Genomic DNA, 252,003 nt, shown 5'->3' on the forward strand with positions numbered 1-252,003 from the left:
AGAACAACTTTAAATCTTTTTATGCATATATATAGACCAATTTACTTTTCATTAAAAAAAACTCTTTGGGGTATAGGACTAGTAGTGATAATGTTGGATAAAAGGATATATATAAATATATAGTTTGATTGACCTTTGGACACAGTTCCAATTTATTTTCTAGAATGCTTGGATCAGATCACAACTCCACCAACATGTCTTAATGGCCCAATTTTCCCACATACCCTCCAACATTTGTCATTTTTTCTGCCATATTAGCCAATCTGATTGATGTGGGGTAGTTCCTTAGAATTAGTTTAATTTTTATTTCCTCTATTCAAAAGTTATTTTTAGTACTTTTCATATACCCATAATTACTTATGACTTCTTTGTCTTAAAACTTCCTGTTCACATCCTTTGACCATTTATCAACTGAAGATTGGCTTCTTCTTAAGAATTTGATTCAGTTCACCATATATTTGAGAAATTAAAAATTTGTCAGAGAATCTTAAAAAAAATTCTCAGAGTTAATAATTACTAACTAAATAGTTCCTCCATCCTGTCCCTAACTGTCTCCTTTCACCCTGTCCTCCTCAAAAGTGTTTTGCTTCTGACCACCAACTACTTCCATCAACCCTCCTCTCTTATTTCTTTCCCTCCTTTCCCTATAAAGTAACATAGATTTCTAAACACAACTGAATTTGTATATTATTCCCCTCTTTAAACCAATTCCCTTCAATTGTAAAAACTTTGATTTCTGTGTAATTTAGCTCCATTTTTCCTCTCCCTGTTCCCTCCTCCAGAGCATCCCTCTTTCTCACCCCTTAATTTTATATTTTAGATATCATTCTATTATAGTCAACTCACATTCATGCCCTCTTTGTATACTCCTTCCTACTGCCCTAATCATGAGTAAGTTCTTTAAAAGTTACAAGTAACATTTTTCCATGAAGGAATGTAAAAATTTTTTTCCTTATTGAATCCCTTATGCCTTAACTTTGATATTTACCTTTTGATGTTTCTCTTGAGTCTTATCTTCAAAAGTCAAATTTTCTATTCAACTCTGAACTTTTCATCAGGAATGCTTGAAAATCCTATTTTTCATTAAATATCATTTTTCCCCTGATGGAATATACTTAGTTTTGCTGAATAAATAATTTTGATTGTAATCTTAGCTCCTTTGGCCTCCAGAATAGCCCATTGATCCTTTAATGCAGAAGCTACTAAATCTTATGTTATAACAAGATTAACCAGACTGTGGCTCCATGATTTTTGAATTGTTCCTTTCTGGATGCTTACAATATTTGAAATGTAACAATAATTTTCATTTGGGGATGTCTTTCAGGAGATAAACAGTGGATTTCTTTGATTTCTATTTTATCCTCTTGTTCTAAGATATCAGGGCAGTTTTCCTTGATAATTCATTGAAATATGATGTCTAGGTTACTTTTTCATCCTGGCTTTAAGGTAATCTAATAACTCTTAAATTATCTCTCCTGGATCTATGTCAGTTGTTTTTTTCCAATTTTCCTTTTTTCTTTCATTCTTTTAACTTTATTGTTTATTAATGTCTCATAGTCATTGGGTTCTACTTGTTCAGTTCTAACTTTTAAGGAAGTGTTTTCTTCAATGAACTTTTGCACCTCCTTTTCCATTTAGGCATTTCAAATTTTTGAGTTCTTCTCTTCAGTGGATTTTTGTGACTCTTTTAGCATTTGGCCTGTAAAGTGTTATTTTCTTTTTAGTTTTTTAAAAGTCTCCTTTACCAAGCTGTTGACCTTGTTTTCATGATTTTCTTGCATCATTCTCTCATTTCTATTCTCAATTTTTCCTCTACCTCTCTTATTTGATTTTTTAAAAATCCTTTTAGAGTTCTTTTAATTCTCTTGGGGAATTAAACCAATTCACATTTTTTGAGTCTTTTAATGTAGCAGGTTTGACTTTGTTGTCCTCTGAGTTTATTATTTTCGATCTTCCCTGTCACCATAGTAATATTCTATAATCAGGTTCATATTGTTGCTGTTGATAGCTCCAGACTATTTCTTGGTTTTGAAATCTTATATTAAAGTTTAAAGTTGGGCTCTGTTCCCTGGGTGGGAGAGGTCCTGTCCCAAGTTTAAGTTTTTTCAAAGCTGCTATTTTCAGAACTTGTTCTGGGGCTTTGTAAATATTCAGTTCTTCCATGGTGGTATAAGCTAAGGAGAAGAGGTCACTATTGTTCTCTCTTGTACTCTGGTCTGTGAGTGACCACCAACACTCTTTTTCTGTCCTGGAACTGTGACCAGGGCCCCTATTCTCTTTTAGTCTGGAGTGCTATTGTTCTTCTTTACTCTGAAACTGCAACCCAGAAAGTCAATGATGCTGTGTCAATCATTCCCAAAACCTGCTGCTGATTTGCAGGGCACAACCTATACTGAACTTCACTCTATTCTTACCCCAATGAGAAAGAGATGTCTTGTCAACCTTTTAAGTTGTCTTTGGGCTAGAAAATTGTTTCACCTCATCCTTTTGTTGGTTCTGCCATTTTTAGAATTTATTTTGAGCTTATTTTAAAGTTGCTTGGAGGACACTTTGTAAGAACTCAGGTGAGGTGAGTCCCTGGTTTTATTACACAATCTTCTCTCTCTCTTTTGCCTTCCAGCTTTCCTTTCTTTCTTTTTCCTTCTTTCCTTTTTTTTAGGTTTCACTTTTTCAAGGTACCTGCTGGTGATCACAGCTCTAGACTTGTAGATCAGGGCTGTCCAAAATTAGACCCATGAGCTGCATGTGGCCAGTACTTTGATTTTAGGTGACCCCTTGTGGGTTTACTAAATGCTCTAGTAAATGAATCAAGGCTACCATAGAGCTCTCACTAAAAAGGCAAATCAAAATATTTTGTCTATTGTTTAAGGGTAAGGTTGGACAGCCCTGTTCTAGATTGTGATCATTTGAAAGTCTTTTCTAAATGACAACCAAAGCATATTTCTCAGATTTATTGATGGGAACTAATTCATGACCAAATAAAGGATGATGATGATCACCAAAGTTAAAATGAATTAATTTTAATTACATAAAATTTTGAAAGCTTTGCTTAAACATGCAATGCAACTAAAATTATAAGAGAAGAGGTTAAATGGGGAATAAATATTTATAGAAAATTTTTTTGATAAGGATCTCATTTCCAAGCTATATAAGAATCTAATTTTTAAAAATGTTGCATTTGATGAATGGTTGAAAGATATAAATAAGAATTTTCTAGGGAAGAAGTATTAACTATAAATAGTTATATGAAAAACGCTCCTAACCACTAATAATCAGTTAAATGAAAATTAAAGAAACTTTAAGGGTCAGACTTAGTAGCCCATCAGACTAGAAAAAATGATTTAAAAAAAGGAAAAAGATAAATGCTGGAAAGGTCATGGGAAAATAGGAACTTGAATTTGGGAATAATAAAAAGTCCCTATCTTTTATCACAGAGATATCACTACTAGGTCTATACCCCAAAGAGATAAAAGAAAGAGAGAAAGTCCTATATGTATTTAGAGCAGGTTTTTTTTGTTAGAATAAGACAATAAAAATTTATTTCAAGAAATATCTGGCCAATTTTTTCAATATTAACTCTTAATTTTCTGCAAAAAGACCCCCATGAAATAATCACAGATTGTGTATCAATGCCAATTTCTGAGGATGAAATTGGGTCATTTTGCAATGAATTAATTACAACCTTCCACATAAATTCAATATATACTCAGATATTTGGTAATTTCAAGGCAATGATAGGAAATGATAGGGATGCTGACAAACATATAGTTAAACATAGAGAAAAAGATGAGAGACCAAAGACTTATTGATTACACAGAAACTTCATTTCTTTTTATCATAAACACTTTCTTCCATAAAAATATTAGGCATAATGAGCAATAAGTAACATTGTGAACTGAGTGTTCCTTTTTATGGATCATTAGTGGGAGCACATCCAAAACTGCTTTACCGGCTTCCAGTTTACCAAGGGAAGTTTTGAGGCATGTTTCTGATCATATGTGATTCAACTCTGAAAGAATTGTACTTTGAGCTGGTAAAGAGTCCTCTATTGATTGCTAACAGACTTTCCACTCAGGATCAATCCCAGAAGATTCCTTTCTCTTTGATGGATGAACATCTTCTAGCATCTGAAATTCACACTGTAACCTTACCCACCATCCTGGAATGATCTTTCCAAATTATGCTCATGATAGAGGAAATGTTTGTTCTGTGTGATAAACAGAGTTAAATTGCATAGTATGAAAGGGGGTGTTATGTCAATGAGAATATGAAAAACAGGTGTTAAGGGCATCAAAAACTAAATAGAAGAGTTATGGGTATGCACAATTTATAATTTGGGGGACAAAAAATGGCTGGAGCAATTAAAAATTCCATTAAAACTGTTTTACCCCAGCTCCTCTAGCATTTATCAATTTTAATCAGTTTTTTTGCCAATCAAATGAAAGCAAGATTGGACCTCAAAGTAACTTTAATTTGTATTTTGCTACTTATTAATAATTTATTGTAGAGGTATAAAGCTAGAGGTTTTCAGTCGGATCCCTAACAGATTAAAATGTACTTGGTAGGGACAGCTAGGTGGTGGCGGTGGATAGAACACCAGCCCTGGAGTCAGGAAGACTGAGTTCAAATCCAGCCTCAGACATTTCATAATTAGCTAGCTGTGTGACCTTGGGCAAATCATTTAACCAATTGCCTAAAAAATATACAATTGGAAAATTTTTAACAAAATAAATAGAGATATGCAACAGCATAGATAATATAGATCCATTTTTTTAAGTCAACATTATTACTTGCAGGGATCCCTTTTTATTTGAGTTTGATCCTACTGATTTAGAGCAATTTTTTTTATAAATAAAGAAAATGCAAAGGAAACAAACAAAAAATTCCAACTGATACACTAAAACAAAGAATAACAGAATTATAAAGAAAAATTCTCTGTCAAAAAGAATCACATTTAAGTAGCTATCATTTAGATTTTTTTTAAAGAAAACAACCAAAAAAACCTCCTAAGTTGGATAAAAATACTGAAAAGATCTATTTTATCTAAAAAAAAAGTTGGAACCCAAAATTACATACCTTGTAAACATAACCAGATTACTAGAAAACAAAAGAACTGATGTCAAAAACAATTAGAACCAGAAAAAAATTCAACAAAAATACAAATTGAATAAACATTAATGAATTACAAAAAATACTACAATAAACTTTCTATTCACTTAGGGATTAATATATAGAGACATAAAAACAACACAAATTCTAACTGTAAAATAAATAATCAAATTAGAGGTTAGGGTTAAAATGTATACTGTAAGACTCATTAGAAAAGAATAAAGAAAATCAAAAATATTCTCTTATCTAATGTTAAAAATGTTTTTTAACACAGATGAAAAGCAATAACCATGACAACAAAAAAAGAATGCGAATAAAGGAAAGGAGCTAACAATTCCAAACAAAGGCAAAAAAAGGTCTATGTTAATTAAGAAGAGGTTAAACCTTAGGAAAATATGAGAATTAACAGATTTAAAATAGAAATATAATTTGTTTTATTTACTTTCTTTTAGTTTTGAAAAAGATATATATATATATATATAAAATTGACTTCATGCCCTATAGAAATCAAGAATAAAAAACTAATAGAAAAAATATAATTTATTTCCTATAAAAAGAAATGTGAATATTTTGAAACATCCCATTTAAAGAAAAAAGTTATAGAACAGATTCAAAAAGAACAAATCAATATTTTGCTCACATAAACATAACTTTAAAAAATTTGTGAACAATCTTTAGGAAAGTTTTCCAACTACAGTCAGACCCTTACAAAATGATGCCATTTTGATCCTTTTCAAGTATGAAGAGCAACAACTAACCATTTGAAACCCCAAAAAATGCAGATTTAAATTAATAGTTTGGTAGGTATAATGTGCAGCTTCAAGTTTGTTATCTTGTAAAATGTAAGAAAAAATATGGAAAACAATAAGATATATGAAGTCTAGGTTAGAGCCAAAGATTTTCTTAGAGCCACTTGAAGGAGATGTGGAAGAGAGGAAAAGGTAGGGATCAAACCTGTGAAAGGAACTTTTTCTATTAATGAGGATCTGGTATCCCCTCTTCAATATATAATCTTAGAGTACTTTCTGGAAGTAGTGAGAGGTTAAGTGTCTTACCCAGACAATGGCTAGTATGAATCAGTATGAATAAGAGATAGGACTTGAACTCAAGTTTGCCTGACTTAGAAGGGCAGCTAGGTGGCACAGTGGATAGAGCACTGGCTCTGGAGTCAGAAGTACCTGAGGTCAAATCCAGCCTCAGACACTTAATAATTACCTAGTTGCGTGCCTTTGGGCAAGCCACTGAACCCCATTGCCTTGCCAAAAAAAAAAATCCCTAAAAAAAAGTCAACTCTATATCCAGTATACAATTACAGCAGGAGAAAAAAAAGTGAATGTACAATATAAATTGATAAATAAGACTGAGCTGATTTTTGGAGGGAAAAAAATCAAGAAAAATGGTTTATTTAGCCTTCAGTCATTTTTAAGCAAAACTGAGAATGCAATTATAAAAAAGATGAAATTATAAATAGCTGGTATTTATGTAGTACTTCAGAGTTTGTAAAGTGTTTTTCATAATTGATCCATTTGGATCTGACAGGAGACCCATTGGAGTAATTTTAAAGGTGTTTTTGTTTCTCATGGTTTAATCATTTCAGTCATATTCTACTATTCATGGGTTGTTGTTTGTTGTTGCTATTGTTGTTTTTGGCAAAACCACTGGAGAGATTTGCCATTTTCTTTTCCAACTCACTTTATAGATATAGAACTGAAGCAAAGTGGGTTAAATGATTTCTTACCCACAATCCCACAACTGGTAAGTGCCTGTGGCTAGATTTGAATTTAGGAAGATGAGTCTTCAGCACTTCATCCAATGTGCCACCTAGTTGACCTTATTATCTTTTTACTTTTGAGGAAGATGAGCCTTAGAGAGACTAAATGACTTGCCAAAGATCACACAGTAGGATTTGTACAATTCAAACTGAGATTTTCCTGATGTTAGAGTCAGCACTATATAGTATGCTTCCTCTCTGAAACAATAACAAATAAAAAAGAAATTTAAAAGATTAGTTGTATTCTAGTACATTAGATAATTTAAAGGAAGTATATAATTAACTATAAAATATGATTTACTAAATTCACATTTTCTAGTGCTATCATTTATGAGCTCCCATCTATTGTATCCCATTAATTATTAATTAGCCAGGGATACATAATTACATTTATAAAATAATTTTTATCAAATAATTAATTTACCAAACAGTTACAACAAGGACAATAGTTAAAGAAACATACTCCCAAATTATTATTATTGTTGTTATTTTACGGATTTTGCAAGGCAATGGGGTTAAGTGGCTTGCCCAAGGCCACACAGCTTGGTAATTATTAAGTGTCTGAGGCTGGAATTGAACTCAGGTCCTCCTGACTCCAGGGATGGTGTTCTATCTACTGTGCCACCTAGCCATCCCTATACTCCTAAATTAAAAACATATTCTTCCCTTGCATATGCAAAGTACTTGAAGATTTCATGTGGAAATAAGGTAAACCAATGCTGATGGAAAGTAGAAATCTTACATTTTTAGTAGTTCACAAGATCATCTTCTATTAAAGAGATAGAGAAGAATATTTCAGTTCTGTCCCCCTCATGGTCAAAAACCTTGACCATCACTAACCCATCTTGTTGCTGGAATGTCTATTCCAAGGAGTCAAACTCAATAAATACCTTATGTAGGTCATCTTATTTAATCCAAGTTATTTTCAGCTAGTTTGCAGTTTTAGTTGATTGATTCAAAGGAGAAATCTGGCCCTCTGTGTTTAATTCAATAAAGATCCATTAAAGAAGGATTGGTCTTGTTCCTAGGTGTATGGTCAATACAAACTTTTAAAATCATAATTATGAAGGGGCAGAGCCAAGATGGCGACAGGAAGGGATCAAGTCTTAGGAGCTCTCTGATAAAATTCATCAGCTAAGGACTCTAACTAAACTTTCAAGAGACAGAACAAAGGGTCCCAGTGATGCAGTTCTCCTACTCAAGGTAACCTGGAAAAGAGCAGAAAGGCTCTGCTCCCCGGGTCAGAGGGGCGGCCTGCCAGAGGGGTGGCCCACCAGAGCCAAAGAACCTCAGCCTCCCGGAGGCAGCCCCAGGGCGCTGGGAGTCTCAGCTCACAGCAGCGGGGGAGTCTCCTGAGCTGCACCCCGAGGAGCACCGGGCACAAAGTGGGGGAATAGCGGGGGACCTCTGCCAGAGTGAGCATGTGGAGCCCAGCCCTCAGGCCACACAGCCAGGAGCATGGTCTTTCCCCAGCCCTGATCCAGGAAACAGAAGCAGGCAGAACTGGTAAGCAGGAGCCCCCAGGGCATGAGCCCATTGAGCTGAGGGAGGGGAGTGAAGAGAAAGAGACTGCCCAGCTCTGTCCTCTGCCTCTGGAACAGCACTCTGGGGTTCCTGACCACATTCAGATCCTGATAGCAGTCTAGGCCCCCCCATAGAACAGCAGGGCCCCCCCCACCTCAGCCCAGTGGCAGAGGGAGGTACTTATGGTCATTCACAGACCAGGAGGGAGGACAGAGCCTCACACACTGAGACCTTTGTGGGAGTGTCCCAAAAGCTCAAGAAACACCCCAAACAGGCCCAGGCTGGGAAAATGAGCAAGCAGAGAAACAAAAAGAAGACTATTGAGAAATATTTTGCAAATGAGCCCAAGAAGGACCAAAATACTCAGTCTGAAGATGAGGAAGCACAAGCTCCTGCATCTAAAGACTCCAAGAAAAACAGAAATTGGGCTCAGGCTATGACAGAGCTCAAAAAAGACTTTGAAAATCAAATGAGGGAGTTGGAAGAAAAACTGGGAAAAGAAAGGAAAGAGATGCAGGAAAAACATGAAAATGAAGTCAGCAGCTTAGTCAAGGAAATCCAAAAAAATGATGAAGAAAATAGCAGGCTAAAAACCAGCTTAGGTCAAATGTATAAAACAGTTCAAAAAGTTATTGAGAAGAAGAATGCTTTAAAAAGCAAAATTGGCCAGATGGAAAAAGAGATAAGAAAACTCTCTGAGGAGAACAAATCCTTCAGACAAAGAATAGAATTCATGGAGATTGATGAATTTAACAGAAATCAGGAATCAATACTTCAAAACCAAAGAAATGAAAAATTAGAAGAAAATGTGAAATATCTCATTGAACAAACAATGGATATGGAAAACAGACTTAGGAAAGATAATTTAAAAATTATTGGAATACCTGAAAGTCATGATCAGGAAAAGAGCTTTGACATCATTTTCAAAGAATTACTACAGGAAAATTGCCCTGATATTCTAGAAGCAGAGGGCAAAATAGAAATGGAGAGAATCCACCAATCCCCCAGAGAAAGAGATCCCAAAAAACCAACCCCCAGGAATATTATAGCCAAGTTCCAGAACTCCCAAGTCAAAGAGAAAATATTACAAGCAGCCAGAAGGACACTGTTCAAATATCAAGGAGCTGCAGTCAGGATCACACAGGACTTAGCAGCAGCTACATTGGAAGCTTGTAGGGCTTGGAATACAATATACCGGAAGGCAAGAGAGCTTAGATGCAGCCAAGAATGAACTACCCAGCACGGCTGAATGTCCTCTTCCAGGGAAAAAGATGGACTTTCAATGAACCAGGGGAATTTCAAATGTTCCTTTTGGAATGGCCAGAGCTGAACAGAAAGTTTGATCTTCAGATACAGGACTCAGGTGAAGTGTGGAAATTGGAGGAGAGGGGGAAAATATGAGAGACTTAATGAGGATGAACTGCATGTATTCCTGCATAAAAAAATGATACTGATAATACTCATATGAACCTTCTCAGTTAATAGAGCAGGTAGGGAGAGCTTTTATAGTTGAAGCACAGAGAAAGCTGAATTTGAAGATAAAATATGGTGTAAAAACGGAGTCAATAGAAAAAAAAGGGAAATGGAATGGGAGAAAGAAAAAGGAGAGGGGGAATAGTCCAAGATATTTCACATAAGATTTTTTTTATTACAATGAGCTATTGCAATGATATGGAAGCGGGGAGGCAAGAGGGAATGAGGGAAACTTTTCTCTCATCAGAGATGGCTAGGAAAGGAAACAGCAAATATATTCAATGGGGTATAGACATCTGGAGTAAGAAGGAGGGGGGAGCAGGGGGAAGGGGTGGGGATGTGAATAAAGGAGGAGAGGATGGACCATGGGGAGAGAGTGGCCAGATATAACACATTTTCTTTCTTACTTCTTGCAAGGGTCTGGGAATGGAAAGCCTGCCCAGGACCACAGGGCCGGGAGGATTCTGGGCCTAAGGGGTGGTAGTGGGGCTCAGGGCTTCTTGGCCCCAGGACCAGGGATCTGTCTGCTGCGCCACTCAGTGACCCTACAGCAGAGTCAGAGTGAAAGGGGAGAGAAAATAGAGTACATGGTAGTGGAGAAATAAGAAAGGAGGGAGTTGTGATCAGCAATGGCAATGGTGGAAAAATATGGAAATAACTTTTGTGATGGACTTATCATAAAGAATGAGATCCACCCATGACAGAGTTGTTGGTGTTAGAACAAAGACTCAAGCTCATTTTTTGTTATTTTATTATTTGGGGGAGGGTGCAGGGCAAGTGGGGCTGGGTGGCCTGCCTGGGGCCACATAGCGGGGTGATCTTTGGGTGTCTGGGGCCAGATTTGGACCCAGGTGCTCCTGGCTCAAGGGCCAATGCTCTGTCTGCCACCCAGCCACCCCTACTATTATTACTATTTTATTTTATTTTGGGTCTCTTTTTTTCTTTCTTTTTTTTGTTTTTTGCAGGGCAGTGGGGATCAGGTGGTTTGCATGTCACACGGCTGGGTGATTGTTGGGTTTACAAGGCTGGATATGGACTCAGGTGCTTGTGGCTCCAGGGCTGGTGCTTCATCCATTGCGCCACCTGGCCATACCTACAATTATTACTATTATTATTGTTTTTATTTTAATTTTTTTCTCTGCCCTTTACTTTTTTCACCCAAACAAGTCTATCTATATTCATGGGGGAGGAGGAGTATTTTGTTTACTTGTAAACAAGAATATTTTATTAATGTAAAAAAAACATTTGTACAAAATGAGAATAAAAAAATAAATTTAAAAAAAGGAAAAAAATTAAAAAATAAAAATAAAATCATAATCATGGACCTCTTCCAGGAGTTTCTGCAATGTTTTAATGTTTGTTCCAATGTCAACTGCAAACGAAAGCATCTGGGATACTGCACTATTCATAATGAATCTCCTCCATCACAATGGTGAGTGAACCCCTTTGGTGAATACAAATCCACCTGTTTTATATCTTACATATATTTTATGACTGGAAGATCATGGAGCAGGATGATTTCAAATAGTCTTTCTAAGAATCTTGAATAATTTGATGTAGGTATAGAAAACACCATGTTGTAAAGGAATGTGTTGGGGGGCAGCTAGGTGACACAGTAGATAGAGCAATGGCCCTAGAGTCAGGAGGACCTGACTTCAAACGTGACCTCAGACACTTAATAATTACCTCGCTGTGTAGCCTTGGGCAGGTCACTTAAGCCCCCTTGCCTTGCAAAAAGCCTTAAAAAAATTTGTGGGGTCAGATTTTATTATATTTAACCAACTATTTTTTTTCAAAAACCAAATGGGTTCTTATAAGTTTCATAATAAGGAAGAACTCAGGTAAGGTTGGTCTATAGTTGATGCAATTTAACAGTTTCAAAGCCGTGTTTATTCTGGAAACATTGGGTCAGAAGTTAGTAACTTCAGGTGACCTAATTAATTCACCTACCTAATCATTTAGGTTAGATGAGACTACTCATTTTAGAAAAGCCTTTCATGGGAAAAAAAAAAGACCTTTCTTAGTTCTTTATTCCAGTATTTAACAGCCTTCAATTTTTTAAATATTCCTAAGAACAAAAGTAACTGGCATTACATTTTTTAATTATATAAATATTTTGTTTTCTAATTATATACAAATCATAGTTTCTACCTATCTTTTTTTGGTAGTTTTGAATTTTACACTTTTTCCCCCCACCTTCCCTTTCCTTCCCCCTCCCCCCCCTCCCCCCTCCCACAGAAGGCAATCTGATAATCTTTACATTGTTTCCAGGGAATTAAGTTTTGCAAAGCACATTACAAGACCTTATCTCAATTCCTTTTAGGCAATTTTTTTCAGTGGAAATAAGGTACTACAGGTTGTCATATTCTATAATTTAAAAAAATTACTTAAAAATAAAAAACTTCAAGATTTATTTTTCTTCTATTTAAATCCAATTTTCTAAATCTTTAATAGTCTTTGTAGATCACTAGAAGTTTACCGAGGTTCCCTGCCTAGGGACAGCTACATGGCAAAGACAATAGAACTCTGGACTAGAATCAAAAAAGACCAGTGTTCAAATTTCCAGCCTCAGACACTTTCTAGTTATATAACTCTGAGCAAGTATAAACTTCTTAGACACAACTTCTGTTGCTTCAATTTCCACAACTGTAAACTAAAGATAATAATAGTACCTATGTCATAGGCTTTTGTGAAGATTAAATGAATTAATATTTGTAAAGTGCCTACTATATGCCAAATACCATATGCTTATTTCCTTCTTTCCTTCTCTTCAATATTCAAAGTGAATTTTACTATATTTCCTTTCATTAAGCCACAGTAGCTTTAAAACACATGCACTTGATTTTTCTAATACTCTGCTACAATTTATAGCTTCATAATATACTCTGATACTTCAAAAGTCCATCTATCTTTTTTTTTTTTAGGTTTATGCAAGGCAATGGGGTTAAGTGGCTTCCCCAAGACCACACAGCTAGGTAATTATTAGGTGTCTGAGGCCGGATTTGAACTCAGGTACTCCTGATGCCAGGGTGGGTGCTCTATCCACTGAACCACCTAACCTCCCCCAGTCTAATTTTTAAACGTCTAAGTTTTAAAACTATATTTTAGTCTTGTCTTTTTTTTTGCATTTCTCCTTCCCACTTCCCTACATTTAGACTCTTTCTAATCTTTTTTCCTCAGTCTTAATGTAAGATCAGTAGTTAGTTAACATATTTGACATTAAACATTCTGATCCCCATTTTCCTTATTAAAAAATAATTAACTGAATGGATATGCCTCCAACCCTCTCTTGAGCAGGTTTTAGATAATTAAAAGTGATTGTTTTTACTACATATTTTATACATCATCCAGATGTTACCTGTGGTCATTTCTAGAAAAGATCATTTGGTGGTTGATATTAAATACTCATTTTCATGGGAAGGAAGACATCTGAGTCAAAAAAAGAAAGTAGAAATATAGGCATTAGCTTCATTTCATGACCTTTTTTTCAGTTATCAAAACTAATATATTTCTCATTTTGTCATTATTAAACTTTTGAAATTTAACTCCATTTCACATCCAAATATACTAGCCCTGCTTTTTTAAAATATATTTTAAGTTTCACAGGAAAAAATAAAATAATCCAATGTTCATTTTAGTACTGGTAATAAAATTAAATTTGTTCATTATTTTTGTTTTACTATGACACAAGATGCTATTTGGTTGTGAACTATAGAACACTATCAACCTAGAAGAATCAGAATTGCAGATAATTTACAGATATTGGAAAGACCCATGGTGGAGATAAATAGTCTGTAGCATATTACTTGATCTGATGAAGTGGTATAAAAGATGTGTTTAGGAATACGGAAGATTAGAGAAGGAGGTGGGCCAATCATTGTTCTAAGCATGAGAGATAACAAACAGATAGCCTCAGTGATGCATTGGGCACTTTGATATGTCAATGGATCCCTGATCTCATCAGTGAGGTTAATTCAATTCACCAGTGCAGATCACAATATATTCATACCTTCACATCCTGCTAAATTATTATCCATGTCCTTTCATAAATTCTATATGGATGATATATTTCTTGACCTAGAGGCCTTCCTTTGTTTTTTTTCATCTTTTGTGAATACAAGTAGAATACATCCCCAGTTATTTATTTCAATTAAATGAAAATAAATTCAGTGAACATTTGTTAAGTCCCTACTATGTATCAGACACTATTCTAGGTTCTACAAAGTTGAAGACAAAACTAAAGAAATTTTTATCATTAATTTTTACAAATTGCATTGGAGGTAAACATGGCTATAAACATGAATATAATGCCCACTTACTTGAGTAGTTGCAATGCAGCTGAAGAGTATAACCAAAAAAATGGGCCAGCAATACATATGGTGTACTGCTCCAAGGACTTGGGAGCTGAAATATTCCAAGATATACGAAGTGTTCCATCAGAGAAAACTAAATATTTCTGCCCCAATCTGCAGACATCCACCTGCACTGAAATTCTTTATGTAAGAGCTACCTACAAATGAATTAAAAATAGATACATTCTCTAATAGAGAGAACACTGATAACAGGAAAGATAAGGAAGACTTCAAATAGGAGTTACCCTTGAGCTAAGCTTTGAAGGAAACTTAGGATTCCACAAGGTGGAGATGAGGAGGGAAAACATCCTGAGCATAGTAGATAGCAGTCAGGAAATAGAAATCATATTGGGGGACAATTGGATTGAAATGTTGTATATGTATGGTAGAGTTCTATGAAAAGAGCCTAGAGAGCTAGGATAAGTCTAGTTTGGAAAGAGCTCCCATAGGAACAAGGAAATTTATGTTTTATCCTAAAAACAGTAGGGAAATATTAAAGCTATTAGAGCAGAAGAATGATCTGGTCAGTACTCTGGGAATATCACTGTATGATTATATCAAGCTGTATGGCAGATGAATTTAGAATAGAAGAAGATGGATACAAGGCAATAAATTAAGAGATTATTATAATGGTTCAGGGGAGAGGTGAAAAGAACTGATCTATGGTGGTAATAATCACAGAGAGAAAAGAACATTTGCAAGGGTTGTCGTGGAGATAAAACCAAGCAAGACTTTTCAACTGATTCAATATGGTGGGAGAAAGGTTGACTCTGAGGTTATGAACCTTAGTGATAGAAGAATGGTAAAAAACAAATGACAGAAATTGTTAAGTGAGAAAGATGGATTTAGGTGTCAGGGGAAGATAATGAGTCACATTTTTGACATTTTGAACTTGAAATGCTTTTGTGATATCAGAGTGAAGCTGACTAGAAAGCAGCTGACAGCAGGAGAAGAGCTCAGAAAACAGATGAAGTTTGAATATGTTGATTTGGAATTCATTTACATAAAGTTGATAGTCAATCCCTAGGGAACTGATGAAATGACCAAAGGGAGAATGATGAGAGAAAGGTAAGGAAGGTCTAGGGTAGAATCCTAGGGTAGCACTATGCAGAGGGATAAGATCATAAATGACAATGATACAGGAAAGGAAACAGAAGAAATGGCAAGATAAATCGTAGCAGAACCAGGAGAAAGCAGTGTTATGAAAACTCAAGGAAATTATAGAAGAGAAAGGGGCAATCAACAGTATCAAACACTGCAAAAGAGTCATAAAGGATTAAGATTGAAAAAGGTCATTGCCTTACTTAATTTCTCTCTGGACTCTACTCCTGAATCTCCAGACTTCTTTCTCTACCATGATTCCACTATCTTTTTTCATCCTAGAAGATCCTTCCTGTCCTAAGGCCTTTCCCTTTGATAGGTCATTTATATAGAATCTACTATGTAAAGCATTAGGCTAAGTGCTTTACAAATATCTCATTTGTTTCTCATAGCAACTCTGAAAGGTATGTGCTGTTATTATGCCCATTTTTACAGATGAAGAAATTGAGGCATGGTTAATTGCCTACAATTCCAGAACTAGTATTTGAAGCCAAATTTGAACTCAAGTCTTTTTGATTAGCATTCTATCCACTGCATCACCTAATCACCTAAGACAAACAACTTTCAGTGGCCATAGAATTTTTTGAGGACAGCTTATAGTTTGGTGTAATTTAGTTAGAATAATGTGAAACAGAAACAAGCACTATTGGAGAACCTGCCCCAGTCTGAAGGCTAGGATTCATTAAAACTGAGTAGATACCATCTACGAGAGTGGAAAGTGTATCTCCTAGTATTTGTGGATAATTTGATATTGATAGTATCAATTCATCTTTATTATAAACAAAGTTATTTCTGTGCATTTGCCAAGGAATGATTTTAATCTTAATATATGCCTGTAAAACATCTTTTTGGATAAGTGTATGTACTATAGCATACTCTTTTTTACTCTGCCAAACTTTTTTAGGGAAAGAAACAAGAAGGGAGGTAATCAACAAAAACAATTGGGACTTATCTCTACTTCTCTCATTAGAAGCTATTACTGTTTTAATTGATATAGAAAACTCCCATGAGGTAACTTTTTTCTAGCAACGATGATCTGCACCTATTCTGGAACTTGTAGTAAAACAATCAATCAATAATTATTGATGAGTATCTAAGCACACAGGGCAATGTACTAAGCACTAAGAATGCAAAAAGGGGGGAAATCCAACTCTTGTCCTTAAGGAGTTTTTAATCTAATGAGAGAGACAAAATGCAAACAAATATACACTTAGAAAGTTATCTAGGGGACACTGAGAGGTGAATGAACAGGATCCTAGGACTGAAGATATAAAGCTAGAAGAGACCTTTATGGCCACTTTGTCCACTCACCTCATTTTACATATGAGAAAATTAAGATTCATAGGACTTAAGTGACTTCTCCAAGGTTATCCAGCCATATCACTTGAGGCAATAAGTACAACTGAATTCTTTGGGCATGTTTTAGGAAGCAGAGAAAGAGGTTTGTTTTCCTCACTGTTGCAATCAATGTCCCTTAACTGATAACCTATTTATTAGAGATATTTAGACTCAATATTATTATTTTTTGTCCATTTTCCCTTTTTGTGGAGACTCAATATCATGTTTAAGTAGGTCATGTTGAAGATGTGTCCAGTTTCTTCTCATCTTTACTTTTTCTTTTCTGGTAGCTCAATGGGGTTAAGTGACTTGCCCAAGATCATATAGCTAGTAAGTATCATATATCTGAGGTTGGATTTGAACTCAAGTCTTCCTGACTCCAGGGCCAATACTCTATTCACTGTGCCACCTAACTGCCCCTTTACCTTTTCTTTTGAAACAATTATATTTGGGGTTTTATTCCTATGAAGTTGATGATGCATTCTAAAACAACTCCCACATCTATAACCATGAAAGACATTTCCTTTCTGTCAAGCTAGAAAAAATTTCATTTTTTGTCATGTTGTTTGGTGCTTGTCATGTTCAATGCCTTTAAACTATTTTGAGAGAGGGAAGAGAATATGTATAAATTTTAAAGAGTTTATTTCCATAACTGACTTTTAGGGTTTTTTTGCAAGGCAGTGGGGTTAAGTGGCTTGCCCAAGGCCACACAACTAGGTAATTATTAAGTGTCTGAGGTCACATTTGAACTCAGGTTCTTCTGACTCCAGGGCTGGTGCTCTATCCACTGCACCACCTAGCCACCCCCATAACTAATTTTAATTAAATTTTTTATGAAAAGCATAGTCTATAAATTGAATAAAGAAGGAAATGAGTTTCTATAAGTCTGAAAGAAATTTGTCACATGTATTTATGTACGAAATACATTGCTCAGTGCCCTTTTTGAAGCACATATACTCAACAACCAAAATCTGATCATGGACATCATTAACTATTTGTTCAAGGATGGTGCTTATTCCTACATTTTATTTTCCACTTTTAAACTATTCTTCTAATCATTTAATTGGTAGCTTCCATAGTTCCTTGGAAACAAGAGAAAACATCCTAATCAGATGAGTTAGGAATCTACCCCAATAGCAATGCGTAGTTGGCAAGATACTCTAGAAATACTAGAGTGAAAAGATCAATGAAACATGCCTAAAAATTCAATCTGTGACAGTGGATTACCTGCATAGACTCTTGGATTGAAAAGTCAACCTTTTATTTATCAACTTTTTAATTTTCTTATCTTCAGCAAGAAGTTGTCAGAAATTTTTAGAATGTAAAATTTAACTGAAGGATAGGAGGTCTTTATATTTAGTTCTCTGGAAACATATTCTCCAAAGGATAAATAATAAAGAATTTTGAGAAAAAGTTATTTTTGAAAGGTAGAAATGGATCAGGTAGATAATTTTTGCCCATATAAATATTAAGGAATATAAAAAGTTTTCAATAATATATTTGCTCTCTTTATGTAACCAGAGACCTAAGTAGTATCAGTGGTTACCACCTAATCAGTGGTTACCTAAGAAATTCAGAAATTTATCATAGGAACTGTCAAAATAAACAACTATCATAACTGCTGAACAACACAGTAAAGGATACTGCCTGGTTGACATTCTTACAAGTCCCAGAGAGGGGGAAAAATTCTATCAACAAACATTCAGTTATGATTTTGGTTTTGTCTGTATTTTTAAAACAATACCACAATAATTTGTTTTCACAATTATTTTGTTTTTCCCTGTCTTAGGATCACAGGATTTGGAGCTGGAAAAAAAATTCAATATACATTCAGGCAAATCAGTACTTAAGAAGGAGTCTCCACTAAAATTTAAGTGACAAAGGTACATCCAGTCCCTACTTAAAGAACTTCAGTGAGGGAGAACCTAATATCTCCTTGGGCAGTTCATTCCACTTACAGATAGTTCTATCTATTGAAAATATTTCCCTGACTTGAACCATAAATTTGCCACTTTTCATCTTTCAAACATTACCCTTGGTTCTACTCCCTAGGCCAAAGCTAGTCTAATATCTTCAAACAAATTCAGTTTTTTTTTACCACAAGAAACTTCTTCAAAAATTTGAAGATAATCCCTAAACCTCTCCTTCCCCTCCCCCCCTGAAAAAAGCTTTTCACCAAGGAAAATATTACAAATTCTTTTAATGAATCCTAATCTGTCACTAGTCTTTCCACCATTCTGGAATGAGTAAGAGGTACATTTCTGGCCTGGAGAACAGTTTACACAAAGACATAGAGACTGAAAATTGAATGCCAAATATTTCAGCTGGTAGGTCACTTTGACTAGAATGTTAATTGACTGAAGGGAAATAATATAAAGTAAGCCTAGAAAGCTAATCTGGAACTAATCGTCAAGGAAAGTTTAAGTGTTTAGCTACTGATTCTCTATCAAAGATGCAATAAAGGATTTGGGGGCAAGGGAGGTATATGGCAGGTATGTCAAAGATGAATTGGAAAGATACTAGAAGCAGAATAATTAGAAGACCATTACAATTATTTTGGTAAGAGATGATGAGTCCGAACTAAACTGATGTCATTGCTAATGGAAAGAGATTTAAGAGCTATAGAGATCAAACCAACAGTGTCTGACAACTGGTAAGATAAAGCAGTAAGCGAGTAAGGGAAATGATAATGATTAAGAAAGATTTTGACTTTGAGAACCCAAGTGACTGATATAAGAAACCTTAACAAAATGAGTAAAGTTTAGAGAAAGAGTAATTTTAATGATAATGATAATGAATTATATTTTGGGCATGTTGAATTTCAGATGCCCATTAGTGTAATTACCTAAGGCAAAAAGTATGAATAATGTTGTCACTTTTCTTGTGAAAGTCCAAATGGATATATACAGAATTTTTGGACTCATTTACAGCTCTATCAACAGTGCATTAGTATATATTTCTTCCCTCAACTCTTCTAATGTTGATTGTTACCATTTTGGGGGATTACCTTTGCCAATTTAGATTATGTGAGGTAAAACTTGAGAATTATTCCACACTAATTTTTTAATTTAGTATTTTGTATTTCCTTACATGTAAAAACAATTTTAACATTAGTATTTAAAAGTTTGAGTTTCAAATTCTCTCCCTTCCTCTTGTCCCCTCTGTGCCACCCCACTGAGAAATCAAGTAATTTGATACAGATTGTATTATAAATAAATCTTAAAGGAAAAACAAAGACTCCAGGGTGAATGAAGTACCTTAAAATTTTAATACATCCATGCTGGGAGGGTGAATATCATCAAAGACAGATGCAAAAACACAAACACATCTCATCCATCCATCTTTAGGACTTTGTTTTTCTCCTCACTTCCAGTTCAAGTACAGTTATCCAGATATCCTCCCAAAGGGCTTTTCTGGAAGAATATCTCCCAGGGACACTCTCTCCCCTTTCCAGGTATCTTAATTTCCCTTATTTCTCGATCCTGTCTATTCAGCAACTATTCATGTTCTGGTCTTGTGTCCTTCCCCTGCTGTTCCAAACAAGAGAACCTCAGATCCAGTTTCTTTCATAATCTAAGCACTTCCTAACAGGCATTCAGATTCACAGTCTCTGAATTCTGCAAGATGTCACTAATATGAAAATACTTATAAGTCCAAATTTTTCCTACTTTGCCCTTGTAAAGGCTCCCATAATGATTGTTGGGCAAAATTCCCTGACAGTTCAGTTATCCCTTTCCCAAAGAGAAAGTCTCTGGGCCTGCAGACAGATGGGGAAGGCACTCACCCACAATCCCATGATGGATGCTCTTCCCTCCAATGCCAGATCCTGTGATAAGCTCCCATAATTGTTAGAAACAAATCTTAAAGGAAAAAGAGACTTCAAGGTGAGCAAAGTAACTTAAAAATTTAATACAGGAAAAGTGTGTGTCATCAAAGACAGAAACACAGAACCAATGAGGAAGCACCTTTTATCTCTGCCCTTGAAACTTCAGTTCCCTCCCTCAGACCTTCATTGACTGGGATTATGTAAATCCCAATTTTCTAATCCACCTCTTACATGTTACTCCTTGATATGTTCCTCCACCCTGGTCATGACTCCCCAACATCACAAATATAAAGAATTTTAAGCTCCTCCTGGGGTAGAGAAGTTAATATATGTGAAGCATGCACAATAACTTAGGACACTGTGCTTTCTGACCCCTTTTACTCCCTAAAACTAAGGTCTCAGACCACTGAGGTGGCAGAAGTTATCACTTCCTACAGCATTCTTTGACCAACTCCTTATTTGACACTATCTATAAAAGCAGAACATCTTGTATGTGCTTCTTATCTTACAGTTATAAATGTGTAGTCATGCACATTACGTTTCCATAATAGTCATGTTGGGAAAGAAAACATTAACTTGCACTTTCCCCCAAAGAAACCTCAAGAAAAATAAAGTTTAAAAAAAGTAGGCTTCAATCTGTATTCAGACACTATTAGTTCTTTCTCTGAGATGGATAGCATTCTTTCATCATAAATCCTTCATAGCTGTCTTGGGTCTTTGTATTGCTGAGAAAAGTAGTCATTCAAAGCTGATTATCCTACAACATTGCTATTACTTTGTATGTAGTACATTTCCTTTTACATCTATTCATGTAAGTCTTTTCAGATTTTTTGAGAGCATTTCTACACATAATTTCTTATATCACAATAGCTTTCAATCATAATCACACATCACATTCCCCAGTGGATGGGCCCTCAATTTCCAATTCCTTGCCACCAGAAAAGAGTGGTTAAAATATTCATGCATGGTTTCATAGCCCTTTGAGCAATGTTCTAAATTTCTCGACAAAAACGATGAATCAGTTCACAAATCCACCAACAGCGCATTAATGTCTCATTATGTCCTATATGTTCTCCCACCTTTTTCCTTTTCCTTTTCTAATTGTAAATCTAATAGGTATAAAGGTATTATCTCAGAAATATTTTAATTTGCATTTCTCCATTCTATAGTGATTTAGAATATTTTTTCTAATATGGCTATTGATATGAAAACTATTCATATATTTAGTCATTTATCAGTTAAGGAGTGATTCTAATTTTTATAAATTTGAATCAGTTCTTATTGTTAGAGAAACTTGCTTCAAAATTTTTTCACAGTTACTATTGCTAACTGTATTTCTCTCCATCCTATTCTCCCATTCTCATTTATTCCCTTCTCTCTCTCCCTTCACCTTGTCCCTCCTTAAAATTGTTTTGACTATGTCTACCCCCCCTCCTTTTCTGATCTCCTTCCCCTTTTATCTTCCTGGAGGGAAAATAGATTTCTCTATCCTACTGAGTGCGTATGTTATTCCCTCTTTGAGCCAATTCTGATGAGAATCAGTCCACTCACTCTCCTTAATCTCTTTCCTTGCCTCTTTTATGTAAGATAATTTACCTTGTTCTGCCTCTTCCTTTCCCTTTTCCCCAGTACATCCTTCTCTCACTCCTTAATTTTATTCTTTTTAGCTATCATCCTTTCATATTCAATTCATATCTGCCTATGATCCTATATTGTAGAAGCTGCTAAAACTTGTTACCAGAGCTCTCAGCTCAAAGAGAAAATATTGTAAACAGTCAAATCCTGACTGTGATTCCACAATACTTGAATTGTTTCTTTTTGACTGTTTACAATATTTTCTCTCTGACCTGAGAGCTCTGGAATTTGACTATAATATTCCTTGGTGTTTTGATTTAGTTCTATATTTCAGGAGATCAGTGGATTCCTTCAATTTCTATTTTACCCTCTGGTTCGAGAATATCAGGACAGTTTTCCTTTATAATCTCTTGAAAGATGATGTCTAGGTTCTGATTTTGATCATGCTTTCAGGTAGTCCAATAAATTCTAAATAATTTCTTCTGGATCTGTTTTCCAAGTCAATTGCTTTCCCAATGCTATATTTTACAATTTTCTATTTTTTTTCATTCTTTTGATTTTGTTTTACTATAATATCATTAGTTCAATTCTAATTTTTAAGGAATTATTTTCTTCAATGAACTTTTGTACCTCCTTTTTCCCTTGGTCAATTCTACTTTTTAAGGAATTTTTTTTCCTATACTGAATTTTGTGCCTCTTTTTCCATTTGATCAATTCTTTTAGGCATTTCTTTTTTTGGTATCTCTTTTATCATTTGACCTAGTCTGAATTTTAAAGGGTATTATTTTCTTCAATTGTTTTTGTCTCCCTTACCAAACTCTTGACTTTTTCATGTTTTGCTAGCATCACCCTCATTTATCTTCCCAATTTTTTCTCTACCTCTCTTACCTGATTTTCAAAATCCTTGATGAGCTCTTCTATGGCCTGAGAACAATTCATAGTTTTCTTGGAGCCTTTGGAAGTAGGAGTTTTCACTTTATTATCTTCTTCTGAGTCTACATTTAAATCTTTATTTTCACCATAGTAACTTTCTATGGCCAGTTTTTTTTTCCTGTTTGTTCATTTTCCCAGTCTATGATTTGATTTAACTCTTTATTAAAGAAGGACTCTGCTTCCAGGATGGAGAAAACACTGCCCCAAGCTACTGGAGTTTTGTGCAGTTATTTTCAATTTTCTAGGAACCTGAAAGATTTCAGTTCTTCTAAGATAGTATGATGTAAGGAGAGGTGTTTACTATTCTCCTGGCCTGTGTTCTAGTCTGTGAGTGACCATAATTACTCTTTTCTGCTCTGGAACTGTGAGGGGGGCTTCTGTTTCCCTGCAGCAGCATGCTCTGGTATGCCGTTCCTCCTCTCCCTGGGACTGCATCCCAGGACTATGACCAGATCTGAGTATAGGCAAAGCAAGAGTTGTGCCCCAATGATAACAAAAAGACTGCTGTAATCTGAACAGTTGTTTGACCCCCTTACCATATGTGACCCGAGAGCTTTGGAAGCAACTGTTGCCACAACTGATTCAGTGATTTCCAAAGTCTGCTCCTGGTATTCTGAGGTCAGATCTATGCTGCAATGATCTTCTCTTGACTTCATTCCACTTTCACCCTGGTGCAACAGACCTTTTCTGCCAACCTGCTAAGTTGTCCTGGGCTGGAAAATTATTTCACTCCATGTTTTTTTTGTGGGTTCTGTCACTAGAATTTGTTTATAGTCATTATTTAAAGAGTTTTTGGAAGGATTTAAGGGAGAGTTTGGCCAGGTCCCTAACTGTAATCTACCATCTTGGTTCTGCCTCTTCCACTTTTTCTCACACAGATTCAGAGGACTCAGAAATTCACTATACTGTGATCATGTATTTTCTTGAAAATAGAAATATGGAAGGAAAGTTTAAGCATTCCTACATGGTGTCATCTATTTTCTAATCAAAACCTCCTACTTTTGATCATTCTGTTTCTTCAATGGTGCTCAGGGGAATTTCTGAACTACAACTGGGAAAGTAATAGTGAAAGCGGTAGAATCAAAGTGATAAACAGAGCTATACCTTAATCCAAATAGTCCAGAAAATGTACCAGTTTGAATCCTGATCGAGCAATCCAAGGAAAGAAATGGTTTTTTTTCCAAGTTCAGATCACTGCAGAAAGACATAGAGAGGTCTACAGAGACTGGGTTTGGGTCAGTAGTACATCATGGGGGAACATTCTAGAAATGGGAAAGATCATTTATCTGGGCAAAGTTCAATAACCAACTTAGAAAAGACTAAACTTGTATAGGGAGTAGAAACAGGTACCAACTGGCAGTTTTACCACTCACACTACTGAGTTCTGAGTATTAGCTCCAGGGTGAACTGGGAAGGAGAACTGAGCTCAGAGATGGCATTCTGGGGTGAAAAGTAGTCCTGGGCCTTAGGCTGTGCACTAAATGAGAAGCAAGCTCAAAAACAAACAGCCTCTCTGTGGCTCAGACTAAAGGAGAAGAACAAGGTCTCAGTTATAATTTCCAGCCCAATCTAAAGTCAAGTGAGTCTCTAGTCATAGCAGCAACCCAGGAGTCTGATTATCTTTTGGAAACTCAAGACAATAGTAATAATTATTTGCCTACTATAGCTTGCCTGGTGAAAAAGTTCAAATCTTTTTTTTTTAGGTTTCTTTTTGCAAGGCAGTGGGGTTAAGTGGCTTGCCCAAGGCCACATAGCTACGTAATTATTAAGTGTCTGAGGCCAGATTTGAACTCAGGTACTCCTGACTCCAGGGCTGGTGATCTATCCACTGTGCCACCTAGCCACCCCTAAAACGTTTAAATCTTAAAGATAGTGGAAGGAAGTAAAGGCAACCAATCGTGGTTGGCATTTAACTCACCTCTTCTAACTTACTATGAGCTTCCTGCCCATCCTACATTGTTGAGAATCACAAACTAGGCAAAAAAAAACTTGAAAACTACTCTAATAGTTTCTCTTAAACATCATCTCACATCCAGGGAAAATAGTAATTCAGATAGAAGAAAAAACAATAGGTATATTTTGGTTAAGAATATAAAGGGTAAGTCTACACCATACCCTGTTCTCTTAATTATTTTACAATAAAATCTTTTATATTCAGATTGAACATTCATTTTTGAATATATTGTGATATCTGGCAAAAAGGCATTGGTCAAAAATTAATTTCCACTGAACTACTTTCTAGTTTTCATAGGACTTACTTTTCTTCCCCCCATAAGTTACGTTCTTGGGTTTGTCAAAAAACTGAACTACTGTTTTAGATTGCTTCTTTTCCTTATCTAGTCATTCCACTGATCTAATTTTCTATCTTTTAATCACTATCATGTAGTCTTGATGATTATTACTTTACAAAGCAGTTTGGAGGTTTGATAATCCTTGCCCCAATTAACTTGTATTTTTAATAAATCCCTTGAGATTCTTATAAATTTTATTCTTCCAAATAGATTTTGTTATTGTTTTGTCTACTTCTGTAAAATATTTCTTTGGTAATTTTATTAGTATATCATAAAATCTATAAATAAGGTAGTTTCATCATTTTTATTACATTAGCATGGTCGAGTATTGAATATTGAATCATTCTAATTATTTTTCATCTTTCCTCCACTATAGTGTTCTGTATAGTCTATATTTTTTTCTCTTAATTGTTTACATATTTTGGAGTTATTTTTAAAAGAATTTTTGTCTATAATTACTTTCTGCTTTTTGCCAGTATTCTATAAGAAATGCACATGTTTTTTGTAGGTTTATTCAGTATACAACTATGAATCAATATATTCAGTTTTTTTCTGTTTCTCTAGGCTTTTTCTTTTAGGTTCAAGGAAAATTATTATTATTTTTAATTGTTACCCCAGCTACATAAAAGCAACTTTCAACATTTACTTCCAAAACCTTGATTTTCAAATTCTCTCCCTTCTTCCCACCCCACTCCCTGCATTGAGAAAGCAAGTTACTTGGTGTAGATCACAAATGTGCAGCCAGGAAACACATTACTACAATAGACATGCTGCAGAAATAGACATAACCCCCCCCCCCCCAAGATAGAGAAACCTCAAGAGAAATAAAGTGAGAAAAAAAGTCTACCTCAGTATGTATTAAGAGACCATCAGTTCTTTTTTTATAAGTCCATCAGAGAAATTGCTTCAATATTTTTCCCAGTAGCTATTGCTAGCTGTATTTCCCTCCATCCTATTCCCTCCTCCCCCTCCCTGCTTACTCTATTCTCTCTCTCCTTTCACCCTGTCCCTCCTCAAAAGTGTGTTGTATTTGGTTACCCTCTCCACAATCTTCCAGCTCTTCTGTCACCTACATACCCTCACCTTCCCCTGTCCCCTTTCTCCCATCCCTTTCCTCTCCTATTTTCCTCTAGGGTAAGATAGATTTCTATATCCAATTGAGTGTATATGTTATTTCCTCTCTGAGCAACTTCCAGTGAGAGTAAAGGCTCACTTTCCTTCACCTTCCCTCTCTTGCACTCCATTGAAAAACTTTTCCTTGCCTCTTTAATGTGAAAACTTACCTCATTCTACCTCTTCTTTCCCTATCTTCCAGGAAATTCTTTTCTTGCCCATTAACTCAATCTTTTTAATATTTTATACCTTCAAATACATCTCCCTCCTGTGCTTTGTCTATATATGCTCCTTCTAATGACCCCAATAAATGAGAAGGTTCGTGAACTATCAGTAATATCTTCTCTTGCAGGAATATAAGCATTTAAACATCATTAAATCCATCATAATTTGCCCTTCCCAATCACCCTCTCAGTGTTTTGCCGGAGTTCTGCTTGAAGATTAAACCTTCTGTTCATCCCTGGTAGTTTCAACAGGAAAGTTTGAAAGCCTCCTATTTCATTGAATATCCATCATTTCCCATGAAAGAATATATGCAGTTTTTCTTTGATTTTTGGTTGTAATCCCAGTTCTTTTGCCTTGCAGTATATCATATTCCAAGCCCTATGAGCTCTTAATTTAGAAGCTACTAAACCTTGCAGCATCCTGAATGGTTTCTTTCTGGCTGCTTTTAATATTTCCTCCTAGACTTGAGAGTTCTGCAATTTAGCTATAATATTCCTGGAATTTTTCATTTTGGGAACTCTTTCAGGAGTTGATTAGTGAATTCTTTCAATTTCTATTTTACCTTCTGCTTCTAGAGTATCAGGGCAATTTTCCTGGAGAATTTCTTTAAAAATGAAGTCTAGGGTCTTTTCCTTGGTCATGACTTTCAGGTAGTTCAATAATTTTTAAATTATCTCTTCTGGATCTATTTTCTAGGTCAGCTGTTTTTCCAATGAGATATTTCATATTCTAGTTTTTCCATTCTTTTGGTTTTGTTTTATTGTTTCTTGATTCCTCACAAAGTCACTTTCTTTAGGTCCATTCTACATTTTCTTCAGCAAACTTTTGTAATTCCTTTCCCATCTGACCAATTCTGCTTTTTAAAGCATTCTTCTCTTCATTGATTTTGTGGGCTTTTTTAAAATTTGACTCAAACTGACTTTTAATGTTATTTTCTTCAGTTTATTTTTGCAATTCCTTCATGAAACTGCTGACTTGGTTTCATTATTTTTCCACATCACTCTCATTTCTACTCCCAATTTTTCCTCTACCTCCCTTACTTGATTTTTCAAACTTTTTTTTGAGCTCTTCCATAGCCCAAGTCATATTTTTTCTTGCAGTCTTTGGATATAGAAGCTTTGACTTTTTTTGTGTTAGGTGTATTTTGATACTCCATAGGACCAAAGTAATTATCTATGGTCAGATTTTTTTTCTTCTGTTTGTTCATTTCCCCAGCCTATGTATGACTTGATTTTGCCTCTGTTAAATTAAGGTGGAACTCTGTTTCCAGAGTGGAGGTTGCATTATCCCAAGCTTTTGAGGGTTTTTGCAGCTATTTTCAGGGATAGCCCCCCCCACACACACACACACACCAGGGACGTCAGTTCTTCCAAGAACTTATGAGATGCTCATATTGCTCTCCTGCTCTGTGGATGACCACCAGAACTCCACTCTGCCCTGGAACCATGAGAGTCCCTGTTCTCCTATGACAGTACAACTCCTTTTCCTGAGACTGAGCAAGTTTCTTTATGAAGGAATTCTGCATATTAATGATATTAAAGATAGAGTAATTTGTCCCTTTCTCTTGTTATTGCTTTATTTAGAAGTTCTAAAATTGTGTCAAATAAACAGTGAAGAAAGTATTCATGTTTTATCCCTGTTTGTACTAGAATAACTTCTAATGTTACTCTACTAAAAATAATTTTTACTTTTTTAGAAAAATGCTTTTGATCATAGTAAAGATGGACACTTCCAAACTTGTTCCTTTTAGATTTTTTAATAGCAAAGAATGCTATATTTTATAAGAAATAAATCAAAAACATTTTCTTCAAATATTAACAATCATGTGATTTATCTTGATTGTATGACTAAACTCATAGGTTGATTAATGAGGAACTATTCATTTTTCTCTGATATAAATGTAATTAGTTTATTGTGAATTACATTTTGTATTTATTGCTTCAGTCTTCTCTTTTCCCTTCCTCGTATTTTGTCCACTGATGCTCTTACCTTCCACAACGTTCTTCAAAAAATATGAAAGGCTGAGGCAGCTAGATGACACAGTGGAGAGAACACCCACCCTGAAGTCAGGAGTATGTGAGTTCAAAACTGACCTCAGATACTTGACACTTACTAGTTTTGTGACCTTGGGCAAGTCATGGAACACTATTTGCCTCACACAAAAAAATGCAAGTTTTTTTAAAAAAGAAAATGTAAACGTTCATGTCTGTCACATCATTTGAAAACAAAAATTTATTATCTTAGACATTTCCCTGTTTAACTTACATCTATTTGATACTCCCATGTTGAATATCCTATTTGACCTTCATTCTTTTGAAGAACTAGGTTTTTGTCCTTTGCAAACATCTAATTATTTTTATTGATAATTTTGTTCAGAATGTGTTATTCTGGGAAGATTGCCAATATTTACTTTTCAGAATACTGTATTCCATTTTTTCTTTTATTTCTTATAAATAAGAAGTAGTCCTGTGCTAGTCTCATTTTTCATTGAAAACACAAAGGGTTTTTCCTTGATTGCAAAATTTGTTGTTTGTTGTTGCAATTCTTAAATATAATTATAATGTTTCTTGTCGAATTAATTTGCTTTTTCTTTTGGCATGATATGCTTCCTGTATTTCTGGGCAATTTTCCTGTGCAGTTGCCTTAAGTACTTTGTTGTCTTGGGGTTGTACTTTATTTTCTGGAAGACTTTCCTTTCTTTTCTATATGGCTTTTCCTTATACATTTTGCTTTGTTTTCCTTTTTTTCTTGGAAGGCTTCTAAATTCTTAATTATCTCTTCATATTTTATCTTAAAATTCAGCATTTTGTGTTAATAGAGCTTTTGCATTCTTCTGATTTTATTTTTTATTTTTAGATTTGGTTGGAAAGAAATAAGCAAATAGATACATCCCTCCTGACTTGGCAAAGAAACCTTGGACCAGAAATTAAAGTGATTCAGTAACAATTAAGCATAAAGAAACCATGGATAAAATGGAAAGCCAAATTAAGTATGCTTAGAAGGAATCCATTATTAGTTTACCCAAAACTAAAGCCTTATTGACATGGAGATATGGGCCACTCTGTGCCAACAAGAACCATAATCACTAACTCATAAGTCTTTCTTGGGTCCTGTCATGTAGTGATAATAGTGGGTATTATAGCTATGGTGTACCTTCATTTGATGGACAGGAAGCCGAATAAGTGTATATCATGTCTCCCAAAAGGATAAAGAAGTTTAGGACTATAAGTAGAAATCTGCAATAGCATTTTAAGAGAGCATCTGAAAAGGATAAATGCACTTTGCTTCCACTATGGATCATATTCACAATGGATGCCTTTATGTGGGGGAATTCTTCATTGGTTTGTCAAAAGTGGAAGTCCTCTAGATATATGTCTCATGCAATTAAAAGAACACCCATAATAACTGCTTCTGATAATAATGTTGATTTTTCATTAATAAGTATTAACAGGGCTGAAATCCTGGAAACAAGGAAACAAGTGAGGCTTGTTGTTTTTGTTCAGTCATTTCAGTTATATCTAACTCTTCATGATCCCATGAACTTCTGTCCATGGATTTTTCTTGACAAAGATACTGAAATGGTATGCCATTTCCTTCTCCAGTGGCAAACAGAGGTTGAACAACTTATCCAAGGTCACACAGCTAGGAAGTGTCTGAAGGTAGATTTGAACTCAAGTCTTCCTGACTCCATACCTAGCACTCGAATGTGTAACCTATTTGCCTATGAAGATTTAGGAATATGTAAAATGGAGTATCAGGCTCCAATAACTAGTAACTGGATATGATCAATTCATTAGCATATAATAGTTTTATTTTTTCCTTTGTTTTCCAGTGGAATCTGACATTTTGGGATCCCATTTGGTTTTCTTGGTAAAGATACTAGAGTAGTTTGGCATTTCCTTCTTCCAACTCATTTTATATATGAGGGAAATGAAGTCAAAAGGGTTAAGTAACTTATCCAGGTCACAGGGTTAGTAAAGTGTGAGGCCAGATTTGAACTTAGGAAGAAGAATTCTCCTGACTCCAAGACCACTGTTCTATCCACTGTACCATCTAGCTGCCCAATAGCTTCAATATCTACATATAAACTACTTTTACTCAATAATGTACTAAGAGATTTTCTCTAAGAAATGCTTCCATGGAATATAAAGAAGATTCCAAAAAGTATCCTTAAAACATCTCTAGGCAGTTAATTAACTAATAAGTTAAAATGATGTATCATCATTTTAAAAAATTGTAAACAATTTTAAAAGCAAGATCTTTTTTATTTAAAAATCAGTAACTCAATTTTTCAAATAACAGTATTTGAAAAGTCATTAGTACAATTAATTTTTTAAAAAAAACAATCACAAAAATTGACATTTTCACAGGCTAAGCATAAGTACCAAATCAGTAACTTTTCAAATTCATTTTGCTACTGTTGTAGTTCAAGGACATACATTAATCTCCTGTTACAAAGTGTTACTGGGGGAGCTTAACATTTCTTTTTTTTATATTTTTCACAGAATTTGCATGTTGTCATAGTTATCATAAAAATTACTTAGAGTAGTTTGAGAAAGCTTACTCAAGATTAACACTGCAGATTTTACAACCATTATGAAAATCAGAAATGTGCCTTTTGGGCTTCAGAAAAGAGCCCCTAGTAGATAACATTTTGTCCTTCATTTTTATATTTAATTACAAAGACAACCCCAAAAAGAAAGAAGTGGCCATTGACCTACTTCTCAAGTTCTTTTTTAATCAGACTGTTTCAGCAACTATTTAGAATTCATATATATATACATATATATGTATATATAAAATATGTATGTACACATACAGTAAGATGTTCTTGCATAAAGTTCTTCTGGCATTGGTCACTTATTTAAGCCATTGGAAGATCATGATGGGCAGCATATCTTCCAGTTACATGATGGTAGATCTAGAAGGAAATTTTTAAATTTAAATTAATTCAAAATATGATTAACAAAATTCTTACACTTTATTGATCTAATCTATCTCTCAACAGATTTTAGGTAAAGGATCATAGAATTAAGGATAGAAATGGTTGGGAATTATCTAGCTCAATTCTTTCATTTTAGAAATGAGGAAACTGAGGCCCAGAGAGGTTAAATGATGTAATGGTATTTACAGAACAGAGCAGGGATTGGAAGAGAGGCCCTTTGTCCTCAAAGCCAGTGCTCTTTCCACCACACTACGCTGACTCATCAGGGATAGATGAGGAAAGGCACAAAAGGGATTTGACAATAAAATGAAACAGATGGATTTTCATTTCCAGTTTTGGACTTTTAAATCCTCTCTGGAGAAAACTATAATTTGCAAGTAATTCACAGAGAGATATGCAACTTTTAATTTGTTTCTCAAAAACCCATGCTGACTTAATTGAAGAGGGGCTGGAGGGAGTCATACCCTGATGTGAAGGTCTTCCTGCAACTCACCTGTCTCTCAATGTCAAAAAGCAAAGTGCTGGCTCCTATGCGAAAGAGTTCTGGTTTCAGCCATTCATTCCCAAGCTCCTCTTTAATAAGTGAGAGCCAAGCAAGAGAATCCTTTGCGGTACGGATACCTCCTGCTGGTTTAAAACCTATCTGAAAAATAAATAGAGGAAAAGGGCCATGTGTTAGTTTGAATGGCTTAAAAACAATTAAGGACTGGTTCTCAAACATCTTTGGTCCATAGAACCTTAGAAAGCTAGAGGCTGATTCATTGGCACCAATTTAATTCTAACCCACAAACACTTACCAAGAATCCTTTCTGAATGGAATCTAATAAAGGGTAAAAACACAAACACAGAAAACTACAAAGTACAATAAAGGCATTGGAGAAGTATAAAGCAGAGCAAATCAACAATGAAGAAAGAGAAGGAAGAATACCACTCAGGGTCTTTCCTATTCCTTCAAAGACAGAAAAATAAATAAATAAAGGTTAAACAATGGAAAATAGATATCCTGATGAATATCTCATATATTTAGTGCTTTAAATTTGTAAAGCATTTTTATTATAATCTTATCCCCATTCCTCACATGAGAAAATGAGGCTTAATAAACTTGTCCTGAAGCTCACTCAATTAGGTTCAAAAGCTGGTTGATCTGTTGAAAACAATTCTTGTAACACAAAATTCTTTTCATTATGTCATGAATTCTGTCTAAAACATTAATAAAAAAGACTATCAATGACAACACAGACACAAAGGTTTTGAAAAGCAACCTCAAGATCTCAAAAAGTGGTTTTATATATATATATATATATATATATATATGTATATATATATATATATATATATACACATTCAAACATATATACAAATACCTGCAAAAAAATTTCAATCTAGTTCAATATAGGTCCAGTAAGCCTTTTGGACACTGCAATTAAAGAGAACTTTCATCTTTTAAAAGTGAAGCAATATAGAAAGCATAAACCTGAAATGAAGACAATATTAAATTTTACTTTTCAAAAAGATCATATAGCATGGATGGTGAGGCAGGCAGCTTCACTCACTTAACATACAACTTTACAATCTAGAATGTTAGAGCCAGAAAGGACAGCGGAGGTAATCTAGTTCAACTCATAGTTAGAATTAGAACATTCATTTTCTAGATCAATGGTTGTTGGGATTTGGTTTGGGTTTTATTTCCCTATTAGATTAGAATATCTAGTTATTAACTTATTACCAGGGGATTTTATCTGACTTGCAGAGAGTTGCTCATTTTGCAAACATAAATGTAATTTGTCTTTCATTTCTATCTTCCTAAGTGAAGTTTGTTCATAGTACCTAAAGAAAGAAATCATCAATACAATCACAAGATTCAGAATTGGGCCCTAAATAGTCAATTTTATTCATTCACAAGACCAGCTATTCAGTTTCTAACATATACATATACATATATATATATATATATATATATATATATATATATATGCTAGAAGATTAATCTTGCTCCACCATATCTTAGTTTAAAGAAACAAAGGTAAGATCTATATTTGTATCATGGCTAACCTTTCCCAAAGTTTATTAACTAAGGGATCACTGTCAAACAATATGACTGTGTGTGTGTGTGTGTGTGTGTGTGTGTATATGGGAAGAGCCCTGATACTGGGAAGAATAAATCTCTTATAGATATATTTACTTCATCTATTGTTTTTTCTCAACATAACAGGATAAGGAATTATTCAACAGGAAAAAACTATGAAAGGACTAGTACCATCCAAACTAAAAAAGGGGCCTTTCTCCATATATGAACTTGAATAGCTACATATAAAGTTGTCACAGCCAATTGGCGAAGGATTAAAGGATTTTTTCAGAGTTTCCTTTCTGAAAGAGTGTAAAGATTGGTTTTAAAGGGTTTCCCAAGAAGAGAAAGTAAAAATATTTTTAAGGCATGCTGCATTCGCCCCACTTGTGTGTTAAAAAAAATCCCCTAAGATAATTTGCAGCTAACAAGAAACTTGATACAAAAAGGAAAATCTAGGCACATTTAAAAATACCTCAAACATTTTCTTCCCTTTTAACTTCATATATTTTCCCCAAAATTATTATTTTTCAAAAGTTGACAAAGGCCAGCATATACCCTCCTCAGCTTAACAGTCTTCCAGAGAGCACATCCAACTGCCATAAAACGCAAAAATGGATATTTAATTCAAGAGCTATATAACGCCTAGCTACCTTTTCCCTGCTGTTTCACAGTATTTCATTATTTTGTTTAATAAGTTCATCTCCTCAAGAATTTTCTCTTCACCTCATATTATTAAAAGTAATAAGTTTTTCTGGACCAGGGGTTTCCCAACAGAAAAACCAATTTATGTGTGTCCTTCAATAATGACAGGAAAAGATTATTTCCCATTATATTGCATACTTTTCATATCACCACCACAGCTTATCATTCAATAAATGTTAGTCTGCAATTTTTTCCGTTCCTCAAGGAAGTTTAATTTCTGCATTAACCTGTTTTCACTAGCCAATGCCTTGCCAGAAAGCCTCTGTGTAGCAGCAAAATTAGTTCGTTAAAGAACCCATTTAGGAATCTCTTGTCAGTGATAAAATTGTCTTCAGTTAATAAAAGGAGAGAAAGTCAGTTTACATCTCAGTCACACACACTTACACCTCCACTCACACTCACTTTCTGTTAATGGAACTTTTGCACCACAAATTTATTCTTTTGTAATAAAAGGTAAATTAAACATTTATCTCAATAAAGGTGAGTCGTTCATGTCTTCAGTATGTATATTTTTTTAAAATGGTTATCGGGGCTATAACTGCTATCATAAGCAACATTATTTTTACTTAGAAGAAAGATCTGCTTGCAATAAAGATACCTTGTTTCCAGTTTTCCAAAAGAAGTCTCTAATGGCACGGACCATCACTATAGCTACAGCAAAGGTAGCATTTACTGCTTCTTTTCCTGTAGAGGTCTTAATGAAATCAGAGCCTAAAACAAAAAGAAAGAAAAATTTCAAGCTAATCAGAAAACTATGACTTTAAATCAGATAAAAACCAAACTGTTTAATCTCTTGAAAATTAACTTTAAATTCATTGCAAAGATAAAAATATCAAAAAATAAAAAAAATTTTTCTTTTAAAAACTCTACAATAGATTTAAGTATTCATTATACATGTAAATGTGAAAAAAATTTAGACTTTCATTTATAAAATTCTACTCCAGACAACTATATTAGATACACAAGTCTGGGGTAGAAATTTTTTTTAAAGTGTTTGCTGTTTATAAATAATGAATTTAAGAGTAAACTAAATTAACCTAACTAGTAAATCATAGAATCACATTATTTGAGAACTGGAAAGTTGAAAGGGACCTCAGAAATCATCTAGGCCAATCTGTAGACAAAAGGAACTCCCATTATAAATACTCAAATCATTGTCATCTAGCCATACTTGAAGAATTCCAATGAAGAGAATTCCACTAATCTGTAGACAATTTGTTCCATATTTTGGACAACTCAGTATTAGGAAGTTTTTCCTATCATCTAGCCTATATCCGCAACTTCCACTGATTGCTTTTGGTTCTGCTTTCTGAGGCCAAAATGAAATCCAGGCCCTTATCCACATATCAGCTTTTCAAATATGATCATATATACACTGAGTCTTCATCTCCCAAATAAACATTCCCACTTCAATCAATTCTCATATCATATGGATTTAAGGTCCTTCACCATATTGACTGTCCTTCTCTGGACACTCCCTAATCTGTCAGTGTTTTCTTTAAAGTGGGGTATCCAGAACTGAAAACAGGAGGGCAGAGCATTAGTAGAACTATCACCTCTTCTCTTGGAAGTTAGACTCTTTAATGTAGCCTGAAACTGTATTAGTTTTGGGGGCTACTAGGTCAAACTTTTAACTCATAAGGAACTTGTAGTCCACTAAAACTTCTAGATATGTTTCATCACAACTGCTACTTAACTATTCCCATCTTATAAAGCTGAGGAAGTTTGGGTTTTTTTAAAATCTGAATATATGATTTTTACCTTTATGATTATTAAATTTCATCTTATTAGATTCAGTCCAATGTCCTAGTCTGACAATGACTTTTTGGATCCTGATTCTGTGTGTTAGATATCCCTCCCACATTTAGGTCATTAGCGAATTTGAGGAGCATAGTCTTTTGTACTTTTATCCAACTGCAAAATAAAAAGATTAAATAGTGCAGAACCCAGCACAGATCCCTGGGGTATTTCACTAGAGACCTTTCACCCTATTGTTATTGAACCATTAACAAGTTCAGTCATTCAATCACCTCTTAACCCATCTGATTACATTAATATCAAACCCATATCCTTCCATTTTCTCCACAAAAATAGCATGAGAGATTTTATTGAAAGTTTTGCTAAGATCTAAGCTAACTATATTCAAAAGTCTCCTCATCCATTAATTTATTAATCCTGTCAAAAAAGGAAATGATATTCCACAATTTCACAGCTGTTTCTGTAATGATGTGTCACTAATTAAAGTAAAATCAGATCATTTTATTCAGTAACTAAATAATGAAGAAATAAAGAAAAAAATGTATATTTTTTCGGGATGGGTGGCAGCATAATATAGAGAATGGATTTGGGGGTAAAAAAGAATTGGGTTTAAATCCCTCTGTCACAGATGACTCTCTAAGAAAAAATTGACTTGCTGATCTTCATTTGACAAGGAGTTTCCACATTGAGCATTTCCCACACTAATGAAATCACAGGTTCTCAATCTCTAACTCACTTTTCAATGTTAGATTGTAAATTATTTGAGGGCAAAGTTTGTATTTTGCCTCTTTTTTCATACCCAATTCTTAGCAGAGTGCCTGGGCATAGTCGGTGGTGCTGAAAAAAATATTTATTGGCTAACTGACTGGGCAATATGACTTTTGTTTCCAGAAATTCTGAGAAAATAATGTAGGTCTACTGAAACTAGGGTCATCAAGGATCACTTAACTGTCTAATGCAAAAGCCTGTTCTTAGTCTTCATCTCTGGACCCAAATTTATTCATTCAACAAGTATTTATTAACTACCTACCCTGGGCCAGCTGCTAGGAATACACAGACAAATGTAAAATACTTCCTTCCTCAAGGAGCCAGAATTTCCCATAACATTTGACTCTATTGACAGTTCCCTCCCCTTCTTGATTTTCATGAGTTAAAATCCCATACCAGAAACTTATTAGCTGTGACTGGGCAATTTTGTCTCAGTTTCTTCCACTGTAAAATTGGGATAATGATAGTACCTACCTACGAGGGATGTTAGGATTCAATGAGATATTTGCAAAGTGGTCAGCATAGCAAGTATTAAACAATGGTTAGTTGTTGTTTTGCATTTAGTAAAATCATTTCTGTTTGTGTAGCTATCAAGGAGCAGTGTTAAATTAACAAATGCATGAGAGATGTCTTAGGGGAACTCTCAAGTATGGGTTTTTGCTTCATTGAGTTTCTATTTCTACTTCTAAAGGGAAAAAAAAAGAATAGGATAGACAGAAGAGGATCCCAAAGAAAATATTTCAAGAACTTTACCTTCCAAATAAGACCAAAGATTAATTTAAGGAGGGGGGAAATAAAGGGAAAGCTTGCATAAAAGCTGGGAGTAACCAGCTAAAGGAGAAAGAGGGTTCCATATGAGACAAGTCTAAATGTAAATAAAAAAAGATTCAAAAAAGTGTAGACTCAAGAAGGAGAAGGTAAGAAAAGTTAAGGCAAGGTAAGATGTTAATGAGAAAAGGACAAAGAAATTGGGTGTGTCTTTTAAATTGTTGAGAGATGATAAAAGAATAAGAAAAGTTGTTAACCTACTAAAGGAGGTAAGTTATAATCACCCAGATACCCACAAAAATTTAAATTAAGAGAAAAAGAATCTCACTATCAATAAGAAGAGAGAATATAGAGACTTTGGAGTGGCTTGCATGAAATATGCCATGGCCAAGTGAAAACTCTGTATATTCACACATACTTAAACATAAGTATTCCAAAGCTTCCCTCCAAATGAGAAAAAACTAGAAAAATTTCTTTCTACATTCCAAAATATCTGGGACAATGAAGTGTTTCTAAAACAAACAAACAAACAAAATAAAAGTTGGACTTCAATTGGGAGGCGGAAGAGCTGAGGAGGGAGAAAATAGGGGAAAAAGGAGATCTGAAGGGGGCAGAAAGGACCCCATGATCTCCATCAAGCATTTAAAGAGTGAAAGAATAAAATAAGAAGCACTACTTTTTTTTTTTTTGGAAGAGCTTGAAATTCTTTCTGAAGTGAAACAAATTAGATACTCTAAGGAAAAAGCAGTTACTTGTCCTCCAAGAAAAATATAAAGCTAAACTACAGGCACTGTTGGTTAAGGATCATTCAGTAAACCAGAGGAAGAAGAATAAAATACTGATAATTGGTGACTTCCTATTTTAGCCAGAAAGTAAGGCCATTAGTCACATCTAGAGATTTGTGTTAGCACAAATATACTTCCAGGATGGACCCAGAAAACAATGCCAAAGATTCCTAAGAATTCTTAATGACTGCTTAAAATATAAGAATGATGGTGTTCTGGCCAGGAACTGAATGTGCTTAACAAAAGCAAGAAAGAATATAATTGTTTGGTGACATACAAATATAAACATAAAATGTTATAAACTTAAAAGAAAATGGAAAGAAACTATAGACCATTCTGAGGAGATAAAACGTAGGAAGAAAAATAGCAACTGAGATATCCATAAGGCCCAAAAAACAAAGTATCACTATGGGGTCAATAGTAAAACCAAAGGTCACAAATATTCAAAATACAGGCAACAAGGAAGATGAACTAAAGTTACTACTACAAGGAGGCAAATTTATAAAGTCATCATGGGATGATAATGATGACATTAAATAAAGTTTATAAAATAGTCAACATATATTCTCATTTGGTCAGACCCATAACCAGGAAATGTCACTAGATTAGCATATTATTAAAAGGAAATAGTGAGGGGCTGAGCCAAGACAGTGCGAAGGCAGCATTCCCTGACAACTATGACACCTGACAACTCCGACCCCCAAACCCCCCAAAAAACAAATGATGGTTCTAGCCAAAATTTAGAGGGCCAGAACCCACAGAAAGACTGAGTGATCCATTTTCGCAGTCCAAGAAAACTTAGAAGTTCCACGGAAAAGGTGTACTTCACCTGGACCAGCGGTTGGAAAAAGAGTGGGGCACACCCCAGCCCAGCCCAGCCCAGAGAACACCCTCAACAGCTTGAAGGGGCAATGAGAGAATTCTGCTGCACCTGGGGGAGTGTGGAGTAAGGAGCCAGGGCCATAGAATCTGCAGTGAGAATTGGGAGAAAGCAGCCTGCACCCCCAGAGACCATAAGGGAAGTCTGCAGAGATTTCTCAGCTGTCCCTGGAGTAGGACCCTGCTGTTTGCCTACACTCAGATATTACAGTTTGGGCTTCCATATTAAGCTAGCTGGATCCCTCCTTATAGCCCCAGGGCAGAGGGCAGTGCTGTGGTCATCTACATATCAAATCACATGCTAGAGAGCATAAGATCTTGGAGGAATAAAGGTCCCAGTGGGGTTTCTCCCCCAAAAAACAACCCCAAAGCCTTGGAAGTGCTGTAAATTAGTCTTGGATTGAGGAAATGAGTAAACAACAGAAAAAAGAAGTATCTAACCATAGAGAATTACTTCAGTCCTATGGAAGATCAAAATACATACTCAGATGATGACAAAATCAAAGCTTCCATATCCAAAACCTCCAAGAGAAAAAGAAAATGGGCTCAGACTGTGGATGTGCTCAAAAAAAGACTTTGAAAAGCAATTAAGGGAGGTGGGGGAAAAATTAGGAGGAGAAATGAGAGCAATGCAGAAAAATCATGAAAACCAAATCAAAAGCTTAGTGAAAGATATACAAAAAAATACTGAAGAAAATAATATGTTAAAAACCAGTTTAGACCTAATGGAAAAAGCAAAACAAAAGGCAAATGAGGAGAATGCCTTAAAAAGCAAAATTGGCCAGCTGGAAAAGGAGATAAAAAAGATCTCTGAAGAAAATAACTCCTTCAAATGCAAAATGGAACTGAAGGAAGCTGATGACTTTGAAAGAAAGCAGAAAGAAATAAAACTCTTCCAAAAAAAGCCAAACATTAGAAGAAAATGTGAAATCTCTCATTGAAAAAACAACTGACCTTGAAAACATTTCCAGAAGAAATAATTTGAAAACTATTGGATTATCTGAAAGCCAGGACCAGAAGACTTTAGACTTCATTTTTCAAGAAATAAAACAGCAAAATTACCCTGAGATCTTAGAAGCAGAGGGTAAAATAGAAATTGAGAGAATTCGCCAGTCACCCCCTGAAAGGGATCCCAAAAGAAAAACTTCCAGGAATATTATAGCCAATTTCAAAACTCCCAAATCAAAGAGAAAATTCTAAAAGCTGCCAGAAACAGACAATTCAACGACCAAGGCTCCATAGTCAGGATTACATAGGATCTGGCAGCATCTACATTAAGGGCTCATAGGGATTAGAATATGAGATTCCGTAAGACAAAAGATATTGGTTTACAACCAAGAATCAACTACCCAGCAAAACTGACCCTCCTCTTTCAGGGAAAAAGATGCATTTTCAATGAAACAGGGGATTTTCAAACTTTCCTAATGAGATGACCATAGCTGAACAGAAAGTTTGATCTCCAAGTACAGGATGCTGGTGAACCATAGATGGAGTGGAAGAGAGGAACTAACTATGAGGAACCTGATGATGTTGAACTGTTTGTATTCCTGCACAGGAAGAAGATATTGATAATTCATATGAACTTTCTCATTTATAAGAGCTGTTAGAAGGAGCATATACAGACAAGACATAGGAAGGAGCAGAATATAATGGTATCATGTGGTAAAGGGATGGAGTCAATGGGTGATGGGGGAAAGTACTGGGAGGAAGGAAAAGGAGATGAAGAAGAAGCTGAGAGATTTCACATGAGAGTCAAAAAAAAAGCTTTTTCAATGGAGGGGAGGGGGGAAAGGCAAGGGAGAATGAGTGAGCCTTTGTTCTCATCAGAAATGGCTCAGGGAGGAAATGACATGCACACTTAATAGAGTGAGGAAATCTGTCTTGCCCTGGAGAAGGATGGGAAGAATGGGACAAGATGAGGGGGAATGGGGGGAGGGAAGGGAGGAATAGGTGATAGAAGAGAGGGAAGATCAAGGAAGAGGGCACTCAGATACAATACACTTTTGGATAGGGCCAAGATGAAAGGAGAGAGAGAGAGAGAGAATAGAACAAATGAGAGTAGGGAGAAATAGAGTGAATGTACAGCTAGTAATAGTAAGTGAAGGGAAAATATTGAAGCAACTTCTCTGGTGGACTTATGATAGTAAAAGCAACTCACCCCAGAGACAGAGCTATTGAAATCTGAACACAGAGTAAAGTACATTTTTTTCTCTCTCTATTCTTGATGTTTCCCATCTCCTTGGGGGGGGAGGGGGGCTATGTTTATTCTTATGTTTATTCTTATAACATTCAATTTACATCAATGTATGTCATGGAAACAATGTAGAGATTGTCAGACAGCCTTCGGGGGGGAAGGGGGGGAATTGTAGAATTCAGAGCATTGCAAAAAATGATGGGTACATATTACTATTGTACAAAATTGGAAAACAAATAAAATGTTAAAAACCAAAAAAAAAAAAAAGAAAGGAAATGGCAAATGTAAAAACATAAATGGAGAGAGCATTATGCTAAGAAAGTATATTCTTGCAAGATAATCTAGGAACCATATTAGAAAGTGTAGAGGAAAGCATTTAGGAAAGAGAAACTGAGATCATTTTATTTTCAGGGCATACTACACATACTCTCAATAGAAATATGTTCAAAAAACACTTTTTGAAGTTTGAATTAAAAGAGACAGAGCTGGTGAGAATATAAAGCCCATAATTCAATTGTATTCTACACTAGTTGGAATGTATCTGGATGTTGTGTTTAGGTTTACTGTTGAAGTGTCTGTCATTTTCAGTTGTGTCTGACTCTTTGTGACCTTTTTGGGATTTTCTTGGCAGAGGTACTGAAGTAGTTTGCCATTTTCTTCTCCTGATTACTTTACAGATGAGGAAACTGAGGCAAGTAGGAATGTGACTTGCCCAGTGACATGAAATTAGCAGTGTTTAGTCCTAGTCATTATATATATTAAGAAAGAAACTAATATCTGCCCTTTATTTTCAAAGAAGTTATGATATCAGAGAGGATGCCATGACAGGCACATGAACTGGATTTGAGGGAGGGGTTGCTGTACTAAGTCACCAACCTCACTTTCTCCTCCAGAGTCTTTTGGGTCCAGTGGCCAGGTATGGATCAGGACAACTGGAGATGGTCTGGAGGAGAGGCAACCAGGGTTAAGTGACTTGCCCAAAGTCATTTAGCTAGTATGAGTCAAGTTTCTAAGGCTAGATTCATACTCCTATCCTCCTGGTTGCAAAGTCAGTGCTCCACGCACTGTGTCACCTACCTGGGTAATGTCCAGAGGATCACAATCAGACCAATACTATGCCTTGAGTTCATGATACATGGGGATTGCTTGAAGGAACTAGGACTACTTATTCTGAAGGTGGGAATCAGATAGCTGCCTTTAAGAGCTAGAAAAGCTGTAGGTGCAATAGGGATTGGATTTGTTCATTTGACATAAGGACATAACTAAGAACAATGGATGAAATTCAGGAGAGGTAAATTCAGGTTGAATATAAAGGGAAAAGTTCAGGGAAAAAATGAAGCTATATCTAAATACAATAGGTTGGTTCAGAAGGTTCTCTCTCTTTAGAGGTCTGGTGACTAGGTGTTCTTTTGGGGGTTGGATTATATAACCACATGTCCCCTTGCAATTCTAAAATTCTATGGTTTTATTGAGAAAGGGGAAAAAAGAAAAAAATGAGTAAAAGATTAAAGTAACAAGTTAAAAAGGACTAAATGAGGAAGACCTCAATGGAATGAAGAAAAGGAATGAGAAAAAGACGAACTCAAGATGGAAAGTGGTAAGGCAAAGTAAATAAGAAAAGGTGAGTAAAAATAGTAAGACAAGCTGTCATAATTAAGAAACAATACACAGTGAAATATTGCATTTGTTCCTTTCAATAAATTGTGTGACTATGAAGATGAGGTCTGAATGTCAAAATATTTATGAAAGAGAAAGTCTATTTTTTTCAGATATATTGATGCTTGATACCATACAGATCATTCTCTTAAAGATTTTCTACATCAAACACTAACACAAGTGACATCCCGTCTATAACTTATTAGATAAGTTCTGGAGAGTTGCTTAGAAAAGGCATGTGAATTACATATGGGACCATAGGTAGTAAGAAGTATAGACAAAATTGGAACCCATGTCTTCTTCTCTCTGTCTTCTATGTCACAGTGCCTATCAAAGATTGTAAAAATAAAAGAAAATAGATATATGGTTCAGCAGTTTTTGATGTCTTTATGATCATCTTTTTATGCTGTAGTTGTTGCCAATATCATCTAAATTTTTTTCTAACCTTTCTTTTATCTAGAAATGTGGAAACTTAAATCCCTCTACTCCAAGAACCTCTTAGCTACTATTCTCTGGACCTTGAAATTGTTCAGAACAATTTGGTCAGGAAAGAGAACTAAGAGGTAACAATTTGAAAGGTTGTAAGTAATCCTTTGATCCTTGGTTGATCTGGCTGTACACTGAAGCCACTCAAGCCACCAAGGAGTTGGAAATTTAGCCAGTCTGACCAACAGCCACCTCTACCACTACCACCACCACCACCCTCCCCCCATTTCTCCTTGATTACATTAGCTGTGAACTAGGTTGCTGCAGAGAAATAAATAAGAAAATGTTCCTGTCCTCAAAAAATATGATATCCCTCAATACTCTTTAAAACTGTCATCGCTAGCACTGACTCTGTGTTCTGATTATTTTCCATATTCATCTTTTGCAATACCATTTATATTTCTTGCATTTAATAACTTGTAAACTAAAGTGTTGATCCAGAGTGGTGATTCTTCTGTTATAGAAGATGAAACCTATTCAAGAAAACTAATAGATTTGTTCTATTTTTCCTCTTGTTATCATCTTTCAGTTCATTTTTAAAGCTCTTGAGATGAACTGATATAACTAAGTGTGATGTTGGGCTCTTTTCAAATTCATTTCCCTATCTTTTCTACTATTTATCTTACATAATGTTCCCCTATAATATTCTACAAATCAACTTAAAAATAAAATCACATTGCCTTTTCTTTCTTTATGACAGTAAAAAGAGATCAAATATTTCAGAAAAACCTGAAAAGACTTACATGATTTGATGCTGAGTGAAGTGAGTAGAATCAGGAGAACACTGTACATAATAATAGGAACATTGCCTGATGATCAACTATGATAAATTTAGCTTCTCAGCAATACAGATCCAAGACAATTCCAAAGACTCATGACAATAAAATGCAATCCATAGCCAGAGAAAGACCTGTGGAGTCTAAATTCAAATCAAAGCTTACTATTTTCACTCTTTTTTGTGTTTTTTTTTTTGATGGGGTTTTTTCCATAGTTTTTCCTTTTTGTTTTGTTTCTTCATTCATAACCCGACTAGAACATGATTACATGCGTATGACCTTTATCAGACTGCTTGTCATTTTGAGGAAGGGAAAGAGAGGGAGGGAGAAATCTTGGTTTTAGATATTGTATTCTGAGAGGATCAACTTTAATAGATTTAACTCTTCTCAGCAATACAGCAATCAAAGACAATTCTAAAAGATCTGGAAAGGAAAATGCCATCCACAACCAGAAAAAGAACTATGGAATCTGAATGCAGATCAAAACATACTATTTCATCTTTTAAATTTTTTTTGCTTTTTCCTCCTCACAGTTTTCATCTTTTTGGTCTGATTCTTCTTTCACAGTGTTACTATTGTGGAAATTAATATGGAAATATAACCTATATGAGATTACTTGCTATCCTAGGTTAAGGGGGAAAATGTTAGAAAAATGAATGTTGAATATTATTTTTATATATAATTAGAAAAATTAATAATAAAATAAAAAATAAAAAATTAATGTTGAAAACTATCTCTATATGTAAATAGAAAATATAAACAACACCTTATAAAGAAAAAGAGATCAAATGTTTAGTGACAATAGGATTAAGGGCTCTTTTGACTTTTTTGTCATGGCAATTAAGGCTATACCCAGGAATTATTTTTCCTAGGGTTGAGAGGTGAAGATGATAATGAACTAACATAGGCTTTAAAAATAGCTGAAGTCAGAGTGGTAGCAACAAGGGCATAGGGATAGGGGATAGTCAAGGGGAGGAAGAAAGGGGGAGAGACAGCAACCTAGTGGATAGTTCCATGAGGGGAAGGGAGTTGATAGTTACATAGAGAATATCCAAATTATGTGTGCAACTGGATTCACAGAGGGGAAAGGTGGCTTCCTTTACCTTAGTGCAGGGGTTTTTTTGACCATTTTTGTGTCATGGATTCCTCAGTCAGTCTGGTAAAACCTATGAAATTTCTCATAATAATAATTTTAAATAAATAAAATAAAATAATAGGATTACAAAGGAAATCAGAACTTTTTTAAAAAAAAAATAAGTGCACGAACTCCAAGTGAAGAAGTTCTGATTTAGATGAAGCTACCCATGTAGGACCTGAAGGAAAAGCTGGTTCCTAGGAATAGAGCACTATGGTAAAGGGAACTGAAGGAAGATATTGAGTGCTTTAAGTGGGCAAGGTTGTATTGCTTGAGCAGCATTTGTCAGTAATGGACCAAAGATGGCTGCACCCTGGGAAAAGTTTTGGGGTCTGCAATTGCTTTTCATTAGTTAAGCTTCAAAAAAAATAGTGATAATCAATGTCAGGGCCATTTCCTTTATCTCCTTCCCAATTTTAATAAGTTGAATATGAATTGATAATTATATACAGTATATTTTCACTTTTATTATATTTTTTTTCTAATTTGGTAGTGATTTTGATCTTTGTTCTAACTAGACAATAGTTGACTCAGACAAATGATTTGAAAAACCATCCACATTGGTAAAAATTTCTTTCTTTCTATTAATACAGTATCAATCCCATTTGAATTGTTTTGTGCTCACTATCTAATATCTTTGAACTTTCTTTTAAAGCTTTCCAGGTATATTGGAGTGAAACTTTTTTTTTTAGGTTTTTGCAAGGCAAACTGGGTTAAGTGGCTTGCCCAAGGCCACATAGCTAGGTAATTATTAAGTGTCTGAGGCCGGATTTGAACCCAGGTACTCCTGACTCCAGGGCTGGTGCTTTATCCACTACGCCACCTAGCCTCCCTGGAATGAAACTCTTCCACAAATTTTTGTCTTCTTTCATTTCTTTATCCTGAACCATATTTTATAAAATACTTTTTTTTCTATTCTTCCAGTTTCACATTTTCACTGGTCATGTATTAAAATATTAAGCTCATTGATTTGCCCAAAGTGATACAAATAAAGCCATATTCAGTGTATAAATCGAGCACCCTTTCCGCTATACTAATCATAGTGCTTATTATTTAGTCATCACAAGCAAAAAATGGCCCAATGCCATCATGGTGATGCTTCTTACTGACTTTAAATAAAAAATTTAATTCAATAAGCATTTATTAAGTTTCTGCTACGTATTGGGTGCCAGGGATTAAAATTTTTTTAATTGATATAGATCCTGACTTGAGGTGCTATTGGGAGAAAAAAAATACCTATACAAAGAAGTATATAAAGTATTAACAAAAGTAATTTCAAAAAGGAAAACAATAACAATAATAATAACAGCACTTAAATAGAACTTCCAGTTATGTAAAATGCTTTACAAAAATGGTATAATTTGATCTGATAATTTGAAATATCTACTTTTTAAAGTATGCTTTAAAAAGTAGATATTTTCTTAAATATATATAAAATCTACTTACATGATATATGCCAAGACATGAGTTTATACAAAGAAATACAAGCGAATGCTTTGGAGCAGAGGCAGCACAAGAAACCAAGGGGATAATAAAAAGGCCTGTTGAAGGTAGTGCTTCAGTTAACATTTGAAGGAAACAAGGAATGCTAAGGATGAGGAGAAAATGAATTCCAAGCACAAGAAACCTATATAAAAGTACAAAAAGAAAGATGAAAAGTCGGGTATGAGAAATCCCAAGAGCAATCTGACTTGATCAAAAAGTGTATGAAGTAGCGTAATTTAGTATAAAGTGAAGCAGTTAGATTGGAATCAGGTTGTGAAAACTTCTAAATGATTTTTTTAAAAAAGATTTGTATTTGACAAAAGATCTAATAGAAACAGGAAACCATTGAAGCATTCTGAGTGTGTGAGAACTATGCTTTGGACAAATCACTTTGCCAGTTGTGTGATTGTGTGTGTGGGCGGGCGGGGAGAGACTTCAGGAAGGAAGACAATTAGAAGACTTTTTCAATAGTAGAGTTGAAAGATGATAAGGGCCTGAACTAGAGTGGTTGTTTTTTGAGAGTAAAGATATGAGGGCGGCTGTGGAGGGATAATTAAGAAGACTTGGCAACTATGTGGGACGAGAGAGTGAAGAATCAAAGAGACTCCAACATTGAGAATCTAGTTGACTAGAAGGCTGATAAGATACTTAATAGAAATAAAAAAATTTGGAAGAAGGATGGAATTTGGGAGAGATAAAGTTCTGGTTTTAGACATTCTGAGTTTGGGAAGCCATGGGGATAGCCAGTCTAAAATGTCCAATAGATAAGTTGTAGCTAAGGAATACTGGCCCTTCTGAGACATTAAACTTTATCTATCCACATATGTAAACAGAACCTATTGGCTAGCATTATCAGGATCTGTGCTTATAAAATTTAATTCTGGGATCAACTTCTCCAAATTGTATTTCTTTGGTTTATTTTGCTCTTAAAAAGAGTTTAGACTGACAATTTATATCTAGGTTTATATCTAGGTATCCACAAATACATGTAAAGAGATCCCCATATCTTATATGAGCACAATGAACCAGGGTACCAATTCTGTGTTTGTTTCTCCAAGGAAAATATATCAAATATTAATTCATTTAGCATAGCATCCTAATTTCTTCCAGTTTTATTTATAGTGAGAATATAAAAAAAATCCTAGAATCTAGTTCTTCTTAACTGTTAATCGGTAATTTGGACATAGTCCTAAGATTATAAATTTCTGCAATTCATTGCCAATTTGTCCACAATTCTGCCATTATCACTAGAGAAGCAAAAGGAAATTTGTTATTTTGTAGTTTTTTTTTGTTTGCTTTGTGGATGTCTATGGCCAAAGAATTAATTACCATTTGACTAAACTACTAGTGACAAACCTCTCCTTATATGGGGAGACTGTTCTTCAGACTGCAAAACAGTCGCTCAAAAGAAACGTGAAAGGTGAGAATTTATACATCTCCATTCCAAATGTCCAAATAGACTGTTTGCATCAACCTGTGTTAGAGCTAACCTCATACTGGTCTGATCAGTCACATTCAGAAACAATACACCTTAACCCCAACATAGTCATGTCATTTTTGTTATCTTGGAGCACAAAGGACAACCACCATACTACTCTTCAGAGACCAGAGATGTCTGTCACCACAACCTTACTTTTCAACTTTGTAAAGCCTGCCAGAATGTATAGCCTAATGACCTAACCTCCAAGAATACAGTGTCGCAGCATGCCACAATGAGGCATCATTTAGTGGAGAAAACTATACATAACAGTAAATGAAGAGTAATAAATTATTATTGTAGAAGAAATAAATTCTTTCCAACTAGAATAATCAAGGAAAAGTAAGCATAGGTAGGACTTGATATGGTTATGTAGAGAGGTGTACTCCAAGGCCAAAAAACCCAATATGGCTATGGTGGGAAATCACAAGGCATGTTACTGAGGAGAAGATCAGAAGGTGAGGCAATGAACAGACTAAATTAATTACAACAGAGAATCTGTAAAAGGCATTAATAGAAAAAAAGCTGAAAAGGTAGGTTAAGAAAGACCTCGAATGTCAGGCTAAAAACATTGGATGATCTGAAGTATTTTGGGCAGAAAATAGAATAATGATAACTGCATTAGGAAGGATAATTTGGTGGTGATTGAAGTAAGAAAAGTGGAAGTAGGGAAGTTTATTGGCAGGCTACTTAAGTATCGACAATTCTTTTTAATAAATGATCTGATGTATCTTTATATCCAAAAGCAACTTCAGAAAACACACTAATGTTCTATCACTGTTTAAAGGACAATGCTATTATTAATATATTAAGTTTTACTTTTCCTTCTAACTTTAATAATTCCATTTCAAACACTGTGGCATGTGAATTCAAATATCACTTCAGAGAAATGCCTTCCATTTGTTTCTAGAATAAACAGTATTACCAATACCCACAGGTTTTCCTCAGAGTTCTTCTAAGAATAGTACTGATATCACTTTTCCCCACTCTGCTTGTGGAAGCCAACCCCATGAGAAGATAAAATAAAAGATACCAGTAAGAGTAATTTCTCGGGGCGGCTAGGTGGTGCAGTGGATAAAGCACTGGCCCTGGAGTCAGGAGTACCTGGGTTCAAATCCAGTCTCAGACACTTAATAATTACCTAGCTGTGTGGCCTTGGGCAAGCCACTTAACCCCATTTGCCTAGCAAAAAACCTAAAAAAAAAAAAAAGAGTAATTTCTCATCAGTGGTCCTTAATTTCAAGCATGGGCTCCGTTCCTGGAAGGGGATCCTGGTAGTAAGTTCAACCCACTTTTTTTTTTTTTTTTTACAGAAAAGGAATGTGAAACTTGTAAAGATCAAGAAATCTACTACTATATCATGCTTTTTCTTAGCATTTACATTAATTTCACTAAACTAAAATTTAAAAGACTGTTCAAAGTAAAGACTACAAAGTAAATACACTGGTAATCAATTTTGATTGACTGAAAGAAAATTAGTAAATTTATATCATAATATTATACCGTAATTTTTTTTATTTTTCCATTTAATCCTTCAGTACAATATTGGGATTTTTTCTGTAGTCTAAAGCAAGTAAAAGCTTTTATAAGTCCCATAATTACAAGTCTCCATGGTATAGTTTCATTAAAAACTTTCATTAAGCAACAGCTGCCCTTGTATATGGTCGTCTAATCAATTTGGTCAAACAGAATGACTTCTAATCAGCTGTTGATAAAAATAGAAGATGAAATTTTAATTCTAATAGATTAACCACAAACTCAAGACAGTCTTCAAAATCTATCTAGCTCTATTCTCCAGTGGATTTAATGACTATTCAGCAACTCATTACTAAATAGAACAAGATGAACATTTTCCAGTTCATTAAAGAAATGTACTATGTATTTTTGCATTGTCCTCATGATTCGTTACAGGGAGTCTTAATTACAAGATAATGGATAATGGTTATTAAATGCAGACTGCAGTAATGAAGCTCTATTCATTTGCGAGCCTCAGAGACTGCAAAGAGGGGAAAATAAAATTACTAGCTTCAAAAGATTAACGGATCAAATTATTATTCAATTTTGAAAATCTCATTCAGACTTCATAGAAACAAGGAGAGATTAAAAAGTAGTATTAGAATCAAAGTAGTGCTTTTAAAAATAATAATATTTTAAAGCTATTACTAGCATAATCAGCTTCAGATGTGATAATTAGAAAAACATATAGCTAGTTTAACAGCACCTTCTAACAGTGGGAAAACTGTACATTTTAATTCCATGAACAATCCCTATTTATGATATAAGAAGTTACTACTATCAACCTGAAAAGTCTTGGGGAACATGGAAGATATATGATGCCACTAAAGAGCAATATAATGAAAAGTATTATTAACATTTTATATTTCACTAATGAAAAATGGGAATTAAAATCAAGTGCTGCTTTCTCAAGCATTGTAATTAAGTAGAATGCATGCCAACCCAATAATAAGGGTTTCTGGACACATTATTCACTGGCCCCATATATTCTTCTTTCTAAAACAAATTATAAATTAAAGTTTACAAGTGATTTTTGCATGGTGACAACAGTTCTTATATATAATCAGCAAGCAAATAGTTTTTATTTGTATTATATAAGCAGAGTATAAACTTCTGGCATGATGGTAAAAGGAGAGGTTAAGTCTAGCATTTCCCTAACATAGTTCAGACACAAAAAAAAAATGCACCAGAGGAGTAATTAGAAACAAGAACAAGATAAGGAAAAAGGAAACTGCTCCAAACAAGCAATTTCTGCAGGAAAACAAAAAAATGAAAGAAAATTTACTACTTTACTATTACTACTCACCACTCAGAGCTGTTCTCATTGCCCAGTGCCCAGGCTCAAAATCACCATCTGTATCATCTTGTTGCACTGGGTCTTATACTTCAAGTTTCACTTGACAATGGTAAAATGCCATTTTCCTAAAGTTTATTTTTCTGTAATAATCCAGGTACATTGCCCACCCATCACCTAACAGGTGAAAATTCTGGAAGAGAGCAGAAATTGGATAGAGATAGACCTAGCTGTGCTGGATCTCCTTTGGTGCTACCTGAAGATGTAGGAAGGACTTTTGGGAAGGAGACAGAGTGAAAGGTTATAAATAAGTCTAGCTATCATGGTACTCCCCAAAGCAAATAAAGCACAAAATAAACTAAAGGAAGCAAAAAAACATCAAACAAAAGAATAAAAAGCAGGAGGTCATTTAGCAAGATAACTGACAGGTTGTATATGGTCATAGCTCCCCTCTATCATCTCAAATTCATCAGAATCATGCTATAGTTAACATAAAAGAATAATAACAAATAGAAAATATGGGTTAAGATAGAAATTAAAGCATAAAATCTAATATTTGGGGAGGGAATGAACAAAAGAAGAGAATTCACTGCAATGACTATGTACTGTGCACTGAAAGAAACTAGCAATACCTGAAAGGGAAAATAATACAATAAACTCAATCAGAAATGCTTGCTATTATATTAACCTCCAGAATGCTTCACAAAGACAAAATTAATTTTTAAAACCTTTCAAATATTCAAATGGATATGAAATCTCATTGATGTTGGTTCTTTCCAAATGTAAATAGATGGAATGACCATTAGGAGACCACTGAAATATGCAGGCACAGAAAATCTATACCACATTTCAGTCCTTAAAAACATGCACAATTACTCTCTGACTGCTTCCAATCCAACTATATGGAAACTTTGGGAGCTGAGTTTCAGTCATAAGTGATTTAGAAATTGGTACTGTATAATGAATTTTATGATTGACTGAAGAGGTAGAAGCATTAAGTTGCTGAGTTTAAACCAAGTGTGTATACAAAAGATGTGACTTATCCATCCTCAATACCTTTACTTGGTGCATGAGACAGGGCAACACTCCTCTGAGCTATGTGTCCATATGCATCATCCTTCAGTTTCCTTTATGTTTGTTATTTACTGATTTTAGATAAACAAGCATTCTGAGATGAGTGGATTTGGTAAATTCAGATGTCCCATAATTCCCAACAGAAGTATTACCATCAACTCAAGTCAGGAAAAGAGTCTACAAGAGTTGATAGCAGTAGGCTTAGATTTGAATAAGCAGCAACCTTGAGATAGAAATATTCAGAGACATGCCCAGGGCTTTCAAGATTTGCAGGGTTATAAGAGATTAAAGGGTGGCAGATGAATAGTTCAACAAGCAAGCAGTTGCTAAACAATCTGCTTGACCTAGACTAGAGGCCGATTGATCTACCCAGACAAAATACTGCACATTCCATAGAACAAATCCAGTTGAGTAACCTATCCAATAATGGCAATATACCCTGTAAAGAAGTCAGTCCAACTGAGCAATGAAGAAATTACTCTATCACCTACATCATTCCAAAACAAACTTAATGAAGACTATATGAAGGAAGAAAAGGAATTCTAGAGCCAGTAGCTATGTGTACTTCTTGATTGCATGGATTTTTCCTAGATATATGTCTTGCTACCATTTTACTTTACTAAGGTCTCTAGGGACCTTATTCTAGAAGGGGAGAATATGCCCCTTGGTTTGGAAATGAGATGTGGAAGAAAAATGTATTTTATCAACAGTCCTTAAACTCAATAAATCCCTTTTGCAAATGCTAATGTAGTCAGTCAACTAGTTGTTCTAAATGAAGAACACATCAATGAGGGCTAGTGATCACCGGCAGTAGAAACTATTTAGCTCCTCAAGGTAATTCTTAATGCCTAGAAGGTAAGTAGCAGTTGACCCTCTGGAGACTCAGTCTATCAATATGAATGAAAGTTGGAGTAAGCCCAGGAACAGTACTGCAAAGTCATACAAATCATAATCACAGACACCTGTCCATCCTATACAATTCTTGACTGTGTTCCCAGAAGTCACCACTGGGGAGAATCCCAATGTTCTGGGAGGCTCTTTATTTTTCCTTAACATCACTAGAATTCCAATAGAGCATAGAGATTCTTTGATGGTTATTCCATTCTCAATTGTGACAAAGCTATCTTCCTTTTCTATCATACAGTATTTTGATGATACAGGTTTCTTTTTCTTTATGTAAGCCTTATATTATTTATGTTCTTCAGTCTGCTAACCTACCATGAGTTCTCCTGCCAGCCAATTCTACCTGTCAAGTCAATCAAATGGTTTGCTAAGGTGATATATATAGATTCTTTTGGTCTCCATTTAGTTACAATTGATTAGCACCAGTTAAACTTCCATATAAATTATTGTAATCAATGTGTATGTCCTTTCATACACATCAATTTTTTGGCATCAATATTAACTTCAAATAAATTAACCTAGAGGTCATGTGTGTGTGTGTAAAACATCTTTTTCTTGTCTTTAATTTTTTTTAGTTTTGTACTAATTTTCATTAGTCAGTGGTCTGATTATACACAAACAGCCGATTCAGTAATGGCTCACATATTAGTAACACATAATTTCCCATCAATTAAAATAATTATCTTTTTTCTTATATTTGGTATTTGCCTTGTAGAGGCATGAAGACTCTGTGGGTTATGTTTTTTTGGTCTCCCTCATTCCTTGTTTCTGATCCAGCATTGTTTCATATTACCATGTTCATGATAAGTATTTGCTAAGAAATTGCCATAAAAATATTTGCAGCTTATGCACTAATGTTGGATGAAAAGGATGAAGAGTTAGAGAAACTGTGAAGAAATCTATAAAACCTGTAGCTTAGATTAACATACAATTTGATTGTGAATACATTGCATAAGTAGGAATGGTAAAGATGGCCCAAAAAAGTATGGAAAATATAGAAGCATGGTAAAAAATTTCTACGAATTTGTATTTATCTATATAAGGAGAACCACTGTATTCTTCCTTCATTAGTGAATAATTTTAAGAAAAGAGATGGGTAGGAAAGCACAGAGGAAGGGCCTTTCATGCAGGGGAAACAAAAGGAGAATAAGAGAGTTTTAGAGACAACTGCCTGACTTTAGTTCAAGAAGACAATAAGAGAACAAAGATTTTTTTTTTGGCGGGAGGGGTCTATAATGGTATTCAGAAGACTTTGAGACATAAAGGAAAACAACACAATTAGTACAGGATAGGATTTAGGCCTCAGTGATACAAAAAGAAGATTCTAGGAGTAGGTATTGTGGTGTATTTTCCTAGAAATTACTTCTCTTTTAAGAATGCACCCTTTCAAAGACTTTAAGGTATAAGTAGTGGTCCATAGTTCACACTCTAAGGGAAGGAAAACTTGGGGTGAATGGGGGACTTTCTGGTGCAGAAAATGAGATGACATGTGAAACAGATTCAAAGAAATGAGATACTGCTTTTAGGATGGCCAAGAAATGACTGAAAGGGCTTCAAAAATTTGGAGTTGATTAGAGACTTTTGACTGCGGATACAGAGTTCCCATTACCATGCCTCACTGCCTCCAGCATTAATAAATATTTCAGAGAGAGAGAGAGGTTCTTCTTCAAAAGAACCATTTTTTTAAATAGATGTAAAATAAAATGGTTTAAGAAGTTCATATTTACACTAATAATTTGACTAAATAAAAGAAAGAGTTAAGGCTTTTTGTCTTCCAAAGTTTTCATTTTGTTGATTATCACAGGATAAAGAGTCAACAAAATCCATAAACAGATAGTGTGAATACTAGAGTATATTAAGTTAACAGAAAAGAGAAAAAAATTAAATTAACATTTTCAGAAATAAGTATTGTAAAGTAAAGGGGGGAGAAGAATTGAACCAGGGAGAGAGGAAAAAAGAAAGAAAAATTATAAAGATAAAAACAAGGAACTTGGACTGGGGCAGAATAACGAGGAAGGTGGTTAAAGTTAGGGAGGAGGGAGAAATCAGATTGATATAAACAAACTAAACCACAGGAATTTAATTTTTTAAATAGAACTGAAAACCAAATTATGATAAAATTTAATGAGAAACCAAAAATATTAGACCAGTTATGGACAATGTTAATCCCATCCAGAGGAAGAAAATCAAAACAAAGAACAACCCTTCAGAATCTGATGAACACTATATAAAAATTATCTCTTATGTATCTCTTTCCCTTAATCCTAATTCCTCATACCAAAAATGACTAATCTGTAAACATGTTTATCAAAAATACGTATGTACAATGCTAACCTGACTGTTTGCCCCTGAGGGGAGGAAGGTGGGAAGGAAGGGTGGAAGGAAATTTTGTAACTTAAAAATATACATATGCATATGGGTGAAAAAATAAATACATAAATAACAGAGATGTATGGTTATTCAAACTGTAGCCACATAATATCCCCAGAAGGAGGTTCAATTGATTCAGGGCTGTGATTTCATTTTCATAAAACATTCCCATGGAGAAAACACCCTCTACCGTTGCAGATAGGCAACTATTTAGTATATTAATCTGAGAGCTTCCTGAGGTCATTGAGTGGTTATTTGCTAATCATCAGTGTAGTGAGGGAACTAATCTTAGACCAGGTACTAAGTCCCATTTTAAGAATTTATAAAGCTAGAGATGTGAATAAATCAAAGAAAACCCAGATCAATATAAAAATTGTCATAAATTTGGTTGGATGGTTTCTTGTTATCCTTCATTCTTGAAGAGAATCAAAATGATATCACTATTAGAATCAGTACAATGTGCCTGACTATGGGTAATCAGAACAATAAGAGTTTAGAACTTTCTACCACAGGTCGGGCACAAATAATCTATGTGAACATTTGGAGAGGATTCTCTAAATTTGCACATTTCACATTTCCTTTGAACTACTTCCATTCTGCTCTGCTCAGAGCACAGCACTTTCTTTGATGTGAATACATCATGTTGGCCTGTCTTTTGCCAGTGTCATGTAATCAGTATCAAATTTCTTCAAAAGACCTTGAGAGTAAGCCTGTAACACTTCTGCTCACCACATGCCTCATTTGAATTCTCCATAAAATAGTCTCTTAGGCAAACTTACTAGATGGTGCAGTGGATAGAGCACCAGCTCTGGAGTCAGGAATTCAAATCTGGCCTCAGAAACTTAAAACTTACCTTGGTCAAGTCACTTAACCCTGACTGCTTCACATTATGTGTCATCTCTAGTCATCTTAATTCATATATGGTTACTGGACCCAGTTGACTCCAGAAGAGAAAGTGAGACTGGTGACTTAGCACAGCACCTTCTCACTCAAATCTAAATCATATATTTGTCATGGCATCACCTCCCTGATGTCATGGTCTTCTTAGAGAGTGAAGGATAAATATCATCAACATTCACATCATTCAGAGAGTTGCACTCTATGCAGAAGAATTTGAATGCTTGGCAGTTTAAGAAAGGACCTCAGTGTCTAGTACTTTATCCTTCTAGGTGACCTTCACATCTTCCTAAGACACTTTGATGTAAGCACTTTAGTTTCCTGCCATGGTGCTGTCCAGGTTTCACAGGCATACAACAATTAAGTAGCACAACTTTCAGTTTCCTTCAGAGTCTCCCCAAAACTGAGCTACCTCTAGTAATGCATATGTCAACTTCATCACAATGTATACATCTATGGAAAGTAAAAGGTAAGCAAATATATACACAGTATTCAAACTATCTTCATTTGCTATAACCAATGATTCCACATATGGATGGTATGGTACTAGCTGATGAAGCACCAGAGTTTTCTTGATGTTAATTGTTAGTCCAAAATTAGCATAAGCAGTAGAGACTCAATCCATACTTTGTTGCATGTCAACTTCAGAGGCTACAACAAGTGCACAATTATGTGCAAACAAAAATATTGTCAACCAACTCTCCCTCCACTTTACTCTTGGTGTCAGTAAGTCCCCCCAAAGAAGGAGCAACATTATATTATCATATCAATAGTAATCAGAGAATCAAAGGAAAATAAATGGATTTCTCAAAGACTACATGAATCCCTAGAAGAAATGAAGCAAAGAATATTTTTTTTAAGTTCTGGAGGAAAGAACTAGAAGGATAATAAATGTTTTATAAGAAAAATGGTATATCTTACCCAAGTAATAGACTCCCTGAAACTAACATAGACCAAAGAGAAGTCAAGAACTCTATAAGGCAGTAATAAATTTTAGAAAAGCAGCAAAAGTAACTGTAAGCATTTCTCATATGCCAGGCATTATATTAAGTGCTAAGAACATGATTACAATCAAGGAGAAAGATGTTTCTGCTCTCAAGGAATTTACATTCTAATGGAAAAAGACAGCATGTAAAAGGAAGTAGGGAAAAGAACCAGCCAGTCAGAGGAAGGGTAAAGTATACTTTCAGTAAGAGAAAATCTGGGTATTGAGTGAACTTTCAGAGGGAGGAGACTTTCATAGCATGGTAGAGAAAGTCCAGAAAAACCAAAAGTTTGAAAAAATAGGAAAAATATAATGTATCACTACTATTACCAAAGACAATTAACCTGGAAAATAGGTCAAAGAAAGATGATTTAAAAATCATTGGATTCTCTGAATTCCAGGATTTAAAAAAAAATTCTGGAAACTATATTTCAAGAAATAATAACTGAAAATGCCTATATCCATTCAAATCATAGGATGAAATAAAGGTAACACAACTATTTCATGAAAAGAATCACAAAAGGAAAAATTTCAGAGGAAAATATCCTGTTTTTATGTCAAATAAAAAATGCTGCAAGTAGTTAAAAAAGAAACAGTTCAAGTACCCAAAGGAAAGATCATACAACACTTGACAGCTTTTACTAAAAAAAAAAAGATGAAATTGGAATTCCAGATTCTAAAAGAAAAGATAAAAACATATAGACAAGAATGTTACTTGCAGAGTTGAGTATAATTCTACAATGGGGAAAATAGATCTTTGATGCAATAGAGGACTTTTCAATTATATGTGATACAAAGATCAGAGTTAAGTAGCAAATTTAAAATACCAACACAAGAGTCCAAAGAAACTTCGTAAGCCAAATTTATTTCAGGAATTGTAAGGAGCTATATAATGATGCAGTGTTAAACTCTAAAAAGGGAGGAGAAATGTGTCTCTTTAGAAACTCAATGTCTTCAAACAGTATAGAAAGAATTAAATAAGAAAAAAACAAAGTTTTAGGGATAGGTGGTTTTATTCTTAGAGTATGAGTAGGAGTAAGAAAAGAGAGTAAAAGAAATAACCTAGTGTAGGAAAAAAATGAAGAAAATAGAATGCTGTTTTTCTAAATTAGGGTATACAAGAAGAATGTTACATGAACAATGGGGAAAGGGTAGAGTGGACATCAGATGAGCATCACTTAACTGATAAAAAGAAAAGTGGAACACAGACACATGTACACACAAAATTTGGAATAGAAATACATCAAACTCAACAGGGAAACTGAGAAGATTGGAAGCAGGGTTTGGAGGAAAGAAAAAACTGGGGAGGAAATTATTACAAGTAAAATAAATTTACTTATCCTAAAGTAGAATATTATTGGGAGGTAAGAAGAAAAGAAACAAACTAGAATTTAACATGAAGAGGGTTCTTAGATTATCCCTTACACAAGTGATGAATGGTTAAAAAAATTTGTAGCATATGAAGGTAATGTAATATGATGGGACTGTAAGAAATAATGAGAGTCAATTTCAAAGAGTCCTGGTTAATATGAACTAATATGGGGCAAAGTGGAAAGAATCAGGAAAATAATTTCTATAAGAACAGTAACACTAGAATAAAAAGAACTTTGAAAGAATTAAGAACTCTGACCAATGAAATGAACAACCAACTAAGTCTTCTCCAGAAAACTTAGGATAAAGCATGTTACCAAACTCCTTTTAGAGAGATAATGAGGGGCAGCTAGGTGTTGCAGTGGATAGAGCACCGGTCCTGGAGTCAGGAGTACCTGAGTTCAAATCCAGCCTCAGACACTTAATAATTACCTAGGTGTGTGGCCTTGGGCAAGCCACTTAACCCCGTTGCCTTGCCAAAAAAAAAAAAAAAAAGAAAAGAAAAGAAAGGTCATAAAGCAGATGGCAACTTGAAGCTAGGAAATTCCAGTAGTTTTTCCCAAGACAACTTTAAATAACACCTCTAAACAGACCCTAAAGCAAAAGAACTCACAAAAAAGGAGAAAAATAAATTTTCAACTTACGATATCATGGAGGAATTTCATTAAAGGGGTGTATAATCCAGTGTAGATGGGAGAGCTGGAAAGCCAGCAAGAGGCTCTTATTCATAGTGGTGAGCAGACCAACAGTGAGGGTCCCAACTCCAGTTTGGAAGACAAAGTTCAAATCTCAGAAATGCTAGGGCAAAAGGAGGTACAGAGTCAGGCTACCCTAACCCAGGGAACAAATGCTAGCACCTGAAATGTTATACACAAGCAATAAACTAGAAACCAAACCCCTGGCCCCAGAACAAAAAAAGCTTGGGACTATGCCCCTTTTGCTCCAGGAGCAGAGCTCTCTATCAAAATGAGCAAAAACAAAAACATAAAAAAAATGGTGGTAGTAGCAAATATTCAAATGAGAATTTCGAAGGCAAAAGTAGAAGAGGATTCCATGTGAATAGCAATTGAACCTCAGTCAGTCAATCCTGAGAGATAGATAAGAGCTGTTCTGAAGAAGATCAAAAGGGAGGCAGGTTCAGCATCTGAACCCCAAGTGGCAGACACAGGCACCATGAGGCATCCAATGCGGTAACACAACCCATCCCAGAGAAGTTGAGAAGAGCCCTGAGGAGAGTTCACTTTGCTTTGTGAAGGGCAAGGCCACCCTGAAATGGGCTTGACTTGAGAGAGTGACCCACACCTTAGAAAGTGTCAAAGTTCTAGCAGAGTTCGGTGAACTGATGATCAGATATTCTCATAGTTCTGATCATCACAACCCAAAGATGGAAGGTCTGAGAGAAAGACTGTACTAATGATTAGCCCACTGTCAAATATTATCATCACATAGCCCAGGTTAGTGTTTGCCTAGCATTGCTGATTTGTTGTGACTGCTTCATTGATATGAGAAGAATTGAAATCATTCAAGGCTAAGAGACTTCCACTGAAGCCAAGGTATCTCCACTAGTCCTGATTCCTAAAAAATCAGACCCAAGGATGGAAAGATTCTGGTAAAGGCAAGTGAGAAGGACAACATACTCCTCACAATAATAAAGATAATTATGCAACTCACAATCATTTGTCTGGATGTTGTAGACTAGTAGTAGTAGTAGTAGAAGAATTTTGCATGCATTTGAATGTGATAACTCCTATTGGTCTATAATAAAACTTTAGAAAAGCCTAGAAAGCCTTAAATCAACTGGTGTTGAGTAAAATGAACAAAAACAGTAAAACATTTTACACATTAACAGCAACGATGTGTGATGATCAACTTTAAAAGTCTTAGTTCGCCACACCAGTACAATGATCAAATTCCAAAGAAACTTGTGATGGAAAATACCATCTACATCCAGAGAAAAAACTATGGAGTCTGAATGCAGACCAAAACGTACTATTTTTAATTTTTAAAATTTGTTTTAGGCTATATGGATTTTTCCCTTTCATGTTTTTTTCCCTTTTCTTTTGATTCTTCTTTCACAACTTGACTAATAAGGAAATATGTTTAACATAACTATATATATATATATGTGTATATATATATATTTACATATATATGTATTAAATCTATATGTCAGATTATTCCATGTCAAGGGGAGGAGAGATGAAAAGGAGGGAGGAAGAAAAATGTGGAACATGAAATCTTACCAAAAATGAATATTGAAAACTGTCTTTGCATATAGTTGGAATAATAACTATATAAATTTGATTGATAGATAACTAGTTTAGTTCTAAATGCTAAGCTTTAATAGCTTAAAAACTGCACCCAAACTTTTGGATGCCTAGTATAATTGGTTTCCTTTGTAATATTCTGTATTCTATTTTATGCATTTGAAAATATTATTGTGAAAAGGGATTTAGCAGATTCACTAGATTGCCAAAAGTATTCATGAAAAGAAAGGTTAAGAACCATGGTAAATCTGTATCCAGATAAAGAACCATGGAGTTTGAACAAAGTTCAATTTAGGAAAAAAAAAAAAAACAGATATCTTATTGTCTGATCTTGTTATCTCATATACTTTGTTTCTTCCTTAAGGATATGATTTCTCTCTCATCACACTCAATTTGGATCAATGTACAACATGGAAACAGAGTAAAGACAGATTGTTTTCCGGGGGGGGGGGGGAAGTAAGTTTGGGGAAAAATTGTAAAACTCAAATAAAATGTTTAATAATAAAAAGAACCTTGATAATAGTAACTAGAGGAATCATGAAAGATCTCTAGTAGAAGGTGATATTTGAACTGAGTCTTAGAAAAAAGTCACACACTAAAAGGCAGAGGTGAAGTAAGAGAAGATTCTAGGCCAGAGAGCAGACAGCGAAAAGTCTTGGGGATGGAAGATGTAGTACTGTGAATGTCTGGATGTTAGGGTTGCGGCTAGGAGACTAAAGTGTAATGCTAATCCTGAATATAATGGGGAGTCAAACTGAGAAGGAGGGAGGCATGATCAGACTCATACTTTAGAAAACATCACTTTGGAGCTGAGGATGAATTAAACTAGGAAAAGAGAGTCAGGGAAATTATTTAGAAGATTATTTTAAAATTCCAGACAAAAAGTGATGATCATTTACACTAAGATGGTAGCTGAAGGGTTAGAGAGAAGTAGATATCAAAAATGTTGAGAAGGTAGATTTGGCAACGTGGATAAGTGAAGGAAATGAAAATCAAGTCAAGGACAAGAGTAAGGTTGCAAGTCCAGCTGACTGGAAGGATGATGGTACCCTTGACAATGATGGCAAAGTTCCAGAGAAGGGAGAATTTGTGGTAGAAAACAATGAATTCTACTTTTTATATATATTGAGTTTAAGATATCTAAAGGAAATGCAATTCAAGATTCCAAATTACAGGTTATGAGGTGGGACTAGAGCTCAGGAGAGACTAGAACTAGCTAGCTAGCTAACTAGATAGATAGATAAATAAGATAATCCATGGAACTGCATAGAAATGATAATTAAACACAAGAGAGGTGTTAATCAAGTGAGAAAGGACTGACTGAGGGAAAAGAAAAGAAGGTCCAGAGAAAAGTTTTGAAATTTCCCAGACAATCCTGCCCACTCTTCTCCTCCTAATCAATGTTCTTTCCAAAATATAACAATAATAATATCTCATAATTGTATGGAGAGTTAAGGTGGGAAGTACTTTGCATGCAAATATATTTTGATAGATGACTTCTATAGGTTATCCATTAAACTGCAAGGCCCATTTAGCTGGAATTTAGATTATACTAAAGGGAGAAATATATAATGAAGTCAGAAATATTAGTTAGGGCCAAATTATAAAGGGATATGAGAGTAAAAAAAGAGGAGTTTATATAGACAATAAGAAAACATTAGAGTTTATTAATTAGGGGAATGGCATGGTTTACAGTTTGGAGATGTGTGAAATATATATTGGAGTGGGGAGACACTGTAGAGAGAAAAATTAGAAAGAACAATTGAAATAGTCCAGAAGAAAGATGATGAGGGTCCAAACTAGGCTGGTGGTTCTATGAATAAATAAAAGGGGGGTGGATATGAGCAATTTTGTGAAGGTAGAAATAGTAGATTTTGGCAACTGGCTGGATAAGTAGTGTTAGGGAAAGTCAGGAGTGGAAGATGATGCCAAAGTTTTGAACCTGGGAGAGTGGAAGCACAGAGGTGTCCTCAATGTAAATCAGAAGTTCATCACATGTTTAAAAGTTTGAGAAATGCATAAAGACTCAATATCATGACTGAAAAAATTGGTCAATCAAAAGGCAGAAAAAGAAAGCTCCTACAGAAGCATCCCTATGATTTGCAATTGGAAAAGAGGATGAAGAATTCCCTTCCCTGGAATATACATTGATAAAAAACACCATGGGGATCATTATACCACAAAGATATGATCAGTATGCTCTAAGGAGAAGAACTTTCTTTTAAGCAAAAAAAATATACATTTTTCAGAGAGTGTAGGACAGCATATAACCAACAGGAAAAAAATAAAGACATCAATTCATGCAGTTTCTCTCTTCAATCTGAATTCTGAGTACTGGATATACTTCTCAAGTGAGTAAATATAATTCATCATAGACAAAGCAGTATAGAACCATAATTAAGCAATATGGCATGATAAAACTGTATGGCAATCGGGAAATAATCACAATCTTGGGGTTAGAAATCATTTCAAATACCTCAAGAGTGAGATTATGTCATGATAACCACATGTCTTGTAGTTGCCTTACCCTCAATTTAAAAATAAACATTTAAAATAATGCAAGGCAGGCTAGTTCACATGGAATACAAGTTGGGGAATTTAACTCATAATCCATGGTAATTGACAGTAACATGCTCTGGAGAGGATTTTACAATAATTACACTATCCATACAAGGCAGAATCACTTAACTCCAATAAATCACTTAACTACCATAAAAACTACCATTTATATGGTGCTTTAACATCGGAAAGTATCTTATACCATTATCTCATTGGAACCTCATAAGCATCCTACAAGGAATGTACTGCAGCTATTATTATTCCCAATTTGTGAAGAGGAAACTGAGGTTTGGAGTGGTTAAGTAGTTTCTCTGGACCAGAACCTGAGTCTCACTGATGTTCTATCCACTAGACCACAACTCCTTTGTATAATTCAAAACATGCTTCTAGATGATCGAAGTAACTTGAGTTCTTTCAAATGAACTGCAGAATTTTCTTAATTGTTGTGGTGATAATATAATACATCTGGCAATGGGATCAACTTTTATATCCCTTCAAACTTTTTTTTTTAACAGATGTAGAGAGAAAAGAAGAATTATTTAATCTTCTATGATAGTCTCATCACAATCTTGAAATAAATTTTAAAAGGAAATGAAAGAACAGTTGCTTCAGAGGATTACATGAAATGCATATCTTAAAATCCCTAAAGCACAGGGAGGGCAAGTACTCTCACATTAATGGTAAACTGGTAGCATAAAACCAAAATGTCCCCCTCACCTCAAAAAAAAATTTTGTAGCCTCTGACTCCCAAAATGAGATTAATAATTAGTGTTAAAGTCTACTTTCAAAACTTTAACTTGAAGCTACTCTCAATAGTAGTCATTTTATTCGACAATTGGGAAATGTTTATTTCTAGAACAAATTCTATTATGATATAGGAAATTACTAGCATGATTCTTTACTGTCAGACTCACCATTCCAGTCTCACCAGAACTTCACCCAAACCTGAACCTCAATGAGGTAGACAGGAAGGTAATGTATGAGGGGAAATACTGAGTAGAAAGAGAAAGAGAAGCACAAAGAGGAGAACTGGTGAATCCAGCCATCAGTGTTAACAACTAGTAATGTCAGGGATGAACTCTAGGATGGGAAAAGTGTTCTTTTCAAGGAGGTAAAACTGAGCTTGATCATCAATGCCTTTTCTTACATTCCTTCTGCTCTTCAGCTACCCCCTGGATTCCTTGAGAGTCCTTAACTCTGACACATATCAGTCCTGAAAGCTGTTCAGTGGTCTTTGTTACCTCAATATCTATCAAAATGCTATCCTGGCTTCATTTGCCTTCATTCCATATTATTTTGGCTTAAAATCTGTGTCACCTTCTGAGATGGCAGTATTATTCATGGAAACTAATTCATTTAATACATTAATTATTTAACATCTAACCTGTTTCAAATAACACAATACTCCAAATCCATCACTGAATTAGAGGGATGTCTTCACCAAGCATATTCACCACCAACAATTTTCCTGGTCGAATGGGTAGAAGAGAATACTTTGTTTTAATGGCCAGGAAGGGAGCTAAAGCAGGTGCTATGGAGCATTTAGTTGATCAGACATCAAAAATGCCAGGGTCATACAATACACCACCAGAATATCACCGGTGATCTTGACTTTGATACTATCACTGGACTTTGATGACTCAGGAAGAGGGAGCAAGATAACAAACTTTGTACAACCATGACTCACTTAATTCACACAAAAGTCAAGATATAACTTGTGATGTTCATTGGTCCTCTTCAAAAAAGAGGGACAAAGAAATCCAAGTATTCAAACGTTGAATACAATACTATTGGTATCCTGCTCTCATGACACAGGTACTTCCTCCATAAACTTTGATATGACTTAATAGAAGAGTTATTGTGGCTCAAAAAAAATTTACTACTCTGTGATGTCTTTCTTCCCTAACTAGGTTGGTCATTGTACAAGAGACTCATAATTCATTTTGAAGTCTCTACAACAAGCAATTCCAGGATGCTAACACTTATTAGAACTACTGCTAATTGGAACAGACTTTACAGAAGCCAGAATCAGCTCACACCACATGAACCTCAGGAGGGGTGTGGTATATGTGTGTGTGTGTGTGTGTGTGTGTGTGTGTGTGTGTACATATATAGTTTGTATTTATCTAACTAAATATATATATATATATATATATATATATATATATATATACACACACACATATATATATATGGATATGTCTATCCATAGTGAGGTGGAACAGTGGATGAAGCAATAAGCTTAAGAGTTAGGAAGATCTGGGTTCAAATCTGACCTTACATATTTATTAGCTATATGACCTTGAGCAAGTTGCTTACCCTTTGCCTCAGTTTCCTTAACTGTAAAATGGGTATAATATGGGGTAGCTAGGTGGCGTAGTGGATAGAGCACTGACCCTGGAATCAGGAGGGCCTAGTTCAAATTTGACCTCAGTTACCCAATAAGTACCTAGCCATGTGACCCTGAGCAAATCACTTAGCCCCATTGCCTTGCAAAAACAAAACAAAATTTTAAAATGGGTATAATCTTCATTACGGGGATGTCAAGAGTATCAAATCTTTGTTAAGTACTTAATATAGGACCTATAGTAGGAGATTTATAATTGCCAGCTGTCTAATCATGACTAACATTTATATATTATTATTATATTATATATTATATAATTAAAAATATATTATTATATAAAAGACTTTTGTACCACTAAATACCATCATAGTGATAAAAGATGAAATTCCTTAAAAATTGAGTGGGATTTAGTAAAAAGTAAATTTCTATGATAAGAAAATGCCCTAAACTAATTATTAAAATTAACTGATCTTAAAATTAAACATTTCTAACCTAATTAGATGTACCTATGTAATTGTACAAGTGATGGGAAAGTGCTTTATCTTAAAATGCAGTGATCTTTAAATTATCATATCTAGATAAGAGAGTTGTCTTGTGAAAATATTCATATTCTGCCATGTTTGTATTTAGGAAAACAGCAACATAATTATATTTACAAAATATTAAAAGACCCAGAAAAAGACCTTTATATTGTAGGACAAGTCATCTAAGGAACAGAGAATAAGAAGGCACATATGGAGGGAATATCCACATCAATATCACTGATTCATAGAAATATCCAACCCATTGCTTTTCCTTTACTTCTTTTTGGGGGTAGAGAAAGAAGTAAGACCACAAATTTTCAATACAAGTCAAAATACTACTTGGTATTTGGTATTATATATTAGCAAAAGGAAGAAAAAAAATTTTTAATGTTTTAACACAATATCATACTAGATATGCTTTAAACAACTGGATTTAATTTTGATTGTATTTCCCATTATTATAGTGAGTTTGGAATATAGAGTATGCATTAACATTAAAAGTCAGATATTCTTGTGTGGAATCTATTAACTGAAGAGAAAATTGCTCAAATTGAAGAAATAGCTTCTTAAAATGGATTTAGAAATACATTTTACCGAACAAAAGCAAGCTAGAAAATTAGGCTACTTTATCAGGATTAGAAAGTACTATGAATTTTATACACAAAGCTTTTAAAAACAATGCAGAACACATTTGAGATTACCATACTTCAATGTCATCACAAATCTTCTTTTTGGACATTTTATGATAAGTTTAGTGAGATATTTTTTCCCGTTAGTTGAATTTCTTTCTCTTTTGAATGTGAAAGGTATCTTTAGGTAAAATTTACAATATAACTGGAGGTTTCTGAATTTTCTATTAGTAAATGAGAGATGGGTAAACCTTTTATAAAGGTGGGGGTCTATTGCATTAATCAATCAATCATCCCACCTTACTTAACCTGGATGAATTTATAGGGTGAGAAGAGAGTGAGAGTGAGTCAATCAATCATAGGCATGAACCAGATATGAAGGAAACCTAGAAACCTCTGTTGACTCAATCAATTAGAGGCATTTCAACCAGGTACAACAAAAGACTTGGTTAAGGGCCTTGCTCACATCTTGTGGAGCTCAACTAAAACCATCAAGGTACCTTGGAATCAAGTATTTGAATGTCTAGCATCTTAGTGATGGAATCTGCCTGTCTCTATGAGGGAAGGGCTTGCTGAAGAATTTCAACATTAGCTACAGTCTCCTTATCTGACCCCTAATTAGAAAGGGGATCCTGTGAGCTTCTGACAATTATATTTTATATATTGCCTGAATCAAGAAGCCATAACAAACTAAACACTAAAGAAAGGTAGCTTCAAGACTTTACAAGGATTCAAAGAGAATAGCTGTATCATGTCTAAGGGAAACTTAATGAGTACTCTACAAAAGGCAGAAAAGGATTTTTTGGAAATCTAGAGCTACAGCTACTTTTGCTTCAGATCTCCAAGCCTGAACCCACTTTCTCCTGGATTCTAGATACAGTGGTAGCAGAGTGCTTATGAGACTTATGAGAACCTTGAGGGAAATCACTATACCTCACAGAGCTTGTGATAGAGGAGTGAGAATTTGGAACATTAGATTCAGAAAGGGCAGGGGAGAGAAGGAAGGAATTTATCTTTCAGATATTCAAGAGCTATTGGTCTTTCTGCCCTTTACCCACCATTTAGTAGCAAGTGCTCTCCAAAAGAATATTATGTGCTAAGTATGACAGCATAAAAAAGAAAGACTCAGAATAAACTTAAGAATGCAAGAGAAATATATGGAAGGTTATTTTTCCAAAAGAACTAAGATCCTAGCATTTCCAGGGAAAATGAATTTCATGCCAACTATCTGTACCACATAGCACCAGAGTCCTGAGTCAGTTCAAGAAACACAACAGCATAAAAACGGCTTCCAAACTTTCCCCATATCTCTCTCTCTCTCACTCATACACACACACACACACACACACACACACACACACACACATGCACGAAGACATGCACACACAGATATCTGATACATGATAGTAATGCTTCACCAGTTCTTCTCCCTTTCCAGGAAATCTGGGGTAATGATTAATGAGAAAACAAGGTATTATCACTTGTCTCCACTCACAAATCTATGCCTTAGTATCTGAGCAATATAATTGGCCATCTCAAAGCAAAGGAAAGCAAAAATAAAGGGTTGGGGGAGGATTTGGCTCACCCCATAGCCTTCCAAACTTATTTAAAGCATAGAGATTGGGGATTGCTTTTATGGTCTTGGCTGGGATCTGTGAAACTTTCTTATCTGTATTCACAGAGCTGACATTAGCAAACAGCAACAAAGAAAAAAATAAGGATACTATTAAGTTTGTTCGTGGTTTGAGTTTCTGACTTAACTCTTAACTCTCCTGAGCCATTTTCTAAATTTTTAAAATATTCTTCTATATATAGATGCAAAAATAAGATTAACATTCACTTAAGAATTTTGTTCATTACTTCATATAATAGAATGTCTAATGCCCAGCCCTTACAGCCATCATCTTGCAACCCTCACATGGAGTTACAACCTGGCAATGGCTCCTATAGACACTGTAGTCATATTTTTTTGAAAACCCTAAGAAAAAAATTCTTTTCACCCAAGTCTGCCATTGTCAATGGCTCAATATAAGAAACTGATATAATTATATCAGTAGAAATAAAGAAGAGTTATTATCATCTGCTTTATCACTGCACCCTGAGTCCATGAGATCTTTCTATCTGACTTACAACCAAAATCTTCTAGATGCATTGTTTCCATTAGACTGTGACCCCCTTAATAGTAGGGACTGTCATTTCTGTTTGTTTCCCCAGTGTAAGTCTGCATCCTGCATAGTAAGCATTTAATAAATACTAAATTCATTCATTAATTCATAAAGAGCAACAAAGTAGTCAAATAAGGGTAGTTTAGGAGACTTTTAGAAATGTTTCATATAGAAAGTGGTGCTTGAGCTGCATCTTGAAGGATGAAAGAAATTCACTGAAGTAGAGGTAGGGAAGAAATACATTCTAAGTATAGGGAACATGAAGGTGCCATGACCAGATGAAATAATAAGTAAAGTGCTTTCCAAAACTTAATGTGCTGTATAAATGCAAATAAGATAGTAATGGTGATGATGACGACAACAATGACAACAGCAAAATAAGACAAGTTGGTAACGCAAATTAAAAGTCAAAAAGGGGAAGATTGTGTTTGGTGAAGTGAGACAGTAAATGACAGGTCTCAATTTGAAGAAGACCACAAGCAGTTTGATTAAAAAAAAAAGTTCTCCTGGGTAACTACTTGTTTCTAGACTTGTTTCTAACATGGATATGGAGCATTGGGAATTTTGCAATGTGATATTCAAAATCTCTGTCTAATGACTACTAGTTGAACTCAAAGTTCATGGTCTCCTTCCTAGTACTAAAACTCAAGAAATAAACCCTCACTTTGCATACCAAAAGAAAGAGAGAGAGAGAGAGAGAGAGAGAGAGAGAGAGAGAGAGAGAGAGAGAAAGGAAGAAAGAGAAGAAGAAGGAAAGGAAGAAGAAAGAAAGAAAGAAAGAAAGAAAGAAAGAAAGAAAGAAAGAAAGAAAGAAAGAAAGAAAGAAAGGAGGGAAGAAAGGAACAAAGAGAAAGAAGAAAGAGAGAAAGAAGGGAAAAAGGAAAGAAGGAAGGAAAGAAAGTAGGAAAGAAGGAGGGAAAGAGAAGGAAAGAAGGGAAGAAAGAAGGGCAGGAATAAAGAAGGAAAGAAGGAAGAAAGAGAAAGAAAGAAGGCAAGAAAGAGGGGGACAAGGAAGAAAGAAAGAAGGGAGGAAGGGAAGGAGGGTGGAAGGAAGGGAGGGAGGGAGGAAGGAAGGGAGGGAGGGAGGAAGGAAGGAAGGAAGGAAGGGAGAGAAAGAAGGAAAGAAAGGGAGAGAAAGGGAAGAAAGAAAGGAAGGGAAGGGCAAAACATTTAATAATTCTGGACTTAAGTTTCTTGTTTATAAACCCTCTTATTTTACTATCACTTGAAGGATGTGGAGATATTTTAGGAAGATAGCTACCTTCAAGTATCTGCAGTGTTGACACATGTGGAAGGAATGTCCATTCTTGAACCAGAGGTCAGAATCAAAAGCAACTCGTAAAAATTGTAGAGTTTAATTTAGGCTTAAAGTTCGGAACAACTTCCTAATCATTTGAGGGGTCCTAAAGTGAAACAATTATCTAGAAATGTGGTAACTGCTACCTCTTTAGAGAGCTTAAACCAGAGGCAGTATTTCTACATGGGTATAATAGAAATTCCTTTGGAGATGAATATGTCAAAAATCACACAATTGTTCTGAATGAGTGTCCAACTTTAGAGTATCTATCACAAATATTTGCCAGGATTATGTGTCCAACCTGTAGTAGAACATTCCAAGCTCATGTTGGTCGGATTAGCTTCAGTCAGGCACCCTACAACTTGATTCTAACATAGAGACATTATTTAGGTTCTCTTTGAGAATGAAGGACAGCAGTCATGTTATATAATCTTAACAGGGCCCTGACAGCTGTCAGGCAATTCTATTATACCATATTTAGCAACTCACTATCCCACCCTCTACCATGATTCCTCACAACTTTTTCATCCCTCCTCAAAATTCCTAGGATCTCTTCCTCTTACCCTAATCTTTCAGTTAAGAACCTCACCTCATATTTTGCAGGAAAAAAAATGAGGCCAATCACTATGAACTGTTTCTTCACTCTTCCTCATCTCTTACTACTTATATGCCTCTTAGATTGATTGAATCTAGTAAGAAGAAATTTAATAAGAATAAATATAAAGTCATAGAGTTTTTTGGTTGTCCTTATATCAGTTTGACCACTCCTTGGTACCCTTTCATTTTCTTGTTCATCTTCTATATATTACACCCATTATTTCTGGGTGAAACCCAAGGTTCTGTCCTGAATTGCAAGTAACTTACATTATAATATGTGTGTATTATAAATATATATATATATATATATATGTATCATGCACAGCAGTTAAATACAAGATAATTTGAGAGGGAAAGTATTAATAACCATTGAGGGAATGAGAATAGACCATAAAAAAGAGGGCTGTCAAATATGAATCTTAAAGGAAAAGAACTATAATGTAGATGTAATGAAGAAATGCATTCTAGGCATGTGGAGCAACTATTTCCAAAGTTGGGAGATAGAGTGTTTTTGGTGAGAAACATTGAAAGAAGGAAAGTAATATCCATAAAAGGTTGAAAAGGTAAGCTGGGGCTAAGTTATATAAGTTTTTAAAAACTTAAAAAAGAAGTTTATAAATTTTCAATATTTTACTATTTTAAACAAGAGACAATATTGTTTTTGGTTTTCATTTTCAAAGAGGACCAATAACAATATAGGTGCTGTATTGACCTGCATTCGAACTGAATTTCAGTGAGGCAATTTCACTTGTTGTCTCTACCTGAGTCACCAAAGTTCAGTGGCAGGACAAAAGTTGAGATTACTAGCAATGGCCTAGTAAGCAGTAAGTAACCTTGGCATCTTCTATGCCTGACCAAGCTCCAAGCCCACCACAGTTACTGCTTCAACTGTCTTCATTGCCATTGGAACAAATTGTTTTCATCCATTCATTCTACCAGGGAAAGTGCTTGGGGTAGATATCCCCCTAACTCACCAATAAGTTGAGGTCTATTATTCACCCTCAACCTCATTTTGGCCACTTACATAGTTTACCAGGGTTAGGCCATTGTACATGCTATAGCTTTTTGAAACAACGGGTGAGAGTTGGATGAATCAAATAAATAGCAGAGGTAGATGAGCAATCCTGAAAAGGGTTTGGCAAGTCCTCACACCAGAGGTACTAATCTTCCTGAATGTACCATACAATCCCCCTAGAACCAATGGAGTTGGTTTAATAGGGAAGTCATATGTGATTAAGGGAAATTATTTTGGCAGCAGTACATAGAATGGATAAATTGTTGAAGTTTGAGGCAGGGAAATCAGTAAGGATAATCTTGCAAAAAAGCTAGGTAAGACTACTATAAGGGAAAGGAGTTCATGAAATATGATATTCCAGAAAGCAAAGAATCTAGGCTTACAACCAAGAATAACCTACTGCAAAACTGAATATAATTCTATGGGGCCAGGGAAGGAGAAGGAGAATATGGACCTTTGAAGAAATAGAATACTTCCAAGCACTCCTGATCAAAAGAGCAAAGCTGAACAGGTGCCAAAGAAGTATAAAAGATAAATATGTCTGAGCAATAAAAAGGGACTAAACAACTGTTTCTGTCCTTACACAAGGAGAAGATATATATAGACACCCAGAACTTGATCATCATCAGGAGTCATATAAGGGGAATCCAATTAGAAAGAGGGTCAGGAAATGATTGTTTTATTTTGATGATATGAAAAAATAATAATAATAATAATAAAGAGTGGGTAAGAGGAATGCAATAGGAGGAGGAAGGAAAGAGATGTGAAAATTATTTCATAAATTAGGTGTGGAAAAGTTTATACAACAAGAGGGAGAGGTCAAACAACACATGAACTTGTCATCTGAACTGGTAAAAGGAGGAAAGAATACACATATACATAGTTGGGCACAGAAATAAATCTTACCCAAAAGAAAAGGGAAGAATAAGAGGAAGGACAAGTTGAAGGAGGTATTATAAGCAAAACAGACTTTTTTTTGAATGGAAGGTGGAAAAAGAAAGAAAAAATATGTGAGATTTAAATGGATCAAAATGCATAGTTAGCAACCATAAACTCATGCTGAAATGTGCTATACAACTCCAGATAGAAAGATGATAAACTCAGAGAATGGATTGAAACATTATTTTCCCCTTTTCTTCCTTCCTTCCTTTTTCTTTTTTCTTTTATTCCTTCCTCCTTTTCACCTTCCTTCCTTCTTTCCTACCTTTTTTTTTCTTTTGACATGGCTTACATGAACATTTATTTTACATGACTATATTTATTTATAATTTTTTGTCTTCCTTTCTCAATGATTGGGGGGAGAGACAAAATTTGAAAAATAAAATAAAATATTCTTTTAATTTAGGCAAGAGGGCAGGAGGGAGGGTTTGAAGTAAAATGGTAGCTGTGTGTATGAAGAGAAGGAATAACAAATGAATGGTGCTATGAAGGTTAAAAACAACAAGATTTGGTAACTGACTATATAGGTGAGGTGAGGGATAATAAACAGGTCAAAGTCAGAAGGAATCTGGCTGGACCTGACTTTTTATATCTTTAAGTGACCAGGGAAACAATAATCAGGTCCCAGAACTACTTTGATTTATTTTAAGGAAAACTAATTTCTGTTACAAGAAAAGTAGGGATGGGTCTAACATGTTGCAATGAAACACCAATAGGTATTACTCCTATCACAACCAGTTCTAGTAAAAAGTATAATTGGTCTCCCTGCCTCAAATCTTTCTCCTCCTTCAATCTATCTCCCAATTCAGCTTGTGATTACCTTGTAAACAGAACATACCCTCCAGGATCTTATTTGACAAAATTGAGTCTTGACCCAACTTCCTTTGAAACCGACATTTGATATTTTTGATGCATATCTGATGTCTTTAACACTACATGTATAATTACTTTAAATTTGGCATTTAATTCCTCCCACTAAAGTACATGGGAGGAATAAAATGTTAGAGCCCTTTAGAATGAGAATTAGATGTATAATTCCTCCCAGGTATTTCAGGGGGAGTTATTAAATGTCAAAATCCAAAGTGATTACATGGGTAAGTTTAAAATATAAAACCCTAGTGTATAAAAGAAAAAAATTCATTGCAAGACTTATTACCAAAAATGGGAGATGGTCTTCACAATGACAACCTATAAAATACATAGGCATTTAGAAAACTCAGCTAGGAACAGTTTACAGTGTCACTTTTTGCAAAGCATGCCTTGTACTTTTGATAGCGATAACACAGATTTTTCTGAGTTTGCCAGGTCCAATTCTACACATTTATCCCATGGAAAACAAATGAAAAATGAATGGAATTCTAAATGCGAGTGGCTACAAGGTGCTTGCTAACATAGAATAGAAAGCCATGACTTCTGGCAAACAAACATGAATAAAAATAAGAAGTAAAATTATAACACAGAAGTATTTTGCTTTCAGGATACCACTGCTCTCAACATGTAATGTTTTTCCCTTCCAATTACAAAATGAACATAGAGAACTGGATTAAGCCATCACCTCATACAGGAGTGTGGGTGACAAGTAGTGTTATAATGAGGTGAGAAAAAGCCCTTTCCTTATAGTGTACAACATATTGTTGAATATACATTTTTTCCTGGAGCTAGAACATTAGCTTCTCCATAATTTCTGTAAATGCCTATGTCTGTATATGTTAAGAGATTCCTTTTCATCTGCCCTGCAGCTGAACCCTCCCATATGTGCTTTCTCCCCCAGTCAGAATGTGAGCTCTTTAAAAGCTGAGAACATCTCACTTTTCTATGTATATACTGAGCATTTAACACATAGTTTGGTTTTAAAAAATGTTTTTTTCCATTCATTCATGCTTTCATTCAGACTGTAATTTGTTAAGAAATGAATTGTTAAGTGCCAAAGTCCACTCAAAGAAATGAAAAAAGACAAAAAATGACCCCAGGTATAGTGAAGTATAAGGGTGAATGAGAAGTTAGCAAGTGAAAGAGACATAAAAAAGTAGAGACCTTACATCCAAGCAATACACAGAAGAATCAAACAGGAGTGATCTGCTCTCTTGATAACCAGAAGAAAGAACTCAAGTTAGGCCTAGTGTTAAAAGTAGGTAAATTAAGATACAAAGACATAATTCTCATGTAGCTAAGTTGAGAAGTATTTAGGTCTCAAACAAGTTGGAATTAGATCCCTATTCAAAGGAAATCAGAATTTGAAGATTTAATTTAATTTACTGAAGAGTTAATGATCAAGTCAAACATTGCTTAATTCTATAATTAACTGCCAGTATAATTAGCTATCTGCATATAATTTCTACTGTAATAAATTATCACATTTTCCACTCTCAATACTCTGATAAACCACTGTGATGGTGGTCAAATAGTTTTGATACATTCAGTAATTCTGTAGGCATTTTAATGGTAAGTAGAATTTATAAAAATAAATGTAAGAATATGCAAAGTGCTATAGTAAGAAAGATATATAATAACATAGGCCCTATCCTCATGGAGTTGTAATTTAATGGGAGTGCAGTAGTGAAAGGACAAATACACAAATAACTACTATAAAGGAGGGGAATGAGATGAATAAAGCATACAGGTATAGACAAAAGTGTAAGAGAAATTTAGGAAAGGAGAGGTTACTTTTACCTGGGAAAGGATTCAGGGGGTGTGGGAGTAGAGGAGAGCATGGAAAGATGAGATCAGGAAATATGAGATTCTTGGAAGAGGGGGGAAAGGAGGGGAAAGGAGAAACCATAAGCAAAAACTAAGTAAAGGCTTAGAGATGAGCAGAGAATAGGATGGAAGTGATGGGAAATTTGAGAGCAAATGACCATTAAAACTTTGTGATACAAGAGAAGAAAGACAGACCTAAAGTGACATGCATAAATGAGTGCCAAACACGAAATTCATAAGACTTTTCCTAAAAGAGAGAGAGAGAGATAACTGATTGATACAGTTCTATGCATTTACCTCCCCCTAAAATTTAATGGCAAATGCTTCTCTTTTTTGAGTTCAATTTAGGTGGTACAGTAGAAAGAGAGCCACATTTGAAATAAGGAAGACCTGAGTTAGAATCCAGACTTGGAAACTTACTTGATGTGTGAACTTGAGCAAATCACTTAATTTTTCTTTTCTAATGCCTATTTTCTTATCTGTAAAATAAATGTTATATTAATGACATCCATCCCTCTGGGTTATTTAAGGAACAAATGAGATAATATTTGGAAACCTTAAAGTACTATGCAAATCAATATCTGTACTAGGAAAGGAAAAAAGATCACTACACACAAAATATATTCATCTCAATTGAATTAACTTGGGATACTGGGTTTAAGTTAGAGGACCTGAATTTAAAATTTGCTTCTCCTACCTATGTGACTATGCCTAGGTCAACATACTCCACTCTTCACCCTCCTTTAAAGGTTGGACTTGGTGACTTCTTGGCTTCCTTCAAGCTCAAAATCTACAATCTACACATTTTATAGACAAACAAGGGGCTTGCTACAAATCTTTTAATTAATAGCAGGTCAATTCATGGGGCAGAAAACAGCAGCAAAGATGATTTCCTGGTTCCCCCTTTTATCCCTAAAAGGTCTCATTCCTTTCATGTGCCAGTGATATTTCAACAGTTCCTCATTTCCTAGGAGCTCCAGGACAGTGATTGGTGGGAAAACAAGATGTTTTATGATATCAATATTCACAGATCTAAGTATTGGGGTCATTGAGCATTATAAATGGGAAAAGAAAGAGAGTAGTATCTAAATTTCATTTGGATATGTGTATTTGTCTGGGGTTCTTTTTTATTTTGATGTATGGATATTGACTTAATAATAATCAATAATAACAGATAATGATAGATTAGATAGAGAGATAGATAGGTAGACAGACAGACAGATAGATAGATAGAGGGTCTGACTGATATTTCAAATAGCTGGAGGAAAGAGGAGGTTGAGGAGGTTGATTCTTTTGGTCATGGCTAGACTGAAAAAATTTCCCAGTGTCTGGGGCTTATTCCTCTAAACAAGAGATCATTATAAGAAACTTCATGGAAAAACACAGAACAAAGATTTCATTAAGTCTGTTAATTGACTGAATTTCGAGTTTAACCCTTGACTATCTAGACAGGTCCAATAATATGCTCTGGAAGCATTAAAAAGATCTAACTGCTTGAACAAGGATTTTATTCAATACTTCCTAAATTAAGGCATTTATATCTATGGGATACATCAAAAGGACATACTGAAGGCTAGAATAAACTATAGGTAACACTCCTCACCCTAGATTTTAAAAGAATAGATTTCAAAGGATAAAGAGGAAATTTAGGTGAGATTCCTCAGATGAAATTTTACAAAAGAAATAAACTTAGAAGGAAAGAAAAATTTTCAAGAATGAAATCCTGAAGATACAAAGAGAAACAGTTCTGATGAAGAAAAAAGTTGTCTGCAGACACCAATGATAAACAAATTGCCAATGAACATAGCTTAAATTTATGTAATATATATATATATATATATATATATATATATATATATATATATAAACACATACATATATGCCTCTCTCCTCCCTCCCTCCCCCTCCACATACACACACATATATGTGTCAAATGATGTTCAGCATGATCTGAGGCTAATGAGGAAAGCAAAGAATAAAATTAGGGGCTTTCAGAGGGAAGAGGTAATTCTTAGAGAAAATAAAAGAATCAGAGATGCTACACAAAAGCTTCTGTGAGGATGTGCATTTGTCTGTATGTGTATTCTTCTCTCTGAGGATGTTTATCTCTGTCTCTCTTCTGTGAGATCAATGGTCTTTGACAGAAAAAAAAAAGTTCTTCCTTACAGCAACCACCATGATCCAAAGGCCTCTTAATATAGAAAAAAAAAGTAAGTGAAAGAATCAATCAATCACCATTTATTAATTTCCTACTTTGTGTCAGATGTTATGCTATTTGGGGGGATACAAACAGAAAAAAAATGTACCATTAAAAATAAAATATTGTTCAATTATAGTAAATCTAATGCTCCATTCATGGGAGACTGAGTTAAAGACCAAATAATGACAAAAATCCTTTACTCTACTCACATGTGTGCTTACAGTCAGAAATATTAAGACATTTCAGAAATCTGCTTCAAATGAATTTTTTCAACAAATTAAAAAATCGCTAATCATTTCTCAATATATTCAAACCTTCATTAAAAGACAGTCACTGGGGGAAAAATGACACAAAAAGCTTTAAGAGCTTTAATTTCTTTTCTAAAACTTATAATTTTGAAAACTGATCGATAAATATGAAGTACAAGTCAAAGGAAATTTGCTTTTTAATTATGCATATAACTTATTTTTGCTTAAAATGCCCCACCTATCTGTTTGGTAGCAATGGTAAGCAACATTAAAAAGCCAGAGACAATTTGTATATTTTTTCTTTTTATTAAAAAATAAACAGGAATGTTTTAATTATTCACTAGAATATTAACATAAAATCAGTATGGTAGCTGCTAGCATTCTATTAAAAAGGCTTATGTGACATGGATGATATAAACTCTTCCAAATTTCATTGACTATTCAGTGTCTTCTCTGTTTTCCCTGCCCAATTTAGCAGCATTCTAACTTAGGAAACTTATATTCAATGTCCCAGTTGGCACTATTTTTTTAAAGTATAGACTGCAGTCATTTTAAGCAAAGTGAATTGGGACATCATCCAGATAATCCAGACAAAAGTGAAAACTTTTTCTAACTTCTCCCTCCCTGAATTGCCAAAAAATTAATTTTAATTCTAAAATTTCCTCTTCCAAACTGAAAAATAAAATCAACTGTTTTTTTCTCAAATTCATTTATTCAATTAATTAAAAATGTATCATGATAACTCTTAAAGGAATATCCCCAGACTCTATACAAGGAGGAAGTGACTGTTCTAGGGAAAATGATAGAAACTTTGGAGGGAAGTAACAATCCCATCTTTGAAGTGGCAATACTTTAGGGAAGAATGGTAATGAATGACATGCCCCCTAGACTTTGGGAAAGTAGATTTCAAAGAAATATTTAGATATTTAGGATATTTGGCTCAGGAAGGGTCTTCATGAAAATTTCTGAAGATATTTCTTTAGAGGCAATTCTGACAAGGTTGGAAATAGAAATTTCTAAAGGGACTGATATTGATTCACAGATAACTCAACAAATAATAGGATTTTTTCATATTTTTTTAATTCATAGAATATGGAAGCAAAAAGTTACACAAAAGTCTAATATGTTCCTATAAGAATGATTTCAGGAGTACTAAACTTAAGAATGAATTGAAATTGTTAAGGAAACCATAAAATATGGTTTTTGTTTCGAATTTTAACTTTACTAGGGAATGAAAAGAATAGTACTAGAGCTTAGGGTGGATAAGACAATAAAAATAATGGAAAGAAAATAAAATTACTCAGCTCTTATGTTATTTCTATTTTCTCTACCAAGAAGAATCATTTTAGTCCACTAGGGGAAATAGAAAAAATATCATATATGAAGTTACTACCTGAATTAAGATGATAGTTAAGTGAATATGTAAGATGATTTCAGTGATTTCAAGCCTCTGAAGTCAGATCACAGATATATCCCTCAGACTATATGAAGGATGAACCTATAGCTTGATCACTCTGACTCTCAAGTTTACTGGTGAGTGAGATTTGTTGTTTGGGAGTTGGGTACTGAACTGTCATTAAACCTTTAAAGCCTTCCAGCTAGCTAATAAATGTTGGGTCAAATAACTTTCTAGGGGAACACCACCCAGGGACAAACCTGCAGATATGCTGCCCAGATAGACCAGATATTTGATCCTGCAAAGCTTAGACCAAGAGAGCAGAGATCAGACCATAGCCTAAATCAGACTATTTAGGGTCTGACGAAAGTTGGCAACTTGTCACCCTGAGCTACTGGGTGCCTGAAGAATACAGCATTCAAATTCTGGAAAATATAATAGCAGGACTCCAGGATGGGGGAGAGTGGGACACTAATGCACTATTGGTAGAATTGTGAAATGATCCATTCATTCAGGAGAACAATTTGGAATTATGCCCAAAGGACTAGAACATACCCTTTGATCTAGCAATATCATTACTAGGTCAGTATCCCTAGATAAAAACAAGAAAAAGACCCACATATATAAAAATATTCATAGGAGCTGTTTATGTGGTGCCAAAGAATTGGAAATGGAAGGAATGTCTGTCCATCAGTTGGGGAATGACTGAGAAAGTTGTGGTATGTTGATATAGTGAAATATTATTATTTTTTTTAAATGTTGAGTAGCCAGATTTCACAAATACCCGAGAAGACTTACATGAATTGACACCGAGTAAAGTAGGCAGAAGCAGGAAAACATTGTACACGGTAGCAGCAATATTGTAATGATCAACTATGATAGCAACACTGTGATGAAAAATATCAACCACATCCAGAGAAAGAACTCTGGCGTTGTAATACAGATTAAAACAAACTCACTGTTTTTAATTTGTTTTTATTTTTTCTTTCTCGTGGTTTTTTATTTTTTGTTCTGACTCTTCTTTTATAGCATGACTGATATGGAAATATGTATAATGTGGCTATGCATATATAACCTATATCAGATTATTTGTTACTTTAGGGTGAAAGGAAAAAAGGTCAAGAAGGAGAAAGCTTTACAAAAAATGGATGTTGAAATCTGTCTTTATATATAATTGGGAAAAAATAAATTTAATTAAAAATATCACTAGTTGTTTTCATGGTTCAGAGCATATGAAACCCTTTCTGATTCCTCCTAGCACTATGTATTTCTTTTATATTTGTTCTCTATGACAACTAAATCTATAAGTTGTGAAAGTACATTGCTTTTTTTCTTTTAATTTGGTTATGCTTTCTGTTTCTCAACACATTTACTTCTGAATGTGTATCTCTGCACTTCTGTGTGGGTGTACGTGTATGTAAAAACACAAGAGGTGATACAGAGATGTAAATACACCAGGGAAATGGGCATATGGAGAAAGAAGAAGAAGAAATTTTACTAATGGTAATATGTAGCTAAGTAGAGATTAAGAGCTTGTCTAATCATAAGGTCCAGCAAGAGGTGAGGAAATAGTAAAGAACTATCCGTTAAAAAGTGAAGGAGGTGCCAAGGTTGTATTGGAGACTAGCTCCATGGAGACAAGTATGTTTTGGCTATAGGGGTAGCAGCACCACCACTTTGGAAACCAGAATTCTAAAAAAAAAAATAGAGGAACTATATGTGGGAATGATATAGTAAACACTATCCATGTGACTTAATCTCTGTGATTTTCAATTTCCTTATCTATAAAATGAGAAGGTTAGACTAAGGTTCTTTCCAGCTCTAAATCTATGAATCTAGGCTCATGTGATTGCCTGAGTAGGATATGCCAAACAAAATCCACCTCATTGATTCCTCACTGAGGAGGCTAAGTACTTTGCTCAGGATCACATAGTCGGTTAACATTTATTTATTAAGCATTTGCTATATATATGAAGGCATTTGCCATATATATGAGGTATTTGCTAAATATATACAAAATATATACAAAGACAGGCAAAAACCATCCCAAGCCTCAAGAAGCACTCATTTTAATATAGAAGGGAGAGGACAATATAGAAATGACCAAATACACATAAAATATAGATGAAGATGAAAGTTAATACCAGAGAGAAAGGGGAAGTTATTAGTAGATGGAAAGAGTGAGCAAAGTCCTCCTGCAGAAGGTAAGATTTGAGTTGAACTGAGCCAGGGAAACTGGCAGAAGGGAGAACATAGAGCATTCCAGTCAATATAAAGATATGGACACAGGAGAGGAAAGATTGTACTAGACGAACTGCAACAGAGACAGTGAAACTGAGTCATAAGATACTTGGAAGGAAGTGTGATGGTGATTAGAAAGTTTGAAAGGGGTCAGGTTACAAAAAGTTTTAAATACCAAATGGAGGAGTATTAGAGGCTACTTGAACCTAGGCCTTCCTGGCTTCAAACTTAACAACTATGATGTCTTAATATCTTAACCAATTAACCGTTCAACAAACATTAAGCATCCTCTATGTGTTAATTACTGGACCTTATAATAGCTATACTGACTTTTAGAGCTTCAAAATTAATTTCTCATATCACACATATATGTGCACACACATACACACAAACACACATGTAATCTTATTTGGTTCGTACAACAACCCTAGGAGGTAGACAAAGCAGGTGTTCTAAGACCTATTCCCCAACTTTTCTAGGCATTTCTTTGGAGATTTTCAATTTCCACTATGAACAGTATAGACACAATGGTCCCAATATTAATTTTCACATTCCAAATCCCATAAAAATTTCCTAGATAATAGAATATGGAACTAGATGATTTTACCATAAAGATAAAGTGAAACTGAACCATGGGTCAAATTTAGTCCTTTGGTTTCCTGGTTTGGTATGGAAAGTACTATTGTCAACACTACCCAGGCCTACATTTGAATAGGTAAATGAGAGAGATCTCTTTGTGAACTGTTTAAGATCACATAGAACCATCTCAAAAAGCACAAATTTTGGGGGTTTTTTCCCCCTGCTTAAGTTGATGAAAAGCAAAATCAGTGAACAGCATGCAAAACAATTCATGAACAAGTCTGCCATCTACTGTATATAAAAAGCACAGCAAAGAAGTAACAACTACAGTTAATGAAGGCAGTAAATGTAAAATCAGTTTTTGACCATAATACATTTTTACAAAGTAGAAAACAAAATCTATTTCAAATGATTAGTGTTTTAGAGAATTCTGATAGGATATCATGAAGGATACCACAATTATCCTCCCTGATTGCTTTAATAATCAAAAAAATTTAAGCAAAATTGCTTACCTGCCATCATCGCGATCATACTGGCTTTGTAGACATTAGTAAGGGAACCAAGTTCTCCTGTTGCCAGGATGGTTTTGAGGTGTGCATTCCCACAGGCCTTGCGAAACTGACAGATCTCATCATACAGTGCTGTTGGGGGGGGAAATTGAAGAAGTTAAAACTTAAATATTGAACTATGGTGAAGCCACAGTTTGGAGATAATAGAACATTTAAAATTTAAATAAAACTTATTTCTCATTTTTAATTATCCAAAATTAATATTACAGGCAAAAAAAATCTGCTTTGGGTCCCAAAACATAGGAATCATTTTTTTCAGCTTTCAAGAAAAGCAAAAAGGAAAAGTAACACATTGACAAAGAATGTTGGTTTGAATATATAAAATATTCTTAAGAGATCCTCTGGAAAGGCTTAAAGAGATCAATTGGCCAGGGTACTTTGCAAACCAAATACGGACAAGCAGAAGCTCTGATGGACAATGACCACTCAACTTCAATTCTGAAAGAGAATAGAATTCTCCTGGGGATTGTAGATAGTTGAGGCAAAAAGTCTACTGTTAAGTCTATACTAAATAGCACTATATCATGTTATGGGCTTTCTTTTTAAGTTATTGAAATAGTCAAATACAATACAATAGTATACTACTATGAATGCATTTTATGGTTCAATTAAAAGATTCCTGGAACTTGTGCTTTTTTAATCATAATCCAAAAAACAAAACAAAAAAAATAACAAAAACCCACCAACAATCCTAGGCTCAAATGGTAACATAGCATTTATGCTAAATAGTTAAAACAATAACTTCTCATTTGGGCAATATTCACTCTCTATATATCTTACAGAAAGGCTAACATTTTAATTATGAATAAACAATATGATTTTTTTCTTTTGATAGACTTTTTTTTAAGTTGTTGAGTAGAACTGTGATTCATTATTTAGAAAGATAAAATTTTTCCTCTACTACAGAACTCAGATTAACTCAGATAATCAGTAAGTAAACAATCCTTTATTAGGTTCCTAATATGCTTGGCTCTGTGTTAGGCACTGTGATGAATAGTGATGAAGTAAGAGACAGAAGGCCCCTTGACTTCAAAGAATTTGAAACAAAGCCTCTTTAAGAAACCATAAGGAAAATATCCAGAGCAAAAGATTACTATGTTTCTAGATTACTATGTTTCTAAAAAAAACTCAAATACAGTATATTTCCAATACACCCCCATGGAAATTCATTAAGTGCTTATTGACTAACAGTTGACTACAGAAGCATTATCAGTCACCAAGTATTTCAGCATATTGCTTAGACATAATAAAGATGAGTATCTTGGCAACTAGATGGATAATATATCCTAATCAGAGAGATTAGATGGATGAAATGTAACCTAGTCAATCTCAAATCATAATATCCATTAACATTTTCAACTGTAACTTTCCTTCCAATATAAATGAGCAAAATGATGGAAAAACTAATGGCCTATTTTCTTCTGCATTAGTGAGAAAGGATAGAAGCAGGATGTAGATTTATTATAATTGCTACTGAACTGTATATGTAGAGGAAATTACAAATGAAGTAATAAGTTCAAGAGATCCCATTCCTAAAAATTCTTCATGAGAAGTAATTGCTCAACAGAATGAGTAATCTCTTGAAATTTAAAAGCATCAATTCTTCAAAAGCTCCAAGTGCCTTATGTACACTATTTCCACACCATAAGTTTTCATTTCTATTTTCTAGATGATAAAACTGGAACACAGAGAAGTGAGTGACTTGGCCAAGGTCTCATCACTGGGTAACAGTAGAACAGAAGTCAGAATGCCAGTTTCCAATATAATGAATGAAACTATAAACTAGGTTGTCTCTATCCCAAAAATGTACATGTGTGCATATTCAGCTCTCATAGAATAATATCTATCTCTATAATCACATTTTATAAAAGTAGCATATGAGTTAGGTTTCTTCTGGAATTTAAAAAAAAGCCAGGGTAAAACAAAAATATTGGGATTTTAAAGAGAACATAAGAAATCATTTGGAAAAACTTAAGTATATAGAAAATTTTATGATATTTATCATTTTTCAGATGAGAACAGAACAGGCATGGAAAAAAGGACTGGAACAGTAGTTCCAGACCTGCCACTAACTAAGGTATATGATATTTAAAAAAAAAGTCACAAACTCTCTGTTCCTTTGGTTTTTTTGCCTGTAAAATAAAGGGGCCAGAAAAAAATAACTGATAAGGTGTGTTTACTTATTTTAAAAAGTACGATTTTAGGAATTAATTCAAAGGTGATCTTTTTCATGCTTGGGAAAATCTTTCATAATTTATTCATTGATATCCATTCTGATATATACAGTAGATTTGATAAAACTTTACTGAATGCAAGATGTTCAAATTTACTATAGAAAATGCCTACAAGCACCTCTTGCTACCAATCTGGAAAAAAAATCTTTCCAGTAACAAGATAAATTAGAAGGTTACTGACAATGACTGACAATTGAAAATGAAATTCCAACATTAGTTATACATAATTTAGTATATGTACCTAATGTAAAAGTAAGCAAGATTAATATAAAAAATTGAGAAATGTCTAAGATACAAATGATGCTTAGAAATAAAATCTTGCAATAGATGTTTTGAATCTATATAACTATATATATTTGTAAGTATGTATGTATAGTAGAAAGAATGAGATTTGGAGTCAGATAACAGTTCTATCAATTACCACCTTTTGACCTTGCGAAAGGCACTGAATGTAGGAAATTTGAAGCACTGATCTCTTCCCATTAGACTTTTAGGATCAAACCATTTCTTGCAAAAAAGAAGCAAAAATATTTCATCCCATTTTTCAGTAAATTTAAATGAAAACTGACAAAAAATATTGGTAGAAAAGACAATGGAAAAAGACAAGCTGGTCTTGTAAAGAACTTCCTGCAAAGTGGATGATGCCCATATTTCTTCTGTACCAAGTCCAAACCCTTCATCGTGCTTTTACCCTTGATAAGAAGAGCATGTCGAGGGTGGAGCTAAGATGGAGACAGGAGGAGAGAGTCTCCTAGGTGCTCTCTCCAAAATATTTTGAAAATCTCAAAATTATGACTTTAACTAAATTTTCAAGACAGAACCCATAGAAAGATCCAGTGAGGCAAATATCCAGCACAAAGTAACCTGGAAAATAGTGGGAAAACTGTTCCAGAGGATTAGAGGGACACGCTGCCTGAGTGAAGAAATCATCAGCCTCCTGGGAACAGCCCCAGGACACCTAGGAGCCATGGCTTCTGGCAGCAGAAATAGTTACCTAACCTGCACCCCATGAAGAATCAAGCACAACTTGGAAGATCAGCAGGAAAACCTCTGCTAGAACAAGCACAAAGCTCAGGCCCTGAGTGCTGTTGCAGCACACTGTGCATTTGGCACAGCTGGTAGCCCAAATCCAAGAAACAGAAGTAGGCCTGTGGAGCCAGAAAGTAGGGCAGAGGGGTGTGCTTGTGGTCATTCACAGACCAGGACAGCAATCAGAGCTTCACACACTGAGGTCCTTTTGGGGGTGTCCCAATAAAACTCAAAAGCTCAGGAAGCACCCTAAAACCAGGCACAGGCTGGGGAAATGAGTAAGCAGAAAAAAAGAAGTCTGACCACTGTCAAATACTTTGTCTATGATCCCAAGGAGGATCAAAATACTCATTCTGAAGATGAGGAAATACAAGCTTCTGCATCTAAAGACTCCAAGAAAAATGGATGTTGGGCTCAGACTATGACAGAGCTCAAAAAAGATTTTGAAAATCACGTAAGGGATATAGAAGAAAAACTGGGAAAAGAAATAAGAGAGATGCAGGAAAAATATGAAATAAAGTGAGCAGCTTAGTGAAGGAGATCCAAAAAAATGTTGAAGAAAATAACATGTTAAAAACCAGCTTAGGGCAAATGGATAAAACAGTTCAAAAAGTTATTGAGGAGAAGAATGCTTTAAAAAGCAGAATTGGCCAGATAGAAAAGGAGATAAGAAAGCTCTCTGAGGAAGATAAATCCTTCAGATGTAGAATGGAGCTAAAAGAAGCTGATGACTTTACAAGAAATCAAGATACAATACTTCAACACTAAAAGAATGAAAAATTAGAAGAAAATGTGAAACATCTCATTGAAAAAACAAGTGATCTGGAAAACAGATTCAGGAAAGATAATTTTAAAATTATTGGGATACCTGAGTCACAATCAGGAAAAGAGCCTTGACCTTATTTTTAAAGAATTCCTACAGGAAAATTGCCTTGATAACCAAGAAGCAGAGGACAAAATAGAAATTGAGAGAATATACCGATCTCCCCTGGAAGGAGATCCAAAAAGGAACAACCCCTAGAAATATTATAGCCAAGTTCCAGAACTCCCAAGCCAAAGAAAAAATATGAAAAGCAGCCAGAAAGACACAATTCAAATATTATGGAGCTGTAGTCAGGATCACACAGGACGTAGCAGCAACTATATTAAGGGCTCGTAGGGCTTCGAATATAATATTCTGGAAGGCAAAAGAATTTGTAATGCAACTGAGAATCAACTACCCAGCAAAAATGAACATCCTCTTCCAGGGGAAAAGACAGACTTTCAATGAAACAGGGGAATTTCAAATGTTCCTGTTGGAATGACCAGAGCTGAACAGAAAATTTGACCTTCAAGTACAGGATACAGGTGAAGCATAGAGAGTAGAGGAGAAGGGTAAATTATGAGGGGCTTAATTATGATGAACTTCATGTATTCCTGCATAGAAAAATAATACTGATAATACTCAAATGAACCTTCTCATTTAATAGAGCAGGTAGAAGGAGCTTTTATAGATGAAGCACGGGAGAGAGCTGAATTTGAAGATAAAATATAGTATAAAAATGGAGTCAATGGCTAAAAGGGAAATGTACTGGGAGTAAAAGAAAGGAGTGGCAGAACAGGCTAAGATATTTCATATAAAAGATATTTGGGGGGGTGGCTAGGTGGTGCAGTGGATAGAACACCGGCCCTGGAGTCAAGAGTACCTGAAGTCAAATCCAGCCTCATACACTTAATAATTACCTAGCTGTGTGGCCTTGGGCAAGCCACTTAACCCCATTTGCCTTGCAAAGAAACCTAAAAAAAATTAAAAAAATAAAAGATTTTTTTTTTGTATTGAGCTTTTGCAATGATATGGAAGTGGGGAAGGTAAGGGAGAATGAGGGAACCTTCACTCTCATCAGAAATGGTTCAGAGAGGAAACAGCATACACACTCAATAGGGTATAGACATCTAGAGTAAAAAGGAGAGAAGGGGGACAGGGGGAAGGGGGGATATGGGGATAGAGGAGAGGATAGATCATAGGAAAGAATAGTCAGATATTGCACATTTTATTTTTTTTACTTTCTGCAAGGTGTTGGGATTGGGGGGGGGGGGGCCTGTCCAGGACTACGGGGCTGGGTGGTTGCTGCGTCTCTGATGTGGTATATAGGCTTGGGGCCTCTTGGCCCCAGGGCCAATGCTCTGTACTCTGTACCACTCAGCTACCCTACAGCACATTTTAGAAGAGGGACAGAGTGAAAGAAGAGAGAAAATATAATATATGGTAGTGTGAGGAATGGATGGAGGGAATTACAATCAGTAACAGCAACTGTGGAAAAATATGGAAGTAACTTCCATGATAGACTTATGATAAAGAATGTGATTCACCTCAGACGGAATTGATGGTTTCAGAACACACACTGAAACACATTTTTTTCTCTTTCTTTTACTTTATTTCTCATGAGGTTCTATAGTTTTGTGGGGGAGGGGCTATTATGTTTACTCTTAAACAAGAATGTTTTAGTAATGTATAAAGTCATATTAAACAACAACAAAAAGAAACCAGGAAGGATGGGAATTGAAGAAAGTATGGAAGGATTTGCATGAACTCATGCTGAGTGAAATGAGCAGAATCAGAAAACATTGTACATCCTAACAGGAACAAGGGGGTGATCATCATCCTTAATGGACTTATTCCATCAGTGCAACAATCAGGGACCGTTTTGGGCTATCTGCGATGGAGAATGCCATCTATATCCAGAGAAAGAATTGTGGAATTTGAACAAAGACCAAAGGCTATTACCTTCAATTTAGGGCAAAAAAAGTTATTTTATTATGTAATTTTGCTATCTCTTATACTATGTTTTTCTTCTTTAAGGATATGATTTCTCTCTCATCACATTCAACTTAGATCAATGCATACCATGGAAATTATGTAAAAACTAACAGACTGCCTTCTGTGGCGGGGGAGCAAGAATGGGGTAAATTTGTAAAACTCAAAATAAATAAAATCTTTCATTGAAAAAGAAGAGTGTCACTATTCTCCCAGGTCAGGGAATTAGCCATTCAGGTGCAGACTCAAAGAAATTTATATTTGAAGAGACTGAACCCATCCTTTTATTTACATGCACTGCTTTAGGTTGGTTGGCCCATAAATAAGTAACATCTTTGATTACTATCCCCTGCATCCTCGTTTAGATTGTAATTTAAAACTTGAGAGGTTGTACCATGAGAGTGAATGTTCATATTGGAAAAAAGTACTATTCACAAAGACCTGAGTCCAAATCCTTCCTCAAACACTTGATGTGTGATCATGAACAGTTCCTTGAACTTCACTGAATCTGTTCCTCATGTCCTTGACTCAAAGGATTGCTGTGGGATCAAGTGATATTATGCGTAGTGAAATCTGCAGACTTTAAAGTTCTACATAAATATGAGTTAGGTCAGGAAGAAGATAGATGGTTAGTTCTGTGCTAAATAAAATCACGGTCAGGATAGTTTACTGGTGACCCAAAGCTTATTTTACTGATAGAGTGTTTGTTCCCTTTTGTGGGTAGCATGTGATTCTTGATGTTGAAATTTTCATGAATAGTATGTGTTTGTTTGGAAAGTCTAGCCACTGTAGGGACTAGATGATATAGGAGAGATGGCCCAGCAGAAAGAGTGATAGCCTATGGAATGAGGAAGATGAGTTCAAATCAAGTTTAAGACACAAATTAGCTATGCGACCCTGCGCATGTCACTTAACCACTATCTACCTCAGTTTCATTAACTGTAAAATTGAGATAACATTACATATGTCATTGGGTTGTCTAAAAAGCAAAGGAGTTATTTATAATATGTAAATTGCTTAACACATAGTGGCTGGCACATTTGCTCAGTTATTTTCAGTCAAAGCCAACTCTTCATGACCTCATTTGATGTTTTCTTGGCAAAGATACTGAAGTGCTTTGCCATTTCCTTCTCCAACTCATTTTACAGATTAGTAAACTAAAGCAAGCTGGTTTAAGGGACTTTCTTTGGTTCACATCATTGGTAAATATCTGAGACCAGATTTGAACTTAGGAAGATAAATCTTCCTGACTCCAGACCTGGCACTATATGCAACTATGGCACCCTTAGCTGACTCTGCCTGACCCCCTACCCATTTGCTAAAGACTTAATTTGTTCACAGAGCGCTTAGGAAGGGAGGGAAGAGAGGAGACAGGAAGGGAAGGAAGGAAGGGGGGATATGAGAAAGGAAAGAGAAGAAGGGAGGAAGAGAACAAAGAGGGAAGGGGGTAGGAAAAAAGGGAAAGGAAGGGAGGGCGGTGAGAAGAATGGGAAGGAGGCAAAGAAGGAAGGGCATAAGGAAAAGAAGGAGTGAAGGAAGGGTGGAAGGAAGGGAGAAGACAGAATAAAGAGAGAGAAAGGAGAAAGGAAGCAAGAAAGGCAAAAAGGGAGAGAAAGGGGATAGGAAGGAGAGAAAAGAAGAAAGGGAGGGAAGGAAAGAAAAAGAGAATAAAAGGTGAGAAAGAGGTTAAGAAGGTCACATAAACTTTATTTTTCAGTAAGCTCTAAATCTATGCTCTTATGAAAATGGAAATGCTCAAAGTCTAAGGTACATTATATTATCAATGCTTAAATAAGTATCTCCTGCCTGCTCCATGCCACCCCACTCTTGAAGCTTAATTAAAGTAACTAACTTTCACCCACTGTCCTTGCATTCCTATCAAGGAAAAAATCAATGTCATGATTTTTTTGTTGTTTTAATATTAGGTATCCAATCAATATTCACTAACATGTGTCAGAGAAGTTGTTCTTCTTCAAAATGGTCTGGTGAGGGAACATATGATAGTCAGGGTACAAAGTAGGAGTAAATACTGTGCATCAGAATTAAGCAATACCCATATGGATTTGAAAGAGATTTATATCTTCTATAGCATTATCTCCCTGTACCAAAGTGAAGGGAAAGTCAAGGTTTGCTTCTCTATTCTGTTTTCTTTTCTTCCATTTAAAGTAGCATGTTTTTTCCTATAGCTATCTCATAAAATAAAGGAGAGCTTCATTTGAAATATGTTCAACCTCTAACTTTAGAGTTTCCTCAAAATTGTTTAGATATGTAAACAAAAACATACTACTGATAGGCTTGGAAAATTATTAGAAAAAATTTCAATGGGGATTAGGAGGTAGGAAGTGGCAGAAAGGAAGAATGGATTAATTGAGATCCTAAGAGTTAACTGATATAAAATATAATTTATGATATAAAATCCCTTAATGAATTTACTTTTATATTTCATGCCATTCAAATGAACTTCAGAAATAACTCTCTTTTTTTAGGTTTTTTTTGCAAAGAGAAATAATTCTTTAAAACAATTTTAAACAATTGTTTATTTGGGTACCAGAAAGACATTCATCAGTGTGCAAGAATAGCCTGAAAATAACACTTAAGATAACTGTTTGTATTGGAAAAGCACAATAAAGGGGAAGTTAGGTGGTGCAATGGATAGAGCACTGACCCTAGAGTCAGGAGGACCTGAGTTCAAATTTGACCTCAGACACATAATAATTATCTAGCTTTGTGACCTTAGACAATTCACTTAGCCCCATTGCCTTGCAAAAAACAAAAAAAAATCAAAATATAAAAGTATATAGCAACCATTTGTACTGAAAAGTGGCATAAAACTGCATCCCTAAAATAGAAAAGAGGGGAGAGAGGGAGGGAACAAGTATTTATTGTCATCGATCAAATCAACCAACAATATTATAGTTAATAATATAGGACAGAAAACTAAGAGAATTAAAACATCAGGAAATATTAGACAGGTCAACTAGTATTGGAAGGCATGGCTGACATTCAAAAAGTCTTCACTTGCTAAAATACTGGGTTGAACTTATGTTTTTTTTTCATATGTATGGTTCATGACTTATGATTTCATTGCTGTAGAGGACTCCAAAGGTGGAAACTCCTTTCAATCAAGCAGATTAGAAACCAATGAGTAAAGTCCTTAGTAGAGGCACTGAGTGGTAGCTAAATGGATTCTAACAAATCACCACAAAGCTTTTATATATCAGAGGTGAGATATGAACTAGATATTTCTGACCCAAAGCTAACCCTCTCTCCAGAAAATCATGCTGTTTCTCAAGTAAAATTTAGTAGAGATCATCATATACTCTTACACTGGGTTCAAAATAGTCAACTTTCTGGGTACAAAATAAGGGAGATGTGGCAAAATAGCCATGTACACAAAATAAAATTGGTAAAACGTGAAACATTTTTTTCTCAATAATAATTTTTAGAAGTCTTTGACTTTTTGTGCTGGCATGCCAGTTTTTTTTTAATTTATTTCAGACAATCCCAGACCACTGTACTCTCTACCTTTGTTGTATTCAGAAAATTGAGGGATAAGTTACTAGGACTTAAATTGTTGCTATGAGAAATGCCTGAGACTGGCAGGGTGTCAACATCACTTCTGACACTTTGAATGAACATGGAGCTCTACTCTTGCAAAACTAATGAAGCCCACTAGAATTCCAGCTACTCCCACAAACTTGTACACATCACATCTCTCATTATTCCCCTACTACAAAAAGTTGCAAATGCGTATAGTCGCTGATATGAAAGTGAAAATGACGTTACTAATAAAATCACATGAATGCTTAAAAACAGAAACTCACCAGAGATAAGTATGTGAATGTTGGGGATTGATTGTAAGATCATTTTGTCAAATAACATATAGTTTTTAAAATGAGAATTTTTTTAAAGAAAGTTTGACTGATATTTTTGCATTTATATCAATCATTTCTTTATTGAATTGGACTGGATTTCTATAGATTGCCTCACTATCCCCATTAAGCCCTCTCATGGAACAAAAAAAATACAAACAAAAAATAACATAAACCTTATTTTATAGCATATACCAAAAGGAAAGAGGTATTTCAAAAAGAACAAAGACTGGTCATTGTAATTACTTAGAATTTGAATCCATTTTTGAGTTCTTTCGATTCATACTACTCACTTATAAAATACAGCTTGTGTATATTATTCTCCTGGTTCTACTTATTTCACTATGTATCACTTTATACTTAGCATTTCATGTGATTATATATTATATTTGTGATATTTATATTATTATATATTATATATTATTTATTTTTAATATTTATAATAGATATTGTATTTATGATAATATTTCACTATTTCATGTTTAGGAATGAATTTAAAATCACTTAATCTACAACAAAGCACTGCCTCAGCACTGGAGATACAAACAGAAAAATGAAGTTCTCTACCCACAGGGAGTTTACCCTACAATAAAGAGAAATTTTTTCACATAGAAGAGTAGTATCAGGAAGAGGTCTTTTAGTTTAGAAAAATCAGTGATTGTGAATGAAGCCATAAGAGAATAAATTTAAATACCCTTTTTAACAATACCAGGAGCATTAATTTATTATAATTCCAGAGTTGGAAATTGGGGGTGAGGATGGGAAGGGTCCCTGCACAGTAAATATCAAGAAGATGACTAGAATATAGGGTCTGAAACATGGCAAAAGCTGACCTAGTTAGATAGAGGTGAGTAAGGCAATATAGGCCTCAGAGTTAGTGTTCTGGAGGTAAAAGGGTTAAGCCAGCTAAAGTTTGGTCTTTGGTACTAAGAATATAGTTATGAGAAGACAAGAAGATGAGAAGAGGATATATAACAGAATTGTGATTGATGAGAAGACAACCAGTATATATATAATATAATTGCGTCTATATACCAAAATTCATTTCATCATTCCTCAGTCAATAGATATATTCATTGTTAATAGGTTTGCTTGATTTTCTGTTTTTGTGTCTTTTATTACCATGGAATGGGTTACCAGAAATATTTTGCTACACATGGATCAATCTTAGACTCTCAGGAACTAGGTGCCCATTTTTGGGAATAACTATTGCAAACAATATACATAATTTAGCAATTTTTCCTCACATAATTTCAAATTATTTTCCAGAATGGCTAAACCAATTCATAGTTCCACAAGAACTGGGTTAATATGCCTCTCTTCCCACAGCTTCTCCAACATAAATTTATTTCTCCCTTTGATCACTTTTGTATTTTAATAGATACAAGATGAATTCTCAGAATTTCTCTAATTTGCATTTCTAATTTATAGTTGTGATTTGGAACAATTTGTCAACATCAATCTAAGCATATTTAAGTGTGTGAAGGGGCCTGATAACCTTGAAAAAAGTAGGTTCATCATTGTTACTTTGCAATTCTTATTTTAAAAATAATTCATTTATAGAATGTCATTGAATTATTGACTAGTTCATTAATCAATTACCCATTCAAAATAATTGATATGTTCTATTCAGACACTGAACTTGATGAAAATATATCTCAAAGACTTTAGACTGAGTTTGAAAAATCTTGAATTTATTTTATGTGGAAAGACATCCAACATGACTATGTTTGTATAACCTATATTAGATTGCTTACTGTCTTGGGGATGAGGAGAGAACAGAGAAGGGAGAAAATTTTACAGAAATGAATGATGAAAACTATCTCTGCACATAATTGGAAAAATACTGATGGCATTTTTATATTATTAAGATTAAAAAAGCAAAATATTGTATAAACTCTAGTAACATTGTACAGAAGTATTTTCAAAATGGCTGAGAAACATGTTCATGATCTGCGGGTCTGTAGAAAATATTCAGCCAATTTCTGAATTGAGAAATTTGATGGTGAGTGGTGAGACAGAAAAAAGGCATTCCCACGAAAACCCTGAAAAGGATTCACTTAGAAGAGGTAGGGAAGGAATAAAAGCTTCAGTCTTGCCTTTGGTCTTCCCTCCATGTTTTGGTCAGAGGGAGGACCTTGTGAGCCTCAAAATGTCTGTAGGATTTCAGAATTCCTATGTTACCATCAGTACCCTAGCAATAACCCCCCAAAAGCTGACAGAAGTGACTACCTTGGTAGAGAAGGTCAAAGTAGACAAGATAATGAAAGTAGATTCAAGGAACAATAGAAAATCTATATAATGTCTAAAGGAAACAAATTGAGATCTCCAATCTGGGGACTATGTTTCCACATTGCCACTAGTGATCTCCAATCTTGAACCCACTGTTCTCTGAACTTTATATGTACTTTTGGAAGAGTATGTCACCAGATGTGATCACTGTAGTAAATAACTATTTCTGAAAATAACATCTGGCTGACTAGTTGATATCAATTAAAAATCATGGGGAAGATTTTAACTTTTGTCAGAATTCAAAATTATTCTCAGAAATTAAAAAAAAAGAATTCAAACAATACCCATCTCTATTATTGCACATGTATGCTTGCAACTCTAAAGACAAGAAGAGGATATATAACATCAATGATAAGCCTATACATCAGCAAACTTTAATTATCTCATAAGCACTTAACCTTCTAGAAGATTTTCAACAAATAATTAGGATAATTATATCCCAAAAGTAAATTTAGATGAACTCTTCCAATAACAAGCTATGTGACTCTAGGCAAATCATTTAATTGCTCTTGACCCCAGTTTCTTGAGCCATAAAGTAAGATCTCAGGTGCTTCTGAATTCTAAACAAGTATGCTATGCACTAATAAATTAATGATAGGGTTTTCAACTTTAGAGTTATTTCCAACTTAGGTATACTGTATCATCTCACCTTTTTTCTTTTTTATTCTGGACTTTACAATATTTTGTCTTGAGTTCCTATATCAATTAGAAGAATTAAATGTTCACCTAAAATATACATTGGTTTATAGTGTGCTTCTGTAAATTTAAGTATTATATGATTTCAGGAGAAACAGCTCTGAACCCTGGAGAGAGACTTGGTCTTGAAGTCCAGAAGACTTGGACTCAAGCCCTGTCTCCTACACTTAACTGGCCATGTGACCCAGGCAAGGTACTGAACCTCTCAGTGCCCCCAGACAACTCTCCAAGACTATAAACTTCTGATCAGATGCAGATCATATTATTAATGACTCAATTCACTGGAAGTTCTTTACCCCAAAGAAATTCCAGGTCAGGTTCCCTCTAAAAAATGATATTCCTAAGACTTTTTGACTAGCTCCAAACAATATATATTGAAATGATTCCTTCAAGTTAAGGAGTTAAGCAGAGAATTTGTATTTGTTTCTTATCTGTCAACACCTTCTTATTTAGTCTGCATAATAAATTCAGGGCAAAGGTGAAACCTGTATAATCCCTTTAAAATTGAGTTTTAACAACTATAGCTTATTACCAAAATGACAGGCTACTTTAACACCAATTCCACAATGACCTATTATAATCTGTTGTAGTAGCAAACAAAAATTAAGGGTGAATAAAATATATGTATATTTTAACAGTCAAATTCAAACTATGACTTTTAGGAGCACCAAAAAGAAAAAAAGGGAAATATATTTGCTAAAATGTATGCATGATATTAATAGTTTCACCTTCTTAAAATTCTAAACAAATTAATAAGAATGAAACAAAGAATTTCTCTCTTAATTATAGTGAAAGAAACAGCTGGACAGATAGTACTTTCCTAGAATGAATAATGTTTTATGCTAAGAAGTAGTAAAAGACTACTGGGAAAAACTGTGGATTCACACATGCAAAATACCACTTCAACTAAAAAGTATGAAAATTTCATAAAATAGCCAACTTGATAGGTTTGCAATAGGTTTCAAGAGGGAAAAAAATAATACGATGCTGGCTATGTTATACCTTTTAATTCCAACACCTTTTCTTTTGCTCCTGCTGGTTTAGTCTTATTTTCAGTGATAATAAATTCATGGAAAGTCTTTTATATTTCAAAATTGTTTCCTCTATAGAACAAATTCAAAAAGAGATACACTCAAATTTGGAGTGATTATGGTGATGATAGTAATTACTGTTCTCTTTTCTTGACCAAGGAGGAAATAATAGGATCAATGAGTACAAGCTAAAGAAAGGCAAAGTTTTCCTCAGCAAAAGAAATTAGTTATCCAAAAGCAGAATGGAAAATTTTGATAGATAATGAGTTCTCCATTACAGGAAAAAGAGTGCTAACAGGTAGGTTTGCTAAATAATCTAAGTCTCTTTCAAGTCTAAGATTCCAAACTAGCCTAAGATTCTGTGAGTCCTATTTTAGTCATATAAACAGTTCCCAATTTTTTTCCACCTACAATTTTGACAATCTGCTCGATCATTGGCAGCAGAAAAACATTTATATTTCACATTTTGCTGACTGTTCATTCATGGATTTCACATTTTTTTCTGAATTCTCAGTACCTGTCTGATTCATGATTTTTCCACCCTTCTTCCTGTAAACAGCAGAAGCAACATTTCAATGAATTCTACCAAGTGGTTGAAAAAAAGTAAATAAAGAACAGTAGCTACAATGGAGATGAGGGAATCAGTTTTTGATGATCCAAAGCTGATTCCAAGAATGCAAATTAGGATTCTCTTTCTCTTACTTCATCAGGAAGCAATATGATATAGCCAGAGATGTAGATTGAATACCAAGACATAAAGAGTTCTGTTTTTGCTTTTACCACTAAGTAAACATATAAAGCAAGCAATTTAATTTCTCTATATTTCAATTTTCCTTATCTATCAAATGAAATCACTAGAAGGCCTCAAGCAAACTGTTCAGTTTTGGAGCCAGAATAACATGAGACTTCAGACACTTGCTAGCTGTGTGGCCCTAAGTCATTTAATCTCTGTCTGTTTCCTCAGCTATAAAATAGGAATAATATTAATAGCACTTCTCTCCTTAAGCTTTTGTGAGGATTAAATGAGATATGTGTAAAGCACTTAGTATGGTATCTGGCTTTTAATGGTTATTTTCCTCTTCCTTTGAAATTCCCAAATTATTTATTGAGAATCCAAGGTTGGCTCATTCTTGTCCTTCATTATCAATGAAGACCAAAATGCTATCACTATGTTAGAGGTGAGTTACAGTGTGCCCAGCTATGGCTGATCAGATCAATATGAGCTTGGAATGCTCTAACAATCACAGGTCAGCACAAATTGTACATGTAAATACCTGGAGTACATACCTTATGTTTCCTTTGAGCTGCTTCAATTCTGCCTTGCTCATAGAGCTCAGTACCCACTCTTATGATGGCATGCTGTGCTGGGCAGTCCTGTGCCAGTGTCTCCCATTGCTACACAATCAATTCTGAAGTTCTTAAGAACGACCTTTAGAGTATCCTTGCATCATTTCTTCTGACAACCCCAACCAAGAGCTTTCCCTGTGTGAGTTCTCCATAAAATAGTCTTTTTTGGAAAGTATACACCTGGCATTCAAACAACATGGCCATATGTTGTACTCTTTGTAGTAATGTTTGAATGCTTGATATTTTAGCTTAAGAAAGGACCTGAGTGTCAATTATTTTATCCTGTCAGGTGATCTTCAGAATTTTCCTAAGACAATTTAAATAGAAGCGATTCAGTTTCCTGACATGGTGCAATGGTAGACTGTCAAAGTCTCCCAACCCATCTAGCACAACAACTCTGTAGACCTCCAGTTTGGTAGATGGTTTAATTCTTCTCTCCCACATTTTCTTTCAGAGACTCCTAAATATTGAGCTAGCTCTGGAAATGTAGGTGTCAACCTCATTATCAGTGTGGTACCACCCTGGAAAGTACACTGCCATAGTAAGTGAACTTATCCACAGTTTTCAAAATTTCATTTGCTGTAATTGATGGTTCCACATATAGATGGTGTGGTGCTAGCTGATAGAGCACCTGTGTTTTCTTGGTGTTAATTGTTAGGTCAAAGCAGCAGAGATTCGATCTATACTTTGTTGTACCTCAGTTTCAGAGGCTTCATTGAGTGCACAATCATCTACAAATTTAAAATCACATACCAATATTCCTTTCACTTTGACCTTGACTTGTAATCTTTTCAACTTGAAGAATTTACTAGAAATACAGTAGCTTACCTTGATGCCTAGTTCATCCTCAGTAAAGGCATTTGATAATAAGGCTGAAAATATCAGACTAAAAAGCATGGAACATGGACACAATCTTGTCTCATTCCAGTGATGGCCAAGAAATCACAAGCATTGTCCACTATCCAGAACATGGGCACACATGCCCTCATGAAACTGCCATACAATACTGATGAATTTCTCATGGAAACTGCTCTTCTTATCCTATGTCATTTCTCTACTATATGCTATTGTTGTTCAGTTGTTTCAATAATATTTGATTATTTGTGAACCATTTGAGATTTTCTTGGCAGAGTGGTTTGCCATTTTCTTCTCCAGCTCACTTACAAAATTTGATTAGAATGGGAATTGAATGTACAAATTAATTTTGGTAATCTGCTAAATTTCCTTATATTGGCATGGTCAAACTATGGGTAATAACTAAACTATTCTATTATTTTAAATGCTATTTCATTATCATTCTCCAGGTATTTAGTATTAATATATATATATATGTGTGTGTGTGTGTGTGTGTGTGTGTGTTGACATTTTTGTACATTTACCAAAGCAATTAATCACCAAAATTAGTTTATTTGCTGCCCTTCTGAGGTTTTCTAAGTTAGCCATCATGTGATTTTCATTTAAGTAACATTTTATCTATTCTTTGCCAAAATACATGTCATTAAAATTCTTTCTCTTGTTGTATTGATAATGCTAGTAATCCTAGAAATCTGTCAAATAATAATGGGGAAAGGAGGCATCCTTGCTCTAGGAAAGGTTTTAGTATTTTTCCTCATCAAATAACATTACTTTTGATTTTCAAAATATACTCTATATTGGGCCAGCTAGGTAGTGCAGTAGGTAGAGAGAGCACTGGCTCTGGAGTAGGAGTACCTGAGTTCAAATCCAACCTCAGACACTTAATTGGGCAAGTCACTTGATGGCACTGCCTTTCACAAAACAAAACAAAAAGATATACTCTATATCATATTAAAAAGGGTCTTTCCAGGACAAACAAGTATTATATTTTGAATTATTTGTATCTATTCATATAATTATTATTTTTACTATATCTAATAATATTGTTTTTCTAACACTGAACCACTTTCATGGCTGGTATAAACTCTACTCAGTCATAATGAATAATTATATTGATATCTATCTATAGTTTTTTAAAATAGATTTTATGCACTTTTTATACCATTTTTCCCTCAGATAAATTCATCTAAAGTTCTTATTCTCTGCTTTACTTTTTCACTGGTTTAGGTATTAGGACCACATCTGTCTTATTAAATCAGTTGGGTAGAATGGTTTCTTTAACAATTATTCAGATTGTCATAGTCATTACTTTTTAAACATTTTATGTAATTCATTTGTAAATATGTCTAAACCAGGAATCTTCCTTCCCTATGCTTTCCTGAAGTCTTACCTTGGTAGTTTATTTATGATTTGATCAATTTCATTTTCTAAGATGAAATTTTTTAATACTATTATTTCTTGTTTTGTTTAATATATGTGTTATCCATTTCTTTTATGCCACTTTTGCTTGACAAATAACTCTAGCAGTTTACAAAAAATGTTTCTACTTACACTTTGCTCACTGTGAATATTATGTTTTTTGAATTCAGCAATTTGCTTCTCTAACTAAAAAAAGCAGGTTAGCTAAAAAATTATCAAATTGTTTTAGTCCTTTTTAGAAAGAAACTCTTAGATTTCTCATTTCTGTATGTTTTTCTTCATTTTACTTTTTTTCTACCTACTTTGAAAACTTGATTCTTTTCTGATAATTTTGTCCTTAATTTAATGCTTTTCTAACTGTGGGTTCACAGTTCTTTAATCCACTTTTAAGAACACTTTGACAATATGTTTTCAGAGGGAATTTATTGTCTGAAGACTGTTTTAATTATATCATAAAAAATTTTACACCTTACTCACTGTGATCAGTCTCTTTTATATTTACTATTTCTATGCTTTTTTCTTTGATGCACTTATTATTATCTTATTATCTCTATTTAAGTAAGGAATTTTTTTATTTGGCTCCCTGTTTTAATCATCATGTTTAATTATATTATGCTCTATAAAGAATGAATTTAAATTCCCCCCCCCTTTATACCTATGGATGAGTTCTCTGTTCCATTTTTACAATGGCATCAAGGAATGCTGAAAAATGTGTATTTTTTAGTGTTTTCATTAAGAAAACACCATGAGTCTTTCAAAATTCTTTCATTTGCTTCATTATATATTTTCTTTTTTATTTATCTTTTGCACATATTTATCCAGCTTTGGAATACCATTAAAGTCTCCTATAATCATTGAATTGCGCTTTATTTTTTTTTTTTGCAATCTAGTTAGTTTTTCCCTTACAGATATAAATGTATTACTTGGCATACTCTTTTAATAATAATATTGTTTCATTTTCTCTTTTAAGCATGATGTAGTTTTTCTATTGACATCCTCTGTCAATACAAAGTTTTATTCTTTGCCTTCTCACATGATCACAAATCCTATTTTTTTAAAATACCAAGTACATTACTAAATTTTGCTAAAATTCCTCATTTTGCACCTGTATTTTTCTGAACTATTCTAACATATGTCAGAATTTTATTAGGGAACTTTAATATATTCACATCAAAGAATTTTATATGTCAGATTTGCAATTTTTATTAATTCATTTTTCTTCTTTTAAGTAACTACTTATATCCCATGATTAGTTTTGTTTATACTAATTTAATCTGACTCTCTTCCTTCAAGATAACCTCTTGTTTTCTACATTCCCCCTATACCCAGACCCTACCTTTTACTTACCTACCTCACAAGTTTCTTGAGTTTATTAAATTGATAGGTCATTTATTTCCTCCTTACCTTTGACCCTTCCATCTCCCTAACTAGAGAAGTGTATGGTTTCAAAGTCCTCCCCCATACTCCCAGTTGTATCCCCATGCAATCTTAAATTAAATAACAATTTTATTATGTTTTTTTATTAATGTCCTTTCATTTTGCCCTCAATTCTATGATTAAGTTATTCCTACTGATATTCTCCTTTTCAAAAACTATAAACTTAAATATTGCTTCCCAATTCTCTAGTGTTTTTCCACTATAATGTAATATCCATTAGGTGATTTTAAGTCTCCATTGTTTTTCTTCTATACCATAATGCTTCTAATACTTCAGGTAAATTTAGCATGTACATATTTCTTGCCCTTCAGACTGCTTTGACCTAAAAATAAAAAAAAATGCCTGACATCAGGGTGGCTTTCATCCTGTAACAGTGTGCCTGACAAGATTCCTTGTTGTATCCATTTGTAACTGAGTTGACTGATACTATTAGGACACCTAAAAGTTATTTAGAAATGGTCAAAGTAAGGGGCGGCTAGGTGGCGTTAGTGGATAAAGCACTGACCCTGGAGTCAGGAGGACCTGGGTTCAAATCCAGTCTCAGACACTTAATAATTACCAAGCTATGTGGCCTTGGGTAAGCCACTTAACCCCGTTTGCCTTGCAAAAAAAAAAAAAGAAAAAAGAAAAGAAATGGTCAAAGTATCTGTATTTAAGGTAAATTTCCAAAGTTTCAGGGAGGTTTAAAGGTAATATATTATGCTTTCTGTTAAGTAAGAAATGGAAGTGATCACAAAAGATGACAAAAGATAATTTGGTTATCACAAAATTGCAAAATTTTATATAAACAAAATCTATGCAGATAGGAAAAGAATTGACAATTGGAAAATATCAATATCCAAGGCTTTCAACAAACAGATCCCAAAAGAATCACAAACCTAGCTAAATGAAAAATTGCTTGAAATCACTATTAATGAAAGAAATGCAAATCAAATAACTACATGACTTTGTTTCACATCCAGAAAATTGGAAAATGTGACAAAAGTGGAATTATTAACACTGCATGAAAAGATAAGATCACTATTATACTATTATGGAGCTGTGAATTGGTCCAACCAATTTCAAAGTGATTTGGAAAGGAAATACAAAAATACCTAAAACATTCATATTCTTTAATATAGATCTCACTTTTAGACATTGGCCCATGGAGGCCAAAGAAAGAGAAGAAAGGTCCTTTATACAACAAAATATTTTAGATAGTATTCTCTATAGTAGCAAAGAAATGCCAAACAAAATAGATTTTCACTAATTGAAAAAAAATTGCTTTACAAAATGTTGCAAATGAATGTTTTTCCTCATAAGAAACAATTAACATGAAGAATTCAAAGAAACATGGGGAAGACATATGAATTGATTCAGAGTTAAGCAAAACCAAAACTATGTGACTATAATGACCAAGAATGCTGACCTGGGAAAATGTACCTCTTTCCCTTTTCTGCATAGATGAGGAACTAAGGGAGTGAAACATTGCATAATCAGTCATCAGCACGCAGTTGTTCAAACTCAGTTGATATGTTCATTGATTTTCCTCACTTTTTTCCCCTTTTCTTTTTTTATATTGTTTATTACAAGTAATAGTTCCTTAGGTAGAGGTAGGGAAGGGATATTCAGGGTATGTCAAAAGATATAGTGCAGGGGCAGCTAGTTGGTACAGTGGATAGAGCACTGGCCATGGAGTCAGGAGGACCAGAATTCAAATCCGGTCTCAGACACTTAATAATTACCTAGCTGTGTGGCTTTGGGCAAGCCACTTAACCCCATTGCCTTGCAAAAAACTAAAAAAAAGGTTATAGTATACTTTAAGGTTCTAAAGTGTAAAACTGCACTAAGTTTTGGGGGTACCTGGTTTTGGAAGATATAAATAAAATTACATTAACTGTAAAATTACATTAACTTTTAAAACAATCTACACTCTAAGGTAACACTTGGAAGGTAGTCTATAAGCATAAGATAGTGACGATCATTTAAAACAGCAATATCTTAAATACAATTTTAAGGGGGTCTTTGCAAGGCAATGGGGTTATATTATTTGCCCATGATCTGAGACCAGATTTGAAACCAGGTCCTCCTGACTCCAGAGTTAGTGCTCTATCCATTGCACCACCTAGCTGCCCCTTAAATACAATTTTTAAAAACATATTCATGTACTTGACAAAATGTAATTTTTACCACCCTGTGAGGTAGGCAGGAATTATTATCCCCACTTTAATGACAAAGAAACTGACAAAGAAGAATCCAGTGATTTACACTAAGTGACAGAGACAAGAATAAAACCTAGAAATTCTCATTATTAGTCCTGTGTTACCATATTGCTTTTCATTAGAAAGCTTACCTAAGTCAGAGATAAATTTATGACTCCCAACTTAAGTTGGCATGAATACATACCTTCCCATTGACCAGTGAGCACCAGAGTTCTATTAATTACCACATCAATTTCTTTAGCACCATCTTCAATGGCTAATCTGATCTCATCCAATCGTGTTTTCAAATGAGTCTGTCCCGCTGGAAAGCCAGTGGCCACTATTAAAAAAGTCAAGAGATTTATCTTTTCACAAAAAAAATTACACCTAAAATAGAATATGACCAAACCATCTTCCTAAGAATATAATTCTTTAAAATTTTATATACCTGTAGTGCTTAAAAGAAAAAACTTCACTAGACATTTTATTTAAACATCTCTTGAAAAACCTAAAATTTTACTACAATGTACAGATACTCTAACCAAAATCTAATAAAGGAAAAAAATTTCTTAGCAAAAAATATATTGCTCATTTTTTAAGGTAATTATTGCAATCCATGGTGAATAATTTAGACTCTTATCCTGGGTCAAGTTGACCAGTGTTGTATGACTACATTTCCTGCCTCACATCTTTTCAACTTGCTCTTACAAAACTTACAAAACTTTAAGAAATGCTGTTGCCATTGCTGCCTCTAATAATCACAGCAGCCTGCCAAACAGATACAAGATGCAGAGGAGAAAGAAATTATGCAGGGAGAAAAAGTGAATCATATACTGACTCAAAATTGTGGAGGGTGTAGGAAATAAAAAAAGAGCAATAGGTGAATAAATGTAGCTATGAGGGAAGATACAAAGTACCTCTAATGTATACATTAAAAAGGTATATTGAAAAATACAGAGAACATGTAAAATTCAAATTAGTTGGGGAGGGGGGGATGGCAGAGAGGGAACATGGGGTCTTTTGTGAAGTTTTTAGTCTTTCTGTTATTTCCATTCAAAGCTAAGTCATGGTGTTTACTTCAAGGCATTAAATAACTTCACTACCTTAGGGCAAAGTGTGCTTTTTCCACAAAGAAAAAAAAGAATTTTTCAATAGGTAGCTTATTTCTACATTGCACCAGATTCAAGGGAAGTTGGACTGAATGAAGAACTGTAATTTGGCTTCCAAGAAATTCAGCTCCATAAGAGTTTATGACAAATTGAGTAATGGGCCCTTAGTCACAAGATGCCTTGGGACACCTCAAGAAAAAAGCAGTACTATATAAATACTGTAAATTAATCATATTGTGATAACTCTTCTTAGAATAATCAGATGTTTGGCTCATCTCACAGAATGTAGGATTACAGGTTCAGCTGCAGTATGGCATCATTTAGAAACCAAACTTAACAATTGTGGCTTGTCTTTCAATTGCACATTAAGCTCATTCACATCTTCAAGATTTTTTTCAATTTTATATGAAATAATGTCATATAAGAAATATAGTCTGCATAACAAATACTACATCAACACATACTTGAATATATCAGGCAAATATCAGTTTCCATGATTTGATTTGTGGGTAGGGAGAAGGATAAAGACTTCTGATTTCTTCAGAAACTTCAAGAAACTCCAACCACGGAACCTACTTCTCTTATGTGGGTTATTAACTCAGCTCACAGCTTTGAGACTTGACTTATTTTTCTGTGGTCACATATCTTCTATATCTTAGAGGAAAGACTTAATCCCAGGTCTTCCTTAATCTAAAATCATACCTGAAGCCACAGGAATATCACAGCCTACATCTTTCAGTGCCTTTACAGCATCACACACACGAGCAGGATAAACACAAACAGCTGCTGTGGTGATGCCTGAAAAAGGAAAAAATTGAGATTTATAAATTTAATGAACACATTCTACATCAAATTTAAGATATTCGCTTTCAAATTTTTTTCAAGGACAAATGTGGTCTCAGAATATATACTCATGTGAGCAAATCCAAAAACCAAACGAGAAAAACTTTTGAGTGAGACTCAAGATGATTAAAATAGCAATATATATGAAATTACATGGGGGGGTGGTTTGGAGAGAAAATACAAGAGCAATTTGAGAAACCAATTCCCAAACTGGAAGGGAACTATGATACTGTAAAGACAAAGAAGTATCACCATTGATATATTTTCTCTGACAAAAGCAGAAGAGGTGATAAATATGTGATCTGCCTGAATGGATTTCATCCTTCAAAAAGCAGAAGTGTTATTCTAAGCTTGATTCTATGTAATACCAGTTTATAATATTGATGGGAAAGAAACCTTGGGAGCCAGTGATCTTAGCCCTCATCAGGGAAAATGGTCCAAGAGAGAGATGGAAAGTTCTCAAGAAATTAGGAATAAAACAAGTAAAAATGATTCTAAGAAGAAAATGGAACCACCTAGATACCATTGTGGATCCATGGGAAATTCATCAATACACACACACACATATATATATATATATATATATATATATATTTGAAAAGGTTATGGATTAAAAGAAGATATAAACTAGGCTCATGCACCAAAGCAGATGGCAAGACCTAGAGTACCTTAGAATGCAGTAGCAGAGAAGATAGTATGACCTAATAGTCCTCCATTTTACCATAAAATATAGTATTTTATGACTTTTAATTTATCCAATTATTCTGAACAGCTTTCCAAGCAGCTCACCTGGATGAAGTTTGTTTGACTCAGGGACTCATGGTAGGAGGAAAAGGAAGGAATTTAGGTTCTCTACCTAGTCTACTTCTGACTCTTTCTGCCTGACTTCCCCATGGGGTCTCAGTGGTCCAGGGAATCTGGAGTGTGTTGGGAACTACCTGCCCCAGTAGTAGTTCTCCCCGATCAACTGCTTCAGTGGGTTTTGGGCACCTTCCTTCTTTCAGATACCTTTTAAAATTATCTTTCAATACCCTCAAAATTATATCATTCCCCCATGCAAAGACTGTCTATACTTTGTTCACTTTTTACCATCTTTGATTTCTAAAGAAAAAAAGTCTTCATATATGTTTATACTTCCTCATACAGCACATACAAGTATGTGATGCTAAAGTACTAACAAGGTAACATTATTGTCAGTGATAGCAAAGAGAAAAATTGTTATAAAATCTGAAAAGGTCTTTTTTTGTCCATTATCCATTCTCTAATTTAATTCTTAAACCTTCAGAATGGTTTTACTTTGATGACTGTCTCATCAAGCTTATTATAAACTTTTCTTTCATTCCTGGACTCCATTCTATTTTATGAGGCTATAGTATTCATATTTTCTACTACTACTATTTTACTCTACAAGATATTAAAAATTAATTTATACTGTAAACTAGTGTTGCCCTTAGTATCTCTGCTTGGTGAGGGCATCAAGGGCATCAACCTGCTTTAATGAACTAGTTTTTGAGTCTTATTTGTTCTCTTCATTGTAGTCACCAATAAACCCTATTTAACCTTCCTTAGGAAATGGTAATAGTCTGTGTCAAAGTCTGCTCTGTTATACAGTTCCTATTTTTCAGCATCTTGAACTTGTCTAAATAAGTCTAGATGGAGAGTTTCAACTGTATATTATATCTTTTCATATTTGTTATTTCTTCTAATTTAATAATTATTTATTACCTGTGGCCCAATATAAATTGGTGGTCTGATTGCATGGAGAAAATTTATTTGGAAATGATTTTTATAATCAAAACCAATTTTTTTCTTTCTTATTTTTTTGCTCATTTATTTCTTTTTGCCTCTTCACTGATTAACATGATGCCTGGCACACAAAAAAACCCTTATTAAATGCTTGGTGACTGACCAAAAAATTCATATTTAATGATGCTATTTAATTTTTTCCATAACAGAGTCTCTTAATCTACTTCTCAAGCAAAGGAAAGTGTTCATGAAAAAAAAAATGTTTTTCACCTTTCTCATTTACACCCATCCATGCACTAAAGTCACCAAGTAATAAAATATATGCTTCTTTGATTTGAAGACTTTTTAACAAGTTCCTTGTAGCAAAAAAACTCTCCATTCTCTAGAATGCTGACCCACAAATCAATTATTTTCTCCAGTAACTTTCTTGAAAATAGGACGACTTTCACAAACAACATTCTATTGATTATATACCAACAATCATTGATTAAAGGAATAGGAACAGGAAAGGAAAAGGAAGCAAGCATTTGTTAAATATTCTATTTTTATCATTGATCATTTACTTATTTAGTAGGTTTATTAAATGTGAGGTATTTTGCTATGCATTTTACAAATAGCATCTCATTGATCCTCGCAATAACACTGGGAGATGGAAGCAATTATTAGCCCCATTTTACAGTTTAAAAAAAACTGAGACGAGAGATCAAGGGTAACACAGACAGACTGAATTTGAATTCAGACCTTCCTGATTCGAAGTTCCAATGTTAAAGAAGCAGGTGATTAGGTAAAGTAAAATTCTACTATATAGGCTCTCCTCCAGTCAATTGTCCCTCACATATATTAAAAGCATACTCATGCAAATCTCCCTTAATGATATAATAGAGATCGCTTTGTATGATGATCTATTGATGATTAATATCCAGAGATGTATAAATTCAAAAGATATATACTTGACAAATGATTTGCCACCATTGTTGATCAAATGTAAGAGGCATTTACTACAGAACAATGGTCCTTAACTTAAGATCCATAGATTCTTTACATCTATGAAGTTGGATGAGGAAAATTTACACCTTCAATTCAATATAATTGAGGTTTTTTTCTTTGTTAGAAAGAAGGAAGAGGTGGAAAAGTACGTATTAAACATCTAGTATGTGTCAGACACTTTATGAAAATCTCAAATCCTCACAACAAGTAGGTGTCTTATTATCCCCATTTTACAGTTGGGGAAACTGAGGCAAACAAAGGTTAACTGATCTACCCAGATTGCCAGAGCTAGTAAATATTCAAGGCTAATTTTGAATTCAAGCCCTCCTTTTCTCCAGGTCCAGTACCTAAATGCCTTTGTAATCCAATGTATTTTATCATATATTTCAAAATATATTCTGAGGAGGAGTCCACAGGCTTTTCCAGATTATCAAATGGGAACAGGACACAAAAAAAGGTTGAGAATTACTGTTATCAATGATAATGCCCTCCATATGTAATCCGTATAATGGTAGTTGCAAATAGCTGTGTCAAGGCCCTCAACAATGAAGAACTTCAAAGTATTGGAAATTGAGGGGATGTCCATCAGTTTGGGAATGGTTGAACAAGTTATAGTATATGAATGCTATGGAGTACTATTGTTCCAAAGGAAACCATGAATGCTTGGACTCTAGAGAAGCACTAAAAAAATTACACAAACTGATATTGAATGAAGGGAACAGAATGAAGAAAACAATGTGCATATTGTCAACAACATTGTAGATGATCAACTATGAGGGATGCATCTCCCTCCCCTCAGCAGTTCAGAGAGGTAAGACCACCCTGGGAGATCTGTTATGAACAATACCATCCACATTCAGATAAAAAAAAGCAACAACCAAAAACCCCTCAGAATCTGAATGAACAGTATATTCACTTTTTAAAATTTCTCTTATGTTTTTCCTTCCTATGCCATGGTTTTCTTTCTTTTTCCTTAGTTCCAAAAGCCTCATCCACAAAATGATTAATATGTAAACATGTTAAACAGAAATGTATATGTACAACATTCACTGTACTATTTGCCACTGAGGGGAGGGGAGTGAGAAGGGAGGGTAGAACAAAATTGTGTCATATAAATATGAAAGTGAAAGAATGTTGAAACTTTCAAAACATAATTGGAAAAACAAAATAAATAAAATGCAAAACAATGAAGAATCTCATAAATGAGATTCATGATCATTCATAACAGTTCAGTCTAGCTCTCTACACTAAAGTTAAATGAAAAAAAAAGATGCATAGTGTTCATATTATCACTTTCAGTTGGATGGACCATCAAGTTTGGTCCATCAGAACATTACTTGTAGACAATTAACTGAACTCAGTATTGAAAGAAGGGAATGAGCAAGCTGATTTGCCTTTGAAAAACTGGGAAATATTTTTTAATGATCTCAAAGTTGTCCCTGAGAAAAGACTCACATTTTCCACAATATTTTTCAATTGCTTCTATAAGCAGCAAATCACAAATTACCATCTTTGAACAATTTAAGTTGTTCAGTCATTTTAGTAAAATCTGACTCTTTCCCAAGTCCATTTGGGATTTTCTTGGCAAAGATATTGGAGTGGTTTGCCATTTCCTTCACCAGCATATTTTACAGATGAAGAAACTGAGGCAAATATAGAAAAGTGACTTGCCTAGGGACACACACTTAGTAAATCTGAGGCCAGATTTAAATTCAGATCCTCCAATTTAGACCCCAATTAGCTATCTTTAATAGTTCAAGTCTGGGCGGCTAGGTGGCACAGTGGATAGAGAACCAGCCCTGGAGTCAGGAGTACCTGAGTTGAAATCTGGCCTCAGGCACTTACTAATTAGCTAGCTGTGTGGCCTTGGGCAAGCCACTTAACCCCATTTGCCTTGCAAAAACCTTAAAAAATAGTTCAAATCACCAGGATTAAGTAAATTACAGTTATTCTTTCCACATTATGACTGGTATAAGAAATTAAATGGGAATTTTGCAGAAGCTACAGATGACACAGAGTCTATGACCAAATTCTACAATAAAGAATTGTAGAAAAAAATTCAGACTTCTCCAGTTTGAAGAGAGGATCAAAAAGTTTTATACAGATTTTTCCAGATCACATATTTTTCTGGATCACAAACCCCTGAAATGTGGAAGGGATCACAATATTCTTCAAGATATTGAAAGATATTTGCCAGCAGCTATGATTGCTAAGCCACTCTCATAGATCCCTGAAAGATCATGAAGAAGACAAGATACCATAGGATTTTAAAAGGACAGGATAAAGTCCTGATTTTTTTTTAAAAGAGAGGATTCCAACAGGTGACACTGTGGATAGAGCACCAGCCCTGTCAGAAGGAGATGAGGTCAAATGTGACCTCAGACACTTAATACTTACTAGCTATGTAACCTAGGATAAGTCACTTAATTCATTTGCCCCACACACACAAAAAGAGTAGGTAGACTTTGAAAGCTATAGTCCAATTATTGGAAATATTCTGGAACAATAAATATGTAAGAAAAGGAAATAATGATAGCAAGAAGTCAATGACATAATCAAAAATAATAGGTCTAAGGCAGACTATTTTTATGAAGTAGTTAAAGAAATAGGAAGACAATGCAGATAGAACTTAACTAGATCTTATCAAAGCATTTAATAAAATCTCACAAACCATTATTATAGAAAATTTGGAATAATGTAGGCTACATTGTAGTACACTTAGGTTGATTTGGAATTCATTAAATGACAGACCGCCAAAGAAGCCATTAATGGTTTGATGTCAGTCATGAAAAATGTCTCCAGTAGAGTATCTCTTGCCCAGTCACAGGGATCTGTGCTTGACCCTTTTCCAGTTAACATCTTTATCAATCACTATGATAAAGTCATAGATGGCTTGCATATCAAATTTGCAAATGACAGAAAGGCAACAGACTAGTGAGCAGGCTGAACGAAAATCAGTATCTAAAAAATTTTTGGCTATAATATTGAGCCAAATATGATAAATTAAAATATAAGTGGAATAAATGTAAAATACTATCCTTTTAAGTTTGACCCTCAGAATGGTATTTTATTGATCCCCAAATGTAACTTTAAAGGAACTTGAAACTAGAAGAAACACTTTCATTATGATGAAAATCATAAAAATAATTTTTCAATATAAAGAATTCCCCCCTGAAAAATCTAAAATAATGGACCCAGTTTTATTAAATAAAAAATTATTTATAGAATTATATATTTTATTTATACCATTCTACACCAAATTTTACAACTATAACATAAGATTATTCCCAATAAAACTCTATAACAAAACACATTTTCAAAAGTCCCAGGTCTACATAAATTATATCTGGCTCATATTAACTCAAAATTTTCCAGTACTACTCATCATGATAAGGCTTTATGAAACAAAGAAACATTTCTACTGTTGAAATAAAAATCTACCCTTAACATCAGTTCTACTATATTTAAGTGTGAAATCTTGGGTAACTTCCCCAAGAAATCCCTTCTAATTCTAATTCTCTGAATTCATAACCTTACTGTAGTCATCTGTAAAACAATTATGTAAATTCTCTTAGAATTATGTAAGTTCTCTTTGAATAGGCTATCTTGGGGTCCATTAATTTGTTACTTATTATTCTAATAGCTATATATTAATTTAATTGCCTTCCTTTGTAATCCTATGTGTTTTATTTTTCATACTTAAAAATATTATTTTGAGAGGTCCCTAACCTTCACAGACTGCTGAATATATCCATAATACTAACACAAAAATTGTTAGGAGCCTCTGGCTTAAAGGGACTTTCTGACTTTATGGACCCTTTAAAAGCCATTCAGTATAACCCATAGAGAAATATCATTTAAAGTGCTGCCACATAAAATGATCAAATATTTCTCTTTGGTAAAAGTTTATTGTGAACTCAATCTTCAAGAAAAAAAAAACTTTATATACAAGTTTTTCCTTTTCCGACCATTTCCAAAATGGTGGCTATAAAGCCTCTCCATCTCATTTTATAGTTCTCTTTTATCTATTCTTTTCCCCCATTAGAATAAAGCTCATTGAGGGTAAGAACTGGCATGCTTACCTGCATTTATACCAGTGGTTAGTAAAGTAACTGACACAAAACATTTAATAAATGCTATCCTTTCTTCATAAAACAATGAAACTGATACTCATGTGACTGCAAAGGCAGTCCCATTAATTTGAAATTATATGAAACCTTAATATGTATGGAAATAGGAAATAGAGAGATTGAGAAATTGGAAAGCATAGAAATTTCTTCCGTAACCTCAAAAAAAAAAGAACTGCTATAAATATTTTAATATATAAGGCCTTTATCAAAAGGATTTTTTTCTTTTTTAAAGGAGTGGTATTACTAGGTCGAAGATATAGTATATATGGTTTTATAGCCCTTTGGGAAAAGTTTCAAATTTCTTTAAAGAATGACTGAATCAGTTCACAATTCTACCAGCATTGTACCACAATGTACTAATGTCTTATCTTTCCCACATCTCTTCCAATACTTGTCATTCTACCCCTCTGTCATATTAGTCAATCTAATACGTATGAGATAGTGCCCCAGAATTGCCCTTGTCTGCATTTTTCCAATCAAAAGATAGTCTTTTTTTCCTGTAGTTAGAGATTGCTTTACTTCATCTGAAAACTGTTCTTTTCTTTTGATCATTATTGGGGAATAGCTTTTATTTTTATAAATTTGACTCAGCTCTCTCTCTCTCTCTCTCTTTATATATATATATATATATATATATATATATATATATATATATATATATGAAATTAGGTCTTTGTCAGAGAAATATGCTTCAAAATTTTTTTTCAGTTACTACTATTAATTGTATTTCTTCCATCCTATCCTTCTCCTATTTATTCTATTCTCTCTGTCATTTCACCCTGTCCCTTCTCAAAAGTGTTTTGTTTCTGACTACCCCCTCCCATAATCTGTCCTCTCTTCTATCAGTACCCCCCCTTTATCCCTTTCCCCCTCCTACTTTCCTTTAGGGTAAGATAGATTTCTCTGATAATATAATATATTATGTGTATTAATCCCTCTTTAAGTCAATTCTGATGAGAGTAAGATTCACACACTCCCCCTCAAACCCACACCCTTCCCCTCCACTGGAAAAGTTTTTTCTTGCTTCTTTTGGGTGAGATAATTACCCCATTTTCTCTCCCATTCTCTTTTCTCCAATACATTCCTCTGTAACCCCTTAATTTTACTTTTTAGATAACATCCTTTAATATTCAACTCACACTTGTGCCTTCTAAGTTCTACTCCTTTTAACTGTCCTAACAATGAAAACATTCTTGAATAACAAATATCTTCCAATGCAGGAATGTATACAGTTTAACTTTATTAAGTGCTTCACAATTTCCCTTTTTTGTTCAGCTTTTTATGCTTCTTTGAGTCTTGTATTTGAAAATCAAGTTTTCTATTTGATTCATCTTTTCTTCAAGAACAATTGAAAGTTCTCTATATCATCGAATAGCTATTTTTTCTGCTGAAATATTATACTCAGGTTTACTGAATAGATGATTCTTGGTTGTAATCCTAAATCCTATGCCTTCCAGAATATCATATTCCAAGTCTTTTGATCCTTTAATGTGGAATCACTAAAACTTGTGTTATCCTGCCTGCGACTCTATAGTACTTGAAATGTTCCTTTGTGCTTGCTTGAAATATTCTCTCATTGATCTGGGAGCTCTCGAATTTCACTGTAACAGTTCTGGGAGTTTTCATTTTGGGATCTTTTTCAGGAGCTAATTGGTGGATTCTTTAAATTTCTATTTTACCCTCTGGGTCTAGAATATCAGGACAGTTTTCATTGGTATTTTCTTGAAAGACTGTCCCTAGGTTTTTTTTTTTTTCTTTATTTGATCATGGCTTTCAGACCAAAAAGTTTTAAATGATCTCTCTTGGATCTATTTTACAGGTCAGTTGTTTTTCCAATGAGATATTTCATACTGACTTCTATTTTTTCCATTCTTTTGGTTGTTTTGGTGTTTCTTGAGTTTTATAATCTTTAATTTCCATTTGATCAATTCTAATTTTCCATTTGGCCAATTATACTTTTTAAGGAGTTTTTTTTTTTCTTCAGTGAATTTTTGGGCTTCTTTTTCCATTTTACTAATTCTGCTTTACAAGGCATTCCTCTCCTCATTGTATTTTCCCATTTCACTTAGTCTGTTTTTTGAGATAGTATTTTCTTAGGTATCTTTTTGTTTCTCCTTTCCCAAACTGTTGACTCATTTTTCATTATTTTCTTGTGGCACATTCATTTCTCTTCCCATTTTTCCTATTCCTCTTTTACTGGGTTTTCAAATTCCTTTTGGGGTTGTTCCATGGATTGAGACCAATTTATAATTTTTTGGTGATTTTGGATACAGAAGCTTTGATTTTATTATCCCCTTCTGAGTATGTCTTATGATCATCCTTGTCACCATAGTAAATTTTTATGGTCACTTCTTTCTATTGTTTGCTCATTTCCCCAGTCTATGACTTGATTTTAACTCTTTGGTTAAAGTAGGGCTCTGCTTTCATGGCAGAGGGCACACTGTCTCAAGCTACTGGATTTTGTGCAACCATTTTCAGAGATACTTCTGGGGACCTGTAAATTTTCAGTTTTTCCAAGTTTGCATGATCCAAGGTAAAAAAGTATTTTCTATTCTCCTGGCTTGTGCTCTGGTCTAAAAGAGATCACAAGAATTCTATTTTGTCTTGGAACTGTGAAGAGGGTCGCTGTTCCACTGTTGGCTGTGAACTCACCCTGGGATTGCTACTCAGGACTACATCCTGGAACCAAGTATGGAAAAGAGCAACAGAATCCTGCCTCAGTGCAAAGAAAGAGACATCCTATAATCTCCTTATGACCAGCTATTCAATCCCTTACCATTTGTGGGCTGAGAGCTTTGGCAGCAGCTACCGCTGCTACTGATTCTATGGCTCCCAAGGTCTGCTCCTGATTTTCTGGGACTGGATCTGTTTTGGTGTGACCTGCACTAGACTGTGCTCCACTCTCAAAAAGAGCTGCTATAAATACTTTTGTAAACATGGGTCCTTTTCCCTAAATATATAGTCTTTTTTGACATTTTAACATTTTATTTGTTTTCCAATTATATACAATAGTAATATGTACCCTTCATTTTATGCATGGCTCTGAATTCTACAATTTCCCTCCCTTCCCCCCCCCACAGAAGGCTGTTTGATAGTCTCTACATTGTTTCCATGCCATACATTGATGTAAATTGAATGTTATAAGTGTAAACATGAGAATAAAGGTAAACCCCCTCCCACCGAAAGAAGATGAGAAACCTTAAGGAGAGAGAGAGAGAGAGAGAGAGAGAGAGAACTCTACTTCAGTCTGTGTTAAGATTTCAATGGCTCTATCTCTGGGGTGAGTTGCTTTCTTTATCATAAGTCCATCAGAGAGGTTGCTTCAATATTTTTCCCACAGTTGTTATTACTAGCTGTACCTCCACTCTGTTTCTCCCCACTCTCATTTAATCTATTCTCTCTCTCTCTCTCATTTCATCCTGGCCCAGTCCAAAAGTGTGTTGAATCTGAGTACCCTCTCCCTCGATCTTCCCTCTCTTCTATCACCTGTTCCCCACCTTCCCTCCCCCATTTCCCATCATCCCTCCCCTTTCCTCCTATCCTTCTCCAGGGAAAGATAGATTTCCTCACCCTATTAAGTGTGTATGTTATTTCCTCTCTGAGCCATTTCCAATGAGAATGAAGGTTCACTCATTCCCCCTTGCCTTCCCCCACCTCCATTCCATTGAAAAAGCTTATTCTTGACTCATGTGAAATCACTCAGGTTTTTCTTCATCTCCTTTTCCTTATTCCCAATACTTTCCCCATCACCCATTAACTCCATATATGCTCCTTCTTACAGCTATTATAAATGAGAAAGCTCATATGAGTTATCACTATCTTCCTGTGCAGGAATACAAACAGTTCAACATCATCAAGTTCCTCATAGTTAGTCCCTCTCTTCCATTCTCTCTATGGTTCACCAGAGTCCTGTACTTGGAGATCAAACTTTCTGTTCAGTTCTGGTCGTCTCAATGAAAGTTTGAAAGTCCCTGTTTCATTGAAAGTTCATCTTTGGGGTGGCTAGGTAGCATAGTGGATAAAGCACTGGCCTTGGAGTCAGGAATACCTGGGTTCAAATCCGGTCTAAGACACTTAATTACCTAGCTGTGTGGCCTTGGGCAAGCCACTTAACCCCGTTTGCTTTGCAAAAAAAAAAAAACCTAAAAAAAAAAGTTCATCTTTTCCCCTGAAAGAAGATGTTCAGTTTTGCTGGGTAGTTGATTCTCAGTCATAAACCAAGATCTTTTGCTTTCCAGAATATCATATTCCAATCCCTATGAGCCCTTAATGTAGATGCTGACAGATGCTATATAAACCTGACTATGGAGCCTCAGCAGTTAAATTGTTTGTTTTTGGCAGCTTTTAGAATTTTCTCTTTGATTTGGGAGTTTTGGAATTTGGCTATAATATTCCTGGAAGTTTTTCTTTTGGAATCTCTTTCAGGGGGTGAACGGTGAATTCTTTTGATTTCTGTTTTATCCTCTGCTTCTAGGATCCCAGGGCAATTCTGCTCTATTATTTCTTGAAAAATGAAGTCTAGGCTCTTCTCCTGGTCGTGGCTTTCAGATAGCCCAATAATTTTCAAATGATTTCTTCTGGATCTGTTTTCGAGGTCAGTTGTTTTTTCAGTGAGATATTTCACATTTTCTTCTAATTTTTGGCTTTTTTGGAAGAGTTTTATTTCTTCCTGATTTCTTGCAAAGTCATCAGCTTCCTTTAGTTCCATTATGCATTTGAAGGAGTTATTTTCTTCAGAGAGCTTTTTTATCTCCTTTTCCAGCTGGCCAATTCTGCTTTTTAAGGCATTCTTCTCCTTATTTGCCTTTTGTTTTGCTTTTTCTACTAGGCCTAAACTGGTTTTTAACATATTATTTTCTTCAGTATTTTTTTTATAACTTTCACCAAGCTTTTGATTTGGTTTTCATGATTTTTCTGCATGGCTCTCATTTTTCCTCCCAATTTTTCCTCCACCTCTCTTAACTGCTTTACAAAGTCTTTTTTGAGCTCATTCATAGTCTGAGCCCATTTTCTATTTCTCTTGGAGGTTTTGGATTTGGAAGTTTTGATCTTCCATGGGACTAAAGTAATTCTCTATAGTCAGATTCTTCTTTTTCTGTTGTTTACTCATTTCCTCAGCCCAAGACTAATTTACAGCACTTCCAAAGCTTTGTGGTTTTTTGGGGGAGACACCCCATTGGGACCTTTATTCCTTGCAGGTTTTATGCTCTCTAGCCTGTGCTTTGATATGTAGATTCCCCCCCAACTTCCCACTGCCCTGGGGCTATAAGGGGGGAAATCTAGCTTTTTTATTTCATATGTAAGCCCAAACTACAATATCTGAGTGTAGGCAAACAGCAGAGTCCTACTCCAGGGAGAGCAGAGAAATCTCTGCAGACTTCCCTTACGGTCTCTTGGGGTACAGGCTGCTTTCTCCTAATTCTCACTGGAGATTCTGCAGGGTTCTCCTCACTCCACACTCATTCTGGGAGCAGAGTTGTCTCACCGCCCCTTCAAGATGTTGCTGGTGATCTCTGGGCTGAACTGGGCTGTGCTGGGCCGCAGCCGCAGCTTTTTTCCAACACCTGGTCCTGGTGAAACACACCTTTCCATGGAACTTCTAAGTTATCTTGGACTGGAAAAATGTATCACTCAGTCTTTCTGTGGGTCCTGCCCCTCTAAATTTTGGCTAGAGCCCTCATTTGTTTGTTTTTTTGGAGGCTGGGGGTAGGAGTTCCCTGGAAATGCTGTCTTCATGCCGCCATCTTGGCTCTGCCCCTAAATATATAGTCTTGTCTCTTGTATTCATCTCAATTATCTACTGAATGGACTATTTCTTACCATACAAATGAGTCTGCCTAAAAGCAACATGTCCAATCAGGGGTATAAATGAAAGAAAGAGAATTTCTCATTCCACAATAGCAATTCTTTCTCTTCCACTTCTGACTCCCAGCCTGACAAGCAAGAAACACAGCATTTTAATGGCCCCCAAAGTCCTAGTTGGTTTGGGGTTCATTCATAACATACATTGTGTCATTTTTTATAAACAAAGAGGAATAACTTTCACATCACAGGATCACAGACCTAGATCTGAAAGGGCCATTGAGCCATAAAAGGACTACCCACTATGGTAACATTTTCTATGGATTATCACATTAAAATATCATCATCTATAACTATATAAAATGAGCTGGGGTTTCAGAGGAAATTATATTCTCCATTCTCTCACACTAGAAATCTTTCTTGTGCTTTTGGGGAACAGGGTGTAGATCTGTGATTTCTGAGTAACACCCAGTGAAGAAATACCTCCTGCCAATGCAGTTCAGCAACAGTTGATATTCTCACACAGCTAGTCTAGTCTTCTCATTTACAGAAAAAGAAACTGAAATCCAAAGAGATTAAATGATTTGCTCAAAGTCACATGGCTAGTAAGATTTTAAAATAGGATCCAATTGATGCTAAGTCTCCTGCTCCTACTGAGATGCTAAGAAGTTATTCACATAGTGTATATATCAAAGGCAGAACATAAACTTAGGTCTTTCCAAGTCTCAAGGTAACTTTTTTTTATACCATAACAAACTACCTCTCGAGCAAAAAAAAAATCTCACAACTAACAGAAATATATATTAGAGTGTGCCGCAAGGAAAAGCATGGTTCTATTCTTTAGATGAGACAATCAAATTATTTACTCAAGGAATAAAATAGTGGAACTCAGCTAGGCATTGTATTTAGCTAACTGTGTTGGAAATGTTTACCAGAGTGGGGTGGGAATGAAAATAGCAGGGACATAAAAATTTCTAGTCTCAAGATAGGATAACATAACATAGGTCTAGAGCTAGAAGAGACCTTGGAGGTCATCTCATTCAATTTCCTTATTTTTCAGAGGAAGAAACTGAAACCCAGACTAAATAACTTGTCCAGAGTCATAGAGGTTTTAAGTGTCAGACATGGGAATATCTGACTCCAAAACTAATGCTCTTTCTTTGATTCATGTTGGTTATTGAAAAGGAATTTATCATTATTAAAATTTTATTTTGTAACTCAATTGAACCTCATACTTACCAATTCTAAGCTAAATACTTTTAAGAGCATTACCTTTATCTTGCATATTCAAAGCTTTCAAAAGATCTTCCCGGATTGGATACTTGGCTTTGTAACAAAGTCTCTGAACATTTGTTGGAGTGTCATCTCCCGAAAGTGTAGTAAGATCAATTAAGGTAACAGCTTTCAGCAGCCAAGCAGCCTGTTTTAAGGAAAAAGAGGAAAAATTCATGTAGATAAAAAAATCAAATTATTACAGAATCATGTAAGCAAATATAAAAAACTAAAATTTGATCTATTTGCTTCAAAAGAACATTCAGATGAGTAATATATTGTTTAACCAGAAGTTAAACTTTAAACATTGTTTAATTAAAAGTTAAAAGTCCAGGAAAACAAACTTATAAAATGAAAGCATACTAAGATAAAAGTAAAAAGTCATAGGATCATAGATTTAGAGTTGTAAGGTCCTTAGAATGTCATTTAATTCAGAGCTCTAATTAAATTAATTGATTTGTCTAAGGTATGTAGATGATGACTGTCAGAGTCAAGATTCAAACTATACCTACCTATATAACCTCTCCATTCTCATCACTATACCAGCATGTGAGATTACAGTAAACCTGAAAGCTTCTTCAATCTCATTTTAATGATATGCCTTTTTTTATATGTCTATGGGGTATAAAGGGGGAAAAATGAATTTTGAATCACTATTTTCAAAACCCATTGCTACCTCCATGATTTGGGGCCAGTTTTTTAGCCTCTTTGAGGCTCATTTCTTCATCCACAAAATGAAGAAATTGTGTTGGATAAATTCTAAGGTCGCTTCTACATACAAAATTCAATGATCCCCAAATTGCAAACTATTAAAAAAAATCTATGAGTTTTGCAACTATTCAAACTTTTAAAATAATACTCATTTTTTGGCTAAAATACCAGAGAATAATTTCACCTCAAGAACTTTAAACTCATCATGGTTTGAAGAATTATATGATAGCCAGAATACTCAAACTCAAATTTCCTAAAGGCCAAATATTGTGCACTTCTCATGAAATTAAGTTTACGTTCTCTGAGTTTAGTACCCAATAGGAGTGGTTAACCAATCAATTATTTATTCTTTATTTTATGACACCAAGCTCTTTGAATTACGAGAATTATTTGTGGGAAGAATGCAAGCAAAATAAGCACAGGTGGGCAGCTAGGTGGCACAGTGGATAGAGCACTGACTCTGGATTCAGGAGTACCTAAGTTCAAATCTGACCTCAGACACTTAATAATTACCTAGCTGTATGGCCTTGGGCAAACCACTTAACCCTATTGCACTGCAAAAAAAACTTTAAAAATATAAGTCTCCCAAAATAAGCGCAGGTGATTAAGATGAAATAAAGATGGTCAAATGAAATCAATTCTTATTCATAAGATCCATGAAATAATCAGACTGCTATATAATTAAAATATAAAACAGTGAATATCTTTATGATTGGAAAGAATACAATTTATGATAAAGATATCTCAATGTCACTTTCAAAACTTTTACTTTGCATAAATACACTTTCTCTAATCCAATCATCTTTTCTCTAAATCAAATATCATAGACCAAGGATAGATAATCCTCAGGGGTATATTAAAAAAAAAAACTTGTTCAGGTTCATATAAAGCCTCTAGGGCTCTCCTCTTAACTGTGTCATGAACAACTAAATTTTCTTTTAGCTTCAGAATAAATATTGATTCAAATTCAATATTATGACCTTAAAGGTAGAGTCTAAATATATTAACATATAAAAAAGTAGAATGTTCAACAACACTTACTTGCCATTCATTTTTCACAGTTCTTCGAGTTTGAATTTGTTTTACACGCCTTAAAACTGCTGGCTGGTTTATGTGCACCTTAGAAATCCAGCTAAGATCTGAAAAGGGAAAATATATACATATGTGTATGTATCTCAAACTCAAACTCAAATTTTCCTAAAGGCCAAATAAAACCAAAGGTTTTTAAATAATCCACTATATCACTTCATGAATAGGATAAAATTAAAAAATGACCTGAAATGATTTATTCATTGCTCAAAGGACACTCCCACAATGATCTTTCAGATGTGCAGGATATTTTGGTGGGTCAAACTGCCTCCACAAAACTGTCCAGGCAAATCCCATGATATGTAGCCAAAATTCAGTTTCCAGGCTTTACAAAATAATATAAACAATTCCTTAAGGGTTTGAGAAAATATCTGTCCTATTGTGGGTGATGTGCCATACAAACCAATAAAATACAAATGTTTCTAAATCAGCTGCAAAGAAAATCAATTTTTATTAAAGCAGTTTTAGAAGATTTCTGTTGTCTTTAAAAATACCAATGATAGAGGAATTTCAAGGTTAATCTAAGGGTTTAAGTGCTTGCAAAAATATATATTCTTATTTATATACCTGCCTTTAACTGAGACCTGCAATGGCAGCTTGCAGATATTTTTTCCCTGATTAAATGATTTGAAATTTTAAGAGCATACATCAAAGGGAGCTAAGAGACATTTTTAACATCAATTCATTGGGCTTTAGAGAAGTCATCTCATTATTCTATAAGTCAGCATCAGAGAGAGAAATAAAGCAAAAAGTCAGGTTAAAAAAAGTCCCCCTATCACTTGTACATTCTCACTACCTCAAGAGAAAGCACTGGTTCAGGTTTCTCTAGAGGGATATTCTAGTCCTAATTATGTCAACTTCAGAACAGGCCCAGGAACCTAGACTACATCTTAAGGCACCTTATCCCACTCCTTTCCATCTCCCTGCTGTGAAGTCTCTCTATGTATAATCCATTTCTAGATGATCATTAGATCAGCCTGATCTCTCAGTGTTTCTCCTCAATGATGAACAAGACCTGGGTCAGATCCTCCATAAAACTATTCTGGAAACTACGCAGTAGTAGGTGAGAGCTCCTTATTCACCTAGGGATCATTTTGAGGTATCATGTTCATTGAAGTTTTACAATCTACAATATTGCTTTCACAACCCAGCACATAAACTACTTTCTATGAAGTCTATGCAGAAAATTGACTAAAGAATGAGACAAGATAACTTGTGTGAGGAGTATTAGTCATGGAATTTATACTTTGTGGGGATGTCAGAATTATATCCGTATATCTACAATCTATAGAGGAAAATGGTGTAAATTAGTCAATTAATTAGAAGAGAATAGTATATGTGTTTGACCACCAAAAGATGACAGAAACACATGATAAAAGTATGCTACTCAACCCTCCTATTGGCACCAGTTCTCTGGAACTTAGTCAGTGGTACTGATGGCTCCATGGAGAACATGAGTTCTTAAGCTGAGATCCACAGATACTTTAGGGGAATAAATAGGTTCAGGAAGTCTATGGACTTAAGTGGGGGGGGGAGAATTATTATTATAATCTAATTATCATCCCTTGTAATCATACATATTTTATTCTATGCTTTTAAAAACATTGCTCTGAAAAGGAGTCAATTAACATCTGATTACCAAAGGAACCTCAATCTCTCTCTCTCTCTCCCTCACACACGCGCACACACACACACACACCACACAAACACAAACACACATATGGTTAAGAGTGCAAGATCTGAGGCAGCCATGTGATGTAGTAGAGCACAGGTTCAAGTTAGGAAGGTCTAAGTTCAAATCTGGTCTCAAACACTTAATAATTACCTACCTGTGTGACCTTGGGCAAGTCAATTAACCCCACTGTCTTGCAAAAAAAAATTTTAAAGAATCTAAAGTGAGGCTAGGTGGCATGCACTGGCCCTGGAGTCAGGAGTACCTGAGTTCAAATCTGACCTCAGACACCTAATAATTACCTAGCTGTGTGGCCTTGGGCAAGCCACTTAATCCCATTTGCCTTGCAAAAAAAAAACCTAAAGAAAAAATCCAAGATCTAGTTATACAAAATGGAAGATATTCTGCAACTGAATTTCTGGACAAGTAGACCAACTCTCCCAAACTACTTCAGAAAAAAAAATGTAAATATTTAGCAATCAAGATTCAATGAGGAAACTAAACAGTCCTCTGTACCAAATAAAAAAGTCAGCCAGGAGCCCATGGGTAGGAAAGGGAACCATCAAGAAAATTAGCCCCAGGCCATAGCCTCCAAATTGATTGGAATAGATCAAGATATGTATAACTTGTGAGATTCTATAGCCAATAGCAGTAATAAAGGAAAGACTCAGGAGAGGACCAAGGAGATCAGGAATAAGTAAGAAGCTCTTTGAAAGTAAGAAATCTGCAGCAGCTAGGTGGTGAAGTAGATAGAGCACTAGGCCTCGAGTCAGGAGGAACTGAGTTCAAATTTGACCTCAGACATTTAATAATTACCTAGTTATGTGACCTTGGGCAAGTCACTTAATCCCCTATTACCTTGCAAAAAAAAAAAACCCAACAACAAAAAGTAAGCAATAGACTCAGTGACCACTGAGGGACAAGGAGCATTCTAATAAGGACATTCCAGGGATCTAAGGTCCCTAACACCACTCCATCATGTGATACCATGAAGGGCCCTGAAGGTCCAATGTTCCAAATACCAAAAATTCTTGAGGGGTTTAACCCTAGGAGTTGGAAGTTAGCACAGAAACCAAAGTGATTCCATTCAAAAACAAACTATCCCCATCCCCCTCCACCCCAAAATGGATAGGAGGAGGGGAAAGGTATGGAGCCTGGTACAAATCCCCAATTTATAAACTAAGATTGGAGAGATAAACAAGCTAAAGATATAAAATCTACGAAAACTTATAATAGATCCAAAAACCATCCCTCTCCACCCCCCAAAAAATTCTAAGAGTTGAACTCCACAGCAACTAAAGACTCAAAGGAAAAAGTGAACCTTCTACAAAGTCTATATGATAATGCAGAAGAAATGAAGCAAGAGTTAAAGGATAAAATCTCTGGAGGAATTAGTTGGAAGGAAAAGCTATAGCTTAAAAGAGAAAGTAGAAATCTTTACTGAAAACACTGAAAAAAGAGAAAAAACCCTTTAAGATATCTGATATCAAAAATAATTGACTAGAAAAGAGATCAAGAGATAATTTAAGAATCACTGAACGGTGGCAGCTGAGTGGGTAGAAAGAACTCTGGCCCTGGAATAAGGAGAACCTGAGTTTAACTCCAGCCTCAGACACTTGATACTTCCTAGCTATATGACTGGGCAAGTCACATAATTCCTTGCCAAAAAACAAAACAAAACAAAAAAAGGCAAAAAAATCACTGAATCACAATTTTGAACTAATTTATATACACAATGTCATTCCAATCAAATTGTCAAATGAAATATTTTACTAAATTACAAAAAATAAAAACAAAACTAATTGTTCTCAATGAAATCAAGAATATCAAAAAATAATAAAAAATGAAGGAGGTTTAGCAATTCTCATCTTAAATTATATTACAGGGCAGTAATTATCAAAACTGTCTGGTAATGGCTAAGAATTGAAAAGGTAGCTCAATGGAACATAAGTTACAGCAGGTAATATAGTAATCTTGTATTTGAAAAATGTAAAGACTTGAGATTTTGGGATAAGAATTCATTATCTTGGTAAAAATTATTGAGCAAACTAGAAAACAGTAATAGGGCATAAACTAATGACTTACAACATTGACAAAGATAAAGTCAAAATGGATCCGTGACTGAATTATTAAAAAAGGAACAAGAAAATTTGAAGAACATGGAACACATTATTTATCAGACTTATGGATAAGTGAACAATTTAAGAATAAAAGAGAATAGAATAGGATGTGACGTGGATAATTTTTATTATATTAAATTAAAAGACATTTATACAAATAAAACAAATGTAGCAAAGATCAGAAGAAAGAAAAATTGAGGAAAGATTTTTATAACCAGTTTCTCAGATAAAGGTCTGATATCTTAAATGTATAAAGAACTTTGCAAAATTAATAAGAATATGTGTCATTCCATAATTAATACATGGTCAAAGGATAGAAACACGAAGTTTTCTGATAAAAAACAAAATAATTTAAAGCCATGAAAAAATGCTCTAAATAATTATTGATTAGAGAAATGCAAATTCTAGAGATATAATTTTATACCTATCAGACTGACTAAAATGATTGAAGGGAAAGTGACAAATGTTGGAGGAAATGTAGAAAAATTGGGACTGTAATTCATTGTCGGTGGAAATATGAACTGATTCATCCATTTTGTAGAATAATCTGGCATTATGCTCAGAGTGTAATTAACCTTTACCCCACAATATCACTACTAGATCTATTTCCAAATCAAATATGATTAGGGAAATACGAAAAGAACCCCTATGTTCTACAAAATGTATATCTCTCTTTTTGGAGGTAAAGAATTGGAAATTACAGAGATGTCTACTAATGTGGGAATGGCTGAACAAGCTGTAGTATATAATTGTTATTAAAAACTACTGTGCCTTAAGAAATGATGAGTTCAATGATTTTAAAAAAATAAACATATTTATAAGAATTAGTGAAAAATGAAATGAACAGAACCAAGAGAATATTGTATACAGTACAAGTAATATTGTTTTAAGATTAATTTTGGAGTTGCAAGGGGCGGAATCAAGATGGCAACATGAGAACAGGCTTCCCCAGGATTTCTCTCCAAAATATTTCAAAACCATAAAATTATGACTAACTAAATTTTTGAGAGACAGAACCCCAGAAAGACCCAGTGAGGCAATTCTCCAGATCATGGGAAGTCTCTGTTCCATGGGGTTGGAGGAGGGGGCAAGCAATGCCACCAGGATCACCATGCCAGAGCATAGCTTCAGTCTTTGAGGAACAGCCCACTGGGGCACCTGGATCCCTGGGAACACCAGCTCCTGGCACCAGAAGTAGTTTCCTGACCTGCCACCCCAGGGAACACCAAGCACAACTTGGAAGATCAGCCAGGGAAACCTCTGCCAGAATGAGCACAAAGACCAGGCCAGTTTGGCCCTCAACATAGCCCTGGCCATCAGTGCAGCCCAGATCCCAGGAAACAGAAGCAGGCCTACAGAGCCGCCCAACAGGGAGCCAAAAACACCTCCTTCAAAGGCAGAATCAAGCTAAAGGAAGCTGATGACTTTGCAAGGAATCAAGAACCAATAAAACAATACCAAAAGAATGAAAAAAAAACTAGAAGAAAACCTGAAATATCTCATTGAAAAACAACTGATCTGGAAAAACAGATCCAAAGAGACAATTTAAAAATTATTAGGCTACCTGAAAATCATGATCAGGAAGAAGAGCCTTGACTTCATTTTTAAAGAATTTCTACAGGAAAATTTCCCTGGTATCCTAGAAGCAGAGGGCAAAATAGAAATTGAGAGAATCCATCAATCTTCTCCTGAAAGAGATCCCAAAAAATAACCCCCAGGAATATTATAGCCAAATCCAGAACTCCCAAGTCAAAGAGAAAATATTACAAGCAGCCAGAAGGAAACAATTCAAATATCATGGAGCTACAGTCAGGATCACACTGGACTTAGCAGTATCCATATTAAAGGGTCTTTGGGCTTCAAATATAATATTCCAGAAGGCAAAAGAGCTTGGAATGTAACCAAGAATCAACTACCCAGCAAAACTGAACCTCCTCTTCTAGGGGAAAAGATGGATATTCCATGAAGAAGAGGAATTTCAAATCTTCCTGTTGAAACAGCCAGAGCTGAACAGAACGTTTGATCTTCAAGTACAGGACTCAGGTGAAGCATACAGGGGGTGGACAAGAAGGGTAAATTCGGGATTTAATGATGATGATCTGTGTTTATTGCTGCATGGGAAAATTATGCTGATAATACTCATATGAACCTTCTCATTTATTAGAGCAGTTAGAAGTAGCATAAGTAGACAATGCACAGGAGAGAACTGAATTTCAAAGTATAATATATTGTAAAAATGGAGTCAATAGGTGAAAGGGAAATGTACTGGGAGACAGGGAAAGGAGAGGTAGAATAGACTAAGATATTTCATGTAAAAGGATCGAGAAATAGCTTTTGCAATTGTATGGAAGGGGAAAAGGTGAGGGAGGGAATGAGGAAGACTTCATTCTCATCAGAAATGGCTCAGAGAAGAAATAACATATATACTTAATAGAGTATAGAAATCTAGAGGAAAAAGGAGAGAAAGGGGATGGGGGGATGTGGATGATAGAGGAGAGGGCAGAAGATGGGAGAAGATAGATAAAATACATTTTCTTTTTCACTTTTTGCAAGGTGGTGGGATTGGATGGCCTGTCCAGGACCATGGGACTGTGTGGTTACTGGGTCTCTGGAGTAAGATGTAAGCTTGGGGCCTCCTGGCCTCAGGGCTGGTGCTCTTTATACTAAGCCACTCAGCTGCTCCACAGCACACTTTTGAAGAGGGAAAAAGTGAAAGGAGAGAGAAAATATATTAAATGGTAGTGGGGAGGAATAGAGAGAGGAAATTACAATCAGGCAACTGTGGAAAATATGGAAGTAACTTCTCTGATGCACTTATGATAAAGAATGTGAACCACCACAGAGACAGAGCTGATGGTATGAACACAGACTAAAGCACTTTTTTTCCTCTTTCACTTTATTTCTTATGAGGTTTTTTTTACTTTTGTGGAGGGAGGGGACATTATGTTTACTCTTACAACAAGACTATTTTAGTAATGTGTAAATAAATTAAAATATAAATTAAAATTTAAAAACCAAAAAAGATTAATTTTGGGCAAATAAGTTATTTTGACTATTAAACTCAAAATAATTGCAAAGGATATATGAAGGAAGATGCTATCTGCATTCAGAGAAAGAACTGATAAATAAAAGTATGTATAGATTTACATATTCATACACATTTATGTATATATGTGTGTATATGTATATATATATATATGTATATGCATATATATATTTTTTTTGTCTAATGGTAGTCATCCCTAGTGTTTTGTTTGACTATGCTTTTATGTTATAAAGTAGTCTTTGTTGATGTTTTTGTTCTCAGATTTTAATTGGGGATGGAGGGATGAGAAATGGATAGGTTTTGGTAAGAGTGATTAATTTTTTTTTTAGCTATGTGAACTCATTGGGGCTTTTCTTGGTAAAGATATTGGAATTATTTGTCATTGCTTTCTCCAGCTCATTTTATTGATGAGAAAATGGAAGCAAATAGGATTAAATGACTTGTCCAGATTCACATAGCTAATAAATGTCTGATGTAGCTAGATTTGAACTCAGAAAAAAGAATGACCCTGACTCCAAGCCTGACACTATCTACTGTGCCACATAGTTGCCCATACAAATGATGCCCTCCTAAAAAGAAGGCCTTTGAAACATATTTTAAAATGCATAGAATAAAAGAAGCACCTATAAGCAGGATGGTCTTGAAAGTAATGTGTGAAGTTTCTTGTATAATTTTTCAAAGAACAAATGGTATAAAATAAAGATTCATAGTTTCATAGACAATTCTCTTTTTTTAATTCTGTTATGTATATGGAAATGTTCATGGTGGCAAGGGGGCTAGTTTATAATAAAATAATGCAACTGAAATGAATTAAAGGGAAAAATAATAAATTCTAGAATTTCTAAAAAACAGATAAATCCTTGTTTTGAAAATCTAATCTCATTCATGATAAACTGACCTAATTCATAGGACTTAGATAATTTACTTTTAATGACGTAAAATACTAAAACACAGTAAGTTAATTATAAAACTGTAACAAGTCCACAGGAGTATGACCAATGGACTGGAAAATGTGAATCTATTAAGAAAAATTAAAAGAGTTGAAATTTTACAGCAAGTAGAAGAGATAATTTACTCAATGTTATCAGCTCAACTTTTACCTACCTAAACCTCTCCCAGTCTGTACTCATAAAACTGAAAGTGTAGAATTTTCATTTAGTCCTCAAAAATTGCATGGAATTCTATATGGTCAATTGTCCAGTCCATACTATTAGATCCTGACAAACTATTCTAATTTGATAGCCATTTGTTTCAACTCTGTTATCTGCAAAGTTGGAGGAAAATTTTTTTTTCTGTCTCAATTCAAATCAATGATTAAAAATAATGTAGAACATATGGACAAGGATATATTCCTGGGGCACCCCACTAGTGATTGTTCTCAAAGATGACATTCACCATTTAAAAATTTAAAAAGCAGTTATGAGTCCAAGTAACCATACAATTAAGTGACTAAATCAACAAGCATTTATTAAGTACCTTCATTCCAGGAACCTTGCACTGGGGATACAAAGACAGAAGTGAATCAGTTCTTGTCTTCAAGGAGTTTACATTCTAATGGGGGAGCACATTATGTATGTATATATAAGTAAATACATGTAATGAAATTTTCTAGGATTAGAACACGAGTTGGGGTGTAGAATGAGATTATGAGCCAGGTATTATAGGAAAGAAAAGAAATAAATATGAGGAACCTATATTATACTCAATCAGAATGTAAATAGATAAGCATATTTCATTCATGAATTGCTTTTTGCCTACTAATTGTTAGAGATATAAATAGATGAGTCCTTGTTTATATGTAGTCTTTGCTTTCAAGAACTGAAATTCTAATCAGAGAAGAAAATAGATTAGGGTAGAGTGAAGAAAAAAAATCTCAGGCTAACATCTATTGGGCAGGCAAATGCAGTGACAAAGAAGATGCTAAGGCTTAATTAGGACACAGTGAAAGAGCAGATGGATGGAAAGATCTGAAAGTCCTCAGGACCTGGGGTTACAGTATGTTAGATAGTAATGCTCAATGAACCCCATTTTGCAGGAACAGTTAAATTCTTGTTAAATCCTGTTAGAGTGTTATGAATAGTCAAGTTAAATTCCTGTTAAAGTTTTATGAATAGTGAAGTCTGTCTCACAGCCAGGGTGATGTGAAGGGGTCAAATGCCCTAACTGCCAGGAAGGAGTGAGTAGATCCCAAGGTCAGAGTAAAGTGGGCACTGAGCTCTCTCCCACTAAAGGTGGAGCAGCACTCCCTCACTTGAATCCAACTCATTTACTTGCATGAAATGGCATCACCCCCCTGATTTCATGATCTTCTTTGAGAAAGAAGGGCAATCAGCAACAAGACGTGGAAAAGGGAGAGGGCTAAACAAGAAGCTGAAGATGAGAAGAGATCCTAGCAGTTTGAGGTAAGTGGTGGGTTTACATGGGACAAAAGAATTCCTTTAGTATATTCGCCAGGACCTCTGTAAAGGAATCTAGGAATTATAAGGGTACTATGCATTCCAATATGGGAGCAAACTATACAAAGGCACAAATGTGGGAGATAGAATAACAAGTTCATAATCATGGTCAATAAATATTTATTAATTAGCTATTATGTGGCAGAGCATGATGTTCAAGGAGTCAACAAGAAATGAAGTTCAAGAAAGAACAAGTAGTCCATTTAGCAGAAATATGAGTGTATGAAGAGGAGTAATGTAAAATAATCTCAGTTTGAGTCAACTACAAAGGACTTGAAAGATCAAGCTAAGGATATTTAATTTTAGGAGATTTTAAGATAGGATCTTGAACTTTTTTTAACATCTTGATAATTGTTTGTCAATATAATTATCCTCCCCTTTAACACTATGTATTTTATATATTTTAAAATATCCTGAAAATGATTAGTCTTCAAGGCAACAAAGACAAAAAAAAAAAAAAAAAGAACTGCCCAAAAGGCAATAGGGAACCATTGAAGATTCTTAAGTAGACAAAAGATTTGGTCAGATTTGTGCTGTAGGAAGATTACCTGAGCAGCTATGTGGGTCTTATCCTTTCTCTAAATGCTTTAATTTAACATCGTCAAGCCTCAGTTTACTTATTCATAAAACAAAGATAATAATATCAGTAGTATCAACATCATCGTATTGTTGTAAAGCTCAAAAGAGAGCATACACGTTTTATTATTCATACTACATATGTGTAATTATTGTTTTAATTAATAATCATTTATTAAGTTCTTTAGTTCAATCACTCCATCTTTTTTTCAAGAAGGCATATAGGAAAATACTATATTTGAAATCAAAAGACCTGATTTCAAATTCTGACCCTGCCAATTTCCTATGCCACAATGGGCAAGATGTTTAACCACTCTGGGTCTCTGTTTCCTCAGCTTTAAAATGAGATAAACTTTAAGGTGCCTTCCAGCTCTAAATCTATGATCCAACAATCCTTTTTTAAAGAACTAACTTAGAAAATATGTTTGTTTGTTTTTTCTCTTGAGAAATTTAGGCCACTTCTTTCTTAAAGATTACCAGGGTTCACATTGAAACAGAAAATCACAATGTATCTCAAGGGCATTATCTTTTTGATGAGTATAGAGGAAAAATATTTTTAAAAAACCCACAGGAAATTCAAGAAGGGACATCCAATGTAATTGAGTTTTTTATTTTAAAAATTTAGAGCCAGTAAATTGCAGTTATAGAGTTAGAAGGGACCTTAAAAATAATCTAGCCTAATCCTTTCAATTTACAGATGAAGAAACTGAGGTCCAAGAGGTTAGCTGATTTGTCAAAGGTCACAGAGAAAATAAGTGCCATAAGAAAGACACAAACTCAGGTCTTCTCATTTGTAACATGAAATCTTTTTACTGTTACCATTCCCATAATGAAATGAAAAAGGTAACAGTATGTATTCTTGAAATGACCACTCTCTTGAAGATCCATCATTTTAAAATTTTCTGTTTCAAAATTTTCAGCAAAATCAATACCTCAAGCACACTTTTAAAAGGAAGAAATTTCCTAGACTACAAGAACTTCATTACCAAGATGCCAATGTTACTGACAGACTTTCATGAGAAGATACCCCAAAAGAATCCCTGAATGACATCTTGATTTCCCAAACTATTACAGTCTTTCAACAAGATGAACAGAGAGAAAACTATCTGATGAAAGTGTTTCTCTAAACCTCCATATGTGCCAAGTGTTCAGGAAGAATCATTATAACTGAGTGAAATTCATTAAGAAGCCAGATAACTTTAGCCCCCTGTTGGGTATAGGTCCAACCTTTCAGTCCCTTTGGAAGATTTGATCAATTATTCCAGGAGCCAAGTGCCTCAGGGAAAACACATTTAACTCTTCTTGATAAGACCTCATAAGACTGAAGGACTTGCCTAAATCCAGATTGTCTTGTTGCTTTTCTGACACAAATGCTAGCTAATATTATAGAACCAAATTAGCTTTCCATTATCAGTGAAAACCTACACATAATGAATCTGAAGCAAATAACATAAGCGTGCAATATAAAACAAAACTTAAAAGTCAAAGTACTAGTTGTGAATGCCAAAAAAGAGAAAACGAATGCCATCAAAATGTTTAAATAAAGGCAATTGAGACCAATGAAAGCAAATTCAATTTAATAGCAAACTTGTTTTATATGCTATTTAGTTTTCAAAAATTGATTTTTCTTCTTCTCATTTTTATTCTTTACTGTATGGGATAGCACTCTGGGTAGATAGGAAAGGAATATAGTGCTGCTAGGTCCTGATTAGAGGCAATAATGAATCCCAAGTAGTGGCATTATTTGAATTTACACTGCAAATTTCCAATGGACTAGAACCAAATATTATGTTTTTCATAATTATAAATTCAAATAGTAAGCATCTGAATATATGCAAACATTTCACAGGATTCACAGTCTTCACTGATCAGAATATAGCTTCATTAGAAAATGATGGTTCCACACTCCCATAGTAATTTCAACCATAAAGCTGATAACTCCTGAAAATCTGGTCATTTCTACTTCATTAATTATATCACATTTTGGTTCTCCATGACAAAGTAGTATTTGATACACAATTCCATTACATTGTCAGTTAACATGGTAATATATGTAAGATGTTTCTGGTAGTGCAAGCTTTACTATAACTAGTAACTGGTTCCCTGGTATTCGTATCATCCTGAAATTTTACCATTAAAGATTCTGTCATTTGACTTAAGAATTTTTCTTTTACTAAAATGCAAAGATCACTAAGACAGGAAGTATATTAATCCTTATTAGGAATGAATGATATTAACCATTTCTTTTTTCTTTAAGATTTGCAAAAGGTATAAGAAAAATACAAGTAGCATGAGAGTACAGGGCTTGGGCCTCAGTAGGAAAAATTAAAGACTTCTTAATAAATAAATAAATGAAAACTTTAACTGTTTCCTAATTTGACAGATTTGCCTTTCTTCCCTGGGGGTAGCCATAATATAGAGGCTAGTATAGATCTAGATTTAGTCAAAAGTAGTGGGCTTGAATCTGAGCTCTGCCTCTTACTTCCTGGTTGAGTGATTAACAAGTCACTTTACTACTCTGAGATTCAATAGTTTCATCTCATAAAATTTGACAATTGGTTGGAGGATCTGAAAGGATGAAGATGTTGAAGCTGAAGAAGAGAAGGCTTATGGAGGGTAGAGCAAGTGCCTGGGACATGATAGCAGTCTTAAGTAATGGCCTGTAAAAGGAGGATTTGTGTTGATCTGAGACGGAAGAATTAGAAACAGTAGATAGAAGTTGAAAAAAGTCAAAAAAGGAAAAGGAAAAATTTAATAATTTGAAAATAATATAATTTAAAAGAATACTAAAAATGCTGATCTTAATCTAAATGATCTTGCTACCAGAAGATTTATGGCAAAGCCTAAAAAACTATGATTGCCACAATTCATTCCATAAAACCAGTTTAGAGTATTAAAGATTTCTAGGGGCACTTAGGTGGTTTAGTGGATAGAGTATGGGACCTGGAGTCTGGAGTACCTGAGTTCAGATCCCATCTCAGGCACTTAATGATTGCCTAGCTGTGTGGCCTTGGGCAAGCCACTTAACCCCATTTGTCTTGTAAAAAAAAAAAACCTAGAGTATTTAAGATTTCTGTAACTGAACAGACTAAATGTCTTCCTTTATAAAGGTAAAAAAAAATAATAATAATAATACTGCTTGCCAGAAAGCACATGCATGTATATATATGTGTATATATATATATGTATTTATTAGAAAGTACTACAGTTCACTTCATGAATACAAGACATGGAAAACACTAAACAAGAATCCCAAAGCAAATGTTAATCTGATTAAAGTACCCACAGAATATTTCAGAATATAAAGAACAATTCAGAAGAGTTGATTTAAATCACATCATGAAAAAACATAATGATGCATAAGTTCCTCATTTTATCATAAAGTTTTTCTTCAGTTCATGGCTATGTTTATACAAAGATGAGTCTCCCAGCTTTGGGAAACTTAAGATAAATGTTTCAGAATATAAATAAAATCAAGAGATTAAGTCCCCATCTCTCAAAGAAGAGACTAGATACATCAGCCATAGAGTAAGACTCTGTTCCTACATCCTCCTTGTCCAGCCTTGCCTCAACAACATTGCTCAAAGATTCCAAAGCATAAAGGTGAGAACGAAAGCAATTGATAACATCTGACTTTCCCAGGCAGTGGTTTAGAATCCCTTGGCCATTAGGCAAACTGATGAGAGATCACCAACATAATATTAGAGATTGGAACGCCAGAACTAGTTAGTTCTATTACCCCCACCCAACCCCATCAGGAGCTTCCTTGTTTCTTAAGCCACCCAATAACTAATAAAGACCCATTTTTAGAAATAGATGCCCCAACTATAGCTCCCCCATGCATCCCCAACTCTCCTGAAGCTTAGGTTTGATGTAAAAGATATTCTTCAATCAATCAATTTATATATATATATATATATATATATATATATATATATATATATATATATGAGTTGCCTAGGATTACAAAAGATTAACAAGAAATGAATAATATAAAAATCAAGATGGATCAATAAGACATTTGAAGTGTTTTTTTAAAATGCAAAACACAAAAATTCTTGTCATCTTCATACTAACTTTATTTTTTAAAACTGTGTTAGCTCTATCTTGTCCCAAATCCCTCTCCCCTTTTCTAATTCCCAGGAATATCTGATTTGCTGATACACACACATATGTGGAAATATTCTCTCTTTTTTGGTGTTTAAGTTCAGAACTGTTAAATATAAATACAGCTAAATAACTGATTTCAGCAAGTAATTTGGGGAAAAGTTTAAAGAGAGAATAAATTATCTTCCATAACAAATATTTTTACCTGAAAAATTGAGGCCCTCTAAGTCTGACTTGTCTTGACTAGGACTGCCATTTTATGAGTCTCCCAAGTCAATCTCACTTCATTTCTAGATTAAATCCTCATTTTCCATATTTTTTCACCTTTTCTACTCATTGGCTTCTTTTAAATTTAAACTAAAATCCCATCTTAGACAGCAGGTATGTTCAACCCACAGTCTACCACTAGAGTCCCTCAAAGTTCATTTGTATATAACAGGAAAATGAAGAAATGGGTGAGTGCATGAAGCATTTCACAAATATGTCTCATTCAAGATGTCTCTTTTGGGGTATATGCATATTTGCAAGCAGTTTTTTCCCCCATCTGAAACATACAAAAAGTAAAAACAGAACAAATTTTCAGACTAGCATCTTGAAAATATTCTTTGTATTGCTACAACTTCTACCAAACCAGATTCAGATGCACTACTATCAAAAAAGCAGGCTCAGTATTCGCTTTAAAAATGGTATATTCTTATATTGTGCTTAAACAGAAAATGTTTAATTATGATAGTCATTTTTTTACACTTTATTATATATTACATTATTGAACTTTATTATTATACTCATTGGTAATCTGGGTTATATTATAATCATAAATAAATGTTAAATTTTATATGTAGTTCTTGACAAGGTTTTCTTGAGTCATACAGATTTAAAAGGCTGGACATCCATGTTATACAGCAAATCCTTCTCAACCCATCTTAATTACAGTACCTTTGTTTGTACTATTTGTGTATATTTATTATCTCCCCAATTAGATTTTTAGTTCCTTGTAGCCAGGTACTCTCTTTTGCCATGTTGTATCCCCAGAGCTTAGCTCAGGGTAGGTGCTTATAAAATGTTAATGACTAACTGCTTCTGCCTTTGCTAATCTGCCTTTGCTGATCTCCACACCCACAGAAGCCTGAGCCCACTGAAAGTATTGGCTCCACCAAATAGTTCAGAGTCAGAAAAGACCATGATTTTACTAGTGAAGTAACACTAAAGGAGAACTGTTGAAGCTAGCTTAGTTACTTCCATTTTTAAATTGTCTTTTTATTTTTCTTATTTTATATATATATATATATATATATATATATATATATATATATATACACACATACTTTAAAACTTTGTTTTTCTCTCTCTCTTTCCCCCTTTTCTCACAACCCTTAGGTAACCTTTAATTTTATGGACTTCCTTAGTCTCTATTTTATAGTAGGATATTTTACTATAGGCATTATAGGGGGAAAATCTGCAAAAGACAGATATTTTTATCTCTCTCAGACAGAAAGTTATTTGGGTTGGTTTGGTTTCTTTTTCCCTGTGTGTGGCATTGAGACTTATTAAAAACCAAGTCACTTGCTAAGAAACGGTATTTTCCAGTTTGGAAAACTTCTTCATAAAAACTTTGAGGAAATTTTGCCTCATGAAAAGTGGTTTTAGTATATTATAAAGTGGTAGTCATCAAAACTACCTGGTACTAGTTAAGAAATAGAGGAGTGAACCAGTGGATTAGAGTAGGTACAAAAAACTAGTTGATGAATATGGTAATCTACTGTTCGACAAACCCAAAGACTCTAGCTTCGGGGATAAGAACTCACTATTGGACAAAAACTTCTGGGAAAACTGGAAAATAGTATGGCAAAAATTAGGCATAGATAGACCCAACAAACACCTTGCATCCTATACCAAAGTAAGGTCAAAATGGGCACAGGATTTAGACATAAAGGGGGATACCATAGACCAATTAAGAGAACAAGATATATTCTGTCAAATCTCTGGAAAAGGGAGAAATTTATGACCAAGAAATAGAGAATAATTTTTACAGCTAATGGTTCTGACAAAGGTCTCATTTCTAAAGTCTCATAGAGAACTGAATTAAATTTATAGGGTTAAAAGTCATTCTCCAGGGGAAGCTAGGTGGTGCAGTGGATAAAGCACCAGCCCTGGAGTCAGGAGTACCTGGGTTCAAATCCGGTCTCAGACACTTAATAATTACCTAGCTGTGTGGACTTGGGCAAGCCACTTAACCCCATTGCCTTGCAAAAAACCTAAAAAAGAAAGTCATTCTCCAATTGAGAAATGATCAAAATATATGAATATGTGGTTTTCAGATAAAGAAATTAAAACCTATATTGTGTTTATGAAATGTTTATGAAAAATTGCTCCAAATCATTATTGATTAAAGAAATGCAAATTAAAACAACTCAAGTAGCACTTCACACCTATTAGATTGACTAAGATGACAAAAAAAGGAAAATGATCAATGTTGGAGAAGATGTGGGAAAATTGGGACATTAATGCACTATTGGTGGAACTGTGAACTGATTCAGTCATGGTGGAGAATAATCTGGAACTGTGCCCAAAGGGCAATAAAACTGATCCTACTCTTTGATCTAGCAAAAGTCTATATTCCAAACAATGGGAAAAATGGGGAAAATCTCACATGTTCAAAAATAGTTATAGCGGGTTTTTTTTTGTACTGACAAAGAATTGGAAATTGAGGGGATATCCATCAACTAGGAAGGGAATAGCTGAACAAGTTATGGTATATGATGGAATATGGTATATATGGTATATCATGGAATACTATTGTTCTGTAAGTTATCATGAGTGGTCATACTTTAAAGAACAATTGGATGAATTAAGGTTGAGTGAAGTGAGCAGAACCAAAAGAACATTATACACATTGACAACAACATTGTGAGATGATCAACTATGATGGATGCAATGGATGCAGCCCCTTTCGACAGTTCAGAGATCAAGGACAACTCTGAGAGACCTGCTCTGGACAATGCCATTCACTTTCAAAGAAAAAAAAACACAGAGGCTGAATGCATGCTATTTTCACTTTTTTTAAAACTTCTTTTATGCTTTTCCTTCCTTTCTCATGTATTTTTTTCTTTTCTCTTAGTTCTAGTTTCTCTTTCACAACATTACTAACATGGAAATTTAAGGAGGAGTGTACATTTACAACTTTTACCAGACTGTTCACCACCATGGGGAGAGGGAAGGGAGGGTGGTGTAGAAAAATATGGTACTCATAAATTTGCAAATGGATGAATGTTGAAAAACTACTATTACATGTAAATGGAAAAACAAAATAAAATTTCAATTAAAAAAGAAGAAAAATGGTTTTATTCCAAAACCTGCATTCATCCTAAGGATGACTGAGTATTCCTATCTGCCTGCAGCTGAAACCACTTTCACCTAAAAGACTGAATTCTTTATGATCAAAGACTGCCTTGGTTAGCAATTTATAATTTGTAAATCATTTGTGCTTTGTATATAGTAAGCTCTTAATAAATACTTTTTCATTGATTCATTGCCCTTGGCTACAAAAATAAAAAATAAATTCTTCCTTGAGTCTTCCATTTTGTTAAGCTATTGTCCTAACTCTCTACTTAGTGTCAAATGCCTATAAAGGGACTATTCGTAACTCAACATCTTCACCACACATTTACTCCTGTAATCTGACTTCTATCCCCCCCACACCATAACACAAAATCTGGTATATAGTAGGAGTTTAATAAATGTCAATTAAATTGATTGAAATTACTCTCTCCAAGGTAGCTAAAATGCAAATCCAAGGCCTTTTTAAAAATATTCTAATCCCCCTAGATCCCTCTTTAGACTTTGATACAGTAACAAGACTAATCCTGCACATTAGTAACTATATCATTCCTAAAGTAGCAGCAGCTCTACCTTCAAGCTAAAGGGTTATGGTCTTGAGAAAGCTGATGTAAGCCCTGAAAAAGTCACAACTAAGAGGTCATCTGCTGCCTCCTAGAATACTCCTCTAGGCCTGTTAAGATCCCAAACTGAAGCAATGCCACTCAGTATTTATTAACCCTGGATACAAATTTATGTTCAAATTAGTGGTGTGATGGCAGTTAGGTGGATAGAGCATCAGGACTAGAGTTAGGAAGATCTGAATTCAAATCTGATCTCGGACACTTATTTACTGTGTGTACCTAGGCAAGTCACTTAACCTTGTTTGCCTCAATTTCCTCATTTGTAAAATGATTTAGAAAAGAAAAGGGAAGATAACTCTAGCATCTTTGTGAAGAAAACCCTAAATGAGGTCACAAAGAGTTGGACACAACTGCAAAATATTAAAAAGGTGGTGCAGTGAATAGAGCACTAGCCCTGGAGTCAGGAGGACCTGAGTTCAAATATGGTCTCAGATACTTGATACTTATTAGCTCTATAATCTTAGGCAAGTCATTAACATTGATTGCCTTGCATCAAAAGCCATTCTGATTTATATCTGGTCATCGGACTCAGATGGCTCTGAAAGAGAAAGTGAGGTTCATGACTTAGCACAGCACTGCCTCACTCAAATCTAATTTACTTGCTTGTCATAATATTGCCTCCCTGATGTCCTGGTTTTTTTCCCAGAACAAAGAACAAACATCAATCAATTATCATCAATCATCAACTAATCAAATAATCTGAGCTGAACCTGCTAGTCACAGATATTTATTTCTATAAATTCAATCTAACCTCCACCTGGCCATGCTGATATTAATTCTACATAATTTTAAACTCCAGTGTTTTATTCCTTTGCAGTCCTCTTTATTCCAGACCATTTTTTCCAGTTAAAAAGATCATGCCCCACTTTTATAACTCTCAACCAAATCCTGAAAATGTTTTGAATTGATATTAGTACATCCGCAAGTTTGAATGAATATTTCTTTGATTCAGTAGTGATGATGCTTTTATTAATAGTCATCATTTTGCAAATTTTAGTTATGTCCCCTGTCAGTCTCATGCTGCCTTGGGATGTTTACTTGGGAACTCCACCAAGTTCCTTCCTCAGGTAATAACTGTCTTCTATCTGATAGAAGGTATGGCAATGAAACCAGGAGTTTCTGTTAAAATCTGTTAAAAGCTAGATTAATATTAGACTTCACCAAGCAAAAATGAACAATATGGTTGTAATTACCTATTCTGTATTTCATTTTCACACACACAATCCCCACACATATGGAATTTTTAGAGCTAGAAGAGAAACTACATATCTTCTGGTCTGACCCTCCTCTCATTTGTAGCCAAGGAAACAAAAAATGAACAGTTAAAAGATTTGCCCAGTCATAGATACTCAGTGGCAGACCCAGGACAAGAATTCAGTTATTTGGGGTTTTAGTCCAGTGCCTATTTCACCCCATATAAAATAACCTTTTATTTTTAATGGTTGCCTGCCCATATCATGTTAGAGGTACCGGGAAATTAGGCTATAGAAGAAAAATCTCACCAGCATCTTCCTGATACTCGAGCAGTAGCCATCCCTATACACTGGGGAGTCTTCATTTGGAAGCAGTGTGAGATGGACCCATGTTGTTTCACACACCTGTTTCCATATTTCCTACTATTGTTCCCTCATTGCCACATTCTCTGGCTCACTGGTAATTTATTTTTTTCTTTGAGAGAAGTGTTTGGGAAAATGTGTGCACTCCATAAGCAGCAGGCATCTAATATGCTAAAATATCACTAACTATAGGCAGTCAGGACTTCAGGTTATATGTCCTCCCAAAACAAACACACCAAACCCCTCTACCACATTATGAAACACAGTGATTGCCAGGCAATCTTGGAGTATCTGTCAAGCACTGAATTAGAGTGAAAATTACCACCTGCTGAGTGTGGATTCAAAACATAGCTTCCAACACCTGTTTCTCTTGTGCAGTTGCTCCTCAGGGAAGGTTTCAGAATAGAGGATTTAGAGGTTAGTTTTTTTAAAGTGTCTGTGTGGGGAGTGCCTTTTAAATAATTTTTAGTGTCAGATTTTATGACTCAACTGGGAAGAACTCTTTTTTTCCTTTACTTTTAGATGATTTGTGACAAGTCATCAAAAACTTAACTGTGTTTTAATAAGATCATGATGTGCCAACTCAGAAGGCAGTCTAAATTATCTCTACAATTATTGCTCAATAGGTATGAATTCTTTTGGAGAAATTTCTCCATCTATGGTGTATTACATGAAAAGAATTTTTTTTTGCCAGGCAATTTCACTAACCCAATATTAACTTTCTGGAAATAGCAATAATAAGATAGCTTTCTAAAGTATGTATTTGAACCTTAATTATGAAGAAGGTATGGGAATAAAGAATTAAGAAGTTTCCTCTAATTCCTGATGCCTGATCCTAGCTAATAATGAATGATCCCTCATCTGATCTCATAGCACTTTATATTTGGACATAAATGTTTAAGTAGAGAGTCAGAGACAGAGAATTATAAAGACTATATAACTCTACATACTCTATATATCTATAGATATCTATATCTATAAAAATCTTCATATATATGCATCTATGTATATATTTTGAAGAGTTAAAAAGTTATGTCAGTTGACATAAAAACTACATATTCTTCTGTATTCACATTTTTGCTATTTATTGCCTCAGTCTGTTCTACAGTAGTTTCCTTTCTGCCTCTGATTTTTCACAAAGGTTTTTATTATTAATGTAAGTTTCCTTTGACTAGTGGGAATGGCTATACTAAGAAAAATATATTCCTTCCTTTGTAACTCTTTTGTTGCATCTCTACTACCATCTCCTTTGCCTCAATCAGTCACATGTGAAGGGTAGAATTGCATAAATATCACCTATTGAATTAAGAAAGACATATGTCCAACCTTTATAGCTAGAGTGCATTTTCCTCTGTGAATAAACTGCATCACTGACACATAATGATCAAAAAAAAAAAACTGGTGGCTCCAACAAGTAACCTAACCTTAAAGAATTCTAGGCACTTCTCTACTACTTCTTGATTGAAAAAAAAATAACTTGCATTAAGAGAGGAAATTTCTTCATCTGGAAGTTTGCTATATCAGTGAAATTATAGGTCTAGTTCCTATCCCTAATTTTCATCTTGTTAAATTTGATCCAACATTCTAGTCTGTAAAGAACTGGTTTAGATTCTATTTGTGTCATCTAATGTGTAAGATCTTTGATCTAATTTTTTTTCTTGCCATCTTCAAAGATGCAAAAAAAAATGTTTTCTAATTCTTTATTCAAGTCATTTATTAAACACACACACACACACACACACACACACACACAAGGTCAAGTCCAAATCCCTGGGCACTTGACTAAACTATCTCCTCTAGAGTTAATATCAAACCATTAATGAATACATTCTTAGTCTCCCTTTGTATCCAGGGCCATCTCCAGGCATTCCTATTCATGTCTGGCCATGGCTCCAGAGGAGAAAGTGAGGCTGGTGACTGCATAATATCCCTTCACTCAATCCAATTCACTTGCATGTCATGGTCCTCTTCTTTGAAAATGAAAAACAAACAATACTTCAAACAGTTCTGAATACACTTAGCTGTATTATCCCCCAACCCACATGTTTTTTTATCTTTTTCACAATATTAATGAGATACTTTTGCAAAAATCTAGATAGATTCTCTCAACAGTATTCTTTTGATTGATTAGTCTGGCATGATGCATCCTTAATGAAGCTATGACAATTCTCTGCAATCATCACTTTCTTTTGCAGATGTTCAAAAACTATTCCTTTAATAATTTCTAGAATTTTGCCTGGAGTCCAAGACAAGCTCAGGGACCTAGAGTTCACAGATTCTTTTCTCTTCCCTTTCAAAATTGGGACATTTGTCTCTAGAACTCTAAGATCTCTCTTATGTTACACAGACTTTCAGAGATCAATGATAGTGATTCAGGATTCACCTCTCATTTTATTAAGGTATCCAAGGACACTCTTAGCATTTCACTAATTATCCTTTCTTTCAAAAGGTCAGGCACTTTTTTTGCTATTCATTCTAATCCAGAGATCATTCTCCTTGGCAGAGAAAACAGAAGCGAAATTAGAGTTGAACTGTTCCAACTTCTCTCCCTAGTCCAATTCTATTCTTTCTTTAATCTTTTGTATTCTCTACTAGAAAGCTGTCTAGTATCTTTTTAAATCAATCTTTTTTTGTCCTCAGGTTTTTTTACAAGTCTCATCTCAATTTAAGCTCCAATACTCCTAGTAATGGCAGTCAGACAATATCATGCCATACTTTCATATTTGTACTCTGTCACTTGCCCTCACATCCATCCTCTGTATATATGTCTTTGTAAAAGTTAAGGTGGTAGATGAGCTCTCTCTGTACCCATGCCAGGTTCTATAGGTAATTTCCCCTTTTCACATCAGACTTGTTTTTGTTTTTATTACATTCTAGAAAGTTTCCCATGATTACAACCAAGAATAATCCACCCAGAGAAACTGAATGTAATCCTTCATAGTTAAAAAAAAATGGATGTTTAAAAACATAGAAGACATTCAAGATTCCTGGTGAAAAGACCAGAACTGAATAGAAAATCTGATATTTAAATAAAAGCTTAAGAGAAACATAAAAGGTAAACAGGAAAGAGAAATTATAAGGGAAATCAATAGTTAAACTTTATATTCCTATATGTGAAGATGATTAACTCCTAAGAACTTTATCATTATTAGGGAAGTTAGAAATAATCTACATAGACAGAGGAAATGAATGTGAGTCAGTTAGTATGATCTCACTTTAAAAAATGAAAGGGTGAAAATAAAGGATGCACTGGGAAAAGGGGAAAGGGAAAAGAATGGGGGCAATTATCTTGCTTTAAAAAAATTCACAAGGAAGATACTGTACAGTGAAGAGGGAAAGGATTGGGGGTAGTGTGGCAGTCAATGCTTGAGCCTGAGTCATTGAAATTGGTTTGTAAGGAAGACAATATACACACATACGTATATGTATATGTATGTGTATATGTATATGTATATGTATACGTATATGTGTGTGTGTATATGTACATGTATATGTGTGTGCGCATGTGTGCATTTATGTATAGGATAAAAGAGAAAGAGAAATTGATAAAAGGGAAGACAGATTCAGGGATACAATGGTCAGAAGTAAAAGAGAATTTTGATAAGGAACAGGATAAAAAGAGAACCAAAAAAAAAGAGAAAACAGGCAATACACAGTAATCATAACTGTGAATGTGAATAGGATAAATTCACCCATAAAATAGAAGTGGATAGAAGAATGTATTAAAAACCAGAATCCAAAGTGCAGCTAGGTGGTGTAGTGGATAGAGCACTGGCCTAGGAGTCGGGAGGACCTGCATTCAGATCTGGCCTCAGATACTTGATAATTGTCTAGCTGTGTGATCTTGGGCAAGTCACTTAACCCCATTGCCTTAAATAAATAACATTTTTTAAAAAATCGAAATCCAATAATATGTTATTTCCAAGAAACATACCTGAAACAGAAACACACACACACACACACACACACACACACACAGAGTTAAAATGAAGAGCTAAAGCAGAATTTATTGTGTTTCACCTGAAGTAAATAAAAGGCAAGTATGCATGATCTCAAGCAAAGCAAAAAACAGAAACAAACCTAATTAAAAGAGATAATCGGAGAAACTATATTTTGATAAAAGGCACTATAGACAGCAAAGTAAAATAAAAACAATTGCAGCAAGTTTCTCCAAAAAAAAGGGTTTATTTATGTAGGGAACGGAATCAAATCTATAAAAATATGAGCCATTTCCCCAACTGATGGTCAAGGAATATGAACAAACAATTTTCAGAAGAAGAAATCAAAGTTATCTAAATTGTATGTAGAAATGCTCTAATCACAATCAACTAGAGAAATGCAAATTAAAACAACTCTGAGATATGACCTCATGCCTATCAGATTGGCTAACAGGACAGAAAAGGAAAATGACAAATGCTAGAGAGAATGTAGAAAAACAGGGACATTAATGCAATGTCTTTGGATTTGTAAACTGATCCGACCATTCTATAGAACAATTTGGAGTCATGCCTAAAGGATTATAAAATTGTGCATACCCTTTGACCCATCAATACTAGGTCTATATCCCAAAGAGATCAAAGTAAAAAGAAAAAGGATTTATTTATACAAAAATACATATGGTTGTTTTTTTTGTGGGGGGGCAAAGAATTGGAAATTGAGGTGATACCCATTAATTGAAGAATGGCTAAACAAGTTGTGAAATACAATTGTGATGGAGTTCTATTGTACTATAAGAAATGACAAGCAATACCATTTCAGAAAAGTCTAGGAAGGCCCATATGAGCACAGTAAAGTTTACAGAACCACAAGGTCATTGCACATAGTAACAGCAATATCATAATGACCAACTGTGAAAGACTTCACTATATTGAGTAATATCGTAATGCTCTTTCCAGAAAGAGAAAAGATAAATTCTGAGTACAAAATGAAGTTTAATTTTTTTCATTTTCTAAATAAGTTAATAAATCATTATGTGGATGGAGGGGAAGTTTCCTATGACTGCCTCTGTTAAAATGGAGGCAAGACTAAAATATTTTCTTGACTTTCATTTTCTATACTGAAAATTATACTAAAGAAATCTACTTTGGGGGCAGCTAGGTGGCGCAGTGGATAGAGCACCAGCCCTGGAGTCAGGAGTACCTGAATTCAAATCAGACCTCAGACACTTAATAATTACCTAGCTGTGTGACCTTGGGCAAGCCACTTAACCCCATTTGCCTTACAAAAACCTAAAAAAAAAATCTACTTTGTCCCAACAAACAAAAAAATGTAAATAATTTTACTTTTAATTAATCTCAAAAATACAAATGAAGCATAGGGACTAAACCTGTTATTTCACTGGTATAAGGAATTCCCAAAGGAGAATAACCTTTCTACCACTATGAGTTAGTCATTTTTTCTGTACCTTATAGTTTTAAAAGAATTTTTCGGGTGCAGCTAGATGGTACAGTGGATAGAGCACCAGCCTTGGAATCAGGAGACCCTGAGTTCAAATCTGACCTCGGACACTTTAATTGCCTAGCTGTGTGACCTCAGGCAAGTTACTTAACCCCATTGCCTTAAATAAATTTTTAAAAAGATTTTTGAAATTTTTTTCTAAAAAGAATTTTTCAGGACACCATGAAACTAAATGACTTGCCCAGTCACAGTCAATAGGTGTCAGAGGAGAAACTTGAATATAGATCTTCCTAGCTTTACAACCAGTTCTCTATCCACTATAGTGTTCTCTAAAATAAAAATATCAAAAATAAACTATATTTTCCCCCTTTCATTTCTTTCCGTTTCCACCCCAAAACTTAATTTACAAAATTCAAATAGCCAAAGCATAAGTTTGAAAAATGATCCAAATTTCTCTCTCTGGCTCCACTATATAACACCTAATTTTCAGAACAAACTTTTATCATCTTTCCTGTCTTCACATCTCTTCTACTTTCTGAAACCAAGAAGTTATGTTCTGAGACCAAAAAGCAAATGTTAATATTGCCTGCTCCTCAATTCATGCTGCCAAAGAGCACAGTTCTAAGTCTTAATTAAATATTTGATGATATATGCCCAGAAGGCAGTGATACATCTGTCATAAAACTGGGTCCCTTTCAAATTCATTTCTGGATTTTGTAAATTCAGTTTGAAAAGAACCTTAATCCTATTGAATTTTTAAAATATTTACTAAGAAAACTATACATAGTTACCAAAAGATTTTTTAACATTAATGCATGTACTTATATAAAAAAATTAAAATCTTCTTATCCTACAGTTTCCTTTGCAAGAAAGCCTATCAAATGCAAATATATGACTTGTAATAACACTACCTTAAAAACAGAAAACATTAGTTTTTCTGAATCACTAATCAATGTTCCAATTTTAAATGTATAGAACAATAACAATACTATAAGCAGCAGTATTCATAGTAATATTTGATTATTTCTACTATTTTAAAGTCTGTAATAATAATAGCTACAATTTACATAGTATTTAAGGTTGCAAATTGCTTTACAAATATCTCATTTAAAGTCTATAAAGCACTTTACTCTTGTTCAATAATTTAACATATTTTGATATGATAAATGTAATTAATATGATCCCTCCTTCTCTCCCCCTCTACCCAAAAAGGGAAAAGCAACCCTTTATTCCATTCTTTGAAAGAATACAATAGTCTTAAATCTTAGGAAAAAATTAGTCCACTAGGTGTCTCTATTGAAAAACTTATCTGGATCTTGAATAAAAAATATCTGCTATTTATTTCTATTACTTTTCTATTCTTTCAAAAACATAAAGCACTGAGGAATAACATAAATGGAACCTTTTAGGGAAGTAAATAGCCTTTGGCTCTAGCAAGAGAACCAAGGTTATTTCCTAGGTTTTTCAAGATTTCAAAAAATCTCTACTATATACTAATACTAAAATTTAACATTGATCCTAGTCTTGCATCTGCATAATTTTCTATGAAATAGTGTATTAATGCAAAGATAATACACATGTTGTAGAGCTAACTGAAAATTTTCAAAGTTCCCTTTCATGTTTTTGGCTCAAAGAGGACATATTTCAGTGTACCAGTTCTCCAATGACTATGTTTTTAAAGGGACAGTAAGCTTTCCACTTAAATAATTTCTAGAGACATGCTTAAATCCCAGTCTCAAGAGATCTTCCAACTGTCACTTTTATTCACCTTTTCTTTCTGTCAAAGAAAATGGAAAAGCCATTCAAAAAAGTTTGGAAAAATCTCAAGCAATTAATATCTACATAACTCTGAGGTCAAAAAAAAGTTTTGTTGCTTATTCAACTGTATGTTTTAATTCTATTAATAATGAATGCTCCCAGGGCAGCTAGGTGGCGCAGTGGATAAAGCACTGACCCTGGAGTCAGGAATACCTGGGTTCAAACCCAGTCTCAGACACTTAATAATTACCTAGCTGTGTGGCCTTGGGCAAGCCACTTAACCCCATTTGCCTTGCAAAAACTAAATAAAATAATAATAATAATAATAATAATAATAATAATAATAATAGTAATAATAATAATAATAATAATAATGAATGTTCCCTAGAAAAAGAAGTGGTGATCACAAAGAACCAGCATAACAGTTCATTTCAAAGTAACCTAATTTACCTTTTGGACAGTCTAAACTAATAGATTAGAGGAATGCTTTAACCTTAGGTTATCTAACTTTGGAGAAATAACTTAATAAAATATATCATACAATTCCTGTGGAAAAGAGAGAAAGATGAACTAAATGATAGCACAATTCAATATATTTGTAATGGGTTGAAAGCAGTCATAAGTTCAAATTGATTTGATACCACTTTGAAAAGTCTCTAGAGTATTATCACAGAGGTTCATACTTGTCCCTATATGGTTAACATTTTTATCAGTGTCATGGAGAAAACTATAAGATGTATCTAGATCAAATCTGCAGACAATACAAAGTTGAAAGGAAGAAAAAGCAAGCTGAGTGATAATCAAGATTCAAAAAAAAAGTTCAAAAGCTACTAATGTGGGCCAAATCTAATAGGGTAGAATTCCTTATTTGTAATTCATATGTTTCTCTTGCATGATTTTTTAAAATGTCTTATAGCTTGCTTACATCTACTACATACCTCTCCATTGTCCTTCAGGTGAACCTCAATTTCAGTACTTTAAAGAATAGTATCTTGATTTGGATGCCATACAATATCAGTGAAAGAACATTATTGATTTTAAAAAAACAAAGGAAAGGAAATAAGCATTTATTATGCACATGCTATATATGAGGAGCAATGCTATACATTTATAAATGTTATCACATATGATCCTCACAACAACCCTAAGGGATAGGTGCTATTGTAATCATTTCCATTTTATAGTGGAAGAAATTAAGGCAGTCAGAAGTTAAGCAACTTCCCAAGTTCACATGGCTAGCAAGTTTTCAAGGTTGAATTTGAACTTGGGTTTTTCTGATTTCAGACCCAGCAATTTATTCATTGGGTCATCTGAGGGAAAAGATGAGTTTTTATTTTAAGAATTAAGCTTGAGATCAGGAAAAGTTCAGTTTCCCAAAGGCAATTCAGCCAGCTTCCCACACCTTCTAGTCTTTCTTCATGTCAAAGTGTCTAAGCAAGTATTTTCAATTTAACTCCAATTGGTTTTTTCAAAATCTACTTTGCTTTTGCTAATTAGATAGTTAGGATAGACTGTTGACTATAGGGTTCATCTAGAAGATTTGCTATAATCAGCATATTGTCAACTACAAAGAGGAAATATTTTCAAAATGAACTAGGAAGACACATATCAATTCACTTCAAAAATAACAGCATCTTCTACTCAAAGATCTCTGTGATGTTATCTTTTTTATTTTTGTTTTTGCAAGGCAATGAGGTGAAGTGACTTGCACAGGGTCACATAGCTGAGTAATTATTAAGTGTCTGAGGCCGGATTTGACCCTAAGGCCATTGCTCTATCCATTGTGCCACCTAGCTGCTCTGAATGATATCTTTTAATCTACTTCATTTATGCAATCCTTGATTGGTAGCATGTTGCAACCTATTCATCCCCAAATATGTACCTCTTTTAGGGACCCATAATTCTTTAGTGATTGTGAAATTCCATGAAAAGCAGTCACATGATGTCACCAGAAGAATATCATTGTTCAAAAAATGGTTCTATGTTTTGAGAGATAATCTAAAAGCAGTCCCCATAAGTACACCTATTCTCCTTTTGCTTGATTCTGATTAATTTTGTTTAATTGTTTACTGTCCATAAGCAGTCATTCTCTGATTTAAGTAATGATGGGTCTGCTCTAAGGGCTGCCTGTCAAAGTCTAGACAATTTTCAATTCCTTGGATCTTTTGGGTTTTTTCCTATTATATATAATTAGACCTAACTGGTGAGTGAATGGATCTCACTTAGAGAGCTCTGTAATGTCATAGTGTCATCAGAGAGATGCATGGCCAGAAAATAAGGTAAATTTGCCATATAGCAAGACAGCCAGCCAGCCTTCTTACACCATTTGCTTCATCTCATCAAAATAAATGCAAGGTTTCCAGAATGGGTGGGGTCTTTGTGGAGTATTTACAGGAGGACTAGAACAATAATCATATAAGATGAGAGAGCATTAATGGGTGATAATCAACATCATTATAAGGAGCACTCATGTTGATAAGCTCAAAGCTCCATTAAAGTATGATGACATTTTGGAGTTAAATGGGACCTCAACAATCATCATCTATCCCAACCCTCTTATTTTGCAGATAAGGAAACAGATCTAAGAAAGTTAAATGATAAATAGTTGGTGGCAGAGCCAGCCCAGTGTGTAATTCTTAACACTATAAAATACTACACAGTATAGTTTTTTTTAACACTATACAATATAATAAACATGTATAGTTTACTATAGCATTTTTGAACACTTTACTAGGAACTGGGAAGACATAAAGTTTAAGCACAAGACAAGTCCCTGCTTTAAAGGAACTTTTGATCTAGTCAGGCAAAAGGAAACAAACATATGCCAAAACCTATAATGCGCACTATTACATGACAAGTATATTAGAGAGTTAAAAAGCAAATTCCCCAAAGATTTGAGGAAGAAAGTCATTCCCAGTATGGTGAGGATAGATTGGAATCAGGAAAGGCTTTCTAGGGAAAGTGGATTTGTAGTTGGGCTTTTAAAGGATAGTAAAACTTTAACAGGCAAAAAGACATAGAGAGGATATTCTGGGGAATGGAAGAATGAGAGTATAATTCGTGTTGGCAGCACACAGAACTATCTAATTTAGCAGCATTAAGTCCATAGTGGGGCATAATATGAGATGAAGCTAGAAATGTATGATCACTTTTGGTTGTGGAAAGGTTGTCAAAGCCAGGCAGAAAAGTTTGACCTTTATTAGAGAGGCAATGGGGAATTGCTGAATGCTTTGAGTAGAGTTATTAATCAATAGGCATTTATTAAGTAACCAATATGTGCCAGCCTCTGTGCTAAAAGATGTAGGCTACAAAGACGATGGATGAATGAATTAGTCCTGCCTTTAAGGACCTTATAAATGAAGGAAGAGGTAAAGAAATGAAAAGGGAAGGTATTCTAGGCATGGGCGAAAGTCAATTCAAAGGCAAGGAAACAGGAAATGGAGTATCATTTGTGAGAGACCAGGTTGGCTAAACCCAAGAGTATGTAAGGGGAGTGATGTGTAATAAGACTGGAAAAGAAAGTTGGGACCAGGTTACATAGGGTTCTAAAATCTAAGGAGTTTATATTTTACATCCCTGACATAATCAGATCTAAAGTTTAGAAAAAATCACTTTAGCATCTGTGTGTTACCTATTGGAGTAGGAAAGAGTCTTAAGGCAGGAAGAACATTTAGAAGACTTTAGGAATGGTCTAATAAGGACCTGAATCAGGAAGGTTAGGGGTTATGTGAATAAAAAAAGAAGGGGTTGAAACTTGAGAGATGAATTGGAAGCACAAAGACAAGATTTGAATATGTAGGGTGCTCAAATTAAGAAGTGAGAATAATGTCACAGTTTTGAATATTGGTGATTGGAAGGACAGTGGTGACAGTGAGAGAAACAAGAACGTTTAATAGAAGGAAAGTTTAGGGGAGAAAGACTTTTGGGGGAGAAGTTAAAAGTTCTGTTCTAGACATACTGATTTGAGACATTCAACAAATATATAGTTTGAAAATGTTCACTAGGTAACTGATGATGTGAGTAAAGGTCAGAAGAGAGAGTTGGGCTAGATATATAGATCTGGGAATTATCTGCAAAAACCTATGGGTTTTGATGATGAGATCAACTGTTAGGAGAAAATAGAAGAACTGGGAAGACTGAGAAAGACTGAATAGACAGGTAGAAAGAAAAAAATCAGAGAGAGAGAGAGAGAGAGAGAGAGAGGTTTATACAAAACTATAGAGAAGAACATATCCAAGAAGAGGAGGTTGAAGCATCAAATGCTACAGAATGATTGAGAAAATTCAGGTTTGAGAAAAGTCAGAATCAACACTTACAAGATCACTAATCAACTTAAATAGTTGGAAGAATATTCAATACTCACAGATAGGGTGCACCAATATAATAAAAATATTAATACTATCAAAGTTAATTTAAACTTTTAATGGTATATTATAATAAAATTATCAAGAGAATAGTTTATAGAACTTGGTAAAATAATAATAACATTCATTTGGAAAAATAAAAGAGCTAGAATATCAAAGGAGATAATGAAAAGATATAGGAATGAATGTGAAATAGCACTTACAGACCCTAAAATATTTTATAAAACACCACCATCAAAAAATTAGAGCAATAGAGTAGTAGAAGCAACTAGACAAGGGAGTATCAGAATAAATGGAACTTGGTATTTAACGTTTGATAAAGGAGAAAACAAAAATTACTTAGGAAAAAACTACTAGAAAGCAGGCTGGACAAATTAGGTTTAGACCAACATCTTATACAGATCCTATAATACATTCTGAACAGATATACAACTTTAAGATTAAAGATCATGTGCAGTTGTTTTTCAGACAAGTCAGCTTCCCTTTAGGGTGTCCTTGACAAAGGTACTGAAATGGCTAGCCATTTTCTTCTCCAGCTCACGTTACAGATGAGCAAACTGAGGCAAACAGGGTTAAGGGATTTGCCAAGGGTGATACAACTAATGTCTGAGGTCAGATTTGAACTCAGGAGGTTTTTTTTTTTTACTCTAGGCCTAGCACTCTTATCTGCTGGGCCACCTAGTTGCTTTCACTAGAGATATTATATTTTGAAAAAATTAGAAAAGAAGCTATAGGTAGTACATGTATTTTTAACTAAACATAAAACAGGGATAATTGCAAAAGATAAAATGACTATCTGGCCACATCAGCTTGTACCACTGGAGGGGAGAGAGACAGGAGACTAGAAGACAGAAATGAGTTGAGAAATATTAGGTAGATGAAATCAACAGGGCCTGGTAAAGGATGAGTCAGAAGAGGTAATGGAGAGGAAAGTGTCAAACACCAAGGCTAATAAAATAGGTGAAAGCTGATGATTTCTTTAGAAAATTGGAAATTTTTTTTTGTTCAATACATCTAGAAGAAGAAGTGAAGTTTGATTTTATCGTAGGTCTGATGAAAGCCATGGATTAACAGTTTAAATAATGTTAAGTTATCAGAAGTAATATTAATCACCAAACATTGGTGAAAATAATCCAATAATAAATTAGAGGGGTTTGTGGGAAGCTACTGTTGTTCCCAAAAGGTACAAATACCTAAAAATATAAAACAATTAAAAAAAAAACAAAATTTTTCTCCAAAGGCCTATAAAATGAACAGATAACAGATATCAAAATATGAAGGACAGAGGTATTATAGGGAAATGAAATTTTCCCTACTACCCCTTAAGTCTATTCCAATGCTATCCTTCATAGTAAAATTTCTCCTTTAAAAGCTATTGAAGGGGAAGCTGGGTGGTGCAGTGAATAGAGCACCAACCCTGAAGTTAGGATCTGAGCTCAAATTTGATCTCAGACACATAATATTTACCTAGCTGTGAGACCTTGGGCAAGTCACTTAAGCCCCATTGTCTTGCAAAACAAAAAAACTATTGAAATTATTTGCTGATACCAAATATTCAGAAATAAGACACGTTTAAAAAAATACAATGTGCTAAAAAGCAATGATAAAGAGTAGACTACTCATTGTGTAAACCAACTAGATTTACAAAGTGAACACACTCTGACTACTCCCAGACTTCTTAAGCATTAAAGACCAGACGCTTATTCTGCTAGAACTCAGTCTATTCTAAAAATTGGCCTGCTCCAACATAGCTCCATTGCACATAAATATATTCAAACTATAGTTCAAGCAATTTTGTTGAATTTTAGTTGCAAAGTTCTTAGGAAATCTGAATTTAAATTAAGTCACCCACATTTTCCACACTGAACTAAAACAACAAATTATACTTTGGAGAAAATGATTAGAGATAAAGTTCAAATATTTTACAATTAATTATACACCACTCACTATGTGAAACTTCAGAGTGGAAAAAACTATTTGCTTTTACACTAATCCTAACTTGTTTTGAAATTCTTCAAGACAAGCTCTGAGGAAGAAGGCTAAAATTTTTCCAAGTTGATTTGTTTGTTTTATTACAAAGGAACTGAAGGAGAGGATGGGAAAGGTTAAATGAAATGAAAGGTACATTGAACCTGGAGGCAAAAGACCTGGGATCAAGGTGCAGCTTACAAAGCTATGTCACTAGATCTTCCTTCTTGAGTCTTCCTTCTTTCATACTAGTAAAATGCCCTACTTCCCATATTATTGAAAAGCTTAAATGAAATCATTTAAGTAAAGTCCCATAAAATATGGATTGCTATTATTATTAGTTATTACTGTCAATGATTCTGAAATGTTAATATGAAAAATCTATGATAGGAACTTGTTCTTTTCTGAGATAACACCACTTTCCAATGAGAAAAAATGGATTGAATTGATAGGACATCATGAATTGAGGTTTCTTAAAGAAAATAGCTTTAACTGAAGCGAGAAGAGTGAAAGTGTCCAGCACACATAAGAGAATCCATTCCCCTAGAGTTCTGGTACTCAGAGAGGTGAGTTGCTGACCTAACAGTATTCCTAGGGATTCTGGCAGAGGAGGAAATCCATTCTCAGACCTGAGAACTCCCCAAATAAAACCCTGCTGAAGTCCTGTTGACCCTTTGCTGACTTTAAGACACAGATATTGGAACCTATAAAAGTCCTGAACACAGAACTTTTAAGGGACTCCCCACATTCCCCACAGTGACTTGGTTTCACTAATTTCCAAAGGCAGGAGCCTGTGGGAGGAGAGAGGTGGGAGCAGACAAGGAACCAGTGCAAATAGTCAGACCTCGCATCCCTTACCAAATTCTGTGCCTTGATTGCTGGCAGGCATAATCAACAGCAGCAACAAACCACCCGAGCAAGAGAAGGAGCAGTAGGTTAAATTAATGTCCCGCCTTCAGGTTTAGCACTTCCTTCTTCCTCTCCTCTCCCATGTGTCATCAAACTACGTCCCCATTTGCACGTTACACTTTCCTCCCACTTATACTGGAGGCGGGGCATGGCAGCTGTCTTCAGTTTTCTCTAAGAGGAAGACTTTAAAAACAAATAAATAAACCAAAAAAAGGCTATCTTTTTATTGCAAATCCATCTATAAGTCACATCTCTTTTTTCTCCTCACAATTTCTTTAGAACCCTGTATTTTTCGTTATGCATGATCAATTCTTCAAGAATTAGTCTTCATTTGAAAATCCCTGATATTCTATTTCCTAGATTTTTCTGACTCTTCATCAGGATACATTGGCATTTTCTTTAAAAATTCTGCTCAGAATTTAAAAAATGACAATTACTAAAACCAGTGTAAGGAGACAAGATGAGGGAAAGGAGGATAAGAATATTTTACCAAAAATTTCTTTTTTGTAACTTTTTTTCTAAGTTAACTGAGGTTCATTTGTTTGCTCATTGTTTATCCTTCATTCTTTAAAAGGACTATAATATCAGAAAGATATCTTGACTTGCAAGTGAATTTGGATTTAAGTGAGGGAAGGCTGGACAAGGTTACCAGCTTCATTCTCTCCTCCAGAGTTATGAGTCCAGTGGCAAGTTATAGATCAGGAAAACTGGAGGTGGCCCCAGATGCAGTGGAAGGTAGGGGTTATAGAAAATAAAAAGTGCAGGATGTGGAGACAGGATGGACATGGGTTTGAACTCAGACTCATTAGCTCTCTGACTCTGGGCAAGTTACTCCTATTTTCCTCATCTATAAAGCAGAAATCATAGCTCCTACGTCACTAGATTATTGTAAAAATCAAATGAAATATAGGCACTTTGGAAATCTTTAAAGTATTACAAATGCTAATTTTTATAATACATAATCATTCACAAATATAGAAAAGGCCCATTTCATTATATAATTGAAATATATGTGAAATATCAATGGTGATATTTAGCAATTATTTTTCTCTGAGCAGAGGATTTGCTCTATAAATAAAGCATTAAGGACTCTGCAGAAAAGTAATGCAGGTCTAGGCTAGAGTTCAGAAGGAGTCTATTTAGATTGCCTTGCTTATTATCAGAACTAAAAAACTGGTCCAAATCATCCTGGATCCCATAGTTCCATTACAAGACATGTCTTTAGAATTTAATGACTCAGAAGACAGATAACTTAAACTGAAATTGCAGGCATGCTGGAAAATTTACATATACCACTGTGATCTTCATATATCCCATGGGAGATAGAGGTATAGTATTCAGAAGAAGATAGTGTGTTTTGAATGGTAAGATATCAGTAGATTTTTCTGTTCCGGAGATATCTGAAAAACAGTTGCAAAAGCAAGTATGGAGATGAGGAGAATGGTTATGGTTGGAAATATAAATTTTGGAGTTATTTAGGACAATTAAAGGTGTGGAAGTGGATATGATCATTATGGAAAATTGTAAAGAGATAAGAGGACTGATACCACCTTGGGGATTGCCTTCTTTCAAGGGATAAAAGGAAGAGGATCCTAGGGGTGGGATAGAAGGAGTAGTTAGAGAGGCAGGGGAGTATTGTGTTTAAAAATAAAGTTAAGGCAAATAAAGAATCAAAACTACTAAGATATTTGGGGACCAAAAATAACCTTCAAGACTGGATTTTGTAGAAAGCAAATGAGTAATAAGGCAATGGCAGATTAGGGAACTGGGAAGGGAAGAAATGCAACAGTAGCTCAAGGAAGTTAAATATTCAAGAAAAGTCTTTTGGAGGAATGAATATATTTCATCATGATTCAGTAACAATTCAGTAATATTTATTACATACAAGATTTGCTGGTTAGTTGTTGTCCGTCATTTTTGAAGAGGACCAGAATAATATCAGTGTTAGAGTGAAGTTTCAGTTCATCTATTTCTGGCTGATTAGACCAATATGAATCAGAATGCTCTACCACAGATCAGGCACAAATAGACTAATTGGAGTAGATTCTCTAAATTTGCACATCTTGCATTCCTTCAATAATAATTATTATATACATACTATATTCCAAGGGTTTTAAGTAATGTGGATACAAAGACAAGAAATGAAACAATTCTACCTTGAAGTTTATTTTCTATTGGCAATAGCAATACATATATAAATAGAAGTTTATATATATATTATATATATATACAAGCATGTTTGTGTTCATATATACATACATATAAGTGGAGAGAGGGAGGAAAATTGTACATATGAAATATAATAACTTTTTCTTCCTGTTGATTGTTAGTCTTTGGTAATGTTTGATAGATGTTAAAGTCAAGTAAGTTCAGAAAAATATTTAACTAAGATGGAACCTTCTATGCATGTACATTAGTTTTCTTAAAATTTATTTGTTTCGTGGAATGCCATATTTATTTCTAAGATGGATCTCTCTGTGTATGTATTTGTATGTATCCTCTGTACTCTGTTGGAGAAAACTATGCAACTATGTTGACTAGATCCATTACAATTTGGTTATCCAACGGCAACTGATCCTCTTTACTGCACATTAATTCTTCCCTGGTTTACCCTTTATATCATATAATCTACAGCATCTGTTCCAAACCTATTCTTCTTTCCTCAAGTCACCAATACCAAACCCCTTCAGTCATCTGCCTTCTCACCAGTTTTAAATTTCATTATTTCCTGGCTTTTCAACACCAACCAACAAACACAAGTAGATCTCCATTCTTAACCTTTATTAAAGTGATATATGTAGTCTCCTTTATTCTGTCATTTCACATAATATATATATATGCATATATATATAATTCTATATGAATACGTGCAGAATATTATGTAGATAATGAGAGAGAGCTACATATGCCATTGTCTAATGATTGTTTAAGGATGATGGAAATATAGTTATTTTTGTAAGTTCCAGTCAAGGATTGGAGGGCATAAATTTTGTTAAAATTTTACCTTGTTCTGGTTCCTCTGTCACCCCATTCCCTTCTAAGTCAGTATAATAAGTTTAAAAGCAGCCAATAGAAAGTAACAATATCAGGAAATTAAACTGTAAAGGGGAGCCTAGAAAAGAAAAGTCATGCAACTATATTGACTATATCTACCACAAGTTTATGTTACCTATTGGCAATGATCCTCTCTTTACTGCACACACTTATCCACTCTTCCCTGATTGACTAGAAGTCACTATTGACTGACCCAAAGGTCAAAAGAGCATAATTAGTAAATTATCAGATATTAATCAAAAATCGTATCTTGAATATTTTGTCCTTCATTTTTGAAAAAGACCATGACCTCAGGGAGGTGATGCTATATAACAAGCACACAAACTGGATTTGAGTGAGGGGCGCTGTGCTAAGTCACCAGTCTCACTTTGTCCTCCAGAGCAATCTGGGTCCAGTGGCCAGACATGAATCAGGACAATTGAAGATGGCCCTGGATGAGGGGAAATCAGGATTAAGTATCTTGCCCAAGGCCACACAGATAGTGTCAAGTGTCTAAGGCCAGAATCAAGCTCCAGTCCTCCTGACTCCAAGGCCAGGGCTCTAACCACTGCACGACCTATATGTGTTGAATCAGGGGAAGCCATCTAGGCCATGCTGTAAAGGACTTTTGGATTCATTATATTTAAACCTCAGATAAGCTCGATATTTGCATAAAAACCAGCAGAACACCAAAAGTTAATAAGTTTGACATGGAGTGGATGTTAATTAAAGGTTTTATTTACAACTTTGGGAGTATGTGGATGTCTTAAATCAACTAATTTCAAGGTGGCATCAATAAGTTAGTCTATGCCCTGACCAAAACCCTATTAAGACCCCAAACGTCCATCCTCTTTACACCCTACAGCTGTGTTCTTTTCCATTCCCATCTCAGTGTGTACTTCTAAAGGCTGCCAATTCTAATCAATGATTACAAGAGTTTTTCTCCCTGACTTCTCCCCTCCCTGTTTTCTTCCCTAAGCTGACTTCCTTCCTCCACCTCCCTGTGTACCTCTGTAGACTCCTCCACTTTTGCCACTTGTCTCAGTATTTTCTGTCATTTGCCCTTGTACCCTCTGAGACTTTATAAAATGTGATTGCACCCTTACTTCTCACTGCCATTGTAGTCTTTTTTGGCAAGTACCTGAAGAACAAGACATGTCTGCCCCATTTCATAATTCCATAAACTAGGGCAATTCAAAAGTGTTTCAGTACTGGAAGACTAAGTATCTCCTTGGGGAAGCCAAGGTTCCCACCATCAGATACTTGTAGAGAGTAGGCAAGGCAAGGTTAAAAAAAAAAAATCCTATGTCAGATACTATGTGAAATCCTGGGGATACAACCACAAGCAAAAGACAGACCCTTGCATGCAATTGGGAAAAAATAAAATTTTAAAAAATTAAAATAAAAAACAGCCCCTTTCCCTCAAATAGTTTAAATTCTAATGGGAGAAGACAACAAATGCAACCGGAAAACCAGAGGCAAAGCCAGGAGAGGTATAAAGGCTGCTGACGCCCCAAAATGGGGGCACAGGAAGAATTCCCTAAGGAACCTGCAAAGAAGAGGGATGTTCCATGGTGAGGCCATAGGGATAGGTTGTTTCTCAAGTGAAGGAGACCTAAGGAAAGTTCCACTGTAAGACAGCCAGCCACTTAAGCTTGATGCCTTGCATGCAGTTGGGAAAAAAGTAAGAATTGGAACCAAAAGTAAAGATTTGAGTTGGGTTTGAGGTACAAATGAAAAGTTATTATTAAAGCACTTTGACTTTCTCAATACAGTAAAAAATAAAGTCACTCCTGAAATACTAATTTTGGCTCAAATATACACACACACATATACATACATACATATATATATATATATGTATGTATGTATATGCAATTATTGTGGGAAGGTAATGTGTTCAAGAAGAGTTCTGATTGGTGATTGACCCAGACCTTCATTTCATCAGATGCCCAAGTCATCTGCACTTCACGTTTATTTCATTTCACTTCCATCCTCATTTCTCCCCCTCACTCTTTAGATTTCTATTTCCTCTCCTGCAGGCTTGGCCTTCATGTCAAGATCATTTTTCCCCATATGCTTGAATCACTTTCCGGTCATCCTCTGTTGTCTTTATTAGAATTTGAGAGTAAGGGATTTTTTGGCTTCCACTTGTATGCCCAGAGATGCCTGGAATGTAACAGAACTTAATAAATAAATGCTTTATTCCTCTATCTTCATTTTCCAGATAATGAACAGGAGAGGATTAGAAAGGACCTGGGAGATCAAGTACAATACCTGATTTTACAGAAGGAAGCTTTGATCCAGAAAGGTAGTGACTTGCCCTGAGGTTCATAAATAGGGACAGAACTCAAAGCAGAACTGAAGAATCTTTAGAGAAGAGGAAGTTTGGAAAAGGGGAAGAGAATAAGCATTGATATAGCTCTATTATATGCCACACTTTACTTATTCTTTATATTTTATTTAAAAATACTAACTCAATAAGTCCCTGCAATCCTGGAAGGTAAGTGGTGTTATCCCTATTTTACAGTTGATAGAACTAAAATGTAGAGTTTAAGTGACTTGCCCAGTATCAAACAGCTGCTCAGTCTGAGGCCAAAGCTAAATTCAATTTCTTTGCCTCTAGGCCTAGCAATCTGGGTTTTCAGCTGTCTCATAGTAAATTTATTTTTCCTTACACCACATTCATACAAATTTCATACATATGGGGTAGAAATTATTATCGAAGACTATCCCCCCCAAAAAACAGCTATGAGCCTTTGGAGCTATTGGCAGAGAAATCTGGAAAGAAATCTTACAGACAAGTTCAAGTTAGCAAGCAGTTTATGAATCACATTATGTAATAAGACTGTGCCAAAGTCTGGATATTCAAAGAAAGGCAAAAACCCTCAAGAAGCTCATAATCTATAGGAAGATAACATGCAGATAACTATGGATAAACTATAATAGATAGGATAAAATGGAGATAATCTGAGAGGAGGCACTAGCATCAAGGGAGATCAGAAATGGCATGTCTTTGTTTTGTTTTTCTAAGAAGATGGGATTTTAGATGCCAGCTAAAGAAAATCATTGAAGATAGGGAAGCCTGGAGGCAGAGATGAAGAGGGAGAGCATTTCAGGCAAGGAGAGTCAATAAAACTGTACTGTTGGGAGGGTAATAAGGCCAATCCCACTAGATAGTAGAATTTATGGAAGGGGGAATAAAATGCAAGAAGACTAATAGATAAGGACCAAGGAAAACTATCATTATAATGGACCCTATCAATAACAAAACCAACAGAAATCATATTACTTCAAAGGGATACAGAAAATTTTTTTTGACAAAATACAAAACTTAGTACAATACTCAAAATACTAGGCAACATAGGACTAAATGGAAGTTTCCTTGAAATGAAAAGCAGTATTGATCTAAAACTATCAGCATCTCTAATAGGAATAAGCTAGAAGTACTCCCAATAAAATCAGGGGTGAAATGAGGATGCCTGTTATCACCACTATCATTTAATAGCTAAAGTAATGAAAAAAAAAATAAATTGAAGAAATTAGAACAGGAAGCAAAACTATCACTCTTTGCAGATATTACATTTGGAGAATCCTAGAGAATCTACTAAAATAATTAACTGATATAATTTACAAATTTAGCAAAGTTGCAGAATATATAATAAAGCTATATAAATCATTAGAATTTTACCAAGTCCTGTAGGAAGAGACAGAAATTCCATTTAAAATAACTGTAGCTGATGCAAAATATTTTGAAGTCTACTTGCCAAGACAAACCTATTAACTATATAAATACAAATTAAAAACCATTACTCACATTAATAGTCAAATCTGACCTAGAAAATATTAATTGCTTAGAATAAGCCAAGCCAAAATAATAAACAAATCTACTACTTTATTTAAATAATGCCTTATCAAACTACTAAAAATTATTTTATAGAGCTAAAAAATATCAAAAATCATCTGGAAGATCAAAAGATCAAGAATATCAAGGGAATTAATGGTGGTGGGGGGAAGTAAAGGCAGCCTGGCCATCAGCAACCATCAAAACTATCTGATATTGGCTGAGAGAATGGCAAATCAATAGATTAGGTACACAATACTTGGTAAATTAATAGTGTTTGATAAATGCAATGATACCAGCTTTTGCAACAAGAATTTACTATTTGACAAAAATTACTGGGAAAACTGGAAAGCAGCCTGGCAGAAACTAGGCAAATATCAATCTCTCACACCATATACCAAGATAAGGTCAAAATGGGTACAGAGAATTTAGCCAGAAGGGTAATACCAAAAACAAAGTAGGGGAGCATGGGACAGTTTATCTGTCAGATAAATGGATAAGAATTTATTAACAAATAAGGGCATTACAAGATATAAAAAGAATTTTGATTACATTAAATTAGAAGTTTTGCACAAAAACCAATAAAATCAAAATCAGAAGGAAAGCAAAATTTGTAAAAAAAAAAAACCTTGTCTACTAAAGGTTCAAAGAGAACTGAGTCAAGTTTATAAGAATCCAAGCCACTCCCAATTGATAGTCAAAGGATATAAGTTTTCAAATGAAGAATTCAAAGCTATCTAGTCATATTTCCTTTAAAAAATGCTCTAAATCAGTATTGATTAAATTCAAATAAAAAAGATCATATTGAAGGAACTATTACTCCTAGAGAAAACTTGCAGATTCCTAAGAGGTTTGATTTGTCACAGATAACGAAACCAAAAACAGTTGAAAATGGAAAGAAGGAAACTAAGTGCAGTTTATCTGTGATCATAAACTTAAATCGGGTGGGTTGGACATTTACTCCATTTAATCATCTTCTTTTTGAAAGGTGATGGGGTTAAGTGACTTGCCCAAGGTCGAAAAGCTACATAATTAAGAATCTGAGGCCAAATTTGAACTCAGGTTCTCCTGACTCCAGGGCAAGTGCTATATCCACTGATCCTAGCTATCTTCTTTTATAATCTCTTAAGGCTCATTTCTTTGACTTAACCAAGGTCACAAAGAAAATATGAAGATTTGAACCCTGACCTGACTATAGATTCATAAAACAATCACAATTGAAGAGGCATGCCTCAGGCTGATAGAACCCTCCCTCACAAGAGATTTTTCAATCTGGATTGCCACTCAGAAAGTCCAAAGATTTTCAGGGGCAGCTAGGTGGTGCAGTGGATAGAATACCAATCCTGGAGTCAGGAGGACCTGAGCTCAAATCCCAACTCAGACATTTAATATTTACCTAGCTGTGTATCTTTGGGCAAGCCACTTAACCCCATTGCCTTGCAAAAAGCTAAAACAAAAATGTTAAATTAAAAGATTTTCATTAAAGTATGGGTCAAATTTAACAAGTCATCTCTCCTGAGATTCTAATTCAATAGTCCATAGCCATCATTCTTCCATTTAGCATTTTATGTAGCAATTACTTTTTAATAATCATGGCCCTCTACTTTTAAGGGCTTGATGAACTTAGCACAAAATAATCTTAATAAATTTATTGGAGGGTGGCTAGGTGGTGTAGTGGATAAAGCACTGGCCCTGGAGTCAGGAGTACCTTGGTTTAAATCTGGTCTCAGACACTTAATATTATTACCTAGCTGTGTGGCCTTGGTCAAGCCACTTAAGTCCATTTGCCTTGCAAAAAAAAAAAAATTATTGGGACTAAACATCCAGAAGTTCCTTCCATTTAGATCATGTGTAAAGCATTCTCCATAATTAAAACTTGTGGCAAAGACTAATTTTATATTTGTCATCTCCCACTTCACTACTTGAATTATCCCTTTTAGCTGTGTTTACTATGTTTACATTGTTAGCATATGTGGAGACATCCTGCTGTAAGCTTTCACTTCTGTTTACTGAATAAAATTCTCTTAATTTCCCTGGGCCCCAAGTTTCCTCATCTATAAAATGAGGAGTTGGACAAATGTGAACTCCAAGCTCCATCCTATCACTCAAGCTAAACTCCTTAAATAAAACAGAATTTTCTTTGAAGGAGCCTGTACTGTCCTCATGCATGAATTATAGCCCTAAGTCATTAGTAAAATATTGCTTCCCTTTACAGTAAACATTTGTGAATGAAATTTTTTTCTTCACCTAAAATGGTCTGTAACACTTATTCTGTAAAAGATGATTTCATTCAAACCTTTTTATCAACAGCTAACTTGCACTAAAATTTCTCTAAATAAAAATGGCCATCTGTTCTCAAAAATCTGAAAAACATAAAACTACTACTTTTATACTGGTTAAATAGAAATGTATTTTAAATACACTGAAGAGAAAATGGATAACAACTTTATTTATTCTGTATTTCTGCAAGTTCTATTTCTCCCCAAAAACCAAAACATGAGACCGTTGTAGAGGCATTTTATTTAGACAACTGAAAACAATTAGATGTTCAGAAGCAGTGTACAATGAGAGAAATCAATCAAACCAAATACTTTATCATGTACTCCCTTCTTTACAACTAAAGCAAAAGTCTTTCTGCTTTCAGAAAAAAAGTAAAATAGGCCATTACATTTTTTTTTCTCCATAATAAAGTAAAATGGCTACAAGAAATCTAATTGAAATAGGAGAAATTGGATGTTGGCTTGCACATGTTCATTCAAAAAGGCAGTAGGATAGTGGACTAAATGAGCACAATTCTACCCGCCATTTTATGATAGTCTCAAGTTTTCACTTAGAGACAACACCAAGCTAGTTCCAACAATGGAGCTATCGCATTCCCCATCATTTACTGCCCATGTTTGCCTTATGGAGAGAGTAACTCAGTAAGGCTTCTGCTAATTGCTGCCTGTTTTAGTCCACATGTGGCATAACATCCGTGGCATTTTCCAGGTGCTCAGGCCTTCACTTCAGGAGTGGAACTATAGATGGAATCTGAGTTTTCTGAGCCAAGATCTTCTGCAAAGAGGAAAAAAAAAAAAGTAACTCACCAATTTAGACAAGTCATTTTAAAGCTTTAAATTCCCTTAGAAGCTTAAGGATTTTAGAATTCAACATGCCTTAAAAGGCATTCAGTCCAATATCTTGATAGACAAACCAAACATGGGACTTCATGTTTGCTGCTATTAAATTTCATCTTATTAAGATTCAGTTCATTATTCTGACTTATCAAGATTTTTTCAGTCATTCATTCTAATTAATCCCACCTAGTTTACTACCACATATCAAATTTGTTAAGCACGCTCTCTATGTCTTCATTTGAGTTGATGACAAAGCAAGGACAGGGGATATTTCTAGTACATCAATAAATATTTCTGTTCAGCATGATACTTATTCTATGTAAAAGCAAAGAATACTGCTCTAATTCATTTAAAGATTTAGGTTTAATGTAAATTTAAATGGTCAATCCTCAAGATTCTCCAACTAATCATGATTTCCAATCACATAAAATTTCAGTGATGTTCAACATCTAATAGATGTTGATTATGAATATCAGATGCCTAATAAGGCATCTGATTCCATTAAAGTAAATTAAAATGATACCTAGTTCTTCTTCTGTTGTTTCTGGAAAACTGATCTTCGGTTTTGCTAGTTCTCCACCCTCTTCTTCTGTGGAAAGAAAGCCTTAAGTATTAATTCTCATCACCAAAATTAAACAAAGACTGTGCCCTATTAAAGCTTTGTGATGAAAGGTTACAAAAATAACAGGAGTAGTTCTTGTTAATGAAAACTCAAAATAGTAATGTGATGACTTCTGCTCCAAAAATATCATTTAGGCTCAGACCACAATTTTTATTGTTTAGTTGTTTCTTTGCTATCTAATTTGGGATTTTCTTGGCAAAGACAGAATAGTGCTTTGCCACTCCTCCAGCTCATTTGACAGATGAGAAACTGAGGCAAATAGAGTTAAGTGATCTACACAGGGTGACACAACTACTACATGTATGAGACTGGATTTGAATTCAGGAGTTTTCCTGACTCCAGGCTCGGCATTTTATACACTGCCTATAGAAAACTATTTGGGAAGCAATAATTATGCATCTTGACACTGATGGTCAGTTTGTTCTGAGTCTTAAAAATTTTTCAGAATTCCCAGTTTTCATTTAAAATACATGCATAGTGATACTAAATTGCATTCACATCCACTCCACCCCCCAAAAAACATATATATGTACATATGCATAACAACTAAACAGGCTTATATTTTCCAAAAACAGACCCTGTAGTACAATTTAAAAAATATATATCCTTAGTGACTAATTTTTAATTCTCTATCCTACTTTACAACATTTTGTGAATAATTTATAGAAAATCATATAAAAATAAGTTCAAATAAGTGGGAGATCCCTTATTCCCATTTACTTTTTAAAAATAATTAGCTATATTAGTTCTATTCTAATAAACTATTTTAAGATAAAAAACTGGACTGCTTAATGCCAAAATTTTCAAAAAAATTTCTTACCAGGAAGCACACATTTCCAAAGGCCATATGTTTTCCCTACCACAGTCTGCCATAGTCTCAATGTCCCATCCTCAGAACCACTAGCATATAGTTCTCCATCAGCACTAAACCTTACACAGTGAATAGGACCGAAGTGCCCTTTGTAGGATTCTGAAAGAAGAAACATTTGATTAGATAATTTAAAAGTTAATAATAGGCAGTAATTAATGATCTAGGGAGAAAAGCCCTTATAAGTATAGAACAGGGAGAGGAACACTAAGCTAATTTTTAAAAATCTACAAATATTATATGCAAACAGTACTGCAGACACTGTACATACACTGTTTCCAAAGTTGCCCTTTTTGAATTCTCTCAAGAAATTTTTCAGATTTGGGACAGCATGAACATCTTGTATTTGACTGACCACAACCAAAAAAGATGTAGTTCTACCTGCCACAGGGGAATGGGCAAAAATATCTGATTAGTAAGAGTTGGTGACAAGTGGATTTAAAGTGTTAGCAGTTCCAGTTCTAGGATCTCCCTACTCCTGATCTTTAAGATCAGAGGAATCCAGGCAGAAGGAATCTAGTATATAAACTAATAATGTTGTGAGTTTCAGTCAAGTTCCATTACTTCCTCTCATACCCTTTTTCCTAACTTTTCATGCTTACATTGTTGTTTTTATACTTGGTTTGCTCAATTTCAAAGATTAAAAACCCTTTGCTAACCTACTGATATCTCACCAAGGCAATAGTAAGTACACAATTCATACCAGTTTAAAATATAATTTTAGGATCATTTGTTAATCAACTTTAGTCTAGCATGATACTTTGTAAAAAGCAGGCATTCAGATGATGGCTGAATGAACCTACATTCATAAATTGTTGATTCAGCCATTGATAGATGAAATATGCATGTATGTGTGTGCAGATCTTTGTTTATATACAGAATCAAATAGGTTCCCTGAATTCTTTAATTAGCCTTTCTGTAACTTCATTTCTCAATCTATAACCTATTCTAAAACAAAATGAAAATTTTAAGTAAAAACCATCATGTAAATTCAAATAACAAAAAAACCAATGGTAAAACAACTAAATGCCATCTAAACTTTCCCCACAGTAAAACAGGGATCAATTTATAACCTATTCTGATAGTTGCTCTAAATTAGAATAAAACACCAATTATTAATCTGTATTTTCCCCTTTTCATGTCTACCCTTATAATAGAAGTTCTGAAGTGAAAAAGACAAGCAAGATAATAAGAAAATGATACAAAATCATGAATAAAATTCCTCAGTGAAGAAAAATGCAAAAGTTAATAGCAAAGTTATATTCCTGTGATTTCAATTCTCTTGAATAAGATGGAATTCAAGCCTTAACTGAATTTAAAAAAAAATACATGAGATACTTGAAAGAAAAGACCAATATTGACATCACATTCAATTTGGTCCCACATTTGAGAAAATCCTATCTCCATTTTTAATGGATTGCTCAGAAAATAAAAATAACACCAGCATCAAAATGCATTATTTTAAAAGTTCCTAACTCACAAACTAACTAAAAATCTTTTTAATAGCATGTTAACACTTTTTATGTACTTAAAGGTCTCTATCTGAACATCCTAAACTACCTGAGATTAAAAGTAAAAAAGGATTCTGAGCAACCAAAGAGAACATTAATACTCACTAAACCTATCTCAATATATTCATAGAGAAGTTCTTAAGAGTGCATTTACTCCTATTTTATATGCATTCACCTTTGATAATGTGAATGGAGTAATAGAAAAAGATGTGCTGAGAGCAGCAAGAAGTTATAGCTCAACAAAAAAAATTTTAAACAGCTAAAAAAAAGCACTGTAGGGGTGGCTAGGTGGTGCAGTGGATAGAGTACCAGCCCTGGAATCAGGAGTACCTGAGTTCAAATCTGGCCTCAGACACTTAATAATTACCTAGCTGTGTGGCCTTGGGCAAGCCACTTAAACCCATTTGCCTTGCAAAAAACATAAAAAATATAGGATAAAAAAAAGCACTGCACTGTAACTTAAGAGCTCTCTAGTATTGGCATAAATCTACTGACCCTGGTCTCATACCCAACCTCACCCTACACACTAGAATAGACCAGAAGGGCAAAGCATTGCACAAGTTCATAATGATGGTCACAGACTAGAACTGGGTCTAATCATTCTGCCCCCATTTTATCTGTGAGAGAATTTGAGGTTCTCTAGGTTAAGGGACTTAGACATTACATTGATATCAGAGGAGAGATTTGATCAAATAATTTCTAACTCCAACTCTAGAGATCTTCCCACTATACTATATACTGCCTCTATAAATGAGTTAAAAAAGAAAATTATGTTTGATACATTTGAGAAAGCATCACTATTAATTTAAGAAAATGTCAACTGTTTCATAAAGATTTCCATTCAAAATGGCAAAAATTAAAAATGCACTTGCATTTTAAAAAGCTTCAGTTTCTTGGCAATATCATTTCTATGTGAATTTTCAATTAATTAAGAGCTCTGGATAAATTCAACAATTATACACACACACACACACTGGATAAATTCAACAATTATACACACACACACACACACACACACACACACACACACACACACACGATGTTTTTATTCAGGCATTAGTTATGTCTTAAGTCTTCATGACCCCATTTGGGGTTTCCTTGGCAAAGGAAATGGAGAAGTTTGCTTCCCCAGCTCATTTTACAGATCAGGAAGCTAAGGCAAATAGGATTAAGTAACTTGGTCAGAGTCATGCATTTAGTAGGTGTTGAGGTCAGATGTTAACTCGGGTCTTCCTGACTCCAGGCCTTGTACTCTTCCCTGATCCTACCTAGCTGTCGCTGTCACACACACACACACACACACACACACACACACACACACACACGTATATAAAAGATAGCCTCAACATTTAAAAAAAGATTACTTACCTAGCTCTTCTCCACTATTATAATCATATTTATAAAGTTTAAAATCTTCACCACCTGCAACAAGAAATTCTTTCTCAGGATGAAGAGATGCAGAATTGATGGGAGCAGGAGCTTCAAAAGATTTAATTGGCTCCAGACTAAAAAGGAAAGGAGAAGTTCATATTCAATATATACAAAGTAAAAACCATCTATGTAGAACAAAATTTTTTGTAGCTAATCAGATTTTTTTCTCAAATGTAAGTGTAGTCAAACTTCTTGTCATTGTAATTTTCCTTGATTAAAAAATAAGTATCACCCATACCACAGTGCAAGGTCAAGAAAAAACTACACTGGATATGAGAACCAAAACTATAAAATACAAATTTGAGATTTATGGTCTAAAAGCAAAACTAAATGGAAATCTATAAAAAGTTTGACTATAGAGTTATGCCATTGATTTGACTGGGTGACTTGAGAAAACAGCAAAGGAATAAACATGGTATGAATACTGAAACAATTTTATTATATCAAAACTTTCAGACTGGCTATAGTCAGCCTTGGCCTGGAAGTTGGGGTAAGTACATGCATTCTATTTCAGTTTTAACAGAAAAATGTGACACCGTTAAAGAAAAATATAAAATTAAATATCCAAATAAATTTGTTAGTGAGAGACCTGGTGTGTTAAAAGCTTATGCAAATGAAGCAAAATAAAATCTAGGTTTTTAATATCACAGAAGATTTAAACAAGGTAGAGAACATGTACACAATGAAGCTATCATTCAACTATCCAATAATCCAGTAACTAAGTAACAGTATCTACCAAACTAAGTGAACTAAGAATGATAGCTAAGAGGTAAGTTTAATTTTTTTAGAAAGATTTTATTTGAGTTTTACAATTTTTCCCCTATTGTTTCCCTCCCCCCTCCTCCACAGAAGGTAGTCTGTTAGTCTTTACACTGATCTAAGTTGAATGTGATGATGTGATGTCATTTTAAGTTTAAATTTTTAAAAATCATCCAGAGAAAATTAAGAACAAGAGCCAAGTTTCTACAAAAAATGTGCCTCATTGCTTAGCTGTGTGACCTTGGGCAAGTCATTCTTAACCCCATTCATTGCCTTAAATAACAATAAAAGAAAAAGAAAAAAATAAATGTGCATCAAATATTGCACATGGAGGCAAAAAGGGTATAAATTGAAACCAAAATTGTTCCCACTGAAAATATATTTTGAAATTTTAAATTAAAAAATCACAAATCCTAGTCTTTAAAGGAAAATACAATAATAGCATTATTAATGTAACATACCTTGCTGCACTATGAAAAGCAATAGATCTCCCATAGGTTATTACCAGAATCTCTCCTTCAGGAATATATTCCATACTGCTAACTGACATACTAAAATTTAGAGACTTTACTTCTGTCATTGAAGCTCTATCCCAGAGGCTATAAAGGGGGAAAAAAAAAGGTGAGGATGGGGGGAGTTAGAAGAGAGTTGAGAAGCTCAAGTAAGATTTACAGAAACAGACCAAAGTTACCAGTAAGATACAATCATAACCCCTGGTATAACAACTATATATTAAGATTGAAACTCTTAATACAGCATTTTAGGTTCCTTACAATATCAAATTAACATTATTATGTCATATAATTTCTTAATCTTTTGATAAAATGAACTAATCCATATTCCTGCCAAGGCAAATGAATGCTAACCTTTTCATATAATTAACTCAGAAATTAAAAAGTTAAGCTTTTATTGCTCAGTTCTCAGAAAAAAACACTGTTCTCAAACATGAGAAACTTCTCTACCCAATTACTCAAATATGATAATCAGCAAAAAAAACTCTAAACAGATAAATTTCCTCAAATTTTTAAAAATCTACATTTGTACATCTAAAGATATAGAAGTCAAACATAATATGAGGTCTGTATGAATTTAAATACAAAAGAAATCAAACTATGAAAAATACACATACAAGAGGGGTTCTTAACTTTTTCATGTCATAGACTCATTGACCCCTTTGATTCTCTGGTAAACTGCCCAACATAAAACACAAGATTACAAAAGAAACTATTTTGAAATAATTATTATTTTATTTTTAATTGATGGAATTCCTATCTTTTACTTACCGGACAGTTTTGTCATCTGCTGAAAGAATCTGTGTATCATCCCTGCACCATAAAGCCTTTTTTATACCAGAGGTGTGACCACTGATTTCCTTAGGTTCTTAAAATAAGAAAAGAAATATTAAGTAGGAATAGAAGCTGATATTTCTGAATTCACATTTACACAGCACTTATTATTTGTAAAATTCTTTTCAAAACAACCCAAAGAGATAGCTGGTATAAGTCTCATATCATCAGGCTTAAAGAAAAATTACATGTCTTTGCTAGTAACAATGCTAGTATTCACCTTCATTATACAGTCCATGCTAGTTATACTTTCTTAATTAATCCATAGCTAATAACTCATATATGTCTTTACTATTTAAAGCCTGTTTAATACCAGATATATAATGACTAAGTGGTATAGTCAAGAAGAGTATTGGACTTGGGGCTCAGAAAGAAGCACTAATTTCAAGTGCTATCCAAGTTATTTAATCAATATACAACTCTAAAGAATTCACATTGTCTATTACCTCTTATATCTCTTTTGGTTTTAATTCTATAATCCCTAATTGCAAAATGTTAAAAATGTCAAGAGACAAACAGATAGACGGGGGTGAGACAGCAAATAGCCAGAATAAGTGGATTTGCATTCTACCACTAAAGCATAATCATATGTGACCCCAGGCAACTCCTTAAGACATTAAATCACAGGTGTTTATTTACATTTAAGAAGTTTTTTCACCAGAATTTTTCAACACCAATGAAATCTCAGGTACCTATACACAAGTGATCAGAGAAGCAAAATACACAGAATTTTGTAAGCTATATTTTATTCAGTCTTGTAGCAAACTCTGTTCAAGTTCTGGCTATTATTAAGGAGATCACAAAGTTACAAAGTTAAAAGGGACCACAAAACTTGACTGATTTCCATCTATAACAACCCTGGCAATTAGTCAATTAAGTTTGGTCTAAAGAATTCTAGTACCACCAAACTTGCCTATTCCATCATTAGGAAACTTTTCCCTTATCTTACCTAGAGACTTAATTTCAAGTTGAGGTCAAAATACACTACCTGTAATTCACACCACCAAATCTGGTTCTTCACTTTGAAGCCAAGTAGAAAAGGGATAATTATCATCCCCCAATCAACTCTGGTTGATTTATTAAGAGTCTATTATGAGTGTAATGTAAATTGCTTGGAATAGGTTAAAAATAAGAATATAAAAATCTTCAATTTAAAATTTTTCCTCAATGCACAATGCATACAATTAGACCAAATTCTTCCTGATTCTAGTTGCTATTAATTTCACATCAAAAGTAGATTTACCTGCTTCAGATTTGTTCAAATCATATATGCGTAAAAGTTTATCCTGACCACCTGTCAATAGATAGTTGCTATCCTGAAAAAGATATACAAGTAAAATATTAATAGCTTTAAAAGATTTACCATTTTCTCAAAATAAAAAGTCACATAAGTCATAAGTTTCAACTGATGCTGAAGTCAAGGGGAAATAACGGTCAACATGCTCTTTTAATCTTCTCTTATGTATTCCAATCATGTTACCTTTCCCAAAGTACCATATGAACCCTTTTTCTCTGACCCTGACCTTGGATCCTTCTCAACAGGGTTTTGTTCTGGCTTCAAATCTCCACATATAACTTTCAAAAGCACTTAGGTCAAGAGGGCAGGTAGGTGGCAGAGTGGATAGAGCACCAGCCCTGGAGTCAGAAGGACCTGAATTCAAATTCATCCACACTGCCTAGTTGTGTAACCTTGGGCAAGTCACTTAACCCCATTGCCTTAATTTTTTTTTTTTTAGGTTTTTTCAAGGCAATGGGGTTAAGTGGCTTGCCCAAAGCCACACAGCTAGGTAATTATTAGGTGTCTGAGGCCAGATTTGAACTCAGGTACTCCTGACTCCAGGGCCGGTGCTCTATCCGCTGTGCCACCCCCAATAAATATTTTTTTTTAAAAAAAAAAACCACTTAGGTCAGTTGCTCTAAGCATTATGGTTGTGCTAGAAATTTGATGCTCAACAGCATCTCAAGACTATCACCAGTTTAAAAAAAAAAAGGTTTAAAAAAACTATTTGACCCAGGTAATGTTTGGCTTGATTTTGCTTGGCTATATTTATTATAAGGGAGGGTTTCTAATTGGTCAGGTTTGGGGGGAATGAGTTAGAGATGAGAGGAGAGTTTATAGGGGGAAAACTGAACTGTGATAGCAAAGAAAAAAAAACTTATGACAATATATGCACAAGGCAGATTTGGCATATCACGTTAATAATATACCCTCTTCTTTTTTTTTAAAGTTTGAGTTTAAAAGTCTATTTAACCCTTTATGTAGAACAATATAGCTAGGTGGATAGAGCAGCACTAGCCCTGAAGGAAGGACTACCTGAGTTCATATCTAACTTCAGACTCTTACTAGTTGTATGACCCTAAGCTGGTCAAAAACTCAACTGCCTCCAAAGAAGTAAAAAAAGAAAAAAGAAAAAGAATGCAACTTATTAGTCTTCTAAAAAATGTTTTATATTAAAGACAAATCAATGATGCACTCTCTATTAGTGGTTATCTAGGTCCTTATAATAAAACTAAATTAACATACCTGAGTGAAATCCACACTCTTGACAATGTGTTTATGAGCCAAGGTCATCAGTTCATCTCCTGAAACAGCATCCCATACTTTGCTTTAAATTAAAAAAAAGAGAAATTATATGATAGAATAAATTTTGTTACTAATTATAATCTGAAATGAATGGGAAATGAAACCAAAACATTAAGATACAAGCTAAAACATGATGTTCAATGAAATAATAATAACATTCTATTAGCAGTATGGATTTTTTACTAGCATCCCCAAATACCCACAGACTCTCTTAAATCTCAGATATGGTTAGGGGGTAAAATGAAAGATACATTAATTTTAATTTCTCTGTGAGCTTTGTCATATTTTCTACTGAAGCAAAGGATTTGAGCAAATACAATCAAGCATATATAATTAATTTAATTATATTTAATTTATTAAAAAAAAAGATGGGGACAGCTAGGTGGTGCAGAATATAGAGCAAAGGCCCTAGTCAGGAGGACCCAAGTTCAAATCTGACCTCAGACACATAATACTTAGCTATGTGACCCTGGGCAAGTCACTTAAACCCAATCCCACACTCACACACCCCAAATCCTTTTAGACAGGCATTTTTAGCTAATCTGAAAAAAAAAAGTACATTGAATGAGGAGTTAGTCAAGGGAGTTTAAATACTTCATTACAGAATATTATTTTTTATGGTCTGCTTTGGTCTCTGAATTTCAGGCATAGTCAAAGACAACTATGAGTAACATGTAAGCTCCTTCAAGGCAGGAACTGTTTTATTATTTTTCTTTTTTCTCTAATGTCTCATACAATGTGTGACATATAGTAGGATGCCTCTGATGAGTGTTTTATTGGTGTTTTAATTTTTGTGCCTTATTTTTTCCCCAATTAGGTGGGAGTTTCTTGAGGAAAAGAAATCTCTTGTATTTAGGATTATAACATTTGTTACAGGAGTCCTAGGATATCATCTAGACCAACTCCCAAGAAGCTGAACCTCTTAAAATTCCTTCTCTAAATTTATAATCTTAAGAATTCCCATTTTACTAAAGAAAAAAAAGGAAACAAAAAATTTAGCCCCAGAAAAATGATTCCTCAGAATTTAGAGCTGAAGATATCTTGTGAGTTCATTTAGGAAAAGCCTTTACAGATAAAAAAAAAAAAACAATGCCCAGAGAGTTTAAGTGATTTTCCTAATCATTACACAAATAAGAAGATCTGAAATCCAGATCTGGATCTGGATTTGGAATCAGCAATACAACAGGCCAAGACAATTCGAAAAGACTCATGATAGAAAACTCTATCCATCTCCAGAAAAAAGTGTGAATGCAGAACAATATATACTATTTTTCACTTTGTGGTTTGGTTTTTTTTGGTGATTATTTTCTTTTTGTTCTCTTTCTTCTTTCCCATGACTGATATAGAAATGTTTAACATGATTGCACAGGTATAACCTAGATAAGACTGCTTGTGCCGCCTTTGTGCAAGAGGGAAAGGGGAGAAGGGAGGGCAGGGGGGGATTTGAACTCACCATCTTATTAAAATACAATAAAAAAAAGATGTCTTAAGTCAACAGTATCAAACAGAAAGAGAACTATACAAATAAACTATACAAAAGGATCCCCAATGCCTAAAGAATCCTATTCCTCATACTGACTCAGAAAACCATGTATTATTTTTCTAAGTTCTCTTTTTATTTTAAAAAATATTTCCAAATTATGTCTTAATTGGATCTGGACTACACTCAGAATTACAGGTCTCAATGTAGTGTTTGACCTTTGTCCTAAAGCATGGTGCCCTGCATTTGGTAAGCATTTAAATATATGGTGAATTGAACAGATTGTTTCACTTCCATTTTCAATTCTAAGACACAGAGGTCTAAAATGTAAAATTACCATATATATATATATATATATATATATATATATATATATATATATATATATATATATGTATGTATATACACACACACATATATAAAAGACTCAAAGTCTATTAAGAAAGATTCATTCATTCAAAACAAAAGTATTATGCAATAAATATTTTCAATGAACTGTTATAGCTACCGGGAGAAATACAATGAAAAAAAGTATAGGCTCTCTTCTTAAGAAACTTGAAGTCTAGTGGGATAAGATGAGAAAGATCATAGATAAAACTGTAGATTTAGAAGAGAAAGAACCTTAAGAGATTATGCAGTACCAACTTCTATTTTACAAAGGAGAGAAACAAGTCTCAAAGATGTGCTTTGCTTTAAGTCATACAAGCTGTAAGTGGCAGAGTAGGGATATGCATTAGACTAAATTCAGTAACCTTTCCATTGGGATTATAAATGATTTTGTTCACAGTAACAACTTCATTTAAAAAAGGGGGGGGGCAGTTAAATGGTACAGTGGATAGAGCATCGGCCCTGGAGTCAGGAGGACATTAAGTTCAAATTTGGCCTCAGACACTTAATTGCCTAGCTGTGACTTTGGGCAATTCACTTAACCCCATTTGCCTTGCAAAAACCTTAAAAAAAAAAGGTTAAATCTTCTAAAAACTAAGGTAAGTTGGTGACTAAGGATGTGTCCCCTCAGCTTTTCCCTGGAAACTATTACATGTCCTCATCATTCCATTTTAACAACTTTACTACAAAAGTTACAAATGAAACAAGTGGCATACATTGTAGTTATTTTATATATTCAAAAGTACTATCAGTCTTTGACAGTTATCCATCATCTTTTCATTGATACTCTCTTCTCTCTAGATTTTCATGACACCACACTTCTGGTTCTCCTTCCATCTAACTGACCACTCTTCAATCTCCAATGCTAAGGCTTCATCCAAATCATGCCTGGATCAGTATAGATGGTTCTAAATCTGGAAAGAGATCAGTGTATGTTGATCTCTTTATCATCTATTTAGTGAAATCATCAACTCCTATGGATTCAATCATCATGTATGTGCTAATGATACTTAGATAACTTATCCAGCCCTACCAGACTGGACTCTCCAACCACTTATCCAATACCAAATTTATTATCTTTCTCCCTCAATCTTCCTCTCTTCTTAACTTCCTTATAACTATTAAGGATAAACAATCCTTTCAATTGCCCAGGCTAAATGGTATTCTCAACTCCTCACTCTCCTAATTGGTTTCCAAGTCTAGCCAATTTTACTTACACACACACACACACACACACACACGCATATCTCCTTTATGACAGAGCTTCTTCTCCTCTATGACACGGCCATCACACTATCTCATATCTGAACACCAAAATAGCTTTGGTGTTGGTGGCCCAGTCTCAAGTCTCATCCCATTCCAGTCCATCTTCAAATCACCAAAAACTTAGCACAACTTAAGATAATCTGGTCCTAAAAAACTGATTGGCTGAATAACTCAAGAACCAGAAATCCTTTAATACATTCAACTATATATGGCTTTTTGTGATGAACATAGTAAAGATGGGGAGACCCTGGCTAGTTTCCTATAAAAGTTGCCATGCTGACATTAACTCCAAAAGAAAAAGCAATCTGATTCCTCAAGTGTTAAGGGAGTTTGAATCTCCTCCCTTCACCAATATCTACACCCAACTGATAACCTTGGGTGGAAAAAAAAAGTCTAACTTTTAACAAAACAATAACAAGAAATGTTCACCAAAAAGCTAAGAAAAACATTTTATAATATCCAAATTCAGCTTAACTTCCATTTCAAACTGATTTTCATGTGTTTCAAAATATACATATTAATTCTCACAGGAGATGAAATGGCAACACAGATAATAATCACTTAGCCAAATAAAGGATTTATGTTGACTCAAAGCGGAAACTTATGATAATAAAATTTGTCTCTATCTTAACCTAAACTTCATTGGAAGCAGGCAAAGAGTATAGAGTTAGGTTAATATAATCTACTCCAAAAGGAAGTGTTAGACATTGAGAATACACAACTGCAGACAAGCTGTTCTCAAACTTTTGTCTACAATGTGCTATGTTTATACTTGTTTCTTGCATTAAGAATTTACTGATAAAAAGACAATGCCTCATTGATCATATACATTTAGGGTGTTGAAAACTAATTTTTTACCACATGAAATCTTCTCAAATGAGTTGGATGCAAAACAAATTATTTTCCTAATACTCACACCTCAGGAAAAGGAACCAATATGGATCAAAGAGATGAGCATATATAAACGAATCAAGAGAGTAACAGTAATAGAAACCAGCAGATAATGAAATATTACAATTCAAGAAAGATTAATAGTATCAAATTCAGGGAGTCAGTGTATGTACTGTGGGGGAAATAAGACTCTATCACTGACATTTATTAGATATGTAAGCCTTGACCTCTTCTGTTAAATGAGAGTAGTGATACTTCAGAAATGCTGCAAAATTCAAATGAGAATGTATGTTCAGCATTATATCATTGCTTACTATGAAATTAAGGATTTCAAATTTTATGTATCTAATCAATTCCCTATTTCAGTACACACACACACACACACACACACACACACACACTGCACCTTCTCTACTTAGCAGTAGTATGCTATAGAGGATATCCTGGTGGCCTTCTAGTCAGGAGGAATTGTATTCAAATCTTGGAAACAGCTATGTGATCATGGGACAAAGTTACCTACTCTCAGTCTCAAGCAACTTTTTCTAAGTTTTCCTTCCACTAAGAGATAAACTGTATTCTCCAACAGCAAAATCACACATAGATTCTAGACATAAGGGTATGTGTGCTAGTATATATTACATGTATGGATACATGTATTTCATAAGTTAAAAATTGAATTAAATACTACCAAAATCTTTCAACCTGTCTTCAAAACAAATGGTAGCAACATCTTACACCTGTTTGATACTCACCTCTTCTCTATCCCCAGGCTCTTACTATCTTCTCATTACCTCACCTGACCTAATGTGATAGCCTCTTAATTGATCTTTCTGCCTTCTCCAATCTATTATGTTCAGTTTTCAAGTTGATTCAGGAGCCTGATCAAGTCACTGGTTACCAAAAAATCTTCCAAGTGTCCCTGTAGTCTTTATGATAAACCATAAAACTCCCCCAGTCTAGAATTTAAAACCCTACAGAATTTGGCCCTTTCTAGATTCATTTCCTATAACTGTTTCTTACACCCTTCGTTTTGACTATACTAGTTCATTAGCCTGTTCCTGTACATAATATTCCATCTCCCCTTTATGAAGCTTTGCAAACAAGCTCTCCTCTGCCTGGACTATACTCCTTCACTTACAGAATGTCTCTTTCTGCTAAACCCAGCTCTGATTCTATCTCCTTCCATTAAGTCTTTTTTCTGACACCTGGCCCCTCCCATTTCCCAATCAATCCAAAATTATAAACATTTTTTTACCTCTTGAAATTACTTTATTTATGTACATGTTTTAACATTCCAATAGAGCATAAGCCCCCTGAAGGCAAGAAGTTTTGTCTTTCCATAGAGTAGGCTTTCATTGAGTTTTAATTATCTGTGTACACATTTTATTTATTGAGTAGAGTTCAAGTTAATTGTATGCAGGCTTTTAACATTTGAAACAACTGATATTTCACTGACACTATAATAATCTTGCTAGTCTAAAACAGTAGAAGTCAGATCCAATCACTTTCCTTACAAATAATTTTTTAAATCAATCAACTCTACAACTGTAGGTCAGTGCCTTGAACCCGAAAGGATTCAATATTACTTGTGGAATAAATAGTATTGCTTGGTAATAATCCTGGATATTTCACAGTATAACTCACCAGAATATAGTTAAAAGAAAACATGCCTTTACTTACGCTGTAAAATCTGCAGCTGCTGTAGCTGCTTTTGTAGCATCTTTATTCAATGTAGCACCCCAAACAGCACCCTTATGACCCAAAAATGTTCCGATCCAGTCTCCTGTGTCTCCTTGGCGTAGCATAGGTTTACCATCTAAACAAAATTTTTAAAAGTTATTTGTAAGTATTTCAGGTACATTTCTAAAAATTCTTAAATACCCTCAAGTCTTCTGTACAGCTGTATTTTTTTCCTGTTGAACATGTGATTTCATTGTAATAATGAATTCCCAGAGATGAAACAATTGGGGAACTGAAAAGTTACATGACTCTAGACAAGTCACTTTAGTATCTCAGGCAATTTTCTAAGAAAAAGCTATTTGTAGTGTAAAATGTATTCTTCACTTGCAAGCTCTCTATTCTGGAGAAGGTCTCATAAGAAAAAAAGAGTAACTGTGGAAATAATTTAACTGTATCACAATTAAATATAAAAGCTAAGTAAAGTCATATGGAAAACCCAACAAATCTTCAAAAGTGCTCTCAAAGTAAAAGCTTAGGGAAAACAAGCAAACTATAGGTTTTTTTTTATCATCAGGTAGATATAAATGATATGATCAACTTAACTATTAACTTGTTATACCCTAATTCAAATGTAAAATCTAAGGTGATAAATGAAAAATTTTAACATAGCAAACACAAGTCACAAAGTATTTTCATTTACATATAGACCTCCAATATTTTAGTGAATGATTAAAAGAAAAAAAGAATTATCAAGCAAAAAAACTTGAAAACTGGATGGGTCTAAACTAGATCTGATCTAATTTAGCCCTTTAATAAATAGGTCATTAGGACACTTTAAAGAGACCAAGTTGGCCATATCAGGAGATATTTTTTTTTGTGCACAACTCTTGGAACTAAATAAAGAATTTCTTTGAGTACAATCTTTGACTGTTGAAGCTATATTATAGTCATGGAAGGGCTCACTTTGGTCAGTTGTTGATAAAGGAAGAATTCCTTCCTCCATGGTACAAGTACTAAATATCCGATACTAAGTTTGAATCCACATTTTAAGTATGAAAATTCATCAAGTGGACTTGTGGATGTGATTTAATACTTTGTGAGTACAATAAGTTAGGAAAAAAGGGGAGGAGAGGAGGTTTGACTTAAGTGTCGTAAATTGGTAAAAATTTATTCAGACTTAATATTTTATTAGTAATTATTAGTAACTGGTAAGTAAAAAAATTAGCAAATAACTAACACACTTTGTAATCTTTAAGAGTAAAGTCATAAAAGATTAAAAAGTAAAATAAAAAACAAGGTGTAAACTCATTCCCAAGAAACTGTGTAAGTTTGCTTTGCCATGTGCCTGGGACCCGCAGCCAACAAGGCGCTCCCCATGTCCACCTCCAGGCTGCTTCGGTTTCCCATGGGGGCACAGGCTGGCCTCCCCTGGGGAGGGTCCCCCACGACCCCCGCCCGCCCCCACACCTCGGCATCCGGTTTCAGCCTTTCCACGCCAGGGCGGCTGGGCCCACCTCCCAAGATGGGGCCCGGGGCCTGGCCAACGCGGCCCGTCTCCCTCCTTTCCGCCGCCCGGCCCTGGGAGCGCCAGTCCCGGGCCCGGGGCCTCGCTCACCTTTGCAGGCGCTAATTAGGAAATAGCCGTAGGGGGTGATGCCGCTGAAGGCCAGGTCCACCACAGGCCGCGTGTGGCCGGAGCAGGTAAGCGGGGTCTGCCTCATCGCCATGGCGGCGGCGGCTCCTCCTCAGCGGGCCGTTGCAGGGAGGCGCCGTGGGCTCGCTGGCGTGCTCCGGGGGCCGCCCCGGCCCTGGTGCCGCCGCCCGGGGCTGGTGGGGGGGAGGGCACGAAGCTGACTCGGCGGCCTCCGAGTCAGCGCGGGGTGGGCTCTGGCCGCCGAGGGAGGGAGAGGAGGAGGAGGAGGAGGAGGAGGAAGGGAGGGAGGGAGGGAGGGAGAGGAGGAGAGGGGAGCGCCGAGCCGGGCGCCGCCAGCAGGAAGTGACGCAGGCCGATGACGTGCAGTCAGCGGAAGTGACGCACTTTAGGCCCCGCCCCGGGCCTTCCCTCTCTCCACGTTCCAGAAAGAATGAGAGAGGGAAAGGCCACCCCGCTGGGCAGTTTGTCTCCAGCCGAGGAGGCCCCTGCCTCGCCCCTTTGGGGTCTAGGCCTGCCTGGCGCCATATTGTCTTCGGACTGGATCTCGACCTAAGCTGTTCTAAGACAAGAAACGGCCCCTGCTCCCTGCTCCCGCCCTCCCAGTGTTAGCCCCCCCCTCCCCTTTTTATATTTTAAATATACATAATAAAGCAAAAGCCACCCTGAAGTGAGAGGAAGCATACTGCAAGATCCTTCATCTTTATAAGATTCTGAATTTAGACCTTGAAAGGACTCACAATTATTCTCAGAACACTAGGTTTAGGGTTAGAAGGGGCTTTGTACAGGCAGGTCCTTCTCAGCTGAAGCCTTGAGAGGGGGAAAGGACTTGCCCTAGGTCACCCAGGAGGGAGATTCCAAGTCATCCAGTAGGTTGCCAAATTCAGCTCTTTGCTTGCCCTGCTACCCATTCGTGGACCTATCAGCAACCATTTTATTAAGTAATTTATTAAAATTATTCTTTCATATTTATATATTTACATTATATATTATAATTATTCTTTTTAAGTATTAACAACACAATAAAAAAAATGAAACAGTCCCAGCCTTCATGAAGCTTACCTTTGCTGCGTCCTTTTGTCCCACTCTTTAGTGTTAAAGATGGGAAAACAGAAGCAGACATTAAGTGACCTGTCCACCTCTTGCTGGACCCCATTTGGGATTTTCTTGGCAAATATGCAGGAGCGGTTTAAGCCATTTTCTTCCTCAGCTCATTTTACAGATGAAAGAACTGAGGCAAATAAGGTTAAATGACTTGCCCAGGATCACACAGAGGATTTGAACCCAAGATGAGTCTTCATGATTCCAAGTCCCGCACTCTACCTACTTGTACCAACTAATTCGTCTATTAAGTGATATTTCCAGAGTCAAATTACAAATAGCAGAACCAGAATTAACCCAGTGCTCCAAATGCATCACTTTTTTCATTGCACTTTACTGCCTTCACACTTTTATCAAATCGCACACCTTTCCAAGAGAGCACAACTGCCATGAGATTTCATCTCTATAGCAGCACCCTCCATGATATAGATTACAATTCAGCCAAACCTTCCAGAGAGAAATGTCTTGGCGATTGAATGCATACCAATTGCTCATTGGTTATCCCTTGCTCTCACTTCATGAATGGCCCATCTTTTCCAGCCAAAAGTTTCTCTGAAAAATAGATAATTCAAAAAAAAGCATTCATTAAGTAATTAATTAAAAATCTAAGGATATAAACAGGATAACAAAAATATCCCTGTGCTCAGGAAGCTTAGATTCTAATAGTGGAAACAACCCACATAAGGAAGTCATAGAACATATTACTATTATAGGGATTCAATTTTATCATCACATTTGCTGAGTTTTTTGTCTTCTGTCCCATCCTGGAGCAGCTTTTAAACTGCAGTACTGAAGTGGACTTTAAAAACAATTTTTTTGTCAATTCCAAATTCTATCCCTTTCTTCATCTCCTCCATCATTGAAAAAGCAAAAAATATAATATCCATTATACATATAAAGTCATGCAAAACTTATTTTCACATTAGTCATGTTAAAAAAAAAAGCAAAGAAAACGCTTTAAATCTGCACAGTTCTTTAGTTTTCTGGAGGTGAGTAACAATTTACAAAGTTGATTGTTGTTATAATGTTGTTGTTAGTGTGTGCAACTTTCTCCAAATTCTACTCACTTCACTTTGCCTCAATTCCTGTATTGTCCCTGTTTTTTTTTTTAATTTATTATCCCTTATAGCAAAATAATATTCCATTACAACTACATACTAAACTTGTTCAGTCATTCCCTAAGTTGATGGGCAGCCCCTCAGTTTCCCAATTCCTTGGTACCACAGATAAGAGCTGCTATAAATATATTTTTTTGTACATATGGGTACTTGAAGTGAACTTTTAACAAACCACACTTTTTATCATCACATTCCCTGATTTTCACAGGGTTTTTTTAAATCTTTTCTCCTAGAAGTTGTATCACTGATATATTACCAGAATCCCAAGAAGAAAGAGGGATCTCTAGTCCAACAATATTTTGAATCTAGGCTTTAGGTGGACTTAAATGATCAGAACAGACTGTTTTTGCATATAGTACCCTTTGATCCTTTCCAATCCATTCCTATTCCATCTTCTGTGTAAATTAACTAGACCTTAAGGTTTGTGATACCTCTCTGCAACCTGAAGAAATGTCTATGTTAGAAGAAAATATAAGGATTACATTGAGAATCCCTTGAGTTAATTCAGATGAGCAAAGCAAAGCTCATCTGCCTTGTCCATTTAAAGTTTTCACAAGTCAAATATCCCAGAGCACTTGAAACTAACTTTTCATATATATTTTATATTTAGGCACGAGGAAGTGATGTCAACAACCTCATCCTTTAGTCTTCTTATCCAAACAAGTCTCAAGGATAGACTCAGTACCTGTAGGGAAAATCAGCCTAATTTTCTTGAGGGCAGGGTTTAAGAAAAATCAATTTGACTTCTCCAAACATAAACCAGGAGCTCCTTTCCTGAGAGCTTTTCAGATTCTTATTCAGAGAGACCAAAGGAATTCTGAAGAGGCTTTGAAAAGATTTTTTTTTTTTGTATAGCTTTGAGAGCAGGAGATTGCAGGATCTATCTGCATAGCCCATGTTTGTTTATCAGTTCCTAGTTTGCTTCTCCCCGTTGTCCAGTCTGCTCCATCTCTGCCATTACCTGCTGTCTACTCCACCCACAAGAATGGTCTGCCTCCTAGCCTGAACATTTATAGAGGCCTAGAACAGTCAGTATCATGACAATCTGAGACTAACATGAGTATCATAAACTATAAACAAGGTGTATGACTGGCAACCTGGACTCCATATAAGGACTGTGAGTCTAACCTTGTATATAAATACATGTATATATATATATATATATATATATATATATATATACACCATTACTAAGTAAATATCCAAATATAGGTCTCATCCAATCAAACTGGACCACTATGATTAAGAGAATTTCATATTTGCATCCCAGCTAAATGGTTTACCCTACAGCCTACTATCACACCATTATCCTAATGGAGCTCCTAGGGTGGGGGAAGTCTTGACTGGTGAGCCTACTGTATGGATAGAAGGTGAGTCCCTGGTATCAACTTGGGCCTCAGAATAGATTGCATGCAAGTCTCCTATAACCTCTTAGCAATTTTAATTTGATAATATAGATCTATGATAGGGTAACTTAGCTTTAGAGGTGTCTCACCTGTTTGGTGAACTTAGATGTTGCTCCCAGCCAACATGCCTACTTTATCCTGGAAAAAATTCTTTGAATTTCCTTTGATTTCCTTTCTTCATCATTTTAAAGTCTTTTTACATTGTTTTATACTTGTATAATGTTTTTATATTGGGTTTTTCTTCCTGTGCTGCTTATATTAAGGTTACGTCACTATTGTTTTTGTAGAGGGTCCCATAAAAAATTTAGGGAATAAGGAGTAGGATGTGGTAGAAACAAGACTACTTTTATGTAGCTAGCCTGGTTCTATAGGGTCATTTTGTTTTCCTGCCACCTAATTATATAAAAGAGCTAGCACAGTACAGTTAATGTTAGAAATTTCAGTTTGCTTCATTTTGTTTTCTGGAGAATGGTTTCTCATCTGTGCCAGTTCTTCAGGAGAATCTCAGTATTATTTTAACAGTATTCCCCTTTTTTAAAAAATGTTTCTTTTAGTCTCTTAATTGCAGTTTTTATGATCCTTATTGTTTCTTTTAACCTTGACAAGATCTTTTTAGAACATAATTCTATCATCTAATGTGCTATTCCTTCTAGCTTTATGTCATCAGCAAAGTCAATAAGCACACCACTTGATTACTTGATAAACATTTCATTGTATAATAAACTTCGGAGAGTAATCAAAATTATTTCATTGTAATACTTTTTAATACAAGGAGTTTATCACCAGAAATCAAATTTCTGACAAGAGATAAAACAGAACTGGTATTCATTGAATTAACCTGATGACCATTCTATTGGTACTAAGGTAACAAAATGCTAGAAATGTCTTTATATGAACCACCTGGCTAGGTTTATTTTAGCAGAAATTTCCAGTTCTGTGATCAAGTCCTTGCTCACTTTTAAGTGGAAGCTCCTTTCAACATAGTCATTTCTGGAACTTAGTTTCTTTCACTCCCAAGAAATGCTTTGATCTTCAGTAATCCTGCATGTCCATGACAACGTAGAGGTATTGCTCTAAGCCAAGTCCATCCATTTCCTTTGCCTTAGCCCTTATAGACTTTCTGAGGCAAGAAGAGTTCATCAGGACAATATCGGATCATTCTCATCACTTATATATTGTTGATTGGCTCATCCCCAAGAGGCCCCTATTATGTGATGAGTACCCTTGTGTTAATTCTATGTCACATCCAATTTTCCCTAAGTTAATGGGGAGAATAAGCTTCAGTTTTTGTTCTGGGCAGTCACATATTCATATAAATCAACACATTCTTCTGCAACTAATTAATAGGATGGGAGCTCTATCTAACAAATAGAAGCAATATGTATCATATCATCCATCATCCCAAATAGGCTCATCAACTAGTTCTAGACCAGGAATGGGTTCCAATAAATCTGTCCTTTGCTTCATTAGGTGATTTGTTCCTCCCAAGACTTATAGAGTATCTATAAGGAAAGGCAACAAGATAATAGCTGGTAAAGAGGTACGTGGTTGCTTTATCCTACAAACAGCTGGGTTAGGAGCTAAGGGAGTTTGTACTCTTAAGGAATATAAACATAGGCACAAGAGCTAAACTGAAGACCTAGTGTCTGATACATGCTAGGTAAACAGAGGCAATACAGATTTAATGCCAATTTCAAGCCAATTCAAAGGCCAAAAATACCCTCTTTCACTAACAGTCCTTCAGATACTTGTAGATGGCTATTATATCACCCAAACATTCCTAGTAGGAGCAGGTTCTAATGTGATATATTTATGCAGCTTCTCTGATGTCCAGTTAAAATTTAAAAGGAGTAATTTATGTGCAAGAAAAAAAGAGGAAGATAATATTTATGCCTACTACCACCACCACTATTCCTCTTCCAAATCCTTCTCCTGTGAACTCTTGGACCTTTTTGTCACATTGTTTGATTTTGGTGGGTGAGTGGGGAAGTTGAATTTTTCAGGATGTTTAAAGTAGGTAACTATGAAGTGCTCATGAATGAAACAATAAAGGATATTTGATGCTTGATAGATAAATAAGAGCTATATATTTTATTTTTTCCCCTCAGTTTTCCTCCATACTGGAGGCAACATTACTTTTGAAGCTATTGGGAGATTTATCCTCAAGGTATCTGAAGTCACCAAAGGCATTGGAAAAATCTTATATATTATTACTACAAAAATGTGACCTAAAAGACAATCCAGGTGCCCACTTTCTTGTTTATATAAAATTTTTTTTCAGAATGATTTATACAAATATCAATAGTGTCCCCAGTGATAAAGAGTGGGACATGACTGAAAAATGACCAAACAACAATAACAATGTATAATGTATGTATGAGTGTATGTACATAAACATACTTGTATTTGTGTGTGTGTATATGCCTGCATCCATGCACACATACATATCTAATTTAACATGGTAGTAGCAAAATTACCCTGTTTATGTCCCCTTCTAAATTTCTTTTTTTTCTGTCTCTGAATTTTTTACTGTTATTGATCCTCTTTTATTTCTTTTTTATCACTACTCACTAACTTGACTACCTGCTTCAATAGAATATCACTTTAATATATAAGAATAGTTATTAAAAACAAGCAAAATTGTAAGCTATATTTCATAGTTGACCACAGCTTTACACTCTTATTATTGACTGAAAGTTATAGGAAGTGCAAGATCCCAAAGGGTTTATTGTTGGTCAGTTATTAAGGAGACATTTAATTTGGTACACAAATGCTGTCTTAAAAACTCTATTCCTATAAGCAATTTCTTATGGATATATCAAAATTACTGTATTTCCCCATGTATAAGTTTCACCATTTTTCAAAAAATTTGAAGTCTAAATACTGGGAGTATCTTATTACAGTGGTTGTAGATTTTTTACTTGCATTTTCCACTTTTTCTGACTTGTTCTCTTTTCACTCATTGTTTTGCATTTCTTACTAGAAATTTCTTATTGGGTTACATTTTGCCAGATTCTGCCCAGAAATGGCTCAGAAAAGTTTTTTGTACAGTGCTGAATTCAATTTAAAAGTGATCTAATTTGCAAAAGTGAATGGAAATCATACTGCTGAATGGCAGTTTGGTCCTCTTCCAACTGAGAAAACAATCTGAGACTGGCTAAGGGTAGAAGAAACCCTACTGAAAATACCCTGGAAGAAGAAGGCCATGAGAGGCAAGTCAGCCAAATGACCTGATTTAGAGAGGGAATTGAAGAGCAAAGGTCCATTGGAATTCCAGTGTCCACCAAGATGGTTCAGCATGAGGCAGGAAGAATTGCTGATGAAAAAGAAGTGACTTATTTCAAAGAAGGACATAATTGGTGCTTTAGGTTCATGAAATGGAATGGACTAAGCATTTCTCTATGCACCAGACCTGCCCAAAAGATGCCTGAAAGCTATGAGCAGAAGGTCCTTGAATTTCATAATGAATAAAACTTAAGTTCATTAACTTTATATAATACATTTTTTTCAAATTCAGGCCCACAAATTAAGGTGTCTTATTCATGGGAGTATCATACACATGGGGAAATATGGTATATAAGACTCCTTGAAAGAAATTTTGTTTCCCAAATGCATTTATTAATGACATCAAGGAGATCCAATGTAAAGTCCTAGACACAACCCTACTGATGGTAAGGATTTTTACATTCTTTTTTTTTTTTGCAGATGAGGTTATACTGATTTCATAAAGCCTCAGAACATTGCAGAGCCTTATAAATAAAATCCATAATAACTGAAAAAACATGGGCCTAGCTCTTGGCAATGGAAAAGACTAGTTCTTTCTAATGCCCTTCATTGATTAGCCCACTGTTGTTCTCTCTTTGCTCCCTCAGCACTCTTAGACAAGGTAAGACATTCTAAAGAATACTCTTATCTCCCCTCTATAGCATGTAAATAATGAGTTTACATTAACTGGCCTTTCTATAGTAGTGGATTTGTATTGTTTGTCTGATGAGCTTAAATTTCACAGAAACTGCTCATATTTTTCTCTTTCTCAGGAGGAATGATTAAAAGTTTTTTATCTGATCTCGTTTTCTTTTTTAATTAAAAATATGCTCAACTTTACAGAATAGCATTCTTCATAGTAGCTGTTTTATTTTGATTTTTGTTATGCTGTATTACAAATTTTTCCTTTCATTCCTAATCATAGGGAGCAAGTAGTTCTGGCAGATTCAAATTGGTTTTTTAAATATCTGAATTGTCTTTTTTAATTTGCAAAGGTCTCTCTAATGCTAAGCTCTAGAACTTAAGTGATTATATTTTTGGGTGAGTTAAATTTATACTCCCATTTGATGGTATCTTATAGATTTTAATTAGCTTTAGTCTTCCCTTCTAATTTTAATACTTTGGGGAAATTTTCCTGAAATATATTATTGAAGATATATGTGTGTATATGCTTGTATGTACATGTGTGTATACATGTTTGTGTATGTGTATTTGGAATCTAGCGATTCTCAACTTGTCTCATCAGCCTCTATGTTTAAAATTACTTCCTTTAAATAGTTTGTGCAAGTATTCTAATTTTTGTTTTCAAAAAAAGATTTTCCCTAATATATTTTATTGAGTCTCTGTAATTCTCTTTTGTTCCATCTGCCATTTCTTTTGCAGAGTATCTATGACTCAGTAAAGATTTTTCTCCAATTCTAGATCATCACTTCTTTTTTATTCTCTTCCAATGCTTCTTTTAAAACTTCTAACTTTGACTTCTGGAGAGGAACCAAGATGGTGGCATGTATTTAACATTTAACTTTTCCCTATCAAAGATAAATTAAAGCTGGCATTAGAGCTATAGATTCCACCAAAAAAAAAAGAGAAGATTCAAAGAAGTTTTCAACAATACACATCATGGAGGTTCTTCAGTGAAGGTCTGTATCTTTGGGGGCAAAGGGGAAGTAAATCCAAGCTAAGCTGGAAAGGGGGAAAGACAGTTGAAGGCTTTAAGCCACAGTGCAATCCAGGTCCCAACAACCCCTAACAAAGTCTGAACCCTGGGAATACCAGGACAAAAGAAAGGACTGGGTTGGGAACAAATTGCTGCATAGGCAGATCCTGGCCATAAAGGAGGAAATAAACCTCTGCAAAGGCAAGGCCTAGACTGCATAGGCAACATTTTGGCCAAAGACAAGCCAGGGATCAGACCCCAGACCTAGTATAAAAAACTTTGATCTAAATGCCCCATACTCCAGAACAGAGCTAAAACAACAAAGAAGAGCAAAAAAGCTAAAAGAGCTCATACTATAGAAAACTACTTTGCAGATAAAGATAACAATGCCATGTCAGAAAAAGAAATCAGTGAAAAATTACAGGGAACAAAAGACTCTATGAATTGAACTCAAATCCAAAAGCTCATAGAAGAGTTTAAAAGAGAATTTAATATGGCCTACCCATGAGAAATTGATATTTTCACAGGTGGTTAGATCTGACTTTAGACTACCACATATTACATGCTACATACTTTAAATGGAATATCTCTTGCTGTTGAGCTTTATTGTAATATATAGAAATGCTGATGATTTATGTATGTGTGTTTATTTTAAATCCTGCAACTTTGCTAAAATTGTGAATTATTTCAACTAATTTTCTGATTGATTCTCTAAGTATACCACTATAACATCTGCAAAGTGATAGTTTAGTTTCCTCCTTGCCTCTTCTAATTCTTTCAATTTCTTTCTCTTCTCACATTGCTGTGGCTAACATTTTCTAGCTCAGTACTGAATAATAGTGGTGATAATGGGCATCTGTGTTTTATCCCTTATCTTATTGGGAAGGCTTCTAACTTATCCTCATTAAAGATAATGCTTGCTGATGGTTTTATCATTTTAAGGAAAATTCCAAGTAGTCCTGTTCACTGTTGTTTTTCACAGGAATTAGTGCTATATTATGTCAAGAGCTTTTTTTCATCAATTGAGATAATCATAAAATATCTGTTGGTTTTGTTATTGATGTGGTCAACACTGCTAATAATTTTACTTATATTAAACCAGCCCTACATTTCTGGAACAAATTCCCTGTGATCATAACATATAATCTGGTGATATGATTGCTATAATCTCCCTGTTAGTATTTTATTTCAAATCTTTGCATCAGTATTCACTAAAGAAATTGGCCTATTGTTTTCCTTGAATTTGCCTGCTTCAGGTCTAAACATTATATTTGTGTCATAAAAGGAATTTGGTAGGACTCCTTCCCCTGTTTTCTTAAGTGGTTTATAGTACTGGAATTAATTGTTCTTTAAAAGTTTGATAGAATCAATCTCACCATGAGGACTTTTTCTTGAGAATTTCATTGATAACTTTTTCTTTTTTTTTAACTTTATTTTGAATTTTACAATTTCCCCCCCATCTCGCCTTTCTCCCCCCACCTCCCACAGAAGACAGTCTGATAGTCTTTACATTGTTCCCTTGATATACATTGACCAAAATTGAATGTGTTAAGAGAGAAATCAAATCCTTAAGGAAAAAATAAAAAAAAAAGATAGCAAGATTACATACTTTTTTAAAAATTGAAGGTAATAGTCTTTGGTCTTTGTTTAAACTCCACAATTCTTTCTTAGGATATAGATGGTATTCTCCAACACAGATACCCTGATTGTTGAACTGATGAAATGAGAAAGTTCATCAAGTTTGATCATCCAACCCCATGTTGCTGTTTGAGTGTACAATGTTCTTCTGGTTCTACTCATTTCGCTCAGCATCAATTCATGTAAATCCTTCTAGGCTTCTCTGAATTTCCATCCCTTCTGGTTTCCAACAGAACAATAGTGTTCCATAACATACACATACCACAATTTGTTCAGTCATTCCCCAGTTGATGGACATTCACTCAATTTCCAATTCTTTGCCACCACAAACAGGGCTGCTATGAATATTTTTGTATAAATGATGTTTTTACTGTTTTTCAGGATCTCTTCAGGGTATATAGATCTGGTAGTGGTATTGCTGGATCAAAGAGTATGCACATTTTATTGCCCTTGGGGCATAATTCCAAATTGCTTTCCAGAAAGTTTAGATGAGTTCACAGCTCCACCAACAATGCATTTAGTGTCCCAGATTTGCCACATCTCTTCCAACGTTGATCATTGTCTTTTCTGGTCATTCTGGCCATACTGGCCAGTCTGAGAGGTATGAGGTAGTACCTCAGAAATGCTTTAATTTGCATTTCTCTAATCAGTAATGATATGGATTGCTTTGATTTCCTCATCTGTAAATTGCCTCTGTATATCCTTTGACCATTTGTCAATTGGGGAATGGCTTTTTTTAAATAAATTTGACTCAATTTTTAATATGTATTTTAGAAATGAGTCCTTAGAAATACTAGTTTCCCAATTGTTTCCCAATTTTTCACATTTCTTTTGATCTTACAGTGGTTTTGTTTGTGCAAAAGCTTTTTAATTTAAGGTAATCAAAATTATCTAGTTTGTTTAATGATGCTCTCTATCTCTTCCTTGGTCATAAACTACTTTCCTTTCCATAGATTTGACATGTAAACTATTCCTTGATCTCCTAGTTTGCTTATAATATTGTCTTTTATATCTAAATCCTGTACCTATTTTGCTCTTATCTTGGTATAGGGTGTGAGATGTTGGTCTAATCCAAGTTTCTGCCATACTAACTTCCAATTTTCCCAACAGTTTTTATTGAAGAGAGAGTTTTTATCCCAAAAGCTGGACTCTTTGGGCTTATCAAAGAACAGGTTACTATAATCATTTCCTGCTATCTTTTTTACCTCACCTATTCCACTAATCTACCACTCTATTTCTTAGCCAATACCAGATAGTTTTGATGACTGATACTTTATAATATAATTTTAGATCTGGTAGGGCTAAGCCATCTTCTTTTGCACCTTTTCCATTAAATTCTTGGAAATTCTTGACTTTTTATTTCTCCATATGAATTCACTTACAATTTTTTGTAACTCAAAGTAATGTTTTGGAATTTTGATTGGTAGGGCACTAAATAAGTAGATTAATTTAGGTAGACTTGTCATTTTTATTATATTAGCTTGGCCCATCCATGAGCAGTTGATATTTGCCCAGTTATTTAAATCTGATTTTATTTGTGCGAGAACTGTTTTATAGTTGTTTTCATAGAGATTCTGAGGTTTGCCTTGGCAGGTCAATTCCCAATCATTTTATATTGTCTGAAGTTACTTTGAATAGGATTTCTCTTTCTTACTCTTGCTGCTGCATTGATACTTTTTTCAATTTTTTTCCCTAACATGGGATTGTTTAAGTATTCTTTTTCCTTTTCTTCTAATCTGAAAGTTCAGTTTTTTTGGAAATATTCATCAATTTCATTTATTGTCAGATTTATTGGCATATAATTGAGTAAATATCTCCTAGTTATTGCTTTAATTTCCTCTACATTGGTGATGAATTTTCCCTTTGCTTTTTTGACACTAGTAAATTGGTTTTCTTCTTTTTTTAAAAAAATTAAATCAAACACTGGTTGATATATTTTTTAATAAAAGCAGAATTTTAGTTTTATGTCTTAATTCAATGGTTTACTTACTTTCAATTCTATTAATCTGTGTGATTTTCAGAATTTTCCATTTGATGTTTAATTGGGAAGTTTTAATTTGTTCTTTTTCTTGCTTCTTTAGTTGCATTCCCAATTCATTGATCTACCCTTTCTCTGTTTAATTGCTACAAACATTAAAAATATAAATTTTCCCCATGTACTTCTTTGACTGTATTTCCATAAATTTTGGTATGTTGTTTCATTCTCTTTGATGAAATTATTAATTATTTCTATTTCATTTCAAATTAATTTTTAATTTATCTTTCCATGTGCCTTTATTAAATGCAATTTTTTATACCATGATCTGAAAAGTGTTCATTTCATATTCTGTCTTTCTGCATATGATTGCAAGGTTTTTATGGCCTATTACATTTTGTGTAGGTCTCATGTATCTCTGAGAAAAACATAAATTTATTTCTATTCCCTTTCTATTTTCTTTAGATGTCCCTCATATTTAACTTTTCTAAAGTTCTATTCACCTCCTTAGCTTCTTTCTTATTTATATTGGTATTAGATTTATCTCATCCTGAGAGGGGCCAGTTGAGGTCATACCAATAGTATAGTTTTACTATGTGTTTCCTTCTGTAATTCATTAAAATCTCTTAGCATTTCAGATGTTCTATATTACTTCATTTTCTATGGTACTTTTTAGCAAAAAATTTCCTTTCTTGTCTCTTTTAATTTTTTATTGTGCTTTTTACTATGTCTGAGATTATAAATGCTACACCTGCTTTTTTTTTAAACTTCAGGTGAAGCATAATAGAGTCTGCTCCATTCATTTACCTTTAATTTGCATGTGTCTCTCTGCTTCAAAAGTGTTTCTCATACATACCATATAGGATTCTGGTTTTGGGTTTTTTAAAATCTATCCTGTTATTCACTTCTGTGTTACAGATGAGTCCACCTATTCACATTCACAGTAGTGATTACTAACTGTGTATTTCCCTTCTATTTTTTCTAATTATACTTTTCTATTTATATATATATATATTTTTCACACTTTTCCCTCAAAAGAAAATTTCTTCTGACTACCACCTCCCTCAAACCATCCTCCCTTCTTTCATTGTCCCCCCTTTTTGTCTCCCTCCCTTCTTACTTCTATAAAGGGTGAGATTAGTTTCTATATCCATCTGAATGTGTATGCTATTCCCTCTTTGAGCCAAAATGCTGTATAATGTTCAAGCATGCACACTTCCCCCACCTTTTATCTCCACTGTAATAGGTCTTTCATACATCTACCACATGTGATATTTACTTCATGTGGTATAATTCTACTCTCCCTTCCCTTTCCCCCACCAACTACAACCCTCTTTCTCCCTCCTTAATTGTTTTTATATCATCTCAACAAAGTCAACTTATATCTATACCCTCTGTCTCTGTATACTCCTCCTACCTTCCCTAAGAGAGTCACAGTTCTTAAGTTGCAAGTATTATCTTCTTAGGTAGGGATATAAACAGTTTAATCTTACTGAATAACATATTTTTTCTTGTTTACTTTTTTATGCTTCTTTTGAGTCTTGTTTTTGAAAATGGGATTTTCTATTTATCTCCATTTTTTTTTCAACAAGAATGTTTGAAAGTCTATTTCATTGAAAATCCATCCCCCTCCCCCGAAAGATAATGCTCACTTTTGGTGTATAGTTGATTGTTGATTGTGATCCAAACTCCTTTGCCTTCTGGAATATTACATTGCAAGTTCTACTACCCTTTAATGAAGAAACTGTTAAATTCTATGTAATCCTGATTGTGATTTCTTAATATTTGAATTGTTTCTTTATGACTGCTTGCTGTATATTCTCCTTGACCTAAAATTCAGGATTTGGCTATAATATTCCTGGGAGTTTTAATTTTGAGATCTCTTCCAGGAGGTAATCAATGGATCCTTCTAAGTATTATTTTGCCCTCTGGTTCTAAGATATCAAGCTAGTTTTCCTTGAGAATTTCTTGAAAGATACTGTACAGGTACTTTTTTTAAATCATGATTTTCAGGTAGTCCAATAATTCTTAAATTATCTCTTCTGGATATATATATCTTTAGGTCAGTTGTTTTTCTAAAAGTATTTTGCATTTTCTTCAGTTTTTTCATTCTTTTGATTTTTTAAAAATTGAGTCTTGATATTTTTTGTAATAACTAATTTCTTCTTACCCAATTATAATTTTTATGGAATCATTTTCTTCAGTGAACTTTTGTACTTCCTTTTCCATTTGATCAATTCTACTTTTTAAGAAGTTTTTTCCCCACTGAATTTTTATAAATCTATTTCCATTTTTCTTCTTCCTTTAACAAACTATATAGACTCTTTTTTTCCCAGATTCTCTTGCAAAGTTCTCATTTCTTTTCTACCTCTTATGTTTGATTTAGGTTATTTGACAATTCACAAAAGGAGGTTTACATAGCCATACCAAAGCTATTCAACCAAGAAAGGATATTCAGTGGAGATAGTACAAAACAGATTTGAGTAGGGTTGTCCGAGAGACAGAGAGAGAAGTATGACAGTCTAGCTGTCTCCTTATACCTCTTCAACAAAGAAGTGCAGGGTTGGTGGGAGGTCACAGAATGAGATCCTAGGAGGTCCCAGAGGAAGAGCTGGGTCGAGGAATAGGTTACATTTTGCAGTTCTGTTTCTCACAGCCCTAAATCAGAGGAGGGATGCAAAGTGGAGAGGAGTGGTTGTGAGCTTTGGTGCTAATTGTAACTGAGCATGCACCAACTTCTGGGAAGGACATGATTACTGTGGTTTTAAACCCAAGCATGGAGCACAGCATCTCAGATATTCATTTACTTTAAACCTGCAGAGCCTCCCAGGGGCCAATAGTGGTTGAGTTCAGGAATAGTTAACTGAAACTCCTAACAAAAAAACTAGTTTGTAGATCCAAACATGAGTCAGGAACTTGCAGAACTCAAGACTAGGAGAGCAGTGAGCAGACCTCACCCAGACTACACCTCTTTGAAAAGAGCTCTGAAAGTTTGCAGTTCTCTAACTAGAGCTGTGAAAGGAGTAAAAGAATGTAATAGGAGAGAAGCTCAGGACAGACATCCCCTTACTAGCAGTGTGCAGAATACATTGTTTAAAGAAAAATTTTGCTTAGGGCTTTGTGCTAATAGATCAGACAAATTCATGAAAATGGGACTGAAAAAAGAGTTTATTATAACAGGGCATATATGTTTCATTAAAGAAAATGACAACAATGAGACAATATACCAACATTTATTGGATGCAACCAAAACAGTACTTAGGGGAAATTTTATATCTCTAAATGCTTACATCAATAAAATAGAAAAAGAGCAGTTCATTAAAAAAAAAAGCCTAGAGAAAAGAATAAATTAAAAATACTCAATTAAACACCTGGTTAGAGATCCTATCAATCAAAGAATAAATTAATAAAATTGAAAGAAAACCATTGAACTAATAAATCAAATTTAAAGCTGATTTTATGAAAAGCAATATTGACAAATCTGATTAATTTTTCAAAAAACAAAAGAAAAATTATCAATATCAAAAATGTAAAGGGTGAATTCACCACTAAGGAAGAGAGAAAACTGAAGCAATTATTAGAAATTATTTTGTCCAATAAATCTGACAGTCTAAGTGAAATGGATGAATATTTAACAAAATGTAAGTAGCCTAGATTAGCAAAAGAGGAAATAGAATATTTAAATAACTCCATTTTGGGAGGGGTGGGGAACTGAACAGGTCATCAATGAATCCCCTAGGAAAAAAATTCTCATGGCCTGATGAATTCACTAGTGGATTCTAACAAAGATTTAAAGAGCATTAATTCCAATACTATATAAATTTAAAAAATAAGCAAAGAAAGAGTCCTTTCACATTTCTTTTATAACACAAATATGGTGCTGCTACCCAAACCAAGAAAAGGAAACACAGAAAAAGAACAGACCAATTTCCCTACTGAATATTGTTGCAAAAATTTAAACAAAACACTAGCAGTGAGATTAGAGCAATATATTACGAGGATCATACACTATGACCAGCTAGCCTTTATACCAGAAATGTAGGTACAGTTTGATAGTAGGAAAGCTATCAGAATAGTTGGCTATATCAATAACAAAACTAACAGAAATCATATGATTATCTCAATATGTGTAGAAATTTTTTTGGTAAATGCAACACCTATTATGAAAAATAATAGAGAGAATGTGAATAAATGGAGTTTTCCTTAAAATGATAAGTAGTATCTTTCTAAAATCATCAGTAAGCATTATCTGATATGGGGATAAGCCTTCCCATTAAGATCAGGAGTAAACAAACATGCCCATTATCATCACTATTATTCAATATTGTACTAGAAATGCTAACTATAACAATAAGAGAAGAAAAATAAAGAAATCAAAACAGGCAAGAAGGAAATTAAACTAATACTCTGCAGATTATTTGCAGGTATACTTAAAGAATCCTACAGAATCAATTGAAAAACAGCAAAGCTGCAAGATATAAAATAAACCCACATAAATCTTCAGCATTTCTATACATTACCAACAAAGTCCAGCAGCAAGAGACAGAAAAAGAAATTTCATTTAAAATAATAAATAATATAAAACATTTGGGAATCTAACTGCCAAGACAAACCCAAGAACTATATAAACATAATTACAAATCACTTTTCATACAAAGTCAGATCTGAACAAATGGAAAAAAATATGGGACAAGCTAATATAATAAAAAATGACAATTCTATTCAGTGCCATACTAATCAAACGACCAAATATTATTTTAAAGAACTAGAAAAGCAATAACAAAATTTAGTAGAAGAGCTAAAGGTCAAGAATATTAAGGGAATTGTTGAAAAAACTGCAAAGGAAGTTGTTCTAACCAGACCAGATCTCAAACTATATTATAAAGTGCTAATTATAAAAATTATCTGGTTAAGAAATAGAGAAGTGGATAACTGGAATAGATTAGATACACAAGAACAAATTGTAAATGACCATAGTAATCTAGTAATTGATAAACCCCAGAATCAAAGCTTTTGGGATAAGAACTCAGTGTTTGACTTAAAAAAATTTTGAGAAAACTGAACAACAGTTTGGCAGAAGCTAAGTATAGATCAATATTTCACACTTTATACCAAGGTAAGGTCAAAATGAGTACAAGATTTAGACACGAAGAATATCACGGTCAAATTATGAGATCAAGGAATAGTTTACCTGTCAGATCTAAGGAGAAGGGAAGAATTTATAACCAAACAAGATGTAAAATGGATGATTCTGATTAAATGAAATTTTAAATAAACAAGATCAAGCATCCAAGATTATAAGAAAAGCATAAAACTGGGGAAAATTTTCTGCTGCAAGTATTTATGATAAAGGTCTTATTTCTCAAAAATGTAGAGAACTGAGTCAGATTTATAAAAATGCAAATCACTCCCCAGTTGATAAATGGTCAAAGAATATGAACAGATAGTTTTCAGATGAAGAATTCAAAGCTATTTTATAGTTATATGAAAAAATGCTCTAATTCACTACTGGTTAGAAAAATCCAAATTAAAACAACTCTGAGGTACTACCTCATATTTATGAGATTGACAAATATAACAGAAAAGCAAAATGACACATATGACGGGATATGGGAAAATTGGAACAATTAGCAGAGTTGTGAACTGAACCAACCATTGTGGAGAGCAATTTGGAACCGTGGTCAAAGGGCTATAGACTGTACATAGTCTTTGATCCAATGAACCCATTAATACTTTTGTAACCCAAAGAGATTTCAAAAGGAGGGGTAGGGATGAGCTATTTGTATAGTTATTGTTTTTTTTTTTTTTTGGTAAGGCAGTGGGGTTAAGTGACTTACCCAAGGTCACACAGCTGGATAATTATGTTTCTGAGGTCGGATTTGAATTCTTGACTCCAGGGCTGGTGCTCTATCCTCTATACCACCTAGCCACCCTTGGATGAGCTGTGATGTGTGAATGTGAAAAATCCTATTTTATTATAAGAAATCATGAACAAGATAATTTCAGAAAACCCATAAAACTAACATGAACTGATGCAGAATAAAGTGAGTAGAGTCAGGAAAATATTGTACATAGTAACAACAATATTATATGGGAATTAACTGTGAATGACTTACCTATTCTCAGCCATACAATGATCAAAGAAAATTTCAAAGGATTCATGATGAAAAATGCTATTTCCAGTTAAAGAAATGATGGGGTCTCAATGCAGATTGAAGCATACTAATTCTAACTCCATTTTTTGTAGGGTTTTGTCTTTTAAACATGACTAATATGGAAATATATTGCTGCACATCTATAACCCATATTAATTGCTTACCCATCTCAGGGAGCAGAGATGGAGAGAATTTGAAACTCAAACATTTTTTTAAATTATATAAAATTTTGTTTTCCAATCATAAACAATAATAGTTTCCACCAATTATGTTTTTTGCGGTTTTCAATTTCATATTTTTTCCCATCCCTCCTCCCACCAACAGAAGGCAATCTGATATAGTCTTTACTTTTGTTTCTATGAAATGCATAAATCTAAATTGAATGTTTTGAGAGAAAAAAAAACATGTCCTTAAGGATGAAAGAAAATATTAGAGATAGTCAAATTACATAATACATAAGACAACTTTTTTAAAAATTGAAAAAAATAATCTTTGGTCTTGGTTTAAACTCATAGTTCCTTCTCTGGCTACAGAAAATATTATCTGTCACAGATCCCCTAAAATTGTCCCTGATTGTTGCACTGATGGAGTGAGCATGTCCAAAGTTGATCACCACCCTATATTGTTGTTAAGGTTATACAATGTTCTTCTGGTTCTGTTCATCTCACTCAGCATCAATTCATGCAAATCTTTCCAAGCTTCTCTGAAATACCATCCCTCCTGATTTCTAATAGAATAATAGTGTTCCATGACATACATATACCACAATTTGGTCAACATTCCCCAATTATGGACATCCCCTTGATTTCCAATTCTTTGCCACTACAAACAGAGCTGCTATGAATGTTTTTGTACATGTGCAGTTTTTACCCTTTTTTCATGATCTTTTCAGGATATAGATCCAGTAGTGGTATTGCTGGATCAGAGGGTATGCACATTTTTATTGCCCTTTGAACATAATTCCAAAGTATGGTCAGATCATTTCACAGCTCCACCAACAATGCATTAGTGTCCCAGATTTTCCACATTCCTTTGATCATTATCCTTTTTGTTTATATTGACCAATCTGAGATATGTGAAGTGGTAGCTCAGAGATGCTTTAATTTGCATTTCTCTAATCAGTATTGATTTAGAGTAATTTTTAAAATGACTATAGGTAGCTTTGATTTCCTCATCTGTAAATTGTGTTTGCATATCCTTTGACCATTTGTCGATTAGTTATGGCTTTTTTTTTATAAATTTGACTCAGTTCTCTATATATGTTAGAAATGGGTCCTTTGTCAGAAATACCAGTTATAAAAGTCGTTTCCCGATTTACATTATGTAAAATGTCATTTATATTATATTAGCTCAGCCTATCCATGAGCAGTTGATATTGCCCAGTTACTTAGATCTGATTTTATTTGTATGAGAACTATTTTATAGTTGTTTTCATAGAGTTTCTGAGTCTGCCTTGGCAGGTAGACTCCCAAGTATTTGATATTGTCTGAAGTTATTTTAAATGGAAATTCTCTTTCTGACTCTTGCTGCTTTATCTTGCTAGTCACATATATATATATATATATATGTATATATATATATATATATATATATAGTCATATATAGAGGATTTATTAGGGTTTGTTTTATATACTGTGACTTTGACAAAGTTGCTAATCATTTCCAGTCCTTTTCTAGATGATTTTTTTAGTGTTCTCTAGGTATGCCATCATGTCATCTGCAAAGAGTGAGAGCTTGGCTTCTTTCTTCCCTATTCTAATTCTTTCAATTTCTTTTTTCTTCTCTTATTGCTGAAACTATTATTCCATAATACAGTATTGAATAGTGATGGTGATAATGGACATACTTGTTTTACCCCTGATCTTATTGGGAATGCCTCCAGCTTATCCCCATTACATATAATGCTTGTTGATAGTTTCTGATAGATACTGCTTATCACTTTTTTTGAGGTGTTTTTTTTTTGCAAGACAATGAGGGGCTTGCCCAAAGCCACACAGCTAAGCAATTATTAAGTGTCTGAGGTCGGATTTGAACTCAGGTACTCCTGACTCTAGGGCTAGTGCTCTATCCACCGCACCACCTAGTCTCCCCACTGCTTATCATTTTAAGGAACAATCCATGCATTCCTACATTCTCTAGTTTTTTAGTAGGAATGGGTGCTATATTTTGTCAAAGGCTTTTTAGAATTTCTAATTTAATATTTAATTGAAGGTTTTTAATTTTTTTCTCTAACTTTTTAGTTGCATGCTCAGTTCATTGATATCCTCTTTCTCTAATTTCTTCATGTAAGCCTTTAGAGATATAATATATTCCCTAATAACTATTTTGGCTACATCCCATAAGTTTTGGCATCTTGTCTTGTTATTGTCATTATCTAAGGATGAAGTCATTAATTCTTTCTAAGATTTATTGTTTGATCCACTCATGCTTTAAAATTAGGTTATTTAGTTTCCAATTAGTTTTAGATCTAAAAAAGATGTATTCATTATAGTCTAAAAATGTATTCATTATGGTCTAAAAATGATGTATTCACTATTTTTGCCTTTCTTCATTTGATTATGAGGTTTTTATGTAGGTTTTTATGTAGTCAGTTTTGTGTAGGTGCCATGTATTGCAGAAAAAATGTATATTCTTTTCTATCCCCATTCTATTTTCTCCAAAGGTCTATCATGTCTAAGTTTTCTAACATTCTATTTATCTCCTTAACTTCCTTGTTGTTTATTTTGTGATTCTATTTATCTAACTCTGCGAGAGGGAGGTTGAGGTCTCCCACCATTAGAGTTTTGTTGTCTGTGTCTTCTTGTAACTCATTCAGCTTTTCCTCTAAGAATTTGGATGCTATATTGCTTGGTGCATACATATTTAATATTGATATATTTTCCTTCCTTATCTCTTTTAATGAGATTTATTTTTGCAGTTGCTTTGTTTGAGATAAGGATTGCTACCCCTGCCTTTTTCACTTCTGCTGATGCATAATATATTCTTCTCCACTCTTTTACTTTTACTCTGTATGTATCTCTCTGTCTCAAATGCATTTCTTGTAAGTAGTACATTGTAAGATTCTGATTTTTAATCCACTCTGCTATCTGCTTACATTTTATGGAGGAGTTCAGCCCATTCATATTCAAAGTCACATTCAAACTCTTTATTGGCTTCCATGCTATATTCCTTCCAATTCTATTTTCCCCATTTCCCACCTTATTCCTATTCCCCAGGATTTTACTTCTGAATACCACCTCCTTTGGTGTATTTACCCCCTTCTATCCAATTCTTCTCTTTTTCTTTCCCCTTTCATTTTACCCCTTCTTCCTTCCGTTCCATCAGTTCCTCTTTTGCTCCCCTCCCCCTTTCCTCTCTTAAGTGCTTGAAAGGTAAGATAAATTTCTAAACTCAACTGAGTGTGTGTGTGTGTGTGTGTTTGTGTGTGTGTGTGTGTGTGTGTGTGTTAATCATTCTTTGGGTCAAATCTGATGAGAATAAGATTCAGACAGTTCTCACCTCCTCCCTCCTTCCCTCTATTGCATTAGGTTCTTTGCATCTGTTCATGTGATGTAATTTATCTCATTCAGTCTCCTCCTTCCTCTAATCTCTTTACTATCCCCTTTTTAAAAGGAGATATTATTTTTAAATCATTGCATCAGAGTCATGAACAAATCATGAGTGTCCATTACTTCTGACTAAGTACATTCTCTCTAATAGAGTTACAATTCTCAAAACTTATGAAAATCTTTCTCCTGGGCGGGGATATAGCCAATTCCATCTTATTGGATAACATTTTTTTCTTTTCCCCATTTTACCTTTTCATGTCTCTCTTGAGTCTCCTATTTGAAGAACAAGTTTTCTGTTTACCTCTAGTCTTTTCATCAGTAAAAGGAAAGGAAAATGTCCATCCTTTCCCCTGGAAGAAAAGGCTCAGTTTTCCTGGACAGTGAATTCTTGGCTGCATTCCAAGCTGCCTTTCTCTCTAGAATATTAAATTCCAGGCCCTTCGATCCCTTAATGTTAATTCAGCCAGGTCCTGTGTCATCCTGACATGTCTCCTTGCTATTTAAATTGTTTCTTTCTGGACACTCGCAGGATTTTCTCCTTGATCTCATAGTTCTGGAGTTTGGCCATAATATTCCTTGGTGTTTTCGTTTGGGGATCCCTTTCAGGAGAAGGTCAGTGTACTCTTTCAATGACTATTTTGTCCTATGGTTCTAAGATGTCAGGGCTATCACTATATCCTGAAGTATGAAGTCCAAGCTTTTTTTTCTTCAAGGTTTTCAGGAAGTCCTATGGTTCTTAAATTGTCTCTCCTGGATCTATTTTCCAAGTCTGTTGTTTTGCCAATGAGGTATTTTACATTTTCTTCTATTTTTTCATTTTTATGATATTGTTTAACAGACTCTTGGTGTCTCATGATGTCATTAGTTTCTACAGATTCCAATTTTTTTTTAGAGAAGAGTTTTTCATTTACTTTTTTTTCATCTCCAATTGGTCAATTAAAAAAACGAAGGAATTGTTATCTTTTTCCATTTGGCTAATTGTGTTTTTGACAGAATTATTTCCTTTTTGCACTTGTACAATTGTATTTTCAATGTCTTTGTTTTCTTGTTGTAAGATGCTAATTTTCTCTTGAATTTCTTTTCCCAATTTTTCCATCCTTTATTATTTCTTCTAAGATGTCTTTCTGGGCTGGAGATCAATTTATGTTCTCCTCTGAAACTCTAGTTCTTTCTGAGATAGGATCCTTGGCTTCAAGGTAACATTCAATGGACCCCACTTTTACACTTGTCTTTCTTCATTTTGGGTCCTTTTCCTAGGGTCTTGTGTTACGGAGGGGCTAGTTCACAGACCTCTGGTGTTGAGATCCCTGGAGGCCTTGCCCACTCCAGGCACTCCAGGGCATTACTCAGTGAGCCAGAAGGGATGCCAGAAGCTTTCTCTGGATTGTCTGTGATGTTGATTAGTGACCCATTTCCTAGGCCTGGGGGGGGCAGGAGGGGGCAGCAAGATCTGGGCTGCCTGGCATAATGTGGGCTGGGCCCTGGAGTTAGACAATTAATCAATTTAATCTGCAATCAGAGCTGGGGGAGATATATGGCCCATACCTGAGCCTTAGGGCAAGGTGCAAACACCTGGGCACTGTCCCACAGTAATGTTGGGGGGTGGGGCTCAACTGGAAGCACAGCGACTCCACTGAAAACACCGGGGCTCACCTAAGAGTTAGATGGATGTCTGGGCAACAGCTCTGAAGCACTCCCATCCACCAAGCATATAGCAAACACTCCCACTACTGTTCTCAAGGTCAGTCCCCTGGCCTCACCCCACTGTCCCTATGCTGGGTCTCTGTTCTCTATCCCCAATTTGCCCATGCTCCCCTGTGACAGACTTTGCTCCTTGATGCTCTTTTCTATTCTTCTCTGGGTTTGGAGGATCCAAAATCTGTTTTTATTTAAGTTTTTCCAGGGCAAATGGGGTTAAGTGGCTTGCCCAAGGCCACACAGCTAGGTAATTATTAAGTGTCTGAGACCGGATTTGAACCCAGGTACTCCTGACTCCAAGGCCGGTGCTTTATCCACTGTGCCACCTAGCCACCCCAATCCAAAATATGTTAAGATGATTGATTCATTTAATTCTTTTTTTTTCTTTTTTCTTTTGCAAGGCAATGGGATTAAGTGGCTAGCCCAAGGTCACATGATTCATGTTAATTCTGAAGGAAAGCCAGGAGAGCTTAAAACAGTGCCTGACTTCTCCTCATCATCTTGGCTGGAAATTCTGAAACCCAAAGTGCTTAAAAAATAAATGTTAAAAATTGTTTTTATATGCAATTTGGAAAAATATAATATTTGTTAAAATGATTAATTTATTTTTGAATTTTACAATTTTCCCCCTAATCTTGCTTCCCTCCTTCCAGCACCACAGAAGGCAATCTGTTAGTTTTTCCATTGTTTTCATGCTATACATTGATCTAAGTTGAATGTGTTGAGAGAGATATCATATCCTTAAGGGAAAAAAATAAATTATAAGAGATAGAAAAATTAAAGGTATTAGTCTTGGGTCTTTGTTTAAACTCCACAATTCTTTCTCTGGATACAGATGATATTTTCCATCACAGATACCCTAAAATTGTCCCTGATTGTTGCACTGATGGAATGAGCAAGTCAATTAAGGTTGATCATCACCCCCATGTTGCTGTTAGGGTGTACAGTGTTCTTCTGGTTCTGCTCATCTCACTCAGCATCAGTTCATGCAAATCCTTCCAGGCTTTTCTGAATTCCTACCCCTCCTGGTTTCCAATAGAACAATAGTGTTCCACAACATACACATACCACAGTTTGTTCAGCCATTCCCCAATTGATGGACATTCACAAAATTTTCAATTCTTTGCCATCACAGGGCTGCTATGAATATTTTTGTAGAAGTTATGTTTTTAGCATTTTACATGATCTCTTCAAGGTATAGACCCAGTAGTGGCATTGCTGGATCAAAGGGTATGCACATTTTTATTGCCCTTTGGGCATAATTTCAAATTGATCTCCAGAAAAGTTGAATGAGTTCACAGCTCCACCAAGAATGCATTAGTCTTTCAGATTTCTCACATCCCTTCCAACATTGATCATTGTCCTTTCTGATCATAATGGCCAGTCTGAGAGGTGTAAGGTGGCATCTCAGAGATGCTTTAATTTGCATTTCTCTAATCAGTAATGATTTAGAGCAATTTTTCTTATGACTATGTTTAGCTTTGATTTCCTCATCTATAAATTGTCTCCACATATCCTTTGACCATTTGTTAATTGAGGAATGGCTTTTTTAAAAATAAATTTGACTCAGTTCTCTATATATTTTAGAAATGAGTCCTTTGTCAGAAATACAAGTTGTAAAAAATTGTTTCCCAATTTACAACATTTCTTTTGATCTTGGTTACAGTGGTTTTGTCTGTGCAAAGAAAAATAAAATATTTTTAAGAAGAGAGAAAAATTATTCATTGGAAAATTGATCTGTTATTTTCTTTTTCAGGTTTGATTCTTCCTGGTATCAAGGTGTCAAGACTATATCTGTATCTTAGAAGGAATTTGGAGGGATTCTTTCATATTTTTTTCAGATTGTTTACATGGTTTTGGAAATAGAATTCATTTGTAAATCTTGGAATCATTGGAGTTTTTCTTAGTGTATTTATTGCCCGTGTTCTTGAGGAGTATTATGACCTACTGGCACCTTGATTTTTTCCCCCTCAATGCCAGTGAGGGAAATCTAAATCATCTTAAAATAATTTCTGCTTTAATTTCTTCATATGAAAACTATAAATAATAAAAGTAATTACCTCCCAGGATTGTTGTGAGTGGTTTTAAAAATGTAGTTTGCAAGAATTGCAAGCATTCCAGGGCTATCTAAATGCTAGATGATATTATTACATTATTATCATTATTATTATTGGCAACTGCTTTGCCAGTATTTACAATGTAAAGTTTAGAAATATTTTGTTTTCTCTCATAGCCTTGGATTTGGGCTGGGGTCATAAGAATCAAGAATGAACTGTAATTACATTATAACCACATAAGACTTAATTTTGTCCAAAGAAGTTGTAATTAAAGTTTAGTCAAGTAAATTAAGTTAATTTCTCAGAGAGGGAACATTTTATCAAGAAAACTTTTATCAATCCCCAGGTAATCCAAGTTTTGGAATCTTACAAGTATTTTTGAGAAAGAAGATGTTATTTAAAGGCAATGAGTGGGAGGAAACTCTTTCAGTGTTGAAAACTTTTTCTCCCTTGATACCAGGGAGAATCAAACCAGAGAAAGAAAATAACAGATCAATTTTCCAATGAATAATTTTTCTCTCTTCTTAAAAATATTTTATTTTTCTTTGCACAGACAAAACCACTGTAACCAAGATCAAAAGAAATGTTGTAAATTGGGAAACAATTTTTACAACTTATATTTCTGACAAAGGACTCATTTCTAAAATATATAGAGAATTGAGTCAAATTTATTTAAAAAAACTAAGCCATTTAATTGGGGAATGGTCAAAGAATATGTGGAGTCAATTTACAGATCCAGCTTGTTCTGTCTTTGCAAAGAAAGATACATCATCACCATCACCATCACCATCACCATCATCATCATCATCATTATCATCATCATTATCATCTTTATTACCTCATCTCCAGTTGCATATTGAACATCTGGAAATGTACTTCTCATAATATATCTCATAGATATCTTTAACTCAACAGGTACAAAACCAAACTCATTTTCCCCCTCAAAACCTGTTCTTCATAGCTTCCCATCATCCATCTTTCTAGTCATCCAAGATTGAAATCCCATGTATCACCCTCAGCTCTTCACTCTCTTATTCCTCATTGCCAATCTGTTGCCAATTCATGTCATTTTTACCTTTACACTATCCTATTTTATCTTCTCTAATACAGCCATCATCCTAGTGTAGGTCTTCATCTCCTCATGGTTAGATTATTACAATGTCCGTTCACTTGATCTTCTTGTCTCAAGTCTCTCCCCACTCCAGACCATCCTCTAGTCTGCTGTCAAACTGATCTTCCTAAAATGTCTGACCATATCACCTTTCTCCAATAAATTCCAGTAATAATCTACTACGTGTGTGTGTGTGTGTGTGTGTGTGTGGGGGGGGGCAATGGGTTATGTGACTTGCCCAAGGTCACACAGCTAGTAAGTATCAAGTGACTGAGACCAAATTTGAACTCAGGTCCTTCTGACTTCAGGACCAGTGCTCTATCCACTACACACTGGTTAGCTTTTAAAGCCCTCCTTAACCATGCTTCTTTTACTTTTACTCTCTATCATAGACCTGCAGTGTTGCTCAAATAAGACCCTCCAACTCTTGACTTCAGGACTTTTCATTTGCCATGGATTCCATGATTGGAATGATTCTGACTTCCCTAACTTCCTTCATGTTTTAACTAAAATCTTACCTGCTGCATAAAGTTCTTCCCAGTCCCACTCAGTGTCAATACCTTCTCTTCAAGTTATCCTGTATATAGGATATATACTTGGTTTTCTTGATTTTTTCCCCAAGCAAGACTGTTCCTTAAGAGATGGGACAGTTTCTGCCCTTTTTTTTGTATCCCAAATACTTCCTGCCACATGCTGAAAGCTTAGTAAATGCTTGTTGACTTGATTTAATTATTAAGCTAATTAAAATTCAAAAAAATTCAAAATCTATTTTAAAAGGAACTACAAGAAAGAAAGACGGAAATTGTATGTCTTCCAGTTGTATAATACTTTTGCCAACTGACTTTGGAAAAATCATGACTGGATATCAGGTATGATTTCCAATTGACATTGGAAAAATCAGCTCTGGATAGCAAAACTGCCCTGGAGACATAGTGGCACCACCTGATGGGAGCCAATCACCCCCTCAGAGACTTAACTGATCACAAGCATTTGTGTAAGTTCAAGGTGGTCCAGATTTTATCAATTTGCAATTCCAGAAAAACATTGTTTTCAAGTTGGCTTTTTTTTAATGTGACTTATATTCTTGGAATGAAAACCATTCTCATTATACTCTATCATGAAATGTGGAACCTGACAAAGAAGCCAGATGTGATTCAATCTGAGTTTATCTACAATGAGAGTAAGGCTATGATTCTTTCCAAGTATAAATTATAATGTTGTTGCACTATAGAAATGAGGTCTTGCTGGTGACATTCTCTTAATAGACCATCCAGGGAAGTAAAAATTTAATCCTTCAGAATAATCAATCACCTCACTAGACATAAATTGATTATCACTTTATATAAGACTATGACTGGTCCAAGGGCAATATAAGACTTTAGCTAAAGGCATAGAAGTTTAAAAAGATAATAATAATGGCCATTTAATTTAGCAGTTTTTATTCCTTCACAGACACATTATCATCCCTGTAGCTATAGACCATTTCTAAAAAATATGCTATCAGATCTGATACCCAAACTACTGCTATTCAGAGTATTTAAAAAAGTTTATCTCTTGGCAAGGGCTTCCCATACATAGTATTTCCAATAGGATCTATGTTAGGGACTGTTGTGTGTGTGTGTGGGGGGGACTACTGTAAATTTTCATCATCTGGTGTCCTCTAGCACCACAGTGTTATTTACTGGTTGATTGTAGAGTGCCATGGAAGTGGGAGTAGACTAGAGACTGGGAGGATATTTAAGCACTTGTATTTGATCTAATAAATGGAGATCTTGGAGAACTTGGAGATCTAGGAGAACTTGGTATACATGGAGAACTTGTCTCTCTTGTCTCTTACCCCTTCAGCATTTGCCTTGGGGAAGCTTAAGCAAGTTCAGAAAGGGACTCAATATAATGACACCTGAACAGGGACACAAAGGTGGAGATATTTGAGTGGAGTCTGGGATAAGGACCAGCAGATACAAGCAAGAGAATCCAGGCGACATCTCAGAGCAGAGGACTCCAGAGAAAGTAACATTGATTTGCTACCAGGGGACTGATTTTAAGGAAGTTGGAACAAGGAGGTGTAAAGTACAAGTAAGAAAACGTAAGTATTCAGTGTTAAGTAACAGTGAAAGTGAAAAAACAAATAAGTATTCAGTATTGAGGAGTCAGGGGGAAGTGGAGTCTCTCTGGCAGTGCAAGGGGGCGAAGCTTCTTCCCCAGCAGCAATCCATACCAGCACCATGAACAGGATGGGATTCCTTTTAGTCGCAGCTGTTGGCCTCATTGCACTATGCACATAAAGTGCAATCCAAACCCCTAAACCTACAGTCAGTTTTAGAGACTTCTCCTCATTGCCGCAGACCCTGACCCAGAACCTGACCCCTATGAGGAATTCCACTTCAGAAACCACAACAAATTTCACTCTCCAGCCTACAACCAAGCATACCATGACTCTTGCTCTGGTACCAGAAAGCAGTAAAGTAGACATTAATTGTACTTCCTGTTGAGAGAAAAAATGTCACATGCTATTGGACAGTTTGTAATGGTGTTGACTACTGTTTAGAAAATGCAACAACTCCAAATTGTACTGTTATCAACAACTCAAGTAATTTCAAATGCTCTCTCTCTCACTCTGCTGCTCCCACCCTCTGTAGAAGGAGGAGGGAGGGAGAAGGGAAATCTTCCTTTTTGGAACTTTGAAACTCAAGCCTATGTCCCAAAAAGCTTATTTTATTTTTTTTTTTTTTTTTTTTTTTTTGCCAAGGCAATGGGGTTAAGTGGCTTGCCCAAGGCCACACAGCTAGGTAATTATTAAGTGTCTGAGTTCGTATTTGAACTCAGGTACTCCTGACTCCAGGGCTGGTTCTCTATCCACTGTGCCACCTAGCTGCCCTGCAAAAAAGCTTATTTTAGAAATCATGGTACCTCCATGCCTTCTTCCTGTTCTGCGGAGGAAGGGGGGGTTGGGCAATGACTATGTTTTTCAATAGGCTTTTGATTGGGAAGCTTCATGGTTCATTACTTAAGAAAAAAAAGTGAAGACAACTTTTTTCTGGGACTGGGAAATTCAGATTTCATCTGTCAATGAAGCCTGTGCTTATGGCTAATATGTGTGTGTGTGTATATGTGTATTTGATCATCAACAGGACATTTTACATCTCTCTGCAGGCCTGGAAAGGTGGGAAAATGTTTCTATATTCAGAGATCTGGAACTGACCAGGGTATCAATCTCAGCTTGGTAAATATTTTACAAGAGAGTTGTTTCTGTTGTTTGTGTCTAAAATTCTGTGTGTGTGTGTGTAATTCAGAAGGAAATTATAAGGTTGAGTTGTATTTCAAGGAATTTGGGAATATTGAATCATATATAATCTACTGATTGCTTTTGGGAAAGAGATATTTGTGCTATTATTTTGTAAAATTTAATAACTCATGTTAATTGATTTGGATACTTAGTTGTTTTTACTATTGTTTAAATTGACATTTGTTTATACTATTTTTGAACTTTTGTTTACAATTTATATGGTATCCATTATGTAATTGAATGAAGGAATTTCACTTAAAAAAAGAAAAATGGGGGATATGTTAGGGACTGTTGTATGTGGGAGTATTGCAAATTTTCATCATCTGGTGTCCTCTAGCACCAGAGTGTTATTTACTGGTTGATTTTTTTTTTTTTAGGATTTTGCAAGGCAAATGGGGTTAAGTGGCTTGCCCAAGGCCACACAGCTAGGTAGTTATTAAGTGTCTGAGACTGGATTTGACACTGACTCCAGGGCTGGTGCTTTATCCACTGTGCCACCTAGCCACCCTACTGGTTGATTTTAAAGTGGACCAGGGACTGGGGAGGATATTTAAGCACTTGTATTTGGTCTAATAAACAGAGATCTTGGAGTACTTGGAGATCCAGGAGATCTTGTCATCCTTTCCATTCTTATCTCCTGCCCCATCAACATTCGCCTGGGTAAGGATAAGCTAGTCTGATAGGAACCTAACACTTTCTGAGCAGCTTAGCCCAAAAGGAACTCAACAGATCTACAGGTCAGCAACAAGTTGTGACAAAGGTAGCAAAGTAAGCAACTTCCAGAATGAAATCTCAAAGTCCAACAAGGCCAACTCAGCTGTTAACAGGAAGGCTCTCTACAACCTGCACAATGAATTGTCATCAAGATTTTGTTTGAGCTAGACTTCTGGGTGGAGTCAAACTAACCTGCTCCCAAAGCCTTTCCCTATAAAATATAAACGAAGCCTCTACTCTACCATTCACACTACAGATCCCACCAAGAAAAAGAGAAGATTCAAAGAACTTTTCAACTGAAGATATTATGGAGGATCTTTAGCAAAGGTCTGTCTCTTTGGGGGAAAAGGGGACTTTAGTCCAGGAGGCAGGAGAGTGGCAAAAGTCAGCAGGAGGCTTTTAGTTACAGTGCAATCCAGGTCCCAACAGCTTAATAATAAAAGAGGTACTAGCAGCTAGACAGCAAGCCAGCAGGAAGGATGCAAACCCTAAACAAAGTCTGAACCCTGGGACCACCAAGTTAAAAGACAGGACTGTGTTGGGAACAATCCTCTGTTAAGTCAAAACCTGGACATAAAGGAGGAGACGAACCTCTGAAAAGGCAAGGCCTAGACTATTTAGGCAAGATCTTGTCTAACAACAAGCCAGAGATCAGATCCCAGCCCTAGCAAAATAAAAGCTTGGGTCTATACTCCATATACCCCAGGAGCAGAACTAAAACAACAAAGATGAACAAAAAAACTAAAAGGGCACTCCCTATAGAAAACTACTCCACAGATAAAGATGACAGCAATGCCATATCTCAAGAAGAAAACAGAGAAAAATTACACACAGAAGTATCAAAACACTCTATAAATTGGCACCAAATACAAAAGCTCATCAAAGAGCTTAAAAAAGAATTTAAAAAACCAAAAAGAGAAGAAGAAAACTGAAAAAAATGAAAGTCAAGCAGGAAAATTGTGACATGTTGAACAAAGAAATCAACTCCATTAAAAGTAAAAATAACCAATTAGAAAAGGAAATACTGAAGCTAATTGAAGAAAATAAAATCCTAAAAGTTAAAACTGAAAAGTTAGAAACTAATGAATCTTCAAGATTGTAAGATTCCATCAAGCAAAATAAAAACACTGAAAAAAATTGAGGGAAATGTAAAGTACCTTCTAGGGAAAACAAATGACCTGGAAAACAGATCCAGAAGAGACAAGCTACAAATCAAATAATTGAACTGTGATTAATGATACCTGATAAATAACATTAGAGAACCAAGGGATGAGAGAACTAGATCTATAATTTTATAGGGAAAGAAGGGAGAATGTGAATGCTGGGTAAATGCTATTCAATAGATTTAGCCTGTGAGGGAATAAGATACATTCCCACTTGGGTTTAAAAATCTAACTTAATCTACAGGGGAAGGTGGGGATAGGGAATGAGAAAGATAAGGGAAGAAGGGATTGATAAAAGGGGAAGGGAAGGTAAAAAGTGAAAATAAACTCAAAGTTAAATTCCTAAAAGAAAAGTCAAAAGGGAAAGTAGGTAAAATTTTGGTGAGGAGTAATAAGAGAAAAGGAAGGAGAAAAATATAAGTGGAGAAAGAGAGCATGAAGGGAAATACAGAATTAGTAATCTTAACTGTAAATGTGAATGGGAAGAACTGTCCCATAAAACAGAAGCAGATCACAGAGTGGATTAAAAACCAAAATCCTACAATATGTTGTTTGCAAGAAATACATTTGAAGCAAAGAGAAACACACAGAGTAAAGGTAAAAGGTTGAAGCAAAATATATTATGCCTCAGTGGAAGTAAAAAAAAATCTGGCATAGTGATCCTAATCTAAGACAAAATAAAAAAAAACAATCTAATTAAAAGGCAAAAGGAAGGAATCTACATCCTCTTAAAAGGCGCCATTGGTAATGAAGCTATATCATTACTAAATATGTATGCATCTAGTGGTATAGCATGCAGATCCTAGAGGAAAAGCTGAGTGAATTACAAGGAGAAATAGACAGCAAAACTTTAATAATGGAAGACCTCAATCTCCCTCTCTCAGAATTAGATAAATCTAACAACAAAATAAATAAGAAAGAAGTTAAGAAGGTAAATGAAATCTTAGAAAACTTAGATATGATAGACCTCTGGAGAAAACTTAATGGGGATAGAAAAGAATATACCTTTCTCAATAGTACATGGCACCTTCACCAAAACTGATCATGTACTAAGAAACAGAAATCTTAAAATCAAATGCAGAAAGGCAGAAATAATAAATACACGCTTCTCAGACCATGATGCAATTAAAAATTACATGTAATAAAGGGTCAGGGAAAGATAAACCAAGAACTAATTAGAAATTAAATAACTTTATCTTAAATAATGGGTGGATCAAATAGCAAATAATAGAAATAATCAATAATTATATCCAAGAAAATGATAATAATGAGACATCATATCAAAATTTATGGGATGCAGTAAAGGTAGTTTTGAGGGGAAGCTTTATATCTCTAAATGCCTATATGAATAAAATAGAGAAAGAGGAGATCAATGAATTGAGTATGCAATTAAAAAAAAGCTAGAAAAAGAACAAATTAAAATCCCTAAATAAATACCAAATTAGAAATTCTAAAAATCAAGGGAGAGATGAATAATATGGAAAGCAAGAAAACCATTGACCTGATAAATGAAACTATGAAATAGAAATAAAATAGACAAACCTCTGGTTAAGCTGATAAATAAAAAAGAAATTAAAAATAATAAAAAATAATAAAAAACAAATTACCAATATCAAAAATGAAATGAGTAACCCCCAATGAGGAAGAAATTAAAGAGACAATTCAGAGCTACTTTGTCAAACTATATGCCAATGAGTTGGACAACTTGAGTGAAATGAATGAATATTCATAAAAATACAAACTGCCCAGACTAACAGAAGTGGAAATAAATTACTTAAATAATCCTATTTCAGAAAAAAGAAATTGAAGAAACCATTAATAAACCCCCTAAGAAAAAATATTCAGGTCTAGATGGATTTACAAGTGAATTCTACCGAATATTTAATTAAAATTAATTCCTATTCTACATAAACTCTTTTAAAAAATAGGAGAGGAAGGAGATACCAACATGGTGCTGATATCTAAACCAGGAAGAACCAAAGCAAAGAAAATTATATCTCCTTAAATCTTAAATGAAATTTTAGCAATGAGATTACAGCAAGTTATTACCAGGATAATACACCATGGTCAGGTTGGATTTATACCAGGCAGGCAAGGATGGTTCAACATTAGGAAAACACCCAACATAATTAAACATATCAATAGTAAAACCATCAGAAATCATATGATTATTTCAATAGATACTGAAAAAGTTTTTGATAAAACACAATATCTGTTGCTATTGAAAACACTAGAAAGTTTAGGGTTAAATGAAGTTTTCCTTAAAATATTAGATAGTATCTAAAGCTATCAACAAATATTATATTTAATGGGAATAAACATAGCATTTCCAATCATTTCAGGGGTGAAGCAAGGATGCTCATTATCACCATTACTATTCAATATAGTATTAGAAATGCTAGCAGTAGCAGTGAGAGAAGAAAAAGAAATTGAAGGAATCAGAATTGGACATGAAGAAGTGAAACTTTCACTCCTTTGCAGATGATATGATGGTATACCTAAAGAACCTGAGAAAATCATCTAAAAACTCCTTGAAAAAATTAACAATTTCAGCAAAGAAGCAGGATATAGACCAAACTCACATAAATCATCAGTATTTCTATATATGAACAACAAAGCCCAAGAACAAGATCTAGAAAGAGAAATTCTATTTAAAATAACTGTAGACAACATTAAATATTTGGTAATCTATCTCCCAAGACACAATTATAAAGCTCTCCTCACCCAAATAAAGTCAGATCTAAATAAATGGAAAAATATCAAATACTCATGGTTAGGTTGAGCTAATACAATAAAAATGACATAGATCCCAAATTAAATTGCTTATTCAGTGTCACACCAATCAAACTACCAAATAACTACTTTACCAAGCTAGAAAAAATAGTAATAAAATTCATCTGGAGCAACAAAAGGGCAAAAATAGCAAGGGAACTAATGAAAAAAGTGTAAAGGAAGGTGGCCTAGCTCTACCAGATTTCAAACTATGCTATAAAGCAGCATTCATCAAAACTGCCTGGTACTAGTTAAGAAATAGAGTAATAGATCAGTGGATTAGGATAGGTTCAAAAGAAACTGCATTAAACAACTACAACAATCTGCTATTTGACAAACCCAAAGACATCAGCTTCTAGGATAAGAACTCACTATTTGACAAAAATTGTTGGGAAAACTAGAAAATAGTATGGCAAAAACTAGGCATAGATTCACATCTCAGACCTTTACCAAAATAAAGTCAAAATGGGTACAGGATTTAGAAATAAAGAGCAACACCACAGATAAAGTAATAGACAAAAAAAAATACTCTATCTGATCTATGGAAATGGGATAAATATATGACCAAACAAGAATTAGAGCACATTATAAACTGCAAAAGAAAGATTTTGATTATATTAAATTAAAAGTTTTGCCATAATAAAATCAATGCTGCCAAAATTAGAAGAAAAGCAGAAAGCTAGGAAACAATCTTTATAACCAGGAATTCTGATAAAAGCCTCATTTTTAAAACATATATATATAGAGAGAGAATTGCATCAAATTTATAAGGTCACAAGTCATTCCCCAATTGATAAATGTTCAAAGGATATGAATAGAAAGTTTTCAAATGAAGAAATTAAAGCTATAGATAATCATATGAAAAAATGCTCCAAATCTCTATTGATTGGAGAAATGCAAATTAAAACAACAATGAGGTATCATCTCACACAAGTTAGATTAGTCCAGATGAGAAAAAGGAAAGGTGATCAATGTTGGAGTGGTTGTGGGAGGATTGGGACACTGATGTATTGCTGGTGGAGTTGTGAATGGATCCAACCTTTCTGGAGAGCAATATGGAACTCTGCTCAAAGAGCAATAAAACTGTTCATACCCTTTGACCCAGCAATTCCATTTCTAGTACTGTATCCAGAAGAAATTGTAAAAAATGAGAAAAGTCTTACATATTCCAAAATATTCATAGTAACTCTTTTTTGTAGTGGCAAAGAATTGGAAATTGAAGGGATGCCCATCATTTGGGGAATGGCTAAACAAGTTATGGTACATATTATTGTTCTATAAGAAACCAGAAATGGATGGACTCGAGAGAAGCATGGAATGACTTATGGGATCTGATGCTGAGCAAAGGGAATAGAGTCAAGAGAGCAATGTACACATCAACAGCACTATGAGATAGACAACCTTGATGGACACAACTCCTCTCCACAGCTCAGAGAGCTAAGAAAACTGTATTAGACTGCTTATGGATTATATTATCCCCAACCAGAGGAAGAAAAAGAAAACAAAGGAGAAAACCCAACCCAACTGAATTTGATGAACACTTTATAAAAATATCTTTCTTTTATTATTTTTTAAATTTTATAATTTTCCTCCCAATCTCACTTCCCTCCCCCGCCCCATGTCCCACAGAAGGCAATCTGATGGTCTTTACATTGTTCCCATGCTATACAGTGATCAAAACTGAATGTGTTGAGAGAGAAATCATATACTTAAGGAAAAATAAGATAGAAAAATTAAATTATAAGATACCATTTTTTAAAAAAAAATTAAAGGTAATAGTCTTCGGTCTTTGTTTAAATTCCACAATTCTTTCTTTGGATACAGATGGTATTCTCCAACATAGATACCCTAAAATTGTCCCTGATTGTTGAACTGATGAAATGAGCAAGTCAATTAAGGTTGATCATCACCCCCATGTTGCTGTTAGGGTGTACAATGTTCTTCTGGTTCTGCTCATCTTGTTCAGCATCAGTTCATGCAAATCCTTCCAGGCTTCTCTGAATTCCCATCCCTCCTGGTTTCCAATATAACAATAGTGTTCCATAACATACACATACCCAAATTTGTTCAGCCATTCCACAGTTGATGGACATTCACTCAATTTTCAATTCTTTGCCACCACAAATGGGGCTGCTATGAATATTTTTGTACAAGTGATGTTTTAACCTTTTTTCATGATCTCTTCAGGGTATAGACCCTAGTAGTGGTATTGCTGGATCAAAGGGTATGCACATTTTTATTGCCCTTTGGGCATAATTCCAAATTGATCTCCAGAAAGGTTGGATGAGTTCACAGCTCCACCAAGAATGCATTAGTGTTCCAGATTTCCCACATCCCTTCCAACATTGTTTATTGTCCTTTCTGGTCATATTGGCCAGTCTGAGAGGTGTAAGGTGGTATCTCAGAGATGCTTTCATTTGTATTTCTCTAATCAGTTATGATTTCGAGCAATTTTTCATCTGACTATGGATCACTTTGATGTATTCATCTGTAAATTACCACCGCATATCCTTTGACCATTTGTCAATTGGGGAGTGGCTTTGTTTTTTTTTATAAATATGACTGAATTCTCAGTATATTTTAGAAATGAGTCCTTTGTCAGTAATACTAGTTGTAAAAATTGTTCCTCAACTTACTACATTTTATTGATCTTGGTAAAGATGGTTTTGTTTGTGCAATAGCTTTTTAATTTAATGTAATCAAAATTACCTAGTTTGTTTTTAATGATGTTCTCCATCTCTTTCTTGGTCATAAACTGCTTCCTTTTCCATAAATCTGACAGATAAACTATTCCTTGATCTCCTAGTTTGCTTATAATATTGTCTTTTATGTCTAAATCCTGTACCAGTTTTGATCTTATCTTGGTATGTGGTATGAGATGTTTAATCCAAATTTCTGCCATATTGACTTACAATTTTCCTAACAGTTTTTATCAGAGAGAACTTTTATCCCAGAAGCTGGGATTCTTTTCTTTTACAGCATGCTCTTACCCCATACCTTTGTATGGACAGAGCTTCTCTAGGTAGAACTCACTTATTTCTTGGGTTGATTTGTTGCTTTGCTATTTCTTTATCCCCTTCCCTTCTGGAGGAGAGGTTTCCTTTCAAACCAGACTCGCCAGACTCATGGTATTATGGAGGTACCTAACTTGAGGTGTCATGGTTCTCTGTGGGAAACTGAACTTTTCTTATCACAAATTTTTCCCTGAGAAACATTTTTTCTTTAGCTAGGTGGTATAGTGTAGGACCTGGAATCAGAAAGATCTGTGTTCAAATTTGACCTCAAAAACTACTTATGTAACCTTGATCATATCATTTAGCCTCTGTCTTTCAGTTTCCTCAATGGCAGAATTTGGATAATTAAAGTAACTTCATTTAAAAACATTATCCAATATCCACTCCCCTTCCTCTAATGTTGAATTCAAGTACTGGCAAGCATAGCTTAAACATTAACCACAGTTTTAATAGCATAAGAATTAATGGAAAACATAGATAAAGCTCACAAACGCCTAAAACTTAATCAACCATCACAGAAATAATAGGATTTCTCATTATTCCAGGAGTTGTAGAAGCAGGCAATTGATGAATAAATAAACTAATGGGTATAATCTTTGGACTTTCTGGGTTTTGATGTTGAAAGTGAAAATTAAAAGGAAGGAGTGAATGCAACTTTCCAAACTATCTTGCTTATCTGAGATACTTTCTGATCTTTTATCTTCTTTATAAAAAAAAACTCATATCCCTTCATCCCCTATCTATACATTACCCTTTTACCACTGAAAAGAAAAGCAAAATTTTTGTAACAAAAATGATAATCAAAACAGTTTTTCTCATTGGTCAGGTACAAAAATGTATGTGACTTTAACATCTTTAGCTGATCTCTCTCTGTCAGGAATTGGGCATGTTTCATCATTCTACTTATCAGTATTCTGGAACCCTGAAGGGTTATTACATTTATCAAAAATCTTAAGTCTTTCAGAGTTGTTCCTATTTACAATATTGTTTTCATATAAATTGCTTGCCTTGCTCTGTAATCATTACATTTTAGTTTCCATTTCCTAAGATTTATTTTCTTTTATCCACTAGATGGCAATATATTCACATACATTACTCTACACAAGTAGGTTTGTTGGAATTCAGAATGGTATAATTAAGTGTATTGCCATATTCAATCAGTTGGAGCAAATTTGTTTTAATTAGGAGGATTTAAATTCCTATCAAGCAAATTGTCCTGTATAATCACGTAAAATCTGTTATCTCAACTATCTCTTGAATGGTACCTTAATTATTCTATTTTTGAACAGTAAGGATAGGAGTGCTTCTTTCCTAATTATGATCCTGGGCTTTCTTACTAAGTCTCACAAACTCTAGCACAAGAGTGCCTAATAGATTGGGGAAGGGCTCACAATTATCAAGGACACAGCAGTTGTTGGTCTCATGATATAGTGTCGTCACTGTCCAATTTTTTTTGTGCTATATGCTTTACCTTAAGAATTTAAGTAGCTTTGAGAACATTCTAGTTCATGAGGCACTGCCCAGGGATACATAAGGAACCACAAATACACAGGAAAACCCCCCAGGGAACCAGGATTCCCAGAGTTACACAGAAATGTTACACATAGTACTCTCTTTTTCACAATAACACGGTCAGTTCCATAATATAAAAGCTAATTTTCAATCACCAGTCCAGAAACCTGAGCAAGTTGCTTTATTTAGACTTGCTAAAGGCAGCCACAGAGGGGGAAGAAAAGACTAATGTCAAGGCAGTAACTGTCTTTATACCCCACAGATCAATTATTCTTTGTGATTGTGATAGGGTAATTAATCCATCCCTTTCCTCTTACAGAGAAGTAGTAATCCCTTCACCCACTGTGAAAGTCACTGCAATTCTACAGAGATAACATAAGCTTATACCAAGCCTTTTCTTTATTCCCTTATTCTTTAAATCTATTTTTAATTTTCTTTCTACTCTACCTTAAACTTATTACAATTTATCATATTAATCAGTTAACAAGGATTTATGAAGTACTTATTAAATGCCAGACATCATGCTAAGTTCTGAGAATACAAAAACAAAAAAAAAGGTAAAAAATAATCCTTGCCCATCAATTGAAAGAATAGCTAAACAAGTTGTGGTACATAAGTACTATGGAATATTATTGTTCTATAAGAAACCATAAATGGTTGGACTCTAGAGAAGTATGGAATGACTTACAGGATCTGATCCTGAACAAAGGAAGCAGGATCAAGTGAACAATGTACACATTAACAACAACATTGTGAGATGATCAACCTTGATGGAAGCAGCTCCTCTCAGCAGTTTAGAGAGCTAGGACAACCCTATTAGACTGGCTATGGACAATGGTATCTCCATCCATAGGAAGAAAAACAAAACAAAACAACCTTTCAAAATCTGATGAACACTTTATAAAAATTATCTCTAATGTATCTCTTTCCCTTAATCCTAATTCCTCATACTGAAAATGACTAATGTGTAAACACGTGTATCAAAAATACTTGTGTGGAATGCTAACCTGACTGTTTGCCATTAGGAAGGGAGAGTGGAAGGAAATTTTGTAATTTTAAAATATACATATGCATATGGATGAAAAAAATAAAATGCTACTCAAAAAAATAATAATCCCTAAATGCCAAGAAGCTTACAATCTAATGATCAAGACTACTTGGAAATAACTGTGCAAATGAGATATATACATATAGATAGAGACAGAGAGATAGATGTAAATATATATTTATGAAAAATTGAAAATAATCTCAAAGAGAAGGTACAAGATTAAGAAGGACAGATTAAAGCTTTTTATAGAAGGTGGAGCTTTATCTGAGAACTGAAGGAAACCAGGGAAGCCAAAAAGTAGAACTGGGGAGTGAGAGAGTTTCAGGCATAGAGGACAGCCAACCAGTGAAAACACTCTGATTAAGGAGTGGAGTATCAGGTATAAGGTGGAAGAGAGTAAGGTGTAATAAGACTTAAAAGATATGAAAGGAAGGAAGGAAGGTGGGGAAGCTAGGTGGCAGAGTGGATAGAGCAATGGCCCTGGAGTCAGGATGACCCCAGTTGAAATCCAACCTTCAGGCACTTAATAATTACCTAGTTGTGTGACCTTGGGCAAGTCACTTAACCCCATTGCCTTAAGTAAATAAAATTTTAAAAAAGATATGAAGGGATCAGGTTATATATTTGATCCTGGAGATAATTGGAAGCCATTGGAAGTTATTGAATTGAATGGAGTGGTGTGTATCATAGTCAGATCTGTGTTTCAGGAATATTATCTTGATAGCCAAAAAGAGGTTGGGGAGAGATGTGAGGCAAGAAGACCAACCAGTAGACAATTACAATACACTAGATATAAAGTGATAGGGGTGCTGTCAGTGTCAGTGGAAAGAAGAGGATGTATATCTGTGAAAAATATCAGAGGTAGACATAATTGATTGGATATTAGGGGTAAAAGAAAATAAGAAGTTGAGGATGACATCTAGGTTATAAGTCCAAGTTTCTAGTAAGATGGTGATACCTTCAACAGCAATAGTGAAGTTGGAAAGAGAGGAGAACTTGGGGAGAAAAAGATAATTTATTTAGTTTTTTTCATTTGAAGTTTATGATGTTTACAAGGCATCCAATTCAAAATGTCAGACAATTAGAGATGGGAGACTAGATGTTAAAAAAGAAGTTGTGACTGGACAAATTGATCTGAGAATTACCAAGATAAATATCGAATTTGAATCCATGGGAACAGATGTGATCACTAAGTGAAATAGTACAGAGGCAGAAAAGAAAAGGACCCAGGACAGAGTCCATGGCACAAGGGCATATTTTGCATGAAGATAAAGCAAAAGAGACTGAGAAGGAGATATCTGACAGGTAGGAAGAGAATCAGGAGAGAGAAATGTCAAGAAAACCTACAGAGAAGAGAATATTAAGGAGAAAAGAGTGATTAATAGTGCCAGAGATTGCAGAAAGTCCAAGAAAAATGAGAAGAAAAATCGATTAGAGTTTGGAATGAATGAAACTCTGGTAACTTTAGAGAGAGCATATGTTGTGTATTTGGTCAAGTTATCTGCATCCTAACTCTCTTATCCACTATATTCATTAGTGATCTTTCATAGTTTTATGTCATCAGAACATGTAATACACATGATATAAATGTCTTTATTCAAATCATAGATAAAAATGTTAGACAACAGAAAACCAAGCACAGATGCCAGGGAGACATATTAATGAAGTTGGTGAAAGCTACAAAGATATTTAGGCTTGGTATTAGGTTAAACTTTCTAAGAATTTTGTTGTTTAATTATTCGATTCTTGCCTGATTCTTAGTGACCTCTTTTGGAGTTTTCTTGGCAAAGATACTGGCTTGTCATTTCCTTTTCCAGACCATTTTTACAGATAAGGAAACAGGCAAACAGGGTTAAGGGAATTGTTCAGCCATACAGCTAGTAAACATCTGAGAGTGGATTTGAATTTAAGAAGACGTTAAACTGATTTGAAGAAGGAAATGGCAAAACACTTCATTATCTTTGTCAAGAAAATCCCAAATAGGATCATGAAGAGTCAAACACAACTGAAAGACTAAAAAACAAAGAAAATCCAAAAATGAAATGGACTGTTTTTATGAGTTAACAGCCTCCACCTTAAAGAAGGCCTTCAAACATACTATTTCATGTGCAACTCTACTCTTCATTTGTATTGGTCTCAATTGCCTACTGTATCTAGACTTCTCCCTACCAGTTGCCATCTTGTTAGGTCTAGCAAGTCCTTGTTGACTTAGTCATCTCATGCCTGGAACTCTATTGTAGAACACAGTTCTCTTGACTGGTATTTGCCAATAACATTAAATATAGTCTCAGGATCACTTTACCCCTCCAGATTTCTTCTCATCGCATTTTTCATTTCATCTCTGCATACCCCTTTGTAACCCCACCTCACTTCTGGTTCTGGAACCATAATTAAATCAATTCAGTCATTGTTTCTAGAAAGGATATCTATCAATCTATTCCTCTCTGACACCACTTCCATCTCTATAACTTTTCAAACTTGTTTCTTCCTATTAGACTATAAACTTCTTGGGGTCAGTTGTTGTCTTTGCTTCTGTGTCTTTATCCTCTGCCTTTTAAGTTCAGTGCTTTACAAAGAATAAAGATAATAAATAATTTTTAAAAAAATTCATTCACAGGGGTGGCTAGGTGGTGCAGTGGATAGAGCACTGGCCCTGGAGTCAGGAGTACCTGAGTTCAAATCCCACTTCAGACACTTAATAATTACCTAGCTGTGTGGCCTTGGGCAAGCCCATTGCCTTGCAAAAAAAAAAATTCATTCATTGATGAGTAGGTATACTACAAATTGTCATTCATGAATGGGCTAGATTAGATATATCTGTGAGATCTCTGCCTCTTCAATTCTGTGATTCTGTGACTTCATTTTGGTTCTACCACTTAAAATTTGAGAAACATCCTGAGTTGCTCCTTTGTATTATTCAAGTCTGTCAATTTTATCCACAAAAATGACTTGAGGGACTTCATCAAATACTTTTCTAAAATCTAGTTATATCTGCAGCTTTCCTTTATACTATCAATATTGCTCCCCTTTCCCAAAAGAAAATGAGAATGGCTTGGAATAACCTACTCTCATTAAAGATGTCTTATAGATGTTCACCACCATGCTGGTAAATATCTTTAATATGATATTCTTTTAATAATATGTTTTAGAATCCTTCAAGGGACTAGTTCAAATTCTTTGACCTATAGTCTATATTTCCATTCTCTTTCTTTTTTGAAAATTAAGACAATTTATACTTTTCTAGTTGTATTCTCTGACACACTTCTCTTGATAGTTTAGTGAATTCATACCTGCTATTGCTTTCAGTTCTCTAAAATAAAATATGTAAAAATATATAAAAGTTAATTTTATAAGCTTTAAAGCACTATGTAAATATGATCTATTATTATTATTCTTTATTATTGAGTCTGCTGCTTATGTACTTTATATACATCTATATGAGTTGTCTAACTATGACTCTCAGAGAGATATTTATAGGTAGATATCTTTGGAGCCTGGCCCACTCCTCTTGAAGGGAGATATTACCATCTGGACTCTACTCTATGCTCATGAGAGATAGGGGCATAGGACTAGAAATACACACACACACACACACACACACACACACACATCCTAATTATTGCTAGTTTAGAAGGTTGACTTTTTTAGATTCAAACTTCTGGTTTGAATCTATAGAACTTCTAGTTCCCCTGTACTGTATGCTTTTTATTTTTTAATTTTTAAATTTTTTTTTTGTTTTGGGGGTTTCTTTTTTTTGTAGGGCAGTGGTTTTAAGTGCCTTGCCCAAGGTCACACAGCTAGATAAGTGTCTGAGGTCATATTTGAACTCAGGTTCTCCTGACTCCAGGGTCAGTGTTCTATCCACTGCTCTACCTAGCTGCCCCTTATTTATTTATTTATCTATCTATATCTATCTATCTATCTATCTATCTATCTATCTATCTATATATCTATTTATTTTTTCTGGTCTGTATTCTTTAAAGGGGGAATGTGTCCCAGGCTTATGCAAGTAGGTTTGATTCCTTCCTACCAAATGCTAAATACACAAAAGATCATTGTAAATTGTAAATCAAAAACAAATAAAAAGTGAACAGAAATTCAAGACATTCATAATATTCCAGAACATATATGAGAGTGAAAGAGATTTTCACCTGGGAACTAAGTGTCTCAGTAAACCAAAAAAAAGAGACCTCATCTTACCCAAGGAGAAATTTCCAGAAATCCATAGGGAAACAAACTGGTAATGGCTACATTTTGAGAACTAGGTTTCCCTACATGTCTGTTCATTCTTAGAGTCTTTTCTCTCTCCACAATTCTTTTCCTGATGAAAGTTTATTTTGAAGAAATAAAAATCTTTCTTTTCCAAAACTTTCATGACAACTCCACACCTCACATAGTTTCAAATTATTATTCTTTCAACCAATGATGACAAATTTACATAAATGTTTTAGGCTTGATTATTACTGTAACTCTGAAATATAATTTACCTGGACCTGGTGATTTATATTTATCAAGGACTATTTAGTGATCTTTTACTATTCCTAAAATAGAGGAAATGATAAGAGAAATATATTCTATAATTAATCTGTTCCTTCTGCACTGACCACCTATTTGACTTCTGCACTGACCTCATTATCACTGACCCTGTCCTCCCTCCTCATCCCATTATCTAAGTGAATGAGGTCAATGAACTTTTTGTTTGTTTGTTTTATTTTTAGGTTTTTGAAAAGCAATGGGGTTAAGTGGCTTGCCCAAGGCCACATAGCCAGGTAATTATTAAGTGTCTGAGGATGGATTTGAACTCAGGTACTCCTGACTTTAGGGTCAGTGCTCTATCCCCTGCACCACCTAGCTGCCCATCAATGAACTTTTAATAAAGTACTTTGCCTCTCCCTGGTGAGGACTCTTGGTAAATTCCTGATTCCAGGTCCAAAGCAAGGCCCATCAACAAAACAATAGATCTCTTCCTTAGTCTGAAAGGACTAAATCTTTGACCTACCACTCCTCATTCTACATATCCCTAATTACCTCATCTCTGCTTTCTGAGTTACTCCTCCCATCAACATATACTAGTTCCTTCATTTTTCTGCTCCTTTTTTTTTGTTTTTTTGCAAGGTAGTTAAAGGGTTTTTTGGAAGGCAATGGGGTTAAGAGACTTGCCCATGGTCACACAGCTAGGTAATTATCAAATATCTGAGGCTGGATTTGAACACAGGTCCTTCTGGCTCCAGGGTCAGTGCTCTATCCACTGAGTCACCTAGCTGCCTCTTTGTGATTTCTTTAAAAGTTCACTCACACCTCAGTTAAGTTGCTTAATAGTCACCTTCTAATGAAGATGTGCATCTATGATCTCATCACAAAAAATATCTTCCATTTAACTAAATGCAATAAAACTTCCTGGATATCCCCTCATTGCAAATATTGGTGTCAATTAGACAATGTGATTGTAAGGAGAAGAGACACTGAGAGTGACAAAGGCAGCAAAGGTGCAGAGTGCTGGACTGCTTACAGACTCATCCTCTGTAAGCTAAATGTTCATATTCAATCAAAGTCATGCCCCCCCCCAAGACAAAATAAAAACTAGAATTAATGTCAAGAGATTGGAGTGTCAGTCTGAGCAGGAACAGTTTGTTGCTAACTTGGAGGGAAAACTAAGCCAACATAATTGGCAACAGTGGAACAGAAAAGGAGTAGGAAGTTTTCAGACATCTGGGGTACATTACTGTATTTGCTCATCTGGACCAAAACACTAGAAAACAGCAAGATTGGTTTGATGAAAATGATGCTAAATGAAACTGCTAAATAAAAAACAAGAACTCCACCGGGTTTACCAGCAGTATAGTTCATTCATTTCTAAGAAGGCAGCATTTTAATTCCATTAAAAGTAAAGTCCCACTATTACACTGTTGGTGGAGCTGTGAACTCATCCAACCCTTCTGGAGAGCTATTTGGAACTATGCCCAAAGGGCAACAAAAACGTGCATACCCTTTGACCCAGCAATACCACTGGGTCTATTCCCTGAAGAGATGAGGAAAAAGGGTAAAAACATTACTTTTACAAAAATATTTATAGCAGCCCTGTTTGTGGTGGCAAATAATTGGAAATCCAGTAAATGTCCTTCAATTGTGGAATGGCTTAGCAAATTGTGGTATATGTATGTCATGGGACACTATTGTTCTATTAGAAACCAAGGAGGGACAGGATTTCAGGGAAACCTGGAGGGATTTGCATGAACTGATGCTGAGTGAGATGAGCAGAACCAGAAAAACACTGTACACCCTAACAGCAACATGGGAGTGATGTTCAACCTGGAAGGACTTGCTCATTCCATCAGTGCAACAATTGGGAACAATTTTGGGCTCTCTGCAAAGGAAATTACCATCTGTATCCAGATAAGGAGCTGTGGAGTTTGAACAAAGTACAAGGACTATTCCCTTTAATTTAGGAAAAAAACCCAGATATCTTATTGTCTGATCTTGTTACCTCTGAGAATTGTTCTCTTTAAGGATATGATTTCTCTCTCATCACACCCAATTTGGATCAAGGTACAACATGGAAACAATGTAAAGACTGACGGAGTGCTATCTGTGGGTTGGGGGTGGGGGGAGGGAAGCAAGATTGGGGGAAAATTGTAAAACTCAAATAATATCTTTAATAAAATTTAAAAAAGTAAAAAAAAGTAAAGTCCAAGTGAGGTTTAGAGAGATACAGGGCTCTTGGGTCATTGAGAAAGTAGATGAAATTCAATTTTATGCAGATAGTAACAAACCAAAATGCTTTTATGGTGTTCTGAAAGCTATTTATGGGTCAAAGACATATGGTACATCTCAACTACACAGTGCTGCTGGATCCACATTAATTAACAATAGGGACTAGATCCTAGAGAAATAGGTTGAAAACTTCCATAGAATTCTTAACAGACCATCATAAATCAATGCAGAAGAAACTGATAATTTACCTCAAGTTGAAGTCAAATAGGTCCCTAGCTGAAGTTTCAACTGACGAAGAGATTTTTGAATGTCATTAGGCTCCTTTTGAGTGGCAAAACACCTGGTGCTGATTCTATTCCAGAGATATGCAAAGTAAGGGGTCCATTGTTCATCCAAAAAATGGACTGAAATTTTCCAGGTTATATGGCATGAAGAGATTATCCCCCCCAAAATTCAAGGATGTCTCCATCATCCAGCTTTATAAAGGTAGAGGGAATAGATTGTCCTGTGACAATCACAAGGGTATTTCTCTTTTAGTCTTTGCTGGTAAGATTCTTGCCGGAATCCTTCTTAATAGGCTGATCCTTCACCTGAAAGATGATCACTATCCTGAAAGCCAGTGTGGCTGCAGAAAGGGTTGAGGAACAATCAATGTAGTATTTATTATCCAACAACTCCAGGAAAAATGCCAGGAACAGAACAGAGATCTGCATGCAACATTCGTAGATCTGACCAAGGCCTTTAATACTATCAATTATGATGATTTAGGGAAAATTATATTAAAATTTGGTTGCCCAGAGAAGTTCATCAGTATTGTATGTCAATTTCATGATGGTGTGTATGCCCAGGTTCTGTATAGTGGACAATACTCTGAGATTTCCCAGTCACCAGTGGAGTAAAACAAGGATTTGTCTTTGCTCCCATACTTTTTAGCATGTTTTCAGCCATGTTGTCAAATGCCTTCAAGGAGGATGAACATGGATTCAAGATCAAAGTCTTTGACTTGAAAAGGCTACAAGCCAAGACCAAAGTAGAGGGAGTGTTGGTGCATGATCTAATATTTGCAAATGATTGTGCATTCAATGCAGACTCTGAAGTTGAGATGCAATAAAGTATGGATCTGTTCTCTGCTGCTTGTGCTAATTTTGTTCTAACAACACCAAGAACACACAAGTGTTCCATCAGCCAGTGCCACCCCATCCATTTGTGCAACTATTAATTACAGTAAATGGAGAATTTTTGAGAACTGTGGACAAGGAGGTACACATTGACAATGAGGTTGACACTCACATTGCCAGAGCTAGCTCATTATTTGGGAGGCTTTGAAAGAAAGTATTGGAAAGAAGAGATATATTAGACTATCAAACTGAAGTTCTACAGAGCTATTGTGTTGACCTCATTGCTATATGTCTGTGAAATCTGGACAGTCTACCAGCACCATGTCAGGAAACTGGATCACTTCCATTTAAATTGTCTCAGGAAGATTCTGAAGATCACCTGTCAGGAGAAGATACCAGACACTGAGATCTTTTCTCAAGCTAAACTGTGTATCATTCCAACATTACTAAAGAGAGTGAAACTATGATGGGTTAGAATTGTTAGAATTTTAGAATTGTTAGAATACCAGATGTACGCTTACTAAAAAATTATTTTATGGGGAGCTCACACAGGGCTAGCACTCACAAGGGGGTCAGAAGAAGTGATACCAAAACACCCTAAAGGTCTCATTGAAGCACTTGAGAATTGATTGTACAACTTGGTACAGGACCACCCAGCATGTCTTGCCCTCATCAATGAGGGTGCTGCATTCTATGAGAAAGGCAGATTGAAGTAGTTCAAAAGAAATATGACATACATAAGTTTAGAGCCCCCTCCTCAGGTTCACAGGGACTTTTGTGCCCAACCTATGGTAGACCATTCCAAGTTCATATTGGTCTGATCAGTCACAGTCGAACACATTGTAATTTATCTCAAACAGTGATTGTCTTTTTGGTCTTCTTTGATAATTAAGGACAAGAAGAACTTCCTTTGGGAGACCAGCCCACTCTGGGGGGAGCACAATTCCTGCAAATAAACTCTCACACCTCTATTCCCTGCTTTACTATTTATCCCCGATAGATTGCTCTTTTTTTTTTTGGAGAAATTAGCTTGCTCTTGGGGAACATGATCCTATATACCTTTCCTTACTGTTCATACTCTCATGGGAGTTTATGTCATCAATGAGGCTGCTGCTGCTGCTGCTAATCCCCTCCCAACTGCCTGTACTCTTCCTTTTCCTTAACTTCTGTTAACTTCAGCAGTAATTAAATAAATCTTTTTTGTCCCTAAAATTTCTTCTGGGTCAGTCTTTCACATGAATTCTTTCAGATTCTGCCTGAATCTTTAGCCAACTGTATTTTTTCCCGGCATCATCCTTACCTACCTAGGGTATCAACTCATTATTGTTCTGTCCTTGCTATTCCAAAAATCATTTTCCTTGGCAGAGAATATAGAAGTAAAATCAAAGTTGAGAACCACTGCCAATTTTGTTATGTTTTCATTATCCCATCCACCCACAACACTAGTATTATCCTTTTCTCAGTCTTCCTCTTTTCCCTAACATTGCTAAAAACAAAAGCTCCCTTCCCCCACTTTTTATTATCTTTGGGTCCCTTTGCTAGCTGTGGATAATTCTGATGTTTAGGATCAATTGAAATAAATGCAATATAAATACCATCATTATCATTATTATAGTATCCCTGACACAATTTTTACAAAATTATGCTGCACTTTTGTATCCTTTCACTATTTGCTCTTGCTTCTATCTTCTGAACATTACCTTTTAGAAGTCTAAATTGGGGGCAGCTAGATAGTACAGTGGGTAGAGCATTGGTTCTGGAGTCAGGAGGACCTGAGGTCAAATCTGGCCTCAGACACTTAATAATTACCTAGCTATGTGATCTTGGGCAAGTCACTTAACCTCACTGCCTTGCAAAAAACAAAAAATAAGTCTAAATTGGTTGTTGAACTCCCTGTGTATCTCATAGGCTTTTTCAGACAGTGACCCCTTCTTTATCCTAACAGTAATAAATTATTTTTGTTTTTTCAAAAATTTTCTGTAGAGTTTCCTATACATTTTAGACTAACTTCCTTGTAGAATTTTAACCCATGCAATAGCATCTATTTTTTTTTCCTTTGAGTCCTTCAAAATCTTCTCTTAAAAATCTAGGCTTAATGTCAGAAAGTGGTTTTCCTTTCTTTCCCAATTGCTAATTTTGAGATAGGGTGGTCTCTTTATCTGTTCTTCTTCGGTTTGCTCATTTTCCCAGCTTTTGACTTGATTTAAATTCATTGTTAAGGTGGGGCTCTGCTTCCATAGTGTTCCAAGCTTTTGAGAGTTTTGCAGCTGTTTTCAGTGACAACCCCTAGGGACCTCAATTCCTTCAAAATCTTAACTGTTCTCCTGGTCTATGCTCTGATCTGTAGAGGACCACAACACTCCCCTCTGTCCTGGAACTGGGAGGAGGGTCCCTGCTCCACTATGGCAGTAAAGATCCCCTTTCTGAGACTGAAATTTGAATATGGGCAAAACAACAAAGCCTGCCTTAGAGATAGTAGAGAGACCTCTGGAATTTCTCCCAACTACCTTATCATCCTGGACTGAATGCTCTGGAAGAAGCTGCTGAGGAAGAGCTCCCTACCTGGTGACTCCCCAGACCTGCTCCTGATCCCCTGGGGCCAGATGTGCACCAAGGCCTGCTCTGGACTGGATTCCTCACTCACTCTGGTACAGGAGAGTTTTCCCACTGACTTTCCAAGTTGTCCTTGGTAATCCTTGGACTGAGACATCTGGAAACTGCCCCTGCTGCCGTGGACCCAGGTGCCTCCAGGGCTGTTCCTAGTTGGCTGGAGTTGATCTGCTCAGGTGAGGCTTGGGCTGAGCCCTTTTCTCTTCAAGGTGTGAAGAAGAAACAGCTGCAATTGAATGAGCACACAGTAATTTATTCACCTTTATGCTGGTAATAGATAACACTACCTTCCTGTAGAGACACCATTTAGACTTTAGTCCTAATTTAAAGGAACTTAGAAACAAAGCAAAAGTTGTGTTTTTTTCCCCATTGATTGATACACAACAGAGCTGGAAAACCTTGAAGGGCTTTTTCAATCAAAAAACACTGGGGTAATAGCATTAAAGATAAAAAGAAGGGAATAAGATAGTCCTTGCTCTCAAGGAGTCCATAGTCTGATGGGGGGAGACAACAGTGAAACAACTAGATACAAACAAGCCATGTAGAGGATAAATTGGAAATAACAGAGTGAAGGTTCTAGAATGAAAGGAGATTGGGAAGGATGTGAACTTGGAGGAAACCAGGGAAACCAAGAGCCAGAGATAAAGAGGAAGAACATTTCAGGCATGGGCTACAGCCAGTGAAAACGTCTGTAATGATTTATAGCTTCCTGATTTCCAAAGTGTACATGCTTAAAATGAAAATTTAACATATGGTTCTATTAAGATTCAAGTTAGCATTGATACACCCCTGGTTTAAGTTATATGAAAATTGGAAAGATGGAGGAATGGGTTGGTGGATGGCAGATTATGAATGGCTTTGAAAGCCAAACAGAGGAGTTTATTGGGAATGGGGGGTGTGAAATGAATAGACATGCACTTTAAGATCAGTTTGATCACTGAAATGAGAAATGGACTGTAATGGAGAGACAATGGAATGGTAAATAGACAAGCCAGTAGGCTATTGCCATAGTCTAGAAGGAGGTGATGGATGATCTCTATGAAGAAAGTGGTGACAGTGTTAGAGGAGAGAAGGGGATTTACTATGAAAGAAGTCATAAAGGTAAAATTGACAGAACTTGGAAACAAATTGAATGTAGGGTGGTGGGAAAGAGTGAGAATTCTAAAATTACCCAGAGGATTCAAGCTCAGGTGACTAGGAGGATTTTGGAACCCTTTACACTGGGAGGGAAATTAGGAAGAGGAGAGGATTTGGCAGAAATATGAGCTCAGTTTTGAACAGGTTGAGTTTAAAGTGTCTAAAAGATATTCATTTTGAGATGTCTGATAAGTTAGGATGTAAGATTGGAAGTCAGTGACAAAGGGATAAGAAATCATTAACAGAAATGATACTTGAGTCCACAGAAACTGATGAGATCATCAAGTGAAAGAATGCAGAGAAAAAAGAGAAGAAGGCTAACACAAAAACATGTAACACCCCCATAATGGCAAATCCTTTGTCCTATCATGACTCATCTCTCTCTAAACTCTAACCTCCTTGGATTGCTCCCACAATACAACTTCTCCACTCCTGTTCCATGACTTGTGTCCACTACAAATGTGTCACCCGATTTCAACTGGTGGTAATATTACCATACCAATACTTTTCCTCTTTCATATTGATTCTATATGGATGCCCACATATTTGTAACAATGTTTATACAGGAAAAGAGGTTCACTATTCTAATTTGTCTTGCCAGGGATATAGCCAGAAAGATGAAGATGCTATATCCTACTTCTCAAACTTTCAAGTAGTGAGATTAAAGGCTTCTAGCTTCAAATCATTGATTACTAAGTCCTTATGACCTAGGGCAGATGATGAGGAAGGAATGAGGCAAGAATTAACACTTCAAGGATTTAAAGAATAAGAAAATAGGGGCAGCTAGGTGGTACAGTAGATAGAACACCAGCCCTGGAGTCAAGAGGACCTGAGTTCAAATTTAGCCTCAGATACTTAAAAATTATCTAGCTGTGTGACCTTGGGCAAGTTACTTAACCCTATTGCCTTGAACAAACAAAAAATAAGGAACTATGAAAGGTTACAATCATCATCCTCTACTCTCCTCCTTTGTCTAAGGATGGGAGGTTTTCTTTTTGCCAAGGCCAACCCCATGACCTGTGTTCTTCTCATCGCCTATAGTCTCTTTAAAGAGCTTGCTCTTTTGATAATCTCCTCGATTTTTATAATTGTCAGTCTCAATATCCACAGCTTTCATACCTATTGCTTATAAACATGTCTAGATCTCCCCATCCTTAAGAAGCAAACTAAAGAGCTTCACTTTACCCTACCATTCCCCTTAAGCTTTTGTCCTGTATCTATCTTCCATTTCATAGTAAAATTACTATGGAAAAAATTCTACATATATTTGTTGCTTCAATTTTCCCTTTTCTCACTTTTTAACTTCTAGCAATCTGTTTTCTGTTTCTTCCACTTGACTGAACCTGCTTTTACCAAGTTCAAAATTTCTTTCTTTACTACTTGTTTTTACTTCTTTTCTTTCTTAATATCTCTAAAGCCTTTGACACTCCTCCTTCTAAAATATTCTTTTATTGGTCTGCCATGGTACATTTTCTCTTGTTTTTTTCCCTGTATAATCATTCTCAGTCTGCTTAGTTAGATTATCATACACCCACCCCTTTGTTTCTGTGTGAGTACACTTCAGGGCTCAGTATGGTACGCACCTTTTTTCTTCCCTCTTGCTACCATATTTTTGCTACCTAAATCTACATATCCAGTCTCCATTTCATACCATACCTCCAAAGAACATTCATTACCTGGACATCCAAAAACATTATCAAACCCAACATATACAAATGTGAATCCATTTTCTTCACTCAAACCCCAACCATTCTCTTAACTTGCCTATTTCTATTAAAGGAACCATCATTCTTCTAATTAACCACATTCACAATTAAGAAATAATCTACCTCACTCTCCTCACCATAAATCCATCTCCACTATCATATCCAATCAGCTACTAAGTCTTTTTTATAAATTTTTATTAATTTTAAATTTAAATGTGAACAATTACTCCAATTATTTAAATTTGATTTTATTTGTATAAAAATGTTTTTATCAGTTACTAAGTCCTGATGATTCTGTCTCAATATCTTTTGCAGCCATTGCCTTCAATCCCTCATGTTACAGTCACCCTAATTCAGTCACTCATCACTTCTCACCTAAATTTGAAATAGCCTCCTAATTGGTCTTTATTTAGCTTCTCATCTCTCTCTCAAATAGTTGACAAATTGATAGTCCTTTTTTTCCCTTAAAGTTCACAGACTGGAACCTACTGCTATTAATCTGCTCTATTTATAATAAGGTTGTTTATTCCTTCAGAGGCAGTCCTAAGGTTCAATACTGGTACCAGACTTTGTGAGGATACCTAATTAACTTTAGTACTATTACAGCTGAGAATTCCTGAGTTAAAGCAATCCAATAGCCTCAGTCTTTCCCAGTAGCAAGCATTACAAATGTGTGCCACCATGCCTGGCTCCAAATTGATACTTCCAAAGTTCAAGTATGTTCTTTTTCTATTGCATGTGATTTTTCTACTTTAAGAAATTTCAGTAGATGCCTATAGCTGCTAGAATAAAATAGAAACTCCTCTGGATGGCATTTTTGAGCCCTCTAAAATCTTGACCACCTTATTTTTCCAGACTGATTTCACAATACTTTTTTTTTGGGGGGGGGCAAGGCAATTGGAGTTAAGTAATTTGCCCAGAGTCACACAACTAGGAATTGTCAAGGGTCTGAGGCAATATTTGAACTCAGGTCCTCTTGACCATACTACTTTTTAAAGTACATTGAGGGGTGGCTAGGTGGTATAGTGGATAAAGCACCAGTCCTGGAGTCAGGAGTACCTGGGTTCAAATCCAGTCTCAGACACTTAATAATTACCTAGCTGTGTGGCCTTGGGCAAGCCACTTAACCCCGTTTGCCTTAGAAAAAAACCTAAAAAAATAAAGTACATTGAACTTGAAGTTGTAAATAAGCTATAGCTTTTTGTCTCCCACACCCACACTTTAGTATAAACTACGCCATAGAGCCTCATCCTCTCCTTTCTCAACTCCAGCTCTGGGAAATGATGCCCCTAAAGTATCAACTCTTTGAAGAGGCTTTTCCAGATTCCCTTCTATGCTGCCAATCGCTTGATATTGGTTTTTATGTGTCTTATATTTATTTTTCTGTGTGTTTTTTATTATTTCAACCATATAGAATACAGACCTCTGAAAAACAGGATTTTCTTACCCTTGTATTTGTCTAGATTAACTTCTAGTCTGAGAGCCTGTCCATAGTAATGACACACTGGATAGAGCATTGGATCTAGAATCAGGAAGACCGGAGTTCAAATTTGACCCCAAATATTGACTGTGTGATCTTGGACAATTCACTTAACCCCTATTTACTTCAGTTTCCTCATCTGTAAAATGGAGATAATAACAGAATCTACTCCAGAGTTGTTATAATTATCAGGTGGGATAATACTTGTAAAGGGATTTATTTCTGGCAAATAGTAGATGCCATATAAATGCTAGTTGTTAATTTTCATCATCAACATCAATATTATTCAGCTCTACTAAATGCTTATTGATTAATTGATTGAAAGAAGAAAGATGCAACTAAATGAAAAAAAAAAACAAACAAGAACGGTCATTCCATTCATTTAAGAAGTCCTTATTAAGCATCTATTATTTGCCAGCCACTGGGTCATACATTGGGACTACAAAGACCAAAAAACAAAACAAAACAAAACAGTCTCTACCTTCAAAGATAAAGATTCTGAAGATGAGAAACAAGTAATGGAATGACTACCCTCCCTCCCCTCAACCTTCCACACACACACACACACACACACACACACACACACACACACACACAGGTTAACCTTTTCTTTTAGCCTTGATTGAGTCTAAGAAATAAGACAAGTTAGTCTGGGCTCCCAGAATTTTGTTTGGCTGAATCAACCCAAGGGGTTCTTAAAGCTTGTCCTCATTGTTTGTCTTTCTCTTACTAAGGCTAAATAATTTCCTTTTCTTACTGTTGAATGACCAAGGATTGTCTCATTTTATTCAATATTAAACCCAAATTGCAAGAGGTCTTATCTGAGTGGGGTTCAGCCCAGAATATTTGCCATAATCTGGCAGGATAGGAACACAATGATCTCCTTGATGTGTGTGGTTGGATGGGTCTTACCAGAGAAGGTGAGCCTGGATTAGTTTACCTGGTGGTGCTTTTGGTATTGCTTATAGAGATAGTTGTTTGATATGAGGCAACCCCAACTCTGAGATTAGAAAGCAAACTCCCTAGGGAATTTCAATAAGAAGAGAACAAAGTGATTACCTTAAAGATAACTGTCACTTGATTATTTTAGTTCTCACAGTTTAGATGGACCTTCAAACTTGGAAAAGTAAGCCTTCTTTCAGTTTTACTGGAAAAATCTCACCTAATCTCAAGTAAACAGTCTAGAGGGATTGAATTTTTTCAGAGCTAGAAAGAATTTTTCTCTTCATTAGAAAAGGAAAAATTCAGAAGTTAGGCTCCACCCTCATTGAGACTGGATGCTTTGTATTACTAATGTTTATCATTATATTTGGGTAAACAAGTTTTGAATGGTTTTTTAGAAATGACAATGCAGTTGAACCTATAATCTACACTTTTATAATTGTATCTGGACATAACCAATCAGTAAGGGAAAGAAGGAGGGACCCAACTGGGAGAGAATGTAAATCAAGTGAACAATAGAGAGTTTAATTTCTTTCCATTTAGTTATTTTGTAAATGGATCCTAGATAATAGTATTGCCACTAGGATTGATTCTTGCTGAACTACAAATTTCTAGTTACCTTGATATCTTTATGGCTATGTCATTTTTTATGACAAATTAGGGTTATATATGGGATAAATGAAGGTGAATGTCTTTCACATTGTGTGTGTGTGTGTGTGTGTGTGTGTGTGTGTGTGTGTGTGTGTGTGTGTGTGTGTGTCTCAGAGAGACAGAGGGAGACAGAGACCGAGACAGAGAGAGAGACTAAGATAGTCATTTTATTATAATTAGCATGTGTTGTGGAAGAGGACTTTTCCCTACCCAAAGAAAAGTTGATTCCTCCCAGTCCACAACAGACTCTTAAGGAGTCTGAATTTAAAGCAATATGACTCAGATTATTTTTAGCCTAAGGAAAAATGACTTCAATCCACATAGGTTCTTTTCCTTGCTATTTTGGTTGTGTATTAAAATCAATATAATTCTGCTTTAAGTTCACTTAAGACAGAAGTGACTTTCCCTTTCTCTCTTTAAGCTATCTGTCCTTTTGTTTCGGTTGTCCTTTTCAGTTCTAGCTAGGGGCAGGCAACAGGAAAGTCAGGGTCAGCTGGGATTCCAGAAGACAAGCCCATGGGGTAAATGGAGTGTTTTGTAAAATGGAGTGGTTGGAAGGAAATTAGATAGGACCATAAGATTCTTATTTATCAAATGATATAGTATTTGTAAAATGGTGCTTGACCCTGTGACTGGCATATGTGCAAATGCTGATCCCTTTTTCTTCCCCTTTGGACTTGGAAGTTGAATGGAGTCAGCTGTATAGGAACTGACTAAAACTGAATCTAATCCCTCCCCAGAGACTGAGCTAGTCTAGGGAGAATTATGTCCCACAGGGTGGATGGTTTTTTTTCCTTGTTAATTTGTTTTGTTGGTTCATATATTTTTTTCCTTGATAAACATTTGAAGTAAATATTTCTTTGTAAAAACTAATTAGACTGCTATGTGATCAAATAGAATTCTGGTTCTGGGAACACCTAAAATTGGGGGAACACAATGGGTGGGGGCTTGAACCAATCGCAGAAACTAGATAACCCCTGGGGGGACGGAGTGCTGGGGAATCATAATATGAAATGTAACATCACTTAGGGAAATAGCACAAACATAGCCATTATTGACTGTGTATATATTTATATGTTAATATTATTCAACAACAACCAAAAAAATATGGCTTTCAGGCAGAGGGAGCCAGGTTATTTATACAGCTTATTAATAAGATCATCACATCTTGTCAAGTGTTCAGCAAAGTCCCTTATATTTGGTCAGAGATGAGATCTCCAAACTGTTTTTTTAGTTGTTTTTTTTTTACAAGGCAATGGGGTTAAATGGCTTTCCCAAGGCCATGCAGCTAGGTAATTATTAAGTGTTTGAGGTCGGATTAGAACTCAGGTACTCCTGATTCCAGGGCTGGTGCTCTATCCACTGCACCACCTAGCTGCCCCGCCAAACTGTTTTAATAAGGAGCAGTAGAAAGTAAAACCACTGGATTTGAGACCCAACTAAGAAAATTAGTAAAAGAAGAAAATGTAAAGAGGACAGCAAACAAAAGACAATTGGTAATGACCTACAAAAATATTTGTAATGAACTGCTTTCATTGTCAAGAACAGTGGACAGTAGAGTCACATACTTCCAAGTGTACCCATAGAAATGATATAAAAGACTCTAAAGAAAAATAGCTGGATTAGAATAAACAAGAGTCATGCCAGAGGTGACAAAATTGTGACAATGATAGGTCAATTAACAGGGTGAAGAAGTGATAGATACTGAAAGTGTTATTTATCCTTCATTCTCGAAGAAGACCATGACATCATGAGGTGATGCCATAACAAGCACATGAATTTGATTTGAATGAGCTGGTGCTGTGCTAAGTCATCAACCTCACTCTCTACTCTGGAGCCATCTTGGATCAGTGGTCAGATATGGATTAGGACAAATGGAGATGGGCCTGGGTGAGAGACAAGCAGGGTTAAGTGACTTTCCCAGGGTCACATAGCTTGTCAAGTGTCTGAGAATGTTTCAAAACTCATGTCTTCCTCATTTCAGGACCCAGTGCTTTAATTGCTGTGCCATCTATATTAGCATGGCCCTTGCATAATTAATTAGTATTGGCCCCTGCCCAAGGATGACACAAATAAAGGTGTAGAAGAGAAAACAAATTCCAACCCTTAATATTGCCCAAAAGACCAGTGAATTTGACTTTTATTCCTGGAAATATTGTAGAATTATTCTAGAATGTAGTTATGGCTTTATCAAGAACAAACCATACCAAACTCACCTAATTTCTATTTTGAACCAAATGGCTAAACTGAAAGATTTGGGATTGCTACAGATATAGTTTACCTAGATTTTTAAGCAAAGCATTCAACAATCTTTTTATATTATTAATTGTGAGCAAAGTGGAAAGTTCTGGGTTAGATGATCACTTACTTAAATGTATTCAGCACTGATTGAATGCATAAATTCAAAGAATAGTCATTAATGGGTTACTATCATCATAGACAGGCACCAAGAATCATGTCCCACATATCTATTCTGGGCTCTGAGATAGTTAATATTTTTATCAATATCATGGATGAAAACATATAACATGCTTATTATAAGAACATAGATTTAGAGATGAAATGGCCCTTTGAAGTCACTAAGTATAACACCTTCATTTTACAATGAGGAAAATGAGGCTCAGAGAAGTTAAGTAATTTGCCTACTAAATAATAAATAATAGGTGGGTTCTAGATCTTTTTGTCTCTAAGTCCAGCATTTCATCTACTGTGCCATGCTGATTCTCCTAATACACACACACACACACACACACACACACACACACACACACATATATACATATATGTAAGCAGAGAGTGTGAGATAGAGACAGAGAGACAGAGAGAGAGAGAGAGAGAGAGAGAGAGAGAGAGAGAGAGAGAGAGAGAGAGATCGATCAGACAGGAAGTTAGCACAAATAGTGAATGACAATATCAAGAATGATAAAATTTTTGACAGGCTAGGACACTGGATTCAACCAAATAAGATAAAATTCAATAGGTATAAATATCAAGTCTTTGTAATATATAGTTCAAAATCAACTCTAAAAGTTTAAGATAGGGGAAGGCATGGTTATATTCCAATAAGATCTGAATTTTTAGTGGATTATAAACTCAATGAAAGTCAAGAATGTAATATGGAAACTAGGAAAGTTAATGTTCTCTTAAGATGGATTAAAGGAATCGTAACTATAAGGAATAAGATAGTGATTATCTCGCTGATTCATGACCCCATCAGATTGTATCTGGGGTATTGTGGTCAGTTTTAAGTACTAGAAGGATAGGGAGGAAAGTATCCAAAGGAAAGCATCAGAAATGGTAAAGAAATTCAAATTTATAACATATGGAGAAGAGCTGACATATGCAAGGAACATGTTAGCTCTTCAAATATTTGAAGAATGCTCCATGGGAGAGGTTGGATTTTTTTTTTCTTCTTGATAATAAGTAGTGGAACTAAGAACAATGGATGAATTTTGCAAATGTATGCACAAAAGTCATTTGGAGATGGGAAAAAAGTCCCAAAAGAGATATACAAAATTGGAATGGACTTCTTTTGGGGAAGTGGGGGTAGGGTTCTTTTCATTGGAAATTTTCAAATAGAGGCTGGAGTGACACTGTAGAGAGAGATCCTTTCTAGATATTTGTTAGATAAGATGGCCACAATGGTATTGTCCAACTGTGAATTTTCTTCAATAATCCAAGAATAAGACTATTAAACAGGTTTACCACTGTTATAAATTTTGGTTCTGTTAAAGATAGCTCCAGTCTAACTGCCTGGAATGGAGGCAGTAACTGATTAAGAATTGTTCCAATTATGGACTTTCAGCCAAGATGCAGAGAGAAGCCAGGCACTGTGCCTAACGTCTCCTGGCTTTCCCTCAGAATTAACATGAATAAAGCCTTTTCTTTTGCAGGGCAAATGGGGTTAAGTGACTTGCCCAAGGTCACACAGCTAGGTAATTAGTAAGTGTATGAGGTCAGCTTTGAACTCAGGTCCTCCTGAATCCAGGGCCAGTGCCCTATCCACTGTGCCACCTAGCCACCCCTGAATCAAGTCTTTTAACAGAATCCAAATCCACAAAATCCAGAAAGAGCAAAGAAGAACATGTGCTAACAAGGTCTGTCTCGGGTGAACGTGGGTAATCCAGGGGCAGAGAGACAGCACAGGAGTGGTTGAGTGAGAGACAGCACAGGAGTGGTTGAGTAAGACCCCCCAGGACTAACCTCAGAACAGCCTCAGAAACTTTGGCTTTGTGAATAGGCAGGGGAGCAGCGCAGTGGGAGGGAGAACTCCAGTGCAGCAGCTAGACATTGATCTGGTCAACTCTGCTGGCCTGGAAGACCAGGTCCATGTGCCCCATATTTTCAGCAGAGTCTCTGTGATTCCAGTTGGGGCCCCTCCAACCCTGTGAAAAAAAAGGACTCTTCCTAGAACGAACCCAGTAACAACCTCCCCCAACCCCCACCCCCCACCCCCCAGGTGTGAGCAGCAGATCTCTCTCAGTACTGAGATTAACTAAATAGCCCAAGGGCCAAGCCCACATTGTTCAAGGATAATTCAGACCCTGCTGCTCCCCTCACTCCTCTCAAGGCCTAGGGAGTGGGCCACAAATCAAGTTCACGGACAATCCAGAGAAGGTCTCTAGCACCCCCTACTGGCTGGGCCACTTGGAGTTACCAAGCTCAGGGAGCAAAACCTCTAGGGTTTTCAAAACCAAAGGTCTGTGAATGAGCCCCCCTCCCCAGCTACAATGAAGAAAGCCCAGGAGCAAAATGAAAAAAGGCCAGTAGAAAGGGGAGTTCATTGAAAGACACCTCAAAGACAAAGACCCTAATTCAGAGAGAGCTAGAACTTCTGAGGGGAAAGACTTCTTAGAAGAGCTCAGGAAGGAGTTTAAAAATCAATTGGAGAAATTGAGAAAAGAAACTCAAGAGAAAATTAACAACTTGCAACAAGAAAACAAATCATTAGAAAATGCAATTGGACAAATGCAAAAAGAAAATAATTCTCTCAAAACTTCAATTAAGCAGATACAAAAAGAAAATAATTTTCTCAAAACCTCAATTGGACAAATGTGAAACTCCTTCAAAAATAGAATTGACCAATTGGAAAAGGTAAATGAGAAAATTCTCTAAAATAAAGAATGGAATCTGTGAAAACTAATGACTTCATGAGACAAGAATCTGGTAAAGCAAAAAAATCAAAAGAATTAGAAGAAAATGTAAAATATCTCCTCAGTAAAACCATTGACCTTGAGAAAAGGTACAGGAGAGACAACTTAAGAATCATTGGGCTTGGGGCAGCTAGGTGGCACAGTGGATAGAACACCGGCACTGGAGTCAGGAGTACCTGAGTTCAAATCCAGCCTCAGACACGCAATAATTACCTAGGTGTGTGGCCTTGGGTAAGCCACTTAACCCTATTTGCCTTGCAAAAACCTAAGGAAAAAAAAAGAATCATTGGGCTTCCTGAATACATTGAAGAGAAAAAAAGCCTGGACTCAATATTACAGAATTTGGTGATGGAAAATTATCCTGACATCATGGAACAGCTAAAATAGTAATTGAAAGAATACATCAATTACTTCCTGAAAGGGATCCCCAAATAAAAACACCAAGGAATATTGTGGCCAAATTCCAGAACCATTAGATAAAAGAGAAAATCCTGGAAGCAGCCAGAAAGAAACAATTTAGATATCAAGAAGCCACAGTAAGGATTACACAGGACCTGGCTGCTTCAACATTAAGGGATCAAAGGGCTTGGAATGTGATATTCCAAGGAGCAAGGGAGCTTGAAATGAAGCCAAGAATCCACTATCTGGCAAAACTGAGCCTTCTCTACCAGGGGAAAAGATGAACATTTAACAAAATAGGAGACTTCCTAGTTTTCCTAATGAAAAGACCAGAGCTTAACAGAAAATTTAGACTTCAAATAGGAGACTCAAGAGACACATGAAAAGGGAAAAAAGGGAAAAGAAAAACAAGTTATTCAACAAGATGAAACTGGCTATATCCTCACCTTGGAGAAAGATTCTCAAAACTTGAGAATTGTAACTCTATTAGAGAGAATATACTTAGCCAGAACTTTTGGACACTCATGACTTATCCGTGACTGATAGAATGATTAAAAAACAATATCTCCTTAAAAAGGGGGACAATAAAGATACTGGGGGATGGAAGTGATTGAATGGGATAAATCAATCACATTACATAAAGAGGTAAAAAAGACCTACTACAATAGAGGGGAAGAAGGGAAGAGGTGAGAAATGCCTGAATCTTACTCTCATCAGATTTGGCTTAGAGTTAACATACACACACTCAGGTAAGTTAAGAAACTTATCTATCTTTCAAGTATTAAAAGGAGAAATCTGAAGGAGGGAGGAAAAGAACTAACAGAAGGAAGGGAAGGAAGAAGGGGCAAAGGGAAAGGGGAAAGAAAGAGGAGGGGGTGTTGGATATAAGGGGGAAAACACACTGAAGGTGGTGGTATTAGAAACAAAATACTGGGGAATATGGATAAAGTGAAAAAATGGGGAAAAGTGCAAACAAAGGGTAGATAGTATGGAGAGCAATAAAGAGTTAGTAATTATAACTTTGAATGTGAATGGGATGAACTCTCCCTTAAAATGTAAGAAAATAGCAGGGGACTAAAAGCCAGAATCCTACAATATGCTGTTTACAAGAAACTCATCTGAAGCAGAGAGACACATATAGAGTAAAGGTAAAAAGTTGGAGCAAAATATATTTTGTTTCAGCTGAAGTGAAAAAAGCAGGGGTAGCAATCCTTATCTCAGACAAAGCAGCTGCAAAAATAGATATTATTAAAAGAGATAAGGAAGGAAACTACATCCTGCTAAAAAGTACCATAGACAATAAAGTAATTTCAATATAAAGATGTACACACCCAATGGTATAGCATCCAAATTCTTAGAGGAGAAGTTGAAGGAGTTACAGGAAGACACAGATAGCAAAACTCTACTAGTGGGAGACCTCAACCTCCTGCTCTCAGATTTAGATAAATATAACTGTAAAATAAACAAGAAGGAAGTTAAGGAGGTAAATGTATTGTTAGAAAACCTAGATATGATAGACTTATGGAGGAAACTGAATGGAGATAGAAAGGAATATACTTTCTTTTCTGCAGTACATGGTGCTTACACAAAAATTGACTACATACTAGGCCATAAAAACCTAATAATCAAATTGCAGAAAGGCAAAAATAGTGAATACATCTTTATCAGATCATAATGCAATAATAAAAATCATATGCAATATTGGGCCAGGAAGATATAGACCAAAGACTAATTGGAAGCTGAATAACCTCATTTTGAAGAATGAGTGGATCAAAAAACAAATTATAGAAAGAATTACATATTTTATCCTAGATAATGACAATAATGAAACAACATATCAAAATCTATGGGATACACTCAAGGCAGGTGTCAGGGGATATATTATATCTTTAAATTCTTATATGAATAACTTAGAGAAAGAGGAAATCAATGAACTAAATATGTAACTAAAAATTAGAGAAAGAACAAATTAAAAACCCCAGTTAAATACCAAATTAGAAATTCTAAAAATTAAAGGAGAAGTTAATTGAGCTAATAAATAAAAACAAGATCTAGTTTTATAAAAAAACACTAAAATTGATAAACCTTTGGTCAATTTGATTAAAAAAAGAAGAAAACAAAATTGCTAGTATCATAAATGAAAAAGGTGAACTCACCACCAATGAGGAGGAAATTAAAGTAATAATTGGAATTATTTTGCCCAACTCTATGTCAATAAATTTGATAATCTAAATGAAATGGATGAATATTTACAAAAAAATATAAGTTGCCCAGGTTAAATGAAGAAGAAATTAAATACCTAAACAGCCCTATCTCAGAAAATGAAATTCACCAAGCCATTATTGAACTCCCTAAGAAAAAATATCCAGGGCCAGATGGATTCACAAGTGAATTCTGTCAAACATTTAAAGAACAACTGGTTCAAATTCTATATAAACTCTTTGGAAAAATAGGTGAAGACAGAACTCTGCCTAACTCTTTATATGACACAAATATAGTGCTGATACCTAAACCAGGAAGAGTTAAAACAAAGAAAGAAAATTATAGACCTATCTCCCTCATGAATATAGCAAAATGATTACAACAAGTTATCTCTAGGATAATATATTATGATCAAGTAGGATTTATCCCAGCAATGCAGTGTTGGTTCAATATTAGGAAAACTTCCAGTATAATTAATTATATCAACAGCAAACCTATCAGAAATCATATGATTATATCAATAGATGCTAAAAAAGCTTTTGACAAAATACAGCACCCATTCCTAGTAAAGACACTAGAGGGCATAGGAATAAATGGATTACTCCTTAGAATAATACGCAGTATCTATCTGAAACCATCAACAAGCATTATATGTAATGGGGATAGGCTAGAGGCATTCCCAATGAGATCAGAGATGAAACAAGGATTCCCATTATCACCACTACTATTCAATATCATAATAGAAATTTTAGCTTCAGCAATAAGGGAAGAAAAAAATTGAAGGAATTAGAATTGGGAAGGAAGAGATAAAACTTTACTCTTTGCAGATGACATGATGGTATACTTAGAGAATTCCAAAAAATCATCTAAAAATACTAGGAATAATTAGCAACTTTAGCAAGGTCCCAGGATGTAAAATAAACCTTCATAAATCCTCAACTTTTTTATATATATGATTAGCAAGATGCAGCCAAAAGAGTTAGAAAGAGAAATCTCATTCAAAGTAATTTCAGATAATATAAAATACCTGGGAGTCTACCTGTCAAGGTAGACTCAGAAACTTTGTCTACAAATGATATAATTTTTTAAATACTTTACTAAAATATTCTTGCTTAAGAGTAAACATAATACTCCCTCCCCCCAAAAAGACCCTCACAAGAAATAAAGTAAAAGAAAGAGAAAAAAATGTGCTTCAGTCTGTGTTCTAACACCACCAGCTCTGTCTCAGGTGGATCACATTCTTTATTATAAGTCCATAACAAAAGCTACTTCCATATTTTTCCACTGTTGCCATTGCTGATCTCAACTCCCTCCATTTATACCTCCTCACTACTATAAATATACTATATTTTCTCTCACCTTTCACTCTATCCCTCTTTTAAAATGTGCTGTATGGTAGCTGAGTGGTGCAGCAGATTGATCACCAGCCCTGGGGCCAAGAGGCCCCAAGTCCATGTACCACACTTAAGCCCAGCAACCGCCTAGTCCTGTGGTCCTGGACAGGCCACCCAATCCCAGCCCCTTGCAAGAAGTAAAAAAAGAAAATGTGTCCACCCTGTCCTCCATCACTTATATCCCCCCTTTCCCCTGTCCCCCTTCTTTCCTTTTTACTCTAGATATCTATTCTCCATTGATTATATATGCTGTTTCCTCTCTGAGCTACCTCTGATGAGAGAGAAGGCTCCCTCGTTCCTCCTCGCCTTCCCACCTTCCATATCATTGCAAAACTCATTGTAAAAAATATCTTTTATATGAAATATCTTAGCCTATTCCACCTTTCCTTTCTTATTCCCATTACATTTCCCTTTTAGCCATTGACTCCATTTTTACACTATATTATATCTTCAAATTCAGCTCTCTCCTGTGCTTCATCTATAAAAGCTCCTTCTACCTGCTCTATTAAATGAGAAGTTTTATATGAATATTATCAGTATCATTTTTCTATGCAGGAATACATGCAGTTCATTGAGTCCCTCATATTTTACCCTTCCCTTCCACTCTCTATGCTTCACCTGAGTCCTGTTCTTGAAGGTCAAACTTTCTGTTCACCTCTGGTTGTTTCAATATGAACAATTGAAATTCCCCTGGAAGAGGATGCTCAGTTTTGCTGGGCAGTTGATTCTCGGTTGCATTCCAACCTCTTTTTCCTTCTAGAATATTATATTCCAAACCCTATGAGTCTTTAATGTAGTTGCTGCTAAGTCCTGTGTGATCCTGACTGCAGCTCCACCATATTTGAATTGTGTTCTTCTGGCTGCTTGTAATATTTTCTCTTTGACTTGGGAGTTCTGGAACTTGACTATAGTATTCCTGGGCCTGCTTTTTTTGGATCTCTTTCCATGGGGAGATTAGTAGATTCTCTCAATCTCTATTTTGCACTCTGCTTCTAGGATAATCAGGGCAATTTTCCTGTAGGAATTCTTTAAAAATGAGGTCAAGGCTCTTTTCCTGATCATGACTTTCAGGTATCCCAATAATTTTAAAATTTATCTTCATGAATTTGTTTTCCAGATCAGTTGTTTTTCCAATGTGATGTTTCACATTTTCTTCCAATTTTTCATTCTTTTGGTGTTGAAGTATTGTGTCTTGACTTCTCGTAAAGTCATCAGCTTCCTTTAGCTCCATCCTACATCTGAAGGTTTTGTTTTCCTCAGAGAGCTTTCTTATCTCTTTTTTCCATCTGGCCAATTCTGTTTTTTAAAGCATTCTTCTCCTCAATAACTGTTTGAACTGTTTTATACATTGGACCTATGCTGGCTTTTAATATGTTATTTTCTTCAGCATTTTTTTGGATCTCCTTGACTAAGCTGATGACTTCTTTTTCATGTTTTTCCTGCATCTCTCTGATTTCTTTTCCCGATTTTTCTTCTATCTCCCTCACTTGATTTGCAAAATCTTTTTTGAGCTCTGTCATAGCCTAAGACCAATTTCCATTTTTCTTGCAGTCTTTAGATTCAGGTTCTTGTACTTCCTCATCTTCAGATTGGATGTATTTCTCAATGGTGTTCCTCTTTTTATTCTTTTTACTCATGTCTCCAGCCTGTGTCTAATTTTGGGATGCTTTCTGAGCTCTTGAGTATTATTGGGACCCCTCCCCCCAACAAGGATCTCTGTGTGTGAGGCTCTGACTGCCTTCCTGGTCTGTGAATGACCACAAGTGCACACTTCTGCCACAGGGCTGAGGTGGGGGGGGTGTTCTATGGGGGGCCTAGACTGTGATCATGATCTGAATGTGATCAGAGCCCCAGAGTCCTGTTCTAGGTACAGAGGACAGACCTCTGAAGTCTCTCTCCACTCCCCTACTTTCCACTGGCTGAGCATTCATGGCTCCATTGCCTGAATTAGGGGCTCTGCTCCTGCTTACTGGCTCTGCACCTGCTTCGGTTTCCTGGATCTAGGCTGCTGTGAGGCTGCAGCTGCTGAGCTGATCTCACTGACTGCTGTAACTGCCTTGAGGGCCAGGGCTTTGTGCACTTGCTCTGGCAGGGATCCCTTCCATTGATCTTCCAATTTGTGCCCAGTGTTCCCAGACATGTAGGTCAGGAAACTGCCCCAGATTCTGTGAGCCATGGCTCCCAGACACCCTGGGACTGCTTTTCCACAAGGCTGAAGTTTCTTCACTCTGACCAGGCAGACTCTCTGACTCCATGGAGCAGAGCCTTTCCACTATTTTCCAGGTTACCTTGGTCTGGAGAATTGTCTCACTGCATCTTTCTGTGGGTTCTCTCAAAAATTTAGTTAGAGCCATAATTTTAAGATTTTTGAAATATTATGGAGAGAACACCTAGGAAAGGCTCTTCTCCTGTCACCATCTTGGCCCTGCTCCACAAAAACTTTTTGAAAACAATTACAAAACACTTCTCACATAAATAAAAATCAGACTTAAATCATTGGACAAATATCAACTGCTCATGGATAGGCTGAGCAAATATAATAAAAATGACAATTCTACAAAATTAAACTGCTTGTTTAGTGCCCTAACATTACTTTAATGAGTTAGAAAAAATTGTAAGTAAATTCATATGGAGAAATAAAAAGTCAAGAATCTCCAGAGATTTAATGAAAAAAGTGCAAAAGAAGGTGGCTTAGCTCTACTAGATCTAAAATCATTTTATAAAGCATCAGTCATCAAAATTGTCTGGTATTGGATAAGATATAGAGTGGTGGATCAGTGGAATAGACTAGGTGCATTAGCAGGAAATGATTATAGTAAACTGCTGCTTCATAAACCCAAAGAGTCTAGCTATTGGGATAAAAACTCTCTTTGATAAAAACTGTTGGGAAAATTGGAAGTTAATATGGAAGAAACTTAGATTAGATCAACACCTCACACCCTATACCAAGATAAGATCAAAATGGATATAGAATCTAGGCATAAAAAAAACAATATTATAAGCAAAATAGAAGATCAAGGGATAGTTTACCTGTCATATCTATGGAAAGGGAAGCAGTTTATGACTAAGGAAGAGATGGAGAATATCATTAAATCAAGCAAGATGATTTCAGTTACATTAAATTAAAAAGCTTTTGGCCAGACAAAAGCGCTATAACCAAGAACAAAAGAAATGTAATAAATTGGGAAACAATTCTAATGACTAGTGTTTATGACAAAGGATTCATCTCTAAAATATACAGAGAATGGGGTCAATTTTTTTAAAAAAAGACAAGCCATTCCCCAATTGACAAATGGTCAAAGGATATGCAAAGGCAATTTACAGATGAGGAAATCAAAGCAATCCACAGTCATATGAAAAATTGGTCGAAATCACTAATTATTAGAGAAATACAAATGGAAGCATCTCTGAGGTACCACATCACACCTCTCAGACTGGCCAATATGTCCAGAAAGGACAATGATCAATGTTGGAAGGGATATGGGAAATCTGGGACACTCATACAATGTTGGTGGAGCTGTGAACTCACCCAACCTTTCTGGAGATCAATTTGGAATTATGCCCAAAAGGCAACAAAAATGTGCATACTCTTTGATCTGGCAATACCATACTGGGTCAATACCAAGAAGAGATTATGGAAAAAAGGTAAAAACATCAATTGTACAACAATGTTCATAGCAGCTCTGTTTGTGGTGGCAAAGAAATGGAAACTGAGGGAATGTCCATCAATTGGGGAATGGCTTAACAAACTGTGGTATATTGTATGTCATGGAACACTATTGTTCTATGAGAAACCAGGAGGGATGAGAATTCAGGGAAGCCTGGAAGAATTTGCATGAA

The 252,003-nt window shown here is 35.0% G+C and overlaps 2 protein-coding genes and 1 long non-coding RNA gene across 4 annotated transcripts; all 3 read right to left on the reverse strand.

The window, feature by feature from the left end:
* Nucleotides 1-30,878: 30,878 nt before the first annotated feature.
* DERA (deoxyribose-phosphate aldolase) lies at nucleotides 30,879-156,032 on the reverse strand. Its single transcript, XM_074194356.1, has 9 exons — nucleotides 155,904-156,032; nucleotides 122,019-122,116; nucleotides 120,267-120,414; nucleotides 106,189-106,284; nucleotides 104,583-104,717; nucleotides 83,135-83,263; nucleotides 34,945-35,057; nucleotides 32,070-32,219; nucleotides 30,879-31,552 (listed from the first exon to the last, which is right to left on the reverse strand). The coding sequence occupies exons 1-9, from the start codon at nucleotides 155,932-155,934 to the stop codon at nucleotides 31,496-31,498; spliced, it is 957 nt and encodes a 318-aa protein (XP_074050457.1). The 5' UTR covers nucleotides 155,935-156,032; the 3' UTR covers nucleotides 30,879-31,495.
* Nucleotides 156,033-165,332: 9,300 nt separating this feature from the next.
* Nucleotides 165,333-182,732, reverse strand: STRAP (serine/threonine kinase receptor associated protein). 2 transcript variants are annotated; one of them, XM_074194358.1, is made up of 10 exons: nucleotides 182,388-182,732; nucleotides 180,773-180,908; nucleotides 175,009-175,090; nucleotides 173,728-173,800; nucleotides 172,422-172,518; nucleotides 171,600-171,737; nucleotides 170,317-170,453; nucleotides 167,390-167,539; nucleotides 166,471-166,533; nucleotides 165,333-165,885 (listed from the first exon to the last, which is right to left on the reverse strand). In XM_074194358.1, the coding sequence occupies exons 1-10, from the start codon at nucleotides 182,497-182,499 to the stop codon at nucleotides 165,824-165,826; spliced, it is 1,050 nt and encodes a 349-aa protein (XP_074050459.1). In that variant the 5' UTR covers nucleotides 182,500-182,732; the 3' UTR covers nucleotides 165,333-165,823. The 2 variants fall into 2 exon arrangements, with proteins under 2 accessions (XP_074050459.1, XP_074050458.1); XM_074194357.1 differs by having other exon boundaries at nucleotides 166,471-166,536; nucleotides 182,388-182,730.
* A 736-nt stretch (nucleotides 182,733-183,468) lies between these two features.
* On the reverse strand, nucleotides 183,469-243,416 carry LOC141493255 (uncharacterized). The gene is made up of 3 exons (XR_012470163.1): nucleotides 243,219-243,416; nucleotides 233,052-233,325; nucleotides 183,469-184,076 (listed from the first exon to the last, which is right to left on the reverse strand). It is a non-coding gene; the product is annotated as an uncharacterized LOC141493255 (long non-coding RNA).
* Nucleotides 243,417-252,003: the final 8,587 nt, after the last annotated feature.

This window comes from Macrotis lagotis, chromosome 7, assembly GCF_037893015.1.
Source record: "Macrotis lagotis isolate mMagLag1 chromosome 7, bilby.v1.9.chrom.fasta, whole genome shotgun sequence".
NCBI lineage: Eukaryota > Metazoa > Chordata > Mammalia > Peramelemorphia > Peramelidae > Macrotis > Macrotis lagotis.

Bases quoted from the DNA above. Each gene is read 5' to 3' on its own strand.
- DERA (XM_074194356.1), bottom strand. From the start codon at position 155,934: ATGCCTGCCAGCAATCAAGGCACAGAATTTG. The intron at 106,285-120,266 runs GTAATGCTCTTA...TTCCTTTTTCAG, and splicing joins TTTGAATATGCAAGATAAAG to GCATCACCACAGCAGCTGTT. The intron at 104,718-106,188 runs GTATGATTTTAG...CTTTTTTAATAG, and splicing joins TGATATTCCTGTGGCTTCAG to TGGCCACTGGCTTTCCAGCG.
- STRAP (XM_074194357.1), bottom strand. From the start codon at position 182,499: ATGGCGATGAGGCAGACCCCGCTTACCTGCTCCGGCCACACGCGGCCT. The intron at 167,540-170,316 runs GTAAGTAATCTT...TTCTTCTTTCAG, and splicing joins TAATAGTGGAGAAGAGCTAG to AATCCTACAAAGGGCACTTC. The intron at 166,537-167,389 runs GTAAGAAATTTT...TTCTTTCCACAG, and splicing joins TTGGAAATGTGTGCTTCCTG to AAGAAGAGGGTGGAGAACTA.